This window comes from Haemaphysalis longicornis, unplaced genomic scaffold, assembly GCF_048455015.1.
Source record: "Haemaphysalis longicornis isolate Haplotype H1 unplaced genomic scaffold, Haemaphysalis longicornis Haplotype H1 scaffold_9, whole genome shotgun sequence".
NCBI classification, from domain to species: Eukaryota; Metazoa; Arthropoda; class Arachnida; order Ixodida; family Ixodidae; genus Haemaphysalis; species Haemaphysalis longicornis.
This window is the reverse complement of record NW_027526460.1, coordinates 10,821,134-11,029,183: the sequence shown is the minus strand read 5'-3', so window position 1 is coordinate 11,029,183 and position 208,050 is coordinate 10,821,134. Positions and strand designations below refer to the sequence as shown.

General features: G+C 46.4%; 4 protein-coding genes and 1 non-coding gene across 5 annotated transcripts in view; all 5 read left to right on the top strand.

The window, feature by feature from the left end:
• LOC144151979 (MFS-type transporter SLC18B1-like) overlaps positions 1-23,335 on the top strand; it is a 33,779-nt gene extending 10,444 nt beyond the window's left edge. The window contains exons 3-17 of the mRNA XM_077683166.1: positions 2,275-2,410; positions 3,573-3,856; positions 5,411-5,506; positions 5,632-5,705; positions 6,023-6,170; positions 7,294-7,362; positions 7,481-7,587; positions 10,206-10,212; positions 12,809-12,958; positions 13,060-13,158; positions 15,136-15,224; positions 16,126-16,221; positions 19,152-19,226; positions 21,923-22,016; positions 22,653-23,335. Of these exons, the coding sequence (XP_077539292.1) occupies positions 3,590-3,856; positions 5,411-5,506; positions 5,632-5,705; positions 6,023-6,170; positions 7,294-7,362; positions 7,481-7,587; positions 10,206-10,212; positions 12,809-12,958; positions 13,060-13,158; positions 15,136-15,224; positions 16,126-16,221; positions 19,152-19,226; positions 21,923-22,016; positions 22,653-22,736 (1,455 nt within the window). The 5' untranslated portion in view covers positions 2,275-2,410; positions 3,573-3,589 and the 3' untranslated portion in view covers positions 22,737-23,335. The remainder of the gene's footprint in view (positions 1-2,274; positions 2,411-3,572; positions 3,857-5,410; positions 5,507-5,631; positions 5,706-6,022; positions 6,171-7,293; positions 7,363-7,480; positions 7,588-10,205; positions 10,213-12,808; positions 12,959-13,059; positions 13,159-15,135; positions 15,225-16,125; positions 16,222-19,151; positions 19,227-21,922; positions 22,017-22,652) is intronic.
• A 30,243-nt stretch (positions 23,336-53,578) lies between these two features.
• LOC144151449 (MFS-type transporter SLC18B1-like) lies at positions 53,579-99,755 on the top strand. Its single transcript, XM_077682501.1, has 13 exons — positions 53,579-53,930; positions 66,976-67,071; positions 67,569-67,642; positions 68,708-68,852; positions 69,579-69,647; positions 71,230-71,329; positions 74,106-74,260; positions 74,784-74,882; positions 74,987-75,075; positions 81,161-81,256; positions 85,733-85,807; positions 93,661-93,754; positions 99,619-99,755. The coding sequence occupies exons 1-13, from the start codon at positions 53,598-53,600 to the stop codon at positions 99,739-99,741; spliced, it is 1,548 nt and encodes a 515-aa protein (XP_077538627.1). The 5' UTR covers positions 53,579-53,597; the 3' UTR covers positions 99,742-99,755.
• Positions 99,756-103,032: 3,277 nt separating this feature from the next.
• LOC144154008 (U1 spliceosomal RNA) lies at positions 103,033-103,202 on the top strand. The gene has a single exon (XR_013319431.1). It is a non-coding gene; the product is annotated as a U1 spliceosomal RNA (small nuclear RNA).
• A 10,026-nt stretch (positions 103,203-113,228) lies between these two features.
• Positions 113,229-161,643, top strand: LOC144151450 (MFS-type transporter SLC18B1-like). The gene is made up of 14 exons (XM_077682502.1): positions 113,229-113,480; positions 117,530-117,881; positions 137,279-137,374; positions 138,288-138,361; positions 138,649-138,796; positions 141,532-141,600; positions 141,955-142,054; positions 143,469-143,623; positions 144,950-145,048; positions 145,183-145,271; positions 151,024-151,119; positions 154,349-154,423; positions 155,601-155,694; positions 160,656-161,643. Exons 2-14 carry the CDS (start codon positions 117,612-117,614, stop codon positions 160,779-160,781), a joined length of 1,491 nt encoding a protein of 496 aa, XP_077538628.1. The 5' UTR covers positions 113,229-113,480; positions 117,530-117,611; the 3' UTR covers positions 160,782-161,643.
• A 20,065-nt stretch (positions 161,644-181,708) lies between these two features.
• Positions 181,709-208,050, top strand: part of LOC144152504 (MFS-type transporter SLC18B1-like) — a 31,823-nt gene continuing 5,481 nt past the window's right edge. The window contains exons 1-6 of the mRNA XM_077683789.1: positions 181,709-181,849; positions 188,883-188,981; positions 189,828-189,916; positions 191,083-191,178; positions 191,287-191,361; positions 191,439-191,532. Of these exons, the coding sequence (XP_077539915.1) occupies positions 181,778-181,849; positions 188,883-188,981; positions 189,828-189,916; positions 191,083-191,178; positions 191,287-191,361; positions 191,439-191,532 (525 nt within the window). The 5' untranslated portion in view covers positions 181,709-181,777. The remainder of the gene's footprint in view (positions 181,850-188,882; positions 188,982-189,827; positions 189,917-191,082; positions 191,179-191,286; positions 191,362-191,438; positions 191,533-208,050) is intronic.

Genomic DNA, 208,050 nt, shown 5'->3' with positions numbered 1-208,050 from the left:
TATCCGCCGTAGCCACGAACGTAAGTGTACAAGTATACAAGTAGCTGCGCTCCTTGTGACCTGCGACATCAATTTCATTCTCTCGAGAAGACGGGAGTGTTCTTTACTATGTATTTGGGAGGGCGGTGGTGCAAATGTCGTGGCGGCTGAACACTCGCCGCTAACGGGCACACTTTCGCGCGACTGGGCCGCATTGCACATCTATACTTGCAGCCAGGGTGAGCAAACGGGCTGATCGGAGGAGGCTGCATTGCCTGCGTGGCATCCACTAGCCGTTTCCAGTTCAAGAACCTTAAAAACTGCAGGAAAACGTCCAACATTCATTGTTCCTTTGCTCTCTGTTAAACGCTATGCGAACTACAGCATCAAGCTCACCGGTGCGTGTGTAACGTGGAAACAGACTTGAACTTAAACATTTCCCAGAAGCACGCCTAACAGTCGTGAAGAAATACTGGGAAAACAAGATTTGTGGACTTTTTTTGCAAGACTCTGGACTTGAAAAAGAGATTTCTGAGATTGGCTTGACTCTCTAAACAGTCACACTACAGGGCTGAAAAAACGCACACAAGGACAAGAATGGGACAACACTGCGTATGTTCCTATCTTGTCCTTGTTTTTTATGTGCTGTAGTCTGAGTCATGTTAAACAAATCGTCATACTTCAACATTACTAATTATATCTCTGAACCCGAGCACTCTTAGTTGCAACGTAATTTACGTATTTATACTGTTGTCATGCCTATGATTTATTTCTATGGAGTCTCTTATTTTGCTATTCGCCTGTTGGGAGTGCTTTCGTCTCGTTTCAGCCTTTACCTTTTTGATCTCACTAGTCCCAATATCTTGAGTTGAATCATCTCTCTTCTTTTTTTAAAGGACAAATACACACAAGCAATCTCTCTGTTTTTCTGAATGTCATATTCCGCGTATTTTGGCGGATAATTTACCGCTCCGCTGCCACAAGAGGAAGATCCAGGGAGAGCTTGTTGTTTCTTTTCGTTTTTTTTTTGCATGAAAATCTTAAGCGACAGAAAAGTTTTTTTTTTATTACTGCTGCTATACGCTTTCGCTAAGCTAATGCCGTTTACATTGCTTGGCCTGAGATTCGAAGGGGCTAAATCGATGATGTCACGGAAATGGCGCATCTCAGGCAACGAAGACCCCGCAAATCGTCTTGGTGACGCCAGAGTCATGCTCAAGGTCGCCACCCTTCAGTTATTCCTCACTGCGTGCCTTCTTTGCAAATGCGTCGAAAGGAAAGAAGGAAGAACCCGTTTATGCGTCCGTCCCATGCATCAATGTCCACTAAGTCATGCATAACAAAGCATCAATTGCATAACATTTGGTGCTTCCTTCTTCTTAGAATATGCGGCCTAACAAAAATGCGAGAAATTTGTTACTCTTATCGTTATTTTTGCGCAATTACAAAAATTCGCAGTTTTAGTTTCCAAGCGAAGTACAATGCTCACGAACCTCCGAATATTTCATGCCCCTCCCCACAAATATTCCACGCTTTCAGCTCTTCTGGAAAACAATAAATATGTTTACTCTCTCTCTCTCTCTCTCTCTCTCTCTCTCTCTCTCTCTCTCTCTCTCTCTCTCTCTCTCTCTCTCTCTCTCTCTCTCCAATAGGGAAATAGAAATAAACAAATTAGAATTTTCGTGAAGGGACATGCTTTGTTCACAGTCGCAAGTGCAGAAACTGTCAAGGCGTTCTTCAAGACAACTTAAGGTGGCGGTCTCGCTCCTTTGGTGTGACCCGCCAGTTTTGAACGGTGTTTGCGTTGCCGCTGTTGCCCGGCAGCTTGCCCCACAGAAAAGGCTAGTGTATGACCGCAAAAGCCAATGTATAACTTTGAAGAGCATTTTTTATCGCCGAATACATAGAAATAAATCGACAGTTCGAACACAAAAATGGTTTAGGGTTACTTGCCTTTGCCTTTTTGAAGATAGAAAACTATTCGGCCAAATAGATTAAATTTGCTGCGTGCTTTGACGACATTCCAGTCGCCTGGTTTACGGAACGGAATTGGTTTCATCAAAGAGATATCTTCACATGACGTGTAAAGAAAGGCTAAAAACGCTGAAAATGAGGAGAATTCACAAATACACCATGTACAAAGCTCAATGCAGATGAATGAAATTTCGCATATGCGATGGTAGTGGACGTATTTCGGTACTTCAACATTTGTCTGGATTTCGTGGAAAATTTTTTATTTACTCTGGCCTAAATATCGCTGTATTAATGCATACATGGTTCTACATTTTGGCCCAGATCAAGCCCCCGTCCTTGGGATCAACAGCACAACGCTTTAGCCAATGAGCAACCGCGGTGGATGCCTCAATAACACAACGGCAGCGACAGCAGTACAAAAGGCACCGTGAAGCTACCCAAAACGTCTGGACACTTTGTGAGGACCCGCTATACGTTACCGTGTGGACATCTGTGGCGGAAAACGTTTGTGTGGGCCTAATGATGAACCTTAAATATTCCTAAAACCAGTAAATACAACGCAAGGGTTGCTTACTAGCTGTGTCACAGCGTTTTACGTCGAATATTTTAGTGCTTTTTGCGGTTGCCTAAATTAGACTCTCTCTTAGGAGAGAGTCTAATTTTAGGAGAGTTCTTTAGCCCTAAAAGTATTAAACGATCTTGTTTTCGTTTCTAACCTCCCCCCCCCCCCCTACCCATCCCCATTCTTATCACTGCTCGTGGACCGGGAATATAGGCCTTTGTCGGAGTAGACAAAAAGCTCCTCCCCAAACCAGCATTTCTATACCATGTAGTGATAAAATCAAGGTCTGAAAGTCGTGTTACGTTGCGCCTACTTCAAGGGCAGAGATCACGTCACTAAGCTCGGGTCACGCGCTTGAAATAACCTAGGTCCGAGGTCCCTGCTATGAGTTGCCACTCCCACGTGCTGCAGCAACCTAAAACATATGGCCCTGTAAACTGTAGCAGCAGTTCCTATAAACAAAGCTTCAATTTACTTTTTTGTATTGTGTTGTAAATTCTGAAAACGTAAATGCTGAAGCATATGCGTCGAATGTGGGGGCTTCATGGCCAGCTGCATGTATTATTCAAAAAAGGAAAGGTTCGCTAAAAATGTGAAGTCCAGGTGACACTACCGACGTCAGCACAACCGCTGTAAAACGTCATGATCAATGTTACCAGGCCTTACGGAAGCGTTTTCGTTTGGTTACAAGGACCCACACGTGGCAAGTGCCGCAAATTAGAAGGTTTAGTTGCCACTGCATTATAAAACAAACTTCTTTACAGGAAATGTCACCCTTTCGGTGAGTTACTTCCTCGACGCTACTCCACGCTCCGAGTTTCAGCCAGCATACCGTTTAAAAAGTTTCTTCCCTCCCATAGCGAAGTACGCACGGCGAAGTGCAACTTCAGGTTTGTTGGCTTCTGGAGTTTTTAGTTTGCCTCTGAAGAACAAAGAAAAAAAAACATCTCTTAAAACTTCAGGAACCGCTGATTTTCGTATGTGATTTTTCTATCTCGTTAACCGCGCTTCATGTTTCTGGAGCTGATGTGGTCTGGCGTGTTTGCCTTTGTCGCAGAATCCTGGTGCCCAAGCATGGAAGCCTTCACGGACACGTCAAATTCCACCCATGGATCCAAATACTACATAAATGTGGCGTTTATCCCCGACAACAAACCCGTTAGTAAGGACAGTGAGAAAGTTAAACCCGAAAGTTGGCAGCCCAAGCAGCCTACCCCCGTTGCAAGCAAGAATGGCGTACTGGCGGTGGTACGCCGCAGCAGGTGGATGATTCCGCTGGTCTACACGCACATCTGGTTGTCGGCAGCGTTTTCGCTCATGCAACCCTTTTTCCCACAGCTGGTAGGTTATGCACACTTAGCGGAAACGCAACGTAATCTACAGCGGCTTATCCAACAAACCCGTACTACCAGTTCATACAAAAAAAGAACTGCTCTTTAGTTAAAATCGGCGAGCAGGCTTCGAGATCTTGATGAATTCGATCGGGCTGGGAACATCAAACAAGTACGTAATCAATAAGGCAGGAAGCGATTCATGTCTATATAAAATTGCACTTCATGAGAAGCTTGGCACTTTTATTGTATTGCCAAAATTGTATGACACCGCAAAAACGTTTTTCTACGCTGTTTTTACCAGTGTTGGCACTGCTCAATACTTCAGTCTTGAGAAAACTCCACTCAGTAAAGCTCGAGCATATCTGTCGATAGTTGCCTCTACTTTCAACTTATGTTACCCGGTTCCATGCATGTGTTCCATACGCGGATACTGAGAACTTGCCTCAGTACACGAAATTGTTCCCATCCCGCTGTTAGTTTATTTACGGTCACTCGCACAAGCGTGCCTGTCATGCATCCGGTGCTGGAGCACAGAAACAATAACACGAGCAGGAGGGTGTTGACCTGGAATAATAAATAACGTATGAACGCGCGCCCGTGGCTGCAAATTCCGCGCGTTCTTATATGTGAAGAAATGTGCGAAAATCCCCTCATGACGAGTAGCTTATATAAAAAAGGCGATCTGGCGTTATGCGTATGGTTTATGCCCTCTGAAACATGCGGTCAGAACAAAACATTATTATCTTGACCTGCAAAAATACACGAAACCTGAGGCATAAAAAACTGTTTCGAGAATTTTCAGTATAAAAACTATTTAATTTGCTGCTGTCACTGCTTTTTTTAGGCACCATAGGCGTCCAGGTAAGATTTTTACGAAGGTGCGAGCGAATAATTGTGTGCTAATGTTTCATAAGGTCTTCTTCTAACAACAATAAAATTAAGTGCTGCTGCATTTATCACCCGCCTTCAAAACCAAATAAAGCTAGCTGCTTTATCTCTGATCCTGATACGATAAAGTAAATATGACCCCTTTGCACCATTTGTTCACTTCGAAATTTTACGAGCGCCCAGAAACCAACAGCCCCTATCAGCTTTGACACAAGTCTATTTTAGCATACGCACGTGAGCGATAAATCCAGGCTGACCGAACACCATGTAAACTTTGATGCAAGGTGTTATCAATGGCCGAATTCGGAGTTACGTCAGTCAATTTTGCGCCCGTATCGAGACATGACGTAGTTACGTTTGAGAGACCTTAAACTTGTACCAATGCACAGCAACTTACTTCCCCGTTTTGCTCGTCTTGCGAATCACGCGTGTCCTCTGCGATATTTCTGCTCTCAGCCAATCAGAGCTAGCTCAACGTGAACACTTTGAAACGGACATGAAATGTACACAACTCGTAATACCATCCCTGGTTTGAGCCAAAAAAGAAAGGGAGGGGGGATAACGATATTTGAGGTCGCATGTATATTGGCAATGGTACAGAACGCCGCCTTCCTTGGTTAGATAAAAATTACATGTTTTCCTGTGTTGCATTTCCTCTTCGTCCTCTCAAAAGGCTGCTTCCGCTGGTCTCGAAGCATGGAAGTACGGTTTCTTCTTCTCCGCCACAAAGATTGCAATGTTGGTGGGATCCGTGCTGACCGAACGATTCGTAAGTACGCTGCTTGTAAATACAGACAAACTCATTTCAAACGACCTGTTTTTTGTAACTATGTGGGAAATGTAAATGTGGCTGCATCGTCATAATTTACATTTTTATCCCGCCCTTCTTTAAAGATGGTGATCGGATCCCCACGGCGGTGCTATTTAGCGGGGCAGGTTGGCTTTATACTGTTCACTCTCCTCCTTGGGTGAGTCCTGTACCCGTTTTTTACTGCCTCGTGTGCCTAGAAAGATTTGTGTTCAGAAATTCAGTGCCTTGTGCAAGTCACTCTGGGTCCTGTTTTCAGCAATGGCACTTTAAAAGGTAAATGTAAAATAAAAGTGCAACAGCATTCACTAAGTCTATCATGATGTTACATTACTGCAAAGGTACCGTCGAAGTGCTAGGTGCATAGTCGCTCCGCCTAAAATGCAGCTGCGCTTATAGCGAGCCTTGTTCTACAGAATTGCGCATGCGCCACGCCAGATACACATGGACATCTCCGCCTGCTTTTTTTGTTGGCAGATTGCTGTACTGGTCACCTGGTGGCGACGTGTTCCTCGCCATATGTCTGGTACTTGCCCTCGTCGGTGGTTTTTTCTCGACAGTGTACATCGTGTCGGCGTACTCTGTTGTCACAGCAGCATTTCCCGTCCATACCGGCATCATTATAGTAAGTCGTGTGGCTTTTACGGGGCCGCAAACTAGCGTCTTTGACTGCTCCATTTTCGCTAATTATCCAATCACAGGGCCCATTTGACCCACACATTTCAAAGGCACTTGAAAACTGCTAAATTCCCACGGAATTACTGTATTAGAGACTGAACTTGTCCCAAATAAAGGCATGCTAGAAATTAATTTTGAAAGACCGACGGAAGCCCCATACAAAGTAAAAATCAGCGTACAAATCTTCGCATCGAAGTAAATTGGGGCTGAGTGTCTTACACCGCAAGTGATAAAAACGTTTGACAAGAGACAAGCCAATTCGATAATGATTGCCAGAATATTATAATAATAAAATTTTACTTGAGTTCAGCTACGGAACGCGAAAAGAACCTGCCAAAGTTAGTCTATAGTATCTTTAGTTCAAGCACAGGAGCCCTCAGACTGCCAAGACTGCATACGTTTATGTAGCATGCGAACCTGCGTTTTACAAAGCTTCCAAAACAAAATGCTGGTGAGGGCTTCTTTTTTGCTTTTTATAGTAACTGAAAACAAACACCTCTCTGCGTCATAATCGCGAAATCCAAGCTCTCAGTGATCAAGGATGAGGGTCATCACTCAGACCCCGTGTACCAACACATTAGGAATGTCAGCGCCAGCGCTAGTTAAAGGTGACAGTTCGAAAAAACGCCCTCCTTTATTGAAAAGCGGCCTTTAGAAACGACCAGTATTTGTTTACTTTCCCACTCTCCCCTAAACTTTCTTGCATGGTGGGTGGCCAGTGGTACTTCTTCTCAAGTAAAGGTTCTTCTGCTACCATTCTTATATCCGCTGACAGTCGGCTGGCACTTTTGATAACTGCTCACTGCCCACACGGGCGATAACGAAATTGAAAGTAGGCAAGCGAAAGCGAAGTCTTACTTGGCTCCTACATGCCCATTCAAAATAGGAATAGAATATTTTTATACGGCGAAATAGTCATTGCAGTAAACTGCACAGCACTCTTTCAACTTCTGTCGTCCTGAAAACGTTTTCGCTGAATGAACGAGCGCAATATCTGAGCCAACGTGGTAAGCTAAAGTCGCTTTCTTCGATGCCCTGGTTCGAACTGAAGGACGTTGTTATTCTTACAGGCGACGATGGAGTTCATGTGGGGAGCTGGAAACATGCTGGGGTCTGTCCTCGGCGGAATACTGATTGACGTGAGTTCTGAACGTCGTTTTGAGGTTACTCTGATCAAATGGGTTTTTCCCTTGGTTAGCTTGTTTATTGTTGCTCCCATTTGATGGTGATTGCTGTCGCTTCCATGGCTTTTTATAGGCATGGGAGTACCCCCTGCCTTTCTTTGTGATGGCAGCACTATCGTCATTTTCTCTACCATGGACAGTTCGGTCGAAGAAAATATCTGCAAGTCCTGTGCAAGGCAAGTAAAAAAACAACCGCCGTTCTTGCAGAGCCCATAGTATGCGCGTGCTTTTTTTGGGGGTAAAAATTGCAGTTGGTTCTACAGTTGCATAGACATCGTTCCATAAGTGACCCACGTGGTTTCGAAGAGTTCATTTTCATTTGGGAAACCATACCTGAAGCCCTACTTGAACGAGCAACCACTTTATTTACAAGAATCCAGGATTTGCGATTTCTGGTTGACCCAAAACTAAACATGAACGACTGAGGAACACCTTCTAAACAAAAATTCAGGCATTCATTTTTGCGAGGCGCTTCACTCAGAAACATCCGATGCCTTTTATGCAATTATGTTAACAGGAAAATCCTTTGAACTTTACGCATTGCTTGTACAGCAACAAAGCTAAGGTAAGGAAAAGTAGGATAAAAAACACAATGCAGCAAGGTAAAGTGAACTTGTGGAAAGGAGTCTGGTTAGTCTGGTTCCACGTCTGCCACCGATTTCGTTCGTTTGCACCGCATTCCCTAAAAACCGCTGTTGAAGGAGTAGAAGGAAGCGATTCACTTCTCTTCTCCTCACGAGATCGCTCTTTTTACAAAAACCTGATTTGCCACCTCGCGAACTGCGTTGGCTTCACAGCCTGAAACGCGTAATCGGTCGAGCAGAAAAAAACAAATCGTCACCCTCCGCCGTAATGTTTAAACGCTGGGCTTAATTTTTTTTCCTTGTGTTGATAGCTTTACGGGAACGATTACGGGAACGCATGAGTGGAAAAAAGCGAAAGTTAAACCGATACGAAAATCACGCCCAAAAGATGACGTAAATAACTTCAGGCCTACATCTCTTACTTGCACTTCCAGCAAACTTCTTGAACATATCTTAAAACATATCAATATATATCTTGAACACGAACGCATCCTGTCGCCTTGAAAACATGGTTCCCCTTAAGGGGCTTTCTACAGTCACGCAACTAACAGAACTAACCGATGATTTATCCTTAAGTGTGGACAACCAAAAACAGGCCGACCTTATCCTATTAGACTTTTCAAAAGCCCTTGATAAGGTTTCGCATAAAGAACTGGTACAAAAGTTACAATGTACCTTAGGCAATGGCTCCGTTACGAAATGGATCAAAAACTACCTCACCGGTCGCACACAATTTGTTCATTTCAATGGCCAAATATCCACAACAGTTCCCGTCACATCCGGTGTTCCCCAGGGTTGTGTTCTTGCTCCAACCTTATTCCTAATTTTTATCAATGACCTATCCTGTCAAATTCCCGTCCCCGTCAGACTTTTCGCGGATGATTGTATAATTTATCATGAAATAAACTCTGCAGAAGATCATCTTGCCTTAAACAAAACAAAGCCTAAACTCGTGTTCAGATTGGCAAATGGTACTGAATGTACAAAAACAGCTATAACGAAGCAACAAGAAAAAGGGAAAGGTCAGAGTTCTCATATACCATCAATAGCATCCCATTTCCTAGAACAAGTCATCATAAGTACCTTGGCCTCATATTTACTAGCGATCTCAGATGGGATGCCCACGTTTCTAACGTTAAAGAAACCGCGTTGAAACGACTATATTTTCTGGGACGATGCCTTCGGCTAGCACCTTCTGAAATTAAACTGTTAGCCTACAACTCGTACGTGAGATCTGTTCTCGAATATGCGAACATTGTTTGGTTCCCGTCAACAAAAAAACATATTGCGAAGCTAGAAGGCGTTCAAAGAAAAGCCGTCCGATTCATTTATAATAAGTTTAGGCAAACGGACTTACCAACCGAAATGCTTAAAGAAGCAGACATGCTAACGCTGAATAAACGAGCAAGACTAGCACGCCTACGATTAATGTACCAGCTACACCATAAGCAAACCAACATCGATGCCTCCAGATACATTACAGTTAAACAATCACGACCGACGCGTAAACAGCACGCCGAAATACTTGCTTGGTAACAGCGCAAATAAAACAGGACACAAAAGGAAGAAGGAACGGACACAGCGCTGGACAAAGCAAGACAATGTACCAACTCGCCCAGTCGTCTGTTTTGGCCGAAACACTGCAAGAATACGCATTCCGCACGGAATGTTTCAAACACTCATTCTCCCGAGCAACAATAAGGGAATGGAAAAGTTTAGAAGCCATGACTACTAGCAGCAATTCTTTAAATATATTTTCATCTCTTGTTGGAGAACATTTGCGTTCGGAACCCTAACATGGCGCTATCGTAGTCATATTTGCAAAATCGATTGTTTTAGACTGTGTTACTTTGACTCTTTCACCCTGTAATCATTTCGATGTAGTACAATTATTGTTAGAACTTTGTTGTTAAAACTTGGTTAGAAATTGTTTGAATTTGGCTGTTAGAAATTGTGAGAACTTGGTAGCATCACGGTAACGCGTGTCCTAAACGATGTGTAACTTACGGATGTTTTTATTGTGTGCTTTTATTGTGGGTTTTTCCGATGTCCTTCCTGCGAAAATCCCGACAAGGGATTGGCAGTATTTATGAATAAATAAATAAATTACAAGAGAATTAAAAGACATATCACCCGTATTGTTGAAGACAACGCGAAAGATTGATCTTACGCATTCTGAAGCTCAAGGCCTGGGTTCGAGCCCCAGCGAGTCAGACAACCTGTTGCAATTTTTCTGTCTTAGGAACATAGGATAACTCTACCTCTAAGCTACCACAGGCGGAATGGCTCGATCATTTTAGCACAATGGCTCAAGGAAATAGCGTGAGTGTTCGAAGCGAAACCGTACATGGCGCGAGTTTGTACAGGAAGTACCAGGTGTGTACCTACCGAAGAACAAAATCTCGCCAGAGAATGATGTTATTTGTATATATATGTTATGTTATGTATTATATGTATGATATGATATCGCCAGAGAACGATATGAGAATTATATGTTGCTGGCAGAACCTATTTCGCGCCACGAATGCCACGGAATAATGTTATTGTGGTCTTTAAATTAGTGGCGTTGAGCGGCTATAAATTATTTTAAACAATGTATCAAACTTCATCACATATCGGTAATTTTTTGCAGCGAAGCTGTTAAGAAAACAGTAATTTTTCGTGTCCGCAGCTAAAAATACCAAGAAATTGCCGAGCGCGTGTACGTAAACGCGAGTTAATTAACAAAACCGGCAGTTAACAAAACCAAGAAAAATTCCGAGCGCTCGTGTGTGCATACCTCGCGGTGGCCGGGCAGCGTCCGCGACGCGCCTCTTTCAGGCGAAGCATATCCACTCAGAGAGACTGGCCAAGATTGGCAAAAAAAAACAAAAACTCCAGCGTTCCCCGTAATCGTGGCGATACTTGCTCGGGACGAGAAAGAATCCAGCGTTTACCCGTAATCGTGGCAACACTTGCTCGGAACGAAAAAGACACGTCATAGCGTAGGCCCTTACAAGGTGATGTCCAATTATTAGCACTCCTAAAAAATGAAAGAAGCTCACACTTATACCAACAATGATAGGGTAAAGATCGTTGCGGCAGTGAAGAAGAAGCAAATCGGCTGCAACCGTGGACTCAAGCCTTGGTGACGGTCGTGAAGGTTGCGTAGAGCTTGACTACCTTCCAAGTTTTGCGCGTTAGTGTGAGCTTCCTTCATTTTTTATCGTTACGTTGGAAACACGTTCACGCAATGGTATTTCTTTTTGTTAAAAAAGATCTTCATATATTTATTCAGCACTTTCTGGACATAAAAATGCTTCAACCAAAACGATTTTTGGCAATTTAGTTTGCGATAAGAAAGCTAGATCATCAGCTTTTTTTTTTCTTCTAATCTCCAGGTAAACAGCAGCATTTTTGCAAAAGCGGTCGTGGTGTAGCGCGTGCACTAAACAGGCAACATACTAAATGAATTTCCTGCAGTATTCACTTTAATTTACAAATTGCTGGACAACGCCATTACTGCCAATATTTTAGAGAAGCTGTATATGCATCGGTTTCCACATATAACGTGCGTGAAATTATCGACGTAAGACGAACATTTTTCGCCCCCAAGGAATAGTGTTTTGTGTTTCCTTTTTTGAGGGCTCCTGGCGTGCACGTGTTGGTCGGTGTTTTTCCCGTCCTGTTTGAAGGCCTTCCGAAGCGACATTTTGACCAGTGTCTTTCAAGCCTAAGCAAGACCACATCTCCGGTTGCCGGTTATGCGTGCATGCGTGCAAAGGGCTGGGAAGTGAAAAAGGCGGGGGGGCGGGGGGGCGGGGGGGGGGGGGATGCTAAGACAGGCGTCATGGGCTCATCGATGACATGCCCGTACTGCTGGTGAGATAATTTGACGCGGATGCCTCACGGCCCGATGCGGCATCATTTCTGTCCTCCGAGGACGAGCGGGTTGGGTTGGTGTGTTAAAGAGACAGTAAGATACGTACCACGCGGGACAATAACAAGCCCCTTGTTGTCCCGCTAGAATAAAACGGCGGTCCTTCCAAATTTTATTGAGCTCATTACCTACTAAGTATGTTCAATCGCAAATTACGGACAGACGTGTTGTATTTCGCCCACTCCTTGGGCTAAGCCCAACTTTGCTGTTCATCCTTCCTCGCATAGTGGAAGGGTACTTTATTTTTTCTAATAAACGTAAACTGGTGCTGGGCTTCAGAAAGTTAGTGTTTTATACGACTCACGGTGCTTGGTCAGGTAGGTCAAACTCTACATAATAGACGCCTTAACACTGCACTCATATTCTATGCTCTAATAGCGAGAATTGCACAGCATGCTTTTTGTGCAGTTGCACCGACTCAAAACGTGTTTTTCTATTGTCGTCATAGTGTTTACTACCGTATCATGAGCATAGTCACATGGTGTAAATTGAGGGGCTATGAATGCTTTATTCGCTTATTACCGTACCGATGCTACACTAGTATATTCTGTACTTCTCACACCTCGTGGCTCTTTGTGCTATATGACGAAACGTAGTTGAAGCAATTTTGGCAAAACCGGGCGTTTATTTCTGTCTTGAAATATCGGGTTCAAATATTCCAATATTTATACGCGGCCACGCAGAAAAACTTTTTTGTCTTTTATAATATTTTTTTTCATCCATGCCCGTACAACTCTCCACAAGCTTTCCCATTTGCCAATTTCGCTTTTATTGTTCACTAAAAAAAAAAGAAAACGCACACTACCGTTAACTTGGCAACCTCTTACAATTTTCAATTTTCCTGGCCACGGTTGGAGTTCTGACGGTCCGTATTTCTCTGATCATTGCAGCGACCGAGCACACGCACGACACCGAGTCTCCAAACAAACGAATGAGCTTGTACAAGTTACTCATAGACCCGGTATTCTTGATTGATATGGGCACAGTGATGCTGTGCTGGGTGATAATGGGATTTAACGAGCCGACACTCGAGCCCCACCTTCAACAGGTACCAACACTTTATTGAATAACACGAGAAATGAAGCTGCTGTACTTTGGATTTCTTTTTTAAAGAGTTTAACGTTCCGGAATTTGCTTTTTTCGTTCCAGTTCGGGATCAGCACAACCCAGCTAGGCGTCATTTTCATGGTACAATTCGCGAGCTACACCGTCGCGTGCCTTGTGCTGGGTATACTCTGCCATTTGAAGGTGAAGGAGTTTTCAGATTACTCGTATTAACGAGGTGTCGCCGCACCTTTACCTGTACAAACTGTTTCTTGGACGCTTCTGCGTACCTTGAATATTTAGGGCCCATTATGTTTCAGTTCAGGAAAATGAACCATTATGTTTGATGTGTTTTGTACTGTACATGTGTCAAAGTAACCAACATACAGCAAGAGAGGGCCACTGGTTTTCTTATGCATTACCTCGAAGATAGTTTCAAAAAAAAAAAAAGACCGCATTTCTTGCCATTTTTTTCCCAGACCAATCTGTATCTGGCTTGGGACAACTATTCCGTTTCAACTAACAAAATGAAATTGGTTGCGCAGTGAAAATAACTGGGTTCTTCTCATTGTATTTAATAATTGTCGGCACTTGTCATAATATCAACAAAAGGATAAGAAGCTTTCGAAGCAAACCAGAATAAATGAACAATTTCACATCTCCTTCTCGGTGGTATAGCCCCGCAGATGTTCACCTTCGCAAAGCAACTAGGCGCAGAATTCATCTCCGCTTATTGTTTGTAAATGCTAATCATTCTATGTCAGGGAAAGTGATTGCTCGCTGTTACCTCACCGGCATGCACAGATAAGTTAAACGAATACTACAGTGGGACTAGTGGAGGCTGTGCGTATCGTGCGAGTATATATATATATATATATATATATATATATATATATATACATATATATATATCTTACGGAAGAAAGAAAGAAAGAAAAACACGCACAGAGTGGGGATGAACCCACGCCTTTCGAAAGGCGTGGGTTCGGTCCCCACTCTGGCCGCGTGTTTTTCTTTCTTTCTTTCTTCCGTATCTTAAAAAAAAAAAGTTAACTTCATTAACCGTAGTAAAAAAAAGCGCTTAACCACACCCCTATGCTTCCGTTGGTGTTGCAGACTGCCGATCTATCTTTCTGTATTTCCTCAACGAGCCCCTCATTTCCTTACTATATATATATATATATATATATATATATATATATATATATATATATATATAAATCTAGAGAAAGATAAACTCACAAAGCGCGCAGAAATAGTATAAGTAAAGAGTCGGATACACAGCAAGAACAATAACAAACAATGTTTACTTACGTAGCGGCAATGGGACTTGCCTTCATCAGAGTAAAGTTACATGAGAAAGCCAGTGGCCCAGGTTTTTCTCCTCAGAGAACGGCCGCCGAGTATCGAGCTTCCGTGAAGTTGAGGAAGTTGCCTTCTTGCCGGCAAATCATGTAACTTGTAACTTTATCTTTACTCTGATGAAGGCAAGTCCCATTGCCGCTACGTAAGTAAACATTGTTTGTTATTGTTCTTGCTGTGTATCCGACTCTTTACTTATACTATATATATATATATATATATATGCGCGTAAGCATGTGTTGTAGCTATTCTTTCGCTAACGGTGGCTATTACGACGTATTCTCGAGCGCAGTCGTAGCACGAGTCCAGAAAACCAGACGGCGTTAGAAACCCAGATCAGTACTCAAAGAATACTTCGCAATATAACCGTTAATAAATTACAACTTGATAAGCCACAGGTCACACTGAATCTGTAATATTTTATGATGAAGTTCAGCCTGTGCTGATACTGCAGTAAAACACGTGTACAGCGTAAGGACAAAACAAAAGTCATTCTATAGTGCTGCTTAATTCTGCTCTGGCGCCATCGCTCCACTGAGTTCTGTCTTCGCTTCTTCACTGGATTATAATGGAGTGCAACTTGACACTCTAGCGTTAAGACACTGTAGAGTGACGCTCCAGCGCAATTGAGTGCACGTAGAGGTAAAAAGTACCAAATGGGCGCAAGTTACATCCACAATTGCATATATGATGCAGCACTTTTTCTTCACGCAGAAGTGAACGCAACCACACTCCCGTGCATGCTTATAAATCGCACGTACACGAGAGCAGACATCTGGGTCTTAGATTACAAACTGTATTCCCGTATTCTGATTTCAGATGGATGCTTTCTGCGCGTTTGCTAGCCAAAGCATCGCAGTATTTGCCTACCTCATACTTGGACCGGCTCCTTTTATTCCAAGTGAAACGTAAGTCAACAAAAGTAGCGACCGATGGGCTAGTTTGTAGGGTGAAATTTTGAAAAAGAAACGCGAGGCAACACACGACACAAATAGGAAAACGCACAGGACGAGCGGTTATCCGATGCGTTCACTCGAGTGTACACGTTTTTTGCCGGCAAGAAGGCAACTTCCTCAACTTCACGGAAGCTCGATACTCGGCGGCCGTTCTCTGAGGAGAAAAACCTGGGCCACTGGCTTTCTCCGTCCTCTACACACAAGACCACAAAACCGCTCCTGTGCTTCCTAAAAACGACGAACTTGCACAGAAGACTGTAGAACAAAAGACAACTCTCTATGAAATCAATGAACTCTATCGTCTATAGTGTCGTAATGCTGGCCACTTACCTTCCTCTTCTGTTACGGTTTTCATCATTTTTCCCATTGTTCCCTTTCCTCACGTGTAGGATAGCAAACTAGGCCACAGCCTTGTTGACATTCCTGCCTTTCCTTTACCTTTATTCCTTCCTTCCTTCCAGTTTTCCACGGCGCGTCATTGGCCAGCAACTACAATGACAGGGTTGATATAAGCACATAGGAGCTTACGGGAAAGAAAATAACTTTTTTGCTGATTGAGTGTCATTGTTACTCACTTTAATGCCCATCAGCATTAGCGCATGCAGAGTTGTTCTTAGGGGCTATGTTTATTTCAGCTTCCCGGGACAACCAGCATCTTTTTGTTAAAGCTCATTAATAAACTACAAAAATAATGAAACGCGCTAAGCAAAGCCGGAAATCATGGTTCGCAAAAATAATACCGTAAGTGAAATTTACAGGCTGCCTAATGATGACTGTCTGGTTGTGGATGTGAAAACACTGGAGAAATCGTTTTAAGAATTGTTTACTACTTTTGTCGTGTCCGTACCTTTAGGACTATGTGGATGGTGTACCTGTCACAAGTGTTCACGGGAGTCGGCATGGCGGGACAATTCATATGCGGTTACTGCCACGCCCTGAAGCACGCCGTGTAAGTAAGCCTACATAGTATTTATTCAGACTGATGGCACAAACAAAATATACCACAAACAAGTACGCTTTAGGCATTATTCAGTGTTGTTGTCTTCAATATTTATATTCGATTCGGCATGAATTTGAGCAAGAAAAACAAGGTTACATCCACCAACGCAGTTTAACTTATTGCAGCTGAGTTGTATGGGCGGAAAAATGCAAAAGCAAACAAATATACCTTCGAACCTTGCCTAAACTTTTGCCAGTTTGGGCCTTGCGTTGAGCCACGCAATTTCAGTATAGCTCTACATTTTGTGTAGCATTGTCTGGCAGGTCCTTTTCGGCTGGCTATCCCTGTCTGAAGAATGTTTCTATTATTATTGCTGCAAATTCCTGTTATGCCACGCTGCCTAACATATACTCTTTTTGGTCCAGTAACAGCGATAAACTGTATAAATGCCTTTTTAAGTAGATAAAAATCTACATACAAACTCCATATAAATGCGTCAAACGCCCCAGAGAAATTCGCCCATCAAGCTCTCTGTAAGAAATCTTTGGCCAATTTTCGTGTAAACTCATTATTACTTCCTAGGGGTCCATGTAGACAAAATAAAGGTTTGTTTTATTCGAAAGATTTGGTGTTTTTGAGTGCCCCCAGCGCTTGCCTGGCAGCAAACGATTCTTTATTCAGTCAGGAATCAATCCATTTAAGTTATAATTTTGATTCTCCCTCCAAATCCTGTGTCTCGTGACGTCTGCGATGACGCAACAAACACAGGTCTTCAAGCAAATGTTAGTACGCCTTCTAGTCTGGAGTGGACTCGAGAACGTCTTGTGTACCGTCAATCCTCCTAGATGGCGCCACCATACTGTGCAGAACCGCTTTCCTCCCTCGCTCTGTTTCTGACCACATTTGCAAATGGCTTGTTTTTGTTACGGTAGGTAGTAATCGTTTCGTGAAACGTTGAGTATGCTCGACAAACAGGGTGACGTAACACAATGTCGGCTACGCTATTCGTCCAGTGTCCTGTGAGACAACCCCAAAGCGCCGGAATGCTGGGCCACCATAACAAGCATAGTGCGCGCAGTACCGTCGGTAGAACGCACTGGTACTTCCATGTTTACGTGTGCTTTCGTAACTTCCATTGTATACCTCGCCATTCTTACTGCTATAAAATGAATGTGCATTGAATTTAATCAAACATAGGTCGTTCTGCAAGCTTATAAGCCCTGCCAAACCTGCGTTCGCTTTCGAGGCCCTCAGCCAATCGCACTGCTGTGCATTTACGTCAAAGGTTCTAGTCCGGGAAATGAGTTAGTAAGTCGTAGGACGATTTTCTTTTTCTCTATTTATATAGCTTATTTGAGCGAAGTTTACGTTAAAGGTTGCGTCGATATGATTCTAACAGAGCAATCTTTCAACTGAACTAAATTTGTGTTTGTATGTGCGTGGCTTCTATAAGAAAAAGTCGCATGGCGATTTCCTTATTTCCTAATTGTATAGTTAAACGAAGTTTACGTTAGAACTGACGTAAACCTGATTCTAACGACATGATTCTAACGAATGAACAAAACGTGTTTTGTCTGCGTGTCCCCTTTAAGAAAGCGCCTCCACAAATTCTACATAACTTATAAAAAAGAGGCCGAAAGAATTGTCTACAATTACATTACGAACAGCAAATACGTATTTGTAAAGGATCATCGACATTCTCGACCGTATGGAAACCTAAAAACTTTGCCTCCCCTCCTGCTTGAAAATTTACATAGGTATAATTAAGCAACTTAATTGTACAACGCTAACGTGTACAGTAATACCCATAGCTTCATTGGAATTGTAAGCTCAATATAATAATTTTGCACATCCGACTACTTGCACGGTCAATACGGCTACGTAGCACAGAAAGAAAAATGTAACTGCAAAACTGGCTTTTAAGATAACGCGTGGCGGATGAGCAGAAAAATGCCGGAAAATTATGCACTAATCGCCCTGTGAATCTTAGTAAAGTTGCTATAATTTATTAGCCCATTACGATGAGCAGGCACGTAGAGACAAATGCTATGCTGCACCGATCTCCTGGCAAGCAAGAGACTCCCATGCGCATCGACGCAGCGTCAGAACTTGTAGAATTTTGCAAAGCGAAGACACGAAGGATATTAGTCAATCACAGTTTAAACCTGTACAATAATGCCAGTCTCCATTTTGTTTACTTATGCTATGGTTAACCCGCGTTTGTTCGAGCTTACTTGTTTTGAGAAAAAATTAGGTACCATTAGTGAAAAAGGCGAAGTATTTGGCCGAAGGTATTTTTACTTCCCGATCAAATTGACTAGATTTTAGAGGTACCGCCAGATTGATCAATGTAATCATAGTCGACTATACTTTCTTGGGGAAGTCGACCCCACTTCGGTTATTGTAGCCTAACCACGTTCTTTGTCATGTTAACCTAGTTCGTGAACTAAATTTCCAAACACATACTGGCTTACGATATGCAAATAACGTCACGTAATATTTTTTTTAATGCAGCTAGATCTATAAAAGAGGAATCAGGAAAAAGAGCTGACGGCATTGTTTTATTTACTTCTTTTCAATGTCAGCCTGGGCTTATTTTATACCGTAACTTTTTTGCTAGTACTTTTGCCTTGTTATAATTACCGAATTACAAGCCGTATTAGGAAATGCGTGCCTTCTGTTAGTCCTAAACTAACAAACGGAAAGGGGGTGTACGTTTGTAACACCCTCTTCCCAATGTTGTTGGGAAGACCTTATGAAACCTATGGAAACCACAACTGCCATTGCAGAAATAGACTTCCCAGTTAGCAGTGCTGGTTGTGTAACCGCTGTTTTCCTTTTCAAACAACTTTACTACTTCAGAAATGTGCAGCCGTTTTATGGCGGTCCGTTTTGAATATGTGCGTGTCGTCCGTGGCTGAAAATTGCGCATTTTTCAGGGCAAAGGGATATTCTGACGATCTAAGGACAACATCCTTCATTTCAACTGTAGTATTCACTGTACTTGTTCTTGGGTGAGTACATACTACTGAGTCACGTGTGTTATCGCGTCATATTTAAAGACCTCCAGCGGAAAACCCAGGGGCGGATTTGTGTGTGCACGCTAGTGGAGGAGGGAGGGAGCGGGGAGAAGATTTTTTTTGCAATAATGATGATGATAATATTTAAGTAGACGTTAGTAATACTAATAATGTTAATATTAATCTTTAATTTTCTTTTATACTACTACTAAAATTACTAGGAGTAAAAAATTCGGCCACCTTCACAATTGAGATGCGAAAACTGAAGAAACAGTCTTCCCTGCCTCTCTGAACAAAGAGAACACTTGCACGTCAGAGCTTACGTCATCACCACGCGGAGTCAATCCCCGACGCGCGCCTTCCCACCCGAACATCTGCGCCGCGACGTGCACTCCCCACACCTTCTCGTCGTCTCCTTGCCTCCGCGCCACTTCCCTGACAATTCTTGGTCGAGCATTTTCCTCTTCCCTGCTTTGTTTCGCCGGTTTTGAGCGACGTCAGGCACGGATAGAGCTTCAGTTTAGACAGTTTATTGACGCGGGCAGGGAAAACCAATAGGCCTTTATGGGCGTCCAAAACTGATTTCTTGGTTCATTTTGGTCGTCTGTGGGAGGGGTGGTGGGGGGAGCCAGTGTGATAATCCGGGAAGTCAAAACTTGGAGCTCTTTGGCGTCTTGTTGCGCCCATGATGCAGTGAGAAGACAGATATTGAGCTTCCTTAGGCCATACTGAGTGCTGTAATCCAATGTTTTTTTGTTATTGTTGCCAGAACGAATAATTATGTTAGTTTGATGGAATACAGTGTTGAACAACATCAAAGAAGTGCAATAACCACACAGGAGAAGCGTTCTTGCTTTTTATTTATGTAGTTATTTTTTTACTTACGTATATTTATTACTTACTTTATTTATTTGTATCCAAACAGAAAAACAACATGCACATTTGCGCGCACTTACTAAACGTACGTTCAATAGGACGTGCTGGCACCATCCACACAGCGTCCAGAAAGGACCACACGTGAATGGCAATCGAGGGGTGCTATTGATGAAGTAACCATAAAGGTGTTCATTTGTTTGGCGAATAGAACAAGCTGCTGTAAGTTCTCAGGGCCCGTGTCAAGGTGGCGAAACACGATACTTGTGCCGCTGAATAAATGGGTACATTTGCATTCAGAACAATGACCGGAAAGTGTGAACTATAGGCATGCCTTCTGGTATAGTTGGTCACCCAGGCAAGATAAAAAATTTAGGGAACTTTCCACTCAGGCTCACGATTTGAATGGCGAAGCTGTGGCAGGTAATCATGATCGTTTTAGTATCGTTGTGACGTCGTGGTTGACGTCAGCGGCATGTCTTCCCAATGACCTTATGTTGAGCAAGGCCAGAGTGAGCTCGCCGTTTTGGTCTATGTTTTCGTGCGCCAGTCGCGTTTCTTTCGTTCGATCAAGGGGAACACGGCCAGCACACATGGCTTTGTTCAAAAGATAGGAACAAATTGAAAAATTGGATATCCCCCCAACAGGGCCTTCGGGTGTGAATTCGCACCGTTGTCTTCTTTGTGTGAAACCTTGGAGGATATCATTGAGGGCTTGTCCTGTTTGTTCCTTCATCCTCGTCTCGTCTGTGTGCAGTGCAACTGCATTAGTCTTATTTCCACGTTTTTTCACAGTTACGTAACCCTATGCTATCAAGTACCCTAATAAAATCAGAAACCTTATTCTTCCTTACCCGTTTTCTTAAAAGCGCACAATGAGCGCTGGAAGCATGATGCTTGAGCTCTTGGGTGCAGCCACCAAATCGCTAACTGTAACGTGACCAACCTTGGGGAAAAACATGCCAACAACGCGTTTGTTTTTTTAAAGACGATAGTCTTCCTAGGGCTGCTTAAACGCGAAAATTTTGATCTGTGTGTATGTCTATCTATCTGTCTGTCTGTAACTCGATTCAGCCACCCGGCCAGTCAAACAGAAGCTGAACAATAGGTTCATATGCGCACAGCCAAATCTAAACGTCTACGTCCGGTGGCAATGTTCCTACTTGTCAACATTGCTGAAGAAGAATAAAACATTGCATAAATGCGAGGCAGAAAATCAATACATAATATTTGCAGTGTTCCTTTATAAGAACTCATGGCTGCTCGATTTTTTGAAATCCTACGTCCACTGCGCAAAAAAAATTCACTCTATAGCCTGCTGTTTCCCGCGCCACTAACGCTTCTGGCGGCATTTTAAGAACTGAACCGGCAACAGTTACGAAAGATTCTACTAGATAGGTTCCACGTTCAGATTGGAGTGGGGAAACGAGGTTCTATAAACGTTTAAGGAGGGCGCCGCGATTCACGCGCGCCTCCGCCGTACGGCAGCGCTGACATCGGGGCACCCGACTTGGAGCAGTGGAAGGCGGTAAATTTAAATTGACTTGAGCGAAACTTTAGCGTGTTACCTTGGGAAGAACGAGACGGGAGAGGAACAGCATGAGAGGTGTGCGGGAAAGAGAAGGAAGGCATTTACTTGGCAAATGTCTATCGTCTTTTAAAATGGGCGTCGACATTTGCAACGAGAGGAGCAGATACGCGGCCATTTTGTTTACCATAGAACGTATTGTACGCCCGGTTTGAAGTGACCAATCTCCCATCGTGCGCCCGTGAAAACCCATCATCGTTGTTAATACTTTTTTTATTCTGAAATGCAGGGCAACGATTATGCCTCCTATCGCCGGATACGTAGTGGAGAAATTTGGATATAGATCTGGGTCAATGTTTCTGTTCGGCCTTCTAGTGCTTTGGGTGAGTATAACTTGTCACCAAATTACAACCTTCGAGTGTACTCGAGCTTCTATCAATACTTCACAACACCTTGAAGCAGTCTTCCGGTAGGTGTCGCACATTAGGCGCAGTCCGAAAATTATTTCATCTCTTAAAGACCTGAGAGGATAATATCGGAATGGTTTTAACCTGCGTGCACGAGGGCGGGCAGGTTCACTCATTTTCAAGTGTTTTGGTGTTTCCTTAAAACTAAAACGGCGCACCACTGCAAAAAGTGTCCGCAGTAATTTCACCAATGTTTGAAAAGGCCAATATTGCTTTAACCCGTATAAAAATCGCTGCAATGATACACAAGGCACGGTTGGTGAAAATTAAATGCGCACTGGTAAACCATTTTAAGTGTTCGCCGCGAATAGTCTCTCTCTGCTAACTTCTGTCCACTCTGCACGAGCCATAAGAAGTCTTGTTACTGAGCATGACGTCTCTGGTTCGACTCCCGGCCATGCAGCCTGTTTTTGCTATTGATGCACTTAATCAAGTGACCAGTATGTTCAGATTTCGGTGCATGTTAATATCTTCCGGATGCAAAATGATTGAGTTGCCTTTTGCTACAGCGTGATAACTAATCTGCAATCAAACTTGTTTTTTTTTTTTCAGACACCAGTGACATTCTACCAGTGGGTGAAGCAAAAGTGCACCGGAAAAAGGAAAGGCGGAGAAGACACAGCGGTTACAGCGTGAACTCTATAGGAACGCGATCAATTAATTTATATTAGCTCCAAGCGTAGGCAGGTAAAACTCGGGTTTTTTCTAGTGAGAAAACTTGGTGCACGACTAAGGGCGTGAGCCAAGAAGTAGACCACATTGCGAAAAATGCGTAAATATTTTTTAGAAGGGCGCAGTCCATGTTTTACCCAAAGAGATGGGGCCTACCAAATATGTCAGTGTGCGACCTGGAAGCTCAAATTTTTGGCTGCTCCTTTTGGCCACCATTTATACGGTTTCATTACCGATGCTATCCATACCTTCACATGCAACTCTGCCTGTCGCTCAACCATTGATCACCCCTTAGACACTCATAAACACCTTCGAAGAACGCTTTCATTTGGCTACTTTCTTTGGCCGGAAAACTGCTCAAAAGAGGGCAAACTGCGGCGACAAAGTGCTCTAAAAGCCTTCTAGACAACGTTAGCAAAGTATGTAACACTTTAACCGAGCGAGCATTCTTATGGGCTTGAAAACTGTTAAAATCATTCCTCTTTGGTGAAAGGGTCAGTCCCCTGACAGCCTTCTGCACCTAAAGCCACACCGTATTACAAAATAAATCGAACAGGCTAAAATTCGCGAGTACCTGGAATGCTTTTCTAAAGCGAGCACAAGAAAGAACAAACTGACAATCAAGTCGCCGCGTGCAAGCCATCCACTGTATTTGACACCCATGCATTCTAGACAGGCCAGTGTGAATCGAACCTGCACCGTATGCCCTCCAGATGAGGTATAGAATTAAGGAAACAAATTTCCTCAAGGCAACTGTACAAGATACGTGAAACGTATGCAGCACGAAGGCCAATCATGATAGCATATGTGGTGTATGCCGTTAGCACCTTCCCGTTTCTTCGTGACGTCATACCACCTGCTTCTCTAATCCAAACCCGTCCAAGTAAATTGCGCAGTCATATCTCTGCAGGCAAGGCGGCCGTAGCTACTCGCGATGCGCAACACCACGTAGCAACGACGTTGTGGCAGCGCCGATTATGAACTACGCACTTATTCCTCAAAGTGCAGGGCGCTCTAGCAACCGTGGTGCCTGTAGTGAAGCGCTGTTCAACCGCCTATTCAGATCTATGCTAGGACAACCCGTCACTGCGTGCCGCCACGACTGGCAGGTGACGCCACACCAGCTTCCTGTCTCTGTACCTCACCCATCACCTCGTTTCAATCTACATTTTACCGTGTGTTCCACAGCCGTTGGAGGATGACCAGCCCCCGCACGCAGCTGACACGTCCAACCTAAAACAGCATAAAAAGCCTAAATAGCGTACGTGCCCCTTCAAAAACGAACACAGTTTTTCCACCACCACGCAGTGCTATCGCCCACCGTCACAGGATTCCATCCGTGTCCCTGTACAGGACATCCTTTTACGGTGGCCCTGATTACGTTGGAATGCAAAAACGCTATGACAAACTTTTCTAGGCCGCAACATTAATAAAGCTTTGCACTTTGTCCTTTGCCATCAAGTCATTCCCCGTTGAGCTCGATGTTTTCTTTCGGAAACACTGCCCGAAATTACCTGGAAAATTTCCACATCGACAGGCACAACCCACAGGTAAAATCTTACGCCGCCGCGCAATAGGAGTTCTCCAAAGCAGAGGTAGGTCTATACTGACCTCGTGGTGGTTTGGTGAGTTGGTAAGCGAGTGGTTACCTTGGAGCATGGTCAGCGGGGGCAGGGGGCACTAGGCTTGGAAGCACTAGTATACACACGGAGGGAAGACCGAAGAGGGCATGGCAGCCGCCTATGATGATGATGACCATGATGATTGCTATTGGTTTCTCCTGTGTAGCGGAGTGATGACGTGTCATCTTACTAAAAAGGACTAATATACCTATGTTTTATACTCTTGGTTTAATACGAGCGTTGCACAGGGCAGACACAAAAAACTTATTAGGCACAGAATACTTTGTTTTTTCCTGTTAAGGCCGAACCGCATGGAGAGTTTTTTTCACCCGATTCGCGCGCGTCGGCGTTGCGCGTGCGTTTTTTCGACGCCCGCGTCGACGATTCCGCGCCCGCGCCGCGGCAGCATCTGCCTTGGCTAGATTTTGACGCGCGTCGCGTGCGGCAGTGGGAGGAGCCTGGCGACTTGCGCCAATGGGGAGGCACGCGCCTCATGGCTGTGGTTTCAAAGCGCTCGAGACAGCCGGCTGGCTCCACCGGGGATGTTTAGGCTTACCCACGCTTACCACCCCAGCAGATATTGAATGTGCGCTTTCACTAGCGGTGCGAATGATGTTTTATAGTACCGTTTTCACCCACATTATAAGCTCCTTTACCACACAAGCAACTTCGTGCGTGCCTTGAGCGGCATTTTAGAGAGCGCTTAGAAGCGGTCGCTCGAGCTCCCGCCACTACTTCGCTGCCGAAGCCGCCGCCACGTTGCCGCCGCCGGCAGCGGCACGCGCAGCGTGCAGGTGGTTACGCGGCACCGTCAGCGCGCCTGTGGCGTGCGCGGCGCGTTTTCGCCAGCAGAAAACGCTCCATGCGGTTCACGCTTTACAGGTGGTAACTGTCCTAGGCAATATTCCCCTCTCTGATTCTCGTCCACCAGCATTATAATCTTCTTTTCGTCGTCTCGACAGCTTGAAATTAGCTTCCTCTGTCCTACCCGTAAATCCTAGGGCTTCTGGAAGCCGAATATTTCCCTCATGTAGATTTGGATGGATACCCTCGCATTCTAATAATATGCGCCGCATAGTTTGTTTCTTTTCCGCAGACCACGCATGCCCCATCATTTTGTGAATACTTCCCCACGAAGCTCTTAGTTCGCAAGCAACCTGCTCCAGCCTCAAAAAGCAAAGCACTTCCCTGGGAATTATCGTAGCAATTTTCCTTTCTGATGTCCAATTTTTCCGCCCTGTACATCTCTAACGACGTTTTAGCTTCCATTTTTCTCTCCATTTATCCGTTTCTATCTGCCTTGCCTCTTTTTTGGTTACCGTGGCTGTTTTGGATTCAACACTGTTCTTTCCGTATTTCATCGTAAGCCTTCTAGTCTTCCTTAACCACTGCGGGTCCACGCTTTTCAAGTATAGGTACCTAACACCTTAGCTGCCCACCTACGTTGATCCATTGCAACAAATGCGTAGAAAAAGCTACTAAAACCATCTCCGAGGAAGCGGCACTGAAAGTGGCAGACGGCAGGCTCCTGCACATGTGGGAGGCCATGAATGGCCTGCAGAGACGGCTCAGTAAGCACAAGCATAATCGTAGCCTGCGCAGAAAGAATAGCAGCTTTAAACGAAGAAACTGAAGAATACGCGAATCAGCTCACCCGCCAAAACTGCCACAGCATGTGCGACGGCATGGAGCTTCAGATGGGGTTCGCTGAAACTTGGCATATTATCAGATACCTAATCGGTCCCGAAAGTAGTAGAACTACCCAGAAACACAACCTGAGCAAGATTTATCCCACTTACCAGGGAACGAAGCAGGACTTGCTCAAATAAATTAAAGGTAGGTATATTGGATCTACTCAAAAGAAGGCGCTAAAACCGTACACCAGTAAAGAAAACTCAAACCTTGACCGACCCGTTACGATGCCCGAGATTCCGGCAGTTTTGGACAATCTCCGGACAATGTCCACCTCCGGCCCCGACGGTATATCGAACAACATTTTAAGAAATCTAGACGACGGATCTATAGAAGCCTTGACGAAGTACATTAATATATGCTGGGAAAGGGGTAGCATCCCGAGGCAATGGAAGACTGCCACAGTAATCACGATTCTAAAGCCTGGGAATAAATTACAATTGGAAAACTTGAGACCCATGTCACTGATTTCGTGCGTCGGCAAGCTGATGGAGCACGCCATTCTGAATAGACTGAACGCCTACATGGAGGACAGAGGGCTCTTCCCTCACACCATGATAGGTTTTAGACTTAAAGGCCAACTGAAACAAATATTTACCTGCCCTAAATTCTGCTTCAATGTGTTACGGTATGCACGTCTAAAGTCCCTTGTGACCTAATTTTAAACTCCACAAACGCGCAGTGTTTTTATTAAAACCGTTCGAAAACACGCCACTTCAGCCGACGCAGCACCTAGCGGAGTGTCGCCGCAACTTGTCGCCACGGCGGCGGACTTCCGGATGTGACGTGCCAGCCAGGACTCCCGTGCGGCCGTCGCCTCTCCTCAGTAGCCCTTTTACGTGCGAGCTCACGCGAGTGAACAGCGTAATTCGTGCCTCTTGCATGAATCATTGCTTTCACGCGTTTCCGTAATGCGAGAAGCTGAAGAAACTCTGGGTTGCCGATACATAAAGAGCAAATTTGAAAAGTGCCGTGGCCTGTCTGGAGCGAATACGGCGGTAGCACAACGGCCGATTTCGTGGTCGCGACGGCGGCAGCAGCTCTCGGTCGACTCGACGAGCACGCGAAACGCGTGTACGGTCTACGTGAGGCGATACGCTGTTGGCGCGGCTGGTCGGTGCGGCGGCGCGCGAACGACTACGGCAGCTGTGCGGGGCACTGCAAGCTCGCGGCCGGGCGTCTCTACGACTGCGCAATACGTAGAACGGCCGACGCGAGACGACACGCTGTTGTCGCGGCCGCTCGGTGCGTGGGCGCGCGAACGACTACGGCGGCTGTGCGGCGCGCTGCAAGCTCGCGGCCGGTTGCCTCTACGAGCAGAACGGCCGGCGCAAGACGATACGCTGTTGCCGCGGCCGGTCGGGGCGTGAACGAGTACGGCAGCTAGCTGTGCGGCCCACTGCACGATCGGCCGGTCGACTTTTCGAGAGCGCGAGTACGCCGCCGCCATCGAAGAGCTCTGCGCCGACGCGAGGTGATACGCTGTTACTGTTATCGCGCCGGTCGGGGTGCGGATGAGTACAGCACGCCGCGCACTACACGGAATCGATTCAGTTCAGACAACTTCGTCAAAAAACAAATAAATACTAGCCGCTGTGAACAGCATTTCTCTCGCCAGTTAAAAAAAAAAACATTAAAAACGGGGCCACATATTTCGCAGCCCTGAGCCTCGGGGAGGGTCACTGCTTCACGAGTGAAGACACTGCAGTGCTTTCGTCGCTGCATGGCATCATTATCTAAACATTTGGAGCGGGCACTGCGGGCACCCTGCTAACAGGAACAAAACTGACAGTGTAAACAAAAATAATAAAATTCTGGATTTGAGGTTTCACAACATGCACTGAAACCAAATTCTTACACCCTAGCTGGCATGTTTCGACACTTTCCTCCCACGGTAGCTTTTTTTTTTTTTTTCTCACAAACACAGGATGGTTCCATTGGCACAGGGCATATTAGCTGTGCTGGCGCCCATCTAGCGCTCAACACTGCCTTTTGTGCACCCAGCTTCGCCACGACGTCTCGCGATGCGTGTGTTTTCGTTTTACCGGACGACTATAGGTGCGTCTCAGCAGCTCACAACGAAGTAATAATGGTTGCACGAACTTCCCTGCCCCTTTTCGCGCATGTTTTTAATGTCTGAAGCAACAGACGGCCCGAAACACATCGAATGCGCGCCGTCTTCTCACAGGCAGCTGTGGGAAAATCCGCCGGCTGCGCCCACTCGATTCCTGAGTGTAACGTCACTTCCGGCCGTCCGTAATGGCTGCCCTTTTTTTCCAGTTTCGGTTTGAAAAGAGCGTTTTTGATCTTCGTTTACGAGGCAGCGAAGCACATTTCGGCCTCCAAATTTTGCAGGTAGCAACGTTTAAGGTTATACTACCGGAAAATAGTGCATTTAAGCAGTCGAAAATTTCGTTGCAGTTGGCCTTTAAATTCTCTACTCAGGACGTAATGCTACACCTCAAACATCAGATCCTAGATAGTGACAAGAGCTCGTCCCTAGACACCAAAGCAATTTTGGAATTGGACTTAACAAAGGCCTTCGATAACATCGCTCACCAGGTCGTCCTAGAAAACTTACAAAAACTGGAATTGGGTCGTAGAACGTACGATTGCATAAAAGACTTTCTCTCCGACCGGAAAGCTCAACTAACTATCGGAGGGGTCAGATCACAGGACATAGGATTGGGTAGCCGGGGAACACCGTAAGAATCCGTCCTGTCTCCGTTCCTTTTTAATGTCGCCATGATTGGGCTTCCTGAAATACTAGATCGGATAGAAGTCTTGAATCACAGCCTCTACGCTGATGACATCACCCTCTGGGTCATCGGAGGCAGTGATGGTCGAATTCAGCATATTCTCCAGACAGCAAACGACGCAATCAAAAAATACGTGAAGCAGAGAGGTTTAACGTGCTCTCCGCAGAAATCCGGGTTGTTGCTTTACCAACCCACGATGAGAGGACTCAACCGTGCCTTGGAAGTCCCTAAAATCGAGATTTTGCTGATGGTAACCTCATTCCACTTGTGACGAGTATCAGGATTCTCGGCTTGAGAATTCAGGCCAACAGATAAAATACTGAAACCATTAAAGCTTTACAAAAAGCGTCCATCAAACCTCCAGACTGATTTTCAGTACAGCAATCAGACATCATGGAATGAAGGAGGGAAATTTGATCAGGCTAGTACAAGCGTTCGTCCTGAGTCGCATAGCGTACGTAACACCTTTCTTGAGACTAAGGGCGGACGACAAGACCAAAACTAGTACCGTGATCAGGACAGCATGTAAACAAGCTCTCGGGATACCAGTTACCGCGTCCAACGAACGTTTCGAGGCGTTAGGAATTCATAATACCTTGCAGGAACTGATAGAGCCGCAGATAGTTGCCCAGCTAGAAGAGACTCACGAAGAGCTCGACTAGCCGTCATATTTTAGTGAATCTAGGCATACGGTACGAATCTCAATTCGGCACCAAACTCGAGATTCCCCGTGAAGTATGGGAATGCATACACGTTCCTCCTATACCGAGGAGTATGCATCCCGAACACAACTAAGAAAGAAGACGGGAATGAGCGAAAGCCTTACAAAAGAGATTCAAAAACACCGAGAACGTGGTCTACGTTGACGCCGCGGAATAAGCAGCCCGCAATGCCATGAGCGTGGTAGCTATCGATTGCAACGGCAATTCCGTAACTAGCGGCACGATACTGACGTCGTCGCCGGATGCGGCAGAAGAGGCTGCCATTGCTATGGCGATGGCTTCCACGAAAGCTAAATTTATTGCCAGCGACTCTAAAACTGCAATTCGGAATTTTGCAAAAGGACGAATGTCGTCCGAGGCACTCAGAATTCTGGTCGGCTTCAAAGACCGCATAAAGGCCCAATTCGTATGGACGCCGGCATACTCTTCTTTTCCCTGTAACGAGAACGCTCACGATGCGGCACAAAGTTTGGCTAACCGAGCTGATCACGTCGAGAAAATATATGAGCATTTCTCGCGCGCTGGGATGGGGAGGGACCGCATGGTCTCGAACAGAGAGAGAGAGAGAGAGAGAGAGAGAGAGAGAGAGAGAGAGAGAGAGAGAGATGACTTTATTTGATGCCCGAGATGGGTTCTGAAGGGTAGACGACTTGGACGGTTTCCCTCCCTCATCCGTCAGCCAGGATTCCTTGGATCCTCGCGGCGGCTTCGGCCATCCGGACTGCTGTCAGTCGTGCCTCCGGTGTGAAGCTGAACCGAACAGTCTCCCATTGTTCTGCAGTCTTAATTTTGTAGCTTCTAATTGTATCTACATCGGATTTGCTATTATAGCCGGTCGTATTTTTTGGAGCTTATGGCAGGACCACATCATGTGGTGTAGGTCGGCTCTGCTGTTGCACAAAGTGCAGAGGTTTGAGTAAAGGTCTGGGTAGCAGCGGTTGAGGGAAACAGGGCTCGGAAAAGTGTTCGTCTGCAACCGTCGCCACGTGACTGCCTCTTTCCTGGAAAGAGTGTGGTGGGCCGGTGGACATTTGCATCTGGATAACCTGTAGTGATTTATTATATCCCTGTATGTGACTAGCCTGTCTTTGTGAGATCTAATAACGTGTGCTTGTTCTTGGCTTTCCTGCAACGTATTGTGTGGGGATGATGGTGGTTGTGATGGCGTCGTAGGCAACACAGCTCGGTTGACCAGGGCTCGAGCGGTTGCGTGGGTCAGTTCATTCCCCTGTAGGCCGCAGTGGGACGGAGTCGAACAGAAACATAATTAATCATTAAAGATTGGAACGGGTTAAATATCCTCCCCCTCACTGTATTCTCAACAAATGGCAGTCTGTAGAATGGCGCGCGCCTCTTACAAACAAATACATTCCTCAATCCGGTCACGCACAGTCATTCTTACCCGGGGCTCTACACGAGCGAATGTAAGCTATGTCCGCGGACAGGGCAGACCTGTGCCATATTATTTGGGAATATTTGATTGGCGATGCGAACGCGGGTATGTGTCAAGTCATACTAACGGCGCGAAAAACGAGCAGACGCAAAGGGAAAAGGGTGATGATGATAATGAGATGATACATTGGGCATTTGAACACTAACGCATGGTAATAAGATGACACATCTGGAAATTGGGCCCAAATGCCTTCACGTTAACTGCTTTATGAGAAGTGGTTAGGTAAGCTTGCAATTGTGACTTTAAATTGATTGCGTGTCACGGTATTTTTTTACGTTTTTGTGCTATCTTTCTTGTTCTTCCTTTCTCTTTTCTCGTTTCCCTTCCCTGCTGCCCTTCTCCGCAATGAAATCTTGCGAACTCTATTTCCTGGCATCGCTAACATCAAAGTTCTTTTGGGTAACCGTCAACACCCACACCACTCTGAGTTCTCCACTGTACGGAGAGTCATGATCTTTTTCTGCCTCCTCTATGACTTTGAGGGAATTAAATCAATTCCTCAATCAAATATTACACGTTTGTAACATACTACATGAGTACAAGGTTACTCTATGGTATTATAAAGTTCTTCAGGTGAACAACAAGCACATTGGGTGATGACATTGACAGCAGCGAACAAGTGTACGTATCAGCGATGTCATCCCTCCCATGTTAAGTACAATGAGTTGAAACACTCAGTTACCAAGATAATATTTGGCCATGAGCTGCACAAAAACAAGATCATGCAATACCTAACCACACCTAGACAGCGATGGGATGAACAGCAATGCATACCTCCAAGCTACTAGGAGTATACCTGCAGATGCGAAAAGAAGTGTTATCATAAGCAACACACATGCGAAAAAAAGTAGGAAACGATATTAAAAGCAGCTGTTACGAAGTAAAGAGTGCTCACAATAATTTCTACCATTTTCTGCACTAAAGCGACCAGCGATTTTTTATTTAACGAGAAGCCATGCAACACAACACTGAAAGGCATAAAACCGCGAGAAATTGCGACTACCCGCAACAGCGTTGATATGGAACGGGGGCGGCCATCCTCAAACACTGGTCATGAGGGTAAGAACACTAAAACTAGGGTTTGAGAAAATCATATGAATCTATTCGAGGCAAAACGAGTGAAACGAACTGAGCTCGATCGTCAGCAGTGAAGGCTTTTTAGACCCAGGAAAAGCACCGTGTTTTCGCTTCCTTTACTGTAGCATCGAATTTCCTACAGAAAATCGCTATAAAATACAGCAACCAGCAACGTACTGGGAAAGATACAAATGAAATCGCAAACACTGGTAAATCAGTAGCATCGAAAGAAACTCGCCCAAAGCGACGCACGTATTCATTCGTGCAAAGAGACTACACAAGATATCACAATAAAGGCCTCCCTCGCTCAAGGAAAAAGAACCGCGACCTTAACAGCCCGTCACTTTTCCGAAGTAACCCGGAAAGACAAGGCCGCGTATGACGTTGCTGTCGCAACATTACGAGAGAGCTGGAGAAATCTCGATTCACTGCTTGGAAAAGACTGCTTAAGAAGTCCGCATTGACGCGCAAAGGCAGACGGAAGAGAAAATGGACGTCATTGAGTCATTAGGAGTGCGAACAATGCCAGCGGGACAGTTGAGCTTTGTACGTTTGAACGCACTTGTGGATTTTCTTGCGTAAGCGCTGCCGGCGGGAGTGCTTTACAGAAAAGACGATGAATATTAGTGGATGGCTGTTGTGGCATGTTTTATAGAAGGATATTTTTGTAGCGTCAGCTACACAGGCCGAGGTTGAGCAGTTTCGCGTGGCTCCTGGAGAGCCGTGCTGCGCATGCGCGAGGAGCAGTGACGTCACACGGCGCACAGAGTGTTGCTCGCTGCGCGGCGTCTCTCACACACCCCACGCGCCCAGCGTCTTCGCCGAACTCCGTCCCGCACTTTGCGGCCCGTTCCACTTGATGATCATGCGAGGGGTTACTGGGTGTGGAACCGATGGCGCGTGCGTCGCGGCAACACCGGCGTGCGCCTGTGGAACCAGATGAGCTCTGGGGCGATTGGTGACGCTGCGCCGGAGTCACTTGATAAATATACATGTGTCACAAAATGCATATACCGTGTGTGTGTCATTGAAGCAGCAGTAAGCATGATAATCTAGCTAATCCTAGACAACCAGGAAAGCTAAGAATAACCAGCTGAAGCTGAGCTCACGCTACGTATATCCTGGCATAGCCGAGTTAAGCCACTGCTCGTGTTTTTAGTTATTTTCCCCGTACCCACAGCGCCCCAGGCATTACACTGGGAGTGGTACCTCTTCAGGTAGGAGAGAAAAAAGTCGTTATCGGGGCAGGGCGGAATGTAGGCCATCTGCGCTGCAGCCATTGAGATAAGGCTGGAACATAAATTCACGCGCACAACATACACAAATGCCTGCAGACGTATCTTTGCAACGCTAGTGTAACAGAAAAAAAGTCATCGTTGCTCAGAACACTAATTATAGGGTGAGACAGAGGGTCCAATTACTAGCGGTTTGGGCTAAAACGACCTTTTAGCAAATCAGCATTACAGACGAGCTCGCGGACCCTAAACTCATCATATAAATGTTCAGATTTATAATTCGATCCGCATATGTACTGCTCCTGTCGCATACCTGCGGTTGAATGATAGATTCAATGAAAACAACTAAACGAAGCTTCCTGCAGCGGCTGCGTTGGTATTCCAATCCCAAGTTTTCTTCTGTCGGGTTGAAATTAATCGTATAAATTCCCGACACAGAAAGAACAGCTTGGTTTTGAATCCGCTCTAGTTTAGAGTAGTTCTTCGCCATCCATAAAATAAAATAAAATAAAATAAAAGGGTGCAGGAATATTGTATAGCTGATCTGACGTTAGCTTTATGCAATACGCTTTATAAACACCAGGAGAAGTTTTCGCATTCATGCGAAATAGCCCTAACGCCATTCTGGCCTGAGCGGTTAATGCAATCCTTATGATGGTACCAGATGAAATTGAAAATAAACTCGGTGGTTCGATTCCCGGCCACGGCATCAGGTTTCCTGATGGAGGCGAAAAGCGAAAACACCCGTCTGTTCGAGATTTTGGCGCAGGTTAACCATCCCCGGGTGGTCGAAATTAATTCCGGAGCCTTCCACTACGGCGGGCCTCATCGCCTGTGTATCGTCGGCGCGTTAAACCTCACAATCAATCAATCAATCAATCAATCAATCAATCAATCAATCAATCAATCAATCAATCAATCAATCAATCAATCAATCAATCAATCAATCAATCAATCAATCAATCAATCAATCAATCAAAACAAACTCCCAAGCATTTCAATGCAATAAGCAAGAGAAATGACGCTAACAAATCTTCTTAGCCCTATACAAAGAAGCATTACCATGGGCAAAACGAAGTCACAAATTTGGGCACAGATACAATTTGTACACAGTGGCCGAGCTATACCGAAAAAATGCAGACAAGCAACAAGTGTTCAACAATAATGTGCGCAGAAACTGCTTCGTACAATGTGAGTTATCGCAAAGCGGCAAACAAGAGGCAAGTGTTCGGCAAGAGAATGCGCAAAAACTATTTCCTGAAATATGTGTAAACAGCGTGTTGGCAACACAGAAAAAATGGCAGCACCTCCATTCCGTGGATGATGGTGAGGGTGTGGAGTACGGGGACTCGAAATGACATCCAAGTTGCGCCCCGAGTGACATCCGATTTGCGCCCCGACCGTCATTCGATTTGAGCCGTGAGTTGCACCTTGATTATTCCCTAAATGAAACTGAAACTCACGGCTCTAATCGAATTTCGCTTGATCGTGGTGTGTGCACGGATGGACGCGGACGGACATTGGGAGGTTCCAAGGTACTCCGCACCGTTACAGGCGAGGGAGTAAGCCGTTTGACTCTCGGGTACTAACTCACGGTCGTAGCAAAATGGGCAAGACGACTGACACTAACTCTGTCTGGTCTACCAGACGCAGGCTCGAAGCCTGCCGGTGCCTGTGTGATTTTTTGCTGTTGTAAATGCTATGCGCACAGACGCGGACGGACATTGTGCGGTCCTAATGTACTCCGCACCTAAAAAATAAATGCAAAAACACAGCCGCCGAACACTCTACCGCCAAAGAAAAAAAAGAACAGCGGCTAACAATAATTTTTAAAAGAGAAATGGCGGAGCAAATACTACTCAAACTGATTAACGGCGACTGAAGCAATTGCAGCCTGTGCGAGTGCATTCCAGTCTCCTATTGTTCTGGGCTGGAACGAGTATTTAGAACTGTCTACTCTGGCATAGACTGCGAGAAACTGGCCCCCGTGACTACTTCTGATGGTGCGAGTGTTCCTATAGTTTTTAATACGCACGAGTGCCCAGTTTTATGGCATTAATTTTCAGCATAAAATGAAACTTTAACCTAGCTATTTTCCTTCGGTCTGAGAGGCGAGGTAGGTTAAGTTGGGCTAGCGTGTCGCTAACAGAGTCCATGCGTCTAGAGCTCGACAGAACAATCCTAGCTGCTTGCCTTTGTATTTTCTATATCTCATCAATGAGATATCTTCTTTACGGATCCCATATAATACCGGAATGGGTTTCCGCAGGTATACGGACTCCGTATATCTGCCGAAACGACAACTCCTCGCCGTTGTTATCGTAAAGCAGAGAAATCGGGGCCCTAACTTCTCCCGAAGCCATGAGGTGAAACATGTTACGAGTGGGCAGGATGGAAGACGCGAATTATGGCAGATGGAGGAATGATTTAATAGAGTAAGAGCACACGGGGTATGCGCTTTTTCGTTCCTCGTCTTTTTCCACGTCGGGTTAAAATGGTGCAGTACGTCAGTACCGGCTTCTTCCCCCTAGTAGCATTTTGCCCTCGGCATTTTCCTGGTATTTTTTCTGCGTATGGACGGCGCAACCAATACCTTAAACAGCTCTTCTGTTAAGAAGCTTAGGCAGGCCATTTGTGATATCCCTTCCCGAGGCTGACATAGTCTTAAAGTGAGCCAACCCCATCCATCCTTGGTCAATCTTTACTATAGGACACATTTTAAAAGCGGAGCTGTTCAGAAAATCGTTCGAATTTCGTGTTCGCAGTTAAAAATAGCAAAACATTGCCGAGCGCACGTGAGCGCGTGCCTCGCGGTGATCGGCTGGCAGTTTAAAAAAAACAAGGAAATGCTGAGCGCTTGTGTCGGCGTGCCACGCGGCGCTCGCCCAGCGTCTCTGCGCACGTTTGTCAAGCAAAGCACACCCACTTAGGGAGATTGGCCAAGACTGACAAAAAAAAAAATAACGCTCCAGCGTTCGCCGTCATCACGGCAACACTTTCGCTATCGCAATCACACTGCTCACGTCATTCGCTAGTTATGGCTCTGCCCATCATATAGGGCTGTGCGTTCGTCATTCGCATGCGATAGGAGGTAGTATAATAGTCCGTTTTAGAAGTGCGCCGGCCCAGTCGCAGGGACGGGTCGTCCGCATGCCCTATGAGGAGGCATCTCGCCTCGAGGCTCGTCGCGCTAGGGATCAACACGGAGAGTCAACACGGACCACATGGCCACAGACAAAGCTGCCAAGAGACGTCGGTGGTCCCGGAACAACGATACGTTACTGCGAGCTTCCTTATAGCAACACAGATGAAGTTAAGGTCGTTGCAGCAGCGAAGAAGAAAATCGGCTGCAATCACGCACTTAAACTGTCGTGATGGTCGGAAAGGCTACCTTTAAGTCTCACGCGTTCAAATGAGCTTCCTTCAGTTATTTTTTTTTTTTTTGTAAAAGTAACGGTTTCCTCTCGTAAATTTCATCAAGTTCATCCCAGAGCAGTTTTCTTTATTTCAATCAAAGCTTGCCCCACACACAACGCCCCAGCACATCCACACACTCAATTAATTGATCGGGCCCTGAACCGCAAAGACCTAGTTTTAACAGCTGTATTCATTTTTTTTTATCTGCTTTAACGCCGACACCAACCACACCACTTGTTTGGCACATGTTTGGCACGTCGCGGTAAGGTTACAGCTGCTAAGAGCGGCAGCTTCGCTTGTACTGCTATTAGTTTGTTTTTGTTTTTTTTCTGACGTGATCGACGAACCGAGCGCAATAACTGCTCTCGCAGAGCGTTGAACCCACCCTGATCGCTGCAGCCGCAAACGGCGGGCATTGACCGCGCAGTAGTAACACTGCCCTGCGAAGCAGCAGCTGCTCCTTGCGGTGCCCGACAGCTTGGCGCGGGAACTTAACATGATACATAAGTTAGCTTTCATGCAAACTCATATTCGGCACTCATCAGGAAGATGGATGCGGAGCATGCGCTGGCAGTGCGAAGTTCGCCATGGCAACATCAAGAACGCAGGTGAGTGCTTATAACGGTGGGAACGGTGTCGCGAGAAGACGATAAACCCAGTGGGGGGCAGAGGCGGTCCACCGAGTTTTCTCTGCTTCACGTGCTTTTCCATGCATCCGTTTAGAGCGAGCCCGGATTGGTAGCAGGTAGACTAGAGAATGAGACGGTAAACAAGCGAAACGGGGAGTTGGTTTCTGTGTACGTCTTAGCAATAGCGTTTTGTACTCACATATACTAGACATAAATATAGCGCTAGATTCTATAGGCGAGCCGCGTTTCCCGAGCGTGGTGCCATGGACCGCTGAGAACTGCTCCATTTTGACTTGGCATGGCTCGTCGACAAGGTCAAGCATTGCCTGTGACTGCAGAGACCGTTATTATTGTTCTTAAAGACCATTAAAAGTGTTTATGTCTATTTAAACCTGTAGTAAAAAAATGGTTTCTCATTACCGATTCTTTAATAAACGTTTTCTGCAACCTGAAGAAATTGGTGCCCATGGCGTTGCCCTGCCGCCACGTGCTTCGGGAAGGCGCGTTGCAACCAAGAAGGTTGTATAAAACGTCTGGGGTTATGGTTCCCCACAACCGTCCACGCAGAGAGGTGAAGCTGGGAAAACCGGTCGGTGGCCATATTGCCCTGGGCAGAAAGGGCCCAGAGCTGGCGGGGACGCTGAAGTGCTTCCGTGTTTTTTTGGGGATTACATGGGAGATAATGACAGATAAGTTGGCTTTGTCGATGAGGATATTTGACGGCAGCCTTATTTTTGCCTTACACGTAAGCTGTACACATGATTCGGGCAGCGAGTTAGCGCTTGCATCTCTTTGGGTGAAGAAGAGAACCGTCGCCGCGATAAATAACCTAGTTCTGGGGTAAAGACACCACTCCTGCTTGCATTTCAATAAACGTTTACCCTTTGACTCTAGGGTTATAGGCCTCTTCTTAAGCTTTAAAACTGCGTCATGTTGCACGCCATGGCAAGAGACGCCGTCTGAACACAGCTAGAAATGCCCGCATTTCACCATCAAAAGCGCGGGACACCTCGGATCTAGCGTGTTTAGTTGACGCTTGCTTCTTGAAGCAGCAGTGCCGGAATTAATTAATGTTCGTTGCGCAACTCGTACCCCAAGCAAGCAGTGTCCAAACATTGTAGCGAGTCGACAGTGCTGCAGGAAATGAGAGCTCGCCTATGTCCAGTCTTCTTTTTGTAGGTGCGCCTGCTGCGCTGCCTTTCCCCTTATATTTCAGCGTTGAAATGTTTTGCACAGGCAAGTTTTGTAGTTTTTACAGCATCTTCCCTGGTTGCACACGCACAAGACCAGATGATGATGGTTGGTGTTTCATGGCGCAAGGCCAGCGAGGGCAAAGAGCGCCAGAAAAGAAGTTATATAATGAATCGAAGTGATTACCATAAAAAGGTAGGTATAAAAACATGTAAATCGGACATTGTAAAATCAATTAAAGGTAATGGTGATGGCTGGTGTATAGGGCCAGATTTGATTATGCGTGATATGAGATAAGGTTTAAAAACTTAACATCTGACAAATAATCAAACACACGTTTCATAGAAACACTGGCATCGTCACCTAGAAACAGCGATGGGTGTAGTGGGATATGTTGTCTGTAGAGTTCTCTGAAGTGTTTGTGTCGTGTTGTGTGAAGTGCCTTGCATGTTATTAGTATGTGGACTACGGATAGGCCCTCCCCGCACCTGCTACACAGGGGTCTTGGAGATCCCGTGAGCAGGTGGGAGTGTGTTGCATGCGTGTGGCCTATCCGTAATCGAGCCAGGGTAACTTCGTTGTGTCTGTTGTGAGTATCAGTGGTGTATGCTCCCAAGAGTGGCTTTATAATGTGTAGTTTGTTGTCAGTCTGTTGATTCCAGTGCGCTTGCCATGTTGTGCGAAGGTGTTGTCTGATGTGTGATTTGAGGTCGGTGTAGGGTATTGTTGTTATGTCAACTGTTGTTGTAAGGGCAGCAGCGGCCGCCATTCCGTCTGCGGTCTCATTACCTGGAATTCCAGAGTGCCCTGGCACCCAGCACACGGTCACCTCAAGGTTTAACGCATGCACAGACATAATAGTACTAATGAGAGCACTGACCACATGGTTTTTAGACTTCTGTGAGGATAATGCACGCACAACACTTAAAGAATCAGTATAAATTACAGATTTCGGAATTCGACTTAGAACAATATGTTTAACTACAAGAAGTATGCCATAGGCCTCTGCCGTAAAGATACTTGTATTTCTATTCATAGTTCTACAGACATTAAAGGTACCACCACCATGCGCAGCACAGGAAACAGTTGTGGCAGTTTTAGAAGCATCTGTGTAAAATTCCGCACACTTGTATTTGTGCTGAAGGGACAAGAAATGTTGCACGATCGCGCTTCTAGGCACTCTGTTTTTCTCGACACTTGTAAAAGATACATCACATGATATCGGGCAAAGCTGCCACGGTACTAGAAGTTCAGTAGCGGAGGTTTTGATGGTGTCTGAGAACATGACATCAAGTTGTGACGCTTCTTCTCTTACTCTGAAAGCGAAGGGAGCAGAGACTGATGGGCGATTTGCAAGAAGTTGAGATATTGATGTATCATAAAAAACTGACGTAAAAGGATGGTGAGGCATTGATGAGATTTTAAAAGCATAAAGCAGGTCTGTGTAGGCTCGCCGACGTTCTAGGCTCCATTTGTTGCACTCTACATACAGACTTTCGACTGGACTAGTCCGAAAGGCACCACACGACAAGCGGAGCCCTAGATGAAGCACAGGGTCCAGCATTCTGAGGGATGTTTTAGTGGCTGACCCATAGACAACGCTACCATAGTCCAGTCGTGAGCCTATCAAGCTGGTAAAAACACGTAAAAGAAGTTGTTTGTCAGCACCAAAAGAAATGTGCGACAGAACCTTCAGAATATTCATTGTTTTTAAGCATTTATGTTTTAGTTGTTTTATATGTGGGATAAACGTGAGCTTTTCGTCAAAGATTATACCTAAAAACTTGTGTTCTTTCTTGACAGGAATCGAGACACCATTGAGATGAATGTCTGGATCCGGCCGGATGCCACGCCTCTTGGAAAACAAGACACAAGTGCACTTCCCTGGATTAAATTTAAAACCGTTGCTGTCTGCCCAACCAGCTAGCTTGTTAACACCAAGCTGGATTTGGCGCTCGCAGACAGACAGGTTACAAGACTTAAAGGATAATTGTACGTCGTCTACATAAACGGAGCAGGAAATCGACGGTGGCAACGCCTTCCTGAGGGAATTCATTTTTACAATAAAAAGGGTGCAACTTAAAACTCCACCTTGCGGCACGCCGTTTTCCTGCACATGAACCCTAGAAAGTGCCGTTCCAACTCGCACGCGAAATGTTCTTTCAGACAGGTAACTTGCAAGCGTGTTCATCATGTTACCCGACATGCCAAAGGACTTCAAGTCGCTAAGGATACCGTACCGCCAAGCAGTGTCGTACGCCTTTTCAAGATCAAAGAAGACCGTCATGCAGTACTGCTTGTGGAGGTAAGCATCTTTGATATACGACTCTAACGCAACGAGTTGATCGTTCGTAGATCGCCCCGCCCTGAAGCCCGCCTGGCAGCTCTCGAGAAGACCGTTGTACTCTAAGAAGTACACAAGTCTCCTGTTTATCATCTTCTCGAGGAGCTTGCACAGGCAGCTTGTCAGGGCAATGGGGCGATAACTGGCAGGAGAGGAAGGGTCCTTCCCTTCCTTCAGGACAGCCACTACTATGGCCTCCCTCCAAGAGCGAGGAATGTGCCCCGAAAGCCATATTTTATTGTATAGGTGTAAGAGTGTTTCAAGAGTGTCTGGGTGTAGGTGTTGTATCATGGTGTATGTGATTTTGTCTGCACCTGGAGCTGACGTCTTACATGTGCTCAGAGCAACCTTCAGCTCATGAATTGAAAAACAAGAATTGTAAGAAGTGTGCGACTTGTTGCTATCACGCAGGGACTTCTTTTCTACAGATGTTTTGTGTTTCATGAAAGTGTTTGTGTAGTGTGCTGAACTGGACACGTGTTCGAAGTGTTGCGCAAGTGTGTTAGCCTGGTCTTCCAGTGTGTCCCCTGTTGTACTAACCAGGGGCAGGCTGTGTGTCTGTTGTCCTTTTAGTTTTCGTATTCGTGTCCAGACTTTATGTGTGTCAGTGTACGAGTTGATGGAAGTGAGGAAGGTGCGCCAACTCTCCCTTTTCGCCTCACGACGCACTCGCTTTCCAAAAGCCTTTGCCCGTTTAAAAGAAATGATGTTATCTGACGTGGGGTACCGGCGAAGGACACCCCACGCCTTGTTCTGGGCCTCTCGCGCCCGCCTGCAGTCCTCGTTCCACCAGGGCCTCCTTGGGCTGCGGGACCCACTGGAGGCCTGGGGAATGGACTTTTCGGCGGCGTCGAGGATGTGCACCGTGACGAGCTGGGCGGCTTCCTCCACGTGTAGGTGTTTTATGGTTGTGTGGTGTAGTTTAGATGTTTCTGTGAATGTACTCCAGTTTGCTTTGGATTCATTAAACCTGTTATGGGAAGATGGACTGCTCGGGCCTATACCTATATACGTTAATGAAGTGGGGAAATGGTCACTACCATATGGGTCCGTGCCCACACCCCACTCAAGACATGGAAAGAGAACTGCGGAACCAATAGCCAAGTCAAGATGAGAGTATGTATTGTGTCCTAAGTTATGATATGTTGGCTGTTTTTTGTTGAAAAGGCATGCTCCGGAGGATGTAAGAAACTTCTCCAACAGGCGACCTCGGGCATCCGTTCTGGAGGAGCCCCAAAGAGAGTTGTGTGCATTAAGGTCGCCTGTTAGGATGTACGGTTCGGGCAGCTGGTCGACCAGCGCCTCGAAGTCAGAGCTCAAAAGTGTGACATCAGGAGGAATGTATATGGAGCATACCGTTATCAACCTATTAAAAATTATTGTGCGTATTGCTACAGCCTCAAGGACGGTGTTGAGAGCGACAGGGTGGCATGCTAGGGATTTCCGGGCTATTATGGCTACACCGCCCGAAGAGTGTGTGCAGCCATCCCTGTCCTTTCTGAAGACCATGTACCTATTTAAGAAATTTGTGTGCTTGGAATTCAAATGCGTCTCCTGAAGACACATCACACTTGGCTGATTAGCATGCAGTATTTCGTATACATCGTCAAGATTTTTAAGAAGGCCTCTACAGTTCCATTGAATTATGTTTTCTCTTCCCATTATTTAGTGTGAGAGCTACTGGAGTGTGTGTGTTTGTTTATGTGTCGTCTTTCGGGGCTGTGACTCTCGCCTTTTTTGGCTTGTCGGGAGGCTTTGGCGTCGGGACGCGTTCCTTGCGCTGTGTTGCAGGCAGGAACGGCCCGACATCCATCTCGTCGTCGGATGTCCGAGGGGTGCCCGACGGACCGGGCCCCCTGGACTTGGCCCCCCCTCGGGAGCCCTTCGTTTGAGCCGCCACCGCCGAGGGCGTCCGGGGCGCCAGAGGTGGCACAGGCGGTGCGGTGGCGGTGGGAACCGGTGCGGGGCCCGTGGTGTCCATCACCTCTGTACCCTCCAACGCACTGGAGGGCGGGGAGACAGAGGCGGGAGCGGCACCGGTCCCGACGGAAGAGGTTGCCACCACAACCGCTGCTGCCTCAGCAAGCGGCGTGGTGGCGGGTTGGGCTGCCAGAGGCAACCCAGGGGGGGGCGGGCGAGGGACCAGGTCAGACTCGCTGAACTGGGTCCCTGTGGAAACGAGACGCCGCTCCGCCCCCCGGCGAGCCGCGTCGGCGTACCTCCCCAGGGGGAAAGAGGCGAACCTCTTTCGCGCCTCTGGGAAGGTGATGTTTTCAGTGACTTTGATGTTGATGATTTTCTTTTCTAGTTGAAATTTTTCGCACTTGCGGGAGTATGCCGCATGCGGCCCCCCGCAGTTTACACAAGTGAGAGTTTCGGCTGAGCAGTTCTCGCTCGGATGATCGTGCGCCGCGCACTTTGCACACGTCGTTCGGCCACGGCAAGAGTTCGTACCATGCCCGAACCGCTGGCACTTAAAACAGCGCCGCGGGTTCGGGATGTACGGACGGATGGAGCAACGGATAAAACCTGCATTTATGTATTGTGGAAGAATTGCGCGGTCGAAAGTCAAGATAATGTGTTTGGTGGGAATCTCCTTGTCTCTGCGGATGGTGATGCGTCTCACGGCAGTGACGCCCTGATCCTTCAAGCCGGCAAGGAGATCCGCATCGGTTTCGTTCAGGAGGTCTGTCTCGGATATCACACCCTGCGAGCTGTTGAGGCTCCGATGGGGTGTGACCCGGATGTCAAGATCAGCCAGTCTAGTCTGAGCTAGAAGCTTTGCAGACTGCTGCTTGTCATTTATTTCAATTAAGAGTTCACCAGACCTTTGTTTTTTGCATTTATACGATTTTCCTACTATGGCTTCAAGATACTTGGCAATCAAGAAGACTGACTGAGATGCAAGAGGGTGGGTTGGATTGAGGGATTCCATCACAAGAAATCGAGAAAAATGGTCCGGTTCAGGAAAGGTTAACGACGGCAACGGAGGAAAGGATACTTCGGTGCGGCCCCTTTTCAGGGACCGATCACGGTTGGGGGGGGTTTTAGACAATACCATAAAGCATAGTATAAAAGCAGGGAGACGGGGGTACTTTCTTCCACAACCTTACCCTGATAGCTGAGGAGGTCCCGGAGCTCCCTGCCTGGTAAACAGACAGGGAGCCCATCCGCCGGAGCTTGACCTGGGCTCCGACGGCCACCGTTAGAGGTTTCTACCCTTCACCTTAAAAACACATCACCACGGTTGGATCCAGCTTATGTTTGGGGGCTCGGGGTCCGCGGTATCGCCAGTACCGTCACCAAGATTGCTCAAGGTGCCCCGTGCGGGGCACGCACAAGACCAAATTAATTAAGTAGCATGTTCTGCTACTATGCCGCTACAATTTCCAGTTTTGGTTCATTCCTGCAATTTCTTGCTTTTCCTTCTATTTTACAAAATGTATAACGTGTGCACTGAAGCTCGTTAAAGCAGTTTGTTTACTGATGGTACAAAGTCAATATCGTTGATGCACTTCACAGAAAACATGAGACAAATTTAAAGAATGTTGCTTCACAGTGAATTGATTACGCGGTCAGTCGCCGCCTCTCAGCGTTCAGCTATTTCCCCTATAGCATGTTCGCTCGCAAACGTAGCGCATCATTTTTAGGAAACCTGCGACAAGATCAAATGTGTGTGTTACGTATGTATACAAAAGCGCCATGTTTTCTGCGTTTGACATGTTCCTCTCATGTCCGTGTCTCACTCGCGGTGTTGCTTTTTTTCGCTTTTTCAGGAGGTTACTCAACTGCATTGACAGCATCGCTAACCGCGCACGATCGCAAGCGAGTTGCCTGCTATTGATAAGAAAACTACGCGCGAGAGGTTAATAATAGTGTTCACAACCTCGCTAACCCCGTGCGTATGCACGCAAGTAGCCTGCTGCTCATACCAAAACCATGCGGACGAAGAACGCGAGAGAGTATTGCATCGAAGACTTGCAAAGCTAAGCAAAATGGCTCGGCTAACTCCGCCTTTACCATTAACCGCTAATGCGAGCGCTCGTGTAGTGCCGGGGGCAAATGAAATATTAGACGGGACTGCCTTGGTTCATGCCGGTTACTATCAGAGCAAATACTCTGCATTTAAAATATTGCGGACGGACAATTTGCGGCACACATATAACAGAAACGGGATACTACACGCAGTCAAATGACTACTAGGACCACCGCAACTAGGAATAAAAACATTTGCATTCTGTGTAAACAAAGTGCGTTAACAAGTAAGTGGAGGACCGGTGCTACGGGGAATTTCACCTTGAAGCACACTACTTGTACCAGCCAGCAAAAATAGTGGGCAAGTCCCGCAAGACGGCACAAAACTAACACAGGCCTTCTGTACTAACACAAGAAAGGTGATCATCATAATCATCATTTATTTACCCTTAAAGGCCCTGTTATGGGCATTACATAAGGGGGTGGGGCAGAAACGAGGGCTTTCGATGGCCATGAGAACTAAGGGGAAAACACGACAGCAATAACAAAACTACATAATTACGTAAACATGACAACAGCAATAACAAGAAGATTGCACAAATGGGGGAAAGCGGAAAACATGACAGCGTTTACATGTTCGTAGAAACAACAAAAAAAAAAACACAGGAGGAAAAAACAAATGGAACAGCAAAGTGAAAAAAACTCCCACCTTCCCTCGCGGGAACCCCTGTGTAGATGCGACGCATAGGGGGTTCACGTTGCAGCGTTGGACAGCGGAGGAACGGCGCTGGAACGATGGAGCGGAGCGGCGCAGGCACCGCGTTTTATAGCGCGCATAACGGTGAGGGGACGCGCCGGCGCCAGTGCGTCTGCTATGGTGTCTGCATACGTCTGCCGCGGTATGACGCAACACAATCCAACACAATCCACTTTAATCCAATCCAATCCAAATCCAATCCAATTCAATCCAAGCCAATCCAATCGAATCCAATCCAATGCCCCTCGCGAGAGAGTGTTCGCTATCGGAGAGGAGAGGGGGTGAGCGGCGGAGAGCGAAGCTGGCGCAGCGAGGAGAATAGGGGAGGGGTGGACGCCGACAACGATGACGCCGACGCCGGATGCATGGACAAGGCGGGTGAATGGGATGCGTGGCATCTAAAAAATCAGCCAACATGTAAAGCAGGTAAAGACGTTTCTGTAAAGCAACGAGAAACGACTCATCCCAGCAGCCGTTTGACCGCATGGGGTAACAAGGTGTGACCGTTTTCTTCCCGCCATTAGTGGAGCCGAATGCGACGCCCGAGCAGACGATTGCTGGTTTCTACAGCTGGGTACCGTCCAGACAATATTCACGACGAACTAAGTCATAAATGGCCACGCATGCAAGCGTGCAACACCGCCAGACGTGCAACGGAGAGCCCACAGAGTGCGACGGATGCGGCGCGGCTGCTACGACGGAGATAGTTCTTTGTCCAAAGCAAGATGGCGGCCATCGGCGCCAGTTTTCGAGCGTCGTCTCCACTCCAGCACTTTTTTACAACCTCCTTGGTTGCAACCCAGACCAAGTCACAAAGGAACGCTGTCAGCTGCCAAGGCGGCTTCCGTGGCAGCACGCGACTACAGGGAAAGCAGTCGCGCTAGTACGTATGTTAGTGTGAAACTCAACGGTCAGAGGATCCGTTACCGGAAGTGTGTCCCGAAGTGCGTCAAGGATGCGAAGTGGACAAAACTCAGAATTCCACCCGAAGAAAGCGATGAAACGCGGGTATTTTATTGATACAGTTGTTTAGAGAGGCGACACCACTTTTCGGCTGCTGTAGTACTTTTTGCCGCGGGTTGTGCTCTCTTAATAGTTTATGTTTTGTTACCAGCGCGTGCCACGCTCGTCTATCTTAGCCTGTGCTGAAAGCGAGGGTCTATTTGTGCTTTCTGGCGTCAGGCCACGCACTGAAATTTTGTTTGGCAGATAAATCTTTATGCACGCCGTTCAAACGATCCGTCACTCGATTCACCGATACTTTGCAGTGACGCCATTTTGTCAGTGCTTCTACGTTTTTCATTCGACAGTTTATAGAGGAGCACAAGTTTGCTCCAATAAACTTTATTAAGTAAGTGAACCTCGCGTCACCTTCAACCTCGTTACATTATTAACAAGTTTGTTTTAGGTGTCACCACCTGTACTACAGCCATCAGAGTGAAAACAAAAAGGCAATGCATTCAGACAATGTCGGCAATCCACGCCCTCCATAAGTATCGTTGCAGTGCGCCATAGAGCGATGTTTGAACGGCGGTGGGCTGAGAGGGGGTCTTTATATAGGAACCAGCCGGTGACGGTTAGTGTGAACTTGACAAGGGCTTCTTATCTTCAGCGACATAGATGAGGAAAGCCCCAACCTGATGTCACGCCTCGTCCATACCCGGAGAGCTTGGACAAGACGTCCAACGAGCTTAAGAGGGGAAATAATCTCCCGATTGCACAGCGTGGTGAAGAACACGCTGTCCCCGTTATGATGCGCCGTATCCATGCGGGAGGTGCTCTGTGAAAGGTTCCTGACTCGCGATGAGGACTATTTGGCATGTTGCTTCGTAGGAAAGCCTGGCAGCTTCCTTTATATATTCTCGTCGAGGTATTTGTCGATATCCACGTCAACGGAACAGTGTCCGGCTCGCTATAGAAGAAGAAGCAAAGCTATCTTCCCAGAGAGTTGGCCAGTCAGCTGTCTTGGATTCCGCTACATCCTGGGGTTTCGTTAATGCGGACGGTTAAGCCGTGTTTCTGAGTAACTCACTACTAGACAACGGCTAGATCCATGAAACCTTTCATTCCCGTTTGTGCGTGGTTTAATGCATTGCGAGGGTTTTTGTCACCATTAAATAGTGCTGCTAATTGTCACCTTGTTAGCAAGGAGAACGGTCGATATGGTGATTCTCTCCACCATCAGCGAAAGCGATCACGAGAGCGACAAATATTGCTCTTAGCAAGCATGTGCACGGGATACAGCGCAATACGCGGATCTCGCACTGACAGCTACCGTAGGAGACTCAAGACACTAAGATGGGGAAGCGGGGAAGCAGACACGATGCAACAATAAGAGAGAATGCAAAGAACAAAACCCTGACGGAGATATCTTGGGACAACCTGAACGATTAACCGTTATACGCCAAACGGTCCTCCCCAACGTTCAGGCGGCCTTTTGTCCAAGGCCGACTCTTTCGCACTGTTCAACAAGTAGTGCCAACCACAGTGGGGAGAAATATTCCGTTACTGTTAAACCTGGATATAACGAAGTTAACAAAAATTCGCATTTTTCGTTACATCCAGGTTTTTGTTACATGCACGTTGCGAGTTAAAGCTCGCGGGAATTAAGCAGAAACGAAACCAATATGCTGGGCATTACTCATGCAGAACTCACCCTTGTTCAAGGATATACTTCACACTGAAAAACTGCGTGATTTGCGCTTGCTGCTACTATACGGCCCCCGAATTCACAAACGTAACTTTACAGGTATCACTTCTTTCTTTTTGACACTTTTCGGTGCCTTAACGCGTTTCAAGTACCACACTTATGCTAAAAGGGTGCCATTTCGCGAACTTCATGCTCTTTCCTGCGGTCAAAATTGTTGAAGGGATGCTCGTTGGGACACTGTGCCGGGCGGTGACGTTCTTCTTTCTCGCCAGCGGAGACGGCATTTAAAATTGCGAGCTTGCCTTGAAAAGGCAAATCTTTTCGTATTCAGGCAGCAGAAATCATCCACGAACCCATACCACAGATACCAGGGGACACACGCGACTACACGCCGACAGGACGGCCTTGCACATAACCGACGCCGCACTCACACGTGGAAACGCACGAGAGATTGCGGTGCGGACGAACTTCGCTAAATTAGTGCATTTCGCCAGCCGATTTTTTAGAAAAAGCGCAAGAAACCTTGACTCACCAGCGTAGCGACTTCGTTACATCCAGGTAAACCATCGCAACGCCTGCGTTACCTAGATGTCGCAAACACATGGGCTTCAATGTAGGTGGAAATGGGGAATTGAAGAACTTCGTAAAGTCCCGGAATTTGTTATATAGAGGTTCGTTACATCCTGGTTTAATTGTACTAATGCGAACGCATTAAACGGCCCACTGAACGAAAAAGTTGGAGTCCTACGCACAGCGCCTGTGACACTTAGCGTTCGGCATCTGGTACAGCATTGGTTCCCCGCATGTAGTGGGCAAGGAACAGTCGAAGGTGACGCAACTCCTTGAGGACATGCATGGTAACGAGAAAAAAGAAATCCCTCATTACAATCAAGGGGATTAAAAACCGAAGTTTGGTTTAGTCATCCATAATTTCCGGCGCCGTCAGATCCGATTTAAGTAGCTTTTACTGCAGCTGACATTTTACAAATCGGTGTGGACTATTTTTTCAAGCGAATAACACGATATGCAGGTGAATATTGATTGATTGTGGGGGTTTAACGCGCCGACGCAACGCAGGCGATGAGGCGCGCCGTAGTGGAGGGCTCCGGATTAATTTTGACCACCTGGGGATCTTTAACGTGCGCCGAAATCTCGTACACACGGGCGTTTTTGCTTTTCGCCTCCATCTGAAAAGCGGCCGCCACGGCCGGGAATCGAACCCGCGACCTCGTGCTCAGCAGCGCCAACGCCTTAGCCACTGAGCCACCGCGGCGGGTGACAAAACCAACGGAAGGCTGCGCACTCAAATGCGGCTGCCCATTCCAGTAACGAGGGGAGTGCCGAGTGGTGGCGCCACACGTCCAGCTTCCCGGTCCTTATAGCTCCTAGGGATTGTGAAAACGGATAAAGTTGTACAAAGCACGGTTACGCGAGAGCAAAAAAAGAAAAAAAAAACGGATATGCAATGAGCATTACACAGAAAACACAAGCGAAGGCAGTGTCTTCCTGAAAAAAATAATAGTTCGCTGATTGGACCAAAAGCGACCCTGCAGCAGTTTCATAACTTCTTTTAAAATATGAAATTATTCTAGCACGTAGTCAACAAGCACATCCAGTGCTTAGAACAGAGTGTCTTTAAGTACATTAACCAAATATTAGTGTTCAATGCCCATGAGGTAACGTAGGAACCTTCTCAATTTTCTCTTTCTTTGTCGGGGCGCTGCTTGCGCGGTTAAGTGACTTCACTCGAGCTATATCACAACTACTGGCCGGCTTTCATTCAGTTACAGCAATAAACGTATTCGTTAGCCGCTTTGAAGAGAGCCGCAACAAAACCACAACAAATATGCAGGTGAATAATTCGCATTTTAGGTTGCTTCGGTATGCGAGCAAAATTTAAAATTTTATTTCCCCCCGTCAAATTACACTTAAACAAAGGGTTATTTTTTGTGTCAGTCGGTCTAATGCTTTCTTATATTTGGCACGACTAAACTTACAAACAAAACAAAAATAAACATAAACAGGTATTCTGTGTATAACAGGGGCGATTTTTGCAGTGTAACTTTTTGCAGGTTTCCCGTAAGCATCTCAATATGAATTATACTTATTCCCTAATAATATCACATTAGTAGAATCCTACCGTTACCTGGGTGTCCTCATTAATAGCAAATTAACATGGACTGTTCATATCACACAGCTTACCGCCGATGTTTCCAAAGCACTAGGTTTTATCAGAAGACCCCTTGCCTGCACCCCGTCCTCAGTCCGCAAACTTGCCTACTAAACTTACGTCCGTAGTAAGCTCGAGTACGCCGCTTCAATTTGGAACCCGCACCAATCCTACTTAATCGACGCCATTGAAGCCATTCAGTTTCGCGCGGCTCGCTTCATAACTTCCCAGTACGATTTCCGCACAAGTATTACTAATATAAAGTTATCGCTGTGTGCCTGTGTGCCTGTTTCACAAACTGTATTTCATTTTTTCTTATTTACATGGCTCCCTGCTTCTTCCACCAATTCGAACTTCGCACCGTCTTTTGAATTCCTTAAGTGTTCAAAATGTAAAAGGTTCGACAAACGCATTTAACAAATCATTCCTTCCACTAACGATTGATGATTGAAATCGGCTTCCAAATCTAATAGTCAATGAACGCCATCCCCTAGGTATAAGGCATTACTCGAAACACACTTCAAAACCGTACCGTCGGAATGTATGTGTATTAGTTGTTGTGTAATGAGCTGTGTGTTTTTTTTTATGCTGTATAATTACCTTTAAATTATTCAGCTATTAGTTGTATAACCAGTTATACTATTATTTTTGTACTACAACCAAACTTTTCGAATTTATTTTGTTTTTGTTCTTGGTCGGCAAATGCCTTTGTATATATGGTATGTTCAACCCACCCCCCCTTATGTAATACCCCGTCAGGGGTCCTTGAGGGAAAATAAATGATTGTGATGATAATGATGTAAACTCACACAAAATGCACCGTCATTCACATTAGCTCCAAGGTACAAGAACAGCCTTCGTAAATACAAAATAATTCTCGGAGCACTTAGGTCCCTTCACATGCACTCGAGATGAAGGCCTGGTTATTTTTATCACACTTGTTTACTGCTACATTGTAGTTGAATCGCTCTCTTCGCTTTCGTTTCTTCCTTTCTTACCGCAAATTGTTTCGACAGGACCCCTTACTGCTACATCATCTTTGTGTTTTTTTTTTCGATTCTTCGTTTTTTGGCACGAATCGATTCAACAAGACTCGTAACGCACGACGCAGCTTCTCTAGAGTGTGTTCTGCGCCGGTGGCGTGCCCCTGTACCCCTCGCGTGCCGTCACGTTGAAGTGTCACGTCACACCACTATTTTAACTTTTGCTACAGCTTCACCAATGTGAGGAGCTAGGGAGGTGGAAACGCACACGGCTCCTTCTACGGATAACCGGGTTCACATACCATACGAATTAAAATGTTAGTCATTTACCCTTTGCCGCGGGGGCCATTTTCTGTACTGGCCACTACAACGACGGTTTTTCCCTGAATGGGGCACTTAAAGGGGCCCTGCACTCAAATTTCACCTCGGCCAAACTTACTTTGGACGTACAGTACGTACCACCAAACCAAGTTGGACCATGATAATAGCCCCTTGAAATGCGTTGTTAATTAGTTATAAACGTTCAAAATAGCTCCGTCGCAGTCGACCGTGCCCGTTCCGGGGGATAGCGCAAACAGCCATCAAGCGGAAGTGGTATTGCGGCCGGCCCCGAGTTTTTTTTTTTTTTTTTTTTTTTTTTGCTACGGTTAGGAGGAAGAAGCGGTCGAGCTCGAGCTGGGCGCGCTTCTCCTAGGACTTCGGCGAAGGAGAAACGTTGCGCCCAGGTTTTCCCCGACCACCCGCCGCGGTGGCTCAGCGGCTAAGGCGTTGCGCTGCAAAGCATGAGGTCGCGGGTTGGATTCCCGGCCGCGGCGGCCGCTTTTCTGTTGGAGGCGAAAAGCAAAAACGCCCGTGTGTACGAGATTTCGGCACACGTTAAAGATCCCCAGGTGGTCAAAATTAATCCGGAGCCCTTCACTGCGGCGCGCCTCATCACCTGCGTTGCGTTGGCGTGTTAAACCCTACAATCAATCAATCAATCAATCAATCAATCAATCAATCAATCAATCAATCAATCAATCAATCAATCAATCAATCAATCAATCAATCGGTTTGCCCCGGCCGGCTGGCACCGTGCCACCGAACGCTCGCCGGCTGGGCCGGCTGGAACGTCACTTCAGCCTGGCCGTAATGGCCGCGCTCGCCTCAATTTGGATTTCAAAATCACCAATTTTTGATGATCGTTTGCACCGCGGATACGCGTATTTCAGATGTCATATTTTGTATCTTGCAGTCCTTTGAGGCAGACTATACGGAAATAAGATTTTCAATAGGTCGAAATTTTGGGTGCAGTGGGACGTTAAGGCCTTGAAAGCTGCTACAATAGCTTGCTTTTTTAACATTATGAACCTTGAAGTACCCCACACGTTCATAGGCGTCAACATAAGCTTCCTCAAGGGGTGGCAAACCGTACTCCTAGCGCACAGGCGGTGGGAAACGAAACATTAGTTCTAAAAACCAATAAAAATAACGCAGGAATAACATGAACAATCACCACCATGATAATCGCCTTACGCATGTGTCAACCGATGTTACATTTACGTATGTGGCAACCGATGTTACAGACTTCCAACCGATGTTACATTTTTGATCATCCCTTGCCTTTTCCTGATTAACTTGAAGCTCATCATACTCGTGTAAGCAAAGTAAGCAACTCTTCAAACTCAGCTTAGGCGTTCTTCTGATACTACAAGAGGGTGTACTTTGTTAGAAATTAATTCATTCATTGCTGCGAATTATTTTTGTCATGACGGCAATGTCATTTTTTGCGTTAATTCTCTACGGTTGATAGGAAAAACTAGTTAGAATTTTTCCAACACACGCTGCCTATTTGGAAACTAGGGCTCTACCGCAGAGAACAAGGTTTCACCTCGTGTTTCGACTCTTCTCCATCTTGTTACGGAAATAAAATTCAGTCTTGCTCTGTTGTAAGAGTTTCAAATATACTCCAGCCGAGTCACAGCCGAATGTCAGATTGGTTGCTGATATGCGAATTCCTCTAAAATACCAGGCGCAAACAAACAGCGCAAATGAGCAGGACCAAAAGCACGTAGAGCGACTGACCTTGGCGTAACGCATTCGTGTCGGCCACCTGCGTCCTACTCCCATGCGTGACGTGTGAACAATTTCTGCGCAGTCTGACGTACAGATGCCTGAACCGACTCAGTGCGAAGTAGGGCAGCGCGGCGAGATGGATTCCGAGACCGGCGTCAGTACCCCGGTGCTGTGGAACAATGGAGGGCTCAAGCACGCAGCGACCAACTATGGGGCGACAAAAAGCGAGACCGACTTTATCGACGACTGCTGCCAGAGCCAGGAACACCACGAAAGGGTCCAGGTTGACAGAAGCCCGCTTGTGGAGACTGATGGCACAAAGCCGGTCACGAAAATTACCCGGTTCCTCTGGGTATTGCCCCTGATCCACTGCGAATTCTGGATAGCCGCAGGATTTGCGCTCCTACAGTCGTTCTACCCCCCAATGGTGAGTCTCCGTGGTTTTAAACCATTCTATGTATGGTTCTTCAACGAACCTTTCTACTCGGGCAGATTTTACGCTAAGAACATATATCATGGCAGTAACGAGCCTGCTACCGTTTTGGGCCAACAGGACTAAGGTGTTTCAGTTCTAATAGTATATAAGATAAAGGGCAGTGGACGCTGGCAGATGTGAGATATACTGACCATTGGCTGTATAATTCTCCTTCGGAAAAAGTTGGGCACGAATGTAGTGAGCGAGCAACGTATACATATATAATTGATGGATTGTATCAGGGGCGTAGCCCCTCAGAGGCTGTTAACGTCTCTTGTTGGCGTCTCCTGTCGTCGTCGTCGTAATCGCCTTCTCATGCAGTCACGTTACTAAAACATCGGGAAAACTCGTGTACGCGTCGCGCTAGAACGTAACGCGGGCTAAAAAACACCGGGACGCTCGTTTACGCCTCGCCCTGGAGCGCTTCGTAACGCGTACTAAAACACACCGGGACACTCGCTTTCGCCTCGGGATAGAGAGCTTCGGGCTTCAAAGACAAGAGTCTTTTAAAGCAAAGCTGTATACCTGTACCCCCGAACGGTTTCATCTCCGTTGGCAAGAACGCAAAGGCGCCAAGAATACACGTGCGCACTGCATGCTTCGCCCATCTTCAGGTTTTACGCCGGTGGAGATGGCCCGGGATTTTTTTTTAATTATTGAGGGGGCTCGTGATGTATTTTCCGTATAAAGAAGTATTTTCCGCCGAACGTGGCCGTTGATTAATGACCGCTTGTCGCTGTACGCCAATAAAAAGTGGCATATACAGAACAGCGCGCCTTGGAGATACCAAAGGAAATACTAGAAAGCAAGCAGAAGAACGCACACGTCACAAAACTGACGAAGAGCAGAGGTTACAGCACGTACAAGGTAAACTGCTCGTCATGCAGACTCAGAATTGGATTGGATGAGTCAGGTTGAATTTCGGTAATTTTTTCCCCACCAAGAGCAAAGCGTCTCTTACGGTCGGCTTTTTTTTTTTTTTTTTTTACGTATCTGTGAAGTGGCCCTGAGGAAAGGGCGAGAGATATCTGGATACGAGATACGTCAGGGGTGCGGTGTCAGGTAAACGCGAAATAGTTCCAAATTTTTAGTGTGTTAACCGCGGTGCTACACATGATGCGCCCGCCGCAACGCAAGGCTTCGTATTAGTCGCGACTATTTGGGAATTCTTAACAGGCACCGAAATATCGACACAGCAATGTTTTGTTTTGTGCCTCCGTCATAAACGCAGCCACAGCGGCAGTAATGGAATACACGTTCCTGGCATGGCGTAACGGCGCCAAGACGAGATACAGTAAGAATTGACGGAGGCGAGCGGGCTGTCTGTCAATACTTACTATGTCCTGTGTAAGTTCCAGCTGGGCATGTACCAATTCTCCCAAGTTCAAATTACAGTGGAATCTCGATAAACGGAAATCGTTTAAACGGAACTACCGTTCAAACGGAACAAACGTTTCACAATTGGTTGGCTTTGTATTAATTCATTGTAAAAATAATTTCGTCAATCGGAACTCAACTTTTCCGACCGCCGCATAAACGGAACCGAAAACTGACCCGAAACCGCAACTATTTAGGCAAGAGCAGCGCAATCGCGATACGCATCCCTGTCCCCCCCTCTCGTCCCGGATATTTTCCGGTTTCTGTCTCCCGCGGTTTCTGATTTTCTCTGACTTTGTGCGGTGTCGTATGCGGCATTTCGTCGCGAAGCCAGCATATGATGGCAGCGCAAAAACGACCGCGCTATACGCTTGCGTTGTCCAGGAAGCTGGAGGTAATCAACGACTTCGAGAGTGGCCGCTTCTCAAAAACGACGCTCGCGACGAAGTACGGTGTCCCCGAGAGTAGCCCGACGAAAATATTACTGGACAAGAACAAGCTGCGGGAGGCTTTCCAAAAGTCAGGCTTTGGTCCTGAACGGAAAAAGACTGCGAGTGCCTGACCACGAAGATTTTGAGAAGCGCTCGGTATTTTGGCTATGGAGAGCCCGCAGTGAGCGCATCCCCATAAGTGGGTCACTCATTCGTGCCAAAGGAGAATCCTTCACCTCGGCATCGACGGCTTCGCATGCGGTGAAGGGTCGCCTCTTCACGTCACTTCGGGACCACGCGTCGTGAAGGCCATTGTACGATGCTGAATCCATTCTCTCTCTAAACGAAACTCCTGATAAACGGAACATATTTTCCCGGTCCGAAGAGGTTCCGTTTAACGAGAGTCCACTGTATTAACGTCCGTGAGCTAAACAGCAGAACGCCTGAGTCACTGAGCCTTTTCGGCGGTTGTAAAAACGAACAGCAAGCTGAATTTATAAAGCAGTGTATACAGGCATCAGAGCCCCAAGAATCATATTGCTCGTCGAGTGGCGTCCAGCCACAGCGTGACAGTATTACGCGGTCCCCAATGATTAGCAGCTGCAGTGACGCAGACGAGAGCAGATGGAGAGCTTAATGTTGCACGGCGAAAAACAGGCACGCATTGACAAAGAAGACACCGCTGGGGTGACAGTGTGTGAGAAGGAGAAGAGACTCCCAGCCTGCACCACCGAAGTATCGCAGGAAAAGAAAGAGAAGGGAGGGGAAAGAAATATGGGTTAAGGGAATGGCAGAAAAGTGGTTGGGATAGGAAAGGGATGGGGTAAGGGGTAAAGGAATAGATCTACCACCAGCGACCACCTCCCGGGAACGGGCCCAACATCAGCGGCGTTTATTGATTTTTTTTTTTTTTTAATATACAAAATTGTACATTCAGTTGCTTCTGCAAAAAGTACAATTATACAAAAATTAGGCTTATAAAGAGAATATTAACACTCGTTTTGTGCTGGAACAATGTCTTGTAGTCAGTATACTTGTACTGCTATTTCTTGATCTTGACTTGAGTACTTGAAGACGGTGACGATGACGCAGACGAAGTGCTTGTCTGTAGTCATGTCGTTCTGGCTCTGTAGAACTTGGCCGTTTTCTTGCTGTTGTTGTTTCAGTTGAGTTGAGGACAGCTTGCCTTGTAATCGTCTTCAGGAAGGACTTGGCCTTAATTCCTGAATGTATTTTTGTTGTATGTAGTATTGTAATAGCGTTAGAGCCAATATGACGAGAGATGCAGGTGGAGGAAACCTCACCAAATTGGCCTTACACCCCATCTCCCGATCATATCTGCCTCAAATGTTGTTGTTGACAGTGCGCACGTGAGAGGTGCACAAAACAGCGCGGTCACCAAAACCTACGCGGCAAATAATGATTAGAAGAAAATTCTCGCAAGCACGCCGCGCCGTCGGACCGCCGATAGCGCAGAGTCGTTCATGCGCTGGCGCAACGTTAAACAAAGGCTTCCACCAAAAATGGGAAAACCGGTCAAAGGGCCTCCTTGAGCTCACCTCAAGTTCACATACGTTTGTCCAACCTCACATCAACCACAACTCGGGTAGCAGTAAAGAGACCCTGCAGCAGCGCCGATAGACGCGTTCACTCTTTCCTACGTGCCTCGAAGCACTGTGTTATTTGCTGGTCGCACTAGATTCGTCTTCCAACTTTTGTTGTGGTTTTGTTGCGGCTCTCTTCAAAGCGGCTAACGAATACGTTTATTGCTGTAACTGAATGAAAGCCGGCCAGTAGTTGTGATATAGCTCGAGTGAAGTCACTTAACCGCGCAAGCAGCGCCCCGACAAAGAAAGAGAAAATTGAGAAGGTTCCTACGTTACCTCATGGGCATTGAACACTAATATTTGGTTAATGTACTTAAAGACACTCTGTTCTAAGCACTGGATGTGCTTGTTGACTACGTGCTAGAATAATTTCATATTTTAAAAGAAGTTAAGAAACTGCTGCAGGGTCGCTTTTGGTCCAATCAGCGAACTATTATTTTTTTCAGGAAGACACTGCCTTCGCTTGTGTTTTCTGTGTAATGCTCATTGCATATCCGTTTTTTTTTTTCTTTTTTTGCTCTCGCGTAACCGTGCTTTGTACAACTTTATCCGTTTTCACAATCCCTAGGAGCTATAAGGACCGGGAAGCTGGACGTGTGGCGCCACCACTCGGCACTCCCCTCGTTACTGGAATGGGCAGCCGCATTTGAGTGCGCAGCCTTCCGTTGGTTTTGTCACCCGCCGCGGTGGCTCAGTGGCTAAGGCGTTGGCGCTGCTGAGCACGAGGTCGCGGGTTCGATTCCCGGCCGTGGCGGCCGCTTTTCAGATGGAGGCGAAAAGCAAAAACGCCCGTGTGTACGAGATTTCGGCGCACGTTAAAGATCCCCAGGTGGTCAAAATTAATCCGGAGCCCTCCACTACGGCGCGCCTCATCGCCTGCGTTGCGTCGGCGCGTTAAACCCCCACAATCAATCAATCAATCAATCAATCAATCAATCAATCAATCAATCAATCAACCGTTGGTTTTGTCGTGTTTGATTCGGTGCTTCTAATATTTAGGTGCTATGGGCGGATATGCTCTGTAATGTTACGTCTAGACAGATGTGTTGCGTTTCTGGATACACTCGTCGGACGCTTCCAAGGTGGTATACACCTCATTGGTATGCGCAGTTCTGCTTTTTGCATCCGTGTACGTCTTGCGCTATCTTCGTTATCTTCGCTCGATATCTTCGCTTCGCTCGCAGTGTGGCCTGCCGCCGCTCGCATAAAATATAGCGGCCGTACGAATCAATGCTGATTGTGCCGACCCCTTACCGGCCAGCAGCGAGACTTCTCTTTTAAGTCTAGACCCGCTTTTTCTTCTATGTCAACGCAAACGTACAGAAGTAAACCACACTGCATACTCACCTGCTCGATTAGCATTCCTCATTTTCGAGCATTCTCGTTCATTTAAACATGCGGAAACTTTGTCGACTTTCGCTTTACGTGGAGAATCTTTCGTTTTATGTGAAGCTCGTTTCAGCCCGTTTAAAAGTTTCCAGGGAAGGCTCGAATTTGTATGACTATCCCAACAGGGCTATTCTGTGCGTGAAAGCGCCATTATTCTTGCGGGAAAACATTAGGTTTTTCCAGAAGAGGGAGCACTGATCGACGGCAGCCTTTTCAGCAGCCGTGGCGTTTTCGCCATGAGTGGAGGGCCACGCCGAAGCAGCTCTCTCGGGGTGGCTCACAAGCCCAACAAATGGCAAAGTTGAGTACGGCAGCCGTCCCCGGTCAATGCTTGCGGTGAGGAGCACAGTTCGCTTCGGGATATCTGCTTGAGCCACTGCTTCCGTGCCGAGCGATTGGAACCTGGTAAAACCGAATTCGCTTTACCGTGCGGCTGCCGGGCTTGCTGATCTGTACGCAACAAATACCATCACGTACGATGCGTTCACAGAAAGTACGATGAAAAAATGTTGCAGGATCTTTCAGAGAATTCTTTTGCAAAAGCGCTTATTGGCTAGGTTGGTCTCCCAGCCTCCTGCCCAAATCCCCGATAACCTACAGCCTCGGCATGAGACCCACTGCAGCTACTATTTTAAGAATCACTATGCATGCACCTGCTACACTGCCTCCACAGAAGCTGAAGGCCAACTATGGCTGCGCAGGAAATTTCTGACGCACGCTCTCTTTTTCTGTTAGTGTCGCTGTTGTTATACCCGTGTACATCGTACGCCAAAAGAAAATGGCCTCGCGCCGAGTGGTTCTTCCCGTTTTTTTTTTTCTTTTTCTCTTCATGCACTGTATGAAATAGTGCGCGAAGTGCTTCTTTCTGTTCACTTTTTTCTGGCACATGCTACATAACAACACGCGCTGAATATTTTTGGGAACTTTTATTCTTCCGCGTGCACGTGCGCTATCAAAAGTGTGGAGGAGGAACACTTAGGCTGGTTTACGGAAGTGGTGTGCCCGCCGGTTTGAGGCCGGCAGCGACGTTGGCAGCACGGTGTGGAATGCCATGCAATGCGTTAGCAAAGTGTTAGCAGCTGTGGGCTTTTTTTGTGTGCGTGGGCGATGTTCGGGTGGGAGTGCGTTGGGTGGATGTCAGCCGGGGGCGTGCTTTCGTCGGCCAGCCAAGTAACAATTCCGCGTTAGAAAGCTCTTATTTGAGCACACGGTCGAGCCCAAAAGAGGGTGTGCGCTTCCTTCAGTGTGAATCCGCAAAGACTGAGCACAAAGGACCGAGAGAAAGACGAACCCAGTCGAAAAACACAACAGGAATTTCTGTCGCACAACAGAAATTTCTGTCGCACGACAGAAATTTCTGTTGCAAGACAGGGATTTCTGTTGGGACTACAGGATGGTCTGTCGTGCGACAGGAAGTTCTGTAGTACAACTACAGAAAATCTGTCGTACGACAGGCATTTCTGTCGCACGACAGGAATTTCTGTAGGGACTACAGGGTGGCCTGTCGTGCGACAGAAATTTCTGTAGTACAACTACAGAAAATCTGCCGTACGACAGGCATTTCTGTCGCACAACAGGAATTTCTGTTGGGAATGCAGGATGGTCTGTTGTGAGACAGGAATATCTGCAGAATGATGACAGAATGTCTGTCGTACGACAGAAATTTATGTAGTACAACAGACATATCTATCATGCGACCGACATTCTGCAGTGCCCACTACAAAAATCTAGAACTACAAACTTTCTGTCGCATGAGACATTTCTGTTGTACTACAGTTATTGTGCAACACCCTGTAGGCACTACACAAACTTCTGTTGGCCCACAGACTGTCCTTCAGCCACTACATTCAGAATTCCGTAATTACCACTATTATCCGCCATGCGACAGATCATTTTGTAGTCCCTGCAGATTTTTATAGTGTGAAAGAGAAGTTTTAGCTCTATTGCGAAAGTGTCACATGACAGACCGTTCAGTATTGCTACAAAATCTCTTGCTTACCCTGTCGGAAAACCCCGCGTTTTCCGGCATTAGGAGAGCGATGGAATAGCCCGGAAAGAACAAAATACACAGGAAAACGCCGCGCAGCAACGCGGGGAGTTTGCTGGAGAGCATCGAATAACATGGGGACATTGCCTTTGGGGACAGGGCTTCAGCCAATGCGAAGGGGATAGCGCGAACAGGATAGTACGGGATGGTATGGTGCCGCTGCTTGGCTGGACTCGGGAATGCCGCGCGCCGCTATCGACGCAGATGCTCCGAACTTGGTGTTTGCGGCCCGTGCGGTGCCGCAAAATCCCACTTTTTTAGCGTGCGCTGCACGGAAACAATGCTGCGTGCGAGTGACGGTCATCTCGTTCAATTGCATTGCAAGCGTCTGTTGTAATGGACGTTTGTTGCATTGCGGCCATTAGCATTCCGGCCGTGTTGGAAAAAACCTTCGCTACAAATTTGCAATTAACAACACAACTTAGCTAAAATCACACTAATGTTGGAGCATGTAAGCGTAGCCCCATAATAAAAAAATGGATACATAGAGAACTTCGGAAATTCCTTGGGTTCTTTGAGTGAATTGCAATTGCATATATTGTACTGTGGACAATGTTTGATAAAAGAACCAGGCAACAAGGGTAGCCCCTCGGCAAAACGAACGCATAAAAAACAAGCAAGATGTGCCTTTTGAAGACGTGGTGTAATAATTGCAGTGCACATTCTGACATGTATTTCTGGGTGTCTTTGAGAGCCCCAATGTTTCAGTCTGCGTGCTGTTGTTTTATTTTTTTAGCGAGCAATTTGTTTATTTTAACGCGAAACATGTGTCCAATCAAGCCGAAATAGTTAAAATAAGATTTTAAAAACAGCGAACCAGTTGCCGCTACCTGTGCGAAAAAAAAAAAAAAAGAAAGAAACGGCGCCAGTGAACTCGCTGCATTACCGAGATGTGTTAAAAAAATAAATGTAGAAAGAAAACGCGCGCCTTCCCTCTAGCCCGGCCCTTCGGAAGAAGTTCGGGGAAGCATCGTCACCACTGAAGGCATGTCGTGGCGCGGCAGAACTCGCGGGACGGGGAGACCACAATACGAAGAATCGAGAGGGGTGAGGAGGGGTCGCGAAACAACTTCTCGTGATCGGCCGGTTCCCTCCTTACCCTTCCTTTGTTCCCTCCTGCTTTTCGTCTCCCGGTCAAAATTTGCGGTGGCAGCGTGGCCCAGTGGCTCGTTCACATTTCACATCGGCGCTTTGCCTAGTTGAAGTTAGGCCTAACTTTTTTGTAAAAACGTGCATCTTATGTCTCCGCGGAGTGTCAGCAGCAACATTTGAAGCTTCGGAAGCTGTGGTAAAAGCAAGATCAGCGGTCCGGATTTCAAGCATCTCGATGTGAGGACTCCTCCAGCGACGACTAACCGGGGTGCTTGGGATAATTGGCACTTTAATGTGAGTGAATGCGACGAATCTCGCAGGAAGCGTGATTTGGAATACGTGCGATGTGCTTCGACAATCGACTGAACTTGCCACGATCCGTGCGTGACTTCGGCAGGTATCGTGCGTGCATACTCCTCTTCAAGATAGTGCAGCACCACAGAGACGTGCGCTTTTCGCCACAGGATACCCTTCCACGCCTTGCTGTGCGAATGCAACGGAACAAGGTTCACAAAGGCAAGCATTCCAGCTAAAGATTGACTTTCCATTTTAATTTTCTCACGTTCTCTCACGTTTTGTAGTGTAAAAAAATATTTGTTCACTTGTGTTTTAATGACCCTAACTAATAAAAGGAACGAATTTTCTAACGGTTATTGTCGATGCTCGTTTAATATTTTTTTTTCTATAGAATAAATTTGCTTTTATGAACAGGTTGAGTGTCATTGACGGAACGCGATGATGAGACGTGATTTGGCCCTGCTTCCGAAGCACGGCCAAATCAGCTGAAAAGTGCCCAAATGAGTCTGGCTAAATTTTGTAGCGCTACTGAGGTTTCTCTGAAGGAATGACTTCTGTATTTCTTGTTAACAGCTACGCGGGTTTGCAATTACACGGCTATTAAAGAAAAAAAGGCCGGGCGTGTTCCAGCGGTACGTTCCAGCGGCTGCTGGGTCCACGAGTTTCCGCGACCGGCGTGTACCAGCGTCCAGGTTCCGTGAATTTGCAGCAGGCGCAGTTTCGCATGACGTGCGGATGAAAGCTGTTTTGTAGTAAAAGAAATTATAGTTCTGACCGTTTCCAAGTCAGCACGATCATGGAGCATACAAATAACGCGCCATATTTTGTTTTTATATTTGGCAATGAAATAAAAATTATTTGTTTGGTGTAACAGCAACATAAGAGGGCAGTAAAAGCCTCTCCATGACAAAAAGTGAAGCCACGGTAGTGCCCAGGAACAGTGTTGTAAAAAGAGGAAAATAAAATGGATAAGCACCGCAAACTGCTTTTTTTTTCGGACTGTGATCAGAAATGTGCAGTCTGCGTAACATCAAACTTTTGTATTGCATGCATGAATGTACCACTAGTTGCATTGCTTAAATGCCTTTTGGTACAGCTTTCTGAAATCAGTTATTCACTGAAAACAATTTCAAGCTTGTACCAGAAAGGCAAGAATGACCCCAAATGCTTATGTTTCTTGGTCATATTTTTATTGAAATTGTTATTGAAATTTTGAAATTGAAATGAAATTTTATTGAAATCCTCCATACTTCAGGTACTTAATAAAAAAAAACATCACGGGAAGTAAATTTCTTATGCCAAACAAGTTGAAATTGGAGACATGACAGGATTTACTACGAAAACAGACATGAGAGGATTTACTACAGACTACAGAACAGGATTTACTACAGACTACAGGGCAGGATTTGCTACAGACTACAGGACAGGATTTACGACAGACTACAGGACAGGATTAACTACAGACTACAGGACAGGATTTACTACACAATACAGGACAGGATTTACTACAGACTACAGGACAGGATTTACTACAGACTACAGGATAGGGTTTACTACAGACTACAGGATGTCCCATTCCCTCACAGGATCATTCTGTCGTATTTTTCTGTTGTGTTTTTCGACTGGGAAATAACAATGATGGCAGCCTCGAGCTTCGCGATCGCTGAGCCACCTGCTTCCGCTTCTCCGCGGTGCTTACGGTATTACCGCTGCGCATCTGATGGCGGCTCATGCAGTGTTTTGGTTCTCTTTCGCTTCTTTCTGCCTTTCCGCGCCCTAAACAACCTGTTATGGTGATGTCTGTAAGCACATAGTACGTTTAGGGACGTCAAAAAACATCTGCGTCCTGATAGACTGCTCGAACGCTAACAAGAGCTGTCCGGGGACATGGTACTGCGCGCTTCTTCGCCGCTCTTACGAGCGACGGCAGCATCATATCGCCACTGCCACCTCCGAATACGTCAGGTGAAAATGAATTCTATTGTCGCCTCGTTTACACCTGATACTGGCGCAGGGAGCGCTTGAGTTTGTTTGGCAGCGCGGACAATGAATGCAGCTTTGCTTCGAATATATACGCCGTAGAAAAATATGATTCGGGGATGTCATTAACTAATACCTGACAATAGCTTGCGCCTTTTATGGGAATATAGGTCCCGAGAATACGTTAAGTTCATTTCCAGTCTGTGGGTCGCTAAATATGTGCCCACTCCCGCCTGATAGCAAGGACCAAGGAGAGTTAATGAAACCATGCAAAGTCCGGAAGCAATATAATAGCTTGTACGGGGATGAAAAAAACCCAGTGCAGCTTCTCCAGCAAGGTAGAACTCACTAGACCAACTAGACGCGAAATGCACTGATATTTTACAAGACGGGAAAGGGGGGGGGCTTAACTATTAACTATCGTTGCGTACAAATGCGGAACGAAGTCAAGGAATAACCGTTTTAGTATTCCCACACACAATCTGCTCGTTCACTTTTATTTTGTTTTCAACTTTAACAAACAGCTGATCACTCGGTGGAGACATTTTTTGAAGTACACAGAAAGTAAGTTCACAAACGATAAAAGGTGTCGTTGGAAAGGTGTGGTATCTGGTAATGCCCTCTGATTTTGCTTTTGTGCTAGATTCTGCGCGCTCCCTGTGTCATATGACGATGTTTCGAAGAAGTGTTCATTCGCGGACGCGGATATAAGCGGAGGATATAGGAGATAATGAATGTTTGCGAGGGCTTACCTCGCGATAAGACGACCCAGCAGTAAATTATTTGTCGTGTGCTGACTCCCGCATATAATTTTCCATTATCCACCGTACTTATTGCGTAGAATGTCCGTCAAATGTATGCCACATTGGCCTGTCCAGGATAGGGATCAATATCTGAGATATGAAGCGTTACTGGCGCGCTGTCAGGTAGGAGTGCACCGCTAGATTATGTAAGCACACGAAACCGATTTACATTGTTGTGTATAACCGTAGCATGAGCATCTGAACGAACACTGCTTACGGAAGTACTGTTAGTAAATTTCAGGGCAGTGGAATTACAATCAGCTCCATGCATATGCCGGTTTCGCGACGCCGGCCTGTGACACACACCTGGCGCTTATGCGGACAGAATGTACCACACTATGATCGCGTGAAAAGCATTTATACTCTCGTAAATACACCACATTTGCAAACAGAGTGGATGCTCTACAGAAATATGTATTTCCGACGCATACAAATGGAAAATATCAGTCACGAACAAGCCGCAACAGCAACGGCGACAGTCGTTAGCGGGCCGGAGACTTCCGCGACTGCTTTCAAAATGGGCCGCTAGGGGGATTTCAGTGGCATCCCTACTAAGGTCCCTGAAATTAGGGACCTCAACCCCAGAGGCAGCGCTCGAGGCGTATACAGCGGAGAAATGACGACTAAATGCAGCGCCAGCCGGTGCAGAGGCGTCGGAAAGAACTAAATAAAAGCCAGACAAGCGATAACAAATTCGACACGCGAAATCGGCGAGCATGGGCAAGTAGCTATCTATAGAGCCGGTCGTGGGTAAAACTAAATAAAAACATGAAGAGAGAGTACAATATACTTTATATTTCTGTTCCTGACAGCGCTATCTTGTGACCGAGTGGTCTGTGGGATTGCATGCATTGTTGCGCAATGCGCAAGCTCAAGTCCCCGATAGCGCATGTTTTTTTTTTTTTTTTTAAGTTGATTCGTTTGTTTCGGGGTAATGTTTTCTACACTGAATTCACTATTTTTGCCCTGCAACGTTCACTGCTCCACGAGAAAGTTCGCCGAATGTGTGGAGACGGACATTGACACGCGCTGGCGAGTTCTCGTTGGCGTGGTGTTGCATAAGCACCGACTGCTTGCGGTCACAGTGCCGCATCCGCCGACCCCTTGGGATGGTGCGAACACGCCTCTTACGGTACAGGCACGAGACAGCCAAGCTCCAAAGCTGGGGGCCAAACGCACCGCATTTGAGCGTCTTCGGTGATGGGGAGGGCGTCCATCCATTGCGTACGCCTCAGCTAGTGATGGTTACGATGCCAAGCAGAGCTGGAAGGATTATCTGAAGCAGTTTACAGCCGACAACATGGCAAAATCGCGGTATGCTGATTACTGAGATATCGAGAATGTCCAGCCAGTGATATCGTCGGATGCCAAGCATGTTGTTTCACTGAACCGAAACCGAAACTGGTTTGAATTGTAATCTTGGACATCGTCAAATCATCGCATCTCGTATACGCGTTACTGTTGTTAGTTGTTTAGGCCGCCGCAAATGCCGCACGGTATTACTTCGCTTTCAGGCTTTATAAATTAATACTGCTTTATCGACTGGATAGACGATGAAAAGTGTGTTTATTTGAGCCAGTCTATGCAATGCAAACAAAAACCGAAGTATGGTAAATTCACTTCAGTGTCCTTTTAATAAATAAAGGAAGAGATAGGAAAAAAACCTTTCCTCTTGTAGTTTCAGGTGCACAACGCAAATACCTCCAACGTCACGCGAAATTTAACAAGCGCAAAGCTCAAGCTCTTGTTCATTATTTAAAATTTCATCAATTAAATGTTGATTGATTAACTATTGATTAGAAATTAGTCATTTCGGTAACAAAGTGCGATAATAGTGGACGCAGCGCTGGGCCTCATCTCTCGTGGACCTTGGCCCTGTCCGTTCTTGCCGCTCTGCAGCGGAGTAAATTGTTTTCATTCTTGAGTGTCCGGTTAACTGTGAAGAAAAATTACAATTGGTGGAATCATTTCCAGGCTTCCAGGAGAGGCCTACAGGCCGAACAATACAGCTACGTCTACTCCACGTACAAGATTGCAATGATGTTCGGGGCGATGCTTGCCGAAAGATTGGTAAGTTTTCCCGCAACTTTCTTATTCCCTTCATAAACGCTTCAGTTGTTTGTCAGCACGGCGTAGTGACAAAGCATGACGAATAAAAGCAAATGGTCAGGAGCAGAATAAGAACCTTAGAAGTGAAGAAATTTACGTTCACGAATCTAGAACGTACTTGGGGACATTTTTTTTTTTTTAACCGATCCAACAGAACCATGTTTTCAATTTCTCTGTAGACTATACTGGGCTGTTCAGGATTTAAAAATAGAGACTGTAGTAATCTTATTCTTATTTTCTGTAACTTGTGTAAGGTCTCGCCATGATTTTTGAGGCCCTATACATGAAGGTTAAACATTGCACAAGACAGATTTTTGGAATAGAATGTGTCGCGTAATACCCTGCGTGCGTGGGTACTTTCACAGGTTACTGTTGTCTATCGTGTCCAATAAAATGTTACATCCCATAGTTCTTAAACTTATCCGTCCTGAACGTGCTATCTATTTTCTCTCGTGCAGATGGTTTGGTGCTCGCCGGTAACGTGTTATCTTCTCGGCCTGACGGGATGCGTTATCTTCAACATTATCTTTGGGTACACGCCTTTTTAGCTATATGGGCACTCGGGTAAAGCTCGCACCTACGCCTCTTACCTATATATATCTGCGCACCTATTAAGCGCAGAGCACTTTAGGCGCTCGCCTTGTCGTCCTAGCTCACTCGCTCGACCCAAGTATATAGAGCGCCAAGGTGGCGTCCCGGGGTGACGCTGTTCGCGGCGTACCCAAGAGGCATCGAAACCCAAGTGGTTTATATAGTCATAAGCGTTCGAAACTCGTGAAAAACTGGCGCTTGTCATACGTCTTCCCATTGTTTAACGAAAAGAAAACTACAGGTACATTTGAAGAAAAATATACGTAATTAACCGGCAGCGCCCGCGTTCCTTTAGTCAAGGACGCCCATTGGGTAGGTTTTTACGATAGTAAACGCAAAATGTGGCAGCGCAACGCCGGCACGTGCGGGGAGAAAAGCACAAAGAGAAGAGAACTCCCGCTGGCGCAACTTCAGGCAGGGGGCGCGCGAGCACTGTGAAGGCGGGAAATTTGAATTGCATGGGGTGGTAGCAGTAAGCGGATAACGGCAGTACAGCCCATTATGGCGAATCACTGCTCTGCCCTTCCGGCAGCGTTCGCATTGAGTGGAACGGCTTTAATTTCATGTGCCGCTCTGATTTTAAGGCAATTTTAGCACAATTTAGGTCTTTTTATGCGTCTTTTGTCTCTTATTTTGGTAGTAGGATATCTGTTCTTTTAAATGGTCTTTTATTTTGGTAGTAGGATATCTGTTTTGCAACATGGACATGCTTGTCCCTTAATGGTCATTAAGCCGTCATCGCTAAACTTTCCGATAAGGTGGGAAGCTGGTATATCTAGTATACTGAAACTCTGAACAAAAACTCACCGCTTCATTAAAATGTCACGTTCGCTATTTTTAGGAAATGAACAATCAATTCGTGTAAATGAGTAAATTTCAATACGTCGAATTCGAAAATCTCAGTGTACTTTAAATGTGAATATGGGAATAGTATAATGATTCATTTGACGCGAGTGTTAGCCACGGGGAAACGTTAACATTCAGTTCTTTGCTTTCTTCCTCGCAGGAGTCTTTGCTGGGTGCCGGCAGGGTCGGTGCTGGGACTCAGCATCGCATTCTCACTCCTCGGCGGCGTCTCAAACAGTCTGTACATAGTCAGCGCATACGCAGTGTTCACGAATCGATTCGTCTCAAACACGGGTATTGCTATCGTAAGGAACTGTACTTCATCATCATGTTAGTGTAGGATTGCGCATACAGTCGTCCACAAGCTTATCTGGAGCAGCAGTCCCGACTTTAGCGTGGCGCATCTAAAAACGTTCGACCAACGATTGTGGTCTTCTCAGCAATGCCTCAGTTGTGACTGGATTACCTTTCACCCAGACAGGAGAAGGCGATGAATACGCAAACCGTTGCTCCATCCAGGATGGTGGACGACTGCACTTTGAGGCACGCGTAGAACAGTGAGAAAACTCAAGTTACGCGCAGATCTATTGCTTGTTTTGAGATACTGCAGACAGCGGTGTAACTAACTTGGGCGAATATATGAAAAAAATCCCCAGGGCCCCAGGGAAACCTTATCGTGATTGCACATAATTGATAGTGGTAAAACAGTATTTTTTTCGGTAATGTAACACGTGAATACATTTGTGTTGCACAGTTTTGTTGTTTTCGTTTTAATTGCTAAGACTCATAGACTGACTAATTTTTAATTCAGAACCACAGTAGGCAGAACTTGTCTATGAATACTGCCTACTTTGGCTTACGAGAGTTCGCCGCTTTCACGAGGAGACTGCATGCACGTGGTTTTGGTGGTCTCTGGTCCGCCTGGTAGAAATAATGACAAATATCGAAATGAAATTTAATAGTTAGAAACCAAAAATTTAACACATTATGGCTTTTCTCAAAAATCTCGCATGATTTTTCTCCCCCTACAGGCAACCTTGGAATGCATGTTTACAAGTGGAAACACCGTAGGATCAATTCTCGGCGGTACGCTTATAGACGTGAGTGCAGTACGACAAAGTCCTTCTTCTAATAAAATTTACCTTCTCGGTTTCCTAGAAAGAAGGATTATAAATGCCAAAATAATTACAGTGCTACCGCTTTCTAGTTTTCGAAGTCGTTATGATAACCGCGCCAAATTATTGTACAGGTCAGATCAGAAGTAAACGGAGCATGGGAGCGGTGTAAGGAAGACATCCCAGCGTTGCCGAGGGAGATTAGGTTGATGGTGACGTGTTTTCGTGATGCCTTCGTACTGCCACGCTACCCTGTCTAATATATTTTGTCTTCGCTCTGCTGGCATGCCTTACTGACTTTCCAAGAACAGCGCTAAGCAACAAACTGTTTGTAGTTACAATGCCACTCAAAGCAATCAGGGGGGGGGGGAGCAAATTTCTGTTACTGAGTTTGTCGTGCGTTGTCGTCGCTATGAAACGAGGCAGTGTAGTTTCTTTTGAGGTGCATGCTGTAGCATCAAAGATAAATATTTTTCTCATCTTTCCCTGGATGTAACCACGGGCGAGAGAGGAGCGTGTTAATAAAACCAAAATGCATCTTTAAAAAAATGAAAACACCTGGGCCAGGAGGCCTGTCTTACTGGAAGATTAAGAGTTTATGTATACAACTCAGAGTCCTTTAACACGGAGTGAATTTCTTTGGCACGGACTCTGTACTTAATCGAGCACATTTAGGAGAAATACTCATGGTAGAGTAAGCTTCTGCGAAGGAGAATTTGACACGCACGTGAAATACAGCCGTACAGCCACGAAGGAAAGCTATACAGCTCTTGAGAAACTTCTCAGTTAAGGAAAAATCCATCCTGGTCCAGGCGTTTTGTACTTTCCTCTTTTCATAATGTTGCTGAACTAAAAGACAGCCGAAAATTAAGAACAACGAAAGCAACGACAAAGTAACAACGTCAGCAGCGGGATCGTTTTTTTTTTTTAGTGCGATCTTTTTCCTGGAGATTCCCCGTTAAATTCAGAATGTGTTTCCGATAATATTGAGGCCAATTTTGTTGTCCTTTTATAAAGTCTCGTATCTCAAAGGCTCACCATTGGAAACATGATAGGCAGGCAATTCTACCCCGCCAGGGAGAAGGGCGGTCGCACTTGATACTGCGCAACAGGGCCCACTATCACGCTCGCATATCCTGCTCGAGCTATGCAGAGTGTTACGCCCAGTTTGACGCGATATCAGAGCGGCCACTAAATATACCAGCTACTGCGGGGTGGGGAGGTGGGGGGGAGGAGGAGGGGGTGAAGGGGGTGCAGTGCAACCGTGCAACTGCATCTCAAAAACACGCGCGTTATTTCCCATCAGTGTTCCTAGACAGCGCAGCAATTCCCCACGGCCATCGCTCCCGTGCTCCGCTTACTTTAGACCACAGGTGTACATTACCTTATAGTAATAATAACTCCTCAGCTTGTTGTATTAGACCAGGCAGCATTAAGCTTTGCAACATTCAGACGCTCTAGTTGAAGCAGGCGCAGCTTTTTCGGAGGTGTAAGATAGATCGCGTATTCAGTAATAGTTCTTGATGGATGGCAAATTAACAATGGCCTTGTGTCCCTGTCCCCGCAGAAATACGGTTATCCGGTGCCATTCTTCGTCATCGCCGTAATCATTGCCGTGGCAGCTCCAGCGATTGCAGCGCTCAAGTCGGTTCTGAACACGGATGGGGGTAAGAACACCCCGCGACCTGGACATTAGGACATTTAGCTTTGCTATGCTTATACTGCCTCTGAAGGATATTTCGACGTAGAAACTGACATCTTTAAAAGGCTGCTTACACACCAGGAGAGGCAACTAAAATCCTGCCCGCCCGTTTCCCAGCGTCGTCGTTCTGTCCCGCCTCTCGCTCCTCAAAGCAAATCCTTCAGTGTGCACGTGTCCATATTCCGGGTGTGTAGCCAGACACACATTCCAGCACATATCTGTTCGGCTTAGTGCAAAGCAAAACTCCCGGGGCAAAATATGTTTGTCCCGTACGCCCGTGTCTTCTCTATTTCAGGGAAGCTTAATGAGTTTTAAGTGCGTAGGTTAACGTACCAAGAATTCCCTGACGACTATATATAGCCTTATTTTTTTCCGACTAATCATTGAATGCTGTACCACGCAAGAAAGACACTACTATAAAGTTAGTCATTGTTATTCGTATAATTCTTCCTGCAGGTTTTATGTAGTACCCACGTGGTCCGGAGTGCTGCATGGTCGGTAGAAGTAACATATCCCATACCAGTGCGGCCAAACTACAAAAGTGCAACCATACCTAGAAGGCCTTCTGGGACACAAAAAGCACTCTCTCACCATAACAGAATCTAGCCACCCTGGGGTAGTATTCGAAAAAAACTCCCATGCAATGTAAGAGGCCTTCGTCATGCGATGAGAAAAATATGTCTGATGAATGAATGAATGAATGAATGAATAAATGAATGAATAAATGAATGAATAAATGAATGAATAAATGAATGAATAAATGAATGAATAAATGAACTAACGAAGTAAGTATCAGTAAAACAATGCCTACACGTCTTTACGGGCCGTTCTGACCGGTCAGCCATGAAAATTATTCCCGTGTACCATCATCATCATCATCGTAGTCGTCGCAGTAGTCGTCCTTGTCGTCCTCTTTAGGTGTGGAGCAGGGCTTATGCCTCCCACATAAACTTTTAACCGCTGCTATACTGAGTTTACCGAATAAATTGTGTGGGCGTAATTTCATTCCTTTACTGACTTCTTTACCTTGCCCTAATTCCTCCACCTGCTCTCAGACCTGCGCATTACACGCTCAGGCTCAATTTGAGCTCTTCGAGTCGACGTTCGGCACCACGCAGAAAATTTATCACCCCTTCCTGAAGAAAGTTCAGAGAAGAGCGAAAGCTAAAAGTGCGTGCAATAGATCGTCAAACTTTCAAGGACCGAAATCGCAAACGAAGAAATCGCAAACGAAGAAATCGCAAACGAAGAAACCCATGCGGCGATTTTTCTCGCGTGGGTTCGTTAATGGTTGACACGCGCAGCAACGGACGCTGTGGTGTCAAACTGTTGCCAATCACTCCCAAATGATGCCTGAGGTGGGCTACTTTTTTTTATAGCCCGAGCATAGGAATCGAGCCCTGTGGGTCGCCTCACATCGTGCTTAGACGGCCTATCGAAAACCGAACTAAGCCACAGCTTCGATTCCAGCCAATCGCGTGATAACTCCTTGGAAGTCGCTTGGGATCTTCATGTTTAGTGACGATCTCCCCAACAATAAAAGCGACTTCTTTGTTTTGTTTATACGTCATTTCGAAGGGCTTAGTACACAGATTTGTGACATGAAAAGAAAGAAAAATTCAGAAAGGTCAGCATAGCAGCGAGCTCGGCAGGTGTCGATGAAAAGGATGACGCAAGCGATACTGCAAAAGCCCACAAAAACATTGACCGGCGAAGGAACGCACACGAAACACACACGCGGGAATATGGTGCGAACCCCAGTACCGGTCAAAAAACACCAAACGACTTGTAGGCCGTGTCACAGCGGTCACTAAAAAAAAAATAAGTCGGTCAACAGCTCATCTACAACGGCGGCCATTATCTCTTTGAACACATTAATACGTAACCGTTACTTGCAAAATTACGTAATTTTGCAAGTAGTTTTGCAAAAGATTGCAAACAGGTATCTGTTTGCAATCTTTTTCTGTCAAGAAGCATGCTTTTTGGGATTTTGTATTCCGTCGCTATCGCCTTTCGAACTGCGGTACGTGATAACGGGATGTCACTGTATGAACTAGAGTGTTTTTGAACTGGGCCCACCCTGACCACCTCCACAGAAGGCTCCATCGACTGGACCCTGATTGCAGGTTCCGGATGCCTCCAGGGACTCAGCGTCGCTGTTCCATCGACTGCGGCTCGGCGTAGCTTTAGTCATCGCTACCAGTATACCTCCTCGGTGATTCGAGTGACCCTGACTGTGAATCGTGTCACATACCGGAGATTATTGAACATGTACTGTGCAACTGTCCCTGCTACGCGCATCACCGTGAAAAGTTAGCCACGTCGTTGGCCCCGTTAAACAATCTGGCATTGTCTGAGGACGTCCTGCTGGCACCCTGGCCTTCAAGGCCTTCAAGGCAGCACTGGCATTCTTAAAAAAGCAGTGGTTTGGCAGCTAGGTTGCAGCCAAATCCCGTTGTGGTGAACTATTGAACATGCAGTACATGGCATAGGCGTTTTGCATGTACTTATACTATCACCTCCATGTCAATAATCACACCTGTCACCCTCTATCTGCGCTCTTTCCTCCTTCCTCCACCTTCACACAGTGTAGCAGGTTGGAGCTATACGTTTTCCTTCCGTTCAATAAATTACTATCTCTCTCTCTCTCTCTCTCTGGCGTGTGCGCGTCCGTATGCACACGTCCATCCATTGTTTCGTCGGTATCATTAACACTTTTGCATTCTACTATTTAATTCCAGGTACATACGTTCAAGCCCACGACCAGAAAGAGGTTCCACTGAATTACTTAAGCCTCTTATGGGATCCCATGTTCTTCGCTGGAATGGGATGCATGGTTCTTTGCTGGGGTATGCTGGGATTCAACGAGCCAACCTTGGAGCCAAGCTTGAGGGAGGTAAAGTGCCGTGATTCCTGAGTTTCTGGGAAAACCCTGTTGTATTCACCCTACCCTATAAGAAATCGACGCAGGTGGGCTGCACCACGACGTCCCGAAACGACCAATCCGCGTGACCAAGTGGGCGAATGTGGTGTGAATGACGAGGCCCAGCATGCAATTAGAGTAAAAAAAGAAACTGCGCAGGAACAACAGCGGAAGGCGTGTATTTGCCCCATCGCCCCTGCGGAGATTCAATTTTCTTATTCAAATCGCATCATTTGCCTCGTCATTCGCCACATTCGCCCATTTGGTCACGCGGATTGCTCGTTCTGGAGCGAGAAATTCACTCCAGATTGCTCTGGGGCAACCTACAAGGCTCCAGAATAGAACGCTCCAGAACTACAACGACCCAGATGGTATGTAGCGTTGTAGTTAAGCCCACCTGCGGCGATTTCTTAGAGGTAGTACAATACCGCAGACAGCCCCAGAACATCGGTTACGCTTTCTTGTAACTCCACAATGCTGATCCTTGTATCCACAGTTTGACCTTACCAATACCGAAATTGGTACCGTCTACACGTCCCAGTTTGCAAGCTCTGCAATCGGAAGCATCATTGCTGGTGCGTTTGCGCACTTCAGGGTAGGTTCTTTCTATTGCGTGCATGAGAGCGTGTGTACTCGTGCGTTCTTGTACGTTTGCCTGCCCGTGTGTGTCCTTGCTAATGCTCCCGTGGTAACTCGCAGAAAGAGGCCCTGTTCGCCCTCATCGGCCTGGTGCTGTCCGTGCTGGCGTTCCTAATAGTAGGGCCGGTGCCTTTCATTCACATCAATCGGTAAGTCATAGCTGTCCAACCGGAACTTCTTTGGCGCACGTATTTTTCGTTGTATGACACCACTGTTTTACCATCGTCATCATCACCAACATCATCATCATGGCCATCAGCCTGTTTGTATCCGCAGCAAGACGAAGGCCCCTCGCATGTTTCTCTTTATTCATCTAACAATCCGCAAACTCATCGAGCGTCTCTTAAATAATCCCATGAAACACTATATGGAATACGTCTCGCCATGGCTCCCCATTTCACAAACTGGCTTCTGGCCACACTTGGGTACGACCGACTGTTTATGGCTGCTGCGCCGAGTGATCAATCGCACTTCCACAGCAGGCAACCACGACTATCTCCTTGCCATCGACATGCGTAAAGCGTTTGATCGCGTGAGTCAAACTGCAATCCTTACAGAATTGGCACAAGCATTCCCAAGACAGCGAGCCCAAAACTGGATTCGGTCCTTTCTATACAACCGCCCCATACGTCTAACCGCCACGCACCCGGGATGGAGCCCCAAGACCTACTACCTGGACAGGCGCGTGCCTCAAAGCTCTGTCCTTGGACCTGCGCTTTTCAATTTGGCAATGGCCCGCGTTGCACGGCAACTAGAAAAGGATTCTGCTGCACGTTTTGCGATCTATGCTTATGATCTTACTATATTAACCGAAGCTGCAGACTACACTTACACATCAACTGAAGACACGATAACCGAGTTGCAGGCCGCATCCCACAGCCTCACGCCGAACCTTCCGACGTTAGGGCTAGACCTGGCTCCTGAAAAAAACAGTTTTTGGTGGTGCGCGGACGGCATAAGATACCTCCTGATATGCACCACACCATCTATCTGTCTGACACACCGGTCTATTTGCGGCAAAGTTAGACTGCTGGTTATCCCTTTGGCCAGTCACAACAGCGCACAGTGCTGGATAAAGCAACTTCGAGGTACCTGGAAGCCAATGCTTCATATAATATCTATAGAATGTCAAATAAGTACGGAAGGGCCCAACAAGCGGCTTGTGTTACCCTAGCACGAGCAGTGGCTCTAGGCCGACTTCTCTACGGCGCCCCTGTATATGCCCTCTCAAACAGTGACAAGAAGCAATTATCAGTACTTCACAGGGCCACGCTCCGAACAATAACTGTATTGCCGCGACATACCCGCACAGATGCCCTCGAAAAGGCGGCTCCTCTGCCTCCTGTGGAAGCCCTGCTTTCTGAAGCTGCCCTCCAACACGAACAACGCCGATCTTCTACGTGTCAGGGAGCGGTGCTCGCTGCGTGGAATGCTCGAACCATGTTGCCACCACCTCTTGAGTCCGACACTGCCTGCCCCATGGGAAAAGCCACTTCTGACATCGCCACATCAACGACCTGTCATTCCCAAAGCAAGAATGTGTCCACGCCAAAAAGCCCTTCGTCGCATCCTGGGGACGAAGCTCCCAGATGAAATTGACATCTTTACCGATGCCAGCCTGGACCACCACCGAATTGGCCTCGCGTGGCATTGTCTAGCACGGTCCGAATTTGACGGTTCCATTACGAAACATAAACTTTATCCGTATCCCACTGAAGCCGAACTGCGTGGCATTCTCCATTCACTGGATTTTCTCCTACAACGCCTCTGCTCCACTACCTGCCCGCATTCATATCCACACTGACTCCAAAAATGCTATTGACTAGTTAAACAAGGCTTTAACTCACCATCCTACTGTCCACCAGATTCAAGCTACGGTCAACATACTGGCTCAGAACGGCACTAAAACTCGCCTGGCATGGATACCGGGACACATGATGCATCCTCCCTCCCTGCTATTCCCATGTCCCCCCTCTGGTCAACCGGCCGTCCCTTCCAAATAAAGGACTTTACCACTACTAATTCTCTAGACGTTCCTGTCTTGCGCTGCCGGAGTCTATCCTTTGCCTCTGAATTGCTCAATTACATCCCTCTATCGAGTTAGTTGTCTTCCTCTACTTCTATAGTTCCTTCTCTCAGTATCACCTCTGTCGTCCTGATTGTGTCCTGGTTGTCAGTGCTCCTCACTGCATGCCCAGCCAGAGTCCATTTCTTCCTCTGGATTAGGCCCACGATGCCTTCCAAAAGAGCTTGGTCTGTTATGGAAGCTCGTTGCCTCTCCCTAAGCGTTACTCCTATCGTCCTCATCTTCTTTTCGTTCCCCATTGAGTTGTCCGACACTTTCCTTCAAGAAACGTATGCAGGGGCGTAGTCAAGGGGGGTTGTTTCGATTTCAGAAGGCCCTCGAAAGTTTCGGAGCGCTGCACACCTCCCTTCCCCTCCTTTCGACCTTTTTTTTTCCAGACTATACACGTGCGTTGGTGTATTCGAATATAAAAACAAACTTTGTAAGAGCGTTGATTTGTGGATAAAATCTTTCCTGATCTAGAATTTACACCGCATTCCTTTTTCGTGCTGGCGTTTCTGTGGGACATTGAATGTTCTCTACGGATCAAGCACTTCGAGCCTGTGAGCACGCGTATTTTTATGTAGATATTAATGTGAACGGAACAACTAATCCTTAAGCTTTCTTAAAGTGGAAAGGTGACTAAGATATTTTAAGACGCAAGGTCACGTTCTTTTTTTTTTCTTTTTTTTTTACCGGTGGCGAATGACCCCCCCCCCCCCGGAAAATATTTCTGGCTACGCCACTGCAGTTGGGCGCCAAGTTTCTGCATAATGAGCCATTATTGGCAGCACGCATGGGTCGTATACCTTAGTTACAGGAAAAAAAACTGCGCAAACGGACGGGACGGATGAAGAAGGACAACAAGACAGGCGCAGACTCTGTTGGGACTGGACCATCCCACCGCTGCCACCACTGTTGGGAATGAGCATCCCACCGCTGCCACCAATGTTGGGAAAGACCATCCCACCGCTGCCACCACTGTTGGGAATGACTATCCCACCGCTGGTACCACTGTTGGGACTGGCCATCCGAGCGCAGTCAGAGGTGTAGCGACGTTGCCTTGCTCCGTCCGCTATCGACGCGGCGCAGAGCAGAGCGAAGAAGTTCTCGAGCCGACGAAAACTTAAAGTAACATTTATATACAGTATGTACAGGGTAAGCAAACGTTACATAACTCGCACAAAGGCGACAGCACCCTTTTACTCGGTGCTTCCGAAGAGACTGGTGCCGGAGAGAAGCCGCCGAGGAAAGCCGACGATGAGAGCCTCCGGGCTTCTTTTATAGCCCGGGAAGTTCGTTGTGGCCCCAAGAAGTTCGAAAAGCTCCAATCAGGGCTCTCGCTGCCTGAAGTTCGAATTCCGACGAATGGTAGCGAAGCGGTGAGTCAGCTGCGCCGCCAATCGGGAAAGGGAGAGCGATGCCACCGCCGTCTCCGTGACCTCGCCTCCGGGCGTAGCGACATGCCCTTGTTTGGGTCGTTCTCCGCTGAGGGATTCGGCCGCGCCGCAGCGTTTCGAGATGCAGGAGTCGGCCACGCCGCAGCGTTCTGAGATGCGGGATTCGGCCGCGCCGCAGCGACGAAAGGGAGAGGCGTGACTCAGCCTCGCTGTCGGCGCGTCGCCTCGTGCAACGCCTTTGGGCCAGGCGCTCTGGCACAACAACTCACAACTAATTTATTGGAATAAATCCTACGCACAAATAAATTAGTTGTGAGTCTGCGCCTGTCTTGTTGTCCTTCATCCGACCCGTCCATTTGCGCAGTTTTTTTCCTGTAACTATGCAACACCAACTAGCCCAACAACATGCTTTACTAAGCTTCGCACACCTTACTTTGCAGTGATAGAGGGAGCTTACTGCTTACTATTACATTGGACCTACGGAAAACGCCCCGGCCCATAATAATGCAACAGGTTGTGTAGTCAAATTTTAAATATATTCGCTTCTTCTGCCACGTGTCAATATTTCTACTCCGCATTTCTTCATCGTGTTTCGGATCGGTACTGCAACTTGTCAAAGATAATTAAAATCCTCTACCAGCTTTTTTAGGTATTTTTAAAATCCCGGTATTTTTCTTACTCATAAGATGGAGCCGTTTGTGTGTCTGCGTAACATGACGTTTGAATTATTCATAATCATCTTTAATTCTACTAGAAAGCTTTCTGATTGCAGCTCCTTAAGCGTTTCTCGCAGTTGTCCTTCTGATTCAGTGAGCAAGATAAAGTCGTCTGTAAATCTGAAGGGGTACAAGTATTCTATCCTTTCGTATCTCTGACCTATCCCGTTCAAGCTTCATGCATGCCCACTCGAGATAAAGTGAAAACCATTTCTGGGTCACAGTGTCTTTTTGACTCGCCCCTTTTCACGCTTCTTCTGACGGATTACTCTGCCCATGTATACCTTGTGTAGAAGAAGAGGTAGAGAAATAAAGAGAAGAAGCACCAGCAGCTTGGAACGTTGGCCTCCTGTCTCTCTTCTCTTCGCCCGACCGGTCTTAACATTTCACCAAATGTTAAACCCAAACCCATTTAAAACCGAAATGTTAAATGTTAACCCAAATGTAAACCCAAATGTTAAATGTTAAGCGAGAGACAGTAGGCAGTGCTGAGCTGTTGCTTCTTTTTCTCTTTACTTCTCTAGCTCTTCTTCTTCTACGTACTCCCCCGAGAAGACGCAGGCCCGATTCCCATAAACTCCTTTCCTAAATCGTCCCCCTCCAGGAATGGACACGCCCAATCCCACGAAGCTGTTTCTACACCTTGTATATATCCTCCAAAATCACTGTGGGCGTCTCCTCTAATCCCTGGTACTTTAATGTTTCCAGTTCTGCAGAGTCTACAGGATCAAATACATTTTCCTAACCTATAAATGCACTGTACTAGTGTTTACTCCACTCAGTAACTTTGAATTAACTCACTGACGCGATTCCAAAAGTAGGATGAATATTAAAAAAACTATAACGTATATTACAGTTACTGAGTAAAATTAAAGCGTAGCAAGTCTCATCGGGTCCGAGAAAGCAAGGCTTCTATGAGACCTATACCGTCCGTAACCAGGGTAAAAATGAAAATAAAAAGTTACACAAACTTTTAGAATTGTCTGCCAATGCGTAAGCATGCTCACGTCCCTTGGCTTTCGTTAAGCGCCACGTGCTCCATTCGGCAAAAAACCGTCGTTTATGTCCGGTACACAAAATGGGCGCTGTTCCTTTTCTGTACAGCCGACGGTCGCCTGTGCACTCTTTCTCCGTTGACAGCTTTTTCGACTTTTCGACGCTTGCGTACTTTTTAAGTTCGTTGCGGGGCACAAGTTCAGTCCAATAAACTATGTTGCAACCCTGCGTCGTCCTTGGCTATGTGACAATATAATCGCTCGGTGTGCCCTCCTTTTCTGTGCGAGGGGCGTATCCTCATCTGAAAACGCAGCTTTTAGCACATGACCCTATTTGCTCAACGATCTCCTACTGTTTTTCTCTCTGCCCCACTGGCCAAAGCATCCTGTGACACTGTTTCGCAATTTTTTATATAGTAGGCAATGACTCCAGGTTTTGTTTTGTACTATTTCTCAAACATTATCCACGTTACCCCACACCTCTCAACTGTAATTATACCCGCACTAAACTGGCGCAATATGTTGACACAGTAAGGAGCGGCTGTGTCGCATCTGTTGCCTTCCTGGCTTGGTTCGTTGATGTTGAAGCGAAGTTTTCTCCTTCCCATTGATGGCGGTGCCGCCAACTTTACACAGTGGGAGGACGCATGATGATAATGATGATGATGGTGGTGGTGGTGGAACAAGAAAAGGCGCTTCCCGTGGTCGGAATCGAACCTGGGTCTGTCGCGTTATGAAGCCAATGTCTATCCGATCACACCATCGCATTCGGGCCGCTGAGCATTTTATTTGGGTTCGTTGTGCCGGCGTTGGCTTCGGACTTTGGCTAAGTTGAGATGGACTTTGGCTTTCGATTTCGGACGACGACGATGGTCTAACGATGGCGATAGGTGGGGGCACTCAGCTTTCTCGTGAGGTGATTTGTTTGCTGTCACCTGAGTTTGGACTTAGCAACTCAAGAAATCTCGATTAACGAGAGCCTGACAGATTCGCTGTAAAACATTACATTCCAGCATGCGAGCCCCCGTTTACTACGAATGTTTACTTTACTTTCGCAGGACCCTGACCATGGTGTACGTTTCTCAAGTTTTCACTGGCGTTGGCATTTCGGCACTTTACATCTGCGGATTGTGCCACATGCTGACGGTGGCGCTGTAAGTACAGCTTACTCATAAATTTATTTAAAACCAAATTATCTATACTACTTCGTAGAACCTTGGCGAGTAGATACAACTGAGAAAAAAATCTCAGAATCTTTTCAAATGTGTTGATCAGCCTGTGCAGGTATTTGAGTCGAAGGGATCAAAATTCAACTGCGGGCTTCTTCCTCGCAGACTCAAATTGTATGCGTTGTTTTGTGGAAGCCTTGATGCTTGATTGTCCGAGCAATCTGGAATGCGACTAACCCGACAGACCGGCCACTACCGATTTTGGTGCAAGTGTACTGCATGCAGCAGCCAAATAATTAGCCAAAGAGTACTGTCGTCTAAACTATTGGGCATCCTCGATTTGCCAGTTCTGGACGGTCCACGGGCAGTCCGAGGACTGCGTTCGGACCGGAAGTCTCGTAGGAGTACATGGGGAAATCGAGCACCGGGTCGCGTCTCGGGCAGTCCGCGGACGATCCGGGACTGATAATCGAGGAGGCCCCTTTTGTGTACAATGGACTAGGAACTTCCTGCTGACATTGCTTACATTTATGTGCTGCATGGAGAATGTTTTCAACCAGCATCAATAATTTCCGTTCGTCAGGCCAGGATTTCTATACCTTCGCAGAGGGCTGCACGCCCGACACAATAAAAGCTCCTCCACGCAGAATTTTTTTTTAATTCACTTCTTGTTTGGATTTTGCCGAACGCCTCCAGCGCTGCCTGTTGATGATGATGATGATGATTCCTATTGGTTTCCCCTTTGAAGCGGGGTGATGATATGTCATCTTACCAAAAAGGACTAATATAACCATATTTTACACTCTTGGTTTAATACTAGCGCTGCTTAGGGCAGGCACTAAAGCTTATTAGGCCCGAAATACTTTCTTTTCCCTGTTACAGGTGGTAACTGTCCTAGGCACTATTCCCATCTCTGCTTTTCATCCACCAGCATTCTAATCTTCTTTTCGTCCCCTCGACAGCCTTGAAGTTAACTTCCTCTCTGATACCCTTAAATCCTAGGGCTTCTGGAAGCCCAATATTCCCTTCATGTAGATTTGGATGGATACCCTCACATTCTAACACTATGTGCCGCATAGTTTCTGTTTCTTTTCCGCAGACCACACATACCCCATCATTTTGTGAATACTTCCCCACAAAACTCTTAGTTCGCAGGCAACCTGCTCTAGCCTCAAAAAGCAAAGCACTGCCCTGGGAATTATCGTAGAAGGGGCGCCATTGAAATCCCCCAAGCGGTTCGTTCCGAAAGCAGCCGCGGGAGGCTCCGGCCCGCTCCCCACTGTCGCCGCAGCTTTTGCGGCACGTTCACGACTGAGATTTATCATTTGTATGCGTTGGAAATGCATATTTATGCGGAGCAGAGAGAAAGAGAGAGATACTTTTTTTTTTTTTTTTGAGCCGCTGAAGTGGGAGTGGTTCCCTCGTCCCACTAGTCTGGGAATCCATGACGTGAGCAGAAAGCCTTCGCTCTGGATGCCAGCAGTTGCTGGCCGTTCAGATGACCGCTGGTGTCACTCTGTTAGCAAACGTGGTATCTTCATGATAGTATGAATATTTCTGACGCGATCTTAGTGTGCTACATTCGGTCTGTATTAGGGCCAGATGTGTGTTACCGGCCGGCGTCGCGAACCCGCATATGCATGGAGCTGATTGTAGTTTCACTGCCCTGAAATTTACTAACAGTGTCTACGTAAGCAGCGTTTCCTCAGCTGGTCATGCTACAGCTACATAATGCGATGTCGATCGGTTTTGTGCGCTTACATAATTTAGCGGAGCACTCATACCGGGCAGCACGCCAGTTAACACTTGCCAATACACACCTCAGATATTGATCACTACCTTGACAAGCCAGTGTGGTATACAGGGTGTTTCAGTGAACACTTTCGAAAATTCCTGAAGGTAGGCTTTTCAAGAAACATAGGAATTCTCTTAAGGAACAAGCTATCAGGTTCGGCGGACGTCAGAAGTTATGAGAAACATGCGAATTACATAGTTAATTAACTAAAACTCTGTAATGAACTTTTTAATTAGCGAAGTTTGGTGGTTATTGCCAATGGCGAGTTTGTAGCCACGGAGACGACGATAACGGACCAGTTTTTAAAGCAAAGAAAAATGCACTCTGTAGAGCCCTGCAGCCCGCAAAAGTCAAGTTTTTTTCCCCCATGAAACCGAAACGCAGCGCACATGGTGCGCCAGAAGTGTAGTGCAAACGCAACATCCGCTGATGACGTGTTGCAGTTACTGTGTCGCCCAATTGAAAAAGGCTCTGGTGATTCCCCACGCTAGGGAATCAGCTGATATCAACTCCATCGCCTCTTGTATTTTTTCAATGATCAACGCTCACCTTATACCACGGCTAGCGTTATCTTTTGTTTCGTTGGTAGGCGCAAGAAAGAGGCTAGCCATTGCCCGTCGCCCGTTTCGACAGCCCTAGTGGGCGTTAGTGACAGTTTTGCTTTTCTTTTTTTATTATTGTCTCGACCACATCTGACGTGGCTACCAGACGTGCAAGATGTGAAACGTCACCATCCGTTCCTTTTTTTTTTTCGTTACGTTTATTTGCTGTTCGTTTATAATCGCTGTGTGTTAGAAAGCGCATCAGACAAAGGAAAGGTTTGTTTGCTGGGCGAGGAGGGCTTTCGCGGCTGTGGCTGCTTGCTGAGTCTTCCTAGCTAGGGAAAATTGCACTTACATTTCGAATTGGCCGCCACATTCATTGAAACACGTCACCAGCCGACATTGCGTTCGCTCAAGACTTTTAGCGCTCCTTCAGCGCCGAGTTTCGTTTTTGAGCGGAAAACAACGGCAGGTTTCCTCACGCTACAGGGCTTTAAACACCGACTTTTTCGTTGTTTTAAAAACTGATATGAAATCGCCTTCTCTGGGGCCACAAAATTACCATTGACAACAACCACCAAACTCCGCTAATTAAGAAGTTCATTAGTAGAGTTTAATTACCCACCTAACTAATGTGCACACCCTTGATACTATCTGGCGTCCGCCGCAGCTAGCAATCTCCTTCTGAAGAGGGTTTCTTTTTTTCTCGAAGAGCCTATTTTTAAGAATTTTTGAAAGTGTTCGCTGAAACACCCTGTATATTTCGCTAATATTCCATTAAATAAGTAGTAAGGGTTAATTCAAAATTACACTCCGGGATCAGCACATGACAAAAAATCAATGCTGGGTCGTCTTGTGACGTGAATACATCTGTTACATAATACATATATCCTCCGCGAGCAGCGCGGCGACGGGCTGGTCGAGTAATCTGCTAAACGCGGACACTTGTTTCTTATTGGCCGGTTTACTGCATTTCGAGTGGGGCTCTCTAGTGCTTCACCGATATGGGAAGTCCATGGCTTTCCTTAGGGTTTAACAATCGTTGGAGTTAGACGGAGGGGTGCATTTTCGGTGCAATTTTGCGCGTGCATGCACACCTATAGAAATCCAAAGTGCTTCGAGCGTGGCGGAGTGGCGCAGTCGGACAGACGTCAGCTTCATAACGCGCGAGACCCAGGTGAGACAACGGGAGACAACGGGAAGAATTTTACGGGAAGAAACGAGAAGCATGAGACAACGGGACGCATTTTAATTTCTCTTCACTTCATCCACTTCATCATCATCGTTGTCAGAGAGAGTTGGCTTTCCCGCAGTTCGTTTGGGTGGACTACAGACGACATCACTGAGAGGGCTGAAAGCTTCGCTATAAAAGCGTATTCTGTAGCTGCGTGGAGCGGTGGTACTATACATTGACCCAGCCGATGTTGTCTCAGTGTGCATATTGCGTAGAGTAGTTTGTAATTATGCTTCTTAATATAACTGTTTGAAATGCTTCCAGCATTTCAGGCTTGCCAACCTCCTCCACTGGGATCACTTTTTAGGGATTTTTTATTAATAGAATATTTAACGGGTTACTTTCCCTTTAAGGGGCTCTCAAAAACTTCTGATAAACGCTTTCACTCTTTCCTTCGCGCCTGGAAGCACTGCTAAGCTGTAGTTGTCGCCAGCACGGAGCGGCCCTGCGCGATTTGCTCGTCGCAGCAGATACGCCTTCCATTTCTGATTTGCGTTTGTGGCTTTCTTTTTTGAGGATCTATCGAGGGCGTTTATTGCTGCAACCGAAGAAAAACCGTCCAATAGCTGCTACACAACTGTAATGACGTAATTCAAGTGGTTGAACAGCGCCACGATCGCGAAAGAGAGAAAAATCTTTTGAGCAATTTTCAAAGTTATCTGATGTGCATAGAGCAGAAAGTTTTGATTGAGGCGCTTAGCGACTTCCTAATATAAGTACTGGATGTGCTGGTTGACTGCGTTCTGCAAGCATTTAATATTTGGAAAAAAAAGTCATAGAAAGGGTTGCGGGGTCCCTTTAAAATTGTCCCCCGATTTCCAGTTTCAAAACGACGCATTTAAAAAGATTTACGCATAAGCGAATTGCATTTTTTTCCTTTATATCTTTAGGGAACAAGGTTACCCGGATACCGTCCGGACCACGGGCTTTGTGTCAAGTGCGGCGCACACATGTCTCTTCTTGGGGTGAGCTCACTAGTGAATTTGTTAACCATGCTATGTTGCGAAGACATTTTTTCGCTTTTTTACAGGTACTTGCCCGCTTTTAAAATTACATATTCGTAATTACGCCATGCTGACTTTTCCGCCAATCATTTTAAGTTGAGCTTTCGGTGGGTGCGCTGACTTGTAATAAACATTTCCATTCGCTTTGTCAAAACGCCGCGTAAAAATTGGCCGCTTATCTGCTAACTTCGCTGCAGCTGTCGTGGAACGACCATAGCCTTCTGCCGCCCCTGCCACGTGAATGCCTCTCTTCCCTTTCCCGCCAAACTCTCACCCTCTTGCCTTCCCGTTTCGCTCCTTTCACGATGAACACAGTGGAGGGTTGCTCGAGGCAATTCAATTTTGCCACGTTGCACTGCTCGCGCCGTCTAGTGGGGAGCGCTTTCGGTATTTTTAGGTCAAAATATTGTTTTCAAATGCCTTTTTTTTATTTACTATCACAAAAATCAAACAGCCATGCATTTTTAATTAAAAGAACACTGCAAATATCACGTATCTATTGGTGATGTTCATCAAATATGCCCGATATTTCGCTTTTGCTCAAGAGTGTGAACTAGTATGAAGTACGTTTTCAGATCAGTGTTGCGGAATGGGCATCGCCATTCCATTCCAATTCCATTCCGAGGAATTAGAATTTGTCGTGATTCCATTCCTTTCAATTCCTCGGAATGACAGACGCTAGCCCATTCCCACTCCTGGAATGGATGGGAAGCTCAATTCCATTCCTTTAATTCCGCGTCGTAAAAATTGCCTCATGTGCTTTATGGAGTTGCCCAGAAACGCAACGTGTATCTTACGTTATCGTACGGGTTTAAAACTGCAAAAGTAAGCAAAATGTGCCACTTGTCACCCAAGTTGGCAGGTGTTACAGGTTGTTTACATATATCGTGCAGAACAACCACTCAATGCAAAAAATTACCGTCCCGTCCTATCGAAAGTAGAAAGAAGCGCGAAAGCTAAAAGTGCGTCCAGCTTTCGCTGAAACTGCTTCTAACCTATGGTCAAACCTTCGAGGACCCAAACTGCAAGCGAAGAACGAACCGGCACAAGCGAAGCGGCACAAAACACCTTTAACAGTTTTAATGCGTAGCGTTCTTTGCCGAGTACTCCTACACCAGAGCCGTGTAACGCCTTGCATTTCCACAAAAGTGCAGATATCGCGAAAGTTCCACCTGTAATCGCTGTAATGACGTAAATGGAGATAACTGGTCGCACAAAATTTCGAGAAACTAAAAAAAATAAGGGAACTATTAAAAAAATTACGGAAAATGGCGAAAAGTGTAACGCCCTGCATTTCCACAAAAAATGCAGATTTCGTAAAAGTTCCAAATGTATTCGTTGTTATAACCTAAATGGAGATGATTGCCAGGACGAAATTTTGAAAAACTAAAAAATGAGAAATATATTGAAAAAATACCGACAATGTCAAATCGACAATGTCAAATCGTGTACCGCATTCTGTTTCCACAATAATGCATCATTCGCGAAAGTTCCACCTGCAATCGTTGTAATAGCGTAAATGGACATAATTGTTCGAACGAAATTTTGAAAAAATAAAAAAAATGAAGACAAATATAAAATAATTAGGGAAAATGATGAACCATGTAACGCCCTGCATTTCCAAAATAATGCAGATTTCGGAAAAGTCCCAAATGTAATCGTTGTAATAACGTATATGGAGATAATTGGTGGGACAGCATTTAAAAAAAAATGTGGCTGGAAAAAAACCAACACTCACGACAGGCGGCGTAAGAATGCTACGCATTAGTAGATAAGTATTTGAATTATCCACTCGTTGTTTCATGTTTCATGAGCGAACGCTTTATATTGTTAGCTCCAAGACTTCGCAGCATCATCTTGCGGTGAGAAACACTGCGGCTTCGGATGCGCGCCGTTCGTATCCCCTCTGCTTCTCCACGCTATTCCCCACTTGCTGGCCTGGCTACACGGCGCTTGCCAGTGTGAGAGACGCCGGTCTACCATCGGCGCCACAGACAGTTGTACAGAGAAGCTATGCCTCAATATTGCATATTTCATTACTTCTTCCCTCCCTCCGTACCCGGAGCCTGCCGAAGCTTGAAGAGCCGACCTAACAGCACCACCGCACAGACGTGCTTGCGCAGGTCGAAGTTCACTTTCACACACGCTGCGGCAGGTTGCGCGGATTCAGTTACTCGAGATAGCGGGTATGCATTCTCGTTTTCGTCGCCTTTGAGATACACCGATGCAGTCATCGCCACAGACTAAGTAGCCGGAAGGCGCCAGCAATGGTGACGCCGTCGTCTAAAAAATCCCCATTCCTTCCCATTCCATTCCGGGCAAAATGCCCTTAATTCCATTCCCATTCCATTCCTCCAAGCGTTGTCGTCATTCCATTCCCATTCCATTCCGGCATCTCCAAAAGGTGGAATGAATCCGGAATCATTCCAATTCCGGAATGGCAACTCCGCAACACTGTTTCAGATTCAGTAGACTAGAAACGCTTTGCCTATATATAAACTTCTCGTTTGAGAACTGCTTTGACTTTCGGCCGGGCGGATGAATTGAGGGACAGACAGGCAGACAGACAGACACCTCGCTCTGGTACCTAGACAGAAACTGTCACCATCTGTGTTTCGGCACTTATCTATTCCGCAGATAGTGGTACGGCTTCTACTGCTGTAAAGAAGTGAACGTAGTCGCTTTCGTCGGCGTCGTTCGGAAGCGGTAATCGCGATAACGCGTCCGCGTTTGCTACTTGGGCTCCTTTTCTGTACACCCATTTGTAGCGATATGCAGCTAGTACTAGCATCCAGCGCTGCATGCGTGCTGCTGCCATTTGCTAAATTGGCTTTATCTGCCCCAGCAGTCCCTCCAGGGGAAGGTGATCGGAATAAATGGTGAACTCACGGCCATAAAGATACTTGTGAAACGGTTTCATTCCGAAAACCACAGCCAAAGCTTGCTTTTCTATGTGTGCGTAGCCACTTTCGGCCTTGCTCAGAGTGCGTGACGCGTAAGCTATCGGCCTTTCCTGCCCGTTCACGACATGAAACAACACTGCGCCAACCCCGAACGGAGAGGCGTCGCAGCCTAATCCAAGAGGATTCTTTGGGTGATAGAATGTTAGTACGCTGTCTTGCGTAACGAGGCTCTTGCTCTACGCGGAGGCTTTTTTTCTTCTTTTGCGGACCAGACCCACTTCTTTTCCTTCTGAAGCAGTTCATACAAAGGCTTTAGCCTCGAAGACATGTTTGGCATGAGCTTGGAATAAAAAGTTATCATTCCCAGGTAAGCTTTAAGCTCACTGATGTTCTTAGGTGTGGGTGCTTTCCTTATGGCTTCAAGCTTTTCGACGCACGGGTGCACATCATTTTCGTCAATGATATGACCAAGATACTTGACAGAATTCAAGAAAAACTTGCATTTTTCCTTTCTCACTTTGACGCCGTGTTCCATGAAAACCTGCAGGACTGCTTCCACCCGGGCCAGGTTTCGGTATGCGATGCTCCCGTGATGAGGACGTCGTCGAGGTAGCATACCACTCCCGGTAGTCCCTTCAGCAGCTCGTCCATGATTTCCTGGAAAACTGCAGGTGCACTTGAGATTCCTTACGGCATCCGAACATACTGGAACAACCCCATGCGAGAGTTTATAGTCCGCAAAGGTTGCGAGTCAGGGTGAACCACGATTTGCTGATATGCCGCCGAAAGGTCCAGAACGGTGAAAACCTTGCCCCCAGACAGTGTCGTGAACCAATATTCCACCGCGGGCAGTGGGTAATGATCTGTCTTCACGCACGGATTCACCGTCAATTTATAGTCTCCACACAATCGCACTGTTCCGTCTGGCTTGTGAAGAGCTACCAGCGGCGTGGCCCACTCGCTGCGGGTTACGGGCACCAGTACGCCATCCCTTTGCAAGTTTCCTAGCTCATGCTCGACAGGTTCACGAATGGCATGCGGCACAGACCGCGCCTTGCAAAAGACTGGCATGCTTCCTTCCTTAAGAACCGGCTTTGCTAAGTAACCCTTTATCAACCCTTGACCAGGTGAAAAAACGCTGGCATACCTTCCCAGGATGCTGTCGGCAGACGGTTGTGCGTGCACCTCGTGAATGCTGTTTAGGTCCATTCCTAGGTTCGCAATCCAGTCGCGGCCTAGGAGTGCTGGCTTGTCTCCTGGTACCACGATGATTGGCAGAACTTTCCGCTGTCCCTTGTAGTCGACCAACACTTCCACTTGGCCTTTGACTTTTAACGTTGCTCCGCCGTAAGTCTTAAGCAGAGTCCTTCAATGCTTCTCTGGTCATGAAACTCCCGGCCAAGTTTCGTACGGGTATAAAGGCTACCGCGAGGGGCGCAACCGCAGATCGGAGGGCATCGGGCGGCCGCCGCTGCTCTGTAGCCAGACCGGCAGGCAGGAACACAGTAGCACCATGCCCGTTCGCACCAAATTTTTTCGCCACTCACAAAATGACAAGTCAATTTGAGCGGCCCACGACACGTAAAGCGAGAGCGCACTGCTGATAAGGCGGCGAGCGTCTGTTTTATCTTACTCCGTGGCCCGTTCCCTGCCAAACGCGCTCTCACCACGCCCCCGGCTGCCCTCCGATCAACACCAGCGCCGCGGCGCGGTAGCGTACGAAGCTCTCCCATAGCGTTACGGCGAAGTTTCATGACCAGAGAGGCATCGAAGGACTCTGTTTTGAGGTTCATATCACACTTCGCAAGCTGCGGCGGCTGCTTTAGCTGCCGGTAAACGCATTCCGGAACGAGTGATACGGCTGCCCCCGTATCTACTTGCATCTTCACAAGCTTGCCTGCTATCTGCACTTCAACTTCATACGGTTGGTTTTCCGTGCCCACCAGATACACACCGTGCAGCAGCAGTTCTGTGCCTCGGCTCGCTCCGTCGTTCACGTAATGGGCGGTGCCAGTCGTCGGCTGCTTGCATCTGCACATGCGCGCCAAATGTCCCATGCGCTTGCAAATATGGCATTTGAATTTCCAATAACGGCAGCAACGGGCGTCATGCTCTTCACCGCATGAATAGCAGCTTTGCTTTGAACTGTTTCTCGGCTCGCTGGCAAACTCCGGTTTCTTTCCCGTCTTCTTTAGAGCGTGGACGTCGGCATCCGTACTCGCAGTTGGTCGGAATCCCCTCGACTCCCGCTCCGCCAGTTCAACGCTCTAAGCAAAAACGCAGGCCGATTCGAACGTCAACTCCTTCCTCTTCAGTAAACCCGTCTGAATGGTGGAATTCCGTAACCCAGCGACGAACCGGTCCCGTAAAGCGTCGTCGAGAAACGTACGGTAGTTTCACTTGGCTGCCATGTGTTTCAGCGTGACTGCAAATGCCGCGACGGACTCCCCTTCTCCTTGGTACCTCCTGTTGAATTTGAAGCGCTCCGCAATGACTTGACTTGAAGGCTCGTAGTGGTCACTCAGCACTTTCACCAAGTCCTCGAACGTCTTCTCTTCAGGCTTTGCCGGTAGAAGAAGGTCCTTGAGCGTCTTGTACGCTTTCTTTCCTATGGCCGAGATGAAGGCTGACTTCTTAAGTTCTTCGTCTTGTACGCCGGCTACTCTGCAATAGTGCCCAAACCGTTCTACGTACGAAGCGAAATCTTCGTCTCCTTCTTCTATGAAGGCGTCAAATTCCCATATCTTCGCCATACCTTGCCTTTCGCCTTCCAGCTGTCGTTGCTCACGGGATCCGCCACCGCCGTTCGGTTGAGCTTATCCCATCCTCGTCGCCATCTGTTGTAGCCGGCGAGCAAGGCGACGCTGGACTCAGTTCGTGGCGAAGGTTTAATGCCATAAGCAAGCGGCTCGCATGCCAATATAAGTACAGAGCCCATGACGTAGCCTGCGACGTCAGTTCGGCGCGTCATACGTTCTGATTCTGATTCTGGGGTTTAACGCGCCGACGCAACGCAGGCGATGAGGCGCGCCGTAGTGGAGGGCTCCGGATTAATTTTGACCACCTGGGGATCTTTATCGTGCGCCGAAATCTCGTACACACGGGCGTTTTAGCTTTTCGCCTCCATCAGAAAAGCGGCCGCCGCGGCCGGGAATCGAACCCGCGACCTCGTGCTCAGCAGCGCAACGCCTTAGCCACTGAGCCACCGCGGCGGGTGCGCGTCATACGTTGGCTACTACACAATGATGTGATCAATGTAGCATTACCGGTACCCGTTTATCGCTCTTTGTACTGTGCAGGGTCGGGGAAAGACATGTTAAGGAGAGTTAAACAAATGCATGTGAAGTCATCAGTCAAAAGCTTCTTTCAATTACATACCGGAGCCCTACCCGACAGTCCATGGCTGCGGGAGAAAGGAATATTTGTAGAGGGGTCAGTTAATTGTCGTAATTGTGGCAAACTGGAGACCATAGAATATATTTTTTGGACTGTTCTGACGCAGTGTTCCACTGGGACATTCGCCAGCGGACACTTAAGTTAGAACTGCCGGTATCTCAGTACGGAATACGTTTCCTTCCAACACGTAATGATGGAGGCACGCCACTTGACATGTTTATGGCGTTGAGCCTGACGTCTCTGGAAAACTTGTATGGCCGTGCGACATGCAGACTCGAATGCAGGACTGGCGAAGGAATACTTTATTGAAAGCATTCCTTATATCAGAGATGTAACGAAAATGCAAGACGAGCAACCTGACTGGGCTAACATCTTGGATATTAACCTTGGATATTAACCTGTAGTGAATTGTTTTTTTTTTGTTGTTGTTGTTTCTATGTTTGATATTTTGTTTGCCATAATGTGCGGCTACATTTTTGTGCTCTTTATTTGCGTGTATTGTATGTGCTGTATCGCCCCTCCTGCTTGGGCCCAAACTGGACCTGCAGTATGTACTAAATAAAATAAATATATAAATGAAACGCTGTTAATACGCACCACCCGTAGTAGCGCGAGGGGTTTTTATCGTTATGTTGCGTTAAGGCATGTGTCATTCTTTTGTGTTTTTTTGTTCACTGTACCAAGCCTGTAACAAAGAAAAAAAGACAGGCAGACGGACCAAAATTTTCGCGTTTAAGTAGCCCAAGAAGGACTGCCGTTTTTACATGCAACGCATCTCATGCTCGCTCTTCTGTCCTTCCTGCGTCTGTCCGGCGTTGTCCGCACAGCTGCGCCTCTGCTCCTCTTCTCTCTCCCATACCAAACGCTCTCTCCCAAACAGCTGCGGGTAGACGCAGCGCGCTCTCACTCCGTTGCTAGGCGCCGGTTGGCGTCGCTGCGCTTGGCGTCGCTGCGCTTGGCGCTGCGCGCACTGCTCATGTGCAGTACTCTCTCTCTCCGCGCTCTCATCTCCTTCGGGCGCTGTGAATATAAAGCGGCACGCCGCGCTCCGACGGTCTCAGTCGACGGTCGTCCGCGTTACGCTTGCACTCTCTCGCAGTACTCCACGATTGCTTGATGCAATCGTCGAGCCCCTAACTGTGCACTTTACGGACCACAAGGCACTCATTCTCGTTTGCAATAAAGACCGTACCTGAGCATACGTGTACTGCATGTGCATTGCATGGTGAAAATGGAAAATTACGCCCACCTCCCCTTCGCGTGAGAATCCCTGCTATAAGCGTAATCAATACGATGAAAAACGCCAATGGAACCCCCCATGAGATGCGTTGCATCACACCAGGGTTCTCGCGAGGGGAGGTGGGCGTAATTTTTTAAAACACAAATTGCGCGCATCTAATGTTGCTTCCTTAGCCTTATTTTTCGCGCTCAACTTCTTGATGTGCATAAGCACTCATGTTTTAAAACGCTTCTGTGCGTTGTTTTCTAACAGAGTGTTTTTCTTTCTTTTCTCAGTGGTGTCGTGATGCCTCCGGTAGGCGGCTATTTGGTGGAACGTTACAACTACAGGGTTGCAACACTGGTTGTAGCATTACTTCTTGCATTGTGGGTGAGTTTTCTGGCTATTTCACCACGTTTCTATCGCGAAGAAGTTTATCACAAACCTTCATCTCAAAGACATTAAATAACTGCTGCGTTAGTTACCACTGATAATTTGGGCCACATTACAATGACCCCAATTTTATTTTAAATGATTGATTGTGGGGTTTAACGCGCCGACGCAACGCAGGCGATAAGGCATGCCGGAGTGGAGGGCTCCGGATTAATTTTGACCACCTGGAGATCTTTAGAGTGCGCCGAAATCTCGTACACATGGGCGTTTTTGCTTTTCGCCTCCATCAAAAAAGCGGCCGCCGCGGCCGGGAATCCAACCCGCGACCTCGCGCTCAGCAGCACAACGCCTTAGCCACTGAGCCACCGCGGCGGGTACCAAATTTATTTTATGGATTGAGCTCCTCTCATTTTATAAACATTGCTCTCAATCTCACTAAAGATAGTCAGTAAATAGCGTTTCTAAAGATCCTATAAGAGATGCATGGGTTACATCTTAGCCTTTAATTTGTGCAGCAAGGTGGACACTGTATGCCTAAAATAAAGTAACGTGTTTACTGTGTCAACAATTCAAATTCAAATTAATTTTTTTCACAACATAATACAATGTCGACGGTCTCCCTGGCAAGAAAGCTATTGCTACAGCTTGACGAGGCCAGGGAGCCAAATTGGCAGCTCAATGACGACTGTGGAAAGTACAGTGCAGTTACAACGAGGGATACAGCATGCAGTACCTTGGAGAAGGCCGATAAAGATCACAAAGAATAAATACAATACTTGTATCATGAGCTTGAACGCATTGGTTCGGCGTCATATAATCATGTACAGGTAAAAGAACAGACCAGACAATTCACGCATATTTACACAAACAATATAGCAAATAGAATTCAAAAGCAATCATTTCCGACAAACGCATTACGTAAGGAAGCACGTGTTAGTGTTCCATAATTGCCGCTAATTCCCTGTAATTTATTAAACATTCTTGGAATGCTGTATGCCAATGACTGCCAAAGATAATTGGTTCGTGGGCATGGAGCGAGCCATTGTCCCGGGCCACGAGTTGTATAAGTGCTAGTTCGTAGATCTAGACCACATAATTGTGTTGTATTAATAATTGCTTAAATTTATCATTTGAAAAGTGTAACTGATATGGCAGACGGTAGGAATAAAGCTGCTTAATATTGTTTATTCTATGCTGCTCAAACAATTGCTCAGTCGGATGAAGATACGGGACGTTATTTATACATCTGATAGGTTTCTTTTCTAACAGCAGTAACGTGTTAATATTTTTCTTGGTTGTCGTGGCCCAAACTAACGTACAGTAATTTAAGTGTGACCGTTAAGCTGAATATAATATTTGAAGTTTAATGTTCAGCGGGAAGAAGTCGCGGCATCGCTACAGTGTGCCCACTGCGCATGACAGTTTTTTTTTTTTTTGCCAGTAATTCAACATGGACGTCCCATGTCATGCCGTGCGAGAGCACCACTTCCAATAGTTTGTGCTGCTTAACAGTGTCGATTTGCGAGGCACCCAAGATCAAGTCTTCGCCTACATTTACATTTTTATTTTTAGGCGCGAATAAAATGCATTTGGTTTTCTTTGTTTTAATTTTTAAACAGTTTTCATTCGACCAAGCGTGTAATTGTGTTACGGTAGAATTTGCGGCGGAAAACGGGCAGGTTGCGTCAGCATTGCTAATTAATTACTAGTATCATCTGCGTACAACACAAATTTGGCTTGTTTATCAATAGAAATTACATTGTTAACATAAACATTGAATAAAACTGGTCTCAGAACACTTCCTTGCGGTACACCGCACAATATCTCCTTAAATAAAGACTGATAGCCACTGTGCACAACGCATTGCTCTCGATTAGCCATATAGGATTGCATAAGCGCGTGCGAGACACCACGGATTCCATACTTGTAAAGCTTTTGCAGAAGAATTTCATGATGCAGAGAATCAAATGCCTTGCTGTAGTCGATGAATATTGCAAGTGTAAGTGTGGAGGCTTCTATGTTTTTTTATGTTTTTAATATGATTTCTTTCTGTAAGAGCAGCGCAGACTCGGTGGAGGAGCCTTTCCGGAAACCATATTGGCGTTCGGACAAAATGTTGTGCTTACAAAAAAAGCTTCAAGCCGCACCAAAATAATTTTTTCGAAACCCTTTGATAGCACTGGTAGGACAGATATGGGTCTATAGTTAGAGGCATTGTTTTTGTCACCACTCTGAAATATAACAGACACTTTAGCGCGTTTCATTTTCTGCGGAAAGCAATCAGACTCGATTGAAAGGTTAAATATAAATACCAGATACGGGAAAACAAAGTCGAGGACGTGTTTTACATGTTTAATCTGCATGCTTTCACTGTCGAGGGATTTGCTGTTTTTAAGTGACAAAAGCTTGATTAACTTCCGAGCTGTCTGTTGGTTTCAAGAAAGCACTTGCGGGAACATGGTGGTCGAGAGTACATGACATGTGGTTGGGGGACGTAATTGATGAAGTGGTCGTCGAAGTGTTCAAAAGTGCTGTCAGTGTAAGGGTCTCGCCACGAACAGTTAGTTCTGACGTTTTCGTCGTCCCTGTGCGTTTTCCCAGTGCATCATTTATAATTTTCTATTTCTGGTCATGACGGATTGCGTCAAAAAACAGCCTACTGGGCTTAGGCCTTTCGTAGTTAGGTGGTCAAACGAATGCGCAGTGTTTTAAATGCTTTATGCGTCGCCAAGGTGCGTGTTTTTAAAAATTAGCGATGAAGCTTGTTCTTTTCTCGTATCATTTTCAGCTGATCAGGCCCAGTCCATGGTTTCCTGATACGCTTTCTGGTTGTGAAGGATTTTATCGGAAAACAAGCGCTGTAGTTTCTAGCGAAGATTGCTAAAAATTCATTGTAAGCGCCTTCTGCGGTACCGTGCTGAAGAACGGGTGTCCAGCCACTTTCGCGAATTTTGTTACTGAACTGCTCCAACCTGCACTCAGTTATGCTCTGTTAAGTTCCTTCGGGGGAAGGGGGATTACAACGACTATCGCAAGAGGAATACACTATAAATATCGGACAGTGCTCGTTCAAGTCACAATTGATAGTGACAGCTGCTGTCACAGTCGCGTCGGTGTTGGTCACAAGAACGTCAAGGATTGTTGAACTTGTTAACGTCACGCGGGTTAACGTTTTAATGACATTTTTAACGCCACAGGCAGTCAAAACGTTTATTAGTTTTTTCGAATGAGTGGTCTCAGCAAGAAAGTTAATGTTGAAATCCCCACCAAGAATCAATCGAAGCCTTTTAAATGACGCGTATTCAAGCAGCGCATCCACAAATTCTATAAAAGTATTTGTATCGCCGCTGGATGGTCGATGTAGAACAGATATAAGTGTGTTCGTGACTTCAACACTCAGTACCTCGTAGTCTTTGGATACCATAGTAAATTGCGGTAGCTGGTCTGGTCGTAGCAACTGGAAATGAATGTGAAGATGGCAACACCACCCCCACGCTTGTCGGATCGGTTCGCTAAAAATTGCTTGTCGCCCCGGTAAAGAAGGTGGATTATTGAATGAGCTAAACCACGTTTCCGTAGCATGATATTGTTGAAGCGAAACGCGAAGTGGCTAAGAAAGAAAGCGAAGGGGTCATATTTGTTTGTAAGAGAGTGGGCAATACTGATTCAGTTTATTGCTTACTGATTCCTCACTGAATAAGTTTTTGATAACTTGCTTTAGGGCGAGTATGTAAAATATAGCCAAAATAAAAAATGAACATGGTCAAGTTGATAGAAATCCCTAAGCGGTCTCGTGGGCATAAAGTATGCCTTCTTCAAATTCAAATTTATTATATTCTCAACATAACAACCTTGGCGTATCACATTACACTACATTCAAAGTATACTATATTTAAAAAAAAAAAAAAACATTGGGGCACGTGCTCTTTTCCGCACGGGGCAGCCAAATGGGCGATACGGGCCGCTACGCCAACGTTTTCGGGGTGGCTTCGGAGAATGCCTATCTCCGACCACGAGCCTGATTATAGGAGAATTTATTCTACAAACTTGTGTCCTCTAAAACGATTAACTAAAAGGTTAATCAACGAGCAATTGTTTGTTGCATGCGGGGTGACATGATTTCTTCAAAATATTATTGCTCGCTTGATCAAAATTTCACCGGCAACGATGGCGCATACCCACGAATTCTGCTTAAAGGGCGGTGCTTGTACTACAAGGATTTAAAAATGGGGTGTCTAGTGCCCACCGCGGTGTCGCCGTAAATACGAATTTTTTGTTCTTCCTTCCAAATCAGGTAAATATAACTGACCCCTTAAATCTACGTGGTTACATCGATGTTTTGCAGCCGTCTTGCTTATATTCGGACTGAACTCGCCCCGAAACGGAATAAGTAATCCAAGCGCACTACGCGACCGTGCTTGATAACGTGTGGCAGCATTTCGTTGCCGCCTCGGTTACAGTGGTTGAAGTTCGCCCGTGTTGGCTCTCCTTATGATCGCGCTGAGAGACCGCGTTCTTTCGAGTAGAGGTCAGAACGAAAGGAAACAAGAAGGGAAAGAGGGGTGCAGCCGAGGAAGAGAGTGAAGTAAAAACCGGGCGTATGGCTCGCGGGAGCACCATTGCAACGCTTTCGAGGCCACTCATTCGTGGGAATAAATAAATAAATAAATAAATAAATAAATAAATAAATAAATAAATAAATTTGAGTTTGAACGCTCCTAAGCTGTCCTGGGATGTGAGGCGCGTTATAGTGAAGGCTGCGGAATAATTTAGGACACCTGGGGATAATTAAATCTCGACGCACAGGCGTTTCCGTTTTTCGCCTTTAGCAGAAAAACGGACGCCAGTGTGCGGATCAGACTCACGCTTGGTTCGTGGATAAAACTTTGCCAAAATACTGCCCCAGTACTTTTTGTAGCGCGGTTCACACGAGCCCAGATTGCTTAGCGCATAGGTAGCCTTAGCAACGTACGTTTAAGGCAAAACTTGAGTACATCACAAAGACTATGAGTGTTATTTTAATTAGAAATACGCATTTCATTCATTTTTTGGAAAAATCGGCTGTGAAAATCGGTTTCGAAACAGGACGACCCGCGCCATCTGTTTCTGAGCGCGCGAATTGTTCGCGTGTTGGTAGGATTTGAGAGCGCCAGGTGTCTCGCCACTACGGACGACGAAGCCTTGGAACGTAGGCTAGCGCGCAGTTGGTGGAATTATGCCATAAAAAGCGCCTCAGAAACTTCGAAATAATGTTACATGCTATATAATAATTATCCAATGAGATGTTTCGGCTCCGTATTTTAAGCATTAAGTTCTCCTCCGCGGATACGAAGGCGCACGTCGCTTTCTGTCGCTGCTTGCACTGGTAGAATGACTAGAGCCGTGTGTTGGCGCGGGATGAGAAGTGTGTGCACGCAGAAATAAAATATTTTACCAAGAAAATCCACTCCCATTGCGCGGATTCGCTTTATCGTGTTTTCACGTGCCTGTCGTCAAGGGCATCGGCAAGGGGGTGCAAGAGGGGCACTTCCCCCCCTCCTCCCAAATCCACGTCAAAACAATTGCCCCCTTCCCCCCCACCCTTTCCCCCGCAATGCAACGCGTTTGCCCCCTGAAGACAAAATCCTGCCGACGCCCATGCCTGTCGTGAAGGGCTCTGGCAGTACTAAGTTAAGAAGCACGGCACAAATCGTTTCCTTTTAGTCCCAGTTTGGTAAGAAGTGTCTGAGGGAAGTACATATTTCTTTTTGATGTACAGAAAGGGAAACCATAAAGTTTCATGGGCTGATGTCACGTCGAGCGATATAGAGTGGACCACTTTTTATTTAACAAGCTGGCGCGATCCCTCTGTTTGTGTGCAGGTTCCTGTCATGACCGCTGTGTGGATCTCGAGAACCTTCTGTTCGTACAGGACGAGGAAGTTAAAAGTAGTCAGTGCTGGAGAGGAGAGTTTCCTCCTTGCGGACAGTTTCGTCAACAAATAAAATGTCGGCTCCAGAATTCCGGTTATCTGTCTCTTTTACAACTTGGAGAAAGTTGTACGGGTTCTGCAGGGACGGATCATCCACGGTTAAAAAGTTCGAATAAAGCGGGCCCACGGGCTTCGCCCCCCCCCTCCCCCCCCCCCCCTCCCCCCCCCCCCCCCCCCCCCCAACGGCTGGAAAAAAGGGCAGACTTCGTGGTTTGGTTCGAAAAAGTTTAAGCCTCATGCTATTTCCTCTGATTGAAGCAGAGATTTTCTATTTCGATAATTAGGGCTTCCAACAGGCGGTTTCTTGCATAATGTGCATAATCCCGAAGTGAGCTCACAGTTCATCCGTCTCAACTAAAAAAAAATCTGCGGTTGATTCCTCTGTCATAGGAATCAGTAAAACACGAAAGTGCAATGTGCAGCGAAATCTGCAGGTGAGCATTATTTGCGGGTCGGCGGCTGTCTTGTGGGTGTGATTGACGAGCGACATCCTACTGGGGGGCCGCTTCGGCAAAGGTGCACTGGCGTCATTTCCGTGACGGATATGACGTCAGTGAAATCTTGGGGTATCGCGGTATAAAACTCTTTCGTGTTAAAATATAAAACCCCGAAACGAACAACCCCAAGTATAAAGTACTGTTTAGTACTAAAGGTTGTTTCTCCGCAAGAACACGCTGTGTGCAGGGGTGCACCCTTTACAGGCCACTTCATTGTTGTACTGGTGTCACTTCCGTGACGGATATGACGTCAGCGAAATCTTCGTGTATCCGGGAATAAAACACTTTCGTGTTAAAGCTTTGCACTCGCCCAAAAGCACACATCGCGTAGAGCGACGGAGCCGATCCAGCTGATGGGCAGCCAGACTGAGATTTGTTGAGGGCCAATGTTTAAAATCTCATCAACAAACTGTCCCAGCAAAAGGCCGTAAAACGCTTGAAGAAACCTTCCTTCCTTCCATAAAAAGAATAAAAATAGAAAACATGGTAATGCGCACGCAAGCCGTATTTCAGAGTTAAATTTCTGCTAAACGCACAACTTCTTTTTCTACATTGTGTTCAAGTAGAAAATGTTTGTAAAAATGTAAATTTTTTATGCAATTAAATAGCGGAAATGGTGTTTTTAACATGAATGTGTATTCTGCTCTTATAAGAGTGTATATTGCCTGCAAAAAATGAAAATTTATTGCCTGTTTAAAAGGAAAATACCTGCGGATAAATAAAAATATGCATGACTGTTTATTAGACAGCGTTATTAAAATCATTTTTGTGAAAGTTCGGTATGGTTCTCCTCTTGTATAAGCGCCACACTTTTTCTAAAGGATCTATTTCCCCGGGTGGTGAAAAAATTTGAATAATAAACCATTTAAAATAATTGTTGTGCTCAGTCGGTATATGCTGTCACGTGGCCAAAGACGACGCAGTTGTCTTCAAGGAAAACAAGTTCACTGGAGCGAACTTGTGCTCCCCTAACAACTCAAAGAATACAAGCGGCGAAGCAGCAGTCGCCAAAGTGACGTGCGAAGGCGAGCGTCGACGATTCGAATGCCGCGGCGTCTGCTGTGCATGCTTTTATCTTTCGGCGCGAGTGTTTCTGGAACCGTCGATTTACATCCAGAACATTGTAGATCAGAGAATATTATTCTGCGCTAGTGACGTTAGGACGAAACAGTCTGCTTATCTGAATGAGATAGCCCGTGCGGCATAAAAATAAAGAATGGAAGGCGTGCTTCGCTTGGTACACAGATAACCGAGCCTGGCGTGGCCGGTCAGTAAAAACCAACAATAAATAAACAAACCCATTAATGGTTCGCGGCAATACAATGCACATATCACTACTTGTATGGAATTGTTGCCTGAGAAGAGCTTACATTTCTGCTGCTAGATAATTGGTAGCGTATTTACTGTAAGGATGCGCGAACAATTTCTGAAAAAGGCCCGCCTTTCTACTTCGGCAACGCTTGCATCCAGGCAACCAACGCGTACGCTGCGGAATCAGTGAAGCAGATGGAAGCTATTTTGCACAAATGCATTTCTTGATTTTTATACGGAAGCTGTTGTCTATTGGTGCGAGGGTAAACATCGCTAAAGGTTAAGACAAATGACTGCACTTTTAAGTTTCGTATGTGTTTCTTCTTCGTACTGACTTCTCACGCAGTTCACCCTTCCTTCAGTATGAACCAACTAGCCCGACAAATCCTAATGCTGTCTGTCTCTTCGTCTCCGATTACGATCTTTCCGCGTTCTCTGTGAGAAAGTAGGCACTCAGGCGATGTGCATGAACACTCCGGAGATTTTTGTATAGTCCTCATTTTGCTACAGGGCATAGATGAGGAAGTATGAGGTGATGATGACGAAAGTTGATTAAATGAACATAAAAATGTTCGCTTCGCGGATGAAGTCTAGGAGGGAACGATGATGGGGCCCATGTATCCATGCTGTGTATGCGGTCGCGTGGAGTATGTAGGGAATTCTAAAAATTACTGTCAAGTCTCAAGAAGAACGAGACGGTAAGGGGGAGGGGGGGGGGAGCAGGGAGGGCTTTCTTACCTCCCCCCCCCCCCCCCCCGCTTTTTAAAACCGGGTCCCAAGCACTGTTAATCTGGTCCTGGGGCTCTGTGTGGGTAATAAAAACGATTGTATCGGTAACTTCTCTCCCAGTTAAAGTCTGTCACAGTACCCACAATTTCCAGATGCACTGCTGCTTCAGTGCACTGCGCAATATTTACGACACAGGTAGACGACCTCACCGGAAGCGGATCAGAAGTTACAATGGGCAATGACGCTGCAATGAAAAGCACTGACTTTATGGACGCTGGCGCAAAAGTGTCATCTTTTGATATGATGCAAGTTTCATCCGCCGTGTCAATCCTGCCATCAAATATTTGTATGAGCCCATTGCCTCTAATGGACAGTTTTTCAGCTATATGTAGCCGCATTCTCGCGAGTACATTATGCGCACCCATTTTTAGGGAGCGAAGCCCCTTAGCCTAACGGGCTCGGACTGTTGGGGTCTCTTGTCATCATCGTCTCATGTAGTCACGGTAATTAAATACCGTGACACTCGTTTTTCAACTGCTCGCACTATAACATAACGCGCACTGAAAGAAAAGTGTGTAATGGATAAAACCGGTTCAAAATAAACTAACGTTATTTAAAGATTTGTGGAACGCTCCCTGTCTGCGTCAGCAATCGTGAAGCACAAGTAGAAGCTGTTTGTAGGCGGGTTATAATTTGTGTTACACTCAACCACGGGCCTGGACGCTAGGCCTGATCGGGTCGGGTGGTCGGTCGAAGCACGAAAAGGCATACTTACCTGGTGCCGGTGCCTTGTTGATCACTGAAGATGAGCCCCCATGGCGAGGCGCGGGCATTGCGCTGCGCTCGCGCTGACCCCTGCCACTACCCCAAAAGTGGGCAGATGGGGCATGAAAATTGCTTACATCCGGTGCAGCGCAAGAGAGCTCGGCGCCCCCGCCTCAGCAAGCGCGCGATTTCTCCTCCCACCGGCACTTCTCCGGCGCCCGATCAGCGCTCGCCGTGTGGCAAGAGAGAGGCTTACAATCTTTGAATTCACTTTTACACTGCATCGTTCGCCCCTCCCCATATTTCACGTCGGCGCAAATGGCCCGGGATTGTCTTTCCGCAACTTTGCACTTCTGCTACGGACATACACGCGTTTAGTTGCAAATGCAGGTAGAGTAATTTTCATCCTCCAACATTGCTGACTTTGCTTTAAACAAAGCTTAGCCGACTGGAAGCTGCATGACATGCGCACCGCGTGGCTATTGCGTCAAATTCAGACACTGTATGCAGCGCATTACACACAGTTACACTCAGAGAGAGAGAGAGAGAGAGAGAGAGAGAGAGAGAGAGAAAGAGAGATAGATTTTTATTAGATGAAAGCAGAGAGGTTTGCCTGCATGTTCCCGCCTACATGCTACTCCGCGGGGATGGGGAGAAGGGAGTAAAGGCCCTAAAAGAAGTAGGGCAGAAGAGAGGGGGGGGGGGAAAGGAGATGCTCAAGAAAAAAGTGAACATGAAGCTATGCGTGGTGACGTAGAAGTCCACACAGGACCCTCTATTCCAGCGTCGTCTCCCATGTGGGCTGTCTCGATCACAGTCTACTTTACTTTGTAGACCGTGGTTGGGAGATGCCTTCACGAAAGCCTACTCCTTCCTCATCGGGATGGCCAGTAGTGCCCACTGCGACGGCTGCGAGTTTGAAGAGACAATCGAACACGTGTTTTGTTCTTGCCCCCAGGATTCATCGGAAAGACACGTTTTGGCCGCCGAGCTCAGCGAATTGGACAACCAACCGTTCAAAGTAGAGACTATTCTAGGACACCGACCCCTGCAATCAACTTCGCAGAAGGCAGCAAAAGCCCTACGGCGTTTCACGCCTGAATGAAAGATTTAGCCCATGAAGGGACTAAAGTTTTGGCGCGACCCCGCTCCTATCCCCACTTTTTCGCCTGCCCTCTCTTTCATCCCCTGAACACCCCTTCCCCAGTGCCGAGTGGCAATCCGGGCTCTAAGCCAAGATAACCTCTCGGCCTTTCCTTTCGCTTTTCTCTCTCTCTCGATCTCACAGGTGATGCTAGATTGTCTCTGCGACACCGATTTCGTGTAAATGGTCAAATAATGCAACCACCACTTTTCTCTGAGATGATGGAGAGGGCGAGGGTCCAAGGAGACCTTTTAAAGATATAGATCCGTAGCTGAGGCCCTCAATCTTTTGTGCGAGGTGATTTCTTTCCTGGATGTATGCTGGACACTCTAGAAGGACGTGCTCTACTGCTTCCCTCGATCCACAATTATCACAATAGGGATTTGCAGTTAGACCGAGGCGACGGCGGTAGTTCTTCGGTGCTGGGTTGAGGCGAAACCGGTGGTAAAGAGTTTCAAGCTTGCGTGTATAATAAAACCTAACCTTGGCCGTGCCGACTGTGGATGCTGTTGGCGTGGCCTAGCGGCGCGCCCGAGCAAGTCCAAAGCGGCAGCAGGAGCAGCGTCCGGAATGCCACGAGAAGAGGCGAAGAAAGCTCCGCTTTAAAAGACAGACGGCTTGGCATCGTAAAGCACGAAGTATAGTGCGAAAACGTATGAGATGTTTCATCATCACTGCTCGTTCAGTTAAGTCGCTGGCTTTTTCTACCTTTTCATCATAATATTTTACCATTGTCCTCTGCCTCTTTTGCTTCCTCTCTGCGTTACATGATTAAGAACCCTGGCCAACTGCCGTTGTTGTCGTCAAAAGGGCAATTTGTTGTCAAAAGGGCAACAACGGTCATCCAACGCATGACAAGATATATATAGGAAATATCTCGTCTAATGGGGACGACAGCCCTCGAGGAAGAGATATTAAATGTGAGAGAGAACAGCTTTTATGTTTGTGAGATGGCTGCAGCGCCGAATGACTTGGAGTTAATCAACCGGACGTTTCATGAGGAAGTGGGGAAGGACCCACCACTTCGCGGGACTGCTTTCGTCTGTCAAGCCGGCAGGTGAATGAACGACCGGTCGAAGGAAGGAAGGAAGGAAGGAAGGAAGGAAGGAAGGAAGGAAGGAATTAATGAAGGAAGGAAGGAAGGAAGGAAGGAAGGAAGGAAGGAAGGAAGGAAGGAAGGAAGGAAGGAAGGATTGAAGGAAGGCAGGAAAGTTAACCTGCCTAGAGTCTAGTTTGCCATCCTGCTCGTGGGAAAGGGAAAATAGGCAAAAAAGAGAAAAGAAAGAATGAAGAAAAATTGGAGCAGACAGGCATGCCCAGCGCTGAAGCACTAAACGTTCAAGTTCAGTGATTGACACTGGAGTCTTTCAGTCTGGTGGTTAAGTTCGCCGCCCGTAGAAAGCGTATGAGTTCCTTAATCGCCTCCTGAGCGGATGACAGAGAAGGCCAGTGACAGTATTAACGACCGGAAAGAAAATGACGGTTTTCTGGGATTCCATTGGAAATCTTTGTACTGTAAACCACAGCTTGAAATGTGCTTAATAATAGGAAGGAGCGCAAACCAAATCAGGCGTGAGATTATAGAAGCGCATGAAATGGCCTTACTTGGTAGTACATACTCAAGCAAGGCGTTCATTAAGTTGCCTACAAACGAGAATGAATTCCTGTCTACCACGTGCTGTGCGGCATGTGTGGCATAAATGTAAGGCTTGAATAATAATATTTTTCCACTGTGCAAATGATTGAACTCCTTAGGGTGCCGCTGTGTATGTATAACATCTTACTTTGATTTTCCATTTCTTAAAGTTATTTTCTTTGAACTGGTGGTTAGAAACAAGGTACAGCTTTTCCCCAAAACATTCAGTTAAGTCAGTGCTCCTTTTGTCGTCTTTCACGTTTTCGTTCCCCTTCGCGCTGTGTATAACTATAATAACGTATCAACTCGACAATCGCCGATCAAAAATAGGAGTCTTATTCAAACCCACGAATAAAAAAAATGTCTGCAAAAGCGTCCAAAATTCGAATAAAAATGTCGAAAAATGGCAACAACCGTGTAACGCCCTGCATTGTCACACACATTCAGAATTGACAAAAGAAACACCTGTACTCGTTATTACAGCGTAAATGGAGACAAATATTCAAACAAATTTTGAAAACTAAAAAATAAGGCAATAGAAAAAATGAACTTTCACAAAAATGATCTGACAAAGTAAAAAATATGCATCTTATACATCTACCACAAAAACCCAAAAATAAACAACAAATCCCGCAAAAGAACACTTAAAATACAAATAAAAATTGGCAAAAAGTGCCGAAAAGCCGTGTAACGCACTGACTTTCCACAAAAATGCAGAATTGGCAAAAAAAAAAAACACCTGTCATCATTATAATACCCAAATGAAGATGGTCGAACGAAATATGCTCTGGAGGGGTCGGACAAAATGTTAAAAAGCAAAAAATACGACAAATGGGAAAATGAAATTTTCGCAATAATTATCTGATAAAACCAAAATTAAAAAATAAGACAAATGGGAAAATGAAATTTTCGCAATAATTACCTGATAAAACCAAAAATATACCCCTTTTACATCTCCCGGAAGCCCCCCCCCCTCCCCCCCCCTTCCCCCCCCCCCCCCCCCCCACCCGTCCCCCACCCGTCCCCAAGAATAAAGAGAAAAGCGCGCAAAAGACGTTGAAAATGCGAATAGAAATGTCATAAATATGAAAGCCGTGTAACACCCTGCATTTCCACAAAAAATGCAGATTTGGCAAAGAAAAACACCTATAATTGTTACAATAGAGTAAATGGAAATTGTCGAACAATATGTTGTCTGAGGTGGTCGAACAAAATGTTAAAACTCAAAAAATAAAAAAACTGGGAAAATTTTCACAAACATGATCGAACAAAACCAAAATATGCATCTTCTACATCTTCCGGGTGCCCAAAACCAAGGAATAAACAAAAAAGCACGCAAAATTCGTTCAAACTGAGAATAAAAAAAATGCCATAAATACGAAAACCGTGTAACGCCCTGCATTTCCACAAAAAAATCAGGTATGGCGAAAAAACACCTGTAATAAAGCTAATAGGTTCAGAAGAGTTTTAAACAACCGAAAAATAGAAAATAGACAACAGAATTAAAAAAAATGATCTTCTAAAATAAAAAATATGCACCTTGGGCATCTTCCCCCAGACCCAAGAATAAACAAGAAATGTCCGCAAAAAGACATTCAAAGTACGAATAAAAATGGCGCAAAATGGCGAAAAGGTCACGGGAGGTCCTGTGCACTCGCACTGACCGTTATAAAGCGTCTGTCTGTCAGCAAGAGCGGACTGCGAGCGGCGAGTGGTCTGAGTTTTTTTTTTTTTTTTGTAGGCTGCTCTAATCTCACGGCAGCCATGAGAATCCCCTCCGGGAAATTCTCAGGGCAGTTCCCAGAAGAGCCGGCTGGCGTAAAATTCGCTGAATAATATTACCTCCCGACGTAACCTAACTTAACCTAATGTCACCGAACCTGACGTAACCTACCCACATCCGGCCCAACTGCAACAAACCTAACCTAACCCAGGGCAACGACTCCGAACACAACCTATATTAAACTTAATACAACCCATTCTAGAAACTCTGTGCCGCGATCTCGTCATATAGTAATGACAAGAGTGAAAAAGACGCCTTAACAAAATCCCGATGAGCGAAAACTTCAAAAATTCCGAAGGGCAAAAAAAAAAAACTAAAAACTTCCGCTATGCCGGAATCGAACCTGAGCCTTCTGGTTTAAAAGCAAGCGCTATACCACAGCGCCACAGGAGCAACGGCAAGACGGGTTTTTAGAGAATATTTGTCCCTTAGAATCACCGGGTGGGCTGCTTACCCAATCAGAGACGAGTGCCGTGAGAAATTTCTGGTGGTGATTCCCACGGTTGCCGTGATAATAGACAGTACCTTTTTTTTTTGTATTTAGTCGCTCTGACACCTATGACAGAACAGTGTCCCTACATGCTTCGCCATGTATACCCTGTTCACCCGGTACTTCTCTCTCAATTGGCTGTGTGTTCGTCCCCAGCACGTACACACTAAATCCCGATAGGGCGTCTTCACCACAGACCTCCATAATGGCCAATCGAAATGGCTTAGTGTGCAGATTCAGCGAATGCCGAAGCCCAACATATGATCTGACTGGAAAATAGGTGTGCGCAGATGCATCACGCAAGGCGTTCGAGGCGTCTTGCATTGCGCAAGGTCCCAGAGCAGATGCCCTTTTTTCATAGGGCGGCGTACTCACTCCTGAGTACACTCATTTGTCCTCATTTGCACTCGAACTCACAAGTAAGTACGATGATGAGTGAGTACAGACCCAGACGAGAAAAGTCAGTACGAACCCAGAAAAAAATGTGAGTACGATGATGAGGGAGTACAGACATGAGTATATGTACTCGAGAATACAGTACTCGCGATTACAGCACTCGTGGGTGCATTACTCGCGAGCAAATGTACTCTTGAGTACAGTGTTCGTGAGTACAGTAATCGCGAATAGTGAACTCACGAGTACATGCATTTGCCCGTAGTACCCATGAGTACTGTACTCGCGAGTACATACCTCCGAGTTTAATCATGCACTCTAGTAGCGACATGCATGCATGAGTCTCACGCATTTCGCGACATCCTTCAAACTTCGGCTCTCTCCATTCCCTGTCCCGCGGTGTTGCCGCTCTCGGTAACTACTCGTCACGGTGCTGCCATAGAGGACGTGAAAGCCCAAGCAGGCAGTTAATAATAATAAATTCAGCGCTATGCCGCAACCACCGTGCTCATACCGAGGTGGGAGTTCGGAGACGTTCCGGGGTGGCACAGGTAGCATCGCTAACATTTGAATAACTCCACAACCCGTGGGCCCACAAATAAGTGCAACCACTTGCTGTGACCGCCTTAGCAAGAGCTACCTAGATATGTAGGCGGCTTTTATGCAAAATATAAGGAAATACATAACTTGCGAAAGGCTAATGAAAGGCTTGCGCAAACCTGCGAAAGGCTAATGAAACTGCTCAAACGCAAACCGCACCATGAGCAAAAACAAGATAAAAACAAGGAAAAAGTAACAGCCATTCCATACGTGCACCGTTTATTACATAGTTTAAAGAATGTAGTAGGAAGATACGGGGTAAATGTCGCATTCTCAGCCCCACTCAGGCTTAGCCGTGTTTGCCCGGCCATACAGAGAAAGATAGCAAACAAACAGAGAAAATCAACTACAGGCTGCAGCATCAACCACGATGACAACTTTGTGCCCTGTCGTACGGGTGTTGTGTACCGGTTGCCCCTTGATTGCGGAAAAGTGTATATTGGGAAATCGGGTAGATGTGTTAACACGCGCGCCTGCGGGAAAATTTGAATAATCTGACAAAGGACACACTTATCAGCGCACTGCCGAGCATGTGGCTGCAAGCCGTGTTTTGATGAGTGCGACATTTTGTTCACACATAAAGACCAGCTGACACGAGAAGTTGTTGAAGCTTATCATATCAACAAGAGGCGACCCGGATGCATAAGCCAGCCTTCTATGACGCTGTACGAGGAGGAAAAAGCTTTCTTAGATGCCACCTAACTCTGTGAGCGGTTATCGGGCCTTTACGCGGTTTTATCAGAAATTTCAAATTTTGTTGGTTTTGACCACATCAGATTGCACGTGTCGGCTATAAATTTGTGATCCTTTCCAATAAAATATTAGTTGCCAGCCACCAGCCGTCTTCTGAATTCCTTCTGCGTCCCTCGTCGTTTATTGCGCTGTTACATTCCATCATGAATACGTACCAACTTGCCCAACTTTCCATCTCGTTGCAAGGAAATACAATTTTTGAACCACTGTCGCGATCCCAAGGTTTCAAGACTTTAGAGAGCCCAATGTTGCCTACCTTTCATGCAGCCCTGCCAAAGGCCACCGTTGTTCCGATAAACAGTTCTTCGTCATAAAATAGTGCTAAAATTGCAAGAAAAGAAGCTACCTAATACACTTTCAGTCGCCTTTTTGAATGGCTGTGCTTCAAACTAGCCTTTATCGTAGCTATACACTTCAGCACAGCATCGGCTCGCGTTTCCAACGGCCAGACGTCAGTGATCTCTCATCAGTAAGCTAGCGCCTCAGCTTATTCCTTCAGAACAGCGGGTGTAAAAAAGCAAAACCGAAAAACGCCGGCTGGAAATCATTGCAGGAGTGCGCGGCAACGTCGTCACGGGAAACGTCTCTCTCTTTTTCTCTCTTTTTGTCTGGCTCAGATTGAATTATTCGAGCTGTCGAAACTGATTAACAGAAGTAAAAGAAGCTAAATTCGTGCAAATAACACGACAGGGATCGAGGAAACGTTGCAAATAGGGGGAAGCTTGAAAGAAACTAAAAGAAAGCGAGCCATCAGCAAGGACAGCATGTAAGCACTCCGCGACGAGCAGGGTAACGTAATGCACAACTTGGACGAGATAATAAAGGTAGCAGAACGATTCTACACCAGGCTCTATGCCAGCGACGTTAGACCAGGGGAAACTACCGAGGATACAAGCTAAACTTGCCATGTCCCACTGGTAACTAAAGAGGAGGTAGGGAAGGCTCCCAAAGGTATAAAAAGAGGAAAAACTGGAGGGGACGACGACATCACCGTGGATCTTTCGAAAAAGGGTGAATATATTGTACCGGAAAAGCTTGTTGTACTATTTTCGGAGTGCTTGAAGACTCAGAATGTCTCCATAGCCTGGAAAACACCAACATTATTCTGATTAATAAAAGGAGCTCAAGAATTACAGGCCCATTAGCCTGCTCTCGGATGTGTAAAAGCTCTTTACCAAAGTTATAGTTAGCCGCATGGGTGACAGCCTGAATATTCAACAACCCCGAGAGCAGGCTCGCTTTAGGAAACGGTAGTCAACCATGGATCCCATCCATGTTGTCAATGAAAGGACAGAAAAATCCGAAGAATACACTAAACCCCTTGACATGGCATTCGTATACTACAAGAAAGCGTTTGATTCCGTACTGACAACAGCCGTGCTAGAAACACTAGAAGACCAAAGAATAGAGGAGACCTACATAAGAATTCTGGAAGACATATATAAGGAATGCACGGGCAGGATGACCCTTCACAAGCAAAGCAATAAATTCCCGATCCAAAAGGCAGTAAGACATGGAGGTAATATCTCGCCAAAACTATTCACAGCATGTGTGGAGGGGATGTTTAGAAAGCTTGACTGGGAAAACAGGATTAAGGATAAACGGGAAATACTTGAGCCATTCGAGATTTCCGAACGACATAGTTTTGCTGAGTGAGACTCCAGAACACCTGTCAACAAGGTTGGGGAACTACACTCAGAAAGCACGATCGTGGGCTAAAAGCAAATATGAAGTAATATAAAGTAATGAGGAATAAGCATGCCAAAAACGTCCTCTTCAGCTTAGGAAACGAAACGCTAAAAGAAGTAAAAGAATACAACCACCTCGGACAGATGCTTAGTGCTGGTCCAAACCACAAAAGAGAAATTGGGCGCAGAATAGGTATGGGTTGTGGAGCACTCGACAAGCACTCCCAAATAATGAAAAATAAGCTACCTCTATCACTCGTAAAAAAAAAAAAAAATGTCTACAACGAGTGCATACTGCCGGTTATGAAATATGGAGCTGAAACTTGGCGCCTTACTAAACAACTAGAAAGCACGCTTAGGTCGGTCTAAACAACTAGAAAGCACGCTTAGGTCGGCTCAACGGGCCATGGAACGAATAATGTTAGGAAGAACGTCCAGGGAGAGGAAGCGAGCTACCTGGGTCAGAGAACGAACTAGAGTAGAATATATCATAGTTCAAATAAAGAAAAATAAATGACCTTGGGCTGCGAGACGAACCGACAACCGGTGGACAAGTAGGGTAACAGAGTGGATACCAAGAGATAGGTCCAGAAAAAGGGGAAGGCCATTAATACGATGGAGGAATGAAATAAAGAAATTTGGGGGTAAACTGTGGACTCCAGCAGCACAGGACAGAATCAGTTGGAAGTCACAGGCCTTCGTGAAGCAGTGGACCAGAGTATGCTAATGATGATGATGATGACTTTTGAGTATAGATTGAGTAGAGCCCAAGTGAGTACGGATTGAGTACGAATGAGTAGAGATTGAGTACAAGAACTTGTGGGGACACATGAGTTTGAACACAAGCGAGTACGATTACAAATGAGTATTCCATGAGTGAGTACGAGGGATTTTGAACACAGTACGAGGTTTCTGAGTTTGAGTTTGAGTGAGTACAGCGTGAAAGAAAAAAATTGTGATTGAATTTGAATAAGTTCTTTCTGCATTGCCGACCTATGCACCCTAGGCCACTTCGATTGGTCATTCTGGAGTATTGTGATGAGGATACCCTACGGGGACTTAGAGTGTGCTTTCCTTCCCACGCTTAAGCCGTAATGAAAAGGGGAAAGGGAAATTACGGAAACTTCCATTTGCTCGAAGTCAAGGAGTAATGAGAGAAAAACAATACTGCGAGTAAATTAAAGAATTATGTCAGGGAAAACAGTGCAAGGTTCCCAACCCTGTTAGGAACATACACCGTCGTCGTCCTCGTTCGGCATATTTTTCCCGTCGCCCGGAACTTTCGCCGTCGTGTATCCGGCGCCGGCTTTACTCGCGTGCTTGTCAGGTGAGTAATGTGTAGTTCGAATACGGAACTACACTGAGCAGGAAGCCCACAAACGTCATAAGGTGCCTCGAAGCGTGTACTACATCTGTGGCTCCACGTGTCCTGCAAGAAAGAACTTTTTAGGCGCCAAAAAGAAAGAAACGTAAGGGGTGGAAGGCATGGAGCGCGGGGAACCAAGCGACATGAAACCGCCTGGTCTGGAATAACCACCCGCCTCCACGAGCATCGGCAGTACAGGTGGGGCCATTCTCCTGTAAGCGTTGCAAAAATAAAAATATTTCTACGCAGTAAACATGGTTTCATGCTACGTTCTAGCGGATGCCATCAGTGCGCCAACCTACGTCCTTCCGCCGGGCATTAGTTCCTTCACTCCGCCCCGAGGCGAGCAGCTGCGCTCCAGTTCACGTCGGCCATGGAACAGGTGCCGCTAGTACTATACGGAAACAAGCAGAGGATGCTGTATCAAACATGGTAGTGCAGCCACATAACCTGCGTTCTAAGGCATAGCGGGAGCGTCCAAGTGCGCATTAAGCGTTGAAGTCCGGCGAACCCGCTATTCGCTCCTATTTATCTGATATGTGTTCGCCTTTTTCTTGAGCAAGTCACCGAAGTTGACGTGCAAGCTGTCCACTGCAGGTAACCGGTTTTTCTCAACCTTCTTCCCCGTACATTTCCTGGTTTTAAAGACCAGAGTCGTTCTTGGGCTACTTAAACGCGGAAATTTGTCTGTCTGTATGCCGCCTGTGCGCCCCACAACTCAGCCGCTTGGCCTAAAGTTAGAACTACTCTTGAACTAGCCGTTTATGTAGTCAAAACATTTTCTACCAACTTGTTGTTGTTGTTTGTTCGTTTATTTAATAGCCTCAAGGCTTAGTAGACTCCAAGCGGGTCCGATCTATATCCAGGAAACTAGGTTGGCCTCCCGGATATAGTCCAGTAGAGAACGGTAGGCAGGACCATGGAGCCACCGATGGTAATTCGTGTTTTGCTGCAAATTTAGGCCTGCTGCCATCAAACATTTTCTTCAAATGTCCTTAGTTCCAGGGCATGTCCATATTAGGTGTTGAAGGTCTGCCGGAACCGCTTCCCCACAGCAGGTTGGACATTTGACATGTCCTCAGTAGTCCCCTTTCCATCCACTCGTGCGGGCAGGAGTAAGAGCCACGCCCAGTCGGATCCTTCGTAGTACAACCTCCTCCATCCTGGTAAGATTGAGGGGGAGGAGAACCGAACACGGAGGTATGAGAGCACGCGTTCGGCGTCGAAGATCCTCCTTTGCAGCCATTCTTGTGGCCCATGGGTCACTTGGGAGCCGGGCGGGGAATGATGGGGCCGGGCAGTTGTGTGACAGGAAGTCAGCCCGTTCATTTCCTGCAATACTGGTGTGACCAGGAACCCATGACACAACCACATTGGATGGCATTTTGCTGTAAAGCTTGTGGATGCGTTGGTAGATGATGGGGGTCCGCGCAACCTGTTTCAAATAGTGGATCACTTGCGTAGAGCCGGTACGAAGATTGGTGGTATTTAAGTCTTCATTGGAAGCGGCTGCACATAGTAGGGCGTCGTGTATAGCCTGCAATTCCAGCACGATTAGGGTGCTTGTGGCAGAGGCGTAGGTAATACGACCTTCGATGCTGGGATGAGTGGGGCTGGTCCACGCAGTGACTCCATGCGTTCCTGTGCATGAAGCGTCGGTGTAGAGGAGGCATTGTTCATCTGGTCCCGGGTGATTTGGGAGGGGAGAGAGCTGCGCTTTACCCTCCTTGGTCCGCCTTCTCTGCAGATGGCTTGTTTTGCTGGAGGTTATAATCGTATAACCCCAGGGTGGAAGCTCATCCTGACTTTCCGGAGGTGCCAAAATGCCCGGATTGAAGTGGTCGTACAGTGCATGGCCGTTCTGCAGACATGCATACTTTGACAGTCGCACAGCTCGGCGTTGATTTATGAGCTCGTCAATTGTGTTGAGCTGAGCTTGTTCCTGGAGGACCGGTATCAGGGTGATGCGAGGGAGACCGGTGATGGCTCGCATGGCTTCTCTATTAATAGCTTCCAGTTTAGCGTGTTTGGATACGGTTAGACGCTGAAACTGGGCTTCATAAACCAATCGTGGTTGGAGCACAGCGCACGCCAGCCTACGAGCGACCTCAGTTCTTGCACCACCCGCTTTTGGTGCGATGCGGCGATTGAGGCGAATGGTATTTGCCGCCGTTTGCCTCACTGCTTTCAGCCATGCTGTAGTGGTACCAGCCTGGTGAATATGCAGGCCCAGAATACGGAGCTCTGTTGCTTCAGCAAGCTGATGAGCGCCTATGCGTATAGATGGAAGGTGGACGGCGAGCTTCTTGCGGCCAGCTTTGTTAGCGACTGTCATGTACTTCGTCTTCTCGGCGGATACAGTTAAACCAACCTTCGCTGCAAGTGCCTGGATAACTTCAAGAGCCTTCTGCAGCGCTGTATACTGCATCTGTACGTTTTTGTGCGTCGACCATACTGTGACATCATCCGCGTAGATGAGGAAGCGTGTGTGCTAACAACTAAATCTGGAAGCATAGTTCGTATTTTTCGACATTCTTCAGCAATTAGGTGTGAATCAAACATTTTTGAGGCAAAACATGAATGCATAACTGGCGCATGCAGTTTTTTTAATTAAAAATACGCGTGGGCGCAATTTTAACGATAACAAACAGAAACATGCTCATTGAAAACAATGTTTATGCTCTAAAATACTAAAAAGGGCTTGCGCCCGAGCCTAGGGTTCGTGGCTCGTTCGCCAGGCGCAAGGGCTCACCTTTTCTCAACAGAAGGAACGGCCGCAGTGGAAGGCGGGGAAATTGAATTAACTTAAGAAGACCTCCATCGCGTTTCCGGTGGGAGCAGCGAGACTGAAGAAAAAGAGCGTGGAGGGGGGGGGGGGGGGGGAGGGCAGAATAATGCCGGTTGCGTGGCAGGGGCGGCCGATGGCTATTGTCGTTCGGCGACATGTTTCACCGAAGCGAGCAGATACGCGGCCAATTCTGTAGCGTAAGCAACACTGGCCGAGGTTGAGCAGTTTCGCGTGGCTCCTGGAGAGCCGTGCTGCGCATTGGCGAGGAGCAGTGATGTCTCACGGCGCACAGCTGGTGCGCCGGAGCTGCCGCCGCCGCGATTGGATTGAATTAGATTGCATTGGATTGGATTGGATTAGAAATCGTTTTAGCAGCAGTAAGCGTCATAATCAGCTAATCCTAGACAACCAGGAAAGCTAAGAATAACCAGCTCAACCTTAGCTCACGCTACGTACATCCTGGCATAGCCGAGCTAAGCCACTGCTAATTTTTTGTTTGGATTTTAAGTACGGGAATCAGTATAGGAAGACACGTATGAATGGTAGCAGGTCTAGAACCTTCTATTTATTACAGTTAAAATTTTTACGATACTTTCAGCCAGGTCTGCTATGTAAAATGCTTAAAATTTTATCAACCTTTACACCTTTCGTAGTAACAGCAACAAATGTATGGCCCCGTGAAATCAGCAAGTATTAAAGCCTCTATGTAAGCCTTTCCTTGATATAAGAATGATGTAAGAATAAAAAAATTGCTCAGAGTACTTTGAATTCATCTTCCTGTGTGAGTGATCAAACAGCGGAGCGAGAGTGAGCGGAAGTGGTTTCATCTCTCGCAAGCGCCATCTAAGACCCCGCTGACTCAACTTGCGCAAAAAGGCTTAGTCTGCGTTACTCCGTGAGGAGGTGCGGAGCACATTTTGAGCACGGTTGTGTATCCGGTATAAATAGGGCTGCCAAGATTATGAGTTGGTCATGTCCCAACTTCTAGCTTCATGCACAAACAAATTTTCGAAACAATAGCCGGCACTAAGGTTCTGAAGATTTTCCAGCAACTCGAAAGTGCAGAGGGGCCGCAAAGCATAGGCCCTGCCCCACGTGATAAGCGATGCGAAGAGGGGACTGCGAGAGAAACTTCGGGAGAAACTTCGCAAACATGCTGTTAAGCGAATCAACAGGAGACCGTTCCATCCCGGTCTCTGCCCCTTTGCCTGTAGGCCCTCATTTTAGATGGTGATGTGCGCAAGTTCCCAAGCTCAATGCAAAGACATCGGTATTCCTCGACCTCGCACAACAGGCACCAGGCGAAATTGGTGCAGGTTATTTGCCATCTTTAAAGGCGTCCAAATGTATAAAACAGATTTAAATAAGTAATCAATCATACTGGTTTCCAATGAGCTAAACACTATAGAAAATGGGTGCAAGGGTGTTCGCAGCCGAGCGATATATAGGACAGCCTTCACTGCGGCAGAGATGGGAGCAAAAAGTGGTGAGAGACCGAACTTCACCACTCAGCCAGACGTTGAACAGCTGCGACGCGGTCGGACGCCACGCAAATGCCACAATAGCATATGATCACCCGGACCTGATTAAGTTGCAAGCGATGTTATGCATGAGCTACATTCAGGCAGCATATTGAAGGTTGCGGTACAACGGCGATTAATATATGAGTGGCGGTCGCGTTGCTCTTGCGCGAATACGCATAAATATGTACGGAGAAACCGGCAAACAGAAAATGGGAATGACTGGGATTAAGTTTAACGGCCTTGGCGCAGCGTAGCTGCGTCGACCACTTGTGTTCCAGAATACACGCTCTCTTGCAGACTACGCGATTCACGCGAGTGTGACGGCTTTCGTGCAGGTTGGCGGGCCAGCACCACACCTGGTTCAGTTTGGAGAAAGGAAGCTGTCTGCGACGGGCTGTGATAGCGGTGTAGTACGCCATGAAGACCCCGGTGCTGGTTGGCAGGAGAGGCGGGACGGACTCTAACGACTACGGGTCGAGCAAGGTGCCTCCCGAGTTCCTGGGAGACTTGTGCCAGGGCCAGGAACGGAACGGAAGCGGGACGTTGAGCAAGAGTCCCGTTTCGGACACCGGTGATGTAAAACCCGTCAAAAAAATGACGCGGTTTATCTGGATATTGCCCCTGATCCACTGCGAATTCTGGATAGCCGCGGGATTTTCGCTCCTGCAGTCGTTCTACCCAGCGCTGGTGAGTAGAAGGGCGACTCATCTGGGATTTTTGTGCAGAATACTAGTTTGCTCTAAACTGCGACATGTTCACTTTGAAAATATTCACAACGAAGAGGCCTTGACATTAGTTTTGAGCAAACTGGGACGAATAATACCCGTCGCTTTCTCGACTGAACGGGCGATACATTATGTGTGCGAAGACTCAAGTTTAACCTAGGACAAACATTCCGGTGTAGCTGTGAGCGTTGTCACTATCATAAGAACAAGGTTCTGAATCCCGCATAAAGAAAACAAGCATAAGAATTTATCGAAGTGATTTGGTCCTTCTGTGGCCGGCCTGCTGGTCCCAAACATCCACAGCGAATACCTCGTGGACCTTTACTTGTTACTTCCGCTTCCTTTCGGCGCGAAACTCTTCGATTGCTCACAACTGCTTGGTTGTCTATGCGTATGTCGAGATTTTTTTACATCTTAAGAATATAAGTACAAGTGCTCTGTAGCCTGTAAAAGGGGCAGTGCCTGTTCCAGGAGCTGAGAGTACGAAGCGGGTGGCATTTTATTGTGGTTTCAGGGGGACTGTCACCTTGAGCTGTAAAAGAAGTCTAGCCCTGGTAATTCACCCATGCGTTAGCCAAAAATTAAAAACCGTCCCACTCAATGTGAAAGCTGTAGGAAGATCAGAGCAGTGATTCTACATAATGGGCTGCAGCGCCGTTATCCGCTGCATTTCAAATGTCCCGTCTTCGTAGTGCTTCTGCGGGGCCTCCTGCCTGAAACTGCGCCAGAGGGAGTTCTGTTTTATTTTAGCGCTTGCTTTAATTTCGTATGCTAGAGCTGTTTTGCATTATTTCGAACGCATAATTTTTTTCTTGCGCGGCTGGAGCCTTTCTGCGTCATTTCAAACGCGCCGTTTTTTTCTTGCGCGGCTGGAGCCTTTCTGTGGCATTTCGAGCGCGCCGTTCTTTTCTCGCGCGGCTGGAGCCTTTCTTCGGCATTTCGAATGCGCCATTCTTTTCTTGCGCGGCTGCAGCCTTTCAGCATCATTTCAAACGCGCCAATACTTTCTTGCGCGTTCGCTTTTTTTCGCTTAATATCGTAAAAACCAACTCAACGAGCGTTCCTAACTAAATGAACGCGGAGGATGCCCGTTATATACACAGATTTTGCCTGAAATGCACCTGAAGTTTTCTTTGCGCTAAATAACGGGGAGATGCATGACAAGCGCCAGCGGTCCAGGGAATTTGAACAGTTATTACTATTTAAACCGCGTGGTTTTCAATGTTGCACCGTGACTCCCTGACCCCGGTACAGAAGGCTCGACTTGGGTCCGTTATCTCGCTGCGCCGCCTGTATCCGGCAGTCGTATCGACGTTAGTCAGCTAGGATGACAACGCGAGCCCATAACATGCTGTGCACTTGAAAAATCAAAGCCGTTCCACTCAATGTGAAAGCTGTCGTAAGTGCAGAGCAGTGATTCGCCATAATGGGCTGCAGCGCCGTTATCGACTCTCTGCTGCGTTCCATATTTTCCCGCCTTCGCAGTGCTAGTGCGCCCCCTGACTGAAACTGCGCCAGCGGGAGTTCTATTCTTTTTGCGCTTGCTTTAATTTTGTACACTGGAGCTGTTTTACGCTATTTCGAACGCGCCATTTTTTTCTTGCTCGTCTGGAGCTTTTCTGTGGCATTTCGAAGGCGCCATTTTGCGCGGCTGGAGCGTTTCTGCGGCATTTCGAACGCGCCATTTTTTTTTTCTTGCTCGGCTGGAGCCTTTCTGCGGCATTTTGAACGCGCCATTTCTTTCTTGCGTGGCCTCTTTTTTCTCTTACTATCGTACATATACATACATAAGAAACTTTATTTGCATCAGTCAAAAGCACAGACTAACTTCCGTGGCCCCCCATCAGTCGGCCGGGATCCCTTGGGATACGGCGGCTTCTACGGCGAGACCGATTACTTTGCGCTGAGTGCTTGAGGTCCGGCTGAGTAGTAGGACCTCCCATGATGCAGTATTTTTATGAGGTTTGTTGTGAGAGGGACACGTCCACGCCATGTGGACGATGTGCGACGCCGTTACAGTTCTTGCATCTAGAGCCGTATACTTTGGGGTGCCATTTGCTGTATAATAAACGGTTTGCGAACACCTCAGTTTGTAATTTCTTCCAGTAGACCTCTCCTTTCCTGCTAAGCTGTGGATTAGCCGGGGGAAGTACCTTACGTGCTAGTCTCTAATGTTGGGTAATTTCGTGAAAATTTCCAAGTTCGTCTACTCTCGGGGATGGTTGTAGAAACGGGTCTAGGGCATCCTCGGCGATCGTCCGGAAAGTAAAACCTCGGGCGACCGCATGGGCCTTTTCGTCCCCGATGAGACCCCGATGAGCTAGAGCCCAAATAAGCGTCACCTGTTCGGCTGTCACTTTTGCATTCTCGAGAATTTCCCAGGCAGCGTTGGAAATCCTGCCTCGGTCATAACTTGTAATGGCTGACTTAGAGTCGCTAACTATCACCCTCGTTCCTGGCTTAGTCAGCGCCAGGGCGATGGCACCCTCCTCTGCTTCTTGCGTGTCGCTACTAAGTATTGTGCAGCATGAGTGCGGGACGCCGTCTTCTGTTACTGCCACTGCTGCGTAAACTTTCTTTCCTATGTGTTCTGCGGCGTCGGTGTATAGGACGTCCGGCCTGCCTCCGTATCTGATTTGCAGGGCGATGGCCCTGCTCCTACGTCTGCCCTCGTGATATGCCGGATTCCATAGAGATAATATACTGACTCTAGAGGGAAAGCGCGCCGCTGAGCCAATGCATTGGAACCGTACGACACACAGTGGCAGACATGATACAACGATTTGAAGGTTGCCAGCTGAGTTTTTGCTTACTAAAAACGGCGAAAGCAATGGGTTGTAATCTGGCAACGGGCTACTGTGGCGTTTCCGCGTCCGGCTAGCGAAGCATGCCGGGATTAATTGTAACATGGCGGACCGCTGGCCAGGCGGATTTTATGTAGGCGGCGTCGACAGCATTGCGTAGTTTATCTCCTGTGGGTAGGTAACCGACGTGTTTTCGGTTTGCGTGCGACTTATATGTACTGAGACTATTTGAGCAAGATGTGGCAACGCTCACACAACATTTGCGCGCAAGCTCGAATGCGACTGATCGCATGCGCGAGGACGTCAAGGAATCAGCTGATCCGTACTGGGGCGCACAGAAAAATGAATCTCCTTCATGATCTCCGTGCATTTTTGCGCTGTGCTGCTTTGTTTGCCATTCTGTGACATTTTGCGAGTCGCTCAATGCTTTTCAAATGAAGTGAAGTGGAGAACTGTGGCTTTGTAGCTTAATGTAAAACCTTTGTTGACACACACAAAAAAAGAAAAACGTTATCGCATGGGCCAACGCTGATATTACCGGTGAGTCGCGGCCCTTTGAAGCACGGGAACGGAAGAGCGCGGTCGATCGCAGGCCAACGGAGTGGCAGAATGCATGCCAAGGGAGTATGCGAAATACAGTCAGCGACGTGTCCCGTTTTCTTTTCCGTCTGTATTCGTCAAGTTCTAGCTGCTTTCCAGCACTTCAAAGGGAAAGCTTGCGGGACTGAATGGGCAGTAATTTGCCGCACAGAGCGCGCGAGGAGAGAACATTGACTTGGTGACTTATTGTGATTGATTAAAAAAGAAACCGCATTTCGTTACCAATTTTTTAGTTCTACCTTCACGAACGTTTGCGCGAAAGTTCGAAGCACGGAGAGCTGTAAGAAGTTCTATGAATAAAACAACTGGAACCGAAAAATTATAAAAGTTCCTTTTATTTCTCTTCCAACAGCAACAATCGCTGGCTGCCACTCCGTAGCCTGTAGTGAACTTGCGGTCGTCAAGGTCAGATCGGAATCGCTGTTTCGGCGTCAGTTCATGGGCAATAGACAGGGTTTTTAACGTGAAGAAACGAATGATAGCCTCGCAAGCGCCCGGGGAGGCACTTGCTCAGCGCGTGCATCCGAGTTGTACCAGTTGTACGCGTTTTGCACGCACGCAGATCTGAGCTGGATACTGCACACACACACACACACTGCGCAAGTCAGGCGCAAGGGCCTCGCCACTTCCTAGCACACTTAAAGAAATCGAAACCAAAACTGAGCTACGCACTTACTTTTTGTTCGCATATTAGAGCTTAATTACACTAAAAGTTTTTTTAGAGCTAGTTTTAATTACTGAGGCAATTATTTGCAACTGTTTTGCTTCAGTTCTTTGTTTTAGTTAAATAATTAACGAACAACTCTTTACAAAACTGAATGCAATTGATCTGGCAACCATGGGAATTGTATCATGTCAGCGCCCACGATTCGTACGGTCTCGGAGCTCGCTTTACCCCCCTGCCGGATTCATGTTCCTGAGTAGGGGCGATATCGTTAGCTTTTCTACAACATTCTTAGGAAGGTCCTTCATGTCCTTAGTAATCTCTCTAGATTTGTAGCCCAGTCGTTGTAGTATTCTCCAACCTGTTCTATTGCCTAGCAGTCGTTGGTGCTGCGATGCCTGGTCGGCTTGATGAGCTCGTCTAGGGTGTTCGAGACGCCAAGGCGGAGTATCTTGGCCGTCGAGGTGTTCGGGGGGAGACTCAATGCTCTTTTGATTCCTTTTCTTATAATAATGTCAAACTTTTTTTTTCTCTGCCTTGGTGAGTTTCAGGAACGGGGCAACAAACAGAATCCGGCTAACGCCAAAGGCCTGAAACTGCCTGAGGACGTTTGCTTCCTTCATCCCACCATGTTTGTTGGATTTGCGTTTTAAAATTCTACAGATTTGCCCTATACTGTTGTCTAGTTTCCTAATTGTCTCTGTGTTTTCGCCATTTGCCTGGACGTGTAGTCCGAGTACCCTGATGCGTTCTACCCCGGGTTTCGGTCTTTCGCCGGCTCTCAGCATTATGTCATAATCGTTTCGAGAGGCCTTCCTAAAATTGTTTGGAACAATGAACAGTGCCTCCGATTTTTCCGCAGAGCATTTTATCCCTATTGGCTCTAGATATTTTTCAACCTCGCATATGGCTTTTTGGAGGACTTCCTCTATGTGCCTTTACTATCGTAAAAACCAACTCAAAGAGCGTTTCTCAATAAATTAACGCGGGGGCTGCCGGTTATATAGTACGCAGATTTTGCCTGAAATGTACCTGCAGTTTTTTTTTGCGCTAAATAACGGGGAGATGTATGACGAGCGCCAGCGATTCACGAGGTTTGAGTGGTTATGACTATTTAAACTTTGCGGTTTTCGAAGCCTCAGCGAGTCCCTGACCCGGGTACAGGCTCTATTTGGCTCCGTTATTTCGCTGCGCCGCCTGTATCCGGCAGTTGCATCGACTGTTAGCGAGCTAAGACGAGCCCATAAAGTGCTGTGAACTTAAAATGGACTTTACGTCCGCTGTAAAATGTCTAGCCGTTGGCAAAAAAAGCAATTGCCGCACTGCTGCCTGGGTCAGGAAGGCAATGCTCCCGAGGAAAGCAACGCACGAAGATCGGCAACCACCTATACGGGTCACTGGGAATCTTCCAGAACGATATGCATCAGTTCCGTAGCTGCCAGAAGAACCAGTATCTGTGTAATGCTTAAGACTTCGTGCATACTGCGCGTGAGTGCATGCCGACGAGCTCGCACTAGATCTAACTAGTAGATCTAACTTTCAAGCTTCGAATGGGTGCAGAGAGTTTGTAGTTGCGGCTTTTTGTTTCTTATCGAACTTTTTTCGCCAAGCGTGCGTATTCCTACAGAAAAACTTTCGCAAATTTGTCAAATTAATTGTGGACAGACGAAAGCTTCTCTATGAGAGCTGTGATAGACATCGCTTAATTTCAGATGCGTAGTTTCAAAAGCAACACAGTGCAAAATTTCGGGAATACGTGATTGCTGTGGCACATACCGCAACAAAATATGGAGGGCTGGGTGTAACCGCTGAGAATGTACCGGAAAGATACGCGATAAATAAATAGGAAGGTCTAGCCCGTTGCATATTCAGAAAGAGAGAGAGAAAGGTTTTTAGGAGAAAAAAAGAGGAGGAGAAGGAGGAGGAGGAGGCAAAAAATCTAATAACAAAACCATTCTGCACCCCGCACTGATGATGGTCATGAACCATATTGGTTCCTTCATCCAGTACGTGCCGAAAACCCGAAAGTCATCAGTGTTTTGGGATTGAGTGTCAGTGTAGGTGCTAACATCTTCTACTGGTACAACGAAGTTGACATCCAAGCACCGAGGAATTCAGTGATTAAGAAGCGAGTCTCTGTTTTGGTGTGTTAACATCACCTATATAGCAACAAAGGGTCGTAATTCAATCAATAACGGGACATTAAAGGGGGAATAGCTGTTGGATAGAAATAAAAGAGCACGCGTTGCGTATTTCTTTGACAGTATGATCTTCATTTAATGACGCAATGTTTGCTGATAAATAAACAATCAAGGCTGGCATTTACTTTTCCTGTTTTCCTTCTTTTCTTCTGCCGTTAAAGGGCATGTGACAAAGCGCTCAAAGCTAGCCAGGGCCCAATTCTCAGGTTTACTAGATAGTTGCCCTCCTGGCAACAGCAGAAGGGCAACTGTCTCTTCCTTGGCTCTGTTTTTAGTTGTAAGGATTCAAAGCAAACCAGTGTCGCTTCCACGCTACCTTGTGATGGCGGCGAACAGGCACAGTTGATCGTCAAGCCCCGCCTCTCTGCCCCCCCATTAGTAAAACGTCTCGGTGAGGTAGTGCTGCCTGGAAGAATTTGTAGAAAAAGAATTGGCCGCGTAACTGCTTGCCCCGTTGTAAATTTCGTCAAACGTAATACAGTCTCCAACGTACTAGTTTCCTCCCTCCCCATCCTGCCCCTCAGGCGCTTGCCGTCCCCTCTCGCTCCACCTATGCGCAACACAATGGCGAGCTTCTCTACTCAATTGAATTTTCCCGCGCTCACACTGTCTGCATTCCATTTGGTGGGGGGAGCGTGCAACTTCTCTCCCTTTTTTGAAGGCGTTTTTTTTTTTAATTTTCCTATCGCACAAACAAATCCGAACGTCCGTTCCTAACTAAACAACGTTGCTTCTGTCGGTTTTGTACTGAGACCTTGCCCCTAACACGCTTCAGGTTTTCTTGGTGCTGCATAAAGTGAACATTTATGACCCATTCCGGTGATTTGTAAGTTGAAAACGGCGTTAGATATATATACACTTCTTTTTGCAAATTTTTTAAAACTTTCTGTCGGGCTGTTGAATCAGGTGGCGGACAGACAGACAGACAGACAGACAGACAGGCAGAGAGACAGGCCAAAATTTTCGCGATTACGTAGCCAAAGAAAGACTATCGTCGTTAATACACACGCCATTGGCCATCAACTAAGTTGAAGGCCGCCGCGTACCGGAATGGTGCGTTGTTCAGTGCCGTAATAATTTAATAATTTCCCGTAGGCACCGTAGTCTCTAGCGTCCCCCCGCATGGCCCGTTTGAGTGATTTTACCGCAAGCCAAAACATTCAAAAAAATTGAAACAGAAACATAGCACGCCGCCTGTGGCGAGGCACCCCACTTCATAACATTTTCTACACTAGGTTTGTGGCTTGGAAAAAGCACGATCTCAGCGAAAATTCCCGCACGCATTTATTTTACATTCAGATGTCTATGACTTAGTGCTTATTTTTCAATAATAGTAGTAGTAGCAGCACCTTTATTGGCCCTCTTTACCAATAAAGGTGCTACTATTACGACTATTGGAGAAAAACGTTTAGACAATCTCCGGGAATGCCATTTCGTCATTTGCAAATCCTGATGCCGCCATTCTTAGTGCGGGAAAGTGAGTGGCCTAGCGACACCTGTTTCACGATTTTTTTAATGGAGGGTGGGGGGGGGGGGGGGGGGGGGGCTAATGGGAAAGTGCTGCTTCCGCAACAAATGCGGACGGTAACAGAGACATTAATAGCATTTTACGCAAAACATTGGTAATAACTTAATAAGCCAAAGTATGAGGGGTTTAAGAACAATACTCCTGCATTTAGGCAATGATCTGTAATTTTAAATTTGAACGCAGTGATCTCGGTGGAGGAGGTAAAGCAGGAAAAATGTCTTGATGAATGATTGCGTAAATGGAGCTTTATTTTGCGCACTAACTTAGGATTCGAAACTGGGGAATACACTCACAAAGTTTAAGTACATTGATAAGTTTTTTTTTTTTCATGGACGTTTACTAGCCTGAGATATCCCGTACAACTTCTATACGCCGAGTTATCGCAGAAGGCCTTCTCGGAGGCTACGCTGGACGATGAAAGGAAACACTGTACTAATTAAGACGAGCAGCAAGACGTGATGGGGTGGCAACAAAGCGGAAATTACCCGCGGTGTGAATCAGTGGCTAGGGTGTTGTGCAGCTGAGCACGAAAACGCGGACTACATACTGACTGCAACACCCGTTTTTCTGATGAAGGGCAAGCACGACAACGCTGCGGTGTTTCGGAACGCGCGCTAAAGATCCACAAATGGTCCGTATCAGTCTTTCCCGCGCCGAGGTGCACATGTGCACCTCGGCGCGTGAAACATCACTTTGTCGGTGATGGAGCGGAAATTACAGTCCTTACCACTTGGCTGCCGCATGCCAGGGGGCTATCTGATTGCGCGCCGACGTCATACCAGCTGAACGGTTTCGCCAACACCGGAAATCCGCCCGGCGATTCTAACGCCGGCTCCATAATTTCAAGATTTTAAACACGTTGGTGTTAGGGCTGATGTCAACCACTATTTTAAGTCCTTCCGAAAGCCGCGCTGCTACAATGGTCCGAAAACGCTGGTCGACCACTCTCGACATGTCGTAGACACTGGAGTCACGGCCCGGGGGTTAAAAAGAAGGTCCCCTTCACCCCGAGTAGGCCGAGTGGCGCTGGCTACCACCGCCAAGTGCCGGAAACAAACAATGAAGTGCGCGCCAGCTTCGTGCCGCGCACGATGCATATATACTCGACAAATGGGAGTATAGGTGCTATTCGTGCAGTTATAGTATAGTTATAGTAACAGCTCGCGCAACTTTGCATGGACGATCACTCACATCTCAAACATGCTGCAGCTTTGGTGAATTACTACGTCTTCACGCCTATCAAAACAGGCTCATGATATAAAGCGAAGGCTCTACTATATTACTTCTTTCAAGGTCAGTCATCGCACCGCAATGACCTTGAGCCGACGGTGCGCAGGCTGCGTCTTTCTTTCTTAGCGATTCGCTTGCTCTGGAGCTTCTCCGCTGCGTTACGACAGGTTGAAACTGCTGCTTCCCCTGCGCCTTACGACCCAGCGGCGGCTCGGCCGTCTGTGCGTGCGGTTCACGAGCATATGCTAGCCGCGTGACAAGGCGAGCCTTTCACGACTTATAAATGAAAACAGTGCCCTGACTGAGTTTACAGGAACGAAAACGAGAGGAACACAGGATGCACACACACGAAGGGATGTTTTGCCAGCGGTCTGCCGGCGCTCGGTTCCTCAGTCTTGTCATCGATGGTGCGCCGGCTGGTTCGTTGGTTTGCGTGCCCTTCAGCGCAAGCGAAGGGATGAATTGCAATCATAGCGACAACTAGACGGCACGCTTTGAAATGTCAAGCCAAAGCAAACTTGCACGAAACACTGTGTGCATAGTCATTGTTTTGTCCTCGTGATAACTAGTTTCAGAAATTTAGAACCCCAGCCATTTTTAGTCGCAGACAGAGGCCATCCCACCCACTAAATACTTTTACTTTTCATACCGCGGGATAGCGAGCTGTCGTTCGAGAAAGGTCCTTCCTTGGGACTAGCATTGATTGCAACCGCAATCCGCGAAACGTTCCGTCTCCTCCTTGTGTTTCGTATTTCACGATTAATTGTTGGAGGCATGAGTACAAGCCTGCTTCGGCGTTCTCCCTCGATCTTCTGGGCATAAGAGAACACCTGCACGCTTACGCGCCACCCCAACGCGGCAAACGCACAGCTGCAATTATGGGAATTCGCGGGTTGTCGAGCGGGTTTATGATCCGTCGAGCGGGTTTATGACCCGTGAATGGTGTGAATGAACGGCAATAAATGCGGAAACAAATGTTTCAACGCTCATCAAATTATTTTTCTGTGGATGCTAGCCATCCGCAGCTGCCGTGGTTATCAGCCGTGCGAATCAAACGTCCGTGAAAAGAGGTCATCGCCGCGAACCAGAAACGACGACGGCGGAAGCCAGAAGCGGGCACATGCCCGAACCGGGAGTTGGATGTAGCAACAACTGGAGGGTGGAGGGCAGGAGGCGCGCCTGTACGTTTGCCGACAGTTGTACTACGGCGCGAAGAAAGAAGGAATACGTGATTTCTGAAAGTGCTAATTTGGCGAGTGAAGCTCGTTCGTTGGCTCTCGAACGGAGCTCGGAAGGCATGTTCGCCAACGGGGCCGTAAACCGACGCCATCGCACTAAAGCGCCTCTTTTCCCGGAACATTTCATCACCTCAATAAAGCACGTAGCCGACATGTACGCAAAGATCCTAAAAACCAGTGAGATGCCTTCACAATGAGCATAAATGCCCTAAAATACCCACTAAACAGCCTCCAATTACGCGAGTTTTCACACTCCTTTTCGAACCCCTGGCGGCCCGCTCAGCGCCACAAGTTCTGTCTGCTAAACGATGGATGACACCAGGCGGCCAAGATCCGGCCCCGCCACGACGCTCACACAATGTAGATGTCAAAATACTGAAATCATCGCATTCACAATCAAACACCGCAACATCCCGCAGCTGCACGCTGTCACGCACAAGCTTAGATAACCTCTGTTTTTTTTTTTTTTCATTCTAGCTCTCAACGTCAAAGTTATGATTAGTAACGTGAACAGGGAATTTTTGTTTTCAGTACTCTCGGCTTCATATCAGGCTTGAGAAAAAAGTTCGGCGCGTCTACCAAAATAGTGCCCATTTCTTCTTTGAAAAGGGGTAGGAAATGGGCCAGCAATGCGTCAAGCTCTGGCGTAATAGGTATATGTGTACAAGTATCTGACCTTGCTAGGTTGTTCCTGCAGGTCCTCGTATACTCCAGCCGAACTGCGTAGAACCACTCCCATCCCAGTATAGGTAGACCCTTCGGGTCGATGACACGGAGCGTTAGACTTGCACAGTAATGGCCGAGCTGCACGTTGACAGAAGAGGCACCCTTCATGAGTAGGTAGAAAGTTTGACTATAGTAGGCTCGAGGACAACCGAATATTTTAGTTTATGGGAACTGTGTCATGACGTGACCGAGCCAGCAACTCTCGTGCCTAGCTGCATATTCACCAAAATGCCGTTGATGTTCATCTGTGCGGTGACAGGATTGTGTCGAGCAGCCGCTATGCCATTCAGATTGGTCGTCTTAAATTTATCTTGACATGCTTTTTCATAAAAAGTTCTGCCCCCATTATACTGCAGGCTCTCTGGATATGGCCTTTCCTGTCATATTTGAAACAGTTTGCCTCCAAGTGGGGGCACGCATCACTCCCGTATTTCGGCAAGTCATGGCGTACACTACTTCGGTACACCTCCTGGAAGTCCGCTTGCACTTTGTGCACTTCGCCGGCTACGACACTACTGCGTGCCTCAGCGGCAATCATTTCCTGTTCCAGTAGCAACAGCCGCTTCCTCCGCTTTCTGAAACGTAGCTTGCTATATTCCGCGAAAAGCACGCTTTGGACGTCTTCTCCTACGGTAGACAGCACACGAAACGGTCTCAAAGGAACTCGTCAAGGGCGCTTCCGAACGCGCACGTCTGCTACAGTTTCCGAAGGTCAGGCTGCGTTCCAATTTACGGTTTGGACAGCTTCGTTGCCGTCTTCGCGGACAGTACGCTATGTTAAGCCCCGTTCCAATTCGAACGAAGCAGTCAACGAAGACTGCTTCGAGGAGACAGCATCGAAGTCAGCAACGATGCAGGCTACCTTCCTATCTAAACTGAAAAGCGACGCCAGCGCCACCTTTTTGCGTTTTTATGTTGAACCAAAAGCACTTGTTCCTTTATTTAAATATTTAATAAAATTTACTAGTCATGAAGGTGAATTTGCCTAGCTTTTAAATTACGTAACGTTTGTAATAACAACGTTAATATTAGTTACGAAACTTGCGGCTTGCTCTTCTCAACATGTCTGCAACGACGCTGTCGTCTGCTGGTCGTCTGCGCTGGTGTTGCGTTTGCGACCGAGGCGCCGTTCCAATTTCATTCCTTTAGACGTCTAGTTAGACTGCTTCGTAGACTGTCTACCAAGCTGTCTGCAAATTGGAACGCAGCACCAGTCACATGACAGCACGTGGGTCTTGGAACGGATGGTCATCAAGAAAGCGTGCTCCTTGTCGCTGTAGCTCACTTGGTTGACGATCAAGAACAACGAAGTTCAATCGTTGTCTGGCTCGTCAAAGGTTCCAGTAGGCCGAGTCGCCCAGCGGAGTGGGTCACTGCTACCTCAGCTTCATTCATGACAATGCATAGTCCACTGGCTTCGCCCTCTGCAAAAAATAGCGCCGTTGTAACCGTTAATTCCCAAAACACCCCTTCGAAACTACAAAAAATGCTTCAAATCCCATCGTATGCCAGTTTACATATCGCGCTGTTCCAGACGAAGAAGCAGGCAAGGTCCTCAGACAAGTGACGTTTATGACCGTATGTTCGTGGGTGTATGGCTACGTCGGGACAGGCCTGCGGCGGGTTTCGCCGCAGGCCTTTTATTCTTTTCTGGGACATGCGCATTATTTCCCAAACGATAAGCTGCTGCACTAGGCAGGACGCCAGATTTGTTTGACGTGTTCCTAATCAAAGGGACACTGAAGTGATTTGTAAACATTGCGGGATTACGAGCGCAAATTGTAGTCCGGAGTCCCTAGGCCCCATTTCGACCACTCTGAGCACGTTTACGCGAATTTATTTAGTAAAAAAATCAATTCGAAAATGCTGTCCTCCTCTCTGCACCCTCGCCCATTTTGTATGGCGTTTTTGTGTGACGTCGGGAGGAGATGAGCTGGCGATTGGCTGCGCTACTGCACGGCTCCCCGGCCTTCAGACAGAATCAGTCGGCCCAGCGTTTCGTCCGCCGGTCGCCGACGGGTCGTCGCAATTCGTTCGCCCAGTTGAAACGAAGCCAGGACACGTTTGTGAATGGAAGAATGTGACTTTTTTACTTCGTTAGTTTGTACACTGTATCTAGCTCCAAGTCAAGGTCGCTTCACACAAGCGCTGCACAAGCGCACATGAGACGCTTCGCTGACTGGTAAGCCAGTAGGAAAATATAAGGCCTCTTGAAGGCAGCAGAAGAGTCAGCGAAGTCAATATAGGTACTGAGGAAATGAAATCAACTGATACTTTTACCGTACACCGTAAAACTAGGGTGCGGGAAGCAGTTTCTTGCGCTGGGCGAACAAGCACAGCGATCAGCAGCACGACTACGCATCTGCGAACGCTTTTCCGTCTAAGAAATGCAACTGCTAGACGTGAGATATTGTGGAAACTTGGGGGACGCTTACTGCACGAGCGCAATACAACAAATAGTCACCTAAGCTGCTTGAAATGCTAAAACTAAATAAAAGAGTAAACTGGTTATACCTTATATTTCCACGGTCGGCAGCGCTCGCCCGTGGCCTAGTGGTCATTGCACCTGGTACCTGGTGTTGCTGTCCGAGATTAGCAAGTTACGCCAGGTATTCAGCTTCTATCGTCGGCTAAGCAAGGCTGCCCTTTGAGTGCTCTGTTGTTTGCCATCTACTTGGAACCGTTTTGTTTAAAGATTAAGAACAGTGGAAAAATAAGTGGTTATAAGTTCTTTGAGAGCGAAGTAAAAATATTTGCATATGCGCATGATATAGCCATAGTCTGCAGCGACAAAGAAAGTGTTCGAGAGGCTGTAAAAGAAGCTGGAAAGTTTTGTAAACATACGGGTAGTGCTATAAGCTGGAAAAAGTCACTAGGTTTCTGGCACGGGGAGTGGGAAGACACGCCTGAGGTTTTTGAAAATATGCAGCGGACGTTAACTCCGGCCAAATACTTGGGCGTACCACTCAATAACTGCAGGCAGCCTACCGAATTTTGGACGCTGGAAACAGAACGCGCAAGAGTTTAGACAACCCGGTGGGGTGGGAAGGATTTGTCGATATTTGCACGAGCTACTGTGTGCAACTTATTTCTTGTAGCCAAAGTGTTCTATGTCCTTCAGGTGCTGTCCATGATGAGAGTTTCTGTTCAGAAGCTACACAGAGTGTTTGCGGTTTTTATTTGGGGATCGACTTGGGAGCGGACCAGCCGCTCGAACCTGTTCCGCGCGGTTCGAAAAGGAGGCTTGGGGCTCTGCCACTTGTTTCTGAAGCAGATTGTGACCAGGTTTTGTTTCTTAAGGGATCAGAATAATCCCTTTCTATGTACTGTCATTCAAGTGCGCCTTCGTGATCACATACCTGAATTTGTTGTGTCCTCTTTTGGGGGTAGACGAACGAGTCTATGTGGTTTCATGCGCGAAGCTGTATGGGCGTTCAAATTATTGAGAGTGAGATTTTCGATTGAGTACTTGAGCAACGTATCACGCAAAAAGTTATATAAGGACCTCATTGATGTTATGTTACCCATTCCCCTATACAGGTCTATGTATGCAGTGGGAAGGGAAGGTGATGTGCTCGAGAGGGTAAAGAGAATGCCCGTGCACGCCTCCGTTAAAAGTTTCTTTTCTCAGCTCCACAGTGGCACGCTTCCTGTAAAGCCATGGCTCCAGGAGAAAGGATTGGACATACACTGGAACATTAACTGTCGCATATGCTTAAAGCCGGAAACTATTGACCACATTTTTCTAGACTGCTCAGACGGGAGATTTCACTGGGACATCCTACAGCGCACTGTTAAAAAGGACCTGCCCATAAACCCTTTCGGGATCCGTTTTCTGTCTGTGTGTGATTCAGGGGGCGTGCCATTCGACATGTTTATGTTGATCAGCATGCACAGCTTGTGGCGCACAAGGATGGCTGACAGGCATGCCGATCCCAATGCGCGGCCCGCCAGAGAGTATTTCATTGAGAGTATGGTCAACATACGTGAGGTATACAAAGCGCTAAGCGAACCACCTGAATGGTTACCAATGCTTGATGACCTTGTTCAACTGAAGAGATTTTAAACTTGTGTTTATCGCAAAGGTGGCGAATGTTATAAAATCACTGTAACCTAGTGTTTCGTTTGAGACAAACGGTAATAAAGAAAAAAAAAGGGGGCCGAGTGGTCTGAAGCGCTAGGTATGTCATTGCAAGTGTTTTGCAAGTCACGAGTTCGAATCCCCAAGGGTACATTCTTCTTTTTTTTATAAGGTAACTTTTTCATTTTCCGCCGATGTTTTCTGTGCTGAGTTCACCTTTTTTTGGGCCGCAACGTTCATTGCTCCACGAACTAGTTCACACAACGCGCGCAGGCTGACACTGGCGCGCTGGCGAGTTCTCGTTGGCGTGCTGTTGCCATAAGCACCGACTGCTTGCGGGCAGTGGGCACAGGCCAGAATCAACAGACCCTTGGCCTGGTGCGAACACGCTTTTTACGATACAGGCATGAGTGAGGCAAGCTCCAAATATGGGGGAAAAGCGCATGGCATTTAAGCGTCCGCGGGGACGCGGAGGGCGTTCATCCACTGCGTAGGCCTCGGCTAGTGATTGCTACGATTCCAAGCCGTCCTGGGAGGCTTATCTTATGCATTTTACAGCCGACAACATGCCAGAAGTGCGGGACGACGATTACTGAGGTATTGAGAATGTCAAGCACGTTGTTTTACAGAACCGAAACCGAAACTTGTTTGGTTGCTAACCTTGGGTATCGTCCAATCACGGTGCGTCTCCTCCCGTCGTCACAACCCCCTTTCTCCTCTCTAATCTTTATATACCCCTCCTCCTCCTCCCCCCCGCACTGGGTTGTATGCAGGTGAGCCCCCAGCTGGGCTCAATAATATCCCCAGTGCATCTCCTTTCCTTTTCTCTTGAACCACTTAGTAGTAGTAGTCCCGTCGTCACAGCCTTTAGTTGGTGCGGCCGCCTCAAACCGCGCATGGTAGTTTTTCTTCTTTCGCGCTTTGTAAAATAATTACCAACTTGTCAACCGGATAAACGATGAAAAGTGTGCTAATTTGAGCCAGTCTACGCAGTCCAAGCAAAACCGGGAGCTTGACAAATTCACTTCAGTGTCCCTTTAAATGTTTTGCATTCGCGATATCGTTCGGGCAAGGAACGTGCCATATGTGCACGTCTTAGCGCAGATACTCTTGCAGATGAATGTTTTGCGGAATCCCTCATGTGGATACGCCTTATGTGTACTGTCATGGTCTGACGCGACGAACCTCTCCTTTAAATATTTCGGACGACAATCGCCATTCACTTGCCTCATTTATTAAAGCGAAGCTTTAGCGTCCTCACTGATGCCGTTGTACGCCAATACGGCCTGCAGGAAAGCCAACTTTCTCTGACAATGATGATGAATGATCGTGGGCGAAGTGAAAGAAAAAAAAACGCTTCCCGTGGGCGGACTCGAACCTGGGTCCCAAGCGTTATGAAGCCGGCATCCAGCTGATTGCTTCATTTCGACATGGCCGAAGCGAACGCCAAGCAGATACCGATTCGCGCTGTACACCCCAAACCCATACGGTTGGCTTGCGGAATGCACGCCCGAGAGTTTCTGTGGGTATTCTAGAAAAGTGTGGCGTACAGGGGGGATTAAAATAAATGAGAACAACGGAGCGCACAGCCTCCGACATATGCTGCACCATCTGGATAAAAAGTGAGGAAACTGCACGCATGCGCACTTTTCCGAGAGCGTTTGAGAGGGTGGCCTACATTTATGGGAAATACTTGATCATGAAGCGGCGCCGGTCGTTTATTTTGAGGCGCCTTTTCACGCTGCGTCGCCACTGAGCAGGATGATCGTTCAAAGCGCATCATGCTAGCTGCAATGAACCTGCTGCCCGCAAGGCTCCGGAATGTAGTAGATAACAGGATGCTCAGTAGTGACAGAGTATAAAAATACGCCTCAAAATAAATGACCGGCTTCTCTTCTTTGTCAAGCATTTCCCCTAACAGTAGGCCACACTCTCAAACGCTCTGAAAGAACCACGCACGCGTGCAGTTTACTGACAGTGCAGCCAGACGGTGCGGCATCCGTCGGAGGCTGTGTGCTCCATTGTTCATAATTCTTTTAATCCCCCCGTACTTCCAGAGTTCTCTGTACTCCCGGTGTGTATATTGACCAACCAAAAAATCCACCACGAAAAAGCTTCGCGTTCAACCATCGTCGTCTGTAGACGGAGGGGTGCATGACCTCTTTTTCCTACATACGCACCCAAGCGTTGTTGCGCGCAAGTCGAGGCAGCAACCTCTGCAGCAACTTCCGCTGAGCAGTCGTCACATGCAATGCTTTGCTTATAAACATTTTCATTCTTAAAAAAAACCCTAATGACATATTAGCAGACTCTGGACTGGGCTGCGCATGCGCAGTGAGATGATCCCGTCAACAGCGCCAATTAAATCAGTGCTAGCACAGCCCAATGATGAAATGGCTATACTCAGACCTTCTAAGTTCAAAACCTTTATAAAGTCGGTAAGACATCGGCCACGCAACCGGAAGGACCCAGTTTCGGCACCGGCTCCGCTGGCGTTCTTTTATTTTCGCTAGGTTGTTGTTGACAATGATGATGATGATGATGATGAGAAGGAGGAGAAGGAGAAGAGGCTCCACGGAGGCCTAGTGACGGGAAGGGTGGATGATTTACAAAGCTGAACTATTGTGTAACGTTGAACTTATCCCTGGCTCCACGTGAAATTCGGAGGAGCAGAGAGAGGGCGCGCAGGTTCAGAGTTCCTTTGTTCCGCTTGGCGCCTTCACACGCCAACTACCGCCGTGTTCTTTCCCAGCGCTGACGCGTAGCGCTCCGCAACCCGGACCCTGAGGCGCACATCGAAGTGCTCCGGTGATGTTCTAGAGTACATCTTTGCTGATGTACATTGCGCTGGTGTACATCGTTCTATGCGTCTACTATGTCTACGTGAATTTTTTATTCACCTATTGACGTGTTCCCAATGTGCTTTCTTTTTTTGTGTGGTGCGTTACCTCCGGTGCACATAACTATTTCCCTCGTTGTCCTGGACGGTAAACAGTGCTCATTGTATTTATTATTTTGTGTTCGCCTGCTCCTTTCGCATCCTTATTAGCCCTGCGTATGTTTTAAAAGTCATCTGCTGTTTGGTTTTCATCCAAACGCAAAGTTTGGGTGATTACCCTGGTTCATTTATTTTTAGTGGCTTTACACCTCCCATAGGCCTGCTGGAGCGGCTGTTGTTCCCCATTTTATTGTATTTTATTTTTTGGGAGGGAGAATACACAAAAGGAAAAGGAAGAGGAGGCTTCACACAGGCCTAGTTATGGGAACGGCGGATGATTTGCCAAGTTACACAACTTCTCCCATGCTTCGCGGGATATTCGGAGTGGCAGAAAGTGAGCGCAAAGAGTCAGATTCAGCTTAACGAACATTGCACAGATGTTGGGAGCGCAAACAAAAAGCACGGGGAAAAGAGTTCTAGAGAGGTTGCCGCCCCCTCACAGTTATTTGGCTTTGTTCTTTGTGCGTAACAGACATCTCGATGGGCAATATGTTTACGGCGGGAGAGGTACGCGTGTAAGCAGACAGCAAAACTGAGCCAGAGAACTAATCAGCCCCACATGATGCAGGTGCGTGCGCAAATGCATTTGCGCACGTTAAGATTACTCTGTCACCCTCCTCTGGTTTGCTCTTTTGCGACGGGCTCCTCTGCAAACCTCTAACTTTGGAACGTTTTTTTTTTTTTTTTTAGTTTGGTAAACGCATTGTAAGACCTACGTTTGATGACAACAGCATGTAGATGTTGAGATATTAATGGATGATGGAAAGTTGGGCGAGTTGGTTTTGATATAGTTGCTAGTACGCGTCGTCCTGTGTTTTTTCTATTGGGCATCGCCGTGTTTTTTTTTTCGTCTCCTTTTCATAATGTAGATATTGCTGCAGCCGAATAAATTTGCGATTTCCTATTTTGTTTCCCTTTTTGGCCCGTAATCTTTCTGTTGCTACTATGGGATCACAGAAGTAACCTTTTTTTTATATTCCCACGTGCACACCAGCGTGAAAATATGCTTGCTTAATCAAAGCATGTTTTGACTTTTTTGAGCTTTTGCGTTTTTGTAAAAAATATTCAAGGGTTTCTCTAATTAGCCCACAAATTTTTTCACATTTCTATTGTTTAGCACTTGATCTTTTTGAGGCGAGGACATCCACGCTGCGGGTTGAAATAAAAATACCGCGCACAAATATGCTGAAGTGGAAACTTGTGTTCAAATGTAGCAATTGAGCTCATGTGGATAACATCTTATTCCACATCCGTGAAGGGGGCTTGACATTTGTAATCCTTATTTGCAGGCTTCCGAAAAAGGCCTGAGTGCTAACCAGTACAGCTACGTATTCTCCACGTACAAGGTTGCAATGATGTTCGGTGCGGTACTAGCCGAACGAATAGTAAGTTCATCAACATTTGTTTGTTTTTCGCCGTGAGAAACGACGCTAGTGCTTTTTCTTCGTAGCTCCGTTTTTAATCCCAGTACATTTCACCGCTTTTGTCCTGCATAGGTAATCGGGGGTGTTCAGGGGCGCTTGTATTACAGATTACGCTTAATGCTACATATTTCATCGTTTCCTTTAAAGAATAGAGTAAAACCTATGTACTTCGGCTGAGAAAACTGCAAGCACAAGTGACATTGACCAATGATCCCTAAAGTGGGAATTTTCGGACAGACCATTGTCCGTGGTCCAGCAGCCATGGGAAAGAAGTGTAGATGTAGGTGTCGGCTAATGATTGGTCATGTGTTCAAAGTACTAGACACATCTACGTTGGGCAACTAGGTTTTTGATTGCAGTCACTGTTTCTACACTCTATCCCCGTAAAGCTCTAACTGAACTGGGTCTGTTTAAATGCCACTGTTTAGTGCAAGAAAACGACGATCATTTCTCGGTTGAAAAGTATGTGGTTGTGAATGTCGGTGCGTTCCATCACAATCCTTTTGCGAAGCGGTGGTTCACCCGGTACGCTTCTCGGAACAGACTTCTGCTAGTCATACCCGATATAATCATACGCAATAGTTGTGCTATTTATATCGAATATTTTATTTCCAATACTGCCCCTCTCAGCTTGAGAGCATTGCAGCTATTATAATTACAATATAATTACAAACACGACAAATAAACAATAACTGTAGGTGGACACTACGCGATCCAGCCCTTGAGCAGATTTCAGATATGCGTACATTATTTTATTGTCCTGTACCTTCTATTAAAGGTGTCACCGTGTGCAATACAGGACATTTATATTCCCAATGTTACGCATACGGAGCCAAACTGCTAAACCTACCGGCAAATGTTCTTTTGGACACAGATGGTTTGGTGCTCCCCGGCCACCTGCTACCTTCTGGGCTTGGCGGGTTGCTTCATTTTCAACGCAATATTCGGGTAAGAGTGCCTCCGTTTTTTTCGCGATTCACGAGATATCAAGTCATAAAACCTAATAGAATTACGAATATAGAAACATGGTCACGACATTTGCTTGTTATTTGTTTTAACCTAAAGTAGCTTTAAGGCAACACCTGGGTTTGGTGAATAGCGGTTAGGAGATAAAAATGATGTTTTTTTAGCTTATCATGTGGCGTGGTGGTTGTTATTCGGGATATATCATTGCGGGTACGTGCAAGAGAGATACACTTTAACTTTGTTATTTATATCTCTGCTTCTGCTTTCAGGTCCCTTTACTATATGCCAGGAGGAACCATCGTTCTGGCGGTCAGCCTTACTGCTGCTGTCTTGGGCGGCGTTGCGAACAGTCTGTACATTGTCAGCGCTTACGCGATGTTCACGAACCGATTTGTTTCCAACACGGGCATCGCTATCGTAAGTAATTTCATCTTGAAAGCGTGGTTATGGATTTTTAGCAATGCTTGCCCGGTTATTTAAGATAACATCGCATCAACGACTTTGCACGAGTAATGGCGTGTGCCGCGTCGACCACCCCATGCCAGCTATTATATTCGGGGAGGCGTCTTTGAAACGGGTTCCGTCGCCTCCGTCATGTAGTGGTAGCGTGGTGGACGGGCGCCCAGCAACATTTCCTGCCTTGGTGTTGACGACAAAAGCCGAGGGCAAAACTTTACTTGTTTAATGCATGGTGAGAGATGAGCAACGATGATACAGGAACATCCCCCTTCCGGGCGAGCCTACAACAAGACTCGAACCGAGCGACAGCAGGATCCAATGCTGTTAATCGAATGCATTCTGCGTCGGATGAACCACGTATTTATCTCTGAAGCCCTAATGGTCAAACAACCTTTCTAGTGCTTTGTACGCGGCACGAAAATAGTACAGACACACACAAACATTTTTTCCCGTGTTCATGAGAGCTGCCAGTAGCGGTGCACGTTGATCCTGAGAGAGTGGCAGAGGAGATCTCGACTGCGGCGCCCGCTTGGCAGGTGCCAGTCTCAACACGAAGAACTGTTTGTTTCGTATTCGGCAGTTGCCGAGGTGGAGTCACCGACAGCGAGGCGCCCACGCGGCGGCCGTTCTCCGTGTCGTAACCTGTCCGAGGAATGCACGCTTTCTTACACAGCAACAGAGCTCTACACAAAACTTGCAGCATGTGCGCAGAGGGTAGCGGCGTGCTGAATCGTAACACAGCAAAACTTTAAAAAACGTGTGAAGCTAGGGTACTCTGATTCGTGGAATTTCGGGAACGTCGCATTCCGTGTTGTATACAGCTTACCGTAAGTCCTGACCCCATTGATCTTCTACCTATACTGTTTATATCCGCGCACGTGTATCGAAGGAGGCATGATGTTAAAGCGTTCAGGTAAAACAGAAACAACAAACAGTTGCAGAGGACCCTTAAGCTTATTGTTATGAGATGAAAACATGGAAGTGTTCGAGCTTTTGAACTTAGGACGATTGAAGAGAATCTATAACACTTCCGATAAACGCTATCACTCTTTCCTTTGCGTCTAGAGCCATTGTGAAAGCTAAAGTTATCGCCAGCAGGGAGCGGCACTGGGTGATTTCCTCGTCGCAGCAGACCCGGCTCCCGTTTCTTATTTGCTTTTGTCGCTGTTTTATCAACACGGCTATCGAGGGCATTTATTGCTTCAACTGAAAAAAAAAAAAGCTGGCCAATAGCCGCTACATTGCTGTAAGGGCGTAATTGGAGCAGTCGAAGAACTCCAAGATAAGTTCTCTGATTGGCATAGAGCAATATTTTTTGGCTTAGGAACTTTGTGACCCCGACTCAATGCGGCGGTTGATTATGCTATGAAAAAAAAAACAGTATTTTTAAGAAGTTGAAAAAAGTGTTGCAGGGCCCCTTCAAGGAACCATAACGCCGAAGTCGCGCAACTCCCATAATACGATGAGTTTCTATACATCGATCACACACTCCTTAGGCCAGCTCCGGAATGTAGCGCCTTACTACATGCACCGCGCAATGTTTCTAACCTCAGATTGAAAACTAGAGGCACACGAGAAGAGCCGGCTCCTTTTTCTTGTGTTTTATTTCTACTCTTAGCACATTTTTAGTCATAGCTAAACTACCTAGAACACTATGTTCCACGTGACGCTCTCGCGTGTCCGTCCCTTGGTTCGATTCCCTTCCCTGTCGGGATATTTAAATGGTACAGTTTATCGCGGGCTAAATAAGCGCGAAAATATTGGTCTGTCTGCTGAATGAGCCCGTAATGTTACTGACAAGCCTGCTCACTACTGGGTTACTGACCCACTGGGATAAGGTTTGTCAGTAAATGATCTTTGGTGGTTATTCCGTGGCACCCCCGTGAATCACCCGCGCGTCCCATGACCCGAGGGTGGATCACCAACCAGTACATTGAGTAGCACTGCAGAGGGATAGACATTGGGCCGATAATATTATTGAACGTCTTGCTGGGTCGAAGCAAACAAGAAATGCACAAGCTAGGAATTTAGCATATCGGGATCAGTGTCTTCCCGCTAGCCGGCTGTCCTGAGACAGCCTGTAAGGCACATAGCTTGATTCATACATTGTGTGCGCCGGATTCTGCATATCTTTCGTGTGTGACTAGACGGTGGTTGTAGGAATCCATACAACACATGCACTTTACTTGGACTCCGAGTCTACCGCGCATGCGATGCCGTGCATGTCCTTTCATGGCATGCGCGGTACCCTCACGGCATGCATGTGATTTGGCACCAACAGCACAATTACTGCCACTTGGCGAACATGTGTTGAGGCCCCGAAACAGCGACTATATTTGGCGGTATTTTGCATGTGAACCAAGCTGCGGCGGAAGCCGCCTAGTTTATTTATGTCTCTCAACGTTCCATCGGTGTCCGCATAAACAGCTGTATTTATTCGTTATTGTGTGCCTCTTCTCTATCACCACAAAGCTCTGCCCATGATCTGAAGCTTTGATAGGGTGCTTTGTAGCAGGATGCCGCTAGTATTTGTTGATAGGAATCTTAAAAAAACGAGGCGGGAGCGATTTGTTTAAGTACGTACTATTCAGTAGATACGAAAGAGTATCAGCACTTTCAGGAGTAATATTAGCTGCTACCTTGGCTTTAATGGAAAAAAGAAGTGCGCGACGTTTTCTTCCTTTTCTTTGCAGGCCTCCTTGGAGTTTACTTTCACAAGCGGAAACATGATAGGATCAATCCTAGGCGGTGCTCTCATCGACGTAAGCACAAAACAGCAACGTTGTCTCTTTGAAAAAAAGTTTCATGGCAGCTCTCAGCAGGGACCAATTACGTAGAATATTGATCGCAAAGAAGTAAAACTCCCTATTACTGCTGTAAAGGTTGCTCCCAATCTTCGTTTTTACTGTCTTTACGATTGACGTACTTGCTAAAGACTGACCTAGTTATTACGAGATGGTAACATATAGGGAGTTTTTTAAATCATGCATTTGAAGAAACCCGGCATTCAATTGCTTTTAAATGTAATGTTTACAATGAATTTCAGGCGGGATTTTATGTTCGGCTTGCTGGGTATTTGCGCGTTGGATAAAAAGCTATTTAACTGTCTATTCCAGAAATGGGGGTACCCTATGCCATTCTTCGTCATCGGCGTAATAATCATCGTAGCCGGTCCGGCAATTTATGCACTTAAATCCGTCCTGAACAAGGATTGCGGTAAGAAGAGCCATCCATACATCCAAACCATCCATCACACTTATGCTGCTGTTCCGCATTTTCTATTACTTAAAAACATTTAAAGAATTGTATAAGATACAATATAACCAGTATTTGATATCTGAGCTTATTTTTCGAAGGTTTAGAAATTGCCTTCAGCTCGTCATACTTAAAATTTTAAAACTTTTAAACCGCTAAGAATAAAATTAAGACAAGAATTTTACGTCTCGCGTACGTGAGGGCAGATGCCTATGTAGCATATTTCACAGCGTTAGCTGTAGCAACTTCCCCAGTATCACGTCATCTGCACGCAAAACATCAAAGCCCCTTTCTTAAGAAAAAGATTGTTAAAACGCGAAGTTTTCCCCCATCCAACCTGAGTCAAACTCCAAAATCCACGACCGTGTCCTAATGGCGCATTCGAATAGACGTCGGCTTCATTACGCGAGGAGAGAGAGAGACTAAACATATTTATTGTTCCTTAGGGAAGAGTCTTTAGGGTGGCCTCCTCATTCCAGGAGTACATTGGCACGGGCCGCGTCTTCTGCCCCCTCCACCAACTTGCGCTACCCAGCTTCGATTACGACCACGCGAGGCGTTTTTTCTTTACTGAGGAGCTTGATGTGCCTTTGCTTATCATCATCATCGATTTGTGATACCCACTGTGTAAAGTCGGCTTTCCTGCAATGCATTTTTCTCGAACGAACGACGCAATCGGTGACGCATAGAAAAGCTTCGCTTTAAAAAAAGCAAGAAACAGCGCCCAAGAGATTTTCCTGAATGCGGCGCAACCGTTGGTCGCAGTGTAATGAAATTTCGCACGGAAGTTGGGGCAAAAAAGTCTCCTCCCAGGGTGGTGTCTAACTCCTCGTAATGCCATTCCCTACGAGTTCTAAGGAATTACAACATTTCACCCCGGCGCACGCCTCTGCCGGGACGAGAAATTGTCGCGATTGTAGCGCCCGCATTAAATGCACGGTGCGTGTGATCGATTGCGGTCGAACTGTTGAACAGATGTGATTGAGCATCCAGGATGCTGTCGCGTTGTTAGAACCTTTACATCATAATCATCATCAACAACCCGCTAGGTCCACCGCTCCGGTTTAGCGCCACCCTAGTCCATTGCTTGTGTCCGAAACTCCTTATTCCATTCCTCCATTCAGTAACTGGCCTTCCCCTTCTTCGAGACCCGTCTCTCGGTATTCACTCTGTCACCCTGGTAGTCCGCTGGTTGTCATTTTAATGTCAGCCTCAATGGCTGATATTGAATTCTCTAAAAATGTGACAGATCGTTTTACATATTCATTGCGTTTCACGAATTTCCGAGCAGAATAGTCAGCTAGGTATACTGGACATCTGTGGACAGAAGGCCTCAAGCATGTGAATTCGTTCGTCCCCCTTCCGCCATTTTCAGGGTCGTACGCTCAAGCACACGACCCGAAAGAACTGCCGGTGAATTACTCGAAGCTCGTGTGGGACCCGATGTTCATTGCCGGACTTGGATGCATGGTGCTCTGCTGGGGTATGCTGGGATTCAACGAGCCAACGCTGGAGCCCAGCCTCAGAGAGGTTAGCTTGCCACATTTTTCCACTATCCTGGATTTACTGCACACTTTTCAGAATACATGCTTCGAACCTGCGCAAAGTTTGTCATCGTTACAGCAGGTGTATCTCGGCCTGTACTACTAGCAACGGTGGTTTTAAGTACAGCTTTTTTTACGGGAGCGATAAGACCCGCCGCAATGGCTCAGTGGCTAAGGCATTGCGCTGCTGAGCACAAGGTCCAAAGTTCGATGCCCGGTCGCGGTGGCCGGCTTTTCTCATGGAGGCGAAAAGCAAAAACGCCCGTGTGTACGAGATTTCGGCGCACGTTAAAGATCCCCAGGTGGTCGAAATTAATCCGGAGCCCTCCACTACGGCGCGCCTCATCGCCTGCGTTGCGTCGGCGCGTTAAACCCTACAATCAATCAACGTGAGCAATAAAGCAATAAACTGTATTATCAAACACCACAGTAAGGACGTCATCTGTAGAATATTTCTTGAAATTGTGAGAGCGCATGCGTCAACATTGTTATCGCCTGTCTCTTGTATCCCGCGTTGCAGTTGCCTCCTTCTTGCACTTCCCAACTGTACTTTGTTTGCTTTTCCGAAAGTGTACTTTTCTTCCTTGAGACCCTGTAACCGTAATGTTCCGTCATCTCCCAGTTTTTTTAATACCTTGAAACTGTGCTGACAGTATCAATAGAACTAATGAATAAATAAATTACAAGATTCGAGTTCAACCAACCCGTCCACCTTGCCGTACTCTTAAAAGTGGTTGGTTCTTAATCACTCCTGTTTCGCAACAGCGACCAATAGCTGCGGTAAATACGCCACTGTAAGCCAGTAACGAGGCACGTGAGCCAGTAACGAGAGCCAGTAACGAGATCTGACGAGAATGTAAGCCAGTAACGAGATCTGACACTAAAAATGTGGTCTGCGCATGAAATTGCGCAATGCAAGCATTGCGTCTGTTATTGCGTTATGCGACACCGCAGTTTCCACTCTTCAATCAAACCAGCTGTCCCGCTTGATACTCGGCAGCTTTGCACCTGGGACACAGTAATTGGTCGTGCAGGTCCATCGGAGTTAAGCAGACCGACAGCATTTTCTTACAGTGTAACCCAGCTAAGCAAGAGAGCAAACAAATGGTACGTATGAGCAAGAGCACAGGAAAAGCGCATAACTATAAAAAGCGAGTCCCATGCTCTGTGTTTATTTTTGCGCTGATTATTGTATTTAATTAATAAATAGCAAATACTCTAGCAGCATGTAATTCTCAACTATAGTGGGTCGCAGCCCCAAGGCGTGGTCCACCTTGATGCGCCCCAGCTGTAGTCTTTCTCTTATTTTCAGTTTCAGCTTACCAGCACCCAAATTGGAACCGTGTACACGAGCCAGTTCGGAAGCTCTGCAGTCGGCAGCATCATTGCAGCAGTATTTACTCACTTCAAGGTTTGTAGCTGTCATTTTCCCGTTTCGCATGGTCACATGTGTGTGTGTACGTGTGCGTGTGCGAGGGGCCTGAATGTAGGCGGCTGTAGCGGGCACTTTTATGACAACGTTACATGCTGCGGTCGTGCTCGCAGGGAGAAACGCTGTTCGCACTCATCGGCCTGGTGCTGTCCTTCGTGGCCTTCCTAATTATCGGGCCAGCACCATTCATCCCCATCGACCGGTAAGAAATCTCAAGGCTAGAGTAACAGTTCACCATACTTTCACGTCTATTTCATAACACAGCTAGAGCTACAGACAGACACCGGTAGTTAAGGAACCCGTGTTCCCAAAACATAGAGCAACGAGTTGTTTCGCTACCGTCTGCACCATACTCACGCTCCAGGAATCCACGGAATTGGTCATGGTTACCTACCCAGTATAACGTTAAAGAACCAACGATCCATACTGCCCCATGTATCTACCTTGTGCGTACCTGTACACCCCCACAGTGAGGGCACTAAAACTATATTTACGCGTGCACCCCCCCCCCCCCCCCGTCCCTTCCCTCCACTTCCAACTCGTTACTGATAAACCGGCCACCAGTTATGGGCACGAAAGGCACCGCTAAAATTGTCGCTCTTAAACCCTTCAATATGATCTAGAAATACTGTCTCCCGTCGACGTTGCTGTTCATCCGGGAGAGATTCCCAGCTACTCGGCGAGCTGGAACTTGCAGTGGAAATTCTGGCGGCAGTGGCCTTCTGTTCACGAGTACCGCTTCCTTGGCGCGTTGGTATTGCATTGCATAAAAATGCACAGCGCATGCGGACAATGGCAAGAAAAGAGACACCACGGAGCGCTACTTTCAACTTCAGAGTTAAAAGTAACGCTCCGTGGTGGCTCTTGTCCTTGTCTGCATGCGCTATTAGTTTTCTGCAAGGTTTTCTGTTCTTTTCGCACCAATTCACGCTTCCGTTTCCTCAGACGCTCCTTCTGTTCCCGCTGTTCTTCCTCCGAGCGAACGACATACGTCTGTCCATAGGAGTTAAAACCTGGATGGTCTAGGCTTTATTGTAGTGTACAAACGTGTGGCTGTCCGTTCCCGTCCCATGTCGTAGGCATCTCTCTGTCTGTGTAGCACACCAACCCAAACCCAAACTGCCCGACCATTGAGGACAGCTGACAAGTCGCATTAAGCCGCGAGATTCCACGTTTAAATTTCCCGCCAGCAAAACGCTCATGTCATCGGTAGCGGCATGAAGACTCGCTGTGCATGCACGCCCACCTGCTTCCACCCCCAACCAGCGCTCGCATCAACCGGCAAATGGTGATGGGCGCGTGTTTAGGAATACACGGGCGAAAATGTCGCGCAGAAAGCCTTTCACGCTGGAAAAGAATTATGGGTTCACGTCGGCGTTCAAAGCGAGAAAGCTGTTCTGGTGAAGCCTGACAACGGCGCTACCGCCGTTATCTGCCGATTGCGCAGCTTGTGAAAGAAGCACCGCTGGTGGAGAGGGGAATAACAGTTCGATGCCGATCGGCGGTGGCGAGGAGGAGCGCCGCAGTGGCGCCGAGTACATCTGCTTCACCGGTGTGTGTGTGTGTGTGTGTGTGTGTGTGTGTGTGTGTGTGTGTGTGTGTGTGTGTGTGTGTGTGTGTGTGTGTGTGTGTGTGTGTGTGTGTGTGTGTGTGTGTGTGTGTGTGTGTGTGTAGGGGGGGGAAGGGGGGGGAGATGGCGGTTAGACTAATGATGCTTCGCAGTGATAAAACACACCGAAACGTTCTGTGCACTTTGATTCATGGCGTGGATCAGCAAAAATAAACACAAAAAGCACTTGGCGCGCGCTTTTGGATATACTGCATCAGAAAAACAGTCATGAGGAAACACATATTTCGCGTAGAGTACTCCCATTCGTTTGCCATGCGTTTCACAGGCCGTGCGTCATAAAGCGCTTGTGCCTGCCTCCTCCCTGTGTCCTCTGTCGTTTTTTTTTTTGGGGGGGGGGGGGGGAAGGCGGTAATCCATGACACGAAGTCATGGATTACCGCTAGCAACTAGCCCAAACCCAAACTCTGATAAGTCATAAAAAAGCCACATAAAGAAACGCGCATCGACAGAAATCGCGCCGGTTCGGTGGCCTTCAGGTTCTGTCGAGGCAGTGTCGCAACAGCACGGATATCGACTCTGCAAGAAGTAGCTGCAGCGAGTCCGATGTCGGTTGTATGGGATATATAGTCGACATCGGCAGAAGTCTCGGCGGCAAACCTAGCCCAGAATAAACGCTTTTCTGCTCTCATCTCATGAGAATTTGCTTACGAATACTGTGCAACTTTCTTGAGTCGCACTTTCAGTGAGCCCGATGGTATATTCTTGCTTACGGGTGAGAAAGACCAGCAGCAGCACGGCGAAGACAATTTACTTTGATATGGTCCCTATGGCTTCGCTACGCGGGCAGTGGCTCAAAAATATTTCCCGATGATAACTACGTATGCGGCTCTCATCGCAGGCCCTGGCCGGGGTTAACTTTCGAACACGCAACTTTGCCATCTGTAGTGCTGGCAAGCCACCTCGATGGAGGTGCAACAAGAGGGACACAATTTATGTGAAAGAACCGCATCCTCCGAACAAGTGTGCGTCGACTAGTGCTCCCTTCGCAGTGAAACGTTTGTTTGTTTGTTTGTTTGTTTGTTTGTTTGTTTGTTTGTTTGTTTGTTTGTTTGTTTGTTTGTTTGTTTGTTTGTTTGTTTGTTTGTTTGTTTGTTTGTTTGTTTGTTTGCTTTCACGGCGCTCCCATGCACCTATGAAGTGGCCCGGGTGCAGCTGCTTTGCACAAATTCACGTCTCTCTTGAAAAATTTTGCACGTGCGGAAATGAGTTTCACGCAAAAAGAAAGCTCCTCAACGTAAATCCAAAGTCGATAAAGGTTCTGAATGTTTGAACGAACGAAAATTCTCACAAATGAATAATGCTAGCCTAGCAAGCAGATATAATAGCAGCGTGGTTTAGTTGTGTACGTTGACTTTTGCTTAGCTGTGAATCAGGTCCGGACGGAGCAGTATATTCTACGTGCTAACCGGTAATATAGGGACTGATCGGTACGGTCGGCATTGATTGTTACGGCCGCTACATTTTAACACGAACGTGTTTTATTCCGGGGTACAACAAGACCTCCCCGACGTCATATCCGTTAAGGAAATTACATCGCCAGAAAAAGTTCCACTGAAGCGGCGGCGCTAGGTTTCGAGCCCACGATCAATTTGCCGCAACGGGAGGTTTGAGACACTCTGCCAAGTGGGCTATGACTAACGCCTGTTCAGCTCTACGAACCCGCTTTATATCCTTCCCTATAAGATTCGGAGATGGTGCTGTCGTCTGGGAGAGGTGAAGCGAAGTAGTGCGTTGTGACGCTAATGAGCGCCGATAGTTGGCGCTACTGCTGCGGGCCGCGAACTCTGCCTCTCGCGTTTCACAATCTCAGCTCTTCGCAACTCAACCAGTTCGGTTTGTTCGCACGGTTTGCGAGCGCTGGATTTACGCAGTGCTCTTGAGCGTGTAACCCTGTGTCCAATGTTGATGCATCTAACGGTGCCATACCGATCCAATATAAATAGCAATGTGCAAGTTCACGTCGATGCACAATAAACTTTAAACTGCTCCTGTGAAGGCACAATTTCACTTTCGTCTTGTACCGATTCCTATGAAAGAGGGATCAACCACATTTTATTCCTGAAGTCGCAGGTCGCACGGCTAGCCCAGAGAAGCTGGCGAGATTGGGGATTAAATTCAGAACCACCTGACGGAGCACGGCTTCCCTACGGATAAATGTTTTGGGCCCGCTAGCTTCTATTGTCGCCGGCTGCTATTGGAAAGTCGCTATCTATAAACGCGATCCTTCTCCACAGGCAGTTTTTTTTTTTTTTTTTTGCAAATACAAGTTGTTCCAGTTCTTTATTGTCATGCTTAGGGTCCTCGTTCTTGCTATAAAATGTCCGCTTGACACATGAGCCTACGTGGCGGAGCTTATGACCGGTAGGAGATTCAACGTTTAGCATCCCTAGCAAAAACTCCGATACAAATTCTAATACACGCATATGCTTGTTGCTAGACCTATCAGTCTGTATTCATCTTTTAGGTCCATCAGTCTGTATTAGTCTATTAGATCTTTCAGTCTGTATTAGTCTATTAGACCTATCTGTCTGTATTAGTCTATTAGGTCTATCAGTGTGTATTAGTCTGGTAGGTCTATCAGATTGTATTAGTCTGATAGGTCTACCAGAGCGTACTAGTACTATCAGAACCAGCGGCAAGTTCGAACAAGGCAATGAAACATTGCAGCACATTTTATTATCAGGGTACACAGGCAAATTCGTCTGGCTGACAGAAGTCTGGCTGAATAATTTAATGATGCACAAGTTTCTAATCTTATTAGGAACGAACGAATAAATTTCAATGCGAATCCACAAAATAGCTGCAGCATGCAATCACAAAAGCTCAAGTCAAACCTGTATGGTCCAGGCATAGGTATACACATCGAGCGCATTACTGGCCGACTGAACACCATTCTCATTGTGATGCAACTTCAAAACGGCAATCACCCTTCCGCAACACGCGATTATAATGGAGTCTCTTCGTCGTGAGGCATTCCGTCGAGAAAGAACAAAGGCGTCCAAAGCGGCGAGGTGACGGGTCAAAGATGAGTCGAGCGGCGGACCGGATCATATTTCTCAATGTTAGGCGGGCGCTACACACATCGCCAACACTTCTCGATGACGTGATACACACGCTTTCTTAGGTGTCAGACGTTCGTTGCACATAGCAGAAGGACCAAAGATGTCCGAAGCAGCGAGGTGACGGGTCCAAGTTGGGTCGCGCTGCGGCCCGGTTCATGCTTGCCAAAGTTGCGCCGGCGTTACACACATCTGCAACACTTGTCGATGATGCGATGCACACGCATCTGATGTGAAATAACGCTACAAGCCGCTTGCTTCTAGCTGTCTTCTTCTCGAACGTACGCGCACGCCAGCCGCACTTTGTTGTTGTCGCCATATTGGCTACCCAACGAAGACCATGGCATGGCTTGGCTTGACTTCGCTGTAGTCTTGCCGGCTTAGTTAGATTTCTTGCTCTGCTTGTGGCCTTGCTGCCACAGCACTCTTAGTTCCCATCAGGTCTCTTCATTTCTGGTACCAGTGCATTTTTTAGGAGCGGAAGTGAAAAAAAAAATGCTGACCTACTTTGCATCATAATTTGGTTAGAGATTTACGGAGACTTACCAGTGAACACAGCACTTCATAATATTATACCAAATAAAAATTATAGCTCAAGAGCCTTCATTTCAACCTTTTGTCTTGTGATTTTCAGGGAAAAATAAAAATTTAGGAAACCGCACTTTGTGGATCCATTTGTATAGTTTCTATTTGAACCAATACGTGTCTTTTAGTTCGTATTAGACTCATACAAACTAATAGCTTTGAAGTCTATTAGCGGTCTATCAGATCTATTTGTATTTGTAAATTAATACAAACTAATAGGTTCATTTGTATTAGACTAACACATCTTATACATGAAACCATAAAACTGATACAAGTTTGTATAAGACTAATACATGTCTTATATACCCAATACAAAAATGTATAAGACTAATACCAGTTTCCATCAGAATTTTTGCTAGGGATATACTTAACTCTTGCATGTTTCAGTCGTGAGGTTATTCCAAGAATATCAGGAGGCGTATGAGTATTCATTCGTTTGTAGCGCTCAGGGACTTGCTAGATTTAAAGAGCACAGAAAATATTCATTTGACACCCATCATTTAACTCCGACTACCTGACTTCCAAAGCTTTGAATCTATCAAGTGAACGCTAGACTTCGCTAAGGCTGGCTTCAAACAAGACACTCGAATTCGATCGCCGCTACAGGAAGCTCTGACTAATTATATTATTTTCATGCACATGAACTAATAGCTAACATGAAACTTGAACATTCTTCGCAGGAACCTGACGATGGTCTACTTTGCTCAAGTTTTCACGGGCGTAGGCATATCATCACTCTACATCTGTGGATTCTGCCACTCACTGACGGTAACACTGTAAGTACGACTTAATCGACCAGTGCTACTGAAACTAAACATGCACTGTGCTGTAAAGTCGTACCGTAAAAATATTGTTTATTCTGTTTTTCGCGCAAACCAGGGTTTGGGTAAGTTTACTCAACGTTCAGAGGGAAATTTGGCTGCATGCCTAAGCACACGTTATGAATAGCATGAAATTTACTGGCTTTGCACGGGAGGCAGGTTACGCTGCCATAATCGTGAGTCACCACCTTCACAAAACGCGTGTTATCAAAAATCCCCGTGTCTCTTTATATGGGGTGCTATGGCTACTCTAGCAGTTCGAGTGTTTGTGCATAAAACGAACCTGCTTCCCGTGAATTTCCATCGTCTCAGAATTGCCTCCCTGGGTTTATGCGCCATATATAATGCTATTTTCGAAGCCTAGATTATTATCCATCCAAACCAAACGCAACTCCAACCCGGCAATGCATGCGCCTGACATGACGGGGAGAACAGGCGTAGCGGGGCATTTTAATGCTGGTAGCACCATTGCTCTCTTCTACCGGGTTTTGTTGTGTCGGTATCTATCTAACCATCCTCCCATTGTAGAGATTCAATTTGACCTTCGAACTGACGAGGATGGAAGCAGCGGAAGGATTGATATAGGGAGAGACTCGATGGAGGGATAGAGAGGTAGAGAGAGATGGTGGGACAGGGAAATAAATGGGGCCTTCCGCCAACAAAAATCCGTCAGGAATGGCTTCTCCTAGTTTTGTTTTGTTTGTTACAGCAGAGCTGCTCATGGCCACTGTACCATAGAATTTCCGTGTCCGCATACACTAAGCTCCCCATTCTCCGTGGCGTACAGACGCCCCCCTCTTGAGAAAGCGGAGCAAACCAGTAAGGCATGTGGAGACACCTGGCGTAGCAAGAGGAAAGTTAGAAAAGCATTCAATGCCCCATAGCGTTCTGCGCTCGATGCGCTGATGGATTCGGCTGTCTCGGAGCATAGAGTTTCTTAGTAAGTATACTAGAGAGGAAACTGCTCTAGGTAACCCATGTCATCGTGTGTGTGTGTGTAAGGGGGAGGGGGGGTCATGGGAAGATCTTCCTTTTTGGCTTGGGCTTGGCATGACAATTGGTTTTGGGGATTTGCTTTTTTCACTATGCATTAATACGTCTACGTGCTTCGAGGTAGCCGAAATACTTCCTGTTCTGTGGTAGCCATGTTCGGTGAAACAGCAGGCAGTGCGTGATCGCACCTGACGTTGGTCATGCTGCACAAGAAGGACGGATGACAGCGGGTAATATGCCGCCGCGAAATTTGTTGCGGATGAAAAAAAAGAAAGAAAACGCACTTTGACGGGGACAAGATACGACAGATACGGGCGCCTGAAACTGTCCTATCTTGTCAACGTTCATGACTGTTTAACACCACGTTTTCTTTTTTCTTGTTAAACTGTAGCTGACGGTTGTTACACAGATTCACCACGAAGGCAACGTTTTCATAGGCACGCTCAAAAAACTTTCCAAACTATTCAAACAACTTATTATTTGAAATAATGGTAAAATTAATAAAATCGGAGTCTCTAATGAGTTTTCCAGCCCAATATTAACACTGTTCGTAACTACAACCTTGGCCTGCAAAATAGCAGGCACAAACGTTCCGGCAAAAATACGCTTTACTTACATTTTTCTTTTTTTTAAAACTGCCTGTTTTATTTTCCACTTACATAATTGCACACTATTTTTCGCGTTTTTGTGGAACTTTGTTTAAATTTGCGGTCACTAAAACATTTCAATTCAAGCCAATGATGAAACTTAGGCGAGCACATGGCTTAATGGCGGTCCATGACGACACAGACGGCCTTGATGTGAGCCGCATAGACGCTAGCGCCAGATTCCTGTCTAGTGTATATTGTAAGAAACTCTATGTCTCGGAGGTTACAGGGGCTGGTCTCCTCGAGGCTCTGCTGATCCTAAGGAACGCAGTTAGGTAGTGTTGCGTGTAATTTGCGATGCGATACGGGGGCCACGCGTGGTTAAAACTCCCGAAGAGCAGCTCCCTTACGAAGCGCAACGGGGATGTCGATGTGTTCGTGGCTACTTACTTTGCGGGGCTTAGCTGAGAGGCCACAGGCCCTGTGGTCGTAGTCCGTGGTTTTAATGTGGGTGTGTTGGGCCAGAAAAAGGGTTAGGCGTTTCGTGTGAGATATCTGGCTTGCGATGTTACACCGATCAACTCAGTCGACCACCCAGCGGCGTACATGAACTGACTTTACATTACGCAAGAATGTGCGCGCAGTTGCTGGCGTGAGTGCATACAGCAGCGACCACAAATCCATTGCGACCGTCGTTACTAAGTGACAATGGGTGTCGCAAGCAGTCTTTACCACATGTTTTCGTACCGCACTGTTCAGAGCTTCACTGCTCGCCCACCTTAGCAAGCCGGGATGGCCGTGATTTTTGATATTTTTCTAGCAGTACAAAATACTAAAATATGTTTCTAGCAGTGCAAAATACTAAAATAAATGTCCCCGCAACCTCTGCGTAGAAACTGGCACTAGCTGCGGGAAGTTTGTCATCAAAAAAGCGTGCCTTCTAGCTTACATTTTGTTTTCCTATTTCACGCCTAAACAAAAGAAATTAACAAACTTTTCAACTAACAGCATTTGCTGATTTTTTCTCTTTTAGTACGGGGAGAAACACAGCTAAATGCTATATTTTCTCGCGCAATGTGGGTAACGGGATCGGGGTTCTATCGTAGTCAACGTCGTCACACTGGTTCGCGATCACTGGCATATTATTGCAGTACTCATTCTGTCCAGCTTTAATTAGTGCATTGAACCCTTGTTGTGTGCTTTTTATGTGTTTTTATTACTAAATGTGCATTAGAGTTTGCCCCCCAAATGGATGCTGAAGCCTGGTCGTCATGTCACTCATTTTAAAGCGGCAATTTTTCCTATCTACGTCCCGCCACGCCGTTAGTTCCGTCTTAGTGATCAAACTCGTAATATTTTTGTTGAAGGCAGCTGTTTTTCGCCCTGAGTAGCCACGCATCTCAAAGTGCAGAGTACACAATAGCTTCTAAATGTTGTTACAACTAAACTATAAAATGGCCATTACTCTGAAAGCCACGAAACATAGCATAGTCCTAAGGTTTTTGCAGTGGACGGCCACATAAGGTTCGCATGTACAAAAAGAGAAAGAAATAGAGGGAGAAATTCTTGACTGAAGCAGCAAATCTTTCATTTTCTCTGTGCAGTGAACGAGGCTATCCGGATACCGTCCGGACCACAGGATTCGTGTCAAGTGCGGCGCACACTTGTCTTTTCTTGGGGTAAGTGCACGAGCGAGCTTAGGGAGAAAGGGGGAGAAAGAAAATGTTTTAACTGGGCCGATGATCTCGGGAGTGGATATCTCGCCCGGGCAGCCACGTGACAACCTCGCCGACTTCACCCGGTTTACCGGGTCATATCGGTTTACAGCTCACCGATGAGTTCTCCCACCACTCAGGGAAGGATGAGTTGGGTAGGGGAGGGAGTTTTGGATTCCGACCCCGCTCCAGGACGAGGTGTTGGAGAGTGCCCGTTTATGACAGAACTTGCATTCAGCTCTATATTGAGCGGGGTAAAATAACTGTATTCTGTGCGGGTGAGCGTAACTGCCTGCTTGTATTTGTTTAAGTGTTGCTGCTTGGACTGCCGCACTGTGCGCCGCGTTTAGAGCATGAACGAGCGTTTTCCAGGTCAGAAGCTGTCCACCCACTCCACGGCGCTCACACGCGTACACGTGCACACCCACGTTTCGACGTTACCCTGCCAGCGAAATGACATCAGCTTCATGCCGCGGTTGACCCCTGCCATTCGCTATCCCACTATACCCATTCGTTCATAGAAATGCATGCCTTTTTTTCAAGAAGGGTATCGGATGCCAGCCTATTTCAGGGTCTAAAATTATTACGCAAGTTTGGTACGAATAATGCAGATAGCTCAGCAGATACCTGTAAGGAGTTTTACTGTTCAGTTGTGATAGCTTCCCTCCGTAAAGCCATGTTGCGACTTGTCATTGAGGGTTTAGAGTTTTACAAACCGTGTGCCGGCTTTGGTTGTTTCAAAGTCCCAATATTGCAGCAGCTACATTAATATTTCAGACTTGTTTCTCTCAAAATCAAGGCCCAGTTCAGTCATGTGTCATTGACCACCGTTGCTCTAAATATTTCAAGGGTTGGTCAACATCACGAAGGTTTCATTATTTCGTGCGCCTATTTTTGTTCATTTGTAATAATGAGTCAGAAATAACACTTCAAGTTTTTGGTGAACGCTAAACAATTGCATATTACCAGTTGACTTCCCTCTTCAATAGTTTCGACACACGCCGGACCCTATTTCGCTTTAATTTTGCTATTTTCATTAGGTGTGAAGTGCTCTAGCCATTAGTTACCCTCATAGATATTTTTAAGCGTGGTTTGCGTTCCCCTCTGATACAGGTATTGTGCTTCTTTTATCGTTTTCCAGCGGCGTCGTGATGCCTCCCGTAGCTGGATACCTAGTAGAGGCCTTCAATTACCCGGTGGCATCAATGGTAATGGCAGTGCTCATTGCAGTTTGGGTAAGATTTTTTTCTAATCTGTGGCTATCGCAAGGTTCCGTGTATTTTCAGAGTAAAAAATAAGTGCAGCATACAAATGCCTTCACACATTGTTATCGGAATGCATCAATTCATCTGTTATCAAAACCACTTGCTGTGCATATGTCCTCCTGAACATTTTTACAGGCCTTGGACGCTTCCAGTCGGCCAGTACGATAATATATAGGCCACGAAACTAACGTATTATGTTCCCCAGAAGAACTTCATGTTTTCTCAATATTTTCTGTGAGCTCTAACGTAAGCCTGTATGTCTTGCCAGTCTGAACTGGCCAGAATGCTTTCATTTGCAGTATTGTATACGACTTTCTTATGGTATGTTTTGCAGAAAACACGTCAAAACATTTTACTTTTTTAGCGAAGCTACTCTTCAAAATATTGCGTGATAGCTATAACTTCTCCCGCACCCGAAAGACGAAGTGAAACTTCCCCCCTCGAGGGAATGATGTGATTGTTTCCACTTAACGTATCAAATCAAGTCGAAATCTTTATTTCAACATCAGCAACTACAAGAGTTCTCGATGCTGGGGGCACAATCAAAAAGCGGTGGCTCGGCTTGACTGGGAGAGTGCCCCGTATACATGGCAAAAAGTAGCAAACGCATGAGTCACATAAATTCTTGTAAATTTCACACAACAGTTAAAATAAACGTAAAATGCAGATACACAGAAGTATGCCGGCACATTCACTTTTAATTTATACAAAAAATAAATAGTCAGCAACAATCAATCGGCGCGTAGGTTTGCGCAAACAAATAAAAAAAAGACGAAAAAAAAAGGAAAACGGTTATGAGCCTGGAATTGTTTAACAATGTTTTTAAACTTTCTTTTTTTTTTGTATTTTGTTTTTGTATTTTGTGCTTAAATCGGCTATTTCGCTCAGGTACGTGTTTTTATTTTTCAGACGTGTTCTGTACCGGCGGAGTAGTTGCAGCTTATAGAGGTCATTTACTGGTGTGATTGATAAGGACCTTAAAATTAGAGCTGTGTGCGTGTCGTAAGGGGCATCTGGCACTATGCGGAGTACCTTTTTTTGTAATAGCATCAGTTTTGATGCGTTTGAGTCGGTAGTAGTACCCAACACCAAGTGACAGTACGAAATGTTGGATAGAAATAAAAAGTTTTAATTTATTACCTTAACTGATGGTGCTACGAAAAACCGAATCCTAGATAGCATGCCTGTTATCCTAGACAGTGTGCCTATTACTTTATCAACATGCAAATCCCCAGACTGATTTCTTGAAATATTACACCTAGGCTTTTTACCGATTGAACAACTTCAATGCACTCTGCATCAAGCATAAGTGGGGCGATGAGCACAAGGCTTTATTTTTGGGTCTGAAGAATACAGCCTTTGTTTCATTAATATTAATTTTTAAGGAAGAGTTCTTGCTACAAGAATATAATCGTGCAAGAGTTCTGTTGGCTTTTTTTGTTATATCAGGAATATTTGGGCCACAAAAAAGTAGGGTTAGATCGTCAGCATATATAACAAACATGGAGCTTTCGTCAATGCGGACAACATTGTTAATATAAAGGTTGAAAGCGATGGGTCAAGTATACTGCGCTGTGGCACACCTGAAGGAATGGGCTTTGGTTCGGAATGGTAGCCGTTAACTGCAACTGTTGTTGCCGGTGCTCTAAATATGACCTTAGAACTTTCAGGAAGCATCCCCGAAATTCGTAATGCCCCAACTTTAAGCATAAAGTTTCATGATTAATGCAGTCGAACGCTTTTAAATAATCTATTAATATTCCGAGTGTATAACAACGTTCCTCAAATGAGTTTAAAATTAGCTCTTTTTGAGTTAACAGTACCAATTCTGTAGACTTCCGTTTCGTGAAACCGAACTAGAATGGTGTTATTATTTCATGTTTGTTCAAGAAACTACTCATCCTGTTATTTAATAGCTTTTCAATACATTCAGAAAAATTGGAACTATAGAGATAGCCCTGTAGTTAGATAATTTATTTTTATCCCCGCCTTTAGATCGTAGTGACTTCAGCAATCTGAAGCTTTTTTGGGAACATACCAGATGAAAAGATTACGTTTATGATATATTCCAACGGAGAGGCAATTATAGCGGATGCATGCTTCACGGGTTGTATTTTCAGCTCATCAATATCACAGCATTTGCTGTTGCTAAGAAGTTGCAGTGTTTTCTGCCCTTCCTCACTTGTCACGGGGCTCAAAAATACGCTATTAGCGACTTTCCGTCCCATATAATCTGTACAGCTGCGAGAATGAGGAATGTTCGGAGCAGACACAAAGAAGTCGTTGAAAGTGTCCATTAATTCTGTACCTTCTTTAATGTTGCCGTTTACACTAACCTTATCGCAATTGGGGTTGTGGTTGGGGTTTGTTAAATTTTTACGCGTTTCCAGACAACGCCTGTTTTTTTAATTACTTCGTCATTGAACAAGGTGCGCATGTACGCTCTCTTAGCGCTGCGTGTTATCGAATTAGCCTTGTTCCTGCAAGCTTTAAATTTCCTGAGGTCATCTGATTGTGTGAATTACTGACTAAAGCACCGCTTGAACGCTGTGACACCACTGTTGATGCTTAAGTGTACCCAAATACCATATCTATATGCGGTGTTGGAGGCATCGTTGGAGTGCATTAAGCATTTTGCTACCATTCAAAAAGCTGTGTTGAATGCTGTAAATAACCAACTTCAGTAGTGCGCGAATAGAGACATTTTAATCCGCCCAAACAACAGTTGAGCAGCCTGTAAATGATTAATACTTATAGAACAATCATTGTCCAGAACCTCTTATATATAGTTCCTAAAATATGTATTTGTGAGGGACTGACCATCATCTTCAATTTCCCGTACACACTTCGTTGACCGTAAGGAACGTTAAGGTTGAAACTTGGGCCAGTTTATTTTCCCTTGAATACATTTCACCAACGAAAACAAGACACGGACGAAGAGAGATGAAGGCAGAAAGCTCGCTTGACTTCAACTAAAACTTTTACTTGTAGTTTTTTTTTTAATGACCGTAAAAAAACTCCAATGTCCATTGCCTTCAGCTATACAGGCCACCTTCACTGGCGACTTATTCATTCGCTCAAGGTAGACGGTAAACCTGAACAATGCAGTCACTGTTAATAGTATAACCCTGTGGGCCTCAAAGATACATGCCAAAACGCTACACAATAAATCCCCAATCAAACAATTTATAGCGCTCCTGGACGAAACACTATATGCAAGCGTCTTACAACTAACTTCGAAAATACTTGGCCGTAGACCACTCATTTGGCCGGCCACCCGCCAAGACCTGCACATAATTCCCCAGGACACGGCTTTGGGGGAGCTCCACGGTACCTAAAAGAATTCGCTATAGGAGACGGGACACCATAAGACTACTATACCGTCCGTAGAACAATGCAACGGTCCACCCTACAGGCTACTCACACAACGAGGAAATAGAGCGGGTCTTCCGGGACGTACCGGGAAGGTTTATTAGGCTGTAGATGACAGTGTGGCAGCCATCGTAATGCTTCAATAACCACGATTGGTTGCTGTAATAATGTACAAATCTTGTGCGCAGCGCGGTATTCTTGCTTTTTCGTTTTTTACCCGCCGCGGCGGCTCAGTGGCTAAGGCGTTGGGTTGCTGAGCACGAGGTCGCTGCTTCGATTCCCGGCCGCGGCGGAAGCTTTTCTGGCGGAGGCGAAAAGCAAAAACGCCCGTGTGTACGAGATTTTGGCGCACGTTAAAGATCTAAATTAATCTGGAGCCCTCGACTATGGCGCGCCTCATCGCCTGCGTTTCGTCGGCACGTTAAACCCAACAATCAATCAATTATTCTTGCTTTTCAGCGATTATTCTAAATCGTGGATGTAGCAGGAGGCTGTTTTATTAGTCTAACGATGGTTGTAGGAGCGAAACGCGGTTACTAATGCTACCGGCGCCTCTGCCGAAAGAGCACATAGAGAGGCACCTTGTAACAACCATGTAACATCGCATGCACAAGTCGCCATTTGTTAAATTATTGTCACCTGGTTATGGACGTTACGCTTTAAGCCACAGTTATCATTGCTGTTATTAGGTACTTTTCAGCGCACCTGTACCTTCTTTTTATTGTAAGTATGTACCTTTGAGCTTTACGAATGTCTTCATTCATCACATGTGGCCTCTTGAATAAGCCTGGACTGTGTGTTTGGACTTGTACAGTGCCCGGAAATTTTGAGCGTTGTCACCAGGACGAAGCGTCCTTTCCTTACTAATCCTAATTTCAGAGGACTGGCTAACTGGCTTTCTGACTTCCTACCACCGACTTGCCTGTAGATGGTGCACCCTATAGCACAAAAGTTATTATGGCGGTTAAGCGAACGCTATTATCGATGAGAAGCACACTCCCACTACTTGCACCACAGAAAATTTTTCCAGTAACAACACAGCGATCCTTACCTGTGCATGCATGGAGGACAGTAGCAAGTAGTCCTTGCGACCTCAAGAATGCTTCGAATTGAATGATAACCGCCGGATATAAATTTAGTTTGTATTATTTTTATCTGACCGTAAAAAAAAAAAAACCGGTGCTATTAAAAAGCATCAACTTCTTTTATGCTTTACCTATTCATTTGAAAGAAAGTTGTGGCATGAGAATCATGCGTACTTCTTGTGTTGCATACAGGGAATACCAAAAAAGGATATACAAAGGCACGATAAGACGTAGTCGGGACTCTGTTGCAAGGAAACTTCTACACTTAAAGTCGTACTGACTAAACAGAGATGATCGCTTGGAGCAGTTATATAGTGCTAAAAAGTACCGAACACGGCCTTCCAGCTTCCTACATTACTTGTGTTTACTGGCCATTGCTCAGGTCGGGTGCCCTAACAGCAGCATCAGCGCTTGTGAAATAACCATTTATTCCTCCTTCTCCTCCAATGAAGATATTGCCGCGTTTGTTTGCAGATTCCGGTTATGCTCGCCGTCTGGGTCTCGAAAACCTTCTTCTCGTACAGGACGAAGAACTTGAACTTGACAGACGTTGCAGAAAAGTGGCCCCACCAGAACGACGCATTCGCCATCAAGAAATAAAATTTTCACCTCAGGGCTTTTTATTTACACCCGCAATTTATTTATACGGTTGCCGTAACACATGAACGAATTTGCACTTTTCTGGAGGAGACTTCCCAATGCGATTTAAGCTAACCGCAACTATGTAGGCATCGCTGAAATTCTCCATTTGGTTTTCCACTATCTGAACGCACCCTTGCTCTTGAGACACGCTGTACATTGCGGTTTATGACTTCTTAAAATACTTGGGCTTGTAGTCATACTGCTGTTCGCATGTGAGACATAGTAAGATCAGTTTGTGATAATCTGGCCAAGTAAGACGGAATGCTCCCATGCAGAACGGCTGTCCTCGCTGACGTCGTTCCTAATCTGCAAGGCAGCAGTTTCTTTTGATCTTAGCTAGAGAAACAGACTGCTAAATCTTACAAGCAAGCATATGGCTCATCCAACCGGCCAAACGCTTCCGCTGACTGACTAGTTATAGTCACTGTTCATCATTGATACTAATCACGTTCAAAATGTAAATAATTGTCGCGTAAGGCGTCCCATAAAAGCGTGTTGTTATGTCGCTATGCTGCTTTGTCGCTGTGCCATTTTGGCGCGTGCTGTTTTGTCGCTGTGCTCTTTTGACGCGTGCTTTTTTGACACCGTGCTCTCATGTCAAGGCTGTTTTGTGGTATTCAGCTTTGTTCCGTGCTGTTGTGACGCCACCCCGGTAGCACCGTCAGTTGTCAATGCATAGCGTTCTGCGCAAACGAAACGGACAAACAAATGTTATCTGCTATAGGATGATACTATGTAGTCCTTCCAAGTAACTTTAAGTAATCACAAAGCACTATACCATTACAAAGTGATGAGAAAATAAACACATGTATATTGTCTATTCATGTGTGTGATGCGCATTTTATACAGCTTCGCTGGTCACCCACCTTCAAAGAGTCGAAGGGCTCTTTTTTGGGCATGATAAACTATCTGGAAAGGTTTCTGGGCAATCTTGCCGATGTATAAGCAGCGCTCCGTAGACTGCTCTTCAAAGACCGAGAGTTGTACTGAAGCCCGTATAAGCAAAAGTAATTTCAGTGAGAAAAAGAAATGATCAACCAGACAAGACGGGGCACGAAATTTGACTCCAGGTTCCACCCAATTTTGAGTACATCGGCGCATCGCTATTCGACCTCGGGTATGTGCTCATGAAAACGCAGCCAGATGGGGGAAAACAACCGGTTTGGTCATTAACGCCGGCAGAGCAACGCACTTGCAAATACAAAAAGTGCTTGCGCTGGGGTGACCGACACAAAGAGTGGAATGCCTTTCCATAGGGTCGGAATTTTAATTTGATACTCACAAAAAACCACTTGCATCGCTACTTGCACAGTCACCAGTTGACCTGCTTCCCCCTACAATGCAAATATTTTGATTGAGGCTCATGTAATTTCGCTTTGCAGCCTCGTATGTCCCAGGAAAGTAGATTGGCAACCTCTCACCCGAAAGCCTTGCACGCAAATGGATTTAGAGATAGAGGAGCTGGATTGAGGCGAAGTTTCGAGCATTTACAGAGCTGTAACAGCGAACTGAAATTTTCAGTGCACCGGAACCAAATAAATTTGACGTGAGAACAAGGCAAAACCTGTCAACAACTTCAGCTCTACTGTAAGGAAGGCTGGAAGGCTGGCCACATTTTTCTAGAATTAGCAGTTGGCTTAGTTTAAATTTTTTGGTCAGAGAGACCAAACCTCTCAGTATGTAACGGTGTGTATAGGCCTCGTCTCATAGGGCAACATAATTTAAGAAGTGAAGAGTATGGGGCAAAAGGAAAGCGTGAGATTCCGCGCAATGGCCCGCAAATCAGTGTAGTGGCCCGGACTCATTACCGAGCTAAGAGCTCGAGTAAACAGCACTCTCTGGTGCACGAGGCTTGCCATTAATTAAGCCGAGCCCATGATGTCATCAGATTCCGTCAGTTTCCCTTGGCTGAAGCTAGGACCCGACCTTTCGCAATTGCAAGTAAGACAGCAGCTTGTGGTTGAATACTGTTTTTCCCATCATCCGGAGATGGCCGCATTATCTTGCGCTACATCAGCGGTGGTCCTATGGCGAAAGCCTTAAGTGTTCCACGCAGCGAAAAACCGTCGTCATTTTTGTTGTTGTTGTTGCAGTAATTATTGTTGCTGTTACCTGGTCAAGCAAACGGTCACCACTGTAAAGAGTAAATGAAAACAAGTGTGGTGCTATAGGATTCAAATCAGGGTCTCTTGAGTAGCAGACAGAGAGGGAGAGAGAGAGAAAACTTTCAATGAAAGCTGAAGATGTCAGCGTCACTAACGATGGGAGTGAATACAGTGAGATGACAGGGTACAGGTAAGTACAGGAACTCTAGATGAAAGCGGCTTGGGCGGCAGCGGCCTCATTGGCAATGCGTTGAGTCGCTATCTTGCTGTGGTGTTTGTTGTGCCACGGCCGCTCGATGGAAACCTAGTTTCCATCGAGCGGCCGTGGTTGTGCAATACACCTTTGTTCAATCATCGCGAAGGATAAACCATATAAACTACGACGTGTCAGGTGTGCTGCGTGCCTGGTTGCCGCTCTGGCTATCGAAGTACACAGGAAAATGCTTCGCTGCTCTGCTTCCCGAGCGACCACGAACAGCGCAACAAGTGGAACCGAGACGGACGCTGTCAGTTTCAAGTCGAAGCACGTGCGCGTGTGCGAGAAACCTTTCTACTCCACGGATGTTATTCAAGCCGGTGGGCTCATAATAAGCGGCCAATGTATCTCCGGCGCGAGAGGCCCAAGCTCCGCGTTGGCACCATCCACCGGATATTCGAAAACCTGACGGCGCAGATCTGATGAAACCGAAGACATGGTCGTGGTCCCAAAGAGTGAACCCCACTGCACCATGACGTCGGTTGTCGTCGCCTCCCAACGAATAAACTGGACTAGTGTATGCATGATGCATTCCATGATATTTTTACCATGTCTCTTATTTCGCTACGTCCATCCCTCTATTACCATAAACTTACGCATGTAAATAAAACAGTTGTACAGCACAGCCGTACAAGTGTTTAAGGGGAATTGAGGCCATTAACCAGATGGAGGGATGAAATTAAAAAAATTCGGGGCAAACTGCGGGCTGGAGCAGCGCTGGACAGGAGCGGTTGGAGGTCAATCGGAGAGGCCTTCGTCCCGCAGTGGACCCGAGTAGGAGGAGGAGGAGGAGGATGATGATGATGATGATGATGATGATGATGATGATGATGACAGAACAGTCGTGGTGAGTTTGTTGTGTAGCCTCTTCTGCACACGTTTGGCAGCTGCCTGCTACGGTCAGCCAGCGGTACAAACTTCCTGTCATCTGTGTTGCGCACCCACAAACGGTGGTTGCCACATTTTGATGCCTGCATGTTTTTTTTTAGCTTGCCCTTCGGGTGGGTAGGTGGCAGGCCCTCTGCGTGTGAGTTTTATCTCTTAGACGTCTTACCCATGTGCTCAACGTAGCAATCACCAAAAGCTATAACATCCCCCCCTCCCACCGCGCGCCCATTACGTTGCTTCAGTTTAGCGGGTTTTTTTTTCTGCTGTCCGTGCTCACTTTTCAAATGTAGAATTCTTACATTATTATATTGTATTGCTAGAAGTCACGCATATGCAGCGTTAAACGAACGTGCAAGAGGCCGGGCTTGTATACCTATTTGCTCAGCGCAGCCGTTCACCCACACCTCTTTAACTCCGGCGATAGGTATCTCCTACCATCTAGGCGACAAATCAAAGGCTAGACAAAAACAGAAAACTCCAAATGTGCGCCCTCCCAAAGTGAAAACTTAGCCGTGCCTCTCGCAACTAACGAATACCGCAGCATGCCTTCGTAAGTGGAGTGGCCGTGCCTCCTTCTCGCAGCTAAGCTACCGAGAGTTTTAGCAGTCCGTCCGTTCCGTCGTGTACGTTGTTACCGGGTTTACCGGGACCCGACTGGGCACTTGAGCATTCGTCGCGGTAGGGGGATTAGTTCCAAGGGCCTGTCTTCGCCGTGTCCGCGCCTCCTCGCCCTTCCTCCTCGCCCTTCCGCGCTCGCAGGCGCAGACGGGTCCCGGTCAACCCGGTACAACGTACACGACGGAACGGACGGACTGCTAAAACTGACGCAAAAATATCCGTAGTTTGCGCGCGTTTTTACTGGTGGAAACAAAGAGCAGAAGAATGTAGGCGTGTTGCCGATGGAGAAACAGCCGGACAGCAAGCGTCCCAGAAGGCCGGCGCAGCCCAGTGATGGTCCGTGCGCGGAAGTTTCCCTTCTTCGGGTAATTTTCGGTTGTAATTTTAGCCAGAAGTGAAATAGAGAATCTTCAATAGATGCAGGAAATTTTAGGAGACTTGGAGTAAAAAGGAGAAATAATGTCAATAAACCGCACCTCGCGTTATTTATTACTCTTACGTTCAAATATTCTCAGTCGTGTTCTCGCAAGCCACAAGCATCTAAGACCGCTTCCAATCCAGTTCATAAAATAGGAGGGAGCGTAGAGGAAAGAATACTTAGAACAAGCTAGTAAAGCGTGAAGCGGTGGCGGCCAAAAAAAAAAAAAAGGAATTACAGGTGCGCCTTAGTCCGCGTGCTGTCAACAAGAGATGGCGCCAGCAGTCCCGGCGCTGAGCTAAAATTACCTTACAATTACCTTAATTTGCCAACAATGTCTTGTTCTCTTTCGTACGGGCAGTTTTAACTTAGATCTTTAGCATGCAAAGTTAGCATACTCTTTGGTACAAAACGTGAAATGCATAGTCAAATGCTGCTGAACGGGTGGTGTGGTGGAATTTAGGTCCCGATGAAACTCGAATTCTCTGAACAGCGTGTGCGTCCGGAAGGCTACGTAAAGTAGACATAGCACGCGCTGGCTGTAGCCCAAAACCGAATAGAAATCGAAATAAAGACTCATCAGTTGCAGAAAGAGGACCCCGGGAATTTTCCTGGGAATTCTCGTCAAACCTCCCGGGGGGAAAATGCTAAAAATGGGGAATTTCTGAACCTAGAAATGGGAATTTTTTTCCGTAGAACGGAACATCACTAGAACATTTTTTTTACCTAAACTGGCTGCACTGGTGCAAGCAGCGCAGCATATGTTCATTTTTTTACTAATTGAATTTGATATCCCCAGTAGCAATTTGCACTGGTCTGCACGACACTGCACTACTCTGCACCAGTTCAGGTAAAAAAATGCCCCTACTGGCGCAGCCTTCTCAATGACAGGGGCGATCCTAGCGGCACCTTTTGTCCCTGGATAAAACTTTGGCTGGAGTTTCGTGACCAGAACAGCCGCGGACTTTGTTAAGGCTCCGTGGTGCAATAGGATTGGCATCGGCTTCGGAACGCGAGAGACCCAGGTTTCATCCCGACCAGGGGAAGCGGTGGTCTTTTCAAATCCCCTGTTTGGGTGCGTGACACCGCGCTACTGTAAATCTGGCTAGGTACCGTGTCCCCGGACGAGCTACCCCGGGGCCGCTAAAGTTCCCCGCACCCCTAAAGTTCTCCGCACTCCTTAAGGAACAGGAATTGCTGAGGCTTTGTCCCTAGCAATGGTACCGGGCTGAATGTAAACTTAGCGCACACACGTGAATACTTCACCTGTCACAGGTCATTATTTCGGTGTTGAAATTTCTTCCATCACTACAATTTTCACGTGTTTTCCTGGTCGTTAAGTGATGTAGTGTTCGCTGCTGTGCAATGGTAGTGCAATGCCCCGGGGTTATTGTGCCTGCTCACATCCTCCGTCAGGAATGTTGAAGAGTTTATTTTAGTTCGGACTTTACGCTAACCGTGCGCACAGGAAAAAATGCGGCAAAATCTTTTTCGCGAAAACACTCCTTTTCCCTCCGTGTTCTCCCATACCGATTGAAGTATATCGCGGATAGCAACACTGTAGCTACTTTTTTTTTACATTTTGTGGCTTCAGACGGTTTGATACCGTGCCATTAACGCTTCCAGCGCATTCTCTCACAGGTTCACGGACAAAAACGATGGCTGCAAACTGGAGCACAGCTGCAGGTCGAGACAGCGATTAAGCGATTGCAGGATGCCTGTGGGCGGCAGTGTATTTACGCTAGTCCTTTATTCTATCTGACAGGTGACTATACTACGAGTAATTTCGTCGCTTAGCGAGCTCTTTCTACATCTCCAGCTCATACGCCGTGAATTATCCCAGTTGAGAAGCAGGAAAGAACGTTTGAGCGATGAGTAGCGTTCAGTGGTCGGAGAAAGAGTTGCCGGAAAGCAACAGAGAACACGGATACGAGAGTTGTGACAGACGGTGAAGTTTCTCCGACAAACATTTACACATATGTTCAAGTAACAATGTCATGTATGGAACAGTGAAAACAGAAACTATACGAGAATGTTCTCGTCAAGCTCCGGAATTCGACGTGACCACGTTTAAGAAGATTAGCGGCTACCTTTGGCTCGTACCTCTGATTCACAACGAGTTCTGGATTTCAGCGGGATATTCGCTCATTCAACCATTTTTTCCTGAGTTGGTGAGTAGCGAATGCCTGCCTCTTTTGTTTTTTTTTCTGCTTTAAGGTTTGTTTATTGTTATCTCCATCAGTATAGGACATCATAGAATGGAGGTAATGGAGACAAACATGGCAGCGCAGTGGCCTGATATTTATACTCGTTTCTTTTTCACTAGAATCGAGAGCACGCGTGCACTTATTGTTGCAATGAACATACCAAAATCTCTCATGATAAGCAGAAGTAAATTTGTAGGCATTCATACAAGGCGTATCTCGTCTACCGCCGATTTTTGTCAAGGACATAAATGACGTTTTATGGGTGTGCTCGTTTGCACATTTCGTCTTCTCTCATATGTAACTGTCAAGCACATCAGTATTAAAAAGCCGCAGAAAAGTAACAATAAACCAGGATTTGACTGGATACTACATACAGCGTTGGGTTGAATAGCTTACTGGCATATATCTCGAGCCGAAAGAAATAATTTATGCTTTTGTGTACCTTCCTTACATACAGAGCAAAATTAATGCTTGCCAACGTGTAACGCTGCCGCTCATGCAGATAAAACTGCCCAAGGTGGGGTAATACTCTGCAAAGGAAAGTTCGACATCCACCTCAATGCAGCCATACGGCTACAAAGGAAAGCTCTAGAGCTTTCTGTGGAGGTTTCTGAGAACGCTGTACAGCTTTCCTTTGTAGCCGTTAAGCTGCATTGAAATGGATGTCAAATTTTCCTTCGCAGAAACTTACTCCACCTTGTGGACGTCTCCTAAATCTGGTCGATTAACCCCTGTCCTTCACTTCGAGTTGTTGATCAATTCGCTCTCGCGCTAAAAACGACTGGCCTCCTGGTTGGCTCAATTGGTAGAGTGACTGCCCCGGTTAGGCGGTGGTTCGGGGTTTGAATCCTGGACCAGGACGAACCTAATACTACTCAATGCAAAGTGGCAGGGCTCGCACGAGTAGTTTCTGCATTTTCTTCCTTTCATCTTAATCACACATTCCACAAATCTGCAACATCGCATCGATACCTGGGAATTCGCATAACACGTGCAATCCGCATGCTTCATTGCAACTTTTTTTTACACCAACTTCTCCAAAACCGCGCTAACAGAGACCATTAATTCATTCAAAACGTCATTATCCTGCATCTATTCGTAACGCGGGTGATGAATACATCGTTGAATCTCTCGATGTCGTGCGAAGCAATGAAGTACGCTTCATTCCCAGCAATCTCGCCCGTGCTGTAAATGAATTGTCCATAGAAATATTCGCAATACTTCCCTTAACACCCGTATAATTCCCTCTAAAAACAGCGCAGGGATGAGGGCGGAAGAAGTCACAAACTAGAGCACTGATGAACAAATGAAGTACGATTTATTACATGACATTAAATACACGGAAAACCACTGGCTGCAAGCATGCGCCCATTGAAGGATAAGATATCACTTCAAATATGCAATGCAAGCTTATGTCAAGGATAAAACAATCAGAGTTGAAGCGTCAAGCTTGCTATCTGGTACAAGTGAGGTCCAACTGGCTGGATACGCTACCTCTCTTTACAAAAGGGCAATCGATGGCGTGCTCACACATTGTTCCCCCCGAATGCCAATCAGTGAGGCCTCCAATATTTCGCGGGAGCGAGTGTCTCGATAGCGTTTCAAAACGCGCGTTTCTTTCAGCCTTGGGTGGCAATATCTTTTCTCGCATTTCTTGCAACGTATTGCAAGACTGCTGCCCGTTCCTGTGCGCACGGCGTAAGCGCGTTCTCTAGGGTGATCATTCAGGCATCTGCCAGTCTGGCCTACGTAAACTCGTCCGCATGAAAGTGGGATTTCGTACACCGCACTGTCCCAATTAGCCCAACATCAAGCCTTAGTAACCCGTAAAACTACCTTATTGCCTCTCCTCCATGTATTTCATCTCGTATTGATCACAAACATAAAGTGGGAATTATTCATACCTCCGAGTCGCTCCGACGTCGTAATATTAGAACCATCTTCCCAGACTTACCGCCTACTTTTCTGGACCATGATCCGTTTCGCACAGCGCTAACTAAGTTTGTATGACTTGGACCATCTAAACTTATGCTAACCTACTCCCAACTCCTTTTTTTTCTACGTAGCTACGTATCACCGTAGCCCTCTCTCTTCTGAAACGCCTCTGACCCAGAGGCCAAGTAAGTAAATGAAATATATGTCAGGAAATTAAAACTTATATTCACTTAACGCTCACTTCGTATCCGTAATGTAGCGAAATAAGAATCAGTGTTCCATTTAAAGGACAGATTGCCTAATATTACTTGTCGAAATCCTAAATTGTGAATTTTACCCATAGCTGCAATGGAAGAGAAGTAGGGCTTATTTTATATGAGGGACGATTTCCTATTTATTTCTTCAGAAAAGAAATCACTCATATGCGAGTTGTCCATAACCCGGAAACGCCCACCATACATTTTGTTACAAATATACACGTGTCTTATAATGTCTTATAACGTTTCATAATGTCTTATAATGTTTTAGACAGTGTGAAAACATGTAAAGTGCAGAAAAACAACGATATAATTCTTTGTTTAGACAGACAGGTACACGCTGTAGCAATAACTAAATAAAAAATCCAAATTTTATTCTTTTTTCTGGTTGTTTTAACCGGAGAAGAGAAATAAAGAGCTTTTTAATGGGAACTGGAGAAGTCGCGTACTCTGGCGAAGCCAGGCAAGCTTTTCGCGATAGTTTTTCGGCGTCATCCTTCTGGCGCTCTCTTTTGGTGCCGCATTTTTTGTATCGCCTTTTAAGTGCAGCCTCTGTCCTTTGCAGACGTTTTCAGTGCTATTCGCAAAAGCAGTCCTGCCATAACAAAAAAATGGTATAAAGGAACATCACAGCTTCGTTTTAACTGAAACTTTGACTTGAATAGATTTTTACGAAAAAAATAAAAACCAGGGTTACAAAAAGTGGCGAAGCTTGCACTCACGCGCGCGAGTTTAATGGCGAATCTGTTGTAAGTGAGCAATTCCGGAAAAATAGTGAAGTTCCAGTATCATTATTTATTTGCAAAGCTGCGGTGCTAGTACTCGTCGTCATGTGCATCGAAGAGGCCACGGATCGCCTTCGTCATGGCAACTGGTGGATGCAAAGTCATCCTCAGCTCTGTAAACTTCCACCAGCTGTTCGTCATCGACTCGAGGCAGCGGCGGAGGGACCTGCAAGTCGTCTCGAGAAGGATTGGCACACTCGTAGCCTTCTCTCCACGTATCCAAAGGATGCGGCGGCCGCTTTGACCTCTCCCGAGCAAGGTGTTGTTTCGCCTTTAGAATTAGCGCTGGAGTTCTTTTTTTTTTTTACACGCGCGGTAGCTCTTCACGACACCACTGCAGTTTTTTTTTTCTTTTTGTTAAAGCCACTGCGCGAGCCTGGGACGTATCGCGCTCACGAGCTCTCGCCACTTTCCCGCTACAGAGGGTTTCTGCAAGTTTGTTTTTTGCTAGAGCCACTGCGCGTGCTGAGGACGCTCGGCGCTCGCCGTGAAGCATGCGCTCACGAGCGCTCGGCATTCTCTTGGTATTTTTTAAGTGCAATGCACTTCTTAAGCGACCCTAAACCTGCGTCCACCGGCAATGTCCGCGCACGTGGAGATGGGCGCGCGCTGCCTGGCCGCTGACATGGCACATACCCACGTGGGGGATTGGCCAGGAATCTCCTCGTCTTCCTTGGCAACGGGGGGAGATGGGCGCGCGCTGCCTGGCCGCTGACATGGCACATACCCACGTGGGGGATTGGCCAGGAATCGGGCGTGAGAAGGGCTAATGCACCCGCTTAAAGGAGTACTGACACGAAATTTCAAAGCTGAGATCCGCTCTAGCAATCAAGTACAACGACAACACAAATAGGTGTCTGTGAATAAATGCTTCTTTCTTTCTTTGTAGTTGTGTGTGTGTGTGTGTGATCTCTCTTTCGCGAACATTACCGAACCGCGCAAATTCAACTCGTGCATTCGCACTTTCACATTCTTCCCCTCGGGGAAATGCGGGGAATTTTTTTCCTGCAACAGCGAACTTACGGCTTGTTTAATAGCTACACTGTTAAACCAACGTCGAAAACAACAGAGATAAAGCGGAAAAACAAAACAGAAAGAAAAATACTGCCTCGCGCTTCAGCGAGACGCCCGAAACAAAAATACAAAAAAATGACATTTCCTCTCGTTCACGACTCGAACAGTGGCAGAAACTACGTTCGGGTCATTTTAACCGGGCATAAGGTTACAGGCTAGCTTAAATCTAAAAAAAACATAAATGGAATATGCTACGTCCGGGCACTGCCCTTATGAGTTTTGTTGGTAGCGTGTCCAATTAGCAACGTGGCCAACACCGCTGCTGCTAGTGGCCATGCGTCACCCCTTGGGGTAGCGGCGGCCGTTGCACTGCTTGATTCTATTCTACTAGTCCACGTATCCTCACATGCTTGAACCAACGACGCATCTACGGGAGTTAGAGTGAGTGAAAATAAGCTCTGACGAGCCGCGTCATTCGGTAGAGTAGACTAGAATAATTTAATAAATGGGATGGCGCGAGGATGAAACTCGTTTTCTCAAACCATACCAACGGTCTCTTGCGGTAAGTGCATTACATGATTAAATAATTATATGCTTCACATCCACTCAACAATCTTGGAAGTGATCTTTTTTTCGTCTGCGATTCGTTGGCGGTTCTCCAGGACGATGCCGGCTGTTACACGGAACTGTCAATTTCCGCAGCGCGAACGAAAATGCGTTTACCAGTTTTACCAATATGCTTTACAATTTTATTACCGAGAAAGTACGTCACAGTTTATATGTACGAGAAACATCTGTATCGTGGTCAGCGCCCCCGAAAAAGTATCTGGTATTACGAACTGCGCGTCAGTCAGCCGTGCACATGTTGACTGCGACGCACGCGGTCGTTTTTTTTTTTTTTTTTTGTTTTTTTTTGTACAAAACATTTTACGGGATGTTTTGCTTCTATATTCCTTAAAATAATGGCGCAGCGATTAAAATACTCGTTTTTGGGATATTGCAGGAGGTCAATGTTTGTTGTAACGACGCACTTCATCCGGCAGAATCATAAAAAATATGTTCACGTAGTACTGCTAAATAAACAAGAAAAAGGATCCGTGTTATTTCCCTTTTGCGATGGTACTTTCTTCCGCATTCTTGCTGCACTTCACCAGCTTCAACCCTCAGGGAGTCTTTGCAAGTCCTGCCAATTACGATGATGGAGCAATTATGTGTCCTTCTATTAATTCCGACAATGTCACGGGCGGCCTCGAGCAAATATCGTTGAAGCTATACCCCCCATTCGTCTTGAGGATATGTAACAAACTCAATGCCACCCAGCCTTACCGGGGCGGAAATATTACACCAAAGCTACTATCATCTCGTTGGTGTTGTGCGTAATGTTACAATCGTCTTAGTGGCTAATTTTTATGTAAATTGTTTCCGGATAGTTCCGGTAAAACACCAGTTACAGCCATTTTCCTTAATTATACGCCCTTTGACGATGTCATGTACTGACAGCAAAGGGTAATTCAGTAACGTTTATAACTTCACCATGATCTAATTATGCCAAGCATGGTATATTTAAATCAGCATAATGGTAGAGTAGTCTTAGCCACTAATTGTCATATAATTTGTTTCGGGATACTTTCGATAACACAAGAGTTCGAGCCGTTTTCTGTGATCCTACTCCCTCCGTAAATGGCCAAGCTTACTGCGCAACAAGAAATGTGGGAGAGCCAGCTTGGAAAGACCAAGCTTACACCAATTTTCCTGAAGACGGCCTCACCTCTATACACATATGCATTTCTAAAAATACGTTACTTTAGATAAATACAATCTGCCGAATAAAAAATATGAAGGCCTTAGGACGTTTCGTATTGTTTTTATGATTTTAAAATGAAAGTGCTTTATTTCCGGATTTATTTCCAGTGCAATGAAGCAAGCAGTCCGTAAGGGTTCACCCCTGCACACAGTGTGTTCTTGCGGGGAAGCAACCGTTAGCACTAAGGAGTACCTTATACTTAGGGTTGTTCGTTTTCATGTTTTATATTTTAACGCGAAAGTGTTTTACGCCGCAATACCACAAGATTTCCCTGACGTTATACCCGTCACGGAAATTACGTCAGTACACCTTTGCCGTAGCGACCCGCCAGCAGGACGTCGCTCGCCAAGCACACCCACAAGACAGCCGCCGACCCGCAAATCATGCTCAGCTGCAGGTTACTCTGCACCTTTAACCTTGGTGTTTTACTGATTCCAATGACAGGAATCAACCACAGTTATTTTCTATACTGGGAACCTGTTTTTGTTTTTTTTCGGGGCGCAGAAACTTGCGGAGGAAGTGTGACACGATACCATCCCAGACTGTCGTCAAGGCCACCGCAAGAACAGCTTTGCTATATATAAGAGAGGGAAAGAATGAACACGACACAGCCACGCCACCAACACTTGCCCAGCCAGCCGTCGGGCACGTAGACACCCATCGAGACGTTACGAGTACTGCAAGACGCGTTTCCAGACGCGATCAGTGTAAGATATGGTGTTAGCTAGGAATGTGGCGGGGTTGCTGCCCGAGCCAATTGCGGTGCACTGCAGTGACCACGTGGCCATTCTCGTTGGGGTTAAGACGAAATAAAACGCTCCCAACGTGCATTGCTTTACGTAAATGATTTTATCGTGTGTTTGGTTTGGACACACACCATCGCAGGTCATCCCTTTCTGTTGGACAAGACGAGTACTTTTTGTTATTTTTCTAGACGATAAATAACAATATCGTATAGTTGTACAATTTAAGAAGTTCCCGTAGCTCATCTTCACTCCAGCACTCCAGAATAAGTAATTCTAGTGACAAAGTGTGCAAATTTGGCGAATGAAGATGTCCGACTAATGATTTGGCTAAAAAAGTGCATGTGCGTAGGGACACACACAAGGCGTGAATGGCGCTTTTCTATTCGCAATTTCTCTGCGCAGATGCCCCTTCTTCGTTTAACCTAATGTTCAGCGTCTTCATTCGTCGAATTTGCACACTATACTAGGGTACAACTTAAGAATGGCAACGGAAGTTTCCGCTGTGCCTCATCATCGCAGCCGGGTGTTACTCCGCGCGGCGAAAGTAGTGCGTTACTGGGAATATTTTGAACATGGCACTAGCGGTCTGCGTTTTCATGATTTTTTAGGCCTCGATAAGCTTTTAAACTACTGCAGCTACGACAAAAAATCTACGTCAGAAGAGGCAGACGATATCATGCATTCACAGCAATCTCCTTTCAAAACACGCACGCCCGTTGACATCCGGGTTCGTCGCTTAGGCGGAGTGATACCGCGCATTAACTATTGCCGTTATTAACTCGTTTCCGAGTATAGGCCACTTCAATTGGTCGGTCTGGAGCATTGTGGACAAGGCGCCCTACGGGGGCTCCTGGAGTGTAGTGCCACCGCAATTTTTACATGAGTTGCCTGCGATCAACAAATAGGGTGTCGGAATGCTTTCCACATATCTGACCAAGGTAGCCAACTTATTTCCCTCCACCATGTCTTCATTCCTTTACTGCCAAATTCATACCTGTGTACAGATATTTCAGTTCCTTCTCCTAGGCTTTACGATATTTTGTGCCTTAATGCCTGATTGGCTATGGTTTTAAGTTAGCATATTCCTTTAGCCCCTCTCTTAGCCTCTCTTCCCCATAGTTCCCAAAGCAATCTAGAAAAACTGAAAAAAATTAAAGCCGTTCCACTCAATCTGAAAGCTGTCGGAAGTGCAGAGCAGTTATTCGCCATAATGGGTTGCAGCGCCGTTATCCGCTCACTGCAGCCACCCAATGCATTTCAAATTACCCGCCTTCGCAGTGCTCGCGCGCACCTGCCTGAGACTGCGCCAGCGGGAGTTCTGTTTTTTCTGCTTGCTTTAATTTCGTATGCTGGAGCTGTTTTGCGTCATTCCGAACGCGTTATTTTTTTATTGCGCGGCTGGAGCCTTCCTGCGGCATTTCGAACGTCCCATTTTTTTCTTGCGCGGCTTGAGTCTTTCTGCGGCATTTGGAACACGCCATTTTTTTTCCTGCGTAGCCGCTTTTTCTGCTTACTATCGTAAAAACCAACCCAACGAGCCATCTTAACTACATGAACGCGGGGGCTGCCGGTTACGTGCATAGATTTTGCCTGAAATGCACCTGCAGTTTTCTTTGCGCTAAACAACGGGGAGATGTACGACAAGCGCCTGCCGTTCCCGAGGTTCGAACGGTCCTGACTATTTAAACCTTTTGGTTTTTGAAGCCTCAGCGTGACCCGCTGATGACGGTATATCAGGCTCTACTTGGGTCCGTTATTATCTCGCTACGCCGCCTGATTCCGGCCCTCGCATCTACCGTTAACGAGCTACGACGACAAGGCGAGCCCATAAAGTGCTCTGCACTTAAAATGATTCTTCAGAAGAGAGGGAGAGAGAGAGAAACAGACAGAGATAGAGAGAGTTCTTTAATGAGGCCGAAGAGTTCAGCCCTGCATAATGCTTGACTGGAAACTAAAACCTAATTGCGCAATATTAACACAGCTTAGGTGAGCGTGCCAAAAAACATTGGCCCCCAAAATTTCAGGCATGTTCAAGCACCAACCTGCCGAAAGCTAATAACGCGAATCTTTCTTTCGCTAGCTTGGGACCACGCACCGTTACACTAAGCTATTAGCTTTGTTACAGCTGCAGTAAAAATAAAACGAATGCTGAGCAACATAATTCTGAACCCTTTCACGTGTTCATTCTCAGCTCTCTGTATTGGATACAAGAAGGAAACGCATTCCTCGGCACATCATTGGCGGCTGTTACCATCGGAGGAGCCAGCAACAACATGTACCTTGTGGGCATGTTTACAGTTGTCACAACAAAATTTGGAGAAGACAGCGGTATCGTTATCGTGAGTGTTTCCTTGAAAATTTTTTTCGTCATCTTTGTGGAACTCATATCACCTGAACTTACACTTCGATGATCTTATTCCTAATTTTGCGCCCATGTATGTTTCCCAGTGACAAATTTCTCTTTCTTGGTGTCATAAGCATAGCTTACGTGCGGTTGTCTTTGGTTTATGGGCTTGCCTAAGTCCCACGCGTGCTTTCTTGCCTTGAAATATTTGAATACTTAGGCATTTCTGTCTAGAATTAACGGGCGAATCCCACTGTCCTTCTCGAGCGCTTGACGTGTCACATTTTCGCCGCATATAAAATTGTCATTATTAATGGGTTTCAGGCATTCATATTTTCATGTAAGAACGCTTATATTGCCCATGTATTCCCATCAATGCACTTGTATGTAGTAATACAGCTCACTTTAAATTGGTTCGGTGTACAACCACGTCATATGGATACACGGGGTTTTATAGAGGTGTTTCACATAAGGCCCCAGGGCCTTCATATTTTCATATTAGACAGCTAGACTGCTTATACTGCCCGGAAAAGATGTGTTCCAAGCAAAGTCATTGTGTGTAGTAGTGAAGTCGACTTTAAAGTGAGTTAGTGTGGTGCTTTGTAGCGCATACATGGGGCCTGATGAAGGTACTTCATACAATATTCTTCGTACTTAATATTTTCGTGTTGCATTGCTTATGCGGCGCCTGCACACAATGTCTTCTCCGCAATGCATTTGTGTAAAAAAATGGACGCGGCTTTGAAGGGGCTCTTAGTATAGATGAACGGCTGAAGCGTTTATTCGACCATTACCACTTGGGAGCTTCTGATGTTATTTTTGTCGATTCCTTTGCTGGGGATAACTTCCCGTATTGTCATTTTCAGGGTGGCCTAGAATTTCTTTGGGGAACTGGAAGCATGGCCGGTTTTTACTTGGGAGGCATCTTAATAGACGTGAGTAACAAACAAGCAGTTTTACGTGCCTGCTTTTGTTGTATTCTCGTAACTATATTTCTTAAGTGAACTACTGAAACACTATATGGGCATTCAGAGTTATGTTAAATGAAATTTCAACGTCACATACCAATGACCAAGTTCTTCATGAGCAGCTACTTTCCACTTAGGATACTGCAAAAAGATCAAGTGTTATGGCATTTAATAAATCGTTTCTAGGAGTGTTTGCCGCTATTTTTATGCCCCTTTATTAGCTCTTGATACGCAGGCTTTATGATGCTAGAGTGTAAAATGTTCTCAGAACGACCGCTCTCTATTGTTGTACATGCAGATATACACATGTACGGGGCGTTCTTAACAAAGTATGGTAGCTTTTTCCACTTCATTTTTGCAAAGCGAAATCATGCCGCATATGTGAAAAAAGTTCCGGGCTTTTGGTTTAGGCCGAACCACACGCCTCAATTGAAAACTCGCGAATGTTATTCCTCTTGCACTCTGTACGCTCCGTCCAAAATCTCTGATTTTAGATCATTCTTAGACAAAGCTTGCGCACTTGACAAAAGAAAGGTTTTAGACAAACTAGATTTAAACAAAATCCCTGGCGTATCCCTGCGCATTGTATAGTTTCGCTAATACAGTCGACTCCCGTTATTACGAAGTCCACGGGACAGCAAACAACTTCGAAAAAAAGCACTATAACAGCATTCCCACTAGTCCAAGACACGTCTCCCGTCTTGATTTGGTTCAGAATCTCGACGTAAGTCGACAGTTCAAGCTTGCGACACGGTTTGCTTTGATATTTCAGATCTATCGATAAATTCGAAGCCTAAAAGTCCACCACGCACACTGCTCACACGAAGCCGTGCGCAATAACGAAGGTTGAGGACCTGAAAACAAATGCGCAAGCTGGCGTGAGTGTCGGCTGCTTTACGACTGTGGGCTGCCTCATTAGCGACAGTACCCACATAGCGCAAAACACGCGGTGTTTTGTCGCTTAAAGATGTCGAATTTTATCGAGGTATGGCGATCATCTCGATGCTTTTTATTGAAAATATTTTGCAATTAAGCGATATATTGGTTTTAGCTTCGACTTAACTAGCGATTTCTTCTACTGAATTGCATGTGAAATTGACAGGACCAGAACATCCTTTCCCATTAATCAAAAATTCTAATTCGGCGACTTCGAATTATTCAGACTCGACTGCATCTTGCAAGACTAATGAACAGTTTATGCTCGTAGCAAAAAACATCTACGATGGGCTAGGTGCGACATATCAGCTGATGTGAAAACCCGTCGTCTAATTTTAATTACGCTAGTAGGTATTGTTACACTGAACGCCGTTAATGAAAACAAAAATTTGAAATATTCACCTGCTAGAACTTCACCCTAAGGAAATTAATTGGTTATTCAATACATCATACAGACCGATCGACCGATGATACCTTTCCACTCCTAATGCTCAAGTTTGAGAACTCTGCCAAGTGACGGGATGACCACATTGTCATTGGTCCCTCGCCTGTCAAAATATTTTTCTAAATTATTAATGCGATTAAAGCGTCAAACGCCCTCTGTACTGGCGATTAGCAGATAAACACGTTGACAAGGGCAGCACTATGATTGACAGGATGAATGCGATCGTTGATAGTGCTACTCTGTTTATCTACAATAACCTGCCAATACTCTGACCTTACACTGGAAGACAATCACGTGTTTAAGCTTCACCACAGACCACTCGACTGACCAAATTAACCAAGCAGCCAACATCAAAATTTAGGCGAATGGCATGTCGGGCACACAATTTGATCCAAAATCAGGTTAGTGCTGTGGCATCCCGCAATGCAATTCCATGACGCTCTGCAATGCCCAATGTCACAGAGAGGATCACATTTTAAGTGCAGAGCACTTTATGGGCTCGCCTTGTCGTGTTAGCTCTCTAACGGTCGATGCGACTGCCGGAATCAGGCGGCGCGGCCAGATAACGAACCTAAGTAAAGCCTTGTGTACCGGCGTCAGGGAGTCACGCTGAGGCTTCGAAAAACCACGCGGTTTAAGTATCCACAACCATTACAACCTCGTGAACCGCTGCCGCTTGTCAAACTTTTCCCCGTCGTTTAGCGCAAAGAAAACTGCTGGTACATTTCAGGCAAAATCTGTGTATATAACCGGCAGCCCCCGCGTTCATTTAGTTAGGAACACTCGTTGGGTTGGTTTTTACGATCCGCGCAAGAAAAAAATGGCGCATTCGAAATGACGCAGGAGCGCTCCAGCCGCGCAAGAAAAAATTACGCGTTCGAAATGACGCAAAACAGCTCCAATACGAAATTTAAAAAAGCGCAAAAAGAACAGAACTCCTGCTGGCGCAGAGGGGGCACGCGAGCACTGAGAAGGCGGGAAATTTGAAATGCATTTGATGACAGCAGTGCCGTTATGGTGAATTACTGCTCTGCACTTCCGAAAGCTTTCACATTGAGTGGAACGGATTTAATTTTTTTGTCATTGCGCTCGGCTAATGAACTGGTTTGTCTGTAAGGGGGAATAACTCAAGTCTGTTTTATTTGCATTCGAAATTGTAGCCCTCTTTTGTTCTAGAAAAATGATTGCTGATTACAATGAGGGTTGATTATTTCTCTTCATCTTGCGACAGCTCTGGGAGTACCCTTTTCCATTCTTCACCATTGGCATCATTACCGTTTTCACTTTGCCCATCATTGCGATTCTCCGGCGAAGCCTCGACAGTGATAGTTATTCAGGTGATCTTTTTTTTTCTAAAGATTTGCCTTAAGATCTTCGAAGTAGTCGATATCTGATTTGTTTTTGAGGGGGCTCGTGCACTCTAAGGATATCCCGTAGTTCAACCTCCGCGATATGCACAAGAGTGACCAATATATTTCGCCAGTAAAGCAAACTCGGAGCATAGCAGCGACGTACATTCATGGGCAAAGGAAAGGAAATGCGAACCAGAAGGCACAAATAGCGCGATTTCTTTCTTTGCAAGTCAGAATGACGCGTGGCTGAGTTACAAGAATAAAATTGCGAAATGTGGCTTTCCAAATTGCCAATATCGCGCCATTATTGAACCTCAACGAACAGTATTTTTCAATTTTGCGTGTAAGGGTTCAAATTTTAGTGGTCGCATTTAATTTGTCCATAACTGTACATACAATTAAACTTAAAAATGAAAACTGTGAATTAGCGCTGCCCAATACAGAACGTCATGCTTGTATTGCATGATGTCGCACAGCGCAGGCTGAACTTTTGAGTCAAACGATATGTTTGACATCAAAATTCCCCACAATTTGCGCTGGGGATTCTTCGGAGCGTAAAACAAAGAGCGCGAGCTCAAAAAAAAACTGCAGTAAAAATGAGCATAGGTAGAAAATTGGTCCCGTATTCGCCCCTTTTTTTTTCAATTCAATTCAACTTTGTTTACCAAGAAGGGAATACATTTTGATTTGCAATACATCATCAAACATTGCAAACGCGTCGACGAAAGACGATAGTCGACTAACGCCTCTGGCAAGTAAATGCATCCCTTATCTTTCCCGCTGACCTCTCATGCTGTTCCTCTCCCTTCCCGTTCCTTCCAAGGTAACGCGCAAAAGGTTTGCTCAAGTCAATTTAAATTTACCGAGTTCCACTGCTCCAAGTCAGGTGCCTCGATGCCAGCGCTGCCGTACGGCGGAGCCGCGCGTGAATCGAGGCACCCGACTACAAAGTTTATAGAACCCCGTTGCCTTACTCCACGAGCGCTCCAAGCGGAACGCGGGACCTATCTAGTGGAACCTTTGTTGCTGTTGCCGTTTGATTTTTTAGAATTCCGCCAAGAAGCGCGGACAACAGCAGGCGACGGTTTTCTGCAGTTGATGTATGGCAAAAAGCAAGCATCCATGAATTTTTAAATAAAAGAACACTGCAAGTATCACTCGTGTATTGATTACCTGCCTCATATTAGCCTGATGTCTTGTTCTTGTTCAACAATGTTGACAACAATGAACATTGACACCGGAATTAGACGTTTAGATTTGGCTGTGAGTATATAAGACTATTGCGCAGCATCTGTGTTGCTTTGGCCGGCTGGCTCAATCGAGTGACAGACGGACAGGCAGGCATACAGACAGACGAAAATTTTCTCGTTAAAGTGGCCCAAGAAAAGCTATCGTCTTTAAAAAAATTTTTTAGCACACGACATCCAGGTGACCCAAAAAATGGGCGAAATGTAAGAGCAAATTCTGCTTCTCTAGAGCGCTGACGGCGGTGATCCATAAGAAAGAGTTTTGCGTCTCGGAGACGATATATGCATGCAACCAAATCCATAAACTCGGCCGTAGTTGAATGTGGTTGAACCAAGTTTGTCGAGCGAAAGCTCGGGTTTCTGGTGAGGGCGCGCAGTGAACGCGCGCACGAAATAGCACAAGAATAGCGAACGCCGTAACCTTTGATAGCGCTTCCTCGTAATATTTCCCGATTGGGCTTTCAAATGACTCTTGGCAATGACATTATTCTGAAGACTGCTTCCAAAGTGCCGCATAGTAACACATCGCAAAAACGTTTCTTGCAGAAAATAAGGACGAGGTCCTTAGCGTGGAAGAAGCAAGCTTCAACTACTGGTGGCTGCTTCTCGATCCCGTATTCCTGGCCGACATGCTCTCAGTGACGATGGTGTGGATAATTGTCGGATTCAACGAACCGACCCTGGAGCCAAGTCTCACAAAAGTATAACAACTTATTTTTTTCCTGTGCCAAGAGGATGCTGCGTATGAAGGAGTTGGCTTCTTCATTACGGGTTTTCTAGTTATATTCTAAGGCGGCAGGACCCCGCCAGGCATGTATTTGCCTTTGGCCTGTGACCCGACACAGTACTTGTGGAAGAACTGTATCAAATAACATGCAAACAAACGAGCAATCATTATCTAAGCCCATTGCTAAGTACAAGAAAGTTAGCCGCTGTCTCGCACAAGAAAGTTAGCCGCTGTCTCGCACTCCCCACCACCTTCCATACTACGCATTTTTATCATCATCATCAACAACAACAGCCTAGTTAGGTCCACTGCGGGCCGAAGGCCTCTCCCATTGACCTCCAGCCGCTCCTGTCCTGCGCTGCTCGAGTCCATTCTTTGCCTCCGAATTTCTTTATTTCATCCCTTCATCTGGTTAATGGCCTACCCCTTCTTCTAGAACCATCTCTTGGTATCCACTCCGTTACCCTGGTGCCCCACCGGTTGTCGGTTCATCTCATTACATGGCCAGCGCAAGTCAATTTCTTTTTTCTATATTGCAACTTTGATACCATCCACTCGAGTTTGTTCACTGGGCCAGGAAGCCCGCTTCCTGTCCCTAAGTGTCACTCCGATAATTATTCGTTCCATGGCCCGTTGGGGGCAACCTAAGTTTGCTTTCCAGTTGTGTGGTAAGGCGCCAAGTTTCCGGTACATATGACATGACAGAGGATGCATTGGTTGTATATTCTTTTTTTAAATCTTGCTTTTCATTATTCCGGAGTGCCCGCCGAGTGAACCCCAACCCATACCTATTCTGCGTTGCATTCTTTCCTCTGGTTCGGGTTCGCACTGACAAGTTGTGCGAGGCAGTTATATTCTTCGACTTGTTCTAGCATTGCGCTTCCTAGTATGAAGAGGGCGCTTTCGACATGTTTAGATTAATTTATATTTATCTGCAGCCCCACTACCAAGCTTTCTTATCGTAGTTCCTCGAGCATTGAGTTCCTTGAACGTGTAGTTCCTCGAGACGATGTCGTCTGCAAACCTCAAATGGTTCAGGTATTCCCCGTTTATTCGTAATCCTGCATTGTCCCAGTCAAGCTTCCTGAATACCCCCTCCAGACACGGTGTGAATAGTTTTGGCGAGACGTTATCTCCCGGTCGTACTCCCATTCTGATCAGGAACTTTTCGCTTTTCTTGTGAAGGATCATCCTACCCGTACATTTTTTGTCGTCTATGAGTTTTATGTAGGTCTCCTCTATTCCTTGGTCTTTCAACGCTTCAAGCACTAATGCGGTGTTTACGGAATTGAACGGTTTTTCCTAGTCTAAAACGATCATGTAAAGGGGCTTACTGAACTCCGCAGATTTTTCCGCACAATTTCTAACGTGACTAGAGACATAGAAGTGGTACATTGTTGAGTATCCTTTCCTAAATCCAGCGTGCTCTCCGGTTTTCTACGAATCTAGGCTGTCACATTCGATAAACTACGGCTTTGGTAAACCGTTTGTATACGCCTCGAGCGCGGCCTGTAGGGGCGCCACTGAAATCCCCCTAGCGGCCCGTTTCGAAAGCAGGCGCGGGAATCCGCGCCCCGCTCCCCAGTGCCGCCGCTGCTTTTGCGGCACGTTCACGACTGAGATTTAGCGTTTGTGGGCGTTTGAAATTCATGTTTGTGTGGAGCAGTCACTCTGTTCGCAAATGGGGTGTGTTTACGAGAGTGTAAATGTTTCCGACGCGATCTTAGTGAGGTATTTTCGGTCTGCATAGCGCCAGGTGTGTGTCACAGGCCAGCGTCGCGGAACCGGCGTATGGTGGAGCCGATTGTAGTTACACTGACCTGAATTTACTAGCCGTGTCTCCGTAACCACCGATTCCTCAGATGGTCATGCTACGGCTATACACTACGATTTAAATCGGTTTTGTGCGCTTACATAATCAGCGGAGCACTCATACCTGACAGCACACCAGTTACGTTTGCCAATATTATACCTCAGATATTGATCACCACCATTTACAAGCCAGTCTGTGTTAATTTCGGGAATATTCAACAAAAGTACGATGGACAATGCATAATTATACTCGGGGATCAGCACACGACAGAGTCGTCTTGTCGTGAGGTGCGCGCCCGCAGACCTTCATTTGCTACATATATCGTCTGCGAGCAGCGCGGAGACGGGCTTACAATATAATCCGCGTCCGCGACTAAATGCTTCTTCGAAATATCGTCATATGGCACAGGGAGCCTGCAGAATAAACCAGAAACTGAAATCAGAGGACCTCATCACATACCACACTCTTCCAACGACACATTTCATCGCTTGTTGAACAGCCTACCCTGTATACTTCCAAAAATGCGTCCGCCGTACGATCAGCTCTTCGTTGAAGTAGAAAAACAAAAGGAAAGTGAACGCGAGATTTATGTGTGGGATTACTAAAACCAGAGTCCTTCAAAAGCATTGAAGGACTCTGCTAAAACGTTCATTGCTTCATTCCGCTCCGCATTTGTACACGGCGTCCCCCTCTCCGCCCCCCCCTCGACCGATTTCTCGCGAAATCTTGGCTTAAGTTTAGACGAACGTCTTTAGCATGCCAGAAGCTGCACCGTTTTTTTTTTTTTTCGTTTCCGTTAGAGCTATTATGTTTCTAAATTCCGCATTTATTTTTCTGTGGTTTCATTTCCTTGGTTCTTGCTATATGGCGTGTGTGGGCACATATTTAACGACGCACAGGCTTGGAATATACTTTACATTTTCGCATGGTTTATATTCTTATAAAATGCATAAGTTATTGTCCGGGATTGGGTAATCACATCCCCGAAACATATTTTTCTGCGGCGTATATATGCGAAACGAAGCCTCATTCGTTGTTCACGCTGCAAAATGAAGCCAACCTCTCATTGTGCCGGTATCAGGTCTAAACGAGGCGTCAGTAGAATTCATTTGTGCCTGATGTTTTGGAGGTGACATGGGTGATATGTTGCTGCCGTCGCCGACCCCGGAAGAGCGGCAGAACGAAGCGCGCAGAACCGCGTCCCCGGGTAGGTCTTGCAGGCGATCGCGTACTCTACGAAGACGCAGCTGCTTTTTAAGTGACCTAAACGTACTCTTTGCCTATAGTCGTCACCATAAGTTTTTTTAGGGCGCGGAAAGGCGGAAAGAAGCGAAATAGAACCAAAACACTGCACGAGCCCCTATCAGTCACGCAGCGCTAATCCCGTCAACGCCGCGGAGAAGCGGCGGCAGGCGGCGCAGCGATCGTGAAGCTCGAGGCGTATACAACCAAGAGTAGGCTGGTGGGTCTTTGATTCTTGAGGTCTTTGCTATCTTCCTTCTTGCGAATCAGAATTGTATTTACGTTTTTCCCGGCTGTGGGAACTTCTAGAGTGCTTAAGCCTTCTGAAAATTGTACAGCAAGCTTTTCCAGTAGAACATATCCGCCTGCTTTTAAAATATCCACGGCCATGCCATCGTCACGTGAAGCTTTTCCTCTTTTCATGCCATTCAAAGCATTTTCTTTTTCCTGTTTACTTCCTAGTGGGACAACGCAAGCTAATCTTGTTAACTCAGCAGTTTCCTCTGATCTAACGACTTTTGCGTAAAGCCTGCTGTAGAATCGCTGTGCGACTTATATTACCTCGTCTATGCTGTGCGTAATGTTGCCGTGTTCGTCTCTGAGTGCGTACATTCTGGTTTTGCTGATGATTAGCTACCTCCTATTTCTATAGTTTCCTCGATCACTACCATGTTGTACGCCAGAATGACGTTTGTTTTACTTCTATTAATTAGCTTCTACAATTATGCTAATTCAACTTTATCATACGTACTCGGAAGTTTCATCTTCTTACATTTCGCAATTAGTTCTTTTGATTTCTGAGCTAGTTTCGCAGTTCGTTTCCTACATGCTGCTTCTCCCACAGCTGCTGCTAATCCTGTGATTGCAGTTGTTAGGTTGTCATTTAGCATTCCTACACTATCCTAGTTCTCTTCTGTTAGAAACGAGAATTAATTTTGAGGGGCTATTTTAAATTCCTCAGTGCTGACTCTGACTGACTGTATGCTGGGTTTCTTACTTTTCCCAAGTTTCCTTCTCTCTCTCTTTTGAGATTCAGCCTTGCGACAAAGCTGATTTGAGACAAAGCTTATTTAGTTGACCAAAATTGAATCCCTTCAAAATTGTGCCGTTCGTTTCATCTTTTCAGATTATTCACGTCATAACAGGGCTCTCAAACTTCGCGCATCATAACCAATCCTATCACCTCGGCCTAAACTATCCCGTTTATCATCGTTTCATAAACTGCGCCATCACTCTTCACTTCAAGCTGATTTATTTTTTTCGCCACCGTCCATTTCTCCCCCGACGAGACCATGCCTTAAATATAACACGTGTAAAATGCCACATTTATAGATATTCGCAATGCCTCGCAGAATTATTGATTGCGGTGCCTTGTCCACTCATATTGCAACTTTAATTGATTCAATGAAATTTTTAAGAACTAATACGTACTAACATGGCATCTTAACGTCACTAAAAAGTGTTTTCGTAGGCGTGTATAAGTGTCTTTTTTTAATTTTTGTTATTTTTTCCTGTACATTTATTTTTTCTTGCACCATCTTGTATTTACTTCTTTTACCTATAAGATCCTAGTTTTTGTTTGCACTGTTCTTTTACTGTTATATACCCTCCCACAGAGGGAATTCAGGGGTATTTTGAATAAAAAAATAAACAAATACTTCGCACGTGGCCATCCTATGATCGCTGCTCTGAATCCTTGCTAGCACCTTCACGTCTTGTTCAATCCCTGGGTTGTCACTTAAAATAAAGTCAACATCAGTTATTAGTGGCTAAGCTGTTTAGTAAGTCGTAATTTTTTGTGTCTGCATTTAAAAATACCAAAAAACTGCGGAACACGCGCACGTGAGCGCAGGCCTCGAGGTGACCACCCCGCAGTTAACAAAGCCAATAAAATGCCAAGCGCTCGTGTGTCCGTGCCTCGTGACGACCGCCCAGCGTCCCCGGCGCATGTTTGTCAAGCCAAGCATATTTAGCTTAGGGAGATTGGCTAAGATTGCGGTGACCGCCCGGGACTATAAACAACCAAGAAAATGCCAAGCGCTGGTGAGTGCGCGCCTCACGGCGACCGCCCGGCGTCCGCGGCCCACGTTTGCAAGCCTCATACCCACCAAGGGAGATTGGCTAAGAATGACCAAAAAGCTGCGGCGTTCGCCGTAATCATGGAAACATTTGCTCGGAACGAGAAAGACTCCAGCGTTCGCCGTAATCGTGGCAAAACTTGCTCGGAACGACAAGCACACTTCATAGCGTAGGCCCCTCCAGTCTGATGTCCAATGATTATCACTTCCAAAAAAAAATGAAGAAAGCTCCCATTTATAGCGAAAATGATGGAGTAAGGGTAGTTGCGGCAGCGAAGAAGAAGCAAATTGACTGCAATCATGCACTTAATCCTTCGTGATGGTCGTGAAGGTTGCGTACGGCTTCGCTACCTACAACTCTAACGCGTTAGCGTGAGTTTCCTTCATTTTGTTGTTGGTTATTTTTTTTTTTGAAGCGTTGGTACTTTGCCATGTCCATTTCTGATGATATTTCGTTTGTAAAAGAATTCGTTCACCAAGTTTATGCTAGTTCCCGCAGCTTGTGTCAAAGAGAGAGTATCCGAGCCACTTGCACGTTATCCATCCCGGCTGTCGCTGTCTTGGCTTGGCTGTTAGGCCAAGCCTTCTTCTTTTAACCAACTCGTCCAACCCAAACGTTCTACACTCCAATGCTTCACCACGACGCATTCGATTGACCAGTTCATACACCAACCATTATATGTCGGCGAATGATGATGTCGTGCACACGATTTAACTCAAACGTTCAGTCTGTGGTATGGCATCACGCCAGCATGATGCTCTGCATTGCACAATGCCGCTGCGCAGACCACATTTGTCAGTCAAATATTGTATGTGCGTTGTTGTCTTTCGACGAATTCGCTTCATTCGCGGCACGAAATCGTTACTCCGGTGCATTGCGGTGGAGCTGAACCATGGGATCGCCTTAGAATGTACTTGCGGCAAAAAGACACCAGCGGGCGGGGGTGTTGTATATTTGGGTGACCACGAAAATTAAAAATGTGGTTGATTCCTCTGTTATGGAAATCGGTAAAACACGAAAATGAAATGTGCAGCGAAATCCGCAGCTGAGCGTGATTTGCGGGTCGGCGGCTGTCTTGTGGGTGTGTTTGGCGAGCGACGTCCTGCTGGCGGGTCGCTTCAGCAAAGGTGCTCTGGCGTCATTTCCGCGACGGATATCTTGGTGTATCCCGACATAAAACACTTTTGTGTAAAAATATAAAACCCGAAAACGAACAACCCTAACTATAACGTACTCTTTGGTTCTAAAGGTTGCTTCCCCGCAAGAAGACCCTGTGTGCAGGGGTGCACCCTTCTCAGGCCGCTTGCTTCGTTTTTACTGGCGTCACTTCCGTGACGGATATGACGTGACTCAAACGTTTGTGTATCCCTGAATTAAACACTTTCGTGTTAAAAGAGAGATGTCTTTTGTGCCAGCTCACAGTGGTCCTTCCCATATACGCAAACCTGTATTTTTTCTCCAATCTACACATTCATGCGAGCAACAGAATGGGGAAATAGATACCAAAAACGTGCAAGGTAGACAGAAAAAAAGGAACTTTTTTGTGGGGGTTAGCCACCTAGGCTGTGCCTCAATCCTCAGTTCAGCTGCTGAGTTCTCGCTCATAAATTAAGTTTGTTTCAGATAATGTCTTAACAATAACGTGCACGCCGAGCCAAATTAACATAGAAACTTCTGTTGACGATAAAATACGAATTTGACCTTAGGTTGACCTTGTTGTTGATTTGACTTCTTATCTATCCAAATGGCTATTTATTTGCACTTATTTGCTAATAATTAGCTTACTGGTGTATATCCAAGATTTAACTTTAAAAAAAAGAAACACTCGGACCTGGTAGACAGTCGAAACTGTTATGTTTCTTTACACTTCTAGTTTGGATTGACTAGTTCTGAGATCGGCATGATTTATACTGTTCAATACGGACTCTACGCTTGTGGATGCGTCATCGCAGGAATTATTTCACACTTCAAGGTAGCGTGCGTACTTTTTCTTACAATATTTGGTTTCGAGAAAAACATGTTCCTGATGATTAATGAAAAGTAATCTAATAGAATAAAGCAGTATCAAAAATAAGTTGAACCACACTCGACGAGTATCCATGTTAGAGGCTGTGCGAAGGCCAGACAAGTCCCAAGTATTGTGATGACGAGGAAAAATGATCAAATGCTGTGTGACTTCGTGCACAAGGTAGCCCAGTGCGTTACATTCATTTTTGATTCAGCGAGCCAGTTATCCGGGCGCTGTCGCTTTAGGCGATCCTGGGTGTGCAAGAACTTCACAAATGTTCGACGTCGGGAGCAGCATCCATGTTGAGCCCTGTAAAATTTCCGACACAGAGGGCAATATTGAAAGCTTTAAGGTCGTTATCAAAGCCGTGAGCAAATCAAAAGCTTCTAGGGTGTTTATTTGTCTGAAAGAGCGAAAGCGCTACGGCGACTAAGCTGTCAGTCCAACTACTCCTCTTCACAAAACATAGCAGCTAGCATTCTAGATAAGCATTATATAATATGTTCCTTACTGCTTCGTCACCAGCGCAAAGCTTCTGTGCGTCTTCCTTCTGGCTGATGTTTACTTTGTTTATGCATTATAGCTATTAATACATAATCGGATGCGGAAGGCTTCCTCCAAGTTCCCGGCATCCGTATTTCGTCCACCATCTTTAAGCCGTTTTCTCTTGAAGACCAACGTATCTCGTAGTTGAAATTAATTAAGCTCTCCATATTAAAAGAAATAACAGAGCAACATGTCGCAAGCTGTATCTTTCGCATGCCAACAACCACTAACAAGTTGCAGTGATGCTGTAACCTTCTATTGCAGGGAGACTGCTGGTGCATGGTCTTGGGACAGTGCCTATCATGTGCTGCGTACCTTGTCATGGCGCCAGCGCCATTCGTAGCAGCGGAAAGGTGTGGTGCTTGCCTCAACCCAGTGAGCGATTGGAAACTGTATGAACTGCCGGTGTTTTGTAGCGCATTGCTTTCTAAAGTGTACCTTGAAAGGACAAAAAAAATGGCAGCTAGTCTTTCCCAGTAAAAATAGAATAAACTCTCTGATTAAGCAAGCTGTAAGCAAGCTAACCAGCCGGCATCTCTAGCACGTAGTGCCTACTTTCTGTTCATTCATGTGGTAGTACAGCGTGTTAGCGTGGTGTTAAGGGTTTATGCGAATTTTTGTTTTGCAGAAGAGGACCCTGAGGTCATTTTACTAACCAAATGATCAATACATATTAATTCCGATAGCATTAAAATGCGCACTGAGCGAGAAAACCAGTGTCCGGCGTCTGTAGCAGCAAAGCGGCTGCTAAAATGACCTACGGCGCAGTGAGCGTGAAAGCAAAGAAATTGAATGGAAAAGAAAATGAACAGATTTGAGACATCGTGCATCTGTTGTGGACAGAAACTCAAGGAAAATGTCATCGATCGGAATGCTCAACTCGGCGCACAACGAGTTTTAGTTATCTTGTCCCGTCAGTAGGATAAACCTGAACGCAGCCACACCAATTCATATTTAGCTTCGACGTCTACATAATCAACCGAAATTCTCACATACCAAAGTCATCCACTGCTTACTAGGCGTAGCACTTGCCCGCAGATGTGTATAGGCTTACAAAGGACCACGCACTGCTGGCCAACTCCTGGCCATGCGCAATGGCGGCTACTCGTTCCATAGCACGCTCTGCATTCCGCTGTCGCCTTAGCAGCCATTGTTGATTCCTCTCAGCTGAGCAGACGACAGGGCAAGTAGGTGAGACGTTATACCTAGTACGACATTAGAGGCAGAAACAAGGCGCTGCGCCGCGTTTGTGCCTTCTGTTGAGTCCTGTTTCTGGCGATGTTGCTAGGTGTAATCCTGTTGTTTGTCTTTTCGCGGCTGCTAAAGATGCCTAAGCTGCAGTGGATGTCATTTAAGTAGCAACAAATGCGTGAACAAAGTTAACAAACAAAAGTGCTTCATGTAGCTTGCCAACCTGTTAATTTCAGAAACCAGTGCATAGTGGGAAAACTAATAGAACCAAAAACTGTGACTACGTTCTCCGCATTTGACCCCTTCTAATATCGGTATCTTCTTACAGGCAGCTTTGGAACGTGTACACCTGTCAAGTTCTCGGCGGCTTTGGAACGTCGTGGATATGCATCTGTGCCTATAGCCACGCCCTCGGTCACGTTAAGTGAGTCAGGAAGCCCTCTAGAAATAACCCAAAAACGTGGGGAGCGCGGAGGAGTAGCCTGTGTTTACTCCTCACCTTTTCTTTTTTTACTTTATGATCTTGCTTTAGATGTCGTGGCTACCCAAGCAACACTCGTACGAATGGCTTCGTGTCTAGCTGCGTTTTCTCGTCCCTGGTTTTAGGGTAAGTGGAGTTTTCAACATGGTTTGACTTGAAGTCTGCTAAAAGAGGGCTGCAAGTTTTCCCGTCCAATCTTTCAGAGGAATTATAGCCCCGCCCCTGTCGGGATACGTCTGCGAACTGTACGGATATCAAAGGGCTTGTCTAGCGCTCAGCGGCTTTCTGGGCGCGTGGGTAAGTTACCAGAAACCATATATACATATACGATCAAATTTTTCAAGCACACTTTTGATGTGTAATTGTCATGACAGCTAAGACATACTTTAACGCTTCTTGTACTCTGCGTAAATACCGAAGTTCTTTTTCGTATCGTGCTCCGGTTGTGGGTTTACAAATATATGAAACGATACGCGCTGCCACAAGGGATAGGTGACTAACCTGTTGACAAAAGTAAAAACTCGCTTATGCTGCTGAACACGTGCTCATGGGTTCCATTCTTTATGGACGTGGCTTTTTTAGTGCAAAGCTTTCTAAAGCCCTTCTCCGATATTTGGTTGTGAGGGCACAAAACCGCTACACAGGCGTGTTTCAAAGATTCAACAGCGCGATCGGCGGGGTCCATTCCCACTATCGCGGCTGAAGCGGCCCTAGACATTTTCGTCCTGCGCCGTTCCTTTGAGGCCGAAGCTCCACCACCCGGATTAGTGCTGCGCCGAGGCGATATCGACTGCACGCACGATCTGTACCGACCGCAGGGAACTCGACATGGGCGTGAGCTTGCGTACTAGAACTTCCTATGTGATGTGTGATAGGTTTCTATTTCCTTTCTTGTGCTGAAAGCTACAAATTCAAGAAGAGTTGTACTCTTGGGGGCAGTGCTGACAGCGATAGATGTAGCGTGCTAGTGTGCTTACGCATCACAGCGAGCTAACGCAACGGCGAGATAACGAGTCGTATTACCTGCTGACGCTGTGACCACGTTGCGCCTTCCAAACGCAGTATGCCGTTTAAAGGACTTCGACGTGACAAAAACTGAGTTTTCTGCCATGTAAACCGCCATATGAACGATGTCACGGCTTTAAATCACATAGAATAACTTCGTTTCCCGTGATTCACGGAAATATAATCTCTTCACTGCATCCCGCAGGGAAAGGGAGACCCTTCTTTTAAGGCACTTTTTAAAACCTTAAGCAGTTCTGCGTGGATTGAACTAACACACCCCCTACCCGTCCGCCTTGTCACACTTTCGCCAGCAAACGAAAATGCCGTTAATTAAAGGCGCTCGGGCCATCGTACTTAGATACGAGACTCTCCATATTGCATCCGAAAAGGTGTCTCTGCAGCAAAGCAATTGTATATAATAGTGAAGTCGACTTTACAAGGGCTCGGGTAATAGCAAGGCAAACATAAGGTCTTATGGTGGTATTAGATAAGTGGCCCTTGAACCATCATTTTTTCATATCGGATTTATTAAATTGCTCCTACAAATGCTTTCAATCAATGCACTCGTGTATAAGAGTGCCGCCAAATTTAAAGGACTACAGTATATACCCGTTTATGCGGTACGCGGAGTTTTATTAAAGTATTTTATAAAGGGGTCCATGGCCTTCCTATTTGGTACCAGATTGCTCGATTGGGGGCTTAAAAATGTTTTCCCAGCAATGCATGTGAGTAGTAGTGAAGCTGACTTTAAAGGTTCTTTTTATATAGCAAAGCGGCTTAAGGAGCATTGATTCGACAATTCCCCCCTTGGGAGTTCTTGCTTTTTTTCTGATAACAATCCAAGGGAAGCCAATCCAACGGAAGCAAGACCCAGACAGCATCAACGCACTCCACAAGTGCCCAGGTCTTGGGGCATGTTCTAATAAGATTCCGCAATGCAGTTTTCTGCCTCACTTCCTTTTGAATCAATACAGAAACAAATAATAATTAGTTTCTCACGCGGCTAACCCCTGTGCTGAAGCCATGGCCGAGCCGCTTACGCTCCGCTACTTGTGAGTTGACTGACGCACAGCCAGTGCCGTCTCGGGCTCCAGCAATGCTGTAAACGCAGCTGGGAGTACTATATTACAGCTTCCGACACGCAATAAGAGTGAGTTGGAACTCGTGTGCACGAAACATGGATAGAAATAGCTGTACCTAAAGAGGTCATCGGCACGCTGTGGAGAAGAAATTTTAACTGCGCCAAACTTTTCCCTCTTCTACTTGAAACTGGGGACTCAAGGAAGTGTCGCGTTTACGTCTAATTGACCATAAGTAAAATTCTTGTCTTACCCAATCGGCGTACTCAAAAAGTAGGTAGCGGGGGTGCACTTTTTTTTTCATTTTCTACGGTAAGTGACTCTGGTAGGCATTTCTTTTATTTGTAGGTACCCACAAAACTGTCATTAGAATATTTTTGCCTGTTCTTTTTTGGTGGGAGGAATACGTTTTCTGTGACGAGAGTGAATTTTTACCGAAATTCATTATTCCAGCATCTCCCCAGCCACTTATGTTTCAACCTGCTTGGACATACAATGTGATGCTGAGTGTCCAGAAATTGGCACTTCCGCAATCGGCAAAAGCCCTTTCCTTCAAATAACAATCAAAGTTGTTGCCCTAAAACTTATACGGAAAACAAGGATATCTATACTTGTGTAATCTGTTAGTAGACATCTGTGCTATCCACTTGGAAATATTGAATATAGTTTCATGATTTGGAAATATTTGCACCGATCCAGCGTCTCAGCATTGCTCGCCAGTTGCTCCTCCAACCAGCAGTATCATCTTGTTGGCTATATTGCGCATTAAAACGTTTATTTTTTGTTTCATTTTCACCCGCAGGTTCCAATCATGTTGGCCGTCTGGATCCAAACAGTTTGGACGACGTCAGCCTCTAAATCAATTAGCCGGTAGCCATAGAATAGGACCGGGTTCCCAAACCGATCAAAGTGGCATTCAAGGCATGGATGCACAGGTCATGTACCAATTACCAGCCTGAAAACTTCCCTGGAAATCATCGTTTTATGATGGTTCACCGAAGGATACATATGTGAACATACTTCTAATAAACGTCTTATCGCAACCCCTACGTATTTTGTAAAGTACCGTACGTATCCACGATCAATAAGGAGGCAAAAGATTTAGCGTAACTTCTGTGCCTTGTGACTTCATTTTTGGCTTGCAACTCCTTTTCGCGGGTGCGCCGGTTATAGTGCACAGTTTGCATGATGTGTATACTCAGCGCAAAAAAGCAGCTGGCAGGAGCCAAAGTTTTCATCCTTCACGAGCCCTCTTGCCCATGCACCTATCACAATGTTGGGGTACTTCAGCTCAACTGTCCCAGTTACAGCAACCACGACAGCATTGGCAATGGCAGAATTGCTCGTGTGCAATAGATGGCGGCTTCGTACACTCAGCCAGCGCATACAAACCCACGTCGCTACTTGAGGGTATAACACCATCCTGCTACAGATAAAATTCCCTATCGCTAGGCGCAGTTCGACACACGAGGGTTGGTTGGTTGGTTGATAAACTTTCTTGACACCAAAAGACCGCCAAAGTCCAGGGTTCTGGGAGAGAAAAAAAACGGGAGGAACCGACTTACGTGAGCCGCCAAAGCTCGCCACCAGGCCGCTCGGTCCATTCCCACCGGCAGCGCGAGCCAGCCTTGGAGAGAAGAGGGAGGAGGTGACAGGGATTTAAGGTGAATTGAAAGCGATGGTCGTGACCCCGAACAGTCCCAAAGAACATTCCGTGTTTCAGGAAAGCCAGAACACTTAGAGCACCGTGCAGGGCTGCGATGGCCTTCTAATGGATGTAGTATATGCGGCTTTGAAGGCTGTCCGTTTGCGCTTGCCGGGTAAGACAAGCATCTGCCCGGCGTAACAGTTGAGAGGGAGACGGAAGAGTCTGCATATCCCTGGCTAACTGTTGCACAGTCTGGCGTCGATGGAGACGGGCTTGTCGCGCTTGCATGGGTGGGTGGAAAGGGATTGGCCAGGGCGTCTCCGAGTCTCTCGATTGGGACGGAGGACGGGAGAGCTGATTGGGCAGCTCGTTGCCCGGGACGCCTGGGCGACCAGGAGCCCAGTTCAGCCCGTAGCCAGTGCCAGTGTGCTTGGCGAGATGAGTGTGATGCGTGCGAATCATATTAATGAGAATCAACGGCTGCTGGAACATGCGGAGAGCATCCTGGATGTCGCTGAGGATCACTTGATTACAAGGAGTGGCTAAGGATAAGATCGCGTCGGTGATCGCTTGGGGTCTAGACAGACAGGCCAGAAGGAACACCTGAGTATATTTTCTGCAAAGTCTGGTGGGCCGGAGGAACCACTTCTGTGACACCGCGTGCGTCTTTGGAGGAGAAAGAGGCATCTGTGTACGTCACTGTTGGTAGATCACCATTGCAGTAGCGAAGAGTGCATAGTCGAGCTCGACGACGTGGATGTGAGGGTGAGGATACGTTGACTGGAATGGTAGGAACTGTTATGCAAAGGGGGGGATACCAAGGAGGGGATACTCGCTGTAATGTCGGGTAAGGAACATACCTCGTAATGATGGGAGGATAGGAGAAGACGGCCAACCAAGTAAGGTGGAGACGAGAGTGTTGCGCCACCAAATGAAGATCCACTTGATCCGACAGTGACTCGAACGGCTGGGAAGCCTCCAACTTAGCGAGGAGGTATATGTAGGTACCCCTAGAGCCAGACGGGTGGCAGGCCGGAGGAGCCGCTCAAGCTGGGATCGCTGCGATGACATTAATTTTACGTATGGCAGTGCGTAAAGAAGGCGAGTATGTATTAGAAAGTTCACAAGTCACGTAATATCGTATTCTCGTAGGCCTTGGCGACGTCGGGTCAGCCTGCCGATTATGTGAAGGAGTTGGCTGATATGAGCCTTACATCGATTGAGCCACTCTCAGGGCTTCCCATCATTTTGCAGGTCAAAGCCGAGGACGTGCAGCCAGACCTTACGTCGAAGGAATGGCATCAATCGTGAGTTCTACTTGAGAACGTTGGTCGCTAGCTTCAGCCCGGAAACGTTCGTCAGTAACCACAATATACTTAGACTTCTTCGGAGATAGTGTGAGACCTGTACTTTAACCGAAAGAGTAGACAGAATCAATGCCAGCCTGAAGTGTGTCGAAGAGTTCAGCTGGGTTGCCATTATAACACAAAATGGTTATATCGTCGGCGTACAGTCCAAAGGTGCGAGTAAAAACGAAATGAATCAGACGAGGCAGGGGGCGAAGTGCTAAACTGAAAGGAGTAGGGTAAAGTACAGATCCCTGAAGAATTCCGCGCCTATGAGTCAAGGAGTGTTGGCGGTAGTTTTCTAAGACCAGAGAGTGAAGTCATGCGGTCAGAACATTATGAACGTAGTTGTACAGTCGGGAGCTAGGCGTAAGTATCTGGACTTTCTCAGGAATGGCAGAGTGAGAAACTGCATCGAGCGCCTTTTAAAAGTCCAGATCCACAATTTCTCGAACTTGGGCTGCCCTCAGATCTGCGTACGCCTCTTGTTGGATGCGCAGCATGTATCCTGTGTTGAATTGTGAGCACGGAACCCAGTCATGGTCCAATTAAGGAATTGGCTATGTTCGAGAAGCCAAGTTAGACGATGCAGGATCATACGCTCCATCAATTTTGCAACACAGTACGTAAGCGAAATTGGGCGTAGACAGTACCATGCAAGGGATTTGCCTGGTTTGGGGATGGGTGGACGTTAGCAGTCTTCCACTCAGGGGGAATAGAGCTTGTTCGCCGTGCTTCATTGATGAAATGCAAAAGAATTTTAAGAGCGGAGTCCGAAAGGTGCTTTAATTAAGAGGGAGTAAGTCATCCGTCCGCTCCAGCTGTTGTGGGTCGTTTGCAATCGGGGAGTACTGCGCGCAGCTAAGAAAATGTAAATTCTGTGTGAATAGACTCTTGAGTGGGACAAGTGACAGAATGTGGGGGTGGAGGCAAAGAAGGAAAAGGAAAGAAGGAAGCTTGAAGTTTGTCAGTCAAATCAGCCAAGGTAAGACCCGTCCGCAACCGCAACGACGTGGTGCACGTGGATCGTAGTGCCCGTTCGGACATGGAGTGGATAAGTTGCCAAACTCTAGTTGTATGCAGTGTTCCACTAAGAGAGTCACAGAAGGACAGCCAGTTTGTGGTTTCAACAGTGCACGCATATTCTACAGCCTCGATTGGGAGGGCATCGATACGTGCTTTGAGGGGGCGATTGCGCTAATTCCGTTTCCATCGGCGCATAAGCGCATGACGCTGATCCCAAAGGCGTAAAAGATGTGCGTCAACAGCTGGACGTGTGTCGGAGAGAGCAAGATAATTGGTGTGCTGTCGAGAGTTATCAAGAATTGTCGAATTCCAGTTACTGAAATCAGATATCGTAGCCGTGTGATTTGTCCCGGAAACTACTCTAATCTGTGAGGCGAGCATGCCGCGGGGACGGTATTGAAGTGCCATTAAAGGGTACAGTTGTGTGAATGATCTAATGATCGATTCCTAGAGAATTTATCTTGGACGTCTCATATAGCAGAAGGTAAGCGTATTGCCCAAGTGAAATCAGGAACCCTATCTCTTTGGCAGCTATTGCCTTGTCGTGTGAGACTGGTTAGGTCATTAAGGAAAGAAAATCAGAGTTGCTGTATCACCCATCTTAAGAGGTGAGCTGATGGTGAGCTGTAGGTGTAGAGCCAATCTGGATATGGAGCGTTAAAATGCCAAGCCCGAACAACAGCATGATAGCGGCAGGAGCGGAGCAGCTACCTATCCACCCCAAAGCGGTTCTCGACTAGGGAAGACAATATGAATTCATGACAACTAGTGGTGCAGAACTATATATGTGCAGAAATTTAGTGAAAGTCAAGACCGATTCCGACGTGGTAGAGTTGTATGTGAAAATGTCTACCTGGTGAGTTTGTATGTACCGAGGACATGTGTCACGTCGTAGGTACGAGGATTGGGATCACGGCGAGTTGGTATATTGGGTTGTATGAATTATTCATACCCTGCAATGTTGTATATACCGTGGGTTTCCTGGAGGAGTATGGTAGGTGGATGGTGTGGGAGGTACTAAATGTAAAGCCTAAAAGCGGAGTTTTTATGGCGGAGCCCGCGAGAGTTCCATTGCACTATAGACGGTGGAGCCATGTCCAGTTAACAGTACTGGTCGAGTGCGCAGATTGATCGATGGTCATATACCCAGTTCCGGACACTCTCAAGTGCAACAGGTGGAGATTAATGCCGGGTGGCAGGTTCAAGGCCGCATAGTTAAGCGCGGGACGCCACATGCCTATGAAGAAGTTGATGTTAATGTCTGAAATGCTGCTCTTGTGCTTCGTAGTGTTTTAAAGCACAGGTTTACTACTTTCATCCAGCGATTTCGTGGAGGATGCGCAAATGACCGTTTGACCGGAGGCACACCCCCAGCGACACACCCCTTGAAGCGCATCGCGTGATTTGCCGGGCCCGCTATTGGCGCCTGTGGGCGCTGGCAGCGGTCGCAACCGCCGCTGCGGCCAAGGCAGCCAACCACCCCCGCAGCCTCCCATGCATGCGACGCTGGGTCGTTTCGGGCAACGTGACTCGTTTGGCGCCCGACGAAGAGGAATGGTGCGTTCGCCATGAATGAACGCCGCGTTCGCCCGGCCTCCTTCTGTGAGCGTTGCACGGAACCGAACAGCTTTGAGACGTGGTCGGCAATACAGCTAAATCAAAGGTTAACCAAGCGAAACCAAGGCTCAACCAGACTAAGCCAAGCTTTTGCTTTGCATGTCCAAGGTTAACGGAGCTAAGCCGCAGCCATTTTTTTTCTTATGTTTGACGCAGCGGTTGCGACAGTTGATGAAGTAGCTGTGCCAAGCCCGTTGCCTGCATGGTTGACGTAGCTGATTCTTCCATTGCAGGTAGTCGCCCGAAGGACGGCTGTTCCCGCCGTGCCACGTGGAGTCGCTTGAGGAGGGCGGTATGCTACGCTTCCGTTTCTTCAAGTCGTCGGAGGTCGTCTCCTCCTAGCGCAAGATTTCCCGGCTTGAAAATCTCGGCTTTAAGAGTTGCTTCCCCTTGCAGGATGCCCTTTATGGAGGTTGTCACATTTTGGCACTAGTCGAGGTCTTTGCAATCTCTTCGAGCTGGCGATGTGTTGTGGCCGCCGCGGAGTAGGAGACGTGCAGGTTGCGCTCAACATGTGCCGGTTGCGAGTAGCTCGATTGTTGCGGCTTTCCGTGCGCTGCGCCATTAGCCGACGATGACATTACTGTAGTGGTACGTTCTTGTGAGGCATGATCTGTTAACTCCGCGTCGGGTGTTCTGCTGAAGCTCCGTGATCAAAGCGGGCCGTGCCTGTTCCCTCTGGTCAGTGGCCGAGGTCGGCGTTTGGCGGCTAGTTCAGCATGAGCCTCGATTTTAGTCGGACATTTTGGGTCGGTAGCTTATGTACCTCCTTCGTGCAGTTGTGGAAGGTCACTATATTTGCTTCCTTACATTTAGTGGCGGCATCCGTATCGTTTCCATGGTTCTTGCCGCATGTGTCACATACTGCCAGGCGAAGGAACACGTCTTTCTTGTGACCGAATCGGGGGCAGCGACTGCAGATGACCTATTTGGGTTCGTAGAGCGTGACTCGGGAAATGCGGCCGTAGTAAATGACAGATATCGGTGGGCGTCGCCCCTCAAACGTCAACAGGCGTGCTCCACGGCTGCCCATTGTGCGAGTGTCAAGTATTCTATGACGGTTGCAGGACAACGCCGCCTTGAGTTCAGCCTTGCTTTCTCTTCAGTCGATGTTATAGAAGACTCCACGGCACATATCTCGTCCGGGAGCCTGGTAGATTTACACAGCGATCTGCTTACCCCGAATTTCGAGGTTCGTCAGTTTGAGTGGGGCATTGGCTCGTTTTTTGTCATGGACCAGCACCGTGATTGTGTTCGACGCAGGATGAACTCTGTACGTCATGGGTTTTGTAATTTTCTCTACGGGTGCTACGGAGATGAGAGCGATGTGGAGGTCCTTAGTTGGTATAGTGCTGAGATTCTTGTGGGCGCGCGGGCGTATTACGAGGACATACGTTTCTACAGGGGGTTCAGAAGTGGGGTTTAGTTTACGCTTACGACGTTGTTGAACCTGGTCGGCTCCTATGGTGCCAACACCATCACCATCGCAAACATTAAGATCGGTTGCAGACCAGTCCGCCAGTAATACAGTGGTGACCACAGCGTTGTTGAGATGTGCAATGGGGACTGCCGTGGTTGGGTCAGGCGGTATAACCTCGTGGCCGCAGTCCTCGGCATGCTCTTTTGTCGCGTATGTTTCTATGCCGTCTTCGTCACTTGAGAAGGCCGATTCATTTTCTTGGGTCAAAGGCGGCAAGAGATCGCGGCGCGTTCGTTTTGACGTTGCACTGCTGTCTGACAGGCTCGGACAGCGTCGCTGTCGTAGAAGTTGCGGTGAGCGCTGCGGCTCCTCCCATAGCCTTGCTGGGTTTTCCTCGAGCGTTCACGTCGGTGCTGGTGGATGGTGGCTTTTTCCATCAGAAGCCCTTCGCGGAAAGCCTCAGAGCTCGCACCAAGAGTTACTTCGAGATCGGCATGCGCTTGCCGTTCTTGTTTCTGTGGTAACCGCTGCGGCAACTACACTCTAAGCTGGGTAACCCTTAATAGAGGTATACATTTTCGAATTTTTGTAACCTATAATTTATAAGGTACAAATGTAACCTATATCTTCGTAACGTTTATATACGTATACACGTAAGGGTTACTCAGTTATGGGTTACTTTGCAGCTTTCAGCATGTATACCTTTATATAAGTTACATCTACCGCCGTCCAAGGCCACACACCTGGAAGGTGTCATGTTGCGCGCCAGGCGCGCTTTCGCCGGCGCCGCTGTGGCGACACCCCGAAGGCGCCTTTCCCGCGTGGTAAACAAACATCGCGTTAGTGGAAGACGATATGTGCGACCATGCTGTTCATTGCGCCGTCTAAACTTTTCCGTCGGGTGCCTTTGTTCGTCCCTCGAATAAACTGCCGGCCACACGGCTGGGGCTAAAAGAGAAGTTACTTTTATAATTCCTAAAATTGCAGTGCAAAAAGCTTGAAAATGTTCTCTAATAATGCATTGCACTACCTGTTCGATAATCGTTACCCAGGTTGTCACCCAAAAATCTTCGTGAGTATTGGCAACACTTGTCTTATAAACAGGCATAACTAAATATGATGTTTGCATCAGCTTTGTGCCGTTTAAGAAACCAGTATCAAACATGCATGATAGTCTTTTGGTAAATTGCGGGCATGAATTTGAGCTTTAGTTAAACAACATTAGGCTTTAGTGAAACCAAGCTTTAGTGAAAACATGCACTTGATAGCATACTTCAAAAGGACGCCAAAGTTATGACAGCACAGCCTTAAGCCGAAAATTCTTGCTGACAGCTTAGGCCATGATTATCAAAAGACAATTGCAGTACATACACACATATTTGCGCATTTAACAGGAGAACATTTCCAGGAGTTTGGCATCAGTAGTTTTGAACATTCACATTTATTATGAAATACCTGTGGGCTATTTATTAAAAAGCAAAGCTGCGAACCACCCCAATGTTATTATTGTTTCTTAATGGGTATTAGACGAGTGCGAATTCCTGGGCGAATTGGTGTTTCCTATACAGTGAAACCTCGATATATCGAACAGCGCGGTGACCTCGAAATAGTTCGATATAGCCAGAATTCGATATATAAAATCACGCAGAAAACGCATCATAAACTGGTACAAATCAATTAACGAAGTGTGCAGTAAATACTCACTTGGTGCTTCAAAGTATTTATTCTTTTGGCTTAAAGTACTGCAGCAAGGTAGCCTGGCGTGTTATACACGACTTCCTCAACGTAGTCCAAACGTTCCACACGCGACAGGCCGGTGCCTTCTATAGCGCTGGAGTAGCGGTGCGGTAGGGCCAAAACCGCTGAAGCCTCGGTCGAAGTTGGGAGCGGGGCACTATCAGCGCTTGAGGGTACAACCTCGGCAGCGTCTTCGTTTGTGCGCTCAGTAGTAACCTCCGCTAGGATTTCCACATCCGTCAGCTCCACCGTCGTTCCGCTGCTGTCGTCACCGCCAACAAAGTCATCAATGCACATGCTTCGTGGCTCAGCACCAACAAAGCGCTCCAGCTGGCCCCAGGTTTCTTCAAGCTCGCATTCTTCTTTTGCACCATCCAATTCTGCTTTGGTGCAACCGATGCGCAGCAGTCGGAAACGCCCATCGCGCCACCGCTATCCTCGAGGGTACTGCGGTATAGCTCGCTGCCTGTCAACAGAGCGCGAGCGGTCTGGGCAGTCTGGGGTGGCGGAGTTCGTTCGATATACCCATTTCATGTCCGTTCCAGTTCGAAAGAAAAATTTAAAAATGCATGTAATTTTCCGCGTGATATTGAAAGTGTTCGATATAGGCAATAACTCGATATACCCGTGTTCGATATATCGAGGTTTGACTGTATTGCTTTTGACTTCCAGGTAAAATTCGGTTTATTCATATATCCTTATTAAACCTATTTAATAAATGTTGCGTGAACAGCTTCACAAACATGGCCAAATATACAGATTCTTTACCTCAATATTGGCATGGATGTATGCAAAGTATTTCGAATTGTTCGGATACTGCCATTGAACAATTTCAGACGAATTATAGTTTGAGCTACAATTATAAGATGGTTCTCAGAGGTGCACTTTTCCAGTACAGCGTTATTGCCATGGTTCCCCACAGAAAAAACGCAGAATGTGGGAAAGTAGAAAGAACATTTATTACAAAGTCACTGCTTCATACAAAGCAGTGTTTATGGCTATGTTCCCTACATTCTCCGTTTCACTCAGAGGCTAATATTACACTTGGAATTCACTCGTCTTTACGAATCCATCTTTACACTTCCCTCTTAGGTTCCTCTTTACAGTTCCACCTGAATTGTGATTCCCACGCGAAGTTATCGTTTCTATGCAGCACTAACAAGTTTTCAGGCCGATTGCAATCAGTCTTTTGGACAAACTTTAAATGGGATCTTTAATTTCCTGCATGAAAAAATGCGCTTGGGAAAATTCAGAGATAAGCTTCGCAATTTACGTAGTACACAAGCAAGCACAAAATCAGGGCACGCTGAAGATTTCCCGCGGTCGTCGAATAACTTGTTCCCTGATGCTGCCGATGGAGGTATATATGTGAGGAGCCGTCACTGGGATTTCCCCGTCTTGAAGAGCCATCTACAGAAAATTTCAGAAAAAGAACAAAATCCAGTGCAACCATAAGCCCCTCAAACCAAACCATAGGCATGTGAAGTACGAAAAATATATCGCACGAAAAAGAAGACGGAGACCAGAGAATGAAATGAAAGGCCACACCAGAGGAGTGATTTACGGCCTTTCCTAATAATTTCACATCATTTCAGTAATCGTTACACAGAGTAATTTGGCCGCATTGTTCAGAACGCGAAGCCACGATAGTCATACCTGCCAACCTTACCGAATTTTAATCGTTCCGTGTTCCAGTTTATCTTGCGAAATGTTTCTGCATGCTCATCCAGAACAGGCAGACACTTTGGGCTACGAGATAAACTGACGTACATTTGCAAAAGAGAAAACAAAAACATTTCCGCGCCTTCATGTGGAATCACTAGTACACGCCACAGAACGAATGTCGCACTAAACCCAGGAAACGTGCTTTCACGATGCTGACGCCATCCTCGTCCTATTTTTGGCTGTACTTAAACATCTCCCCCCCCCCCCCCCCCTTGTACTGGCAGTTTTATTTTGAACAAGGATCCCACGTGGAAGCCGAAACGTTTTTCATTTCAGTAAAGTGTTCTTATCGCTGGTTTCTTCCTCGGCTATCAGTAAAAAGGAATCGCCGACTTACATTTTTTTCTTCGTCCAGATGTGTTGTGGGAGAGGATACATCTAGAACTTGCACCGATCTTCAAGTGGCATTCCCAGGAGGTTTGTACCTGTAATGACTCGAAGGGTTATTTGGGTTACAATGTAATATGCTTTAGAGCTGGGCAGTTGGTATACATTCATAATAAAATAACACCTCAAACTTGACAAGACGAAGAAACGATCGATTTAATTGATTGTAGTGTTTAACGCGCCGACGCAACGCAGCCGATGAGGCGCGCCGTAGTGGAGGGCTCCGGATCACCTGGGGATCGTTGACGTGCATAGAAATCTCGTTCACACGGGCGTTTTTGCTTTTCGGCTCCATCAGAAAAGGGGCCGCCGTGGCCGGGAATCGAACCCGCGACCTTGTGCTCAGCAGCGCAACGAGCCACCGCGGCGGGTAAGACGAAGAAAACAACACAGCACAAGCACTCTCTAACAACTGCAGCTTTCTTAAAGAGCTCTCTTCGAAAAAGAGTTCTTGTTGGCTCTGCAAAAACACGCATCTTGTAGAACAGCTACAGTTGCCAAAAAACTACAAAGCTCCATGCTGGGGAAATCGTTATGTGAATTCATAACGTTCATGTAGTAACGAACTGATAGAACGAATCACTAAACATGAGGCAAAATAAGATACGAAATGTAACATCATAACACTTGAAGAAAGGCCTCGCATTTTTACAAGTGAATCATACTTTTGTCTGTGCAGGCCTGGGTGCCATCTTTACAAAGAATATTGGAATGACTGTGTTTTAGTTATTGTATTTTCATACCGTTGTTTCCATTGAAATCAGACTTCATTTCAACTAGTGTCATACGCAGGGCAGTCCGGGTTGTCAGCTCAAGGAACACTGCCTCTAAGAAAAACAGTAGTGCTGATAAGTCATAGCATAGGTAGCCAGATGCAACCACACTTTTCGAACAACCAGGAACCGATGAGGGTGGAGCACCAATTTTCACACCTGCACCTGTCTCTATGTAAGTCGTCACAATATCTATATCATCAAAAAAACAACAACCAAGCAGCCTGCATGCTGACTCATACATACCACCATTCTGTAAAGTCGCTATACTGCACTACACTAGGATCACGCGAGACAACCATTTGCCCTGCAATACCACGCGAATAAATAAACGACTGATTTGTGCGAATGAGAATAATAAACCCACTTAACATGGTGAAAATGTCCCGCTGTCTCAAAATGACTGACACGAAATTTACCGACTCAAGGAAAAGAATGACAAAAATTAAGAGTGTTGTACATATGAAAACTTTTTATTGTGCGGTAGGGCAAACTTTCACAAAAAAAAGAGGCTTGAACTGGACAAAAGTGAGTTTAGAAATTTCGGGCAGCATTTAGTGGACTACTTTTCTGCAGCACACACCTTGTGTTTATCCGGATATATTACTATAAGACCAATAAACTAGACACCATTCCGAATATATGCAGCAAGAAAAATGAACATTTCAAGACGGCTGAAACAAAATGATAATACCCAGAGAATAGCGCGATAATATAAAACTTTAATGGGAAAAATTCAATTATTCAAACAGAGCTACCTGACAATTACATGGGCCAATAACTCGTCAAGTGCGCCCGATGCAGCCAACAGCGTAAACAAAACGCTCGACACTTGACGAAGGCGCGCAAACAGAGCAGAAAGCAGGTCACGACGAGCGCCGTTATCTGTACGGGCTTTCCCGATCGTCCGCTATATATAGTCTGACGCAACCAACGCAAGCCCATGATTTCATTCAATTGCCGTGGCGAACAACAGAAAACGTCCAGCGAAGCAACCAGTCAGGTAACAAAAATCCCTCTCGAATGCCGCAATTTCAAATTGAAAAGCCTCCAGGGAAAAGATACATCCAATGAAAATACGGAAACCGTTACGGGAATATACTCACCGAGTTCGCTTTCACTGGCGCCGGGGCATTGGTCCAACATGCGAACTTGATGCTGGTCGTAGAAGAACGGGCCCTGCAGCGCTGCCAGTCACAAATGGGCTCGCCGCAGCCTCCGCGACTCACGCCGACAAATAAGTCTTGTAACAGCAATCCTCGCTTCATCGTAGGGATATGACAGCGGTAAAAAGGCTCGAGTGGCGCGAAAACGCGGCCACCGTGCCTGCGGGCGCCGCCATTTCTCTATATCCCGTCATGCAACGGAGAAATCAACGGCCGCCTGGAGAGAAGGCGCGACGTGCATCTCTTAGAGGTTACAGAGCGTTTTATAGGTTACAACGTAAAGGTTACATGTCAGATTTTGTTGATGTAACCTATAAATGATTAATGTAACCTATAAACCGCTTTTAACTTCACGCTTGTAACCCTTAGAATGGACTGGGGTAAAGAAAACATCAAAATGGATCCATTGTAACCTTTATTTTATACGTTACTTCCGTTTAGAAGTTACATTAAGGGTTACCAGGATTAGAGTGTATAGGCTTGAATTTGTGCCGCCTGTTGTGGTCTGTAGTCATCAGATGGCGGTGGTGTCGGCGCAACCTGGCAGGCGGTCGTTCACGGCGGTCCCCTTCACCGGCTGCGAAAGGGGACCGTAAAACGAACTTGAAACACGGTACCCTGTCGAGTGTCACCTCCATAGGCTTCTGGAGCAATGAGAAAAAGGATGACCCGTAGCACTCGAAGCACAGACGTGAAGGGAGCTTTTGACGGGCGATGAAAGGCAGAGCATCGGGACATGCATCCATCCACATGTATTGGGCCCAGCAGTGCCGTTCACACAGGAAATGCGAGAAAGGCCCAACCCATGCTCTGGCAATCAGGTCTTTGGGGTTGAGCGTTTTTATAGCGCCTTTTCTGTTATTTTGTGCACCGTTATTTTGCGCACCGGCTAACACGTTGGCAGCTAAGTCACGGAACTAGCAACAGGATACAGGAATAGTTTGAAGACCGAATGCATTACCCGTGCTCAGCGCAGCCATAACAGCTGAGCTCGTGTGGGGAAGCTGGGTGGCCTATCGCGATCATAAAAAAGCGCCGCCCTCCTAAATACGTCGCGAACGGGGTCGTCGGAAGTTACGGAACGCTATAACATCGTGCCAAATTCGATTGCGGTAAAAAGCTTGTTAATTCGAACGCGAAGAGGGCCATAAAATTGTTCGAATTAAGCGGAGTTCGAATTAGCGGGCGGGCGCCAGAATGAATGGACACCGCGCTACACTGCACGGGCAGACACAAAAGAGTCACGTGTGGATTCGGGATCACGAATTAGGCGCTAATACCACTAATACACGTTTGTGGCAGGTGATTTCTAAGAAAACCTGCAACAGCCTGCACCGGAGCACTGGCGCCCGCTGCGGAAGTGAAATAAGCAGTCGCAGCAGCGTAGCGCGCGCTACGCTTTTGTTTTCCTGTTCCGTTGTTTTGCAGCTCTAGTAAATTTTGTTTGATTTGGATTTGCAACACAATGTGATCACTCTGGGCCGCCTTCTTCTGTGAAGAGCGATGGAAACCAGGGGATCCCAGTTCGAATTAACCGTTTTCGATACCGACACGCTCGAATTATCAAGAGTTTTCCCCCATTGGAATATACAGGGCTGTGCCGGGACCAGGGCGTCAGTTTGAATTAACTGTAAATTCGAATTAGCCGAGTTCGAATTAACGAGCTTTTACATATTCAAACTAGCTCTCTAGGTTCCCACGAAAAGGTATTTGCATTCGATAACATGCTAGTTCTGCCAAGCGCTACGGTTGTCGACCTAATGGTCCGAATGGCTTATATATTGAATAAGGATGCCAAAAACGTAGCAAACGAAAATCTCTTTCAAGTTTAACATCAGTGCAGCTTGCGATATAGGCGAATTGAAAAAGAATGGTGTCAACAGAAC

Bases quoted from the DNA above. Each gene is read 5' to 3' on its own strand.
- LOC144151449 (XM_077682501.1), top strand. From the start codon at position 53,598: ATGCCTGAACCGACTCAGTGCGAAGTAGGGCAGCGCGGCGAGATGGAT. The intron at 67,072-67,568 runs GTAAGTTTTCCC...TCTCTCGTGCAG, and splicing joins CGATGCTTGCCGAAAGATTG to ATGGTTTGGTGCTCGCCGGT. The intron at 74,883-74,986 runs GTAGGTTCTTTC...GGTAACTCGCAG, and splicing joins GTGCGTTTGCGCACTTCAGG to AAAGAGGCCCTGTTCGCCCT.
- LOC144151450 (XM_077682502.1), top strand. From the start codon at position 117,612: ATGAAGACCCCGGTGCTGGTTGGCAGGAGAGGCGGGACGGACTCTAAC. The intron at 137,375-138,287 runs GTAAGTTCATCA...TTTTGGACACAG, and splicing joins CGGTACTAGCCGAACGAATA to ATGGTTTGGTGCTCCCCGGC. The intron at 141,601-141,954 runs GTAAGCACAAAA...TGTCTATTCCAG, and splicing joins TAGGCGGTGCTCTCATCGAC to AAATGGGGGTACCCTATGCC.